This window comes from Lutra lutra, chromosome 4, assembly GCF_902655055.1.
Source record: "Lutra lutra chromosome 4, mLutLut1.2, whole genome shotgun sequence".
Classification (NCBI taxonomy): Eukaryota; Metazoa; Chordata; class Mammalia; order Carnivora; family Mustelidae; genus Lutra; species Lutra lutra.
Window position 1 is genome coordinate 154230965 of NC_062281.1, and position 260073 is coordinate 154491037.

The 260073-nt window shown below is 51.0% G+C and overlaps 1 protein-coding gene and 1 pseudogene across 6 annotated transcripts; one reads left to right on the plus strand and one right to left on the minus strand.

The window, feature by feature from the left end:
- Positions 1–9395: 9395 nt before the first annotated feature.
- LOC125098409 (40S ribosomal protein S15a-like) lies at positions 9396–9777 on the minus strand (annotated as a pseudogene).
- A 6367-nt stretch (positions 9778–16144) lies between these two features.
- GLIS1 (GLIS family zinc finger 1) lies at positions 16145–234016 on the plus strand. 6 transcript variants are annotated; one of them, XM_047728423.1, is made up of 11 exons: positions 16145–16240; positions 17291–17594; positions 148698–148875; positions 154773–155646; positions 213059–213220; positions 217794–217904; positions 220696–220828; positions 225246–225402; positions 230172–230350; positions 230961–231128; positions 233577–234016. In XM_047728423.1, the coding sequence occupies exons 2-11, from the start codon at positions 17333–17335 to the stop codon at positions 233705–233707; spliced, it is 2355 nt and encodes a 784-aa protein (XP_047584379.1). In that variant the 5' UTR covers positions 16145–16240; positions 17291–17332; the 3' UTR covers positions 233708–234016. The 6 variants fall into 6 exon arrangements, with proteins under 6 accessions (XP_047584379.1, XP_047584378.1, XP_047584381.1 ...); XM_047728422.1 differs by lacking the exon at positions 16145–16240 and adding an exon at positions 17035–17132; XM_047728424.1 differs by lacking the exon at positions 16145–16240 and adding an exon at positions 17097–17151.
- Positions 234017–260073: the final 26057 nt, after the last annotated feature.

Sequence of the window (260073 nt, forward strand, 5' to 3'; positions counted from 1 at the left end):
GAATTGAGTTCATCCCCAGTGCCTTGGGGCTTTTGAAATCCAGGGTCTCAGACCCAAGGGTTTGCAGACAGGTGATGTGACAAGCGAGGTGGACTGGATGGGGAAACAGCAAACCAGAGGGTGTGCACTCCCCTCTGGAGGGAGGACCGCCACTGCTTGCCCCTGGTTGTCACTATGGGAGTGTGTTGGCCAAAGAGGACTAGATCTCCCCATCTGTTTATAAGAAGGCACAAATTCAGATTTTGATGTGAAATCTCCATTTCTTAAGTGTTGGAAACTAATTAATTAAAAAAAATAGAGCCCGTGCCAAAGCAAACTACACAGCCCTACGGCTGCCAGTTCGCAACCTCTGTTTTATTTCACACCTGACGTGGTGGGAATGTGTTTCATGTCTCAGTGGCCCCGCCAGCAGACTCTTAAGTAGCCTCTTCCATCAAGTACACTTCTGCTCGAAGAGAAGGGTCGTCTCGGCTTCCTAGTTGGATTTCTGGGTCCTATGTATAAGAAGCCTGCAGGGCTCTTTAAAGCCTCCTTTGTAGTTGGCTGTTTACTCCCGCTGAATCAGACATGAATTCCCCAAGATTTTTTTCCCTCCTTTTGTTGTAATATTCTTAATGATGCATTCTGACTTTTTCACTCTGTTTTCTACACATTTGTCACCACTTCTGCTTTTGGATCTTCATGCTGGAAAATCTGAGGCTTACATGGAAGATTGATTTTTAATGCCCCTTGCGTTGTTTTTCAGCTGTAACATTTGCATGCAATTATGACATTTTAAAAATAGGAGACCACGGGGTTTGAAAAAAAAAAAAAGAATCTTCTGGGCAGATGAGCAAATGGAAAGGCCGGCCTTTAATTTTGTTAACATCCCAATTACATCGTGGTAACCCTTGTGACGATTTCTGTCCTTGTAATGCAACACCTGGTTTTTGTTCCAGGGACAGGGACCAAGCCTGGCTGACTCAACCCTTGCTCAATTGTGAGAGTTGGCTGGAAAGCTCACGTTTCCTGCTGGCCAGCAGAGGTCACTATTTCGAAATTGTTAGAGGAGAAGTCTGTGGTCCACACCACTTCTCATTTGGGGGGGAGGTCTTCTTTGTAGTATTGATGGGGGATTTATTTTTTCATATTTTTCTGTATTTTCTAAATGTTCTTAGAAATTGATTGCTTTTATATACATTGCATTTAAAAGTGCTGATGGCTTGAGTGGACTTCCATAGAGAGATCCTTATAGAGCGATCACTTCCACCATTTTTTTTTTTTTTTTTTTTTTTAGCACCTGCTAGGTGCTGGATACTGGACTCTATGCGAAGTCTCTTTAATAGCCATTGATCTGCCAGGGTTATCATGACGTTTACCTCAGTTTTCCGGAAGAGGATCCTGAGGTTAGAAGTGAGATGATTTGCTCGAGGACACTCAGCTAATAGAGAAGGGATTCAGATGCAGGAAGATCTGTCTTCAAAGTCAGGCTCTTAGTTTTCTTGGGAGTTTTCTTTTTCTCCTCCCCTCCCCCCCGCCCCAAAGAAGGAATATTTTATCATTTTGAAGCCAACAATCCCAGAATATGTGAGAGGAGTGTGTATTTTTGAAGCAAAACCTTAGAAATAGCTTGCTGTTTTTCCTTGGCTAATTTCAGCCTGTGACTTTCCTGAAGAAGCTAGACTTCTTTGTCTTCTTTGAAACTGGGAACCCCTGATGGTTCTGTCAGGCTTTGCTCCTTTGCCTCCGGGAAAACAGAACATTATAATACATTGCCTCCAAAAATGTTTCAAGCTTAAGACTTATTTAGTGAGTCAAGTTTACTAAAAAGATTTCGTATTTCAATTTATAAGTCCAATGGAAAACTTCCGAACTTTGGAAATATTGCTCGTGAATGAAAAGATAAATCTGTTTCAGTGGACTTTTATTTATTCATGTTTTTAAAACATGAATAAGTCACCAGGATTTTCCACAAAGCTAGAGAGTTAGGAGAGGACAGCTGTGTTCATCACCAGATAATGAGTGGTCAGTTTGACCCCCCTGTTCTCACTGAAGAGGTCATGTGAGAACAGCAAGAAAAGGCTTTGTATCTTTTGGGCTGCTATAAAAGGACATTGGATTTTGGAGTCAGTCTTCCAAATTGGCCTGGCATACTGCAGTCCATCATTCTTATTTCAAAAATGTTAATGTTTTTGTGGTTGCTATTAACTATAATAATAAATAATCACAATTACTATCTTATTAAATCAGAAGACCATATTACCCTTTTAGATCTTCTTAATTAAATAATAAGATGGAGCTGGCTTATTTTCTTTGTCAGCAAATATTTAACCAGTTTTCACAGGGATAGCAAGTAGCTCAGAGTAGCCAAACTAAGGCTCTAGCTGGGGGAGACAGGCGAGGAATATAAACAAATGCCATGTGGTGGTGAGTACTCTGAAAAACAAGTAGATAGTATAGTGGGATGCTGTGGTCAGGGAAGGCCTTCCTGGTAAAGCAGTGTTGAGCCAGAGACCTGAATGAGGTAAGAGACAGAATATGTGGATACCTGGGGGAAAAGTCCCAGACAGCAGGACCCCAGTACCAGAGCATGCTTGGTAAGTTCAAGAGATAGCAAAGTGGGGAGAGGAGATCAGAGACACAGGAGGGGACCTCTATGTCAGGCCTGGTGGGCTACAATCAGGACTTTGCTCTTACTCTGAGTCAAAGGCAATCATTGGAAAGTTCTGAGCAAAGTAGTAACACGGGGCCACTTATTTTTTTAAAAAATTCAATCTGGCTTTTCCGTGGAAAGTAGACTGGGGAGAGTGGGTACCCAGTAAGAGTGAAAGCAGGAAGACTACTAGTTAGGAGGCTACTATATCGTCTGGTTCCATTTCCCTGCAAATACTGTGATGTGCTGAAAATCAAAGCCCCCAAATTACTAGAACTCATACAGCAAATTCAGCAATGTGGTAGGATATAAAATCAAAGCACAGAAATCAGTTGCTTTTCTATACACTAACAATGTAACTGGAGAAAAATTAAGGGATCAATTCCATTTACAATAGCAACAAAAACCATAAGATACCTAGGAATAACCCTATCTAAAAAAATGAAGGATCCATACTCAAGAAACTACAGAACCATCATGGAAGAAATGGAGGAAGACACAAAAAGATGGAAAAACATTCCATGCTCATGGACTGGAAGAATAAAAATTGTTAAAATGTCTATCCTCCCCAGAGATATTTACATTTTCAATGTCATCCCTATTAAAATACCATTGGCATTTTTCAAAGAGCTGGAAAAAAATTCCTGAAATTTGTATGGAACCAGAAAAGACCCTGAATTGCCAAGGGAAGGATGAAAAAGAAAAACAAAGCAGGGGGCATCACGTTGCCTGACTTCAAGCTATATTACAAAGTTGTGATCACCAAGACAGCATGGCACTGGCACAAAAACAGACACATAGACCAGTGGAACAGAGTAGAGAGCCCAGATATGGGTCCTCAACTCTGTGGTCAAATAATCTTTGACAAATCAGGAAAAAATATCCAAAGGGGGGGAAAAACAGTCTCTTCAATAAGTGGGGCTGGGAAAATTGGACAGCTACATATAGAAGAATGAAACTGGACCATTCCCTTACACCATACACAAAGATAAACTCAAACTGGATGAAAGACCTCAATGTGAGACAGGAATCCATCAAAATCCTAGAGGAGAACATAGGCAGTAACCTCTTTGACCTCAGCCACAATAACTTCTTTCAAAACAGGTCTCCAAAGGCAAGTGAAATAAAAGCAAAAACGAACTTTTGGGACTTCATCAAGATAAAAAGCTTCTGCACAGCAGAGGAAACAGTCAATGAAACTAAGAAGCAACCCATGGAATGGAAGAAGATATTTGCAAATGACATTGCAGATAAAGAGCTGGTGTCCAAGAGCTATAAAGAACTTCTTAAACTCAACACTCAAAAAGCCAAATAACCCAGTCAAAAAATGGGCAGAAGACATGAACAGACACTTCTCTAAAAAAGATACACAAATGGCTAACAGACACATGAAAAATTGTTCAATATCATTAGCCATCAGGGAAATACAAATCAAAACCACAATGAGATACCACCTCACACCAGTTAGAATGGCAAAAATTAACAAAACAGGAAACAACGAATGTTGGTGAGAATGTGGAGAAAGGGGAACCCTCTTACACTGTTGGTGGGAATGCAAGCTGGTACAGCCACTCTGGAAAACAGTATGGGGGTTCCTCAAGATGTTAAGAACAGAGCTACCCTATGACGAGTAACTGCACTACTGGGTATTTACCCCAAAGATACAGATGTAGTGAAAAGAAAGGGCATATGCAGTCCAATGTTCATAGCAGCAATGTCCACACTAGCCAAATTATGGAAGGAGCCGAGATGCCCTTCAACAGATGAATGGATAAAGAAGATGTGATCCATATATTCAGTGGAATATTACTCAACCATCAGAAAGGATGAATACCCACCATTTGCATCAACATGGTTGGAACTGGAGGAGATTATGTTAAGTGAAGTAAGTCAAACAGAGAAAAACAATTATCCTATGGTTTCACTCATATGTGGAACATAAGCAATAGCATGGAGGGCCATAGGGGAAGGGAGGGGAATCCAAAGGGGGAGAAATCAGAGAGGGAGATGAACCATGAGAAACAATGAGCCACAAGAAACAATCTGGGGATTTCAGAGGGGAGGAGGGTGGGAGGAGGGGGTAACAGGATGATGGGTATTGAGGAGGACACATACTGTGATGAGCACTGGTTGTTACACTTAACTAATGAATTACTGAGCACTGCATCGAGGACTAATTATATACTATACAGTGGCTAACTGAACATAATTTAAAAATTAAAAAAAAAAGAAAAAAGTTTGATTTTTTTAAAAAGACTTTATTTATTTGACAGATAGAGGGATCACAAGTAGGCAGAGAGGCAGGCAGAGAGAGAGGAAAGCAGCCTCCCCGATGAGCAGGGAGCCCGAAGTGGGGCTCCATCCCAGGACCCTGAGACCACGACCTGAGTCGAAGGCAGAGGCCCAACCCACTGAGCCACCCAGGTGCCCCAGAAGTTTGGTTTTTTAAAAAAATAAAATTATTTTCAAAAAACCCCAAAACATAAAACCCAAAGCAAGTTGTTCTGCAAGAGCAGTTGCCTAGAAATGAGAGTGAGGAAGGGGTGTAACTTAGTGGACTGACAGCTGCCGCACCTTGCTTCCAGAAACCACCATTAAGGATGAAGAATGCCTTGGGCCACCCAAGGGAAGTTTCAAACTTGAAAACTGCTACTTCCAGACACTGGGCCTCTCCCTTCCCTTCCCTCCTTGTCACTCACAGGTCCCAGGCTTGTCAGGTTTCCTTCCTAAGTAAAGCTGCATTTAGCCCCTTCTGTCCCTCCCCACTGACCTGGCCACCTGAGTCCAGGCTCCCCAGCCTTGCTCTCTGGGGCTCCTCGTGACGATTCTAACAGCACCCACACTCGCCTCTTCCTCCATCCACTTTCCACGCAACAGGTAGAATGGTATTTTCAGAACAGATCGGATCATGTTAGTCTTCAGCCTAAAATTCTTCATTAATTTTGGACCCATCCTTTTCCGTTACCCAATCTCATCTGGCGCCTTCCCCCTCACTCTGTGGCTTCCAATCCCACCCCCCTTCCTTCACTGCCTGGAGGGGATCTCTGTTCCTCTCATCTCAGGACTTGGGCGCACACTTGACCATCTGCTGGAAAACTCTTCCTCGGCTGCTCAACCAGGGCCTTTTGTCCTCCGAGATTCTAGTTGAATCATCACCTCCTCAAGGAAGCCTTCCGTGACTTCATCAAGCCTCCAACTCCTCCTCCCACTTCACAGCCTCTCATCATGAGGAGCATTTCTCCTTCGGGACTTTATCTTTGGTGGTTCCTATGATTCCCAGATGTGCACTCCTTTGTATGACTGGCTGAAGACTTTGAGTTCACTGCCAGTCAGGAGAGCTCCATGAGTCTCTGGCTCCTCAGGACAGTTCCTGGGCATGGTAGGTTCTCAATCAATATTGTTGGACCAAGACAGCGGGTCCTCTGGATACACTACTTCAGACCTCTCTGAATGACTTTCCGGAAGGCCTGCACATCCTTTAGTAACTCATTCACTCACTCTATTAACTTATGCCTGGATTCAGCCATAATTCACTGAGTGTGCACGGACACCAGGCACTGTCTGTGCTTAGTACTAGGGCTAGGCTGGCACCTAAAACAACTCTTGCCCCCAAAGAGCTATAGGCACTCAGAAGGCTTTCAGCAAGGAGAGCGACATGGTTGGATCAGTGATTTAGAAAGACTGTTGTGGGGGCGCCTGGGTGGCTCAGTGGGTTAAGCCACTGCCTTCGGCTCAGGTCATGATCTCAGGGTCCTGGGATCGAATCCCGCATCGGGTTCTCTGCTCAGCAGGGAGCCCGCTTTCCTCTCTCTCTCTCTCTTCCTGCTTCTCTGCCTCCTTGTGATCTCTGCCTGTCAAATAAATAAATAAATAAAATCTTAAAAAAAAAAAAAAAAAGACTGCTGTGGCTGTAGGGAGGAAACGCAGGTGGGAGGCTGGCCCAGTGATTCTGACTAAAGATGATGAGGCCTGATGAGGGCCGCATTGTGGAGATGGAGAGAAGCACCTGGGAGGTAGGAACCACAGGCCTCGGAGCCTGGGTGTGGGTGGAGGAGACAGGGAACCTAGGAGAACCCCTAGGATCCCAGCTCGGTGGTGTCATCATTCACAGAGAGAGAAAACACAGGATGAGGAGAGGAGAGGGAGAGGAAATGAGTGTAGTAGAACTTGGTTTCCCCAACAATTTATCGGTGTCTGTTTCTAGAGTCTGATTAACCTGAGGCTTCATTTAGAAGAGACTCTACTTTTAGGAATAACCAACTTGACTCTTTGTTTTTAATTTGCATACAGTAAAATTCACAGTGCACAGATCTATGAGTTTTGATAAATGCATAGAGTCGTGCAAACACTTCCACAGTCAAGATACAGAACAGCTCTATCATGGCCCCTTCCTCCCCAAAATGGCCTCACTCCAGGAAAATCTTTTCCAATGCTTAACTCCTGGCGATCAAGGATCTGTTCTCTATAATTTTGTCTTTTCCAGAATGTTACATCCATGGGGTCATACAGTAGGTGGTCTTTTGAGTCTGGCTTCAATTACTTAGATGATACAATGTGACTTACCCATGTTGTTAAGTATATCAAGGATCAATTTTGTGTTATTGCCCAGTAGTATTCCGTTCTGTGGATTTACCACAGTTTATCTGTTCTGCAGCTCAGAAACATTTGGTTTTATATTTTTGAGGATCAAAAATAAGTTTCCTAAAAATTTTCATGTACAGGTTTTTGTGTAAACATAGATTTTCATTTCATGCTGGGAATGGATTACTGACTTGTATGGGTTGTACTATAAATGTTATGTTTAACTTTGTAAGAAAATATCAAATTGTTTTCCAAAGTGGTTGTAACTGTCTGCATTTCTTTTTTATAATTTCTTGTATTTCGGAATAGTTTTATTTTTAAGTTAACATATAGTGTATTATTGGTTTCAGAGGTACAGGTCTGTGATTCATCAGTCGTACATAATACCCAGTGCTCATTACATTATTACATCACGTGCCCTCCTTAATGTCCATCACCCAGTTACCTCAGCCCCCCAGCCCCCTCCCCTCCAACAACCCTCAGTTTGTTTCCTATGATTAAGAGTCTCTTATGGTTTGTCTCCCTCTCTGGTTTCATTTTATTTTATTTATTTGAGAGAGAGAGAGCAAGAGCAAGCGAGAGTAGGGGAGGGGAGGAGCAGAGGAAGAGGGACAAGCAAACTCCATGGCACCTGAAGCCCAATGCAGGGCTCCACAGGGGGCTTGGTCTCATGACCCCGAGATCGTGACCTGAGCCAAAATCAAGAGTCAGTCCCTTAGGGGCGCCTGGGTGGCTCAGTGGGTTAAGCCGCTGCCTTCGGCTTGGGTCATGATCTCAGGGTCCTGGGATCGAGCCCCGCATCGGGCTCTCTGCTTGGCGGGGAGCCTGCTTCCTCCTCTCTCTCTGCCTGCCTCTCTGCCTGCTTGTGATCTCTCTCTGTCAAATAGATGAATAAAATCTTTAAAAAAAAAAAAAAAAAAAAAAAAAAAAAAAAAAAGAGTCAGTCCCTTAATTGACTGAGCCACCCAGGCGCCCCCCTTTTTGCATTTCTACCAACTATTTATGGGAGTTCCAGTTGCTTCACATCATTGCCAACATTTAGTATTTTTCTATTTTTAAATTTTAACCATTCTAATGGGCGGCACTGCTCTCTCAGTGTGCTTATAATTTGCATCGTGATCACAAATGATGATGAACATCTTTTTACATGCTTGTTTTCCATCTGCATATTTTCTTTGGTGAAGTATCTCTTCAGATAGCTTGTCCGTTTAAAATCTTTGGTTGTTTTCTTTTTGTTAAGTTGTAAGGGTTCTTCATATATTCTGAATACAGTTCATTAATTGGATATATGATTTGCAAATATTTTCTCCCTGTTTGTGGTGTGTCTTTTCATTCTCTTATTAATCAGTAGCTTTTGGAGGCCAAAATTTTATTTTTTATCAAGTCCAATTAACGTTTTTTTTCCCTTATGGATTGTGCTTTTGGCATCATATCTAATTACTCTTTACCTAACCTAAAGTCACAGAGATTTTCTTCTATATTTTTTTCTGGAAGTTACAGTTTTGCATTTTGATCCATTTTGAGTTAATTTTTGCATAGCGTCTGAAATATGGGTTGGGGCTTGTTTTTCTGTATATGTATAGTAGCTGTTCCCAGCACTGTTTGTTAAAAGACTGTCCTTCCTCTACTGAATTGCTTTTGTACTTCTGACAAAATCTACTGGCCGTATGTGGGTCCCATAGAATATGAAATATTCTGTTGCTTTTGCCAGTATCACACTGTCTTGATTACTGTAGCTTTATAGTGAGTTTTAAAATCAGGCAGTGAGTAAGTCCTCCATCTTTTTCTTTTTCACAATTGTTTTGGCTATTCTAATTTCCTTGCCTTTCTAAATAAGTTTTAGAATCAGCTTGTGGCTTTCTATTAAAAACTCCTGCTGCGATTTTGACTGAAGTTGTCTTGAATTTATAGATTAATTTGAGAAGACTAGACATCTTAAGAGTACTTAATCTTCCAAATGATGAATATAATATACCTCTTCAATTTTTTAGATCTACTTCGATTTCTTTCATCAGCATTTTGTGGCATAGAGATAATGCACATTGTTGTTAGGTTTATATCTAGCTGTATCTTTTTAAGTGCTATTATAAATAGTTCTTTAAATTTGTTTATTTATTTATTTATTTACTTGCTTACTTATTTGTCCGTTGAGGCACTTTATTTGCCTGTATGTATTACATCCCTACAAAAAGAATTCCAGGATCTTCCCTCCTATCTTGCTTCATCATGGTCCGTGATGCCCCCTGAGGTTGTCAGTACAGTGAAACCAAACTGGTGGGATGGGAGCAGATTCTTCTGCTACTTCTCTGGATCTTTGAGTTGTACCTCAAATCTGGGGCTGATTACTCCATAGTTGTTTAACCTGCCTACGAGGTTCACAGTTTTCCCAGCTGTTGGTCATCAGTGATTTCAAATTCTCCAGTGGAGCCATGCTTCATCATCATAGTCAGAAACTGGACTATGACTCTGGAGCATGATCTAATAGGAAACCGGCATTTGCCTCTCTTCTCATCATTGTTCATGTTCTTGAGAGCATCTGCAGGGACATTCTTGTGTACCATTACGGCAGCATGGAAAGATACCAGAAAGAGGATGGGCAAATTTTTAAATTTTCTAATGGTTTATTGCTAGTATATATAAATACAATGGATTTTTCAATATTAACCTTGTATCCTGCAACCTTGATAAACTCATCATTTATAAGTTCTAGGAGCTTTTTTTTTTTTTTGTAGATTTCATGAGATTTTATACATGATGATAATGTTGCCTGCCAAGAGAGAATTTCTCTCTTTCCAACCTGTGTGTGTATTCTTCTCCCTTGCCCTACCGCACTTGTGTAGGACTTGCAGTGTGATGTCGAATAGAAATATTCCTATTGTGTGTTCTTTATCTCCTTTTATCTCAGGGGGAAATCACTCAGCCTTTACCACTAAGTATAGTGTAAATGTGGGATGTTAGCTGTAGGTTTTGTTTTGTTTTTGTAGATGCCCTTTATCTAGTTGAGAAAGTTCCTTTCTGGGGCGCCTGGGTGGCTCAGTCAGTTAAGCGTCTGCCTTTGGCTCGGGTCATGATCCTAGGGTCCTGGGATTGAGCCCTGTGTTGGGCTCCCTGCTCAGTGGGGAATCTGCTTCTCTCTCTGTCTCTGCACCCCTGCCCCCCACCCTCCCAAGTACTGTTCATCTCTCTCTCTCTCTCCAGTAAATCAATAAAATCTTAAAAAAACAAAGTCCCTTTCTATACATAGTTCAAGTTGATTCTTACTCTCTCTAACCATATATGAGATTTTTATCTAGAACAGCTTTACTGCCCCTTTATGACTCTGTTCCATATTGGGATTCTTCAGGAGTTTTTCCTTATTTTCTTTTAAAAAGGGCATCTTCAACTTAATAAAATGAAGTCTGGAAGTGGTGGGAGAAGTATGTTGGGTGTTTCATTCATCATCATCATCATCACCTCTCCTTTTCTGGTTCATTCTATCTTCTTCCCTCTTCTCACTGAGTCTCCACAGAAGCCTCCACAGAAGCTGTCATCTTTATTTGGCAGGCACAGTATTGAGGATCCTGGGATGGTAACTTGCTGGTGTCCCTTAGCTTGATAACACCAGAGCTACAACATTTAAAGGCTCCATAAATGACTGAAGTCATTTTATGGATTGTTCTCAATGAAAGTTACAAAGTGCAGTGAAGTATACCTAGGCTTTGGACTCGGCAGATAATCTTTAATTTTAATTAAATTTTAAAAAATTTATTGCAATAAAGCTCGTGTAACATAAAATAAACCACTTAAAATGAGTAATTCAGTGGCATTTAGTACATCCGTGTTATTGTACAACCATCACTTTTATCTAATTCCAAAAACTTTTCACTAAAAGAAAACCTATAGCCATTAAGCAGATAATCCCCATTGGCCTCTCCCCTTCGGCCCTGGTTACCACCAATCTGCTTTCTGTCTGTATGGATTTACCTATCAAGGATAGATCATATAAGTGGAATCATACAATGCGTGACCTTTTATGTCCTTCTGTCACTTAGCGTAGTGTTCTTGAGTTCATCCAGCTTGTAACGTGTATCAGAACTTCATTCCTTTTTATGGCTGAATGGTATTCCATTGTGTGAATGTGGATGTGTATACAAGCATAGTTTGCTTATCCATTCCTCCATTGATGAACATTTGGATTGTTTCCACAACAATGTTCTTTTGGGTATATGCCTAGGAGTGGAATTGCTGGTCATATGGTAATCCTACGTTAAATGTAATGAGGAATCATCAAACTGTTTTCTACAGTGGCTGAACCATTTTAAATTCTTACCAGCAATGTATGAGAGTTCCAATTTCTCTACATCTTCACCAACATTTATTCTTTTCTGTTTTGTTTTTCATTTTAAAAAAAAATTATAGATATCCTAGTGGGTATGAAATGATACCTCATGGTAATTTTGATTTACATTTCCTTAATGACTAATAAGTTTGAGCATCTTTTCATATACTTGCTGGCCATTGTATATCTTCTTTGGAGAAGTGTCCTTTGCCCATTTTTTGACTATGTTGTCATTTTGCTGTTGGTTTATGTGAGTTATTTATATATTCTGGATACTAAACTCTTATCAAACATATGATTTGCAAATATTTTCTCCTATTCTGTAGGTTATCTTTTCACTGCCATCATAATGTCTTTTTTTTTTTTTAAGATTTTATTTATTTATCTGACAGACAGAGATCACAAGCAGACAGAGAGGCAGGCAGAGAGAGAGAGGGAAGCAGGCTCCTGCTTGCTGAGCATGACCTGAGCCGAAGGCAGCGGCTTAACCCACTGAGCCACCCAGGTGCCCCTCATAATGTCTTTTGATGCAGAAAAGTCTTTAATTTTGAAGAAGTCCGATTTTTAAAATTTTGTTGCTTGTGTTTTTGGTTTCACATCTAAGAATCCATTGCCAAATCCAAGGTCACAAAGATCACCCCTATGTTTTCTCATAAGTATTCTATGTTTTTTGGCTCTTGCATTTAGAAAGTTGATCCATTTGGAGTTACTTTTTGTAGAGGGAATGAGATGGGGATTCAACTTCATTCTTTCACATGCGGATAGTCAGTTGTCCTAGCACTGTCTGTTGAAGAGACTATTCTTTCCTCAATGAGTGGTCTTGGCATTCTTATTTTTATTTATTTATTTTTAAAGATTTTTTTTTTATTTACTTAAGAGAGACAGAGCACGAGCGGGGGGTGGGGTGGGGACAGAGAGAGAGGGAGAAGTAGACTCCCCGATGAGTAGGGAGCCCGATGCAGGGCTCCATCCTAGGACCCTGGGATCATGACTGAGCTGAAGGCAGATGCTTAACAGACTGAGCCACCCAGGCACCCGGGTCTTGGCATTCTTATTGAAAATCAGTTGACCATGGATATATGGGGGGAAGACACGCTTAACTGAGAACTTTGGCAAACCACTTAATTTGGAACTTTTTTTTTTCTCTCACCTATAAGATGGAGAAGATAATCTCTTTCTCTCAGAGTTTTCAGGATAAATTGAGATCACATATGGAGAGTGTCAGCCATACTACCTGGGACATAGTAGGTTCCCCAGTGAATGTTAATTCTTCTCTTGCTGCAAGAAAGAGGTAGGGTAAGCAGTGTAACATCCATCACCTCTATTCCTTCTCTTTTTCACATTTACAGGACACGGGAGATGCTTAGATACACGGACATGTCTATTTTTGCCTCAACCATTTGTTGAGTATATGTTTATGACCCTGGACAAAGATGGTAAGTGGGGAGGTCTGGATAGGTTGAAGAAGTGCTTAGCTGGAAATGCAGTCAAGCAAATGAAGCAGTGGTCAGTATCTAATAATTCAATCAGCATTCCATAAACATTTACCTAGTCCTGACTTTGTGCCAGAATCTGTTCTAGGTTCTGGAGTTACAAAGACAAAAGGCTGCCCCTGCTCCCAGAAAGCTCTCAATCTAGAGGAAGAGACAGACTTTTGAACTGGTAGTTATAAAATGGTATAATATAAGTTCTGAGATAGACTGAAGTAGAGGTCGCTGTAAGAGTGTGCAAGAAGAAAATAATCCTAGCCAGAGGATTTCAGGAAGGCTTCTGGGGAAAAGTGACCCTTGAGCTGGGTATCAAACAATTCATGGGAAGGAGTATGAAGAACAAGAGGAAAAAATGTTAGTATAGGAAATATGATATACAAAACTATGAAGACATGAATATATGTTCTGGGTTCTAGGTAATGAAAATATTTTGGGAACACAGGATAGGGCTCAGTAGTGGAGTGAGAAAATTGTTTGACTTCATTGAGATGGCTGTTGAGATCTATTAATGATCATTATCTTCATCAGGGAAGTGACATGGTCTAATCTATGTTTTAGAGACTGAGGGAGAGACCTGTATGGAAAATGGGTGGTAGGGAAGAGGATGAGGCTAGAGGCAAGTAGAAAAATTGGGAAGAAATGTGTGTGGGGGGATGTGTTAGGTGGATTGATGGTGAATCAAATATGGGAATGTGGGAGAGGGAGGACCTTGGATGAATCAGACTTCTGACATGGGGGAACTTGGCCATCGGCCATTCACTAGGTAGACACAAGAATGAGGAGCTAAACTGGAAAGGAAACATCATGTTTGCTTTTGGAGATGAAGCCAAATGGACATATCCCGTAGACAGGCTGTGTGGGACTAGAAGGGCAAAAAACCAGTTTGAGCAGGAACACTGGTTAGTATAAAAAATATACATTATTGTCTGGCCTGCTGAAGGGAGAAGTGGGTTTTATTTATTTTGCTGTGTTTTTTTTCATGATAATTAAAATACTAACGATTTTATTTTTATAACAAAACTATAAAGAAAAAATACAGCTCATAGTCCTACTACTCAAATAATCCCTATTTAAAGAGAGGGAGGTCAATATATACTGATAGAAAAAGTAAAAAAAAAAAAAAATGAAAAAGTACCCCTCCAGTGCTCCATTCCCTTAACCAATGTTAACACTTCCTTGTAATTCCTTCTAGGAAAAAAAATGCATGCACCCACTAGGTTCTGTATATTCCCAAAGGGGTCCTGCAGTATACAAGTGTTTAAGAGGTCTATTTTACTGAGCAGATTAGCCTTCTCATTGCTTTTTTAGGCTTTACAAATCCATCTGTCCTGGTGGGGTGGAGCTGTGAGCTCACTGGGGGAAGGGCAGGATGTCCATTACCCTAGCTGAGGCTATAGGGGCTGGCTCAGGTAGGTGCCCAGGTAAAGACTAAGTGAATGAGCTGTTGTTGCATCTTGGAAATTGGGACAGCTTTGCCTGCAGTTATAGCTGATTAAATGACTTATTCGGCAAGTGTTTTCAGAGTCCTAAGTGTGCAGTGCTATTTGTGTGTGTGTGTGTGTGTGTGTGTGTGTGCGTGTGTGTGTGTGTATGGTGAGGGAGGGAGTGCAGAGGACTCAGCTCCTGGACCCACTGAAAGGTAGAACCGGAAATGCCAGTCACCTTCTTCCAACTGTCTTGCTTTTTGAAATGGAAACTGAGGTCCAGAGTGAGATTATGATTTGCTAAAGCCACATGGCCTGTTGACCACACAGCCAGCACAGAACTTCTGAGGGGGGTACCTAGTTGGAGGGGTTGGTGAACTACCCTTCGACCTTTCTACCTCTTCTCCTTGTACCATAAAAGTAGCAACAATTCTCAACTCCTAGTCTCCAGACACACACAAGACTTTGAGGTGCTCTATGGAGCCCTTGGCCCTTGACCTGTTTGTAATGGGCAGGTTGGTTGACATCCTATACCTATTAGAGGCAGCTGGCTGGTATAGAAGGGAGAGCACTAGACTGGGAGTCAGGAAGCCTGGATGCTGCTGCCAGCTCTGCTACACCTGAACAGTCCTGTTTTGTACAGGAGGGAACTGAAGCTCAGAGAAGGGAACTGAGCCACTGCTTCCAACGTGAGAAGTCCTGTTCTTTAGGTGGTGTTCTTCCCATACATTGGACAGGGCTCCCTGAGACACTGCTGTCTGTGAGGAAAGCCCCAAATCCAGGCCTGGAAGGAACTTAGAGGAGTGGGTCTCAATCCCCAATACTCTAAGATCTCCTGGGAGCTTGCTAACAATCTAGGCGCTGGGGCCCTGCCCCCAGACAGATGCACAGATACAATTAGAATATTTTCTACTTGGGACCCGGCATCTGGTTTTGTCTTTTTTTTTTTTTTTTTAAATAAAATTTTTTATTTTTCTAAAAAGTAAGCTCTATGCCCAAGGTGGGGCTCAAACTCACGACCCTGAGATCATGGGTTGCATGGTCTTCTGACTGGGCCAGCTAGGTGCCCCTGTTTTTGTTTGTCTTTCAACTCCAGAGTTTGAGACCCTCTAAGCTGGACTCTACGGTGAAAAACACCACAAAAACAAAACCGTAAGAAAAGTGGTCGGAGATCCCCGGTTCTCGTCCCAACGCTGTCGCGGACTGGCTGTGAAATGCGGTGCAAGTTCTTGAGTGAGTCGCTTGGATTCTCTAACCAAACTTTCAAAGCACTTTCACATCTGTTACCTCCGCGCGCAGGTTTCGCGGATCCCATCTGATGAGGAGAAAACTGACTTCGGAGAAGGGAAGGGTCCGGTCTCAGCCGCTGGGCCAGGCGGGGACACAGCCTGGCTCTCCTGACGCCCAGTGCGCTCCGCCGCCCAGCCAGCCCAGCTCGGACGACAGGGCCCTGCCTCTCCCGCCCGCGGCGCCGCCCTGCCCGGCCAGGCGGCGGGAGGGCAGCGGGCAGCGCAGGGCTCCGGCAGCCGCCGCCTGTCAAACCCTCCGCCCAGCCCCGCGCCGGGCCCTGCCCAGGCCCCCAGGCAAGGAGGCCCCGCCCTCGCGCCACGATTGGCCTCTACGCGGCAGGCTCATCGAGCCAGTGGCTGGAGCGGCTGTCCGGCAGGTCTGGGGCCCGCCCCCGCCCCGGGATGCCGTCCCGCAGGACTCGGCGGCAGCGGCGGCTGCGGGGGCTGCGGCGCCAGTGGAGGCGCGCCGAGCCGTGCGCCCCGCGAGCTGCAGCCGCGGCGGCAAGGTGAGAGGGGGCGCGGCACATGACCCGGGGAGGGGGCGGGCGCCAGGGCCGAGGTCCGAGGATAGGGTCCCAGCGACGCCGGAATCCCGGGACCTTTGGAATGGCGCGGGAGCGCAGCGAGGAAAGGAGAGTTTGGGGGCCCCGGGCCCTTGTTCCAGTAGGGACGTTGGAAGGGCCGAGACCCTGTGGAGGGGAACCGAGCGCGCGTGTTTGTGTTGTGTGAGCCGGTGAGGCTGCTGGTGTTGCTGAGTGTCTGAGCGGGTGAATGAGAGAGCAATTCGTGTGGCACGCCGTGTCCCCAGTGTGCATTTGCGGGCGTGTGTGGTATGCGTGGGAGCCAGCGTCCATGGGCGTTACCGACTTTGTGCGGGTTTGCGCGTGCGATGGGTTTATTTTCTCTGCTGCGCGTGGGAGTGTGCGTGTCTCCGTGTGCTCGTGATGGGTTCGTGCCGCGGGAGTGAGCGCCCATCATCGGACGCCCACTCTCGGGCTTGGGTGGTCGTGGGTAAGTCTCGGAGGGTCCGCGCCCCAGACCGGTGGGTGCGCAGTTCATCATCCCTGCGCTCAGCCGGTTCTCCGAAGCTCCCAGGAGGCGCGCAGCCCCTGCCCCACCTGGAGTAGCCTCCGCCGCTTCGCCAGAGTCCTGCCCTGGAAATCCTAGTTGCCGCCGGCTCCTGTCTCACTGGGTGACACCGTACAGGCGCTCTCACCGCTCCAGGCCTCAGTTTCCCCATTCTTCCTTTGAAGAAGGCCGGTGTTGGTGGAGGCAGATTTGAGCGGGAGGGTGCACGGGCTTCTCGGAATGCGCTGTGGCTGCGGGGCCAGGGCCCTCGACACACCAGAGAAGAAGTGCGAGCCACTCTGTGCCGGGAAGGGGCTTTTGCGGGATCAGGTGGGTTTGTCAGGTTAAGGTAAGTGTGGTGGGGCTAACCCATTTTAGAGACGGGGAATAAACCGAGAAGTGGTGGTGACCTGCCCAAACCTACCCCGGGACAAGAAAGGGGGCTGTTCCGCTCATTCTAACGCGCGGGTGCTGTCTCCCCTCTCCAGGAACCCGGCGCGACCCCCGGCGGCCCGCCCTGCCCCGGCGCCATGCACTGCGAGGTGGCGGAGGCGCGCTCAGACAAGAGGCCGAAGGAGGCCCTCGGCGCTCCGGGTCCAGGCCGCGGGCCTACTGGCCTTGGCGGTACGCACATGGCCTTCAGGGTCACCGTGAGCAGCGGTGGCTGCGTGGATGGGGGCCCGCGTGACCTACTGCCCCGGCCGCCTGTGCCGCCGCCGTGCGCCCACGACCTCCTCCGGCCACGGAGCCCCCGAGACTTTGGGCCGTCCAAGGCCGCTGCCGCCGGGAAGGGTAAGTCTGGCCCCGCCAACGTGCCTGGCAGAAGGTGTGGGGAAGTTCTGGCTGCCTGGCGGGGACACCGCACACCTTTGTGGGAACTTGGTGGTACTTTCTCTAGTGTTCATGAGTTTCTCTCTAGTGGTTTGCGACTCGGTCGTCATTATGAAATGATGGCCGTTTAGGAAGCATCTAATTTAAACTCAATAAACCTATGCTGGAGTAGGGTGTGTATAGAAAGTCCAGATTACATGATTTCGCATCTGTGTATTTCTGATAAAAGTTGTGTGAAACTTACAAAAAAATCTTATAAATTAGAGTGACTAGCAACTCGAGTATCTCTGAGCTGCCTACAGGCATATTTGGACATATTCCGATGCTAAATAACAAAAACCAGAGGCTTTCAGCAAGACCTCTCCTCTCTTGGAACCTCAGTTTCCCCTTCTGTCAATTAAGGAATTAATTATATCAGATGATTTCTGGATTCCTGATGGAAAATTTTATGAACGTGTGATCCAGCCTGAGTCAATTTCTGGTTTAAAAGAAGGCCTTTCTGATTTTGAAGCTTCAGAAGCATAATCTTTGGTCAGAAGTTCCTTTGCAATATCCTTCCTCTACCCAGTGAGGCTGGTGGGTGTAAGGTGCAGGCCCCAGTACGGTTCATGGGCTCAAAGTTGGCAATGATGCAGGCATTCTCATGAACCCGTTCTCATCACAGTTAATTATTATTGAGCCATTATTTATAAGTTTCATGCTGACAGATAATTAACCAGAAATTGGGGAGATTGTTAAGGTGCAGATTGGTACCCCCTCCCCCCACCTTATTTTCTCCCTGAGAGAAACCAAGGCTTGGGATTTCATTATTTTAGCTTTTCGGGCTTCTTGGTTCTATTTTCAGGTGATTCTTAAGGAAGACAAAGATTTCTTTTGGCTCTGTAGACATAAATCCTTTAGCATCAGCCCCAGCAACTTAGAAAAGTTAGGGTGTCTTGGTTTTAGAGATGAGAGCTTCTTCTGGGGAGAAAATAACCAACTTCCCAATTCAGGCAGTGGTAAAATGAAATGAACGTAAACAGTGTTTTTCTTCTTAATGAGAACACCTGACTTTGTTGAAGAGTGCAATTTCTTGCCTCATTTTCAATGTTAGTCTATTCTCCAACAGATAGGGATCCTGTTTGAAAGGGTGGACACAGCAAACAATGGCTTCAGAGTATTATTATTGGGGTATGCATAGGAGGTGTTCTTTTACTGGGGAGAGAGGAGTGGTGGGTAGCAAGACATGAGTAATATTTGCTGTGCTGAGTTCTTTCACTTGTGCCGTTCCACACATAATCCTCCCTTAAACAGGTACCTCCTGCAGTGTTTTAGGTTTAAAAAAAATCGTAGCTGTCCCTGAAGACGGAGTTCTCTTAGGACCTGGTGAAATGTGGTCTCTCCTAGACCTCCTAAATGTGGTCTCTGCTCAGAGCCGTGGTTAGAGACCTCATCAGGCTTTGCACATGAACTTCCTACTTCCATTCTTCCAAACCCCAATTATTTTTATTTACACTCCCCTTCCCCCACCAATGTCTAATATATGAGATATTTAAGTCAGGATTGTATTTGGAAGGGGCAGAGGAGAATAAAGGGATGGGAGGAACAGCCTCTTTCTTTGTATCCTTAGATGGTCGTTCTGGTTAAGCTTTTGTAAGAGGCTTCTAAACTATTTTCTTCATGGTCTCCAGTGAGGCTGGTGGTATAGAATTTATCATACCCATTTGAAAGATGAAGAAATTGAGGCCTGAGAGTGGGGAAAACGTCTCCTATGTAAAAGGCCACCCCAGGGTCTGGGTGGGAGTTCTCTGGCCAGCCTTTGCTCACTGACCTGGGCTTGAAGAAATTTCCACCGTGACCTCCGTCCTTCTAAGTGAGTTCTTTCTCACAGTCCAGTCCCTCAGTGATCAGAGACAAAATGAGCTTCCCCGCAGGGCTTCAGCAGTTCTCTTAAAAATGTCACAAGGAACCTTACTGCCCCTGCTCCCGCTCAGATATTCCCCAGACCACGTAACCCTTTGAATGTTCGGTGTCTAGCTCCAAATCATAGGCTTATTTGAAACAGATGCAAATACCAATCAAAAAATACCCACAGACTATGCCCCGCCACCTATGATCTGTGGGAGCTTGGGGGGAAGCTGTTCTCTCTCTCAGCCTTAGTTTCCCCACTTATCAATTTAGTGTGAGACCGAGTTGGAAAGACTGAGGAGAGCTTTAGTGAAAGGACCACTTTAGTGTCTGGTTATTGTGGGGATTCCTCTGGGGGTGTGTTTAACGTGCTCAGCCTCTGGTTTTTCATTTGCATGAGAGGTAATAATGTCTCCTCCCAGGGTAAATCTAATGATGGTCGTAAGAATGCTTTATAAACTAAGAAGCTAGAAGGGGTCACTTTTATTAATTCATGCCAGGCCACCATCATGCTAGGGTAAGTGATACTTGCGGTGAAGGGGGCAGGGAAAGGAGGGAGAACGGTTTGATTTTTAAAATATTGAATGTGAAGCTCACTCTCGGGTGTGCTGGCCGGGGGAAGCCGAGAAGAGCCAAGCTTCGGGTCTTTTGTGTCCACGTCTGCCCAGAGAGAAGACGGTACTGCTCCGTCTGGGGTCAGGTTTCAGATGAGCTGTCTTCTGCTTCAGATAGACCCTAAGCCAAGGAAGGGAGCGAGCCCTTGAGTCTAGCAAATCATACATATATGCTGGGCTTCTCGGCGTTTCCAGATCTGGAGTCAGGAGGCGCTGGGGATGGTGCGACGTCATGGACTAACATTGTCATCATTTACAATAAGAATCACGATCTGTTTATGGCACAGTCCCGTTTATCCAGATTCCAGGCAGCTGCAAAGGCCAGATTACCAGATGCTGCATTTTTCTTTCTTATTATTAAACACCCAACACTGTGCCTTTGGAAGTCCTGACAAGGAAAGAAGGTAAACATCTGGGCTTTATGGAAGCAGACGGCTTTGTGGCGATGGCCCGATGACGCTTGTTCCCTGTGCACAGTGCTTTCCGGTTTCCACTGTGTGTTCCCACACATTCTCTCATCTGCCCTCACGCCAGCTGTGCTCTGCCTACCTTGTGGGCTGCTCTAAGGGGACAGATGTAGAGTGCTTTGCGGTCTTTAGAGCACATCATGACTGGCTCCCATTTTATAGATGAAGACACTGAGGCTCAAGGATGTGCTCAAAGCTACCGACAGAGAGTGGCAGTTTCTTTTTTCTTTTCTTTTCTTTTTTTTTTAAAGATTTTATTTATTTATTTGACAGAGAGAGATCACAAGTAGGCAGAGAGGCAGGCAGAGAGAGAGGGGCAAGCAGACTCCCTGCTGAGCAGAGAGCCCGATGCGGGGCTAGATCCCAGGACCCTGAGATCATGACCTGAGCGGAAGACAGAGGCTTAACCCACTGAGCCACCCTGGTGCCCCTGAAAGAGTGGTGGTTTCTAAGCCTCTCTCTTCCAAATATTCGATTCTGGTTCCCCAGCTTGTACCTTCGCTGAGAGCTGACATAGTGGATGGCCTCCTGAATGTTCCCAGAGAATTTAAAATATTTTTGCTTTTGGTGTTTCTTCTGTTCTTTTTGGAAGTAATACCTATGCCATAGTTAGAAAACTTCTTAGTTTACCATTTGTCCAGAGTTGCTCTTCCCAGACTACGCCAGATAATGAGCTCACTATTTAATTCACAGTGACTCTCTGGGATCCTTTCACAGTGTGCTGAGACGGGGCAAGTCCTAGCAAAAAAAAAGAGGCCGAGGATCGTGACACATGTGTGTCACTGCCATTAGTAAACAGCCATCGTAACATGGCCGTAAATGCCAAGAGGTAGTCAATCTTGTAACTTAAAAAAATAGCTAGTATATAGATTTTTTTTTTTTTTCAAAAAAAGGAAAACAAAATGCAGTTGTAGTTTGTGTGCCAGGCATTAGAGACCGGCGATGGTGGAGAGTAAACACGATGGTTTTGGTGGTGTTACCTGGTAGAATTTCTTCATCCAAATCAGAAGCCCCTGTATGTCCTGGGGAGTCTTTGGAGAGGCTAGCGCACCCCTAATAGAAAGGTATGAGTTATTTTGAAAGCATTTACCCCCTCCGGCTCTGGTGGGCAATTTGCTTGCATTTCATCCATTTTAAAGTGCTGGTCCTGCGATCCGGAAATAATCAGATCCAAATTTTTTCGGTGCTTGAGGTTTCAAAAAAGGGGGAGAAAAACCTGCTGGCCAAATGTCAGGCTCTGTGAGACAAAGAGAGACATGTATGTGTGTGGGTACACAAACGCGATAGGAGCATGTTGCGTCTACAGTCCTGAGAGTTATGTATCGGACAAATCTTTTATAGACGTGTAGCGGAAATAGAATTCCCAAAGATTCCCCAAGAATCCTGGGCGGCTAGAATTTCTCTTCCCTTCCTGCCTCCCAAGCTCTCCAGAAGCTGCTGGGACTTGGTATACAAATGGAAAGGAGACCATCACAGGAGATTGTGACTTAATTTCGGCCTGGTTATTTTTGATCATTTTACCTGTCGTGCTTTGCTGGGCTGAGGTCTGAGGACCCCTTTAGCCGTGGCGTCATATAGATAGGCTGTGTTGTCCCATCTGTGATTTAAAAGCATAAGTTTCTTTATATGCTGTGGTTTTCCTTCACACTTCTGAGAAAAAAAAAAAAAAGCCCACCCCGTCTTTGACTTATTCATCTCTCTGCGTTATATTTGCGTGAGAAGCTAAATGAGCCAGCACACTTAGTTTTACAGTGCGTTAAAATCTCATTACAGGCATAAGTGCACAATGAATCATTTAAAAAAATATATTCTTATGTTCTTTGTTCTGAATGTTGCATAATTATCATCATTTTCTTCGGTTTTATTTTGTGGAGTTTGGCCAGCATCCTAGAAAAGGAGAGAAACTAAAGTTTTCAATCCTTTTTTGGATAGGATTAGAAAAAAAAGAAACAACAAACAAATAAATACCAACTTTATTTGTAAATTGACCAGTGACTATTGCTAATTGTGGCTTTTGCATAGAGAGGGTAATGGCTCTTCCTTTCCCTCAATTTTCTTGGACCAGAATCCCCTTTTTTGAAACTGATATGGTGGTATTTCAACAACCTCACCTTACAGATATATGATTATATATGACGTTAGATTATGTGATTTGTTCATTTATTTTGCTAATACAGATTTTAGTTGCAATGAGTTAGGACCTGGAGAGTTGTGTTGTTTCTTTTGGTAGGGGGTAGTTTATTTTTGTGCTTAAAGAAACAAAGACATTTCGGTTCAAAGGGGGAGAAGAAATGAAACAAACTTCTGCAGTGGGCTTTGAAAACTTCAACTGCCTTATGCAGAAAGCACAGCTGTAATACCAGGGCCAGGAAAAAAAGAGCAAACTCCTGAAATATTCGTGCTGCTCGCCTTCACTGTGCTAATGATTCTAGCAGTTTAAAAACGGACTTCTTGTTTATCAACAGTGGCTGCGCGAATTAATAGTTTACAATGAATAATAAAAAAAAAAAGCTCTCAGCATTAGAAGCAAAGTCCCGGACTGATAGCTGAAAAGGGGGAGGGTGGTTGTAGCTGTTTTGGTCTCCCTAGGCCTTATTTATAAGAAACTGAAAGGAAACAGACCTGGGATGGGGTGGGGGTGGGGAGAATACAACCCTAACCCAGTGGTCTTACAGTTTAAAGTCCCTGAAAGCATCTGTTTTCTTCTTTCCCCCATCTTCCTCTAAACTCCAAAGGGTTATTCCTTCAGAGGGTTTCCGGCGGATCGAGGCAGATTGTGTTAGCATTATGAGCTGTGTTTTTAAAGTCAGCATTTGAGTCAGATGCACTGAGGAGACCTTCAGTCCGCTAACTGAATAATGCATTTCCTGTATGGCCTGAATTTATTTGGTGGTTATGGTTGGGCCTGTCTGGAGCGAACACATGCACCATTGTGCAGCCTTGATGCATGCGGGCCACGCTCTTGGCTTTGAGTCTCTGTTTCCCCATCTGTAAAATGGGAAACAGTTGGACGGGATGGTCTGTTGTCCCTTTCTGCTCTGAAGCTCGGGGATTCCACATGAACTGGACTGGGGAAGTCAGGGAGGATCGAGGCTGTGGGAAGAAGTCACCTTTGTCTCAGACTTGACTTCTCTTTTGAACTCTTAAGCCCTGAGGCTGACTGCCGGAGAAAACATAAGTGTGAGAGGGGCAGTTAGCTAATCTTTACTGAGCACCTACTGTGTGCCAGGCTGGGCACTATAGCTTTGACTGCATTTAATGATGCCCAATTACCCTGTGAGAAAAGGAGGCATTATTTTAATTTTCCAGTTGGGGCAACTGAGGCTTGGAAAGTTTAAGTGATTGACCTCAGTAATAAGCTCACTAGCTAGTAAGTCTTAAAGCCTGGAGTTTGAACTCAGCTCTGACAGCAAAGCCTGTACTTTTCCAGCTAAAGCACAGCATTCTTAAGGACGGGTTTTAAACTCTAGGCAGTGGTGAGGAGTTGCCGTGTCTAGAGAGTGGGCCCCCCATCCCGGGGGAAGATGGTAGAAGGCTGCAGGCTGGTCCAGACAGCTGTTCCCCGGAGGAGCCCATTCTGAGTCTCTGCTAACAGGCTGAGGTGTGACTTTATGGGCAGACTGTGTGTGTCTGTCCACCTCCCTGCTGTAGAAATGGGGGAAAGATAGCATTTCCCAGTCGTGACATGGGGTCCTCAAGCAAGGATTCCCTGAGGCCGTGGAGGGACCCTCTAGAAACAGATCCTTCTCTGAAGCAGCAGAACACTTACATGTCCTAGTGGTTATTGCAAGTTCTAGTCCCTTTTTGAGCCTTTCCCACAGTTCGGGGTGATTCCTTGCCCAGACACTGGTTGCGATCTCCCTTTCACTGCTTCTGAAGACACCTTTCGATGTTTGAAGAGAATTTCTCTTAAGCCCCACCACACCTATGGTAGAATGCATGCTTCATTGGGCTGTGGCGTAAGATCTGCTGAACAGTCATTTCCTGTTCAATCACGGGACGAAGAAGGGCTTGGGAGGGAGAACAGCCCAGGAATCAGAGTAAACGTGAGCGTTAGTTTGTGGGAAATGGGTCTTTTATGTCAGACGAAGAATGAATCAAATGACCCCTAGGGGAAGGAAAAGTCCCGCTGCTGGTTTGTGTCTGTGGCCTTGCACGAGGGGGCACACGTCATGAGACGGTGGACATTTTCGGAGAATCACACTTACTGCAGGAGTCTTTATGGCCCCAGCCTTCTTTGCCTTTGGATGATGACCCTGAGTCTGAAAGGAAGAATAGGAAGAAGAATCAGGAGGGCGCTGGTTGCCATGTGGCCCGGCCTCTTCCTACTTGTGTCTTTTTAACAACTAGATTACTCTTTTAGATGTTGTTGCCTCTTTTTTTTTTTTTTTTAAATAACAGGTTTGATGGAAAATAAAGCTTTAGCAAGAAACCAGGGAGAATTATAAACCTTACTTTTAAAAATACAGATCCCATTTGCTGTTTTAAGCTCTCCGGAGGGCTGGAGAGTGGGTTTGTTTTGGAACGTTGCTGGACTATATGAATTACTTCTCTGAGGCTTGGGTATTTAATACCTAGTAGAAGTTTGTGTAAGAGCTGATGATGTATTTTGCCGACTTTCCAACCCTGTAAATAAATTACATGTGCTGGCCGAGGTTGCCAGGATCCACTGTGTCAATTGAAGCTTAATTTTTATCCCAAACCACTTAATACTTTTGTCCTAACGAGTAGAGAAAGTTACCCGGTCTTGTCCAGCAGCGGGCCCATTCCAAGGCAGAGACGGCTTCGCGAGACTGTGAGTAGGCCTCCGTGGGTCCACGGATCTTGACACGGTTTTTTGGTGATTAAGTAGCTTCAACGGTCTCAAGCCCAACCCTCCAGGCAGAGGATGATAGTATAATTTTAAGTGTATCGTAAAAACGAAACTCGATCGCTTCCACTCCCCAAACCTGCCTCACTCCCCTTCTCTCTGGAGAACACGGCCGTAATTACGTGTTTAATCTCAAGACCGCCTGTGCATTTTATCTTATTTGAGTGCAAAGCCCAGGTAATAACGTTGGCATTTCCAGTGCGAAACAAAATAGGGTTTCTAATTTGGAGATGCTATTAAATATTTCATGCTTCAACCAAACTCAATTCTTTTTTTCCTATAATAAGTTTAAATATTAATTCTCTGGAATGTCAGATGCCTAAAGCTAGGCATTTAGTGATCTGCAGTTTCAAGTATCTCGAAGAAGGTTTATGAAACAGGATATTTCACTGGGAGGGATGAGTTGTGTGTTTCAGAGATATCTGAATTCAAGGCAGCGTCTTCAGATTTACTTTTTAAAGGGAAAAGGTCGTAAAATAAGTTGCTTTATGTGCTGAAGGATTAAGTGGCTTAGGCTGAAATAACAGCAAGGACTTGACTGTTTTTCCCCCTTATATTTTAACAATGCTTTCTGGGGGAGGGCGTGGGTCATTTTCCCGCCCGCTTGTCTCCTCCCCCATCACCCTCCCCCACCAACCCCCAGCAGCCAGATGGCTTTAATTCTAACCAAATCCCACGCCGAGGCCAAATGATTGATCAAACAGTCATTTGTACTTACGTAGCACTTTTTGTGAGAATATCTCTGCATTGGAGCTTCTCACCCGGGTTGGCTCTTCTTGGGGCCTTTAGATGGTTGACTTCCAGCAGGCTGAGGGGCTCGGAGAGCGGGGGTCCAGGGGTGGGCAGAGAAGAGAAATCCCAGACCTTACTATCCAAGAATTCCTTGCTTAGAAACTTTTTGTTACTTCCCATCCTTGACAGCAAGGGTATCCAAGTTTTCTGAATACAAGGACAAGAGTCTTTCCCCAGTCCACAGGACAGCAGTTATATTTTTAGCGTGTGTTTATGGACAAGATGCCTAATGAGGTTATTAGTTTTAAGCTCTCTTTTAAATAGATTGGTATTTTATCACCCACTTACCCATCTGTAGAGATAGCCATTTATTTTCTGGTCTTTGGTGCATGCTTTAAAGGCCACCTCTGATACTACAGCTTGGTTCATAGACTGGCAACTGGTTGGCCAATGGGAAAATCTGAGCCCTTTGGTGTTATGTCCAGGGCTTTCCCAGTAGTCCAGCTCATCTCTTCCTGATGCCTGCTCTGCTCGTTCTCCAGCAGTGTTGGACTTTTCCTTACGTGGCTCCAGACTTGGGGTTTTTCTCTTTCCTTGTCCTTCTGTCTTTATAAACCAGGAGCTGCTTCTGATTCATCTCTGTACCCCTGTGTCCAGTACCAAGTCTGGCATGAAGTACGTATCTGAGGATGCCGGCTGAGGCTGTGGGTATGGAACTAGGTCACCAGGGTTGAATCCTAGCTCTGGGGACTAACATGGCGAACTTGGGGCATGTCGTTGAGCTCTCTGCTCCTTGGTGTTCTTATCTTCAGAATGGGGATAATAATAGCAATGATCTCACAAGAGGATGAAATGAGTTAATACATGTACAAGTGCTTCGGTACAGGGACTGGCCCATGGTATAATGCTCAGTAAATTTTGGGATTATGATTATTGTTGTTATTGCTGTTATGTAAATGTTTGGTAAACAGAACCTCTTGGAAGGGCTTTCCTTCCCTCCCTTGCCACCAGACTGACTCCTACTTCTTCTTTAAGACCTAGCTCAAGTGCCATCTCCTCCCAGAAGCCTTCCCTTTCTCCTTAGGCTGGGTTTTGGTGGAGCTCTAGCACACACACAGCCCTTATCCTTCCTTTTGCCATAGCACTGTTCACCCTGTGGTGATTTTCTGTTGACTTCTGTGTTCTTGAGGACAGGGGCAGAGTTTCCTGATCCCTGCATGGCACAGGGTCTGGTTCAGAGTGGATGTCTGGGAAGGCTGGGGATGGGATCCAACCCAGTCTCTGTCCAGTTTGTGTGCTCTTCTTTTTCCCACATGGTTGAACACACAGTAAGCTCTCGGTGTATGTGAGACTGACAAATATGCAAGGAGTTCCCACATGTGCACGCACTCATATTCCCTTTCCAGCACCTATGTGGGGCTCTGCATAATGACAGCTGCCCCTAGCTTGCTACGGGACCTTGGGCATGTCCTCTCACCTGTCTAGGCCTCCCTATCCTCTTGTTTCTGGGAAGAGTTGGCCTCAGTGATCACAGGCCTTTCTGGGATGCAAGGACAGGCCAGAGGCTTGTAGAGGAGCTAGGGGCATGACAGCTGTCCCAGAGGGACTGGCCCAGGATTGTAGGTACTCTCTGCCACACACTCTCCCTCCCTCCAAGGCAAAATTTCAGGCATTTTAAAACGTGTGTCATCTTGTGGTTTAAAGAGCAGATATTGGTGGTTATACTACATCTGACCCAAACTCCTCTAAGATGAAGAACCTCGGACCAGGTGTTGGAACTGAGGACCGGAAGCCAGTCTGTGAGTCTCCGAGGTCCTGCTGAGGAGTGGAAATTGGTGCACAGACCCTGGATCCCCACTCCAGGTCAGGTTTCGACAGAGCTCTGTGGGGGCATCATGTCGGCCTGCTGTCCAGGCCTGTTATGGCTTCAGGGCTGTAAACCATAAGTTCTGCCCAAATCATTACTGTTCATTCAATCCCCCCCTTGAACAGATGGGAAGACTAAGGTTCAGAGAGGCCATGTTGTTACTTGTGCAAATGTAGCCACTTGGCATTTGGAGTCAGAACTGGGTTCAGACCCTTACTACGGACTACTTACTACACCACTTGCTGAGCCTTGGCCAAGGTCATTAATGGTGAGCCTCGGTCTTCCTCATTTGTAAGATGGAGGTAATTCCTGTCTCTTAGGGCTGATGTGGGGAGCACCTAGCTCAGGGGCTAGCACCCAGTAGGCGTGTTAACAGAAATGAGCTGCTGTTGCTGCTGGTCTTACTGAGAGAGAGCCAGGATAGGTCCGCAGGCCTCACTTCCTCTGATGCTCTTCTATGGCACAAGTACCCTATCCCCTCTCTCTGATGCTTGTTTTTCTTTCCTTTCCATTTTTTTTAAAGATTTTATTTATTTATTTGACAGAGAGAGAGAGATCATAAGTAGGCAGAGAGGCAGTAGGAGGGAGAGGAGGAAGCAGGCTCCCTGCTGAGCAGAGAGCCCGAAGTGGGGCTCAATCCCAAGACCCTGAGATCATGAACTGAGCCAAAGGCAGAGGCTTAATCCACTGAGCCACCCAGATGCCCCTTGTTTCTCTTTTTTTGGTGAAGTTAGAGGAATAAGGACTCTGGAGTCTCAGAGAGACTGAGGTTCTGATCCAAGCGCTGGAGGACACAGATGTGATTGACTGGCATCTTGGCCTCACTTGAGGCTGTGGGGAGGTGAGAGGCTGTGGTCCCTGCTGACGCGGGCATGGGCTGCCTCAATGTAGCTGTCTGACCGGTCCCGGTTCTGGGTAGTCCAAGACCCTCACATGGTCTGTGGTGGCTCTGGTGTTCAGCAGCAGGGGGAGGCGGGAGGGGGTATGGGAAGGGCCAAGAGGCAGAGCACCTCGCCCCCTGTTTATTGGGTTGGGATTTGACTTCTGACTAATACCCAGCTGGACTGCTTTCATTCCCCTTCCTTAACTTGTAACGCCATTACTGTTCTGCGCCCCCCTTCCCCACACATGCAGGTGCTTCCATTTGTTGAACCCTATTGTGAGTAAAGAACACACAAGGCCATTTAATTCTTTCTACATTTACTCCTTGTGGGGAAGCATCAGCACCCTCATTTTACACATGAGAAAAGCTGAGGCCCGGAGAGGCTAAGTGGCCTGCCCCAAATTCCAGAGCTGGTAGCTGCCAGTCTCCCTCCAGGATCCTGCCCTTCCTTGCACCCTGCTACCTCTGTGGGTCCCCCTTCAGCTCCTTTGGACCTCTGCTGCCTTGGGCCCAGTCTTACCCGTGCATCACTGTCGAGAGACCGCCTCTTCCAGCCAGGATTTCCATTCCCTCTTCATCCGCCTACTGCCCTTTGTTACTTTTCTCTCACTGAACAGTCAGGTATTACAGTTGCTTGGGTCGACGTTTTCCTCTGTATTGAGACCATGGGCTCCTTGGAGCAGGGTCTGGAGTGAACGCATCTCCGCCCTGCGGAGGGAGTGTGGACCAGAGAACAGAATGAACGCAGGACCCCGGCAGAATTCCTGTCCCTTTCCAGCCAAGAGACATTTTCCTGGGGCTGTTTCTCAAGCAGATTTTCGGGAAAACGACCAAGAGTGGGTTTCTATTTTGGTGACTCAGCCTCATATTTGTAAAACGGGGGACAGTGAGTCCCTGCCCAGCCAGTCATCAGGAGCCTATGGGGTACAGTGTGCGAAAATGTCCTGAAAACGGGGAGGGCCGTTTGGGTTTGCTTGTTGGTTGGTTCGTTCATCAATATGTACTGAACGGCTTCTGTGGCCCAAGCATTGGGTTGGCCCTGGGGACTCCGTGGTGGTCTAACAGAGCCCTCGCTTGCATGGAGCTTGTAGTCTGGAGAGCAAGTTGGGTGAGTGTGTGCGGGGCCTCTCCCAGCCCGGCTGGGTCCCCATTCCTCCTCTGTGTAGCTTCACCGGCTTATCACCTGCTTTGCTGTCCTGAGCAGACTCCTGAGCTCAGCCAGTCTAATGCCTCATGACTTGGGACCGTGTCTCTGAGCCTGGGTTTGCAGGCATAGGAAATGGAAGTACTTGCCAGCTTAGCTCCCCTTGCAAAGCTAGTGAGAGACTCAGTGAGGTCTGCGGGGAAGGGCAGGACGCTCTGGAGTAGAGTAGTCAGTCCCAAGGAGGGGGACCACCTTTGCTAGCCCCTTTCTTGTACCTGTTACTTGCTTAAACTTTGCTCTTGGAGAGAAGCCCTTTTTCATCATCTCTGGGAATATAGGCTGAGAACTTTCATTCTGCGAAATCTTTAGAGTCTCTCCTGTCCCAGCCTCACATGCTTCTCTTCCCACTCCTCCCAGTCTGCTGGTGGAAGGTGGCTCTGGCTGCTTGCACAGGAGAGCTCTCAGCTAGAGAGACCCAGAGACAAGTAAATTCCCATTGTGTGATATTGGGCATGGGGAGGGGGTGGTGGGGTTGTTAGGGGCCCTCCTTCCCTCTACCCACCCCCCATTTTCAGTATGCTGTCACAATCACTTACTGAACACTGCCAGACACTGGATTATCTTTTTTAATTGATGACTTTAAATAAAATTTCCCCCCCATTTTTGCATTCCCATATCTTCATCAACACTTGGCATTGTAAGTCTTTTTAAATGTAACCATTCTGGTTGGTGGATGGGTGGTGGAATCTGTTTTAATTTGTGAATGGGCAGTAATGTTGAACATTTTTCCACATGCTGATTGGCCACCAGTCTACCTCTTTTGTGATGTGCCCTTTCAAGGCATTTACCTATTTTTTTATTGAGTAGTCTTTTTTTTTTTTAAGATTTTATTTATTTATTTGGCAGAGAGAGAGAGATCACAAGTAGGTAGAGAGGCAGTCAGAGAGAAAGGGGGAAGCAGGCTCTCTGCTGAGCAGAGAGCCCGATATGGGGCTCGATTCCAGGACCCTGAGATCATGACCTGAACCGAAGGCAGAGACTTAACCCACTGAGCCATCCTGGTGCCCCTTTATTGAGTAGTCTTGTCTTAAGTAACTAAAACTTACTTTTTAGTAAGTTTTAAGTATTCTCTTGTATGTTTTGGAGAGAAAACCTCTGTCAGTTACATGTATTGGGAATATTTTCCCCAGCCTGGGATTTGCCTTTCCATTTTGGTCTTTGAAGTTTCCTTTCCCCTTCTTCCTTGTCTTCTTCTTCTTTTTTAATTAAGGATTTTTTTTCTAAGTAATCTCTTCACTCATTGTGGGGCTCAAATTCACAACCCCAAGATTAGGAGTCCCATGATCTACCCACTGAACCAGCCAGGCACCCCTTCTTTTTTTCTTTTCTTTTTTTAAAAGGATTGTCTTGTGTAATCTTAAACTACCCTGTGATGTCAGTGTTTTTATGGAACACTTTTAGAATTAAAATAAATTACAATTAAATAAAATTGAAAATCCAGTCCCTTAGTCATACAAGCCACATTTCAAGTGCTCAGTAGACACCTGTGGCTGGTAGCCACCCATAATGGATGGAACAGAGGTGGAACATTTCCATCACCACAGAAAGTTCAGTTGGACAGCACCAGTCTAGAATATCATTCTTTAATTTATTCATTTGTTCAGCAAATGCTTCCTGGAACCCTATCATATGCTAGGCTTTATATCTGGCCCTGGATAAGTGGGTGTAGCCCAGGCTCATCCTCTGCCTTGGGGCGGGCAGCAGGTGGACATAGTAACTTGGAGGTAGGGCCGGCATGCTGGTTACCAGGGCTGGCTCCTGTTGTGGATGGGACATGAGTCCTAGGGTCTGTCCTGATCTCAGGAGAGCTCACAGGTCAGCACTGACAAAGTGTATCAGAGCAGACTTTGTCGAGAAGCAGCATTTGCATGACTGGTTTCTGCTGGTTCCCCCCAGAAGCAGCCCAGAGAAGGCAGATGGTTCACGGAAGGACATCTCTGAAGCTGGAATCATGGTCAAGGCTTCCTCCTGGCTCCCAGCTATAGCCTCTCAGATAGGAGTGCCTTCTTGACTTGTGACAAATTGCTTTCTGCTTTGGGAGGTGGATTACCCTCTGAAAAATAATTTGGCTTGTTTTTATTCTTTATTTTTAATTTCTTTCTTTTTTTTTTTTTACTTGTGTCGGTAGTATATACTTATCATAAAAGAATTGGAAACTATAGAAGCATATGCAGGTGGAAATAATATTTGCTTATAATTTTACTCCCCCCTTGGCCCTTTCACAAAGGCTGCCATTTACATTTTAGTATATTTCATTTCTCTTCTTTTTTTTAAAATACTTTATATTAATTATATTTTTTCTACCCTTGAGATCATTCTGAATATAGTCTTAAGTATTTATTTTTAAACTCTACATTCTATTGTAATAACCTCTTCCATGTTATTAAAATTCCTTGTAAACATACATGCATTTTATTAAATTTGTCAAATCTTTTTAAATAGGCAGCCCCTTAAAATAGTTTAAAATTCAGAAGACCCAAAAAGGGTTCTTAGGAAAGCCTTCCTTTTGTCTTTTTTGCCCCTGCCCCGTTCTCTTTGCTGGCAACAGCTGGCGATGCTTGGCCTCTCAGAGGGAGTTTATGCCCATACAAACAAATCTGTGTATATATTACTTGCACAGGGCATAGTGCTTAGAATTTTTTTTACCTCTTCCCTTCGTACAGATAATGCTGCAGTAAACTTGATGCAGTAATCCCTGTTTGCATCTCTGATTATTTTCTTAGGCTGGATCCCCAGAGATGAAAATGACTGGGTGAGAGGGTAGTAACATTTGACACAAATTATCAAATAGGTCTTTAGAGGGTTGCACCCATTTTCACAACTGCATGCTGCGTTTTAGAGAACTTACTTTCCTGCATCTTCACCAGAGTTTCCAAAATAATTTCCTAATTTGAAGGTGGAGGTGACACCCGGTTATCGTTTTTTTTTTTTTACATTTATCGTTTTTTTTTTTTTTTACATTTATTTGAACGTTAGTGTAGCTGCACATCTGTTTTGTGTCAGTTCACATTCATAGCTCCTCTTTGCAAGTTGGTATTTACACTGGAGTCTGAATATCTTACTTAAAAAATTTAAACATTTACTATTCCATATAGGTAGACTGTAAGCTGAGAATGTTAATGCTTTGTTCATTGTATCTGTTGCTAATATTTTTAGGAGTCTGCTGTTTAAAGTTTCTAATGATAATTTTAAAACAGAAATTTGAAATTTTTTATGTAGTCATATTTCCCGAGACTTTCCTTTGTCATTTCCTTCCTTGCTCTTCTTTTTGTCATCGGCCAAGTGCTGTTGTTTGCTCTTGTTACTATTTTTGGGAGCTTGTTTTATTAACATTCTAAAAATAAATTCATATTTTTAGTGAAATAATGCTAACCAGTTTTTTAAAATCACCTAATAAAGAGAGCGGGTCCCCGTTCCTTCGTGGGCCCACTCCTGGGGGCAGCTGCCTTCAGCCAGGGCTGCTGGGGTGTGCACCTCCAGGGGGCGCCACTTAATCCCATCTATATGAACGATGCTCCCTAGACTTGGGCAAAACGGGGGCCCCGCCTTCAATTTACTTAGTTGTCTTTCTCTAATATTTTCTTCCACGTGTCTAGGTTACAAAAACAAAAACAAGAGCTAAACATGGTACCGACTGTGGTCCAGTCATGCTCTAAGCATGTTACAAACATAATTCCCATAATTCTCCCAGCAACGCTGTGAAGACGTTTACTCTTATTTTCCCGGATTTGCAGACGAGGAGACATAGCCAGAGGAGGAGAGTGACTTGTCCCAGGCTACACAGCTGGTGAGTGGTGAAGCCCTAATCGCTGTGCTCCTCGGCCGCTAAGATTTGTGGGGTTGTCTCTGGGTCCCGAGAACCCATTGTTGACTGGCACCTGTTATGGCCAATGAGGATTCCGATCTTGAAAGCCCCGCCTCCAGCCCGGTTCTTTCCCTGCTTGCGCACCCCGCACTCGGTGCAGCCCAGGCTGCCTCAGTCTCTGCTTACGCCCGTGCACGGTGGGGACTGGCTGTAATCCCCTGTGGGGATTTTGCCCTCAGGGTTCTGGCTGAGCCCCGACACTAGGGATTGACCAGAGGCACTGGTGGCCATCTTCTAAAGTGGGGCTTCACTGCGTTCTAAAGCCGGGCTGTAGGTGCCCAAACTAAACTGGGATTTTGGGATCCTTACCTGGCATGCCCTTGGGTTGGCTTGGATTTCTCCTAATTCTCCAAAGAGGGGATTTCTTTGGAGGCAGTTGTTGAAAAGCTGTGACGTTTTGTTCCCCCATGGCTGGTGGCTGGAGGAGGGGGAAAGGATTGTTTTCTCCTCTCCACAACTCAAGTGAGGGGGTTCTGAGAGGTCTACCCAGAGAGCCCAGCACAGCCCCTGAAGCTGAGGAATGGTGTGTCTCTCCCGGCCTGATGGGGTTGAAGAGGGTGGCTCCACCATTGCCACCTGTGACAGGGGGCAGGAGGTTGTGTTCTGGGGGACCTGCCTGGTGGTGGTTCTCAGACCTACCCTCTTTGCCCAAGATGGCATCTTGTCAGGCAGGGGCGAGAGAGTGGAGGTGTCCCACAGGATACAGTGGGGTGGGGGGGTGTGTCTGCCAACCAGGGGAGCTCTCCCACTGAACAGCTGGGTCCACAGAGCTCCCACAAAGGCGGGCAAGGGAGTCACGTTGTGCCACTGCAATGGACAGAGTAAGGAGGCTGGAGACGTTGCCCCTCGTCCTGCACAGAGTTCCCAGCCTGAGGCAGGTCCGAGGTGTGGGAAGGGAGGAGCTTCCCTATAAATGAAGCTCAATGTTGAGATTATTAATCTGGATGGGACATCTTAATTACTAAACAGAGGCTGTCAGGGGACTGAAGTGTCTGGAAGATGTTTTATGATCTACGAATGAGCCAACGAGTTATGGGACTTCCAAAGACTTCTCGGGGGTGGGGATGGGGATGGGGAGCAAGTCAGCAGGTTGGGTTTTAAAAGGGACAAGTTGCTGAGAGGGGGTACTTGGGAAGGGAGAAGTAATGATAAATTGTTTCTGTAGCCTTCTCTGGGTCCACTTTTTCAGCATAGTGTTAGGTTTGGCACAGGTGGTGGAATCAAGCCCTATACTATGGGAATTTCTCCTTTGGAGTACAATACATTGTTTTCCTGGATATATATCCCCTCTTTCTTCATTTGCTAGTCTCAAATTCATGTATCTGTTACTACTTCTCCCTAAACATTCCATCAGTTTTGTGACACCTGTCAATCCTACTTCCCCAAATGCATGAACACATCAGGTTATCTTCGTTCTGTGTCTCCTACAACTCAATGAAGTAAGAGCTGGTCAGTCTACTGCATGGTTGACCTCCTGGGGCCCTTCTTTGAAGCTCTCCTTTGCAGGACTTCCCATTTCTTGGCTCATGCTTGTATCATGCACTGCAACTGGTTTAAGCAGAAAAGAGATTTTTTTTTTTTTTTAAAGGATGCTGGGTGGCTCTCATAATTGCCTACTAAGGCTAGAGACCCAGGCTTGGAAACTACATAGCCAAGAATCTTACTCCAAATCCTGCAACAGGGCTGTGTGCTGAAAACAGTGGGTGACAGACATTGGCAGCAGAGCCACGGTCCTTGGTCATTGGTTATTGCTGACTTCTTGTTTTTACATGTGCCATTGGAGACTGCAAAAAGGAGGCTGGGAAACATGTCCTTTCTTCATTCAACAAATTTGTGTTGAGCACCTCCTATGAACTAGGTACTCTTCTAGATGCCGAGAAAGTAAGCCAACAGTCAAAACAATTTCTACACTCATAAAACTTACATTCTAGAGGGGGGAGGCACAGTTATGAAGTGAACAAGTTAAATATAAAGTTGACCAAATGATGGTAATACTATGGAGAAAAAACAGAGGAAGTTGCGGGGGACTACTGCTTCACAGGGTTCTCATGGTAGGGAGCATGGGTGGACAAAGCCAAAGGATGTGAGGGATCAGATATTTTCAGGTTCTGTGTGTATTTTCATTGTGTGTGTGTTGGGGGGGGTTGAAGTGGAGTTGGGGGGTGTGCCTTATAAGGTGAGTAATTTTCCCAGTAGAAGAAAGGGATTCAGATGCTGGCACCCAGAAAGAAAGGCAAATGCCCTTTGCATTGTATTTTCTTGTTTTCTTGGTGTAACCCTGTAATTGCTGGAGGGCATCCTCCAATGAAGTTGTAAGAGGTCAGTAAAGATGATTGTCTGAAAAGCATCTCATTCTTGACTGTTTGGCTGGAGAATTTTGATAATAAGAACTATAATTCCAGTGTTTATGACTTATGTGTTAGGCATAGTTGACTTGAATTCATTCATCCTTATACCAAGCCATTAAAGTAGGTGGTAGAGATGATTACTGTGCTTGTTCTACAGACGAGGAAACCAAGATCCAGTGAAGTTAAGTAACTTGGGCATGGTCACACAGCCAGTGAGTGGCAGGGCCAGGATCAGAACTCAGAGGTCCAGCTTCAGAGCTGATCCTGTTAAGAATTGTGACAACATTGTCCCATTGTCTTCTGGCTTCCCTCCTTCCTGTGGACGGTTCTGGTGCCATGATTCCAGAGGCTTTGCCTAGGTTCCTTCCCCACTCCCCATCATCTGTTTTCTAGAAGATTTCTAGATATTCTTTCCATCCCTGGTGCTGTAAAACTTTGCAGTGATGTGCCTTGATATGGATTTTTTCCCCATTAATTAGGTTGGGTGCTTGGTGGGGCCTTTACATCATGAATCTGGAGATTCAACTTTTTTTTTTCCATACCACGTCTTTCTTGTCCTTTTCTGGAAATCCTCCTAGTTGTTCTGTATCGATCCTCTAATTTTCTTGCCTTTGTGTCTTTGATCTGTTTCCTGAGAATTTCTTTGACTTTATCTCCCATTTATTTTTTATTTCAGTTTGTAAAAGCACCCAATCTCTAATGATTCCTTTTCATGTATTCCATCTCTGTTTATGAATGCAATATCTTAGCATATCTCTCTGAGGAAATTGTTAAGATTCTATATTTATTTACTTATTTATTTATTTTAAAAGATTTTATTTATTTATTTGACAGACAGAGATCACAAGTAAGCAGAGAGGCAGGCAGAGAGAGTAAGAAGCAGGCTCCCTGCTGAGCAGAGAGCCCGATGCGGGGCTCGATCCCAGGACCTTGGGATAATGACCTGAGCTGAAGGCAGAGGCTTTAACCCACTGAGCCACCCAGGCGCCCCAGATTCTATATTTATTTTTTAAAACACTTCAAAAGGCAGATGCTTAACTGACTGAGCCACCCAGGAGCCCCATGGATTTTATTTTTTTTTAAATTTTTTATTTATAGTTATTACTATTTTGATTATTGGGATTTTAAAACCACTTCTCTCCTGTGCCCTGGGTTCCTGTTTTCCATTTGATTGACTGGGCTCATCCTTCCAGGTTACATGCTGTGACAATTGTCTGACCTTAGAAAGACATCCCCTTATACTAACCCTCCTGCTCTTCACTGTAGCCCCTGGTGTCCTCCCTGCCCAGCTCGTGTGTTCAAAAGTGGTCAGCACAAGCACTGTTTCCAAAAAGTCATCCTTCTCACCCCCAGCCCCCAGCCCTAGCTGAGGCTGCACCCCCACACCTGCCTGTTGGATGGTGCTGGAGGAGCCCCCACGTGCCTGAGGGTCTGCCTGCCTCGTCTGCCCAGAGCTCCAGAGCCCCCATCCTCACTGGGTGCTCCTGGAGCCCTGCTTTTGTCAAAGTCCAAACCACCCGCTCCCATTTCCCTTGGAGACTTGGCCCTGCGGTATCCTGTCCTGCTGTGTCAATCTCGCATGCTCCTGCTCCCTTGCCAGTCTCACCCCAACGTGCTACAGGACCTCCAGCCAGTCCCTGCCTCAATGGCTCGTTCCTTCCTGCGCTAGCCCCGCCTCTGCTTCTGCTGAAGGTGAGGTGTCCTCAGGAGCTGTGTGGGAAGTCTCCCTTCCCACTTTCAAGGCCTTCCTGCCCCATCCACATATGGCTTGTCAAGCTGTCCCGTGGCCTCTGCGTGGCCCGGTCGAGCCATCCTGCCTGTCCTTGTGCCAGGCCTGCAGCCGCGTTCGACACAGGGACAGCTCCAGGTTCCCTCTGCCTGCTGCCCTGCCCTGGCTGCCCCTTCTCAGGGCCCCAGCCGGCTTCTCCACCCGAGGGCTGAAGTTCCAGAGGCAGTGGCCTCCAGGCTCTGTCCCGCCATATCTCTGCCACCACCCACGCCATGTCCCTCCTCGGTGCTTCTCTCTTGGTAGCAGCCAGAGCCACCTCACTGGCCTCTCTCGGCATCCCTGCCTCCCTGTATCCACCATGCCATATCCTTCTGACAGACACAGCTGTTGTGAATAGGGTTTCAAATGGAAATCGTAGCACGACACTGTCTAAAGCCCTCCTTTGGTTTTCTGTGGTCCTGCCCTGGCCTTCTGGGCTGAGGCGACGTCTGTTCTCATGGACTGCGCCCCTCTCTGCCTCCCTCCTGGCACTTCGGCCCTGCTGACCTTTCTGTCCTCTGAACACAGGAAGCTTGCCCTGCCTCTAGGGCCTTTGCATGGCCTGCTCGCTCTGCCCCCTGTGCTTTTTTAGCACATCTTCTCATGCTGGCCTCAGACGTCTGCTTCGACATCACCTCCTGCCCGGTTCCTCTCTGTGATGTTAACTCTGTTACATTTTCATCAGGGAGCTTGTCTCTCTCCTGATCTTCTTGTTCCTGCTGGGTCACCCTGCACTTGGAAGAAGCAGTTACTTGCGAGAAGCAGGCCCTACGAGAAGCTAGGGCAGAGGATGGTGCTTGCAAAGAGTAGGCTCCTGACCCCGGGTGGGTGGAGCGCGGTCCCATTGCCACCGTGCATCTCTGTACATCGTCAGTGTCCCTGGGAAGCAAGCCGCTCTTCATCCATCTCCGTGCCCATCTCTGCACAGGGCCTGGCGCAGCATCCGTGGAGGCCAGGTTCCTGTTTGTTGGGGGAAAATAGCATTTCTTGCTATTTTTGTGTAGGCCCTAGTTTTCATGCAGACCGCAGCTAGTATAATAGAAAAGATGGGGGGTTGGGGCCCCTGGGTGGTTCAGTTGGTTGAGTGTCTGACTCTTGGTTTCAGCTCAGGTCATGATCTCATGGGTTGTGAGATCAAGTCCCTCCCTCATCAGTGGGTTCTCTCCCCGGGCACCTCCACCCCAACCTCTCTCAAAAATACATAAATACATATTTAAAAAAAAAGTCGGGGCCATGGTGGACCTGAATTTCCACACAGCCTGGAGCTCTAGGGCTGCTGTGTAAAATGTTTCCGTTTTCTCCTCTTTAGAATGGGATGGTAGTCCATGCCTGGGGCCCTGTGAAGCTCAGGGGAGATCCGGGGTTGGAAAGGACCTAAAACAACTAAAAAAGAGGGGATTTGTGTAACCCGTTCTGCAGTTCTAATGCAGGGACAATTTCTGAGACACCGACTGGGGCTAGAATAAGCTGCCGTGCTCATGTTTCCATAACTCAGTGAATCTTTCCGACAGCCTTGTGAGGCTCCTGGCAGTTTTGCTCCCGAAGAAGCAGAGGCTCGGAGGAGATGCGTGACTTGCTGGTACCTCGTGGAGTTTGTCGTGCCTGCCTCTGTTTTCTTAGGCTCACCTCTGTCTCCTACTATGTTTGGATCTTGTTTGTCTTTAAACCAAAAACCAAAAAACAAAAAACAAAAAAAACCCGAACTCCAAATGGCTGGATTTTTTTCTTTGTTACTTATCCTTCTTTAGTAACTTTTTGGGGGAGGGAAGGATGGGGGAAGGTAAGGGAAGTGGGGACAAGGTCTTAGGTCTCCCCCATGCAGCCCTGTGTGATCCCCGAAGCCAGGGGTGTGGGTGGCAGGCTTAGCAAGAAGAGGTTCTCCAGCACCCTGTGGGATTCATGCCTTTCCAGATGAGCTAGCTGCAGGTTTAGGGGCTCTCCTTTCCCCACTTTAAAAAAATTTCTCTTCTCCTCCCTCTCTCTCCTCTCCTTCTCTCTTGCTCTCTGGCATGTACTCTGCCTGCCTGCCTCTATAGTTGGTCCCTTCTTTTCTCTTGCTGTTTCTTTTTCTTCCTTTTTGGTGTCTCTCTACCGTCTCTACTTCTTTCTCTTTTTTCCTTCTGGAGCTTTCCATGTCTTTCTGTCTAAACTTCTCTCTGCCTTATTGCTTGTGTTTTTTTTCCTTCCTTCTCCCTGCTTCTGCCTTCCTGGGTCCTTATTTCCGTTTATGTTCCCTCTACCTGACGTTTCTGGCAAGTGCTCCTTTTGTGGTTGTAAGAACGAAGAATCTTTGTGGTAGCCCGTGGTGGCTCTTCCCAGCACCTGAGCTGCCCTGGGAGAAGCCTACAAAGACACAGGGCCCTGGGAGAACTGGACACAGTCCTGGGGGCAGGCTGGGAGGAAGGCGGGCCTCTGCGGGTCACTCTGGCTGCCGGCCCCCCGGAGGCAGGTCTGAAGATGACCCTACTGCCCGTGACCTTACTCAGAGGATGCTCACTGACTCTCCCTCTGTTCAGGTGCTGGGCTGGGCACTGAGACACTGCCGTGCCCTAAAGGGGCTTTTGTTAGGGACGCAGAGTCAGAAAGTGCCTGTTGTGGTGGGTGATTATCAGCTGTATACACAGGACACCGCAGGGGCTTTATGACTCCTGCTGCGGGTGCAGGCTTCTCAGCAGACAGTTTGCGTGGGCCAGGCTATGAAGGAGGGGGAGGCCTTTCACTGCGGGTGAACAAGGACAAGGCCTTCTAGGTCCTCTTATTCTCTCTTTTTTATTTTTTAGAGAGAAAGAGTGGGGAGGGACAGAGGGAGAGAGAGAATCTGAAGTAGGCTCCTCACCCAGTGTGGAGCCTGACACAGGGCTTGATCTCTAAATCCAGAGATCATGACCTGTAGGCTGTCTTACTCAAAGTATGGTTTCCGGGGCGGCTGGGTGGTGTATTTGGTTGGGCGTCCAAGTCTTGGTTTCAGCTCAGGTCATGATGTCAGCGTCCTGAGATCAAACCCCACATCAGGCTCAGAGTCTACATGAGACTCTCTTCCCCTCTCCCTTTGCCCCCCCCCACCCAATGTTCTCTTTCTCTGTCCCTCCTCTCTCTCCCCCTATCTCTCTTAAATAAACAAATCTTTAAAAAAAAACAACAACAAAGTATGGTTTGCAGACCAACGGCATGGGCGTCACCCGGGAGCTTCTAAGAAATGCAGAATCCCGGCCGCACCCCAGACCTACTGTTTCAGAATCTGCCTTTGAACAAGATTTCCAGGTGATTCATGGGCACACGGAAGCTGGAGAAGCACCGTTCTAGGCCAAGGCTGTGCAAAGGGCAGGTTGTAGGGGAGAGCCTGTGTGTTGAGTAGTGGGGAGGAATTTGGTGTTGCAGGGGCAGAGATGTGGCTGAAGGTGGCCTGAATGAGGCAAGAAAGGAAGGTAGGAGTCTAACTGCACTGGGCCTTCAATGACCCACTAAGGATGAGAAGGGAGCTGAGGCTATGCCTGCTGCTTCCCAGACCTGCCAGGCCCATAGACCCATAGGCCACCGTGTCCACAAAGACCTTTCAGGATCATTAGATCCTGTCTTTGCACCAGGTGGATGGAGGAAACTGAAACCCAGCGACTCCAGGTGACTCTCTTAAGGTCACACAGCAGATAGGGGGAGGGATGGACAGCTGGTGCTATTTGGGGATGTATTTGTTTGTGATAAGAGTGATTGCTGCTTAGTAAGGTGGTGCCGTAGGCCAGGTGTGGAATCGGGTGCTTCCCATTGGGCCAGTGAAATAGGTCTTTCCCCTTTTGTGATCCACATTTACCACACAAGACACTAAGGCTCTGAGAGGTACATTCACCTGCTTACGGACGAGTGACTGGAGAACAGAGCTGGGCTCTGAATTTATGTTTGGCTGACTCCAGGGCCCATGTGACCTGCCCCCCGGAGGACAGGCTGAGAAGCTCGAGCATGATCCTGGAGGCCGTGGGAAGCTGCAGGTAGAACCTGGTCAGACCCCGGTTTCGGGGAAGATCGCACAGGGGCAGGGGCGAGCACTAAGCTCTCTGGGTGGCATTGGGTGAGCAAGCTCCTGGGTCTTGGTTTCTCCCGTGCTGGGTTTCCACGGCAATTCTAGCAGAGTCCTGAAGGTCCGCTCTGAGTCTGACTTTGCGTATGTCATGCTGTGATGTGTCACGTCAGAGCGGCTGGAGGTGGCTTAACTCTGCTGCCCACGGGTGTTTTCCTGCTGGCCTGTAATAGGGTGCAGGGAGTTTCAGTCCCGGGGTGGGAGGTGGAGAAACAAGGCTGCAGAACGGCCGAATGGGGAGAAGCTGTGTTGAGGGAGGAGCTGACCAGCCCCTCCAGCTCGGCCACCAGGGCTGACTCCGTCCCACATGTGATTCTGATTAGGCGGCCTGTGTAAAAGTTACCTAAACACCACTCTAATTACTCTGTTTAGGAACATTCACATGCGTGGGAGGGTGCCTGGCACTGGCTTCCCACATGTGCTGGGGGTCTGCGGGGAGGACCACATTTGCACGAGCGTGACAGGCACCGTGTCGGAACGTCGCAGCCACCCGGGGACAGGGCTCCTGCTGGACGAGCTCTGGGGATTCTTCCCAGGAGCCCGGCAGGCAGTTGGGGAGGAGTGACTCCCCTGACCCTTGCTTGTGGAGGAGAGCTCCTTTAGTCTCTCATCCTCCCTTGTGAAGTAGGTGGCACTGTCCCCACAGGGAATAAGGCGGCATTTCAAAGTTGCATAGAGCGACAGCACAGATTCGGATCCACAGTTGGCCAGACTGGTCCTCTCGCTGTGTAACCTCGGGCAGGTCCCTTCGCCTCTTCGAGCCTCAGCTCTCATCTAAGACCGTCTGTCTCGCAGGCTCATTGTGAAGATGAAATGAACTAAGTCCCCCATGAGAGGACTTGACGTGTGACCAGGGCTACCATGGGGCACAGCTCCACTTGTGGGGAACCCCGGGCTCTGTGCTGCACACATGACTCTGGGGGTGACATGCACAAGGCCCGGGGGCTATTTATTTCATTGATGGTTGTGTGGGGGAACACCTTGGCTTGGTGTGGTTTGGGGTGCCCCCTGGAGGTGGAGAGGGATGGCTGAACATGGGGCAGTACCCAGGAGGACTCTTGGGGCATCAAGAAGGCCTTGCTTTCCTGGCTGCATGGGCAGTCCCGGCAGGGGTCTGTGGGGGATGGACTGTCAGTGTTTCCCCTCCATGGATGAGCGGGTGTGGGCAGCATGCTATCCTCAGGAAATTGGCGACACCGGTAACGATCTCTTGTACCTTGAACTTTGCCCACCCAACTTCCACTCTTCCTTGTCTGTGGATATGCCCCTGTGTCTTGGCTCCTGTCCCCAATGATAAGGCGTTCATCCATCCAGCCCTACAGCCATCTTCATGCCCATTTGTACGAACATCCATCAGTACTTTCATACCTCTACCCAGTCGCCCATCAGCCCACATTCACCAAGTCGGTCATGTCCCCTGCTCTCGATATGCAAAGTTACCCTCTGCTGAGTCAGAACTACCTCTGTTGGAGGGGGTGTGTGGCTGGCTTTGACATCAAGGAAGGTTGTTAACTTCGGGACTCTGCTTCACAGATGAAGCAGATCAGAGGGTGAGTCTGAAAGCAGTCTTTGCTTGCCAGTTCTCCTTCCCCTTTTGCTTACTTGTCCGTTTATCCATTCACCCACTTTTCTTTTCATTCATGTGTCCATCCATCTAACCCATCTCTCCAGCCTCCCACCTACTTCCCCACCCATGTTTATAACTGACTATGAAATCACCTAGCTGCCAGAGCCACCCAGCTGCCCTACTGCCTGTTCACCTACCCAACTGCCTTGTTGCTCATTCACCTTCACACCATCAGCAAATGTATTTTTAAGACTCCAAAATGGAAGAGGCGCTGGGATTCTGGACTACTAGCCTGATGTATGACCTGCATCAGTTGTGTTCCTGGGACCTGTTTTAAAGCTCTGATATTTTGTATTATGTGGAAACCCAAGACAGAGATCCTATTGTCATTTATCCAACAAATTCATATCTCACAACAGTTGCTGAGTACTTACTGTGTACCTGACCCTTCTCTAGACACTTGGGATCCTGTGGGGAACAAAGCAGACAATCCTTGACCTTGTGGAGTTTACCTTCTAGTAAGGGAGACAGACACTAAGTAAGCAAACAAAAAAATAAAGATTGCTGTATGTGCCTCTGTGTGCTGGGAATGGCCTAGGAAACTCCTTAGGGAGTTTCCAGTCTAGTTGGAGGTGAGATAGGTCTGGGCAAGGAGAACGTTCACAAGGTCTGTGTGCTGTGCTCCGAACTGGAGTGCATGTAAGTATGGAAGGACCACAGGGGGCCAGAGAGGCAACCAAGGAGGACTTCCCCGGGATGGGAGCCTACAATTCAGCCTAGGAGGTTACAGTACGGGGGAACCTGCTGATACAGGTAGACCAAATACCATCTGACCCTGAGTACCGTCCCGATGCCCTGGATCCAGTGTTGGCCACCGGACCTACTTGCTGGGTGAAGCCAGGCCCTTGTCCATGCTGAGCTCCTGTCCTGGAATCACGAAATGATGGAGTTGGACTAGATAGGCTATAAAGTCTCCTGGACCATGACTCTGAGATATGTAAATTTTTTTTTTTTTAATTTGATAGAGATCACAAGTAGTCAGAGAGGCAGGGAGGAGGGAGAGGAGGAAGCAGGTTCCCCGCTAAGCGGAGAGCCCGATATGGGGCTCGATCCCAGGCCCCTGGGATCATGACCTGAGCCGAAGGCAGAGGCTCTAACCCACTGAGCCACTCAGGCGTCCTGAGATATGTAAATTTAATTAAAAGGGGAGACCTATTTATATCATGTTTTATTATGCATTCTTAAATATACCATTTTGAGTAATAATCCTTGTTACATTCTTGTGAGGGGAGGACGTGCTACCCCCATTTCGCAGATGAGAAAACTGAGTCTTCCCACTCTGTCAAGCCACCTACCATCTTTGCTTTCCTTTTAGAGATTTAGGAAAAGCTTCAGTGAGGGTGGGTGGATGGGTGTGTCTAAAAGGGTAGGTATTTGGGGTCCCGGAGCCCCTCTTTGTCTAGTACCTCATCTAAGATGGCAAATGCTTATTTTCATTTCTGTTTAAGGAAAAAAAAATTCAGTGAATGGTTTTGGTGTCTTAAATAGCAGGAACCCTGGAACAGAAGGTATTATTATTAACTGCTTTCTTATCAGACAGGCCTTGGCAACAGCCTTTGGTCTTAAATGGCAGAACTAGAACTTGAACCCAGGGCCATTGGATTCTCCAGACCTCTTCCTCTTTCCCCTGTCTCCATTTCAGGGCTCTTGAAGCAGCCTGGAAGAGTGCCAGGGAAGTCAGAAGAGAAGAGGGAAGGCTTTTATCATACCACCTTCTCCTCCGTCCTCCATATGAGAAAATTGGGGGATGTGCTCTTTTTTTTTTTTTCCCCAAAAAAAAGAAGGTTCTTGGGCTCTAAGAGTCGTTTTGCCGTGGAAATGACAAGGTTTGGTCCAGCTAGCAAGGCTTTGTGATTTAGCAGGTGCTGTAGAGGCAGATTCTTTTGTTGAAGGGCTCTGCGTGCACTCACACTATGCAAACGGGCCTAGCTCCAGCCTCCCTATTAATTAGGAACATTAAGAAACGTTCCTGACTATACCCAGAGTTCCCTCTTGTGAAATTCCACAGGTCAGAGGCCACACATGTTTTGGTTTTCTTATTTGAGGTATTATGTGTTCAAGGTAGATTTATGCTACAACCTTTGTTTATTGACTTGTACTTTTCCCTGTGAACCTAATGGAACATGACAGACGATATTTACAAGGCACGTGTTTCCGATTAAATCATGTGAGACATTAAAGCCCGATAAATGAAAGCCCCTTTGAAAGGCCAGGTTCAGAGAGAAGGAGGCAGTCCCTGGTGGAGCCTTGACAGTGGAATTGCTCCCTCAGCTGTGGCTGTAGGAAATGCGGAAGGTGGCAACAGTCCCTTCACGTGGAGGGGACCTGTTGGTCACTACTTCCCAGCTAGAGACCAGAGCTGCATAGAGGTCTGAAAAAAATGGGCATGAGGAGCCCTTCTTTCTCTCAATTGTCTGGGGAAGAGAGAAGGGAAAAGAGCACTCCTTTTTAGGGCACCTACTGTGCGCCAGACTCTGTCACATAAGTGCTTTTCTGCAAAGTCTAGCTGAACCTTGTGACAACTATGAGGTTATTACCTTCTTGAAGGGGTATCAGAATGGCATGGGTTAAGACTGTTGACTCAGCCCACAGGGTGGCTTTTAGGTCCCAGATGGCTCTGTCGTTCACTTTCCATGACTCTGGGCAAATTATTTAATCTCGCTGAGACTTGGTCCCTTCACCTGTAAAATGGGGACAGTGATGGTGTCCATTATTGTCTGTGCTCCATAGTACATTAGCCAACATCACTATTGTTGTTAAGTGGAGGCACAGAGAGGCTGAGTAACTAGCCAAGGTCACTGCCAGTAGGGGCTTGTGGCTGGAACCCAGGCCTCAGGTTCCAGAGCCTTTCCCTGTTGCTCAGGTGGCTCTGGTGGAGGAGCTGGGTCGGGCAGCCTGTGGCCGGGCAGGGCAGCTCCCCTGCCTGCCGACTCCTGCACTGGGATGTGGGGTATTCCCTCAGCCTTCCCCAGACTTCCCGGGAGCATTAATGGGAAAGCTTCATAGGCAGGATTAGCCGAATCGGGAGTCTTTCCATGGAAGGCAGTTAAAGGATTTGGGTAAATGCAAAAAGTGGAAACAGCTTGGGAAGGCTTTCCCCACCCCTCCCTCCTGCCTTCTCTCTCCCTCCTTCCTCCCCTTCTCCCTCCTTTACCCTCCTGGCCTCCTTCCCTTCTTCTGTCCCATGTTGTCTCAGAAGGGGTCTGGGTGGGAGGGGTGTGTGTGTGCGTGGTGCTGACCCATGGGACTGAGCACAGCCTGAAGACTCACTTTTTTTCCTTAGCTGGTCACATGGCAGCAGGCGACCTGAGAACTAATGAGAACAGATTGAATCCTTTTTTATGCGTACCATTTCTTTTTAGGACCTCTGAGTAGCCTAACTGCTTTACAGGAGCAGTGATTGACAAAGAAGAAGTGGGAAGATGCCAGCCTCCCCTCCCCCCACCTGGCATAATGGAAAATCTTGCTTTTGGAAACACAGACTTCTCTTTGGAAGAGCCTTTATTGACCATCACCTGCCATTTCCGGGGGGAATGGGACATCTGTCTTCCACCCACCTATAGGGGTTTGAGAATAATCTGAGGGGTTTGGGGGAATCTGGCTTTGGAGTCGACTGGCTTGGATTTGCCCTCTGGTTTTGCCGCTTGCCATCTGAGTGCCGTGAGCCTGGTGCTTTCTCCCTTTGAGCGCGGTGTCCTCATGACAGAGAGTTGCCGTAGTAGATGTAGAGGTCTGGGCAAGGGCTGACACCAAGTTAGAATCTGCCAGATCTTCCGAGGACGCACCATAGGGCCTAGGAGAAGCCCCAAGAAGCCAAAGGCCTCCTTGGCTCCTTGCCCAGTATCCTGTTCCATCTGTTGGGAGCAGGTGCGAGTTCAAGCTCATTCTGTGCATTTCCCCTCCCCCGTCCTCTCTTTACTCATCTGCAGAATGGGGAGGTGAATCCCTTTCCTGTCTCATAGCAGGGAGGGCCTAGGGAAGCCCTTGAGAAACTGCAGACCATCTGAGAGACAGTGATGACACCCCATGTGTCACATGGGAGGTTACGAAGAGCTTTGCCTCCCTGGAACTCTGTGTTCTCTATGGCGGGTGTCCTCTTTCAGGGTGAGGCAGTGCTGGGAGTGGAGGTGACTTGCTCAAGATATGGGGGGCTAGCAGGCCCCACAGAGCTGGGAGCTAACTTGAGGTCCGTCCCCCCGCAGATCAGGCCTGCTCTGCCCCCCTCCCTGATGTCCGCTCTCAGAGAGACCCTGGACCCCAGGGGCCGGAATGGTTCATTAAGCAGGCAACAGCTCTAGCTCCCTCTGTCCTAAATAAACTCTCTTCTCCCCTCCTCTCCCCCCTTCTTTACCATGGTTCATCTGCTCACCTGGACTTCGGTGATGTGGCTCAGAGGTGCAAGATGGGGAGCCCATTGAATTAAAAGTTCTGCATGAACAAGCGAATAACCCCGTTACTATGTGTGTCCATGGGCAAGGTTTGTCTCTGTGCCCTGATTTCTCCCATCAGTAAGACAGGATGGAGAGTGCCTACTTTATTCCCGCCGTGAATTTGTTGCAGTGGGGCAAAAGCAGTCCTGACAATGAGCAGGTGGGACCTGGTTCAGAGTGCTGTTAGGCAAGGTGCTGTGACGAGCACAGGGGGTCCTAGGAGAGGACCTCGTGTTCTGCAGCCTCTGCTGTGAAATGTTTCTTCCAACTGAGAAGGGTTTTTAAGGGCCACGTTTGGTCTTAAATGCACAAGTGGGACAAGGGAGAGGGTTTTGTTTCTTTAGTGGGTAACACTGATTCTCAGAACAAGCTAAACAAATCCCCCCTTATTGAAGAATGTTGCTTGGGGCTAGGCTTGATTAAAATCGGAAAATCTAAGAGGCTTAAATGTGTGCGGTTTGGGCTGTGGAGGGATCTGGAGTGCTTTGCCCTGCCCTGTGTCTCCTTGGCCGTGGTTATAGAGTCATGAGGCCACAGAGGGCCTGTGGTGGTGATTGGCCCATGCAGCACCCCATTTTATCAGCAGGGAGTTGGAAAGCCTCCCTGGATCCGACTGCCGTGGGCTGGGAGGTTTGTGCTGAGGGCTGCGTGGGGACCAGCTTGCTCTGTGGATTCTTTGGGACAAAGGCTGTCCTCGTGTTCTCAGAAACCTCACACCCTGCTCGCACCTACTCAGGGGAAGAACGATTCCTGCTTTTGAGCATCTCTAGATCCCAGGGTCCGTACCAGGACTCCCCGTATATGTGGTCTTTTGTCCATTTCTGTCTTGTTTCCTTCTCTGTGAAATCTGGATAATAATGGTGTCTGTTTCCTAGGGGGACGGTGAAGGTAAAGTGAATTAATAGATAGAAAGAGCTTAGGACATTGTCAGGCACAGGGTAAATGCATGGTAAATAGTAGCTTCCTGCCAGGAAGGGGTGGAATTGCTTTTTACATTGACCATGGCTGAGGCTCACAGAGGTTAAGTCATTTGCCCATATTGGTGAGTGGCAGAGCAGGGGTTCAAGTTTGTGTCCAGTTGGCTTTGAAGCCAGAGAAGTTCTCAGAAGATGAGAGCCTTGATGGCACAATGCTCTCCAGGCGACAGGAGCATCTCTGCAATGGGATAGATCATGGTGGTCTCCAGTGCCACTTTCCCCTGTAAGCCCTGTGGGCAGGTTAGGCTTCTGAGGACAGGGTCCCAAGGCTTGTGGGAGGGTTTTAGTAGACTACGTAGTGCCAAGTCTTTGCTTAGAGTTTTATGATCATGCGGAGAATGTGGCTGGAATCTTCTGTGACTGAGGTCTCAAGACAGACGGTCCCTTGCTGACATAGTTGTTCCTCATTAACTAGGCAGGGTCAAGTTTCAGAGCAGACTGCAGAGCGGTGGTAACCCCAGCTCTGGAGAGCATCCCCAGTCTCACACCCCTGCTACTTGGGGGTGCCGTTAGGGGTGCCCGGGTCCTGGGTAGTGAGTGTGGCTGAAGGGTGAGAAGGAAGCTCTGGCCCACAGCCGGGGGCTCGGGGTTGGCCACCTCTTTCTCAGTCCTCCTTCAGTCAGGACGCCCTGCCCTCCCACCCCATAGGCCATAGATCTATGCTCCCTGCACTTCGGCAAGGGGGCAGAAGCAGGGGGAAGGCTCCCTGTGGGACCTGACCTTTATAGTATATTTATCCTGTGCCTGGGGCTCTTCTAAGTGCTTTCTTTATATTAATCCACTGAGTCTTCACCCTAACCCTATGAAGTGGGTACTAATAGGATCCCCATTTTACAGGTGAGGAGAGAGCCTTGATATCCTCCTGGAGAGGCAGTCCGGGGAGGGGGAGGAGCACTGATATTAGGGTCAGGACTGGACTTCTAGCCCCAGCACCAGCATCATCATCATCATCATCATCTTCATCTCCATCTCCTTCTCCTCCTCCTTCTGTTTCTTTTTTTCTGTAGTCATGTCTGTCATCAAAGTTATTATGATATTATTGACTATATTCCGTATGCTGTGCTTTTCATCCCCATGACTTACTTATTGTATAACTGGAAGTTTGTACCTTTTAATCCCCTTCGCCTCTTTCACCCATCCCCCCCACTTGCCTCCCCTCTGGCAACCCCCAGTCTGTTCTCTGTGTTTATGAGTCTGTGTCTATCTGTTTTGTTGTTCAGGTTCTACATAAGAGTGAAATCATGCCATATTGGTCTTTCTCAGCCTGACTTGGTCACTTAGGATAATATCCTGTGGCTCCGTCCATGTTGTTGGTAGTGGCAGGATCCCATTCTTTTTTATGGCTGAGTAATATTCCATTGTATGTCTATACCACATATCCTCACATATTCTCTATCCATTCATCTATGGGTGGACACTTGGGTTGCTTCCATAGTTTGGCTGTGATCAGTCATGCTGCAAAGAACATAGATGTGCATATATGTTTTCAAGTTAGTGTTTCCATTTCTTCAGGTAAATGTCCAGAAGTGGAATTGCTGGATCATATAGTGTTTCTGCTTTTAACTGTTTGAGGAACCTCCATACTGTTTTCCATAATGACTGTATAATTTACACTCCCACCAGCTGTGTGTGAGGGGTCCTTTTCTTCCACATCCTCATCTGTATTAGTTATTTCTTGTCTTTTTGATACTAGCCGTTCTGACAGGTATAAGGTGATAGCTTGTGGTTTTGATCTGCATTTCCCTGTTGATTAGTGATGTAGAGCTTTTTCTCACATGTCTGTGAACCATCTGTATGTCTTCTTTGGAAAAATGTCTTTTCAGGTCCTTTTCCCATTTTTAATCCAATTACTTGTTTTGTTTTTTTTTTGTGTTGAGTTATATGAATTCTTTTTATGCTTTGGATATTAATCCTTGGTTGTATATATCATGTGTGAGTATCGTCTCCCGCTTAGTAGGCCTCCTTTTTGTCTTGTTGATGGTTTCCTTCACTGTGCAAAAGCTTTTTATTTTGGTGTGGTTCCAATAGTTTATTTTTGTGTTTGTTTCCCTTGCCTGAGGAGACAGATCCAGAAAAGTATTGCTAAGGCTGATGTATAAGAGATTACTGCCTCTGTTCTCTTTTAGGAGTTTTATGGTTTCAGGTCTCACATTTAGGTCTCTTTAATTCATTTGGAGTTGATTCTTGTGTATGGTGTAAGAAAATCACCCAGTTTCATTCTTTTGGATGTAGCTGTTCAGTTTTCCCACACCATTTTTTTTTAGAGAGAAAGAATCTTAGAGTGTGCATGTGCCTGGGGAGGGGCAGTGAGGGGGTACAGAGGGAGAGAAAGAATCTTAAACAGGCTCCATGCCCAGCATAGAGCCCCATGTGGGGCTCAGTCTTAAAACCCTGCAATCATGACCTGAGCCGAAATCAAGAGTCAGAGGCTTAACCAACTGAGCCAACCAGCAGTACCCCCAACATCATTTATTGAAGAGACCATCTTTTTTGCATTGCATACTCTTGCCTCCTTGGTTGAAGATTAATTGATCATATAAGTGTGAGTTTATTTCTGGTCTCTGTATTCTGTTCCATTGATCTATGTGCCTAATACCATACTGTTTTGATTACTACAACTTTGTAGTATATCTTGAAATCTGGAACTGTGATACCTCCAGCTTTGTTCTTTCTCGAGACTGTTTTAGCCCTTTGGGGTCTTTTGTGATTCCATACAAATTTTAGGGTTATTTGTTCTAGTTCTGTGAAAAATGCCATTGGTATTTATAAGGATTGCATTGAATCTATAGGTTGCTTTGGGTAGTGTGGGCATTTAAAAATATTAAGCCTTCTAATCCATGAGCATGGAGTATCTTTCCATTTGTTTGGGTCATCTTCAATATTTTTCATCAGTGTCTTGTAGTTTTCAGAATACAGGTCTTTTACCTCCTTGGTTAAATTCATTCCTGGGTATTTTATTCTTTTCTATGCAATTATAAGTGGGATTATTTTCTTAATTTCTCTTTCTGTCATTTTCATTGCCCTGCCCCCATCTTGACCCTGTAGTGAACGTAAGGGTCCACTGGGTGAAGATGAGTAGAAAAGGGCTGGAAGTAGAAGTTGACTCTGTGAGCAAATGCAGGCAGGGAGAAATAACATGAAGGCCTTCTGCCTGCCTGTAAACATTTATTAAGTGCTTACTGTTTGCTGGGCCTTGTTTCAGGGGTTGGGGCACTGGGCTGACTGTAGAGGAGCCTCGGCTTTCTGATAGCAGTAATAGCTAACAGTGGTACAATCTCTTAATTTTCAAACAAAGTGTGTTCCCAGCATTGTCTTTTTTAAGTTGAGAAGCAGAAGAACCTGGTCCTTAAGAGCCAGGCTCTTAGGTTTGAATCCCTATTCTGCTACTTACCAGCTTCGGAGATCCGTTCTTTCCATGCCTCAGTTTCTGATCCATAAAATGGGGATAGCAATAGGATTTAGAATAGTACCTGGCATGCCGTGAGCCCTCTCAGTCATTGTTCTTTGGGGCAGGAGAAGAGAGTGTGGGGCAGGAGGGAGAGGAGGCAGAGCACATTCTGGGAGCTCCGAATCCCAGAGTTCTTCTTTAAGAGAGAAGATGACTATCCCTGAGTCAGGAGTTTAAAACCCGGCCCAAACCACAGCAAGATGCCGTGGCACACCCACTGGGATGGCTAGAACCAAAAAGACAGACAATAACAAGTGTTGGTGAGGCTGTGGAAAAACCAGAAGCCTCCTACGCTATTGGTGAGCATATGAGATGGGGCAGCTGCTGTAGAAAACAGGGTCAGTTTCTCGGAAGGCTAAACACGCACGGAGTTCCCATGTGACCCAGTGATGTGGCTCCTACATATGTAGCTAAGAGAATTGAAAACATACATCTCACAAAACTTGTACACATGTGTTCATAGCAATATTCGTTGTCATACCCAAAATGGATCAACCCAGATGTCCATCAGCCAATGAATGGATAAACAAAATGGAATTAATCCAGGCAGTGGAATATCATTCAGCCATAACGGGGTGAACTACGGAATATGTGTTACCACATGTGAGCCTGGAGAACTGTTGTGCTAAGGGAGAAGCTAGAAGCGAAAGGCCATATATCACACGATTCCATTTATATGGAACGCCCAGAGTAGGCAAACGTACGGGGATGGATAGCGGGTTAGTGGTTGCTGGGGGCTGCAGGGGAGGGAGGGGAAATAAAGAGTGCCTGGTAACAGGTACACAGTTTGTTTTGAGGCTGATAAAAATGTCTGGAAATGCTGGGCACGGTGATGGGTGTACAGCTCTGTGAATATACTAAAATCCATTAAACAACACTTTAAAAGGGCAAGTCTTGTGGTACACCGGTTCTGCCTTGACTTAAGAAAAAGGAATTGGAAAACTGAAAGCCCTTTCCCTCCCCCCCACCCCCCCCATCTCACTCTGCACCCCAGCCAGTAATACCTGGTGCAGCCAAATCTGTGCTCACATGCCTGTGTGTCCTGCTCCTCCTCGGCAGGCTGTCTGGGGCCAAGAAGTAAGTACTTCGTAGATGACAGCGTGGGAGGAAACCTGGAGCTCTGCAGCCACTGAGCCTTGCATTCCTGCATTCTTGCGCCTTCCTCTGGGTCTCTGTTTCCCTACCTGGAAACATGGCGTAGGACCACTGGGAGGGGAAATCAGGACAGGCAGCGGCCCGGGATGGGTGTCAAGAGCAGGAGCATCTGAGTCCTCCATTGTTCATGACTTCCACCAGATTTGTGCACCCTGAGTATTCCAAAAGGCTTGGGGTCGTGTAGGACAGACAAGGGTGGGGCCAAGGCCTCTGCAGAGTAGGGGTTGGGCTTGGCTATCCCCTGGTGGAGGCAGCCCAGCTCAGAGTTCCTTCTCTGAGTCAGGGAAGCCTGGACTAGAATCCCAGCTCTTCTTCTAGCTGAGTGACCTTTTGCAGATCACTGGAAGCCCAGTGATCACTTGCAGATCACTTGAAGCCCAACTTCTCTGGGCTTCAGGGCCCTCTTTAGTAGACACAGCTATAGACCATATTGTCCCCCCACCCACAGCCACTGTCTCCCAATTCATCTGTCGAAGCCTCATTCCCCAGTGTGATGATATCTGGAGATGGGGCCTCCTCTAAATTAGGTTTAGATGAGGTCATGAGGCTAGGGGTCCTTATGACGGGATTAGCGCCCTTATAAGAAGAGATACCTCAGAGCTCTCTCCTTTTTCTCTCTCTCCACCATATGAGGACACATCAAGAAGGTGGCCATCTACCAGCCAGGAAGAGCGTTCTTACCAGAAGCCAACCGTGTGTCACCCTGATCTGGGACTTGCAGCACCATAACTGTGAGACATATATGTGTGCTGTTGGAGCCAGCCAGCCTGTGGTGTTTAGTTACGGCAGTCTGGGTAGACCGAGACAAGCCAGTAACAAGAACAATGATCTAAAATGCAGAGCACCGTGTCTGGCGTGTATAAGCACCCCTGCTATTTTTAGTACGCAGCTCCACTTATGACCGTGATGGTCATTCGTAGCTGTGGGACCTTGGGCGAGTCCTTGCTTCTCTGAGCTGTTTCCTCCTCCATAGAATGAGGTCAAGGTGCCGCCCACGCAGGGCTGTGGCAAGGTTCAGATCAGATAATCTAGGTCGAGGGGCTTGTAAACTGTGAAATGGCATGCCTGTGGAAGGGGCTCGGCGTTTATGGAGCAGAGACAGTGGGAAAGCCCGGCAGGGCAGTGTGGGAGGAAATGTGAGTAGCACTGTCGTGGCTGCAGGTCTGAGGGGCACTCCTGACTGGGAAGCTCTCCACATGGACCTTTGAGAAAGGGACTGTTCTGCTGCAGCATCTGTCCGCCCATACCCATGTGACAGCACTGAATTGAGATCCCTGGGCCTAGCCCCACAGGTGGGTGATTCGGGAGCCAGGTGGAGGGGAAGCGGGGCCGGTTCCCAAAGGCAGCTGTGCCTTCTCAGGATGTGGGAGGGGGAGGACAGCCCCCACACAGCTCGTGACCGTGACCGTGCCTCCCTCAGTGAGGGAGAACCTTGGGCTACAGAGAATCCTCACAAGCTGTAGCCAAAGGCTGCCTATAGGGAGACGAGTAGACCTAGAAGCACTAGCCGGCTTGGCTCCTGTTGGTGCTCTGTGACATCAGGGATGCGGAAGTCTTCAGATGGAAAAGCACTGTCTGGAGCTCCGTCCGCCTCACCCTCTGGAGTGCATCCCAAGGGACTGTTGCTGGTCCCATTTAACTTCAGAGCCATGGGCTGAGTTGTCCCCCAGCTCAGACATCCCGAACTGGAGTGACGGGGAGGGGTGTGTTCCTGGGAGCGTTTATGGGATTTTCTGGTTGGTTCTTTAATGGAGTCCCTGTTTGTTTGCTGTCTGGTCTGGGCTGGTGAGGTGGGTGGGGTGGGGATCCTCGGAATGTCGGCCTGGGCAGCACAGAAGGCCTCTCTGGGGCCGAGGAGGGCAGACATCAGAAAACAGAGACGGGGAGGTTTTCAAATGTAAGGGGTAAGGTTGCTGGAATAACTGGGCTGGCCCCACCCCGTGGATCCTTGGATTTCAGAGAGTCGTTGGCTGTCTACTTAGAACCACTGGCTCTGCGCCCAGTTCTAACTCTTACGGGCTCTGTGACCTCAGCAAGTTTCTTAACCTCTCTGTGCCCCCATTCTCTGGTCTGCGAAGTAATAATAGCACCTGCCTCATAGGTGGTTGTTAGGATGAAGCAAGGCGATATATGCAAAAGCTTTCAGAACAGTGTCTGGCACAGAATTAGTGCTAAGTAAGTGTGAGCCAGACTGTGCAAGAGGTCTGAGGACCGGTAGGTCCTCCCAGCAGAGCTCTCTCTCCTTCTGAGTTCCTGTTTAGTTCAGCTCCACGGGTGCTCACCAAGCCTGCAGTGAGAGGGGAATCCCTTCTCTGAGCCTGGCGTCCCGGGAGTGCTCACAGCCGGGGCAGGGGGAGGCTCAGGGACAGACAGTGCTCTCCTCTGGGCCCCTACCCCAGAGGAGGCAGAGATCAGGAATGTACTAGTGGATTGTGTTTTGAAGGATGACTAGGGGTTCCTTGGCAGGGAGCTGATCAGCTCACAGGCTAAGGAAGCTCAGACTCTGCCCTGCTAGGCAGAGAAGCCACGGGAGGGTTTCAGATGTTGTCTTTCCACTCACTTTCCTTAGAGAGTCAGTCATTGCATCATTCTTGGGGCCCGATGCCTTGTGACTGTCTCCCCTGCTGCGCAGTTAGTGCCCAGAGGGTCCTTGCCCTGCCTTCTCCCAGTTCCCTTCCCCAGTGGACAGAGGTAGGCTCAGTAGTTACTAAGGTCATGGATGAGTTCACCCAGCGAATCTGGGGGCCCCGCCTGTGAAATCGTGGGCGCCATGCTAGGCACAGTTTCAGGGGGGCAGGCATGGTGTACAAAGGTGTGTGTGTGGCGATAACCATGTCGGAGGCGTTCTGTTCCTAGTCTGAGGTGGCTCTCCCATAAGGCTCACACCCAAGGTCCAAAGGGGAAGATCTTCACAAGATGGTGCCCCAGGAGTTCCACGAGCAGATGGCCTGTTCCAGCTGGGGGTGTTGGGCAAGGTTGGGGGTGTGGGCCTTGGAGCATTGGTGGGCCCAGGATGCCAGGCAGCACCGTCAGCCTGGGCAGAAGCACCAGACAGGAAAGGCAGAGGGCATGTGTGGGGAGCGGCCATGAGCTCTACTTGGCTGGAGTGAAGGGTCTGTGGCAGGAAGAGAGAGAAATACAGTAGCTTTGAGGGTCTTGTGTGCCAGGCCAAGTGAGGCAGGGGACAGAGGGAGAGGGGAGTTTTGTTTTCCTGTAGACACAGGTAGCCAGCGAGAGCATTTAGCTGTGCCCTGATTCCCTTGTTTTTTACACACACAAGAAGTGAAGTGATCATTCTTTGAGATGGGGATGGGTAGTAAGGACCCTGTGTTTGCAGAGAACTAACTTGTTATGCGGCCATTATAAAAATCCTCAGAAGTTTCTGCCTTCATGAAGGAGGCAGTTTTTCTCCCATAGGTTCTTAAAACTTGGGTTTTAAGTGGGGAGTAGAAACACATAATTTATTTCTCCTGGTCCTTGATCTGAGAATCCCATGGGAAAGAACAGGAAGGAATTAGTGAGCTCTATATTACAATTTAATTGCTTGAAGGAAAAATATTATTTTTTATTGTTAGCCATTAGCTGCTTCTAGTTTTATTAAACTCAACCCTCTGCCCAGCACGGCATTAGCCTCTCCAAGCCCTCTGGCGCCCGAGGGAAGGAAAACACGCAGAACGGTCCCACCTTGTAAAGCAGGGGGTTACTGCGAGGATCTGAGTGGCCTGTGGTTCTTGGATTTCTGGCACCTTTGTACTCAGCAGCATTCTGATGGCGGATTCGGTCCCATTCTGTCCCCTGCCACTGGGGAGAGAGGCCATGGAGGGCCACACAGAAGGCTTTTTCAACAGATGGAGGTAGGCCTACTGTGTGCTGTCACATTTTCACTGACTTTCCTTACCTGACTTACTAGGAATCGCTTGCCACCTGGCCCTGGTCCCTCATGTCCCTCTCGTCCCTCTGGAGAGGGAGTGAACCCTCAGTGTTTTCAGAAGGGCCCTGAGCAGCCTTGACCCGAGGCTGCCCACTACCCCTCCCCGCCCCATGACTTTGGCTGCCCTCTGCATCAGAGCTGATGTCTGCCCATTTCCTGCTTACCGAGGGGCCCTTTGGCCTAGAAGGTTTTGAAACTGCCTCAATTTATTATGGTAGAATTTACCTCCCATAAGGCAGACAAGGAAGGGAGAAAGGGCCCCTCCAGACCAGGGTCAGCTAGCTTGTAGAAAGGGGGTCCAGAGTTCTGAGCTTGGACGCGCATCCATGGGGGTGCATGGGGACGGAAGGACAATGCCCACACCTGCCGTGGGCCATGTGCTATGCTGTCTCTCCTAATTGTCCCTTTCCCCCAGCACCCAACTACATTTACCCCGAAAGCACATACTCCCTCTGTCTATGCGTTTCCCTGTGTCCTTCTCTCTGCCTGGAGCCCTCACCTCCTTCTGTATTCGGCTGACTCTGGCTCGTCTTTGAAGACTCATTTCAGGACCACCCTAGAAGGCCTGCCTGACCCCCAGGCTGGGTTAGAGCCCCTTCTCAGGCCCCCATAGTCCCCTGAGCCTCCCTCCCCATAGCCCTGACCACCTGTGTGATGGCCGCCTCTTCACTGTCTGTCACCCCGACCAGGCAGCAGACCTTGAGGTCTGGGATTGTGTTTATTCTTCTCTGTCCTCAATGTCTCCCATCAGGCTTGGCTCAGGGAAATTTTGTCCAGTCTGATTAGTAACGAGAGGGCTCCTATATTGTCCATTTTCCAAAGCATGTTCATATCCGTTGTTACTTTGAGCCTCCTGTCAAGAGTTCGGTAAGGCCATGGTGGTGTAAGGTAAGGAGACGGACGCTCAGGAATTCGCTCTGTGACTGAGCTCCAAGTCCAGGGCTTGCTGGTCTGCCTCCCCCTGCACGCGCCAATGCCGTCGATGGCACCTGCCTGTGATGCCCACACCCTTGGCGACCCCAAGGCCAGGACTGCTTGTAATCAGATTGCCTTCCTCCCCACTGAGCTCATGCTGCTGAGAGAATGGAAATTTGCATCAGTGGGTGGGGATGAGAGACTGGGGTAGGGGGTGGCTCTGGCTGGGGTGCTGGGAGACCTGGACGGGGTTGGGAGGGGGCTGGATGAACACACCAGGACCAGACTTAATGGTTGTGCCCTCAGGCGCTGGGGGCTGCTGAAAACCATCCCATGTGGCTGGCCAGATGCCTGTCCCACACGTCTGAGCGTCCTGAAGGTTTGGGATGATCAGTAGCAGCAGGGAGATGGATCAGACTTCTCTGGTCTTTTTTTTTTTTTTTTTTTTTTTTAAGATTTTATTTTTTTAAAGATTTTATTTCAAGACTGAGCACCTTTTTTTTTTTTTTTTTTAAATTTTTTGTTTATTTTAAAGAGAGCATGAGTGGGGAGGAGAAGGGGAAGCAGTCTCCCTGCTGAGCAAGGAGCCCAATGCGGGGCTCGATCCCAGAACCCCAGGATCATGACCTGAGCTGAAGGCAGCCGCTTAACTGACTAAGCCAGTCAGAAGACCCTACTCTGGCCTTTTGAAGTTAAGCTGGCCAGCGTGGTGGCTTCCGGGGACTGACTGGGTTCAAGCTCTGCCTGGTCAGTGATGCTGCTGAGTTGACACAGGAGGCCATGATAGTCACGTACCTTCTTTGTGCCTCAGTTTTCTCCCCTGTGAAAGGGGTAGCATAGCATTCTCAGAGGGGTCTGTAAGGGGGTTGCTTCCTTAAGCAGGGTCTGAAACATACCGATCACTTCCTTCTCTGTGCATCGCAGACGGGTGCTGCCCTGCTTAGCTCCTTGGGCTGGTTGATGTGAGGGCTGGATGAAGCTATAAGCACGTGGTAAAACGCTGTGCACTTGTGCTTTCTCAGAAGGGAGGCAGAGGTGGAGGAGAGAGCCGGGCTGGTTAGCTGTTTGCTTGGAAGGCTGGGCCACCTTTCTGGGGAGGCTAAGCCACTGGGAGTCACCCAAGGGCTAGGCTGACGAGTGGGCCAGTCTGGCAAAGACTGAGCACCCTCATCCAGAGCGCAGACAGGCAGAAGGTGGGTTCCAGAAACACTGCAGGGTCTGTAAGGGTGGCAGGGCCAGTTCAGAGAACCAGGCCTAAAGGGGGCCTCAGGCAACTGTGTGGTTCCAGCTCAGTGGGGAGAAGGACAGCAGAGCTAGGATGGCCTGAATTTCCCCAACTTCCCTTCCCAGCCCTTTCCTCACTACAAGCTCCGACTCTAAATCAGGGACAAGGGTAGCACCCGCCTTGCATGTCTTGAGGCTTCACGTAACTCTAGGATGATGTGAGAAGTATGTGTTAATGTGTATGAAGTACACAGGAAGTGCTCAATAATTGTTAGATATTGTTATTGTTACAGTCTTCATATCATTACACCATTCTTTCCACATAAATCCCAAGTACATTGGATATGTCTTGCTGTTTTCTGGTTGTGCAGAGTGCTTTTATCGTTTAGGCGATGGGGAGCCACAGAAGGTTCTTAAGGGTATGGCATGGAGCTCAGTTCTGAGATGACTAATCTGGCAGTGGGTTTAAGCCTCATTGTGAGGTTTGGTTAGTTCAAAAAGGGGCTTGTTTTATGGTATTTATTATTATTTTTAAAAAGATTTTATTTATTTATTTGAGAGAGAGAGCGAGCGAGCATGCACAAGCAGGCAGAGTGGCAGAGAGAGAAGCAGGCTCCCTCCTGAGCAAGGAGCCTGATGCGGGACTTGATCCCAGGAGCCTGGGATCATGACCTGAGCTGGAGGCAGCAGCTTAACTGACTGAGCCACTCAGGCATTGCTTTATGGTATTTTTTAAAAGGACTTCTCAAATCTTCTTTAGTTGGGGGGCAGGAGAGAGAGGCTGGGTGAGAAGGAAAAGAAAGATTGTGTTAAGAAAAAATGAGGCAGTTGCAAGGGGGTAAGAGACTTATCCGAGCTAGGAGGAAGTGCAGAGTGGGCTGCAGATCAGGCCTGGGGGTGCCAGACAATGTCCTCTGACCAGGCTGTGAGTTTGGAAAGAGATCCCCCTCAGCCCATCAGCCACATATGTGTGGGACTGGAGAAAATAATCATAATTTAAATGATCTTTGTGCCTTCAGGGATGCAGACATCAGGCGGGTCTGGTTTGCTGTGGAGCTGGTAATCCTGGTGGGCGGGGAAGAAGGTTGGAATTGACTGTGAAAGGGATACAGAGGCTGTTTAGAGAAACTGGAGTTCGATAAGGCGAGCCGTCCAGAGATGAAGGACCCTTTCCTAGCAGATCTGGAGCTCAGTCAGTGTAGGATTCAGTGTTGGCAGAGTGGATGCGGGAGGCGACCAGTGGAATCCCTGGAGGGGAGACAGGGAGGAAGGGGGAACTGGAGAAGAAGGGAGTTCAGGGAGGAGACAGGGATGTGGGAGAGTAAGGCACCCACCTCTTCTGAATGTGTGTGCCTTTGAGACCCCGGGCCCAGGGCCTAGAGACTCTGGCTCATGGAATCCTGGGGGAACCCAGAAATCTGCATTTTAAACAGATTTAAAGGCAAAGGAACAGGCTCTGAGGAGTAGTGACTTTGCTCCACCTCTGGTTCCTGCAGTGGGTAGTGGGGAATGATGTGACAGCTGCAGGCTGCGATAAGGGCTGGACCTGGGTGTGAGGGACTCCCAGTGGAGGGACTGAGAGAGGGATGGGCTTAGCTTGGGGGCCGTGGGAGTGAATTGTCGGAAGGCTTTTGTTAGAAGCTGGTTGCAAGAGAGGGCAAAACCGAAGGTGTAGGGGCATCCATGAGCTGGGTGGGGACTTAGACTGGAGGTCAGAAGAGGGGGTCCACCGCTAGGGAGCCAGAGGAGGACCAAAGTAAACATGATGATGGTGTGGGTGGTGAGGGCACGGTGGCCTTGCTCACAGAGATGAGGCCAAAATCAGGGTAGGACCAATGGCTGCCCTGAGTGCCTCACTCTAGGTTCTTTAAAACCCTCCCAGATCTTCCAGCAGGCAGCTGGTTGGATGGATCCCCCAGCCTGGGCGAGCATGAGTGTGCTCTGCTGTGAGGTGCATGGTCCCAGCCAGGGGCAAGGACTGCAGATCAGAGAGCTAATATTACAAGTGGGGAGAGATGCCGAGGCTCTCCATTCATTCATCCACTTGTTTGCTCATCAAATATGAATTAAGGGCCAGGCTCTGAATAGGGTGCTGTCTCCTGCTCCCTTCCTCTTTGAGAGGCAGCGGTGTCTGGTGATTAGGAAGGAACATGGCTCTGGAGCCTGCGTGTGTGTCCTCCCTGTTCCATCACCTGCCATCTGGGCAACCTGGGGAAAGGTACTTAATCTTTGTGTCTCACATGCCTTATCTATAAAAAGAGGGACCTAAGTCCCTTCACCTCCAGGATTAAATGTTTAAATACATGCAGGGTGGCTAGAGCCTGGCTTTTCTTCTCGCTCTGGCCACACCCCTGGGTGGTCTATGCACTGTCTCTGGCAGATGTTCCTGCTGACGCCAGTCCCTCTGCCAAAATGCCCTTTCCTCCCATCTTTGCCTTCTGAGGCCCAATCACACGTGCTGCATTCTGACACTCATTTTCTTAGCTGAGAAAAGGGGTTAGTCGTTCCTGTGTCGCCTGCCTCACTGGGCAACATCTGGGGGCTTGGCAAGTCAGGTCAGGCTGGAGGCACTTTGCTTGGTCCCGGGAGGAGACCCTGCTGTGTCCCTTGTGAGGCTGGCTGAGTGGTCCCAGCTGTGTCCTGCAGCCCAGATCTTCTGAGGGCCTTGGAGATCACCCCTTTCCCATCATGGTGCTCCTGGTGGGGGGGACTGGAGCCTGGGGGTGGGGTGGCACAAGGTAGATACAGCCAGTCTCCGCCTGTGGCCCTAGAATGTTCCTCAACGGTGTTGAGGGGCACCTTCATTACAGCATGAGGTTCAGGCCTTGGCAGGACCTGTCACTGTTTGGTTCTAGTGCTCTGCTCCTTCAGGTCCAAGCCTGTCCCAAGGGGCTTGTCAGGCAGCTGGGTAGGAGATAATGACCACACAGACTGACTTAGGGTCAGGAGCGCAGAGGGAGCACAAGGTCCAAGGGGGCTCCATTCCTGAGTAAATGGGCTGCCTGAAGATCCAGAACCTTCCTTCTTCCCTCCCTGCCTCCTGCTAATGTCTGTAGTGCCCTGGCAGGGCCTGCCTCTGATGGGCAGCCCCTCTGCCCCCTCCCCTGGAAGTGAGGACCTGGCCTGGCACACAGTGTCTGCCTGCGGCACTCTGCCACATCTGTCCTGCTCCCTTTACTCGGGCCACACTGAACCACGTGCTCTTTCCACGTGGCACTGCGCCTCTCCTCTGCTTTTCCTTCTGCCTGGGCTGCCCTTCTTGATGTTTTTGCCCATTTCTTACCGACTTTGCCCAATTTGGCTCAGATGTGGCCTCTGTGAAGCCTTCCCTGAGACTGCCTTCCCTCCCAGGGGCTGCGCCCCCATCCTCTTCTCTGTTTTGTTGTTCTCCTGTCTGTTGAATGCAATCTGTGACTTTGGGCTGGTCTCAGCCTTCCCCCATCTCGCAGGGGTGATGCCTGTGGAGACAACCAAATAACCCAAGAGGAAGTATTTCGGTTTTCACAAAGGACTATTAAAAGCAAAAGTGGTGTTACCATTTCTAAAACAACGATGGCTGTGTTTTGTGCCCCTATCGATGGCTGGTGTAGAGTGGGCCTCTGAGCTAGGGCCATCTGGCTAGTGCAGGGCCTTCCCAGCTCCTGGGCCTCCAAGTGTCTGCCAACAGGTGCCTGTACCCCTGGAGTTCTCAAGGTACTTGCCAAATGAATTCTCCACTGTTTAGTAAAAAACTGAAGACCTTCCAAGTGATCGCACTGACTTAGTCAACGAACAGATTTTTCTTCAGCACCAGCTATGGTTCACGGCACTCGATGGGTGCTGTGAGCCTGCCCTGGGGGAGCTGATGGTCTAGTGGGGCAAGCAAGTGTCATTCAAGGAGGAAGAGTATGCTGTGGCAGCTCAGGGAAGAATGGCATCCTCCTCTGTAGGGATAAATCAGGGAAAATTTCCTGGAAGAGGGCCTTTGCTCTGGGCCTTAACGAATGGAAGGGTATTAGTTGGGGTCAGGAGGGAGAGCAGAAAGGGCAGTGGCCAAGGCAGGCACGGCAGTGTCGGGGGAAGGCCTGGGAGGGCTAGCACAGCAGTCCCTAGTGCTCAGCTCACTGGTGGCAGCGGGAGCTTCCCCGTGTGCGTGAAGATGGGAGGAGATCCTTCTCCCCTCCTACCTCTTCCCTCTTTCCCAACTTTCCCTTGCTCAGTGCTCAGAGCACATGTTGTAGGGACTAGTCAAAATAGAGACTCAGACAGATTTATCCCCATGAGCCCATGGTCGCATTCCTGGGCACAGGAGGGGTGGCGGGCCCGTGGAGATGTTTGCAGAGAAAACAGAGCCTAATGAGAGTCTGACGAGGTGCTCGTCAGGGACTGAGCAGGCCTTGCCTGCCACACACAGGGCTGAGCTGGCTGTGCAGGAAGCCCTGCTTATCTGGCCCCCAGTGGGGTGGCCCCCAGGGAGGGTGGTGAGGCTGGGGTCCCATAGGCTTGACATCACGGTTTGGCCCCAGGCAGTCTTACTTACCTGTGTGACTGCTTCCTCACCTGAGAAGGCTACCTGTCCTCCCCCAGGTCAGAGGGAGAGTTCGATTCAGGGGAAGAGAGCAGTTGTCCAGAGCCTGCATCTGGGGCTCTGGACATGGGCAGTTATCACCATCAGCTGGTGACCTGGGGGCTGTGAAGCCCGGTTCACTGGATCCCCTGTTAGCCAGAGTTCCTGCCTCACCATCTTCCCCATGGAGGGGAGGTGGCCAGAAGGCATAGGAAAGACCCCTGGGCTGGAAGGCAGGAGACAGGGACATTGGCCCAGGGCAGACCCATCTTTTGTTGAGCGAATTTGGTGGATTGAGGAAGAGAAAAACAAACCTTCTGAGGCTGGGTGACCTTGAGGATGTTCCTTGGCCTTTCATCCAAGGTAAGGGTAACAGGGATACAACAGTATCTACCATGAGGCCTTATCATGGGGATTAAGCTTAGTGCTTCAAAACTGGGTAAAAGCTGAGTTAGATGGTTGGTCGATGGGGCCTCACAGTTTTCCTGGAATGGCCGGGAAGAAATAATTTGTAAAAAAGCCTGATGGGAAACCCTCAGGAGAGCGTTACTTTTTTTTCCTCCTTCCTGTCACCCCTCACCCAAGACCATGTCAGAGACACCCAGGCAGGCAGCACCTTGAAGGGCGTGAAAGATGATGTGAGCAGGGCCTGCTTTCCTCCCAGGGTCTGCACCAGAGGTGAGCCGCCCCCTTCCAAGTCTGGCTCTCCGGCCTGGTTCTGGGACCAGTTCCCACCTCCCCCTGTTCATCAGCCCCTCCGGCCCGTGAAAGTCTTCCCTTCACTCTGGTAAAGCTGGCTTCCAGCCCAGACTCTGCCCCCACTAGGCAGTGTGATCTCCGCGAAGTCGCTTTGTCTCTCTCAACCTGTGTTCTCCCAGCGCAAATCCTGGCTTTGAAATAGCTCTCCAGAGCTCCCTCCACATAGCTCTGGAATCCGCTGCATATCAAGGCAAGGGAAGATCCCAGCCCCATCAGGAGGCTCAGTCAGGTAGCAGTCGCAGTGATGCCGTAGGACCCGGACTGACTTCTTGGGCATGGTGGAACAGGCCCTTCCTGGTCCGGCCCTAATAACCTTGCCGTTCCACCCTTGCTCCCTTCAGGACATGCTGAACTTTTTTCATCCTTTGGGCACACCCTGTGTTCTCCTGCTTCTGTGCCTTTGCACAGTGGCTGTTTCCTCGACTGGAGAGCTCTCGTCGATCTCTCAAAACTCAGCTCAGTCATTCCCTCTTCGAATTCTCCCATCTTTTGCAAGCAGAGTCCGTTTTCCTGACTAAAGGCAAGCACCATTTACCCTGCGTTCTTGTTTTTTTTGGCTTCGTTCTCTGGTTCTCTCGATAGGCTTTGAGCTTCGTAAAGAGGAGGAGGAGGCCTGGTTCGCCTGTGCCTTCAGTGCTCAGCTCAGTGCCTGGCACAGACCAAGCGAGGGCTGTTTTCCTCTGCTTGTGAGGGGTTCTGGCCCCATTTCTCAGCTCCTCTTCTTTTCCTGTTTGGAGGGAGAGACAGTGCTGTGGGTGAGAACAACACAGTGTCCTCTGTCGGAGAGACATCGAAGCCAGTGGGAAGTGGAATGGGGCTGAGGCAGGGTGGGGACAATTGTGCCTTGTGGAACTGAAAGGTAAGAAGGGGCCATTATGGGACCTGTCAATGTGCTGTCTCCATATTGGGCTGCCGGGGAATCTCCAGCCAGCCAGTCAGCCGTCCACTCAGCGGGAATTTAGTGAGCACCAGCTGCATACCAAACCCTGTCTAGCCCCCAGGGAAGCAGTGGGGAATCAAAGCGCCCCTGTCTGAAGAGACTCACAGTCTGGTGGGAGAGATGGAGAAAAGGGTGCCCATGGGTTAGGACTGGGACTCTGGAGGGGAGCCCTCAGGACTGTAGGAGCTGAGGGACCAGCCCTGTGGCTTGGTGTGAGCTTGACAGAGATGGGAGCTGGTTAAAGAATCCGGCGGAAGGGAGGGCGTGTTTCTCCCTGTGGATGAGAGTTGGCATGTCCGAGGTGGCGATGGCGGGGGCGGGGGCGGGGTCGCAGGTCAGGCCAGAGGGGTCAGGGAACAGTTCCTGAGGCCAGTTGGTCGGGGACTGCCTTGACTCTGATCAGATGTGGACTGGAGCAGAGAGGAGGCCAGTGGCCAGGGCCGGAGCTGGTGGGGAGGGGAGGCGATGGGTTGGGGACACTATTTGAGAGTGGGTGACTGACTGCGTGCGGCTGGGGGAGGCAGAAGTGGGCAAGTAGGGAAGTGACAGTTGTCTCAGGAAATAGCTTGTTGGAAGAGAAGGGAAAAACACAAAGAACTCAGCAGGGATCTCTGCAACTCAGGGTAATTTTGGCTTCGGAGAGCTGGCCTGGCTAATCAGATTGTAAAAATCAGGTACTGGGGTTTTTGCAGAAAATGAAGCAGATCAAAGCCAGGGTCGATTAGGCTCTGATTAAACATTGCCGAGGAGGGTCAGACTCATTCCCGAGGAATGTACACAGGCCGGCCGCGCTGACGGGAGATAATAACAGATCGCACCAGGCCGCGCAGACACCACGGCGCTCTGGGGACACGCTGCTCCGCGGCGGGGTGGCCACAAGGAATGGCATGTCCGCGGGCTCTGGTGGGAATGAAGGTGGCAGGGGGTGCGTGTGCAAGTCTGGTCCCCCTGTCCGTGGCCTCTGTGGTTGGGGACCGCCCCTGCTAGCTGGGCCCTGGCAGGGGTCAGCCAGAGCATGCAAACTCCTGTTTTCCGCCTTGGCGTGCTTGCTCACGCCCTTCCTGCTCTGTCGAGAGCCTCCCGTCCAGGACCTCCTCCAGGAAGACTTCCCTGACCACTTGCCTGGGTCAGGGGTCTTCCCTTGGCCCCCATAGCTTCTGTCATTCCTGGTTGTCATCTGTTTCTGTATGGGTCTCCAAACCCCTGCTTACTCTGAGCCCCTTGATGGCAGCATGCTTCTCTGTGACCCGTGTGTCTGACTCAGATACTCTGTGCCAGACACAGAGCAGATGTGCGCTCGCCGATCTGGGCAGAGCCAAGTCCCTGAAACCACAGGGAAAGAGCAAAGCAGGGTCAAGTGCTGCTCACCTGCCTTGGGAGTAGCTCTGGGACGTGTGCTGGGAGGTGCTGCTCGTGGAATGGGGTGGGATGCTGGGGGCCTGTCCACCGGGGTGACGAGTCCCCAGGTGTCTGATTTGCCAGCTGCCCAGCTGAGGAGAGGCTGGGGGCTCCACCAGGCTGGAGGGCAGGCAGGTTCACTGGAAGGGAAGATGGGAATGAGAGCCAGGCTGAGGAGCCTGGATCAGACTCTTGGGGCTTGGGGGTGTCCTGAAGGTTTGACTGGGGGCAGTGATGGAAACAGAGCTGTGCTTCTGGAGAGACCTCAGTTTCTACTTCTGGGAGAGTGGGATCCCTCTGAACTAGCTTCCTTGAAGGGTCGGACTTCTGGTAGCTGTTTCACCTTGCAGGGGAAAGTGAGACGCACCTGCACTGGCCCCCACATAGGGCCCTGAGGTGCCCCCGGCTGGTCTTGACCATGGGAGGCCACATCAGTCCAGGAGTGAGAGGGACCACAGAGAGCCTGAAATCAGGCTGAATTTGGCTTACACACTCCACAAACACACAACTACCGTGTGTCAGCTCTGGGCTGAGCTCTGGGATCCTCTGAGGTTCTAGCACCTTCGCTGTCCCCAGAGACAGGAGGGAGGAGCTGGAATACAGAGTTCTAGGAGGGAGCACCCCCCCACACCCCCCAGCATCTGAGGAGACGTGGATGCTCCCAGGCCTGGCTGGGAACGTCTGGGGGTTTAGAAGGAAGGAACACAAAAGCCCGTAACCTCCCAGCTGGATTGTGGACACTTCATCCATCCTGCTCTTCTGTCCTTTCTCCAGCCCCATAAATGTCCAATTTGGGGAAAGGATTCAGCTCTAAGCCCCCGCAGAGTAAGGTTGCTTAAAAGACTGAGCTCCACAACATTGCCCGTGCTCTGAGAGCAGGCTGGTGAGCTGAGGGAGTCCCTGAACTCCAGGCCTGGAAGGAACTGTACAAAGCCCTCGTCCTTCCAGTGCAGGGCCTCCCGGTGCCCCGATCCCTTATAGGATCCCCAGCAAGTGACCCCCCATGTGTGCTTGAGCGTCTCCCCTGTCCACCCTCCCTCACTGTGTACTCCCTCCAGGCTGTGACAGTCACTACCAGCTCAGCATTTACAGGGCACCCAGCTGGTTCCTTCATTCCACAGACCTGCCCCGTGCTGGGCCTCCTGCCAGTGCTGGGAACACAATTCTGCTAAGGCCACTTCCAGTTCTTGTGTTCACCCGGATCCGGCAATATTGAGGACTGGTCCGTGGAATGCTCTCGTTGGGTCCGTGCAGGGACTGTCCGCGGTAGGTGACACCACCCTATCCCCACTTCACAGATGGGGCCGACAGAGGTGGGATCCCTCACACAGGGTCACACAGGAAATGAGAAGCAGAGCTGGGGCTTTGAACCCAAGACTCAGCTCACAGTCTTGCTCCTTGGCTCGTTGAGAGGGGGCCTTTGTGTCTGTCTCTCTTTCTCTTTTTTTAGATTTTATCTACTTAAGAGGGTGCAAGAGAGAGCGTGTGCAGAGGGAGAGGGAGAAGCAGACTCTTCACTGAGCAGGAAGCCCAGTGAGGGGCTGGATCCCAGGACCCCGGGATCATGACCTGAGCTGAAGGCAGACATTCATCTGACTGAGCCCCCCAGGCACCTCAGAGCGGGCCTGTGTGAGGGCTCCAGGCTCTGGAGACGGCCTGCACAGGTTCCTAGTTGCAGCTACCACTTCTGTTATTATGATAAGAGAGTCATTGGGTTTGAGTGCTCAGAAGAGGGCCTGGCTCTTGCTAAATTATGAAGAGGTGTAAGTGGAATCTGCCAGCAGTGCAGTTAGGGAGCAAGGAAGTGAGCCCCCAAATTCCACAGGCCAGGACTGAGCTTGTCTGATCGTTGCCCGGGGTCCCTGGCTCATGGTTGTTCTTGGTAACAGCTCCCTGACCGCTGGTTATGTCCAGTCCCTCCATAAGCCCTGTCATTTTGCCCTCCTGGTTCTTTCTTGAGTGTGTCTACTTTTGTTCTCCTCGCTTGTCACCAGCGTAGTCTGAGCCTGGCCAATGGCAGTGACCACCCCTCTGGTCTCTATGTCTCCGCCATGTCTCCACCTAGGCTCTTTCCTACCCTCTACCCACACAGATCTGTTCCTGTCACATACTCTCACCTTGCTTAAGACTTTGCTAGATGGCTACTGTTCTCAGAATAACGCACACATTTTGCACCTTAGTCCACAGGGTCTGGGCGGTCCAGCATGTGACAGCCTCTGTGGCGTCATTCTTTAGTGACCGTGTGCTCATTGTCCATATTCTCACCACACTAGCCTCCTTTCTTTCCCTTCCAGCGTGCTGTTACCTCTCCCTGCCTCGGGCACACGTGGTTCCCTGGACTCGGAACGCGTTCCCCTTCCTCTGCGGCAGCCTTTTTTCATCTCGTGTCTCAGCTCAAATGCTGCCTCTGCAGTTCGGAAGCCTTCCCTGACTTCTCTTCTGGGCTCTCACAGCTCCTGGTGCGGCCGACCACGCCACGTGCAGACTTTGTTTTGCATGCGTTTGTGTGATCCTTTGCTTCCTGACTGCCTCACGGGGTGCCACGCTCAAGTCAGGGATGTGGATTCAGCTCCTCATTTTGTTCATAGTGTGTGGCCCATAGTAGGCCCATAGCAAATGCTTGTTGCCTGTAAGTTCAAAGGAAAGAAAGGGAAAGTGTCTGTGGGCCTTCAGGAGGACAGGAAGACTCTGCGGGATTTGGCTCAGGTCTCACAGGTGGTCAGCATCTCCGGGGACTTTCTCTTGCAACACTTTAGAACACTTGGCCAAGAAGCTCACTAATGATGGAAGCTCACTAATGTGGGGTTGGGCCAACATCCTCCTTCAGCCACCAGGACCTCCGTCTGGGAGGAAGGAGCAGTCTGGGCTAATGAAATCAGCATCCACCTGTATGCTGGGTCTCACGCCTTCCTGGGCAGGTCCTGTACCTGCTTTTCTGGAGGCCTGGGGCAGCTCCTTCTCTTTTCTGGGCTTCAGTCTCCTCATCTGTAAAATGGCCAGTTGTCCAAGATGACCTTCAAGGTCCCTCTCTGCTGATAGTATGACTTAATGAATTACCGTCGCTTTTTTTTTTTTTTTTTTTTTTTTAAAGACAGATTCTCATAGATGAACTAGAGGTGAAAGGGCCTCTCCTCGTCCTTTACCCTCTTGCTTGAGCTCCCTGGCTCTGTGGTGATGGCTCACAAAAAATCCATCCTGACAGGAGTGCGGCAGTACTGCGGTGAGGGCTTCCAGACCCACTGGGGAGAAGGCTGCCACCCTGCAGCCCCAGCAGACAGGGTCACTGCCAGGGGCCTTGGCGTCTGTGCACCCCCTGTGTTCCTTAGGGGTACACATGTTAAGAGGCAACCCGCAGAGGAAGGCTGCGTTCTGATTCTGTTCAGTGTATTTCAGTCATGTGCACAGGGGGCAAGGCCAGAGGCCCTTGGCCTGCCTGGACAGCGAACTCCTCGAGCCGGGATGCTGGGACTCGGCCTGACCCCCCTCAGCACGCGGCCTGGCCCGCCGCCCTCCGCCGCCAGGTGTCCGCTCCGTCAGTGACTGCCGGATGGCTGGAGGGGAGAGGGAACAGTTGCAGAGCGGGCTGGCCGTGGGGTTGGGGGTGTTGAAGGGGTGGCAGGGAGGGAGGGAGGCTCCTCACCTTTACGACAGGAAGCATCTGTGTAGGGCTGGTGCTGAATCTGCCCGGAATGGCCTCGGTGGGCCAGGTGCCAAGAGTTTATTGCATGCAACACAGCAATTTCGAATTTCCTTTATTCTCCAAGAGCCGATGAAGTAGCTGAAAGATTAAGAACACTTGCAAAGTAGCCGACAAAGTGGTTTAAGTGAGTGTGGTGTAAACTCGGCCCAGGAGTGTCTGTATGTCCAGGGCTGGGAGTGGGGAGGGACAGTCCGGGAAGGCCCTAGACAAGGAGGGAGGGGCTGGGTGTGTGTGGCTCTGTGGAAGGAGATGGTAGAAGGTCAGAAAACGGGGGTTTGAGTCCCAGCTGCACTGCCTATCTGCTGTGTGAACGTGAGCACCTCGCTAAGCCTTGGAGATGTTTGGGGGAGAGCTCCCAAAGATGGCAGGGACCCAGTCTGGGGCTGCTCTGTCCCAGGCACCCACACTTGTCTGTGGGGTGGAGATCACCAAGGGGCTCCTTCACCCACCCCTCCTTAGCAGTCCTTGAAAGCCAGTCCCCCTCCTGGCTCTGTGGAAAGAAGTCCAGGCTCTCCCTTCGCCAGCCCTGAGAGAATGGGCACGTTCTCCTCCTTGGCTGCCTTGGATTAGAGACATTGGCCCTGACCAGCAGCATCCACTTCTCTCATTTTGCTCAGTTTTACATGATTTCTCCTAAATCTCTTCTCAGATCCGGGCCCCTCTCCTGGCTCTGACAAGCATATTCCAACCCCACTTGGCATCATCCCTCGATCAGTGAGGCCTGTGAGGGGCTGTTGCAGCAGCCCAGACGAGAGGCGATGGGGCCCTGAAGCCCAGCCCCGATGGTCTCTGCCCACCGTGGGCCGCACTCCCTGTTCTTGTGTGGAGCATGCCGTGTGTCCCTTACCCTGTCCAGTGACTCCTAGCGGGGAACACATCTTCACACAGCCACGGACTCCAAAGAGAGCCCTGCTCCTGACGCAGGGGTAGGTCTCCGGACCGCTGTGCGAGTGCTGTAGTCTTCCTTCTGGACTTGGTTTAGGAGACAGAGGCTTGCGTGGCCTCAAGGCTGGGAAGAGGGGCCTGAGACGCCTCTCCTTGACACCAGCAGATGGTATCAGCCTGGTTGACCTCGAGGCCCAGGAAACCTTGCCCTAGCCACGTCCAGGGTTGAGGTCACCTGGCCAGTGTCTGCTGCAGGGCAGGAGAATCCAACGGTGACGGGTGTGTGGGCCATTTTGGGCAGGGTACCTCTTGGATTTGGTAAGGGGTATATAGGTCTTTCCTATAGTCGGTTCCAAGTCTTCAGACGTGGGACAGCAATGGGTCGGCTCTTTGATTCCTGCTGGTAGTTAGGAGGGTGGATTTGCCTTAGAGTACATCAGGCGGCCTGGGCTGCTTTGCCCTTCGTTCATTCATGCACTCACCCATTCGGCAGGTGTCAGGAGCTGTGCACCACCCCCCACAGCATACACACATACACTGGCCTAGACCGAAAAGCACCCCGAGGAGGGCGGTAGTCCCTGGCATTTCCATGTTGTTTGCAGTTCACAGACCACTTTCCCTTCCATTACTTCATTTGACGCTCATAGGGTGAGGGGGTTTTATTGTCCGCATTTTGTAGGAGAAGGAAACTGAGGCTAAGAGAGGGTGAGAATCTTCCCCAAGGTGATGCAGCTCTGTCAGTAGCCCAGGGCCATGGCCATCCACTTTCCCGGCCGTATCCCAGTCTGGCACGTGGCAGGCCCCATGCTCATGAAGGGGATAGAGCAGGGATTTATGGACAGGAGAGTCAGTTTTCTGAATCAATTGGTGTCTCAGTGTTCCCATCTATGAAATGGGTTGGATGGAAAGCTCTCTCCTTGCCTTTCCTTATGAGGACGTCAAGGACAAACACCACATTTGACATGAAAAGGTTTTAAAGCCAAGAGTAGCTGCGGTGTGATGGATAGTCTGTGCCTGTCAGACCCTTCCTGGAGGCCTCCCCTGTTCCTTCCGTCATGCAACATGTAGCTGGAAGCAGCTGTTCTGTGCCCAGCCCAGGAGGACCCAGAGAACCCGCCCCAGTACCTGACCTTGAGGAGTTCACAGAACTGAAGTGCTCTTCTAGCTGCCCAGGGAAGCCTGGGTGTCACTCATGACTGGAGAGGACCCACGAGCTGGAGGGGGACGTGACACCGCGGGGCTGGCATCGCTGTCACAGAGCCCCCTGTGGCCATCACCATGCCAGGGGCTTTCCGGGCACCTCCCGTCCTGTCCTTGCAGCAGTGCGGGAGGCCGGCCTGCACACCCCCGCTGCTACAGCAGAGGAAGAGGCTCAGAGTGGTACCGTCAGCCAGGCCTGCACAGCTGGCATTTAGATGTTCATCTCTGTGAGTCTGCTGCTGAGAGTCCTTTCTGGGATACCTTGCCTCCAAGCAGCTCCCACGTGAAAGGGAGACGTCAACAGATGGCGGGGGAGTGCCGGCTTTCTGGGCCCCGGCTACCTTGAGCACTGGTTTGGGACAGGGCTCCTGGTCTCCGCTGGGCACCCCCCACCCACAGGCCGGGACTCCTGGAGCAGCAGATGCTGCAGGTCAGATGTTCAGCCTCACATCTGGTCTCCCTCCTCCTTTCATCTGAGACCCAACTCGGATTCTCAGTAAACAAACAGTAAATTCAACAATACAATCTTCTTGAAATGCCTTGTAGTTATTTTAAGGCTGTTTGGGGGTTTATTTTAATTGTGGGCCTGGCTCCCACAGTCCTCCAATGGCTGCTAAGGGCGTTCGAGGCTGCTACCTCCCTGCCAGCCCCGGGGACCCGGTCCCCTTCTGGCAGAGGCCCAGGGGGGCCCAGACGCGGTGAAGGGAGATGAAGTGAGGTCTGGGGCCCCCTCCCTTCTGTGGCCACCTGCGCGCTGTCCGAGGCCAGCATCAGATCCAGGCCTGGTGGGAGGATGATGCGGAGGTGAGGGGATGACTTCCCTAGGGAGGGAGCAGCCAGGCCTGGGTATAGGTTCACACTCTGGTTACCAGGATAGCACACACCTCACTTTCTAGCTGAAATGGGCTGAAAGTTGGGTCCAAATAAGTCAGATTTTCTGGCTAGGGAGGGACCCTTTGAGGCGGGGTGGCGGTCGTGTCTAGAGCGTTCCTCTTACAGGGAAGGGGACTGAGGTCCAGTGAGGATGGGCTTGCTTGCTTCCACTCATCACCTCCCCGGGTTAGATGTCTCACCCTGACTTTGCTCTCCACTCATCCTGTCTGTGTCCTGGCTGACAGTACCAAGTATGAAACTGCCCCCCCTCCCCCTGGCCCAACCCCTTCAGTGACACTCCATTTTAATCAGTGGCTGTGGAAGTCAGAAGGCTTTAAGTCTAAAGGGAATCGGGCACTTGCAGTGAATGTTAGTACTTGGACAGGCCCAACAGTGACCTGTTCAATAACAGAAGGCCCTGCAGTGGCCTTCCCGTTGTGGCTTAGGGTGGCTGGTACTGGCTTTTGGGAGTCTGAGCACCTGACCTGGTTTTCTGCATGGTGGTTTTCTGTCTGGGGACCTGGTTTTCTGCAAATGGTCTCATCTCTCTGGGCCTTGTGTCTTCATCCATGGGTTGGAGTGAGACAGCCACACAGCCCCTTACAAGGCAGCATTTCCCGAGCTAAGGGCTGACGGTCGGTCTTTGTGTTTTGAAGAGAGCTCTGCGGCAAGGCTCTGATGACAGGCTCCCTCTGAGGGTATAATGTGCTGGTATGCGGTGTGGATCTCCAGGAAAGGGGGTCTGCACATCTCCAGGGATCAGAGTTGGGAATGCTGGGGGTGCTCACTGCCTCCGGAGCGTGGGAGGACTGGGCTTAGCCAGTGTGTCCCCAGGAGCCTGACGTTGCCAGGCAACCATGAAGGAATCCCACATTTTGGGGCTGTTGCCTCTGTGTCAGGCACTATGGTGGGGGTTTTGGGTATTTTTATTTTCAGAGCAGTTCTGACAAGAAGACACCCCTTATCTCCACTTCATATATGGGGAGACTGAGGCTCAGGAGGAGAGTAACATGTGAGGTCCTCACAACAGGGAGGCGGGAGGCAAATGCCAGAGACCTTGCTCCGCCCCTGGCCTGGCGGAGAAGGACTGGGGTGGGGAGGGTCCTCGTCAAGATGGGCAGTTCTTGAGGTGATGACAGAGAAGAGGGAGAGGACGTGAGGAGGCGCAGTGGACCCCAGAAATGGCGTGAGAGCAAGTGGGAAGCAAGGGTACTCTGCACAGTGCCCGGGGCCAGATCCAATCGGAACGGGGCCCAGGCCCTGGGAGACGTCTGGTCTGGGCCTGGCTGAGGCCTTTCTATTTATTTGTACATCACCAGATGTAAACTAATTTGTTTAGCAAGAAAAAACACATTTTTATTGCCTTCCAAACAGAGCTGTTTTTCCTCCGGCCAGCCCGCGTGCGTGAACGGCCAGGCCGGGGAGCAGAACTTTTGGGAACAGGCTGAGGTGTTGGTGAGGCAAGGCTGTCACTTAGAGGGTGTTGGGCTCCAGAGCTTGCAGACCTGAATTCCAGCCCAGCTCAGTCACCGCTGGCTACATGACTTTGGCAAGTCGCTTGGCTGCTTTGTGCCTTCGTTTTCTTACCTGGAAGAGGGGGTGGCCATACATCCTGCGTGGAAGGAGACCATCGGTGCTGCCAAGCTTGCTCGCTGGTGAAAAGCGGTTTTAGCAACTGCACTGCCATGATCACAGACTGCAAATAGCCTCCTGTTGATGGAACTGTGAACCCCAGCATAAAGCTTATAATGTTCCTACCATGCATTTGTAATCACAAGCTGCGGCTAGTGGGGTACACAGTCCTCATGGGGAGAAGACAGGGAACAGTGCCCTGGGAGTGCGGAGGGGAGGGAGGAGGCCGTGGGTTTTCTGGGGACCTGCTGTGTGCTTGTCATTCTGCTAGGTGCAATGTTAAGTGGTGGCATACGGCTTCATCCTTAAGACCCTACACAGCAGGTAGTACCGATATCCCCCATTTTGTGGCTAAGTCTCAGGCCTTCTCAAGGTTGCATGGGAGGGAGGTGGGTTTTGAAGACCTGTTTGTCCAAAGCCCATGCTCCTTTGAGTATGAGGCAAGAATGAGAAAGAAAAAATTTTTTTGAAGATTTTATTTATTTATTTCACAGAGAAAGAGCACAAGCAGGGGAAATGACAGGCAGAGGGAGAAGCACGCTCCCCACTGAGCAGGAAGCCCCATGTAGGACTCGATCCCAGGATCCTGGGATCATGACCTGAGCCAAAGGCAGACGCCCAACTGACTGAGCCACTCAGGTGCCCTGAGAGAGAGATTTTAATAACTTCAAGTTACTAAAGCTCCCGGCCCCCAGATGAGGCTGAGGAGGGGGCTGCAGCCATGACTCGGCCCTAGGTTGCAGGGCACCCTGTGGAATGTTGGGATGGATGGTGCCTCTGGCCCTAGGACACAAACATCCAAAACTGGAAGGCTCACGCCGGGGGTTGGAGAAGGGACGGGCACCTTGTTTGTTTCAACCTGATTTTCCTTAAGAGCTATGTGACAGGTCCAGTGGGTGGGTGATTTCAGACTGAGGACTTGCTGTGGACAGGCCTGTGTCTGGCATGACCTGCTGCTGGGTTCCAGTGTGGGAGAGGTGGAAAGGTCATCAGGAAGACCAGGGCGGGGTGAGTGGAATGGGGTTGGAACACTTGGGCTCAGAGGATCCAAATTGGGTAGCTGTGCCAGGGGGACGACTCTGGGCTCCCTCTGAGCTGGCTGGGGGCTGGTCCATCACTCAGCCGGGCTGGAAGAGGAGATGGCCCTGGGCAAGGAGGGATGCTTCGCAATTCAGGCCTGGACGGACTCCTGCCTAAACGTCTTTTCTCATTCTCTGTTCTTCAAACAAAGCCATTGAGGCTGAAGCCTTTGGGGCCTATAGAATGACGTGTCCCCAACTTTTGTCTCCCATAGACTTGACCAGAACCTCAAACCCCAAACCAGAGCAAAAGATGCTAATTTGCTTGAATCCCAAACCAAACCCAAGGATTAATTTTTTCTTTCCTGAACTGGGAACCGAATCTATGATTTCTTCCTCCAAATAAAAAGAGGTTCTGTTCAAGAAGTTTCAAATCGTAGCAGTGCCTCTTTTTCCCCTTCTGCTTTTCCCTGGGGATTCTTGGACAGGGTCCTGGTGGCTGCTGGCTGTAGGTTGGATGCTCTGGGCCAGAGAGAGAGAGGATGTGAAAGAAGGCGGGGGGGCGGTGTTGGAGGAGGAGGTTTGGTGAAGGAGGTGGTGGGACAATGAGGACCCTGATGGGAGGGGCCCTGGCCTAGGAGTCAGAAGACCTGGGTTCGACTTCAGGTTTTGCTGCTCTGTGCTCTGTGGCCCCATGACTCTGAACCTCTGTTCAGGTGTCACATTCAGGGTCATGAGGAGATTAAGCCTTGTAAGTGTCTGTGCCTTGCAGCCAGCAGTGAGAGGTGACAGACAAGGACACCCACGTGTTTGCATTTCTCATTTCTGTCTTCTCTTTAGATTTCTGAAGACAGACCTGGGAGATAGAGCAGATTTTCCCTGCTGGTTTTAGGGAATCTGGGTTCACTCAGAGTGGGGCTGTGACTTACCTAACCTGGGACCTAATTTGGTAAGCTGGGCACAAAGCCGAGTTTCTGATTCAGGGAAGTGACCAGAGCCCCCGAGAAGCACAAGTTGGCAATGAGATTTCGCTTGTATGACCCCAGCCACACCATTGAGCATGTCATTACGCCTGCACAGGTATAGTGTGCATTTGTCCCGAGCCTAAGCTGTGGGGAACAGGACTCTGGAGAGTGGAAGGGGCTGTATCTGCTGTGTCCATGTCCCTCCCAGTCCCTCATGCCTGCTGGGCTCCTGCTGTTGTTAGGTAGTACCAACAGCCTGTGACCCTCCGGAGGACATTTATGTGTGTGCATTTTGCAGAGGTGGAAGCAGGGGTACAGGGAACATAGGTAACTCAAACCTGTGATCAGAATCAGTGTTTCTCAAAGTTCCCTGTGCAGAAAGATCATCTGATGGGCTTGCGCAAATCCACATGCCTGGGCCCCAGTGCCCAAAGAATCTGTCTTAAATAGGTCAGGGGTGGGGGCCTGGGAACGTGCACATCTAGTATGTTCCCAGGAGATGCTGGTGCCGGTGCACTGGGACCCATGCTTTGGGTAGCCCTGAACTAAACCACCCTCACACAGATATTTGGGTGGATAACCCCCCCTTTCCATTTCCAGTGTGGCTCAGCACAGCCCCCAGGAGCCCGGCAACATCCGCTTCCGTCATTCCTGCCCTCATTTAAGCTGTTAGCATTGCCTCACACCAGGCGTCACAGTTGGCACTACGGTTAGAGGGAAGGAGGCTTGATTCTTGTTCTAAATATGAAAAGTAGACCTTGAGGATGGAACTTTGTTTGTCCTTTTGCTTTCCTATCCATCTGTCCATCTAGGCAGCTACTCACTGCGCCTCTGTCCCAGGCTGAGCTGGGTGTCCTGGACTGGAAAGAATTCCTTGTGTAGCAGGAGATGTGTGGGAAGCCCAGGAGTGGTGGGTGCCCATGGATAGGAGCCAGTGCAGGAGGGTCAGGGAGTGCTCCCTGGAGGAGGTGAGTTGCCCAAAACCACATGGCTGATAAGCATGGAGGCAGGGCTTGAGGCCACGTCTCCCTGCACTGTGCTCCCTCTCTCTAAAACCCTTTGGCTCATTTTTGCAGCATGGCCCAACTAGAGGTACGGATTTACTTTGTCTCTCTGTGTATCTGAGGCTGGGTTTTCCCCGAGCAAAGGGCCCCAGAGCTGATCCAGGCCCTTTCAGAGGTGTTTTGTCACTGTTACCGCTTTAAACCTCTCCAGCATTCCACTAAAAAAAAAAAAAAAAAGTTATGTGGGGTTGGTGTGGACAGGAAGTTAAAGACATAACACTTGTGGTCCCAAACTGTGCGTGGCCTTGGGAAGGTGGAGGGGGCCTCATAGGGATGTAGACCGGAAAGAGGCTTCTACGACCACTGGCGCTGCTTTGCCTTTACAGGCACGAGATTGCAAGGAACATGGCGTGCTTGCCAGCTCAGGGAATAATGGACCCAACACTGGAGTGACCTGGCTGCGCAGAGACCTGGGGACAGTCTGGCCAGATGGGGCCTGGGGGCGGCCCCTGCACGGCCTCAGCCTGGCCGGCGGGGTGAGGAGTGGCTGAGGTCCAGGTGGTATGGCCAATCCCCGCAGAGGGAGGAGGGCAGTGACAGCTGCTCCAGGCCACTCTCTGGGTCCTGCCCACATTGATTTGGCAGGGCGTGGTCCTGTTCTGTGTCTAGCCCTGAGTGGGGTACTGTGGTCACAGGAAGCAGAGAGAAACAGAGGCTTGTAGGGAGAGATGGGGCAAGAGGAGCAGGTAGAAGGCTGCTCTCAGAGGCTGCAGGCAGACTTCCCAGAGTTGTGCAGATGTAAGTCCTTAAAGGCACAGGGGTTTCTGATTGGCAGAGAGGCCTTGTTGTCAATCCAGGTCACCCATCTGGCCAGAGACAACATGGAACCTGCTTCAAGATCCACAGTCAAATAAATAGCCCAAGGATAGGGGATATTCCGAGTCCTGGAGGAGCAGAGTAACTCACTCTGGGCCCAGGGGGAGGAGGATCAAGGAAGGCTTCATAGAGTGGGTGACATTGAGGCTGGGCCTTGAAGGATGTGTAGGAGTTCACAGACAGGATGATGAGAAGACATTATACATGGAACTCCATGCAACTCTCCATTGGGCTAAGTGCGCGGAATGGTTCCTTTTTGCACAAAAGGAAGGAGAGCTCAGGAAGGGGGAGAGGCTTGCCAAGACAGGGTACAGACCTCCTCCTGATTCCTCATCCAGTGTTTGGCCCACTGCCCCATACAGCTTCCTAGGTTTACTTTCAGGTACCCGCAGGAGGCTTATGAAGGCTTAGGACATGCCCTGGACTTCTGTTCCATTTCGGCACCTGGATTAGAGGGAGTGGCTCGGCAGGGTAGCTTCAGGGCTGACTGGAGGCAGGACTTGATGCCATTGGCCTTGGCCCCCCAATCCTGCACGTGGTCCACTGCCAGGCCAGCTTGGCTGGGGCCTTCTGCATTCATTCCTCAGGCCACACGATAGCTCCTAAGTGGAGAACTTGAGAATTTTCTCATACTGCAGTATGAGGAAGTCTGAATTAGGATTCAGACTTCTTGATCCACTTCTTGCTAGTGGACGAAATACTTGAGTGAAAAGTGGGGGTGAGGGAAAGGACCTTCACCGTTGGGCAGATCTCTGTTCGAATCCCTGCTCTGCCTTGGCTAGCTTTGAATGCCTGAGTGTCCTGTTTCCTCTTCTTAAGCCTCAGCCTCCTCATCTGTAAAAAACCTAGGAAGATTTAATGAAATAACATATATTTAAAGTGCATTCCAATTTATATAGATGGTCAGTAATAGAAAAATCCATCTCCCACAGCATACGTGAGCTCAGTCTGCCTGTCTCCTGAAAGTGTTCCCGAAGGAAGGTCTCCAGTCTGCCTGAACTCTCCTAGTGATAGGAGCTCTCTACTTTGAAGAGAGTTGTTATGTGAAATGAAATCTGGTCCCTTGTAGCTTCCTCCCACGAGCCCTGGGAGCCCTTCTCAACAGTAGGCTACCCAGGCTCCTTTCAGAATTGTGCCAGGAGCTGAGTATCCTAGCTGGGCCCAGGAGGACAGTTTTCACACCTGACCTTTTCTAGCGAATGCCGCCGAGGAGTCCCAACAGCTTGTTAAGTCTGGGTAGACAGACACCTCCATGCTTCAAAGCCCCCTCTATCCTTTAAAAACATCCTCTGCCAGTAAGACAGTCCCCCACATCCTGTTCTTCTGTAAATTATTTTAAAAAGAATTCTTCACTGCTACCATGATAGCAATAACTAGTTCAAAATGAGATGCACTTTCACAAATCTGCCCCCACCAAAAAAAAAAAAAAAAAAAAAAAATCACTTTCTCCTGTTCACTGATCCTTTCTGTCCACATGCATGATTTAAAAATACTTTGAATCAGGGTGCCTGGGTGGCTCAGTGGGTTAAAGCTTCTGCCTTTGGCCCAGGTCATGATCCCAGGGTCCTGGGATCGAGCTCCGCATTGGGCTCTCTGTTCAGTGTGGAGCCTGCTTCCTCCTCTCTCTCTGCCTGTCTCTCTACCTACTTGTGATCTCTGTCTGTCCAAAAAAAAAAAAAAAAGATACTTTGAATCATTTATCAGTCAAGCCTCAACAATTAAAAAAAAAATACAAAACAGAGTTTGAATCATGGCATGGATGCTGCTTGTATATTCTAATTTGAACTTTTCCTTCATAAGCCATATCTGCTCAAAATAATGCCCATGTAGTGCTTCGTTACCTGGACACTTGGAATCGTTCCTCCGTTGCTGGATGTTTAGGTTGTTTTCTGCTTCCTGCTTACTCTCGTAAATAATAATGGGAGGGACATCTTCACTGATCAAAGAGCCAGTCAGCTCCTCCTATGGGCCCGGGAATGTGCAGGGCGCTGGAGGGCAGAGATGAACGAGGCCCCTTGGAGGAGGATGGTTGGCTGGGGAGACGAGGTGTGAACAGATGGTTGGGCCAGAGTCTGATTAGCTCTCTGCTGGGAGTTGACACAGGGGCTGGAGCTCTGCTTGGAGGACCCAGCAGGTATGTGAACCTCATCATGGGAAGACATGTGCTTTAGGATTTCACGGCCCTGTGTCTGACAGTTTGAATGGAAAGCATCTTCCTTTTAGAGAATTGCTAAGATGTGGAAACCGTACATTTTTATTAAGCACCTCTGTGTACTAGGGTCTGGGGCAGAGAAGAAATGAGTAGGGCTTGTCCTTGTCCTTGAACCAGTAACAGTCTTGTTGGTAAAGCCGTGTGGACATCCCAGAGGATGTGTGCAGACAAGTTAGACGGCCTAGAAGGGGGAGGCATCCGGCTGGGGTTTGGGGATCAGTCTCACTTTGGGGGCATTTATAGTCTAAAGTGTTGTTGTCTCCCTTGTAAAACTTGATGCCTCCTGATGCACCCTGTCTCTGCTGGGCCGGGCTGTGTGACCCGGGAAGGCATCTCTGTTCGTGGCGATGCGGGTCTGGGCTGGGGGAATGCTCCGTTCCTGTCAGCTGAGCTTTCATGGCCAGAGAGAGAGAGCCAGGCCAGAAACAGGACTCCTGCCCGGGCTGGGACTGCTGGGCCACTTGTGTTTTATGCTTTAGGTCACTTAGATAAAAGCAGATAAAAATCCAGCCCAGTAATCTCCATTTGTTGTCATGGAGGCTGCTGGATTTCAAGTGTCTGTTGCCAGCCTGGCCAAGCAGTGCTGAGCGGCAGGCCGCCTGCTCAGGAAGTCCTCTCCAGAACCCCCTTCACCCGGAGTCCTCGATGCACCATTTGTTTGGTTCAGCCAGTAAACGGTCTCTTTGGGGCCAGGCTCGTGCTGAGTGCTGGGTGTGGGGACCCAGGGGTGGAGTTAGACCCAGTCTCTGCCTTCAGGGTGCTCTCAGTCTTTGCAGGCCCGATACAGAGCAGGCAGTGCCTATGTGGTGGGAGGGGCTGGGACCGAGGGAGGTGTGGGGGCCCCGGAGCCTGGACAGCCCACCAGCCCGTAGGGTACTTGTGGTCTGGGTCACGTCCCAGCACTACCTCCAGCACCTAGCATGCTGTCTTGGACAGAACAGATGCTTGGTAAATATTTGTCGAATGAATGACTAGGCAGTGCCTAACCCAGCCTGGATATGGGGGGGGGCAGGAGGATCAGTCAGCCCCCAGTCTTACCTGGTAGAAAAAATCCCCCCCTTCACCTTTCCTTTCTTCCTTTCTCCCATCTGCCCCCTACTGAGCACCTGCCGGGATCCAGGCCCTGGGCTGGTAACTGGGGCTTCAGAGGGGGCTCTCTTCACACCCACCCCAGGCTGGTGGGTCATCCGTCATAGCCCAAGTGAATCTGCAGTGCACATCTCTGTGTCTGTGCCTCTCACCTAGAGCTCCACCAGGACGGGGAGGGACTTGAGCACAGGGCCAGGCCAGAGGACATACTCGAAGGGCCATTGTGGAGAGATGAGATGCTCAGAGAAGCAGCTCCTGAGCTGGGGGCAAGGGAGGGCTAGTTTTAGCTGAACACTCTCTGGGAGTGTATCTGGGCCGAGTCCTGCTTTTCCAAACCTTGAGTTGCCACGTGACCTCACACAGTTCATTTCCCTGATCTGTGCCTCCATTTCCTCATCTAGAATGTGGGGTGCCTCCAAGGGGTGTGAGGAGGGTCCAAGGAGACTGCGGGTCAGAAGCACCTTGTACGATGTTATATGTCTTTCAGAAGTCAGGGATGCCAAGGGGACCCAGACCCAGTCCTGGCTTCTGTCTGCCTGCTTGTGTGTCTGTCTATCTGTGGTGATGCTTGGTGTCTCTTATCATCCTTGGTGCTGCTAACATCCTACAACACATAGGACAGACATTTAGACAAAAGTCTCTGGCCCCAAATATGCGCAGTTCTGAGCATACAGAGCCCAGCTGTGACTGCGGAGAGTTCAAACTGGATTTCCCTGTACAGCACCATGGAGAGAACACTGCTGAGAAGCAGGTATGGGTAGGGGAGAGGTGGGAGTGGAGCTTGGCGGGGCCACAGGGCCATGGTGGTGAGTGGGGTTTTTACCCAAGGACAGCAGAGAACTCCTGAAGGCATGTCTCTGGAAGAGAGCAACGAGAAGGTGTTTTGAAGCCTTGCTTGGATATCAGGGCTGAGAATGGACCGCGGGGCCGACCCGGGGCTTGAACACAGCAGAGCTCCGCCCCACATGGGCTAGGAACCACCGGGAAAGCACCACCTTGGTCTGGGCCTCTTTTCTTCATCTATAGCATGGGAGTAATGAGGCTGACCTCAGGAGCTGTGGAAGCAGCATGGAAACTGTCGTGGCTGTACCCAAGTTAGGGATGGAGAGGTGGATGGGATGGGAGCTGGTGTCAGAGAAGGAGGGTGTGGGCTGGGGGAAGCATTAGGTGGGGACTGGATCAAGTACTGCTGGGGGGTGCGTCTGGGCCTGGGCTCATGGGGTAGGCTCAGCGCGGCACGTGTACCCAGTACTTCATAGTTCCCACAGTGCTTTAGCCCTCTGACTCGCCCTTACCCTTATTCTAACACTAGGAAGCTTACGTTATCATTATCTTTCTTCACTATCTGTGAGAGACGGAGCCGTGGGGGTTCCCCAGTGGAGAATGGATGGACAAAGCAGTGAAGAGATGGACAGTGCAGGAAGGATTATGAAAGGCGGTGACATGCTTTGAGGACAAAGGCCAGGCTGAGCCCCATCTTGGGAGAGGGCTAGTCCCTGGCTTTGGGGCAGGATGAGCCTGCAGGGAGAGGTGGCATTGCTAGAATGGAGGCATGGGAGAGAGACCAAGTCTGACTCCATCACTCCTGCCCTGTGGCTCCCCAGCCTGGCTCGAAGCCAGCAGAGGGGAAGGGGTTTGGCCAAGTGTTGTAGACGTTGTCGGGGGATATGTGTGTTACAGGATTATTTCGTCCAGAGAGGCATGCCTCTCTGTGCTGGGCTTCATGTCTGCTGGGCAGGGGTTTGGATCCCTGGAGTGACTGACTGCAGTGGGGTGGGAGGCGGACAGAAGATGAGGCTGGAAGGGAGCCGGGCCAGACCCCGCAAGGACCCAAGAGCTGTCCACGGTGCTTGTGCTCTTTGTCAATGGGTGGGTTTTGGGAGTCCCATGTCAAGGCGGTTGGCCTGATCCCTGCCTGAACAGAGGGTGTGAGCCAGCAGGACCTGGGGTACCATCCCGGGAGCTGTCAGTGAAGGGCACAGGCATCGGAGTCATCCTGACCCGGGCCTAAACGCTGGTCTCACCTCTTGCTGACTCCGAGCCCGGGGTTTCCGCATGCACAGGGTAGAGAAATGACAGAGCTGTGGCAGGTGGAAGGGAGACGGGATGCCGTCAGGTAGAGTTTGTGAAGTGCTGGCCTGGGCCCAGGGCAGGTGCTGCCTAAACAGGTGGCTGTGTGTCCATCAGCAGTAGCGACAGCAGTGCCAAGTGCTTGAGACCAGGGGCCCCAGAGCCAGCCTGCCAGGGTCAAAGCTTAGCTTCATGCTGGCTGGCTCTGCCGCCTCGGGCACTCCGGTTAGCCCTCTCTGTGTCTCTTTAGTTTTATTGTTTTAAATTTGAAGCTATGAGAAGAGTCCATAGGATCGCTGTGTTACATGAGCAAATACTCAGTTTTGGTCTTCCGTTCTGTTCTGGGTCTGCTCTCATGCCGACTCTCACTCCATCGTGGGTTCCCAGGGCCTCTGTGTTACTGGTACCAGGACTGGCTTCTTAGGCTTCATTCTCCCTGGCCTTTCGGGATGTCTGACCCAAGGGGTTCACTCCTTCCTCGAAGCACGTTCCTTATTTGCTTTGAGGACACGTCTAGGTTCTCCTCCTGGACCCCTGGTGGTACCCTCTCCCTTCCTCTGTTGGTTTGTCCTCCTCTCAATCTCCAGATGTCCGTGAGCCTAGGCGGGGGTCTCATCTCTGCCTGCATTCACTCTCTAAGTGATCTCCTCCGCTTTGCAGCTTTGAATAACCATGGCGAGTCCCCATTCCTGCTTTCAGCTTGGCCCTGGTCTCTGAACTCCAGACGGCGCCGCTTGGCCGTGGGATGTCTGAGGGAGGCCTCCAGCTTGGCGCAGCCTCAGCTCAACTCCTGGAAACACCCCTGCCGTGTAACCCCAGGTCTCCCACTCTCCTACTAGGTGCTCAGGTCCAAAGCCTTGGGAGTCCCCTTCTCACTTCTCTCTCCCCGATATCCTTCAGCAAACCCATTTCCAAATCTTGTTGGTTGTGCCTTGGCCCCACAGGCAGAATCCGACAGCTTTCCATCCTTTCCCTGCTGGCAGCCCTGCCCACTCCACTCCTCCTCGGTTTCTCCCTGGGTTGTTGCCTCTCCCTGCTCCCAGCCTGGCCTCCCTGCAGCCAGCGTCCCATTCCGACATCAGCCCTGTGAGGTAACCCCACGGCTCGCAAGCCTCTAGGGGCTGCGCCCCAGAATCCCTGTCTGCGGGACTGGGGGCTGGGCAAGCCCCAGCAGGGTGGTTTCAGACCTTCTGGCGAACCGGTTCAGCTTGGTGAAGAGCATATCCTGGGTTGCCCTTCTTTTGTTGAACTGGGTTCCCTGCCGCCTTCCCCGACAGTGACAGTCGGGCAGGAGAAAGCAAAAGGGAGTGGAGGGAGCAGGGAGGGCTGACTTGGGATGGGGCCGTCTGGGGCCAGTCCTGCGCTGCTCTCCTGGCTCCTTTAAGAGGTGTCTGGAGCCACATCAGAGGAGGCTTTTCCGAGGACATGAGCCCATAAATTGTGGCTCCTTGTGAAGGCCAAGGCCCAGGGCCACCCAGCCATTAGGCCCAGAGGTAGCCACAGCTTAGCCTCGGAACGTTTTGTCTTCCTGACCCCTGGCTCTGGGCACCGTCCCCTGAGAGAGACCTCCATGGAGCACGGGCAGCCAGCATTTCTCGAACTCCAGTGACATGCCAGAGCTAGGCTAGCAATCCTGTGATATTCACTCCTCCGGCTGCCCCATCCACCCTGCCAAGAAGGGATGGCTCACCTCCACAGAACAGATGAGGAAACTGAGGCATGGAGTCATGAAGAGGCTCCTTGTGGAGCCCAGAGGTCAGCCTCACCTCGCATCTTAAATCATACCCATCGCTCCCCTCTGCGGTCTAGAAGGAGAGTCTCCAGCTGGAAAAACAAAAGGGACCTTGATCCATGGAGCGGCACAGTTGTACCTAGAGGTGTCCTGGTGTGGATGAAAAGGGGTCATGCATGAGACGTGCTCAGCCTGTGCCTGGCACCCAGGGCCTTCCATCTGCTGCCTGTTCCCCCAGCATCCGCTGCACCAGCCTCCAGGCCTCCTGTGTGGGTTTGGCTTGGGTCAAGGTATTCAGTGCTCACTGATGCCTGCCTGCTTTGGGCCCAACCTTGTGCCGAAATTTAGAAGCCTAGAAAGAAAAGACAGGTCCAAGCCCTTGAGTGAGGCTTGGTGTGGCAGACAGGCAGTAATGCAAGTTGAGGGAGATGCTGGTGGCCTGACTAGGGTGATGGCAGATGTCACAGAGCAGAGTGGGGAGCTGTGAAACCTCTAGCAGATGGGAAAGGTAGTTCATTGGATGTAGGCTGTCCAAGTTCAAACTCTGGCCCCAGAATTTACCAGCTGTGTGACTTCAGGCAGATTAATTACCTTTTCTGTGCCTCAGCTTCCTCATCTATGAAATGGGGGTGTTTAACAGCGTTTTCTTTTTTTAGAGAAAGCGAGCGCACACGTGCGTTCCAAGTAGTAGGAGGAGCACAGGGAGACGGAGAGACGGACTCTCAAGGAGTTTCCGCGCCCAGTGCAGAGCCCAGTGCAGGGCTCCAAGTCATGACCATGAGATCATGACCTGAGCTGAAATCAGCAGTTGAATGCTCAACCGACTGGGCTGTCCAGGCGCCCCAACAGTGTTTTCTTCAAAGGCTAGGGGAGATAACCTTAAAAGGGCTTAGAACAATCTCAGCATGTATGGGGGTCTCAGATGTCATTGTTACTATTGGTGACTGGTCCAATGGGAGACTGGGACAGAGGGAAGCCTGGAAGCTGATGCTCTGGGGGCTCTGGAGGTGGGAGGGGAGGAGCAGGTATGGGGGTAATGGGGTGGGCTGAATCTGGGTACCTGTGAGCCATCCCTTGGAGATGGGGAGGCCTTTCTGGAGTTGGCCAGGCCTGTCAGAAACCGCTTCCCAGCCGCCTCCACACCAGGAGACTGATGGCCCCGCAGGTGACAGGTCTGCCTTCAGGATCTATAGCTTGATTATCTCGGGCCGCTTGGGATCCCCGCGGCAGGAGATGGGAGAACAGCAGTGGTCATCATCACCACCATCATCGTTATGATAATGACAATGATAACTACCATTTGTGTGGGGATTTACATTTTACCAAGTGTTTTCTCATCCATTACCTCATTGGGAACACATGGTTCCAATAGAAGGCAAAGGATGCATTTCTCTCGGGTCCTATGGGGCCCACTCCTCCGAAAGCCTGTTTCAAATGATAATAGTGCCGCGCGTTTTTAATAGTGCTTTGTACTTTGCGAAGTGCCCTCACGTCTGTGCTCAGGTTTGGCCCTCACTGTGGCTCCTCACAAGGCTCATCAGCCAGGAAGGAGCATCCCGTTGGACAAGAAAATCTGAGGCCCTGAGAAAGCTGGTGACTTGCTGGAGGTGTCCTGGCTTATGAGCCTGGGACTTGAGTGCTAGCACGGGGGGCTAATGGGGTCTTCCTTTTTTAGTTTAGCCTTCCACACAGGGCAGGCCTCCCCTCTGTAATAGCAGTTCAGCCACTTGATTACATACCCCCAGGGATAGGAATCTCACTACCTAAGTTGAACAGAGGTCTGTCCCCCAATCCATGGCTCTCTATCCCTTTTGCTGGTCCTAGTTGTGTGATCTGATGACACACAACTTGACTGAGACATCAGGACAAGCCCTTCAAAAGGCCTTTCCAGTGACCTTTCAAACGACCAGGTAGTATCCAGCCTCCGTACCAACTTAGTCCTTAGCTCTGTATTGTATCTATGCCACAGTCTTTGCTATCTTGCCCCCCATTGGGGCACACCCTGAAGCTACTCAGAGAGGGGGCAGAGTAGAGACCACGTGGGGAGTGGTGGTGAGAAGGAGCCCAGGGCTGGGTATCTGGGGGTCTGGGTTCTATTTAACCCTGACAAGTCAGCACCTTCTAGTCCTCCTTGAACCAGAAGGTCTTTAGGTCCCTTGGTAACCCAGAAACTCAGTCATGCCTTTACCAGCTCCTTTTCTTCTTCTAGCTGTATAGGCCTGTGTGCAATAGTCTGGGGGGGGGGGGGAATGAGAAGATTAGGCCTTTGGGGGGTTGTTGATGTTGGGGGATTGTTTTGATGAATGCAAATTAAGCTTTTTTGGGGGGAATTTTTTTCCAGGACAAGGCTCAACTGTGTAGCTGAGCAAACAGGCCGTCCATGATGGGCCTCCTTTTCCATTGGCCCTCTGCCCCAGATGTGCCTTCAGCCTCCACCGCCCCCCTCCTATCCTGCTGTCCAGCTCAAATACCCCCTCCTCCAGGAAGCCTTCTCAGAACTTATTGACTGAGTAAGGGGCCTTACTTGGCTTTTAGCATCTCTCTTTGAGCAAGGATTTGCTTTCCCGTCTAGGATTCCTAAAGGCAGGAAAGGCAGGGACCTCAGCCTTATCCCTGGTTCCAAGGAAGTGTTTGCGTTTCCCACTTTGCTTGTCTCCTGATCGTGTCTCAGGAGCCGGGCAGCACCAAAATGGACGCATGTGTATATTGCCATGCTCAGTCCTACAGCCCTGTGAGGTGGGCGCTGCCCAAGGCCACTCAATCATAGGGCCACCCTTTACACGTGGATCTGCCAACACACACTCTACCCCACCCAGCCACCTCCCCAGTGAAAGTGCCGTGCCTATCGGCCCTGGTCCACACTGGCTAGCCAGAAGAGCCACTCACTGGTGGACATGCTTTGATTTGCTGTGACCCACTGTTCTCTTTATAGTTATCCCTCCCTACGGAACCTTGGGGGGCCACATTCTTATAAATCTGAGCAGGCAGGGAGAGCCGCCTCCTCTGTCCAGCCAGATGAAAAGATGAGTGCGATGACTATCTGGGCTGGCCTGGGTGTAAGGGTTCCCTAAGGCCACTTTCCCCACCTCCCTCTGGTCTACTCCAGGCTCTCCCTTTTCCCCACCCCAGGCTGGCAGTCAAGTTCAGAGACTCTGGTCCAGGCTCTCTCCCTCTTTCCCCCTTCCTCTGCCTCGGGTCCCGGGGAGGCACCTGAGGGTGGAGGGTGTGCCTGACACCACCGGTGTCTTTTCCATCATGTCCCTGTGTGACCAGGGGCCACTCACTTCCCTTCTCTGAGCCAGCTTCTTAGGCACAAATGGTATTTGCTGTCCCTGTCCCCGAGTTGTTGCGACAATTAGGTGAAATTACATAGGTGGAGGACCTGTTGCCCTACCTGGTAGGCTAGTAGGTACTGAATAGATGTCAGTTTTCCTCACTTCCTCTGTGAGAAACGGGCCCCTTCCTTGCTGGGAAAGGAGGATGATTGGGGGAGACAGCTGTGGGATGAAGTGAAGTGAGCCAAGAAAGACCTTGCCAGAGATCTGGAAATGGGAGGGGCAGGGGAATCCCTGGCCTCTTGAGGAAGGCCCTAGTGCCTCTCAGGTGATCTCCAACCAGAGGTGTCTGGAGAAGGCAGGGGCAGGTCTTCCCGTATGCTCAGGAGGTGGGCCCCAACACCAGGGGTGCCCGGGAAAGCCTGAAGTAGATGGGAAGGACTTTTGAGCTGCCCAGGACCTTTGCAGTCATTTAGCTAAATAGCTCATGTTCGAGACAGAGGGACTCAGGGAGCGGAAGAGTCCTTCCCAAGGCCACCCAGCCAGAAGGCAGCATATCAGGGTCCCTTTCTGTTTCAGTGCCTCAAATAAATGGTCAAAAAAAGTCAACAACCGACATTTACCGAGCCCTTACAACATACCGGGCCTGTTGTGAGGGCTTTTCGTGTTTAATCTTGTTAATCCTCACCTAAACACTTTGACATAGGACTTATTATTTTATTTTTATTTTTTAAAGATTTAATTTATTTATTTGTCAGAGAAAGAGCGAGCAAGCACAAGCAGGGAGAGCAGCAGGCAGAGAGAGAAGTAGGCTCTTCGCTGAGCAGGGAGCCTGATGTGGAACTCGATCCCAGGATGCCGGGATCATTCCTAGAGCTGAAGGGAGACACTTAACTGACTGAGCCACCCAGGCATCCCGAGGTGGGACCTGTTATTTACATTTTGCAGATGAGCGAACTGAGGCTCAAAGTAGCTGAACAACTTTCCCAGGGTGACACAACCTTCTGGGGGCTGCAGGGTCTCAGGGTTAGGATTCAGCATCAGTGGGAGGGGTTGGGAGATGTCTGTGGTGGGGTTTGCCTGTAGGATCCCCCATAGATGGCACTGGCTCCGGGTCAGCCGAGGAGGGCCTGTGGAGAGTGGTGTCTTGACTGGGTAGATCAGGATGCAAGTCTGGCTCTCTCATCAACTCACCAGGTGACCTTGAGGAAGTTCTCTTGCTCCTCTGGGCCTCAGTTTCCCTATGTGTACAATGAAGAAGCTTGACAAGACCATCCAGCCCTGATATTCTCTGTTCTAAGAGGTTACGCTGTTACTGATCACCTCATGATGGGCAGCTCACTACCTGTCTACTCAGCCCATCTGTGTGCTGGACAGCTCTCTGCAAAGAACCAAACTTTCTGACTGCCCAAGAGTTTCTCCTCTGCCTGTGCTCCTGGTTCCCCTGGTCCAGTGCTCTCTCCCTCCGTGAGTGTGGCCACCACACCCAGCAGCTGGCCCTTCACTGCTGCTTTGGAAATGCTTCCTTTCCTTTCCTGGGCCCTTCCAGAAGCCTTCCCTGGTGTCAGAGCTCCAAAAGGCCTTCAGGGCCTGGGGTCACCTCCCAGGAACTCCCTGGTACCCAGATTTCTGCTTACTGGGCATCGTCAGGACACACGCTTCATGCCAGAAACACATGGTGCTCACCCTGCCACTATCCCCATTCACCAAGGGGAGGCCCTGGGGTCCCGCAGCCAGGGCAGTGGTCCGAGTGTGTGCCCTGCAGCTCCTTGTGACTCTTAGGACCTTTCTGAGCTTCATCCTGCCCACAGTGCTGCCCTCACCTCCCCCTCACTCATTTCTCTGTGTGTGCTCAGGGTGGGGCTTCTGCTGGTCCCTGTCTCTCAGAGGAAGGAGAGTACAAGCATGGGAGAGGTCCGCTTGTCTTGGAGCCCCCTGGCTGGGTGCCGTGGATGCACCGGGGAATGGGGACCCGTGAGCAGTCAGGTGAGAGCAGCTAGTGGGAGTAGGAGTGGCAGCCCGGAGGCCATCTCGGGGAGGAAACTCTAACACCAGTATGGCCTTCCTCCTCCTCCTCCAGGGAGTCCTTCCTGACGACCCGGGTCCTAGCGACTTCCCCTTTTTCTGACCTTGAGCCAGTAGTCACTGCTATGTTGCTTGTTCGAACTCTTTGTTGGAATTCAACTTTTCATGTTTTCCTTCCCTATTGACAGCCTGGAGCCAGGCCTTTGTGCATCATGGATTTGTTATTTTCTTCATTTATTCAATGAAACGCTGCTGGACTCTATGCCAGTTACCAGGTTAGCGCTGATGAAAACCCAGAGCTTTCATGCTCTCCTCCTGCTGCTTCCCAGCATCGTATGTAATGACCGTGTAGGGTGGTGGAGACTAAAACTGCCCAGAGGAAGAAACCAACAAATGCCCTGGATTTGAGCTGGGCACTGAAGGATGAGTAGGAGTTTGCCAAAGGCACTGGGCAGAGGGAACAGCATGCACAACAGCATGTGGCCTCTCAAGATTACTCCATTTGGGGAGTGCTGAGCAAGGGGCGGGGGAAGGGAGTAGTGGGCAATATGGCTGGAGAGGGGGTCAGGATCGCACGGGGCTTTGAGATTGGGTGTGGTCAGAGCCTCAGTTTAACAAGGTCACTGGAGGCCAGGGCTGGTCGGGGACCTGCTGGGATGCCGGGAACACAGGCCAGGGCGGTCCTCCAGGCCGAGGTGATGAGGCTAAAAAAGGAGGCTAAAAAAATGAGGATGGAGAGAAAGAGGGCAAGGATGAAGGACCTACATAGCAGTTACCCCAAAACTCAGTGACTCAAATCGCCAAGTATTTCACTGTATCTTGGAATTTTGTGGGTCAGGAATTTGGGTCAAGGCTCTTCTGGGTGATCCTTCCGCTCCACGTGACATCAGCTGGGATCACTTTGGTGGTATTCAGTTGGCCGAGGGTCTGATTGGTCATATGCCGGCAGGGGGATGAGGATGGCTGTGAGACTGGGCTTAGCTGGGCCCCACTCCATCTCCCTCCTATTTCCTGTCATAGAGTCCAGCTTCCTGCGTGGTGTCTCAGGGCTCCAGGAGACCAAGAGGGAAGGGGCCAGTCCTTAGAGAGGCAGGCTCGTGATCACGCACGGCATCCCTTCACCCAAGCTCCACTTGGCAAGGCGGTCACAGGCCAGCTCAGGTTCAGAGAGGGGACACAGAGCCACCTTCTAATGGTAGGACCATCAGCCCACGTGCAACCCCCGCCATCTCCCTTGGAAAGATCTGAGCCCTTCTGAGGACAGGGAGGTGGAATCTTACAGATGTGGGGTCTCAGCCACTTTGTAGAGAAGCTTGACATTAGCACAGATTTGAGTCTCTCACCCGTTAGTACACACCTCAGCTGCGGGCCTGTCACACACACGCAGCCTCTAGCTTACTAGCATGCATCGAGGTCACGAGGACTTTAACATACACCTGCTTCCTCCAATGCCAGAGTGCACCGCTGGCGCTCCAGCCCCCAACACACACCACAGAGCCACCAGGGGCGTGAACCCAGGGTTGGCAGACGGGTTTCTGCTTTTGGCCCAGGTTTGGCCACTTGCTAGTACTGTGTGGAGAGTTGTATGGTGAAGGATTCAGAGCTTAGCAGGAAAAAAGATGTGATCTATTCGTGATATCTGCTTTGTCCAAGGCGTGGGAAGGGGCAAGGCAGTGTCACTGTCCCTTGGCTCACTGATCAGGTTGTTCTCTTTCCCCCTTAGCACCCCTGGGGCTGCCGCCATGAGGATCCCTCCACTGCTCTAGTCTGGCCGTGTATACCCAGGGGGTCACCAGATTTGCATGTTCCTGTCCCTTCAGAACCCTGTCAGCTTGTCTCTGCTCCCAACCCTTTGCCACACGCTGGCCCTCCAGCCCACTGGCTGGGGTTCCAGAAGCCCCAGCATGACGGGACCATCCCCTGCCAGCCAGTACCTGAGCCAGGCAGACACCCAGCTCTCTGGGTGCTAACACCAGCCTCTGTCAGCCTCACATCACATTCCTTCACTTCACCATCTCCTTCTAGCCCCTCCAAGCCCTTTCTCAACCACGGAAGGTTTAATTGTTGCAAATGGAATCCGTGTTCTACAGAAGTCCAATAAATCTGCAGTCTGTCTTCCTGGTAATCAATCACAGATTGCAAATCGCACGAGGAGAAGTCTATAAGATGTGTTCTTCATGTCTAGTATGTTGGGTTATTTTCATGTCTTGTGGTTTGAATTTGGCCACTGTCATTTTAGAGGAATTTCCTGCCATCTGCGTTCAATTGAATTTTCTCACAGATTTGTGCTTGCTTGTAAATACTAGGGGCTGGCAGAAAGGGGAGCTTTGTTCTTGGTGACATTTCAGAAATCCGTTCATGCGGCCTTGCCCGCCGATCCGCAGCTTGGCCTGCAGGGAGGCATGAGGTGAAGGGAAGGTGCAGATTCCCGAGTGGAAGCAATGCCTCTCTGGCTCAGGCCAGCCTCGGCTGTGGGGGCTGGGAGAGGGGTGTGGGGGGCCGCCAGGTTAGGGCCTCTGCCCCTCCTGCCTTTCCTGCCTACTCCCAGCCCTGTTTTCCTCTGTGCTTTTGCTCATTGTGAGAGGTGTGAGTGAGTGTGTGTGTGTGTGTGTGTGTGCGTGCGTGTGTGTGTGTGTGTGTGTGTGTGTATGCGTCCAGCTAATCCTTCCTCTTCTGCTGGGGGCAGGGTGAACAGTCCGCCTAAGGGCCAGTCCCTGTCCCACAAGCAGCTAGACCCTGGCAGTATATTCTGATAGCGCTCTGGTGAAGGGGAGAGGTCACTAGCCATGGGACTGGGGAGGCAAACGCCCCGGCGTGGCCCCCAGTCTGCTGTAACTTGCCCTACAACCTGGAGCAAATCACGTAATCCGTCAGAGCCTCCGTTTCTCCCATTGAAAAATTAAATACCGATCCCCATCTCATTGGTGGTTGCGAGGATCAGGCGGCATGGGGCTCACAGGTGGGCCTCAAGAAATGCTGGTTCTTCACTCCAGCACTCCACCACTCACTTGCTGGCCACCTGCTTTGTGCCAGGACCCTGCCCCACCCCTGGCTGGGCATCCCCACCCCATGGCCACCACTAGGCATCAGAAATGAACCCCCCCCCCCACCCCACCACTAGGCATCAGAAATGAAAGGATGAATAAAAAAACACGTGGTCCCTGTCCTTGAGGACCTCATTGTGTGGACCAAGACCATCTTTGAGGGGGGAAGAGATACTAGAATGTGGTTGACATTTCTGATGCATCGCATATTTAATGAGGTAACAATGAAGATGATGGCGGTCCCGTGTGGCAGGCACTGTTCTGAACACTGCATGTGTTTTTAACTCTTACTTTACAATGTGGTGGGCTTCACAGCAACCATATGAGATAGGTTGTCTCTTATTAGTGCCCATTTTACGGATGGGAAAACTGAGGCACAGAGAGGCTGTTACTTGGGCAGTGTGGCCAAGGCCACACATACCTAGCATGTGATAGAATAATAGTTCACATCTATGATTTATAAATGAATACATTTTCTCCTCATAGGGATATGAGATCAAAAACATTTGGAGATTCCTAGTCTAGAGCAGGGAGTGTCAAACTTTAGTGTGCCTGAGAAATATTTAAGGAGCAGGCTGAATGCAGACTCCTTAAATGAGTGAATGAATGAAGAGAGAGAGGAAGAGAAAGCAGGCACCTGGGTGGCTCAGTTGATTAAGCGTCTGACTCTTGATTTGGGCTCCGGTCATGATGTCAGGTGGTGGGATTGAGCCCCATGTTGGGGTGCATGCTGGGCATGGAGACTGCTTAAGATTCTCTCTCTCCTTCTTCCTCTGTTTCCTCCGCCACCTCTAAAAAATGAATGGAAATGAATGAAGACTCCTGCCCCACCTTGGGGGCCTAGGAGGTTTGTAAGGAAGAGGCAGGGGAGGAAGGAAACCACTGGGTGACTTCTGGAGATATAGTTTAGTGGTTTGCAGCCTTGGGGCCCTCATCCAGAAAATGGGGACAGGCGCCCCTGCGCCCAGAGGGATGAGCACTCTCAAGGCCTCTCACCTGCTCCAGGACGAGGCCTCCGCAGGCCGGCTTCTGTCTGGGTAACAGTTCATTCTGCTGAGTCATGCCCAAGTCCCCGGAAGCAAGAAAGCAGGTCTTTCCCCCGTAGTACAAAACAAAACAAACCTCCCAACACACTCCCCTCAGGTCCTCCCTGGACTCTTTCCTTCCTCTTAGAACAGAGCTCCTTGAAAAAGGCAGCTGTATTTTTGGTCCCGTTTATCTTCTGTTCTCTTCCAAGCGCATGCTCAGCTCTTCCATCCACAGCTGCACCGACGCGGCTCCCAGAGGGGTCCCCATGGCCTCTGTGTGACCCAGGCCGCCGTCATCTCTTGGTCTGTCCCCGTGCCCAGCAGCAGCATTAGCCCTGGGCTCGCTGGCCTCCTCGCCAACTCTGCGGTCCCCAGATCTCATGGTCCTCTGCTCCTTCCAGCCCCCTTCCCTGTCCCCCCTTCTCCCAGAGCTTTCCCCCTCCTCCCAGAGCTTTGCCCCTCTCTCTGTGATCGTATGACGGCTGTGGCTTTGAGGAATGGGCTTTTGTTGACCCTCAGGTGTATGGTCCCAGCCCAGACCTTCCGCCAGAGCTCACACTTGTACACGAAGTGGCCTTCCCTACATGTGCACATGGATGTCTGGGCAGCCTGCCAGATTTCATGCGGCCAGCCCCAGCCCCAGATTTCATGAGTATGGCCCAGGACTGGTCTCCATACTCTGTCCTAGGGACGGAAGCGCTGTGAGCACTGTTCTCCACGTTAGGCTAATACACACCAGAAGGTCAGCGCCATTACCCACCTTGCTCCCACTCCATCTAGGTTCAGAAGCTAGCCCCGTGCCTAGCCCCGAGCTGTGCTTGCTGAGTATCTGTTGAATGGGTGGATGGGGTGTCAGGACCTTGGAAGCCGTGAAGTGCTGGGCCTGCGTGTGCAGGTGACCCACACTGCTATTGTGCTTGTCTTGGTCTCAGCCCCAAGCCAGTTGGAATTTGGTGCTGCCCTTCCAGAGAAATCCTGCTTCCATCCTGTGGTGGGGGATGGGGTGGGGAGTAGTACTTCGGCCAGGAGACCCTTAGTGAAAAGTAAGCCCAGAGGTTTCTTGGCACCTGTTCATTGGGGTCTGATCCAGGTGGAGACTTCCCTTGTGTGCCCTCCTTCTTCCTTGCCACTACTGGCAGCTGGAAGGGGTGATGTACCAGCTGGATGGGCCATGGCACAGCTCACAGCGGGATGTCAGCCTCACCCTGATCCTCTCTTGTGGCTTGCAAGCGGTGTCTCCCTGCTTAAAACACCTGTAGGCACACCTGTGCTGGGGGAACTACGGTCCTCACAGGAGTATTGGGAAGACAGCCTGGTGGTGCGGCGAGGACAAGGAGAGGGAAGAAGGAAGGAAGGCCAGAAAGAGAGGCAAAGCCACCAAGAGAGACCAAGAAGGAGACCCATCTACCGAGGAAATCAGAATGGGAGAATGGGGCAGAGAAAGTCAGAGACCGGGGCGCCTGAGTGGGTCAATGGGTTAAGCCTCTGCCTTCGACTCAGGTCATGATCTCAGGGTCCTGGGATCGAGCCCCGAGTCGGGCTCTCTGCTCAGCAGGGAGCCTGCTTCCTCCCCTCTCTCTGCCTGCCTCTCTGCCTGCTTGTGATCTCCCTCTCTCTGTCAAATAAATAAATAAATAAAATCTTAAAAAAAGAAAAGAAAAGAAAAGAAAAGAAAGTCAGAGACCTGGAGAAAAAGCCTGAAAAATGGAACACCGGGGAAGACATAACAGACACAGAGTAGGAGGGTGGAGCTGTTCATAGACCTCTCTGTTGGTTCATGGCAAGAGTGTGGTTCTGGGTTAGGTGTTTATGGGCAGGGCACAGCAAACCGCCTCTGTGGGAGAAGGAAGAACCAGGAACTGGAAGTTTGAATCCTGTCTGCTCTGTTGATCATTCCTTTGTCCCCATCCATATGTCCATCTGTCCATCCGTCCATCTGTCAATCCAACATTTACTAACCTTCCATCCAGTGGTGCTTTTTCTTTCCCCTCTGCTTCTTCCAACCTTGCTGACAGTCAGGCCGTGCACACTAACCTCTAGGCTGACCTCTAGCCTGGTCTTGTCCCTGTAGGGTGCAGAGCCTGACCCATGGCAGGGTTGCAGTCCAAATCTGGCGACAGAGACAGCAGAGAGAGAGAGAGAGAGAGAGATGGTGAACCTCATGTGTGTCCAGCACTTCTTGTTCCTTTGTAATGTTGTTTGATCCTCTGGGCAGCAGAGAGGACACCTCTTCCTCCTTTTTGGTGGCCTTAGGCTGTCCTTGCATTACTCTCTGTGACACTGTGGACCTCATTTTTAAGAGACGTGACCCAAGAGGCTGTGTTACACAGGGATCCAGGCTTCCAGCCAGGATGACCTTCCTCCTAAACTATAGAAAACATCTGGAAGATGTGGTTGAGGACTCATGTTCTTGTCACTAGCCTTCACTGAGTTTGGGTCTGCTCCCTCCCAGACTGGGTGTTGGGGACTCAGAAATGAGTCAGATACCACCCCTGCCCTCAGAGGGCTGATGGCCACAGGATTGGGGGACAGAGTCTGGGCTTCTGGAGAGTCCTTGGCCATGTCATGCTGGTCTGGATTCCTTACCTAACCCTGCCATCCCCTTTTCTGCTCAGCACTGGCCTCAGTGGCCCAGCAGCTGAACACACCCCTTCAGGAACGGCCCAGATGAGACTCCCCCTGCCCCCCTGGCCCCAGATCACACAGCCTCCTCTGCCCTTGAGCTCACAGCCCCCCATGCTTCCTGTTCTGATGAGTTGGTTGTCCACTGGAAACAGTGGCCGACTCGTGTCTGCATCCTGCACACAAAGCTAGCATAGACCGGGGGAAAGGGGCCTGACCTCAGATGACCACTTGCTTTTTGCCAGCATATGCTGGATTCTCTGTGTCCAAGGACACTTAGAATTCAGAGAACAGCCCCACATTCTAGATGAGGACGCTGAGACCATCCTACTAGGAAGCGGCGTGAGATTTGACTCTACATCTGTCTCCCAGTCCTGCAGTCTTTGCCCTTCACCAGCTGCCCCACGATAGCAGTCCCCATCGACAGTTGCTGACCATGTTTGTCCTTAGAGGCTTGGGGACTTGAATTGGTCTCCTGCATCCCAAGTCCCTTCCACCCTTCAAAACTGGAGTGAAGCATCCCCCCACCCCCAGTCAGCTGATGGCCGAACAAAGGGAGGCCAGGACTCCAGGCACCAGCCCTGTGGTACCAGAAGGCAGCCGCCTCACCTGAAGCCACCCAAAGATAGCATCGCTGGGACCGGGGTCTTGGTTTCGGTAGGATCTGCATGCTCCTTCTGGTTTCGTGTCTCAAAACAACAACACTGGGAAAACTTTCTTGGGAATTGCTTGGTTGATTCTGTGTTTTTTGTATCGGCAGGACTGGGAATGGGAACCCTTATTAGTATCAGTTTGGAAGAAATACTGAGGCATTCACGGCCAACTGCTTAATAGTTTTCATTGAATTAATTTTAAAATGAGAACCTTGTTTCCCTTATTTAATAGTAGAAAACGACTTCCACATTCTGCCTGGTAACAGCCTCGGTTATGGGCTCTCCACAAACAATGTGCACATTAAAGGCATCGCTCTGCCCATATGTGGAATGAATAATTTTGTGCAAACTATTTATTATAAGCACACGATCCACTTAAACCTTTTTTTTTTTAATTTTTATTTTTTACTGTCGTGGTGACAGATCCAGCCCAGGACTGGACTGTTAAAAAGACTCTGGCTCTTTCAGGCTATGAAAAAATGGACTAACATTTGAGAAATGCCATAGGGCTGTAAGGAAATTGTTAACTTACTTGGCCCAGTGACCAGGGCTCCCAGGGCCAGGGTGCGTTGCCAGAGAGAGGGCGGTGAGGGGTTTTAATAAGGGCTGTGTTAATTAGGCCAGCACCGGCCAGAAAGAAATGTGAAGCCCTGGGAGAGGATGCTGGTGGATGGACAGGGTGATAAGAGCCTTGGGGAGGGGGCAAGTCCTGCTTACTATTCATGTGTGCCTCTGTCTCTTCTTCCCCATTTTATTGAGATATGATTGACATGACAGTGTCTTAATCTGAGGTGTACCAGATTTTGGTTTGATACGTGTATATGGTAAAATATATCAATTTAGTTAACATCATCTCTTAAGATTATTTTTTTTTTCCTTGTGAGATTTTCAGATTTATTCTCTTAGCAACTGGTGTATACGCAACACAGTGCTGTTAACTATAGTCACCGTGCTGTACCTTTTACCCCCAGGACTGACTTCTCAGAGATCTGCCTTGTTCTAAATGCTGAATACAAATCAAGAAAGTCTACTGTTGACAGGGCACTATATCCCGTAACTTATCTCACGACCCTATGAGGTAGGTAGGTGGTGGTGTTCTTGTTCTGGTGATTTCTTCCTGGAGTGTGGGTCCTTTTTATGTTTTTATGTATTTATGTTTTTAATGCGAAATGCTTAGAATTGGATCAAGCACCATTCTCGGTGTCCCTATCTTCTCTGGGACCCCATTATTGGGCCCACCTCTCTCTCTTTCCCTTTTTTCTACCTCCCCTCCCCATTTGAACACTAACTAAGAAGAAAATACACCTACCTGAGAGTTCTCCCCACTCTGGTCTCTCTGCTTCCAGTCTGGACTTATCATCTCACTGAATTTCATTCCTGTTATTCTATTTTAATGGCACTTTTTACTGAAGTAAATTTTCTATCTAGAAAAGTTTGTAAATTCTCAGTGTGCAGTTCGGTGCGTATCAGAATGGGACCGTAACTGTGAAATTAGTACTCAGGTCAAGAAATAGATTACGGGGGTGCCTGGGTGGCTCAGTGGTTTAAGCCTCTGCTTTCAGCTCAGGTCATGATCTCAGGGTCCTGGGATGGAGCCCCGCATTGGGCTTTCTGCTCAGCAGGGAGCCTGCTTCCCCCCCGCCCCCCGCCTGCCTCTCTGCCTACTTGTGATCTCTCTCTGTCAAATAAATTTTAAAAAATCTTAAAAAAAAAAAAAAAGAAATAGAATATGACCTTCACTCCAGCAAGCCCTGCTCATACTTCCTCCCAGGCTCTACTCTTGCCCTCCTTCTCCAGGGGGACCTGCTGGCCTGCCTTCCAGCACAGGTTGGTTTTGCTGGGTTTGGGCTTTATACAGCCAGGGTTGCCCAGTACGCACTAACCCCCGATCTAGCTTCTTTTACTCACCATCATGTTTCTGAAAGCCGGTCATATTGTTGTGTAGCTGTAATCTTTTGATTTGTTTTTTCATTTCAATTGATATGTAGAATTATAGGTTCCTTGATCTTTTCCACTGCTGGTGACCATTTGGGTTGTTTCTGGTTTTTGACCACGAGAAGTAATGTTGCTATGAATTCAAATGTGTGTGTCTTACAGTGCACATATATTTGCACTTAGGCTGGGTTCTCTGAAGGAATAGGTGTGTTCATTCTTCATGTGTAATGCCATGCATTTTTCCCAAGTGGACTGCCCTGTCTTAAGATGCCCACCGGCAGGATAGCAGAATTCCCACTGCTCAGTACCCTCCCAAGACTGGTGCCGCTTGTTTGGAAGATTCTGGCCTTTCTGATGAGTGGCCGTGGTTGTATTTACTGTGGTTTCCGTTTGCATTTTCCTGTGGACCAGTTATACTGAGCCCTGTTTCATAGGTTTTCTTGACCATTTGAATACTCTCTTTTGTGAGGTGCCTATTCAAGTCCTTCAACAAAATTTTTTTGGGGGGGAATTATTGGCCTTTGGATGCATAGATCTTTATTCTGGATCTAAGCTCCCTGTTAATCAGGTGTGCCAAAGGTATCTTCTCCCTCCCTGGCTTGTTGTTTTCCTCTCTTCGTGGTGACTTTTGATGAGTATAAGCTCTTAATTTTTAAAAACCATCTACTTTCTTAATTTTTTTAGGGTTAGTGCGACTTATGTCCTAGTGAAGAAACCATTGTCTACCTCCAACGGTGAACATAGTCTCTTGTATTTTCTTCTTGGAGCTTTTAGCTCTCGAATCCATCTGGGTTTGATTTTTGTGTATGGCGTGTGGTAGGGGTCAGGTTTCGTTTTTGTCATATAGAAATCTGACTGAGCCACCGGCTTCCACTGAACACACTGTCCTTTCTCCACGCTCCCTTGCCATAAATCAGTGAAGCAAGAGGGTTCATTTCTGAATTATCTATTCTGTTCCATTGGTTTGTTTATTTTTGTGCCGATTTCACAACCTGTGGTTGTACAGTCAGGCTTGCTGTCCAGTTGTGGAGGGTCTGCTATTTTGTTCTTCAGGATTACCCTGGCCCGTGTCAGCTGTTCTCATTTTAACATAAATTTTAGAATTAGCTCGGTCAGTTCCTCACAACAAAAGAACCTGCTGGGATTTTGAGTTGGATCGCTTTCAAATCTCTGGGTAAATTTGGGAAGATGAATTTGGAATTTCCAAATTCACATCTGGAATTTTTCAACCCATGACTATGTATACTTCTCAATTCATTTAAATCTCCTTTAATTTCTCCCATAATGTTCTGTGACTTTCTATGTGGAAGTCTTGCACACCTTCTATTAGACTTATCCCTATGTATTTGATGTTTTTTTGATATTATCATAAATACCTGAAAAACTTCCTGTTCTGTTTATTACAGATGAATATGCAATTGATTTTTGAGTATTCACCCCGTGTGCATGTCTTTGTCAAATTCGGTTATTAATGGTAATCACTTGTTTCTAGATTCTTTTTGATTTCTGATTGTCATCAGTGAATCATAACCATTTTTTTCTTTAAACCCTTATATATCTTATTTCTTTCATCTCTGCCTATGCACGAGAAAATTTTGTTATTTTATTTCTTTTTTAAAAGAACTATCTTTTTTAAGTTTTTAATCCATTTTATATACAGTGTAATATTAGTTTCAGGTGTACAATATAGTGATTCAACACTTCCATACATCACCCAGTGTTCATCAGAACAAGTGCCCTCCTTGATCCCTACCACCTGTTTAACCCATCCCTTCCCCGCCACCTCCTCTCTAGTAACCAGTTCTCTATAGTCAAGAGTCTGTTTCTTGGTTTGCCTTTCTCTTTCTCTTTTATTCCCTTTACTTGTTTGTTTTGTTTCTTAAATTCCACATCTGAGTGAAATCATATGGTACTTGTCTTTCTCTGACTGACTTGTTTCGCTAATAAGCATTACACTCTGTGGCTCCATCCATGTTGTTGCAAGTGGCAAGATTTCATTCTTTTTTATGGCTGAATATTCCTGTGTGTGTTTGTGTTTGTGTGTGTGTGTGTGTCTCTCACACGTTCTTTACCCATTCATCAACTGGTGGTCATTTGGGCTGCTTCCATATCTTGGCTGTTCTCAGGGTTCATGTATCCCTTTGAATTAGTGTTCTTGTATCCTTTGGGTAAAAACCCAGTAGGGCAAGTGCTGGATTGTAGGGTAGTTCTATTTTCAACTTTGTGAGGAACCTCCCTGCTGTTTTCCACGGTGCTGCACACCAGTTTGCATTCCCACCAGCGGTGCAAGAGGCTTCTCCTTTCTCTACATCCCTACCAACACCCATTGTTTCTTGTGTTGTTGATCTCAGCCACTCTGACAGGTGTGAGGTGGTCGCTCATTGTAATTCTGATTTGCATTTCCCTGATGAAGAGTGATGATGAATCTCTTTTCATGTGTCTGTTGGCCATCTGGATGTCTTCTTTGCCATTCTATTTCTGTAAAATACTTTTTATCCAAAAAAAGTCTTTATCATGTGTGTGTATACCTAAACAATTATTATTTAGTTGTAGTTAATTTAGTGAGCTCGGAGACTCCCTTTTTAACTTCAGCGTGATGTTACTGGTAATTGCAGGTACCTCGGGTTCGTTTATTCCCACTGCTGTGCAACACCGCAGCCTAGGAAGAGAGAACAGTTTTGTGATCCACTCCAGTTGTTGGATAATTGGATTGTTTCCAGGTTTCTTTTTTCTTTTCGCTGTTATGAAAGGGGCTGCTACACGGACTCTCTGTACATATTTTCTGGTGCACATATGCAAGGGTTTTTCTGGGGTGGTAGTTTGTAAGCTTTTTGGTCTGAGGATCGCTTTATACTTGTAAGAATTATTGAGGATGCCCCAGGGCCTTTTGCATGCATGGGTTCTAGCCAATAGCGTGCTAGTAAATGTGTAACAACCGGCTCTCCGAGGAAAGCAGATGCTGATTGCCATGTTTGCTGATTTTTGTGGTCTGCAGACTCCACATTGATAACCACCATTGTTAAGTATCACCGAGGTATAGAATCCCTGGGCTGAAGGGCATGTGAAGTCACCTTCTTGAGATGATGCTCAACTGGTTTCCAGAGTAGTGGACCAGCATGCACACCACGAGCAGACCGTGCGGTACCCATAGTTTCTCCTACACCTGGTACTGTCAGAGTCACTAATTTTTGCCTCTCAAAGGTATAAAATGGCATCTAACTGTGGTCTTGACTCACATCTCTCTCTTTTTTTTTAAAGATATTATTTATTTATTTGACAGACAGAGATCACAAGTAGGCAGAGAGGCAGGCAGAGAGAGAGGAGGAAGCAGGCTCCCCGCTGAGCAGAGAGCCCGATGCGGGGCTCGATCCCAGGACCCTGGGATTATGACCTGAGCCGAAGGCAGCGGCTTTAACCCACTGAGCCACCCAGGCATCCCGACTCATATCTCTTGACTCACCTGGTGGTGCTAACTTCTTAAGGCATCTCATGAAGAAGGCCTTCCACGACTTGACTCCTACCTCCTTTATAGCTCTCGTTTCGGCCTCCTTACAGCTCTCTGTCCAGACCACACCACTCATCTTTGGGCCTTTGCATGTGCTGTTCCTTCCATGAAATGTTTCTCCTCACCTCAGCCTCCAGCCCTTTGTTCACTGCTGCATTCCCCAGGAGCAAGCACAGGGGTGGGCCTGGTCTGGCAGGTCAGTAGCCTTTGATTGGAAAAAAACCAAAAACAAACAAACAAAAAAACTTAGAAGGAGCCAAATAGACTTGGGTTCCAATCCCAGTGCTGCAGCCTCCTCAATTCTATGATCCTAGGAAAGTTACTTAGCTTCTCTCAGCTTCAGGTTTTCCTCTTGAGCGAAATGGAAATGATAATGGTTTGTGTGGTTAGTATGAGATAACTTGCCATGAAACAGCCTAGCAACGGATGATGGAGCCCTTCCTTCTATTCTCACCTCTGGATCCAAGGCTGTGGTTTGCAGGGGGTCTTGCTGTTTGGCATGGAGTCCACAGCAACCTCCTATTACCATACTGCTCACTGGGGTTGGACAAAACAACAGGCAGAAGGAGTGACTCGGTCATTCAAGCATTTACTGGGATCCTGGTATGGGACAGTAACTGTCTTAGACACTGGGATTTCATCGTGAAAAATAGAGTGGATGGACACAGTAAGAAAGGAAACCATAGAGTATGTCATTTGGTAACAGTGCAACGGAGGAAAAAAAGCAGGAAGAGAGGGTAGCACATGTTGGGAGGGATATTTGATATACCCTTCTTCAATAGGGTGTTTAGGAAAGGCCTTGGGGTTCATGTGATGTTTGACTAAAGATCTGAAGTGTGGGAATAAACAATGACGATATCTGCGGGAAGAGCATTCTGGGCAGGACACATAGTAAGTGCAAAGGCCCTGGGGCCAGAGTATGTTTGTCAGGTGTGAGAAATAACCAAGAGGCCTGTGTGGTGTTTGTTTGTTTACTCAGTCAGTCATTTCACAGACATTTACCGAGCAGTTATGTGCCAAGCCTTGCTCTAGGCACTGAGGAGATAATGTGGATCACCTCAGATAGAGTGCTGCCCTCATGGACCTCACAGTTTTGTGGAGAAAACAGACAATAAACCAACTAACAGTTGAGACAGTCTGCTCTTAAAATAGGAGCCCAAGTGATTTCTTTTGTGCTGTGAGTCTAACCTGCCACTCCTTTGCCATTAATATTGGCTGTTGTGAAGTGATACCCATTTCACCCAGAGTGAGGACCTGGGTCCTCATAGTGGCCTACAGCGGCCTGCAGTCCTCTGACCACAGCAGCATTAATTTTCCTCCTTCCTACTTCCTCCCTCCTCAGGGCCCTTGAGCTGTCCGTTCCATCTGTCTGAATGCCCTTCCCTCTGATGTCTGCTGGGCTAACTCCCCTTTTCTTTCTTGTGCCTACCTCAACACTGTAACTAAAAATGCTGCCCCCTGCCTGACCCTGGCATACCTGATCCCATCACCCTGCTGCATCTTTTTCAACTAACTTTTCACATTCTAACATATATATTCCCTTTCTCTCTCTCTCTCTCTCTCTCTCTCTCTATATATATATATATATATATATATAATATACAATGTTTATTACTTGTGATTTGTCTTCCTTCTGGTATATGTAAGTTCCAGGAAATCACGGGCTTTCATGTTTTGTTCATGGTCATTTCCCAAATGTCTACAATAGCTTCTGGTACATAATAGGTGCTCAATTAATATTTAATGAAAAAAACTGATATTGTATCTGGCATATGGTGATTTTAAGAAAGAAAGGAAAAGAGACTAGAGGCTGGTGGGGTGGGGCTGCTATTTTAGGTGGGTGAGGAGGGACTGTCTGAGGCAGTGGCATCCAGACAAAGGCCTGGTGGAATGAGGGAGGGGCCCCAGTGCTCTGCGGGGAAGGACGTCCAGGTTCCTGACCACAGCGGGAGCTAGTGAATGGGAACAAGGTGAACAGATAGAGACAGAGGCAAAACGGCTTACCCTAAGTGGTATCTTTTAGACACATCTTCACATGAGTTGACCCTAAGATGGATCCCCCTGCCCCCTTCTATTTTGCCTCTTCTTTTCAAAACAAGTTGGCCTAGAACATCCTTTGTTAGGGAAAGAGCACTGGCCTTGGCATTGGGAGTCCAGGGCCAGGCTCCCGGCTGACTGAATTACAGGCAAGTTAAAGCCCTTCTCCAAGCCTCATTTCTCTTATCTGTAGTGGGGAGGTGACGTATACCCCTCAGCTTGTCTGAGGGATGAGTTTGGACAATGGATTTTTCCTCCTTGTGAGCATCTGATGGCTGAGGGTGGCTGCAGGAGCAGCATGGACAGGGCCCGCTGTGTGCCGAGCGATCATTGACACCCATCTCCAGTATTAACCCCCTCAGTGCTCACACTGGCCCCCCGGGGAGACAGGTGCCGTCCTGACATAGCTCCCCCATGCTAGTTGTGTCCAGAGTGGGGCAGAGCTTCCGTAAGTTCCCCAAGTCACAGCAACTGAGATTCAGACCCACAGCGGCTGTGCTGTACCGTGTCCTTGAACCTCAGCACTAGATCTGGCCTCACCTCCTTCCCCATAGCACCGTGCAGAAGGAGAGACTGAGGCCAGACAGGGGAGTCTCTTGTAAAGCTACAGCATGGGCACAGCAGTGCCTGTACTGAACCCAGCTGTCTAGGTCTCTGGCCTGTGGCTCGCTCCAGACCCCATCCCTTTTGCCTTATTCAGGTGACTTTAACCCATAGTGTTGTCCCGAGGGCAGGGGCATCTGGGAGCCCCTTCCCGTCCCCCAGTTGAAACGGGCAGTTTCCTATTACTCGGAAGGTTTGTTCCCAAGGCTTGGTGGGGCAAAGGTAAAGCTTTATAGAGCTTCTGGAAAGAAGAAACCTGAGTGTAAATCAGGTTTATGACCTGGATAATAAAGTGTCTATTCCAACGGATACTTTATTCCTCAGTCCCCTTGATTCCTTCCATATGAAGCTCTCTGCATTTGGGTCACGGCTGCCCTTGGTTTCATGTGTTAAGTTAGTAGAAGCTGGGTCTTCTGGTCAGTCTTAGAGGGGTTAGAAAGGACTTAGACACAGTCTGGGGGCCTCAGATCATCCTGCCCCTTTGCTGTTTGATAGTGATTGATTCTCTGTCAGCGCAGAGAATTAGCTATGTGCCAGGCCTGTGCTGGCGTCAGAGACAGAGAATTTCTAGATTAGGATAGGACACAAACCTGCAAACTGACAATTACAGTACAGGGGCCAAGTGCAAGGAGCTGGGAGGGATGAGGCAGCAATCCAAGGCAGCCTAGTGGCCAATCAATCAGTTCTCCCAGAGGAGAAGACATCTAATCTGAGACAAGAGAAGTGAGTTGGACTTAGAGCTGCAGGGGGAAGGCAGGGGGAATGACCTATGCTAAAGCATGAGCAAAGATGGAGCTTAGCTCTGTGAGACTGCAGGAAGAAGGAGTGCTTTACTGCGTGGGATGCTCAGAAGGCTTCCTGAAGGAGGTGGCGTTGGTGCTGGTTGTGGCAGGATGGCTAGAATGACCTTTGCAAAGGCCTGGAAGTGGGAAAGGGCATCACAGTGAGCAGTGCCAGCAGGCTGTTACCGAGGTGCAGGCGGGAGTTTGGCGGGACCCTATGCTGGAAGACCTTGTGTGTCGTGCAGCAACTGGAAAGTCCCTAGCAGTGTGCTGGGGGGTCTGGGCAGAGGACTCTGGCTCCTCCTGCTTGCAGTGTCCCGAAAGTCTAAATCCAGTTGCTCTGCCCCTCGTCCCCCCATCACAGCAAGGCGGCTCCCCTGATCCCGGGTTGCCAAGCAGCTGCTTTTTATCCTGACAGCCTCCCACCGTCACAGTCATCGTTCATCAGACTTCACGAGCTTGACTTCTCTGACGGGCGCCGGTCCTTGAGCATAATGGGGAACAGAAACAGGGCAGCATGCTGCCTGGGGATTCATCAGGGTGGGCGTGACCTGGCCCGAGGAGCACTGGGCCTGCTGGGCCACTGAGGGGCCCTGGCCCTGGCCAGCTGGTCCCCAGAGCAGCCCGTGAGGCCCGAAGCCTGGCAGTGCCTGAGGGTGGGGTGGACACTCTGTGAAGGAGAGCTTTGGGCTCAACCCGGGGGGGAAGCTATGGAAAGGACAGGCTCTGGGGCAGGGCTGCCCTGAACATGAGGCCTGGGCCAAGTCCCTCGCCCTTGGCATCCACGACTACCTTGTGAAAGAATGGTACTACGCACTCCTCGGGGCAGGGGCCTCCGCGGAGGGGCTGGCTGTGGCAGTTCTCGGCCCGCAGTGAGTGCTCAGTGATCATGGAGTCCTCTGCTTTTCCCAGCAGAGATGAGTAGACCAGCCCTTCCTTCCCGAGACGCCCCTGGAGAGGTGGCCACGCATCAGGAGGATGTGTTAGGGAGATCCCCCTCACTCTAGCTGTGAGGTTTCCTGTCTGCAGCACCCCATTACCGACACCACCCCTCCACTGTCCTTACCATCTTAAAGCTCCATCTTTCACGAAGTGCCTCCGTACCCCCCGGTGTGGCTTGAGCTGTGTAACAGCTACATGGGGCAGAGTCAGTCACCCACCGTTTTTCAGGTGAGGAGCCCAAGGCTCAGAGAGGGGAAGTGAGTTCCCCTAAGGTCACATGGTTGGCAAGTGATGGAGTCAGGACCTGCTTTTCTCAGAGCTTTTCCCAGGCTCCCCTCTGGCTCCCCTCCACTCCTCCCTCCCCAGACACTACTGGAGTTCCTCCTGTGGGGCCCTGGGGTGTCGCGCTAGGCAAGCTGTTCATGCTCTAGAACAGCTCATCTGTGGGAGTCCGCTGATGGGCAGAGCGGCTCTACACTGGGCCAAGCAGGGCACAGGAGAGGACAGCACAGGAGCCCCGAGGGGTCAAGGAGCGTGCCCTGGAGGAGGGGAACACTGGGCCAAACCTTGTTAGAGTAAGACCTCTCCAAGGGGAGGGGCTTTCCAGGCTGAGGGACCTGCCTGGGTGCAAAAGCCAGGAGGCCAGCTTTTGTCGAAGAATGCTGGTCATTTTCATCCACGGAAGGAGAGCTGGCATTTCCAGGGCTTTCTGGTTTTCCTGCTCATGGATCCCTTTTGGGCAATGCTCAGGAAGGCGAGTAAGGCTTTTGTCCAGATGGATGGGCCGGTCTAGGGAAAAGGAGGTAGGGGTCACAGTTGGGTTTGGGTTTAGACCCTGTTAACTCTAGGGCTGACGGTGCGTCTTTGAGCAAGTCTGTCTGCCCCTTTGGACCTCTGTGTGAGACATGAGATAGAAGAGCCTTGTACGGAAGGAGGGGTTCATGGTCTGAGTTGTCTTCAGATAGAGCTGGGTTGCTGGGATTCTTGGGCCTTTGGGGTTACGTGTCTCTAAGTGAAAAGTGGGAGAAGGGGGATGTGTTTCTGAGCTGCCCCAGAGAGAAGCTATGGGCCAGAGGCTCTGAAGTCAGGCAAGGGAAGAGGCAGGATTAACAGGGCTTGATGGGGAGGCATTTCTGACTTTGTTGGGAGGAAAACAGGGAATGTGAACGCTTTCACTGGCTGAGTGGGGAGGGGACCCTGGGGAATATGTGTGAAAGAGTGGGCACCTAACCCCATAAGGATCCAGAGCCCCAGGGAGTGTGGACCACACAGTGCTGGGACGCTTACCTGGAGTTCTGTGCTTGAACCTGCTGTGGTTCCCTCCTGCCTCCAAAAGCCTTAAGCACCTTGAGAGACAGGCAGGAAAATGGTACCATGACAGGCATTGGGGTCAGACACACCTGGGTCTGAGCCCTGGCCTCACCCCTTTCCATGGAAAGCATTTCATACAGGCTCTGGCTCTGAGTATTCATTTTGAGTGTCCCAGGGTCCCATCATCTGTCCATCTGTTTGTCCGTCCAGAGCTCACACAGCCGGAGCGACCCTCTGGAGCCGGGAGGCCTGGAAGCCGCTGGTTGTTGAGTCCCAGCTGGGCTGCTGATTGTTCAGAAGAGCTGGGGGCTCTTTCAAAGGAAACTGCAGTCAATTAGTGGAGAGTGGAATCTGAAAGGCCCAAATCCCTTTTTTCCCCTAAACTTCAAATCTGGTTTTCGTCAGTGGCTTTGAAAACAAATACCAAAAGAACTCTTTTTTATTATTTTTTTCCTTCTCCCCTTTACCCTTCCCTCCATTGCGCACTCTTCTTTCCCAGGCTTTTATCTCTTTGCAGAGTCCGCTCTGGCAGCCTGGCCTGCCTGGCCTGGCCACACCGTGGTGCTGAGCAGGTGACCATCGGGACGTTGTAGCCCTTCCCTTTCCAGCACCGGTGCTTGGTGGGGGAATCCGAGGGGAATCCGAGGGGACCTGTGTTTCCAGTCCCTCCTGAGCTCCTCTGGTTCATCTCGCTGTTCTCTGGGTCCAGCACAGAGAGGGTGTCCATTCGGGTGCCCTGAAGGAGAGGGTGTAAGGGGAGTGGATGGACAAGATGCTTTCAGGGCACAGAGAAGATTTTCAATGTGAGAGGCACAGAGCTGGGTTTTGGGGGTGTTGTTCTGGTTTCCCATCCCTGCCTCACCCACCTGCTGAGTTCCTGGCTCATCTATGCCACAGAGGTCCACTGAACACCCACTCTGGGCCGGGCCCTTTGCTGGGGACCCCAGGTGAATAGACTCGGCATTAGCTCTGGAAGTGCCCAGAGTCTAGTGGAAGAGAGTGTGTACTATCTTGTCGACCCAGAGTGAGCAGGAGGCAGAGAAGTGGGGAACAGCCAAGCCAGAAAGGGCACCATCCTGGCTTGTAGTAGTCGGAAAAGGCTTTCTGGAGGAGGTGGCTGCTGAGCTGAGTTCTAAAGGATGAGTAGGAGTTTGCTAAGGAAAGGAGTGAGGGAGGACCTTATGGGCAGAGTGATTCAGAGAGCAGAGGCCCAGAGACAGCAAAGTGCCAGATTGCTCTGGAGGATGCTGGGGAGAGCCAGGCCCTAGGAGCGGGTCATTGTGAGAGGTTGGCAGAGGCCAGGCTGTGGGGGCCTCAGGGGCCTGGCTGAGACCGGTGCTGTCTACCTCTTGTCATAATTCTCCGTTCTTGGCTGTCTCGTTAATTCCTAAGGGCAGGGAGGTGGTATCAGGTTGACTTCTGAAACTGTGTGTCCTCTGGTATAGTTTAGTCTCTAGAAGAACCCTCTGAGGTAGGTGCTTTTGTTCCCTTTCTATGGATGAGAATACTGCGGTCCAGAAATGATGAGGTCATAGTCTTGCTACGAATGTCGGCTGAGCCTAGACTCTGAGAGCTGCCACAGCATAGACCTGAGTGTGTGTGTGTTGTGTGTGTGTGTGTGTGTGTGTGTGTTTAGGGGAACCAAGGAGGGGAAGGGGCAGCAGAGGGGCTCAGGCTGCCTGGGTTTCAAATCCTGCCTTCACATCTTTGTTGACTTTGGGCCAGCTGTTTAACTTTTCTGTACGGTAATTTCCCTCCTCTGTAAAGTAAGCACCGGGCTGGGGGTTGCGACCTCACAGGGCTGGGGGGAGGATGGGGAGAGTCTCAGTGCCCAGTGTGGGGCTGTCCATAGTCCTTGCGTGGTACATGGCTGTGCTGGGTAGAGCCCACATACCCCGCCGACAGGCAGCTTCAGGTCCAGGCCCTACTGAGGGCAGGGTGCTGGAGACCTCGGAAACCCTGCCTTCTGATGAAAAACTGACACCCAGGGAGGGGCAGGTCAGGATTTCTGCCAAAAAAGGTGTGGAGTGACTGGCCTGTTTTTTAAACCAGACTCATGGCCTAAATTGTGTACTCCTCCTGTTTGGTTACAACAAAAAGTAGTTGAGTCATTAACCATTGTTGGATGCAGACTCAGGTATTTTTCCTTCTTTCTGGGCATTCTCCATAAAGGGAGTCTGTGGGACCTTGGGAGGGTGAGTTGGTGTTGCCCGGGAGCCGGCCGAGCGGCGCTGGGCACGCCTCTGACTTCCGGTGTCCCATCTCTGTTGCTTGAGGCGGCGGTCCGGCACACAGGCGCACTCATTGTGGCCGACTTGCCTTCCTTTGCTGCTCCTTAACTGGCAGCCTTGTGCCCCCCTGTGTTGAGGGAGGGAGGGCCTAGTCAGTCCAGTTGGCTGAGGAGGAAGTGGAGACTGGCCTGGACTCTGGAGCTAGTGGGCTGAACTCTGACTGTGCTGTGACCTTGTCACAGGGCTAGCTGTGTCCCTTGCCTGAGCACTCATCACACCGTTCATACCACTGGTGACAATTTACCAAATACCTAAAATGTTCTGGGCCCTGGGGAGGCCATTCCTGTGTGTTACTTTACTTCAAGTTCTCGCCTCATTACCATTCATATGCGTTCTTATCCCTGTTTCCAAAACAAAACGGAAGTATAAACTGAGGCTTGGCCAAGTGTCAGAGCTGGGGTTAGGACCCAGGACCGTGGGCAGGAAAGCCACAGCTTTCAGCCCTGTCCACGCGCAATTGGCTTCCTCAGGCAGAGCCTCACGGGTGGCTGTGAGGAAAATGGAGTCCAGCAGGAGAAGGAGCTTACTCACTAGGAAGCCCCGCGGGGAGCTGGCTGTCCTCCTTCCTGGCTTCCCCCAGCCTGGGGGTCTATAAATACGCACTGAGTAAACGTGGATTGTGGATTTGCCGTAGTCGTCTGCCCAGGAGAGAGGCCTGGAAAAAAAAAAAACTCCACCCTGTCTCCGAGGTAAGACAGGAAAGAAAATATTATCGTCACCCTCTGGTGGATCCAGGCCCGGCCCTGTCAAATTCTGAATCACCTGAGAGAGTCTGGTTTCGCGGCAGCCGTGGAGAAGGGCCAGGGTTCCAACCCAAACAACTTGTGCGCATCTGCTTGGAATTTATTGATTGATTTATAAGGCGCCTCCTGCCAGCCCCGAGGAGATGGACAGGCCTTCTCAGAGCTGCCACCCTGTGGGACAAGAGGAGAGGGGAAGCCCAGGGAAAACTCCTCTGACTGAAACGAGGAGGCCGGCTGCGGGCCCGAGAGGTTTCCCCGGCAGCCTGGCACCGGGGTGGCCGACTTGGTGGAGCTGGGAGGAGAGGCAGCAGAGTCCTGGTGGAGCCCGCCGGCCCACCCCAGCCTCCCCGTGCTCGCTTGATGTAGTTCTGGAGAGTGCGGTCGTGGTCACACGGCCGTTTGGTGTCTCCTGCTGTGGTTCCATCTCCAGAACAACACTGTGTGGTGGTGATGTTATACCCAGTTTTCAGATGAGGCAACCGAGGCTCAGAGAGCAGAAGGATTTGTTGCAAGCCACATAGTTCCCAGAGGCAGATCCTGATACTGAGGCTTGTGCTGTCGGTAGGAAGCCGAAGGGCCTTGGAAGCGTCTGGCCCAGCTTGCTCCCTCTGCCCTCCACTCCCTGCCCCTCAACACAAGGATGAGGAAGTCCAGGCCTGGGACCCCAGTGGCCCTCTTCCCGCTGGTTCTGCTGCTTTTGTTTTCCAGTCACCTGGTTAGGTCCTGCTTTCTTCTCCCAGTGACCTCCCTAACCACTCCCCTCTATGGTCACTACTGGTTTTATGTCCATTGGCTCTTTCTGGACATCCTTGCTTTGGCCTCTGGGAAAGTGAACTTTTTGGGTTGGAAAGGGGCTTATGGACAGCAACCTGACCCAAGGTGGCAGTGAGAGGAGCTGGCCAGGAACACGGAGGGGTGTTCAGCTAAGACATGGACAAAGGACTGCCTGCTCCCAGACCCCTGGGGCCTTGCTATCACTCCATGCTGCCTCAGTGGCTCTGCTCAGGCTGGGAGGCAGCTAGGCTGGGGAGAGGGGAGCTCGGACCAGGTTCGGGACTGGCTTGGCCACTTCCATACTCTACGGCACTGCAGTGGCCTCCGGTTGACCTCTAAGTGTCCTGGCCTCATTTGTCAGCTGAGGGAGGGACCGGGACTCCTGACCAGCTGGGCCTGAGCGACCCAGAGGAAGCCTATCCTTTTGGGCCAGTATCTGTTTTGCTCAGTCTTTCCTTCCTATGGCCGACACCCATCATAGTTGCTATGATGGTAATGAGCCAACAGGCACCCTTGCCTTTGGATTTTTGGTGTCCAGCACCAGGCAGGCCTGTAGTTATTATCTGTCAGAATGCAAAGAAACAGGTACACCTCCCTTTCCCTAGAGATACCTTTCCTGGTCTCCCCCTGCCCCCTTCATGAGCACTGCCATCCCTCAGTTACCGCCATCGTGTGGGACCCCTCTTCACACCCAACCAGAGTGATCGCTCTAAGCCCAGAATGGATCCTGGCCGTCTCCTGCCCTCAGGATAGCATCCAAGCTGGGATCTGGCCCATGGGGGCCAGCTTCTCCCATGCATGTCCAGGCAGGATCCTGGCCTTGGATCCTCTGGCCAGTCCTCCCGAGACATCAAGCTCTTACATGCCCACATCCTCTGCTCACACATGTCCTGTTTCTGGAACATTCTTCTCTTCCCTACCTGTTGGCGTATGCCTGTCCATCACTGCTTGGAGTATGGTAAGTGCTCGGCAGTTTTGGTAGCTGTGGTGGTGTTCACGAGGCAGATAGCTTCCCTCCCTATAGCCACCGCAAGGCCTCTGCTGGACACGCTCTGCCCTGTGCTCTGGGCCAAGGCTTGTAGGACCCTTGCAAACTGGAAATAGAGTGTCTATTCTAGCTGGGACGTCAGCCTTAGTTAGTCTTGGGGGCATTATTTTGGATCCTGGCCAACATCATGGGCAAGAGTGGACAGCAAATGAAGCTCAGTTGTACTTCTTTTCCCTGAGTCTGGAAAAGTTTGATTTTGCCACCCTTGGGATACAGTCTAGATTCTTAGAACCCTGGGGTACAGGGTGGGCTTCCCTCTCTGTTCTTAGGGTCCCCTTTATTCCTCATTGACACTCACAGCATTTTACCCTCAGGGACCCACTTGTAGCTCCCCAGTCCCAGACATCCTTCCACCGTGCCCTCCTTCAAACACTAACACTGACTCATCATCTGTAGCTCAGTTTAGAAGCCCCCTCCTCCTGGAAGCCTCTCCTGACCTTGCAGGCTGGGTCAGGCCCCTTCTTGTTCCCACCATCCCACATGGGCACTGTCAGTCCACTGACAGAGAGAGACTACATCTCAATGTGACCCTGTGTATCCCTAGCAGTCCCCCAGCGTGGGCTACGGACCCAGCCTAGGACCAGCAGTACAAAGCTGCTGCTCAGTGCACAGCAACAGGAACGGTCTCTTAAGCAAGAAAGGCAGAAGCCGGTGGATGTGGGTGAAGCATGAGGGCCCCTCCTGGGAAACAGAATTCTGCAGCTGCTGTCATGGTCCACTTAGCCATTCATCTAGCAACAAGAACAGGCTGGGTCCTGCAGGACTTAAGAGGCACCAGGGAAGGAGATCTGTTCTGCCCACAAGGAACTAAAGAAGCAGAGGTCAGGACAGTGAAGCCCCAGTAGAGCGATAGGAGAGTGGCCCCGGCCCCCAGAATGCAGACTCGGAGAAAGGGGAGTCTGGAACACACCACAGGTACAGAGCAGTGGTAGGCAGGAAGTATCAGGTGATAAGTGGGTTCATGGACGGCCCAGCGGGGGGGGGCCCTTGCTGAATGACCCATCGAGGGAGTAAAGGAAGGATTAAAGCCTGGTAAAGCAAAACAAAATAAAACAAAAAAACAAAAAAGAAAAAAATAGGTAAAACTTGAGTTGGAATCGGAGGTGGAGGCATTCTGTGTGGGCTTGAATCAGAGAAGCCTGGGTGTGCATGTCCGCTGTATTCCTACATTCTGCCTCTTTTCCTTTCTTCTTCTTGCCTTCCCATTCTGGCAGGGGCCTCCTTAATATATAACATTTAACATTACTATGTAGAATATAATACAGAATACGATAGGAGTGGAAGATGGAAGACAAGGATGACGGATATCCTCGTCTGCTTCCAGCATCAAAGGGAGAGCTTTGAACTGTTTACCACTAACTGAAATTTCCTGTTGGTTTTTTGTAAATCCTCCTTATTGTATAAAGAAAGTCCCTTTCTTTTCCAGATTGGCTGACAGTCTTCTTTTTAAATCATGAGTGGATATTGAATTTTATCAAATGCTTTTTCTGCAATTATTGAGATACGTATATTGTTTTTGTTTTTAAATCTACTGATGTGCTGAATAAATGACTTTTTCATGTTAAACCAATTTTGAGTTCCTTGAGTATAATGAATCTGGTAATTAATGTATTTTTTCCATTTACATACTGCTGGATTAAATTTGTTAATATTTTATTTCAAATTTTCCCATTTATGTTTATGAATGAAATTGACTTGAAATTTTCCTACCTCATACTGTCTTTTTTGAGGTTCAGCAGCAGAGTTTTCTTAGCCCATGAATTTTGGATTATTCCCTCTTCTAGTTTCTGGAAGGGTGAGAGTTAGATTAGAATTATTTCTTCCTTAAGTGTTGGGTAGAAATCACTGGAAAAGCCATCTGGACCTGAAATTTTCTTTGTGGGAAATTTTTAACCAACCGAGCCATCCAGGTGTCCCATCTTTGTGGGAAGATTTTAGAGCATTTATTCAATTACTTAAATGCCTGTAGGACAATTCAGATTTTCTACTTCCTCGCTGATCAGTTTTGGTAAGTTATATTTTCCTGGGAATGTGTCCATTTTGACTACATTTAAAAATTATTGGCATAAAGATATTTATAATAATCTCTAAACTTCTTATATGGCCTGTAACATCAAGGGTTGACTTTTTTTTTTAATCCTTGATATTAGTTATTCATTTCTGATCCTTCTCTCTTGTGATCTGTCGTTGTCAATCTTACTCATCTTTTCAAACAACCAACTTTAAGACTAATTTATTGATTTCTATTGTATGTGTGGGCACATGTGTATATATTTTCCATATTACTATTTCTGCCGATATCTTTATAATTTCTCTCTTTCTGCTTTATTTTGTTCTTGAAATTGATATTTAACTCATTAAAATCTCAACACTTCCAACAAACTCACCGGGACTTTGAAAACCATGATCTTTTCTTAAGTACTGCTTTAGCAACATTGCATGAGTTGATATGTAGAAGTTTCATTATCAGTCAGTTCAAAATATTTTGTCATTCCCATTGTGTCTTTGAGTCACAGTTAATGGGACACGTTTCTTAATTTCTAATCATATGAGATTTCTAGTTCTCTCTTACAGTGTGGTCAGAGAACATGTTCTGTTCATTTCAGTCCTTTGAAACTTATTGAGAGTTGGTTTTGTGGCCCAGTTTTGACTGTGGACCTTCTTCTCACTTTCTCAAGGATACCACCACTTTGGCAATTCTCCCTTCTTCCCTGTATCCATTTTTGCCTCCCTCCCAGCTCCTTGCCATCTGCCTACAAGCCTGCTGTTATTTCTGACATCTTTTAAAAGACCAAAGCAAAATTTTCTCCTGACAGTATATCCACCTCCAGTCTCCTTCTCCTTTCCTTCCCATCTGCCTTAGCTTAGCTTCCCCTGAAGGTGGAGATTTGCATACTCTGGTACAGGTAGTTTTCTTGGGAGGTGATTCCAGGGAGCCTGAGAGATGGAGGAGTGAAACAGGGCTGCGAGTGGCGGGGGGGGGGGGGGCGTCAAGAGCCCCTTCCACATGCATCCTGGAGGGCTGTCAAGGAGGAAGTGTTTATTCATGGGCACCCGCACCCACTGGCCAAGGGTGCTCCAGAGCCTCCCCCCCTTCCCACGGGAGGGTTGGGTGTGTGAGGTTGCATGGCACATGTTTGTGTTGTAGGTGGTACTGGCAGCCCGCCCCTGCCTGAGGCCCGCACCAGGCCAACCCCTGGCCAGCATCTGGCCCCCACAGCAGTGACCGTAGTCAGAGGCAGCCGGGGCGGAGAGGAGTGTGGAAGGAGCACAAGACAAGCCCAAGGATGCATTGTCGCAAACTGGAAGAGCTGCCTGTGCTCAGCCTCTCAGTTTCTCTCTTCCTGTTCCTTCATGAATGATCTCCAGTCAGCCCCTCGTACCCCCCAAGCAGCCCTGGTCCAGGTTTCTAGAGGCTTCCATGTGGCCAGATCCAGGGGACAGCTCTCGGTTGTCACTTCAGTTGTCCTCTCCACAGCCTTGGATGTGGTGGGTCACTCTCTGCTCCCTGAAACTGTTCTTTTTCCCAGCATCAGGACACCACGCAGATTGGTTTTCCTTCTGCGTCTTGGCCACCCCCGCCCGCTCTCTCTGACCTCTGAACACCAGTGTGCCCACGCCAAGTCCTTGGATGGCTTGCTTGGCCGATTATGCTTACTCCCTTGGTGGTCTCATCTGTAGTGCTGTCTCTGGCCCCCACACTCCAGACCTGGCAATCCAGCTGCTCTTCAGCATCTCCATTGCTGGTCAAAAAAAAACCAAGACTGACCTCCTGAGAGTCTCCCGTCACTGGGTCCTTCTCTTGGGTTTCCCATCCCTATAAGTGGCAACCATCCTCCTAGGTCTTGAGGTTGCAAAACGGACTCTTTTTCTTGCATTCCATATAGGTGCTCTGTTGATAGACCCTGATGCCTCCATGCTCACCACCGAGCCCCAGTCCAGCCCCTTCGTCAGCTCACTGTTGCTGATTTCTCTGTCTCCGCCTTTGCCCCCTCAGCCCAGCAGCCACAGCAATCTGTTAAAGCAGTGCTTTGCAACCAGAGCCATTTTGTCCTGTAGAGAACACTTGGCAGTGTCCGAAGATGTTCTTAGTTGTCACAGCTGGGTTTGTGTGTGTGTGTGTGTGTGTGTGTGCACGCCTGCTACCAAGGATTCTGCCCTGTAGAGACAGCCCCTCAGGACAATGAGTTATCCAGCCCCAAGTGTCAGTAGGGCTGGGATTGAAAAACCCTGTGTTGAAACATCCATAATGTCATTCTTCTGCTGGAAACCCACCCAAACAAATCATCTCATCCAGATGTGGAGGTAAAGCAAGATCTGTATAAAGCCCTGTGAGACTCTACATGATACAAGCGCACACACACACATAAAACCGCCTCTACACACCTCCCTTATTACTCTGATCTCGGCTCCTCCTTCATGCCCTCAGGCTTACTCCTCTCTAGCCACACTGGTTTGCAGCTGATTCTGAAACATGTTCGGTCACTTGCTGCCTCAGGGCCTTGGCACTGGCTGTTTCCTCTGCCTGGAATGTCCTCTTCTCTAGGGCCCGACATCTCGCGGCTCCATCTCTTACTTGCTTCAGGTTTTTAGGCAAAGGGCACTTCTCTGTGAGGCCTTCCCTGAAAATCCTATGTAGAAGTGCCTTTTTCCCTCAAATACCCCCTCCCGTTTTATTTTTCTCCCTTACCACTAACATTCTACGTTGTTTATTTTATTTATTTCACACCCCCCCTTTGGAAGGTGTATTGCATAAGAGCAGAGGTTGTTGCCCATATTACTCCCTGCTGTATTCCTAGCACTTAGAATAGTCCCCAATGCACAGCAGGCGCTCAGCAGCAACGTGATGAATGAATGATGAATGAATAATGTTTGGTAAAGTGTTAAGTACATACATGTGATATTTGTGATTATTATTACGCTATGGCGCTACTAAGGGAGATGGTAGAAATTCTGCCATGAGGTCTTGAAAAAAAATAACACAGATGGGGACAATTGGTTAACTATTTGGGGAAAAAAATAAAGTTCAATCTTCACCTACATTATCCTGCAAAATACATTCCAGATGGATTAAGGAGTTAAGTGTGAAAAATGAAGCCACACAAAAAATTAGAAGGTATTATAGGGAGATATTTATCTTATGTCTGGTTGGAAAACGACTAGCTTTACATAAAGCCCACGAAAGTGATCTCAACCAAAGACTGTTACATTGGACCGTGTGAAAACTTAGGACACTTTAATGTGTAAAAATTTATAAACAATAATAAAAGGCAGTCAAAGTGAGAAGAGCATTTGTCACAGAGAGCAAGCCTGATGTCTTTAATACATAATAAAGCCACCCCAAAATATAAGAAAATGGAGAAAGGACAGGAACAGGCCGTTGACAGAAGAAATACAGTTAGCCAAAAAGTATTTTCAGTTATTTGCTCCCATTGGCGTTAAACTCCAAATAAAAACGAAATATCATTTCGGTCTCGCAAATTAGCAAACACAAAGGAAATCTGTTCCTCCTTGTTGCAGTGTGAGTGAAATTGGCTGCCCACCCCACCCCACCCCGGCACTGGTGTGAGTGTAAATGGGACGGTCTTCCTGGAGGGCAGTCTGACAATATGTTCCACGATCCCGGAAAATATTCCGTCTCTCTGACTCAGGAATTCCTCCTTTTGGAAGTCATCCTGAGGAAGCATTCAGAGGTCCAGACAGTGATTTATGTTTAAGAAGTGCTCATTATAGCATTGTTTGTAACAGTAAAAAAATTGGAAACAACCTAAATGTCTAACACGGGGGGAGAAACAAAGCAAACGAAAGTGCAATCGTGTGACGGAGTACTACGCAGCCCTTCAGAAGGGGGTTTTCAAAGAAGCCTTCGTGACAAGGGGAAAGTGCTTGTGGTTTGTGTAACAAATACAAAACAAATGTCAGTTTGTAATAAGATGGTAAACATTTGTATATGTATTTGCGTGTGTGTACGCATGTCTGTATACAGACACAGTCACACACATAGGTATAATGAAAAAAATGAGCCTATCAAAATCTAAGCTGTCTGACAGATGAGATTATGGAATTATTTTTAATTTTTGAAGATTTTCCTCCAAAAAGGCACCATAGAGGAGCATGTACAGCTAGCCACAAAGACATCTCAAGGGAAGACCCAAGGCTTGCATATTGAACGGTCTGTGATGGCTTTCTCAAGGCTGTGTGTGTGTACGCAGGACAGGACAAGAAGGCTCTCCAGGCTTTCTAGAGCTCCCTCTCCTCATGGAGATTGCATTTGGGTGGGGCAGACAGCCCTCGAGCACAGACATGATATGGAGGTAGTGGCATGTGCTGGGAAGAAAAATGGAAGCAGGTGAGGGGATAATGAGTGATGGGGTCTGAGGTAGGGCGGGGAAGGCTTCTCACAGGAAGTGAGAGCTGTGTGACAAGAAGCAGTCATCCCTGACCTACCTGTCTGGGGCCACACACATATCAGGTGGAAGAAAGAGCTAGTGCAAAGGCCCAGGAGGAGGAATGAGCTGCCACTGTGGGATGGGGCCAGCGTGTCCGCACCACGGTGGGGAGAGTGCAATCGGGAACCCAGGGATTCTTCTTCTCCTCCTCCTATCTTCGGGGGAAGACCTGCTCTCCAAGACCATCTCATGACTCCTTTGTTTCCAGACCACCATTCTGAGCCAGGCACTGGGCCAGGAAGGGAGGCTAGAGGGAGAACTAGAAAGAGGACTTCAGGTGCCAAACTCAGGGGGGAGCTGGGGTCTGGGGTGACTTATTCATGGGGCTCACAGAGGGATCTCATTCATGGGATCTTATTCATGGGAGAGGAGATCTGGGAGGGCTTCAGGGAGGAAACATTTGGGCCTTGAAAGATAAGTAGGAATGAATCGGCCATGTTGAAGTAGGTAGAAGGACATTTCAGGAGAGGGAAGAGCATAAAGCAGGGTGTGGGGTAGGGGTGCCCATTCAGGGCATAACAGGGGAATGTGGCAAATCACTGTTAGGCCGGGACTGGATGAGTATCGGGGGTTGTGAGTGTATGCGCGTGTGGTTCTGGCAGACCAGAGCTGAGAAGTGGTTTGGAGCCAAGTAGTTTGCGGGGCCAGGCCAAAGAGGGGAGACTCTCTGCCCTTGAGGATTGGTGGCTAGATGCTAGGTAGGGCTGGCACCAGGCTGGCTGCAGCAGGATTCTCTGGAACCTTCATAGAAATACATCTTCCCAGCCCATATCCCGGGAGATTCTGATCTCATTTATCCAGGCAGGACCCAGAGGGATTTATCAAATCCCCGGGGGTGATTCTGCTATGCCAGAGTTTGGAGCCCACTGCCATGGATAAGGAGTTCCCGAGGAGAGTAAATAGGGAGAGTTGGGGGCTCTGTCCTCTGCCCTGGGAGCCCTCCCCAGTGGTGGCCCCCTCTGGCCTCTCGGGGTGTTGTTTCCTGTTCCTGTATTCGAGCCCTTGGTCATGAAGTCCAGCCTGTCCCTGCATTCTGCACAGCTGGCTCAGCACAGAGTAGACCGCACTTAGCCCGGCCCTGCTGGCGACTGGGGTGGGGCTCTGATGGTGCGAAGTGGGGTGGCTGGCTGCACACCCCACTTGATCAGGGCTGAACTGCTTCACATTCGGAGCCTCAGGTTTGTCTGGTAGGTGGGGGTAACTCTTCCTCCCCCCTAGGTCGATGAGGTTAAATGAGTACACAAAGCGGTTGGTCCTTAAGCTCTGAGTAAGCTCTCTGTGGGCGCTGTGTCTGGTTCATGGTTCCATCCCTGGTGCTGGCACAGAGTGGGCAGCATCAGAACTGTGTGTTGAATGAATCAGTGAGGCGCTATAAAATACTAGCTTCCTTCCCTTGTCATTCCCCTGCCCTTGGTGGATATAATCCTAGTGTTCAGGTGCCGGGGCATCAGGGAATTCAGTGAAAACAGCATTGATCTTCTCCTTTATGGCCATGGCAGATGTAGTGGGATGGATAGGGTCATATTTGTTTGAGGCAAGCCCTCTGGGGATCAGTAAGGCAAACACAAAATGCTGTAAGGCATGGTATGCTCTAGAAGGCAGGGACCCTGGGGTGCCTGGGTGGCTCAGTGGGTTAAGCCTCTGCCTTCGGCTCAGGTCATGATCCCAGGGTCCTGGGATCAAGCCCCGCATTGGGCTCTCTGCTCGGTGAGGGGTCTGCTTCTGCTTCCCCCTTTCTCTCTGCCTGCCTCTTTGCCTACTTGCAATCTCTGTCTGTCAAATAATAAATTAAAAAAAAAAAAAAAAAGGCAGGGACCCAGGCCGGGTCCCAGCATGATCATGAGCTCCGGAAAGGACCACTGAAGGCACCCCAGGTAGAGAGTACAGGAAGGCTGAAATGACCAGCGGTGGGCAAGTACACAGGTCACTTGGGGTGACCTCGGGTAGGCAAGTACACAGGTCACTTGGGGTGACCTCGGGGTGCTGGAGCTTATGTCCTTGTGGTCTGTCTTTCTTTCTGAGATCTTCTGCTCTCACCTTGGGTCATCTCTTTTCCTATATCCTGTTGGGTGGGAAGAACAGAGCTTTAGACTTAGGGAAGAGAAGCTGTACAGCTTGGAACAAGATCTCCTGGAGCATCTTAGGGTCCCTCCTCTTCCATAACGAGGGAACAATATGGTGTCCTTCACATGGGTGAATTGTGGTTGACATAAGACAGGTCATGCCAAGCCCAGTGCCTGGCACACAGCAAGTACATAATTAATACCAGTCTTGACATCCCTCTGCCCTTCCTATCCCAACTCTTTTCTGGTTGATAGTCAGCCTTGGGAAGTCCCCAGTGGGTTTCCCAGCCAGGCGCATTGGCTCTACATTCTGCTATCTCTTCAAGATAACAAATACGAACAAAACCGAAATCCATTATTAGCTTCTTCTAGACTGTCTGCATGATTTATGGCTTCAAAGTGTCTCTAGTTAATCTGTCGAAAGGGATTTTAAATTTCATCCGTCTTCCCTGCTGGCAGCCTCCTCTACCTTGAATTCAGCTTTTGACATGTCTAGTACCGGGGTCCCATTTTAAAAACATTTACAGTGGGCCAGCAAGGGAAAAAAAATCAGAGATGGAGCGGCAAGCAGGAGGCTCAATTTGGCACATCTGCTTTTAATTCTACGCATCTCCAAAAGTGCAAATAACTTGAAAGTTCGCCCAGGGAAGAGATCCGCTGTGCCCACGAGGGCTGCCTTAGGTGACTTTAAAGGAGAGAGGGATAATTACTGAAAATGAATTGTCACTGAAATAGAACCCTCCCGATCGGCCAGGCTGACCATCTGTTGCTCACATGTGCCGGCGGCTCTCTGCGCCTCCCCCCTCCCAGGCCTTCAGAGCACTCAGCGCTGGGGTTTTCTTAACCTCTGCCTCCCAGGCCGCTCAGGTAATTGTTCAAGACTCATGCCAACTGGGGGAGTGGCTGCATAGTTCCAATGTGTGGCTGTGGTCGCAGGACCTGGTGTTTGGGCACAGGCAGGAACTGCCCAGAATTCAGTTCAACAGATGTAGGGAAGGGCCCTGTGACCAGCAGGCCCTGGAAGGAGGGTGTGTGTGTGTGTCCATGTGTGTGTCTGTGTCTGTGTGTGTGCACACACACATGCCCATATGCATTTGCACAGAGCACTCTATATTTACAGTTGCCCTTCTGCGCATATCCTAGGTGGTGAGGTTGAATTGCATTCATCTGTTTATTCAGTGACGATGTATTCAGCCCTTGGATATGCAGGCCAGGCCCTGTGCTTGGTGCTGGTTGTGGAGATGAATCAGCTACAGCCCTGGCCTCAGGCTCTGGCAGGAAGAGGCCTACAGCTTCGAGGGAGCCGAGCAAGGGTGTCCAGATGGGTTTTACTGGCGAGGCGTCATTTAAGCTGGGCCCTTTGGAGCTGGTACATGTGACAGGTATTTGCCAATTCCTATTGCGAGCCAGGCCGTGTTCTCTGACGTGGGAGGTGATCAAAAGAGACCCAAGTCCATGCCCTCAGAGCGTAGAAAATCAAAGATGTGAGCAAAAATACAAGACGCTGTTAACACTGCGTGCCATAAAGATGGTTAAACAGGATGGGGTCGTGAGGTTCCCAGGACATCAGGGAAGGCTTCCTGGAGGAGGCAACATTTCATTCATGTTGAAACGAATGGTGACAAGAAACTGCTCTATGGACCTGGGAGAAGAGAGGCCAGAAAATGCAAAGTTTCTGAGGTGTGTCTGAGGGCAAGGCAGGTGTCTTGGTTGGTTCAGGCTGCTGGAATGAAGGAAGATACGGAGGACATTTACATACAGTCCTGGAGGCTGGAAGTCCCACATGCAGTGTGTGGTGAGGGCCCGATTCTTGGTTCACGGATGGCTGTCTTCTCACCGTGTCCTCTCATGGAGGAGAGCAAGAGAAGCAAGCTGCCTCCTGTTGCTTCTTGTAAGGGCACTGATCCCATTCATGCGGCCCCAGACTCTTGGCCTCATGTAATCCTCAATACCTCCCAAAGGCCCCTTCTCCAAATATACCATCACATTGGGGATAGGGTTTCAACATGTGAATTTTGGGGGGACACAAGCATTCTGCCCATAATGGTGGGTGTACCAGGAGCAGAGCAATGAGGGACTAATAAGAAGGCAAGGAACTTCGCCTGACCAGTTCAGGAGTCCTCTGGACTCAGGTGGAGGACCATCAGACCTAGGGGATGGGGGCCACTGAAGAAGGTTTGGAGCAGAGGTAGGGTGAAGCAGTGTGCAAAACCTGTAACTACTGGGCTGTCAAGGTCCAGCCTTGGGCGGAGCTCCAGAGAGGGATGTGGGGGGGGAGACTGCCTCCTAGGGGACATTACTGGTTGTGTCTGTTGTTTGTTTATTTGACTCACCTCTGATTGGATCAATGACCCCACTAGCTGCAGTAATGGGAACTTCAGTATTTGGCCAGGATCCAGTCATACCAGAGGTGTGGGCTTGGAGTGAAGGAGGCTAGACCTTGGCACCATGCCCTGTCCCCTTTGCCATTCCCAAGAGCAGTCCCTACTCTCAGCCTCGTGGTTCTACTAGGAGGCGAAGGGTTAGTGCATCCATTGTTGTGAGCAGCTAGAGAAGGGAATGCCAGTGGGACTGGGTCAGTTCTCACTCCAGCTCTAAGGTCACTCAGCCCAGCATCTGGGAGCCCACCCAGATCTCTGTGAGGGAAGGTGGCTCCACTTCTGATGGGAGAGGCAGTCATGGGTAGGCAGGTGTGAGCCTTTCAAAGGCAGCCTTGTGGTCCCCTGTGCCCCCACCTGTCCCCCTGTGTGGGTCTCTGGGCCTGGTCTACAGCCTGCACATGTCTACACAAATGGATAGATTGATGGGAATAGTGGTTTGTGAATAAATAGGCCTAGGTTTAAATCAGTTTCTTCTCTGAGCTTCTCATTTCCTCATCTACCAAATAGAGAAAACCTGATGATTAAATAAGATTTTGCTTATATAGTATCATGCCCAGCTCCTGGCACACAATAGAGCTTACTCTGTAGTGGTTGCATATCCCAGACAAAGAGCGAGGACTGGGACTGGGGGAATCCTCTCTAGGCTAGGGAGAAAGGAATGGTAATAGTAGATGCACAGTTAATATTTGAATAAATATCCAAGTGAATGAAGAATCAAGGGATAATACGGCTTGCATGTTGGGATTTGGTCCAGACCTGGGCCGAGTGATAAATCCGATGCTCTATCCTGATAGAGGAGAGAGTTCAAGGTTACTGAAGGGCCCACAAGGCACTACTTGCTCCAGCCCTGCTCATCTTACTTCCTGGGCCTCTTGGTCCTAGGTCTGAAAACTCAAAGCCTTCCAACAGCCTGTTGCTGTTGCGTGTCTCTGGCTGGATGGTGGTCTGCGCAATTTGAGGCTCTCCTGCCTGTCTTTTGGAAAGCGATCTTTCAGGATTTAGCTCCAGAGTCATCTCCTGTAGGCAGTTTTTCTGACTCCTTCCTGCTTGCAAGCTAGAAAAGAACTTAATACCGGGTGGATATGAGACCTGATGCTGCCGGAAGATGGGCTTTCATTTTGGTTTCTCTTTAGAGCTGGCCAGCCGGAAGACAGTCCTTCAGTTGGTGTCCAGGTACCAACATACCAACACGCCAGTGTTGCTAGAACCACAGCTCCCCCTGTTTTATCTTAATCACCCTGAGGACTATAGGTGTTGAGCCTCTTCTCCTCTTCTAGTGTGCATGTTGGCATATGCAGGTCTTTTTTTCGAGCACAGTCTTTTCAAGGCCTTTGTCCGTTTTCATTTGCACTGTCTTTCCCTTCTATTACCAAATTGTAAGAGTTCTTCAGATATCTGGATACAAGTCTCATTAGAGATATGGATCGGGAATATTTTCTGCCATTCCTGTCTTGCCTTTTCAGTTTCTCAATGGTGTTTTCAAGAATGAAGATGCTTCAACTTTGAAGCAGTCCGGTTTATCAACTTTTTCTTTTCTGTGTTTTGCTTTTTGTGTTCTAGGAAACCTTTGTCCCAAGTGGGGTGCTCTTCTAGAAGTTTTATGGCTTTAGCTCTAAGTTTAGGTTGATCATGCACTGTGAGTTGATTTTTGTCTTTGAGGTGAGATAAGAGTCAAGGTTGTCTTTCCCATACAGTTACTTGGTTTTTCCAGAAACATTTGCTGAAAAGACTTCTTTCTCATTAGTTTGTCTTGGCACTTCGGTAAAAAAATAAATTGTTCATAGTAGTGTGGGTTTATCTGTAGGCTCTCTATTTTTTTAAAAAAATTTATTTATTTATTTGGCAGAGAGAGAGACGGCAAGAGAGGGGAGAACACAAACAGGGAGAGTGGGAGAGGGAGAAGTGGGCTTCCCGCCGAGCAGGAAGCTGGATGCAGGGCTCGATAGTGAATTAGGACCCTGGTCTCATGACATGAGCCAAAGGCAGATGCTTAATGATTGAGCCACCCAGGTACCCCTGTAGATTTTCTGTTTGTTCCAATGATCTATATGTCTTTTCTTACACCACCATCACATTATCTTAATGATGACTTTAGATTTAGAAAAAAACCTTGAAATCAGATAGTCTAAATCCTCTGACTTGTTCATTTTTAATGTTTTTGGACTATTCTAGGTTTTCAATATTTTCATCTGTATTTTAGAATCAACTTGTCACATTTTGTCCAAAAGCCTGCTGGAATTTTTATTGAGGTGGCATTAAATTTGTAGTTGATTTAGATAGAATTGACATCTTAACAATGTTGACTCTTCCATCTCTGAACATGGTATCTCTCCCCATTTTTTCAGGTCTTTTTAACTTTCTGTCAGTGGAATTTAATAATTTTCAGGGTAAAGGGTCTTAACACAACTTTTGCTAACTTTGTTCCTAAGCATTTTATTTTATTTTATTTTATTTTGATGTGATTATGTTACTGTGTTCCAAGAAACCTTTGCCTGTCCCAAGTCATGCTCTCTTCTGGAAGTTTTATGGCTTTCGCTGTAATTGGATTATTCCTTAAATTCCATTTTTGCAGTATTTCCTCAGTATATAGGATTATAATTTATTTTTATATGTTGACCTTGTATCCTGTGACATAGCTGAATTAATTTATTCTAAGTTTTTGATTTTGGAGATTGCTTAGGACTTTCCGTGTAAATAGTCATGTCATCTGGGAATAAAGAGTTATGCTTTTTCTCTTCTTATTTTCATGCCTTATCTGATTGCACCAGCTAGGACCTCTAATAAAATGTTGCATAGAAGTGATGAATATGGACATCCCTTACTTTGTTCCCAATCTTAAGGAGAAGTATTCAGTTTTTTGCCATAAAACATGATATTAGCTATAGTTTATCATTGATTTTGTGTCATTGAGGAAATTCTTTTCTATTGGTGGTGTGCTGAGAGTTTTTATCATGAATAAGTATTGCTTTTTTTTTTTTGCACCTGTTAAGCTCATTATATGGCTCTTCTTTATCCTTTTGATTTAGTGAATTAGGTTGATTGATCTGGAACATTGCATTCTGAGGACCTCACTTGGTCATGATGAATTATCCTTTTAATATATTACTGGGTCTGATTCATTAATTTGCTAAGGGAATAGATAACCAATTTGATACACTTTAACCATAAATAGGAAATTTTAAAGAAAAGACTGAGGCGTGATTTAGAAACCATAAAAAGCGCTAAAAGATGGTTTAAAGAACGCCCTAAGAAGTCATGTCCACAGCTCTGTCACAGTGTGTGTTGCTAGAGAGAACTCAAAGTTCTCTCAAACTCAAGTCAATAGGTTTCTCGAGAAATTAGCAAAGAATCCTTACCAAAAAAAAAAAAAAAAAAAAAAGTAAGAGTTGGCAAAACAGAAATAGTATAAAATAATGATATTTTAAAAATGTGTGTTGGTTTCCTGAGGCTGCTGTAGCAAATTACCACAAACTTGGTAGCTTAAAAACAAGGCACATTTGTTCCCTTAGAGTTCTGAAAGGGTCTGGCACCAAAGTGCTGGCTTTGGAAGCTCAAGGGAAGAATCTGTTCTTCGCCTCCTCCAGCTTCTCAGGGCTGTTGGCATTCTGTGGCTTGTGGCTCCACTGCTCCAGTCTCTGCCTTTTGGGGTGTATTGTCTCCTTTCCGTCTGTTGCCTCTCATAAGGATGCTTCTCATCGGCTTTAGGGCCCACTGGCATAATCCAGGAAGATCTCCCCATCTTAGCTTCATTTCAACTGCAAAGACCCCTATTCCAATAAGGTCACATTCACACGTTTCAGGGATTTGATGTGGACTTAACGTTTCAGGGCTCCTCTTTAACCTACTGTACAGTGAAACTTGAAGGTTGCCTGTATGAAACAGTGATATTTGATTCCTGATAATGAAATGAACTGAATACTCACTAGGGAGACGAATTCAATTATGATCCTTGATTTTGATCAACGTAATACTTCTAAAAATGCTACTCTGAACACAAAATGAGAACTTACTAACTCAACCTAAAACCATCTCCTCCAACCCAAATTGTCATCTTTATACATGGTTAAAACAGACAAGTTTGGGGTAGCTGTTTGGGTAATTTGGGAATACGGCCATTTGGCGGAGTAATTTGTGGCTATTTGGCTTATGATGAATTGGTCATTTGACACGTTGATTTTTGGCCAGTTGGCTCTTAGAGAATTGATGTTCATCAAGTTGGACCACCTCCCACGTGAGCCCCGGGCTTGATGTGTGGGGCCAGGCTGTGAGGCCCCCGTGGGCGCCTGGCAGGCTGAGTGCCTGGTCCAGGATTCAAAGATCATCTTAGATCGGGAGGGGAGAATCCCAGAAGACCTGGCTGTCCCCCAGCATTGGCCATTGCTTCATTCTGAGACCCTGCTCCAAGTGATTTGGGAGCTACGGATAATAACGGAATGAGAGTGACCTTTTATTGACTGTGTGCTGGGCTCTGAGCTAAGTGCCTGTGGTCATTTGACCCTCCCAGCCAGCATGTGCAGCAAGCATGATTGTTCGTGTTTTTACAGATAAGGGAAGGGAGGCTCAGAGAGCTTGGGTTATCTGACCATGAGCACGCTGGCAGTTGAGTGGCAAAGTGAGGATTCCAGACCAGGTAGCTCTGTCTCTAAAGCCCATGCTATTATCCACTTGGTCTGGATGGATCAGGTGTAGTCCTGGTCTTCAAGCTGTTCCTGGTGCAGTCAGCTCATTCAAAAAGAATTTCTGTGGGCCTCACGGTGGCCTGCCAGGGAAGCCTTTTCCTGTTTCTCCAGATGAGGAAACTGAGGCCTGGACACGTTGTGGGATTTACAGAAGGTCGCCCCGCTGATCAGCATCAGAGCTGGGATTGGAGCCAGGTGGGGCCTCATTCCCCCTCTCTGGGCGACCTCTGCCTCCAGTCTGGCTCCTGGATTTCTCCGCTCCTTTGTGTCCTTTGTGGTGTCTCTGAAAGTGGGACAGACCCCAGAGGCCTCTCCGTCTTCCAGCTCTCCTTGTTTATGTCCACGTTAATGGGCCTTTGCAGGCTGGTCCAGCTGTCGGGGGTGAGCCAGCGAGCCACCTGGAGCTGCGTCTGCCCCAGAATGTTTACGGTGCACGGAGCCGAAACGAAACAACATCCATCTTGTTGACTGCTCCCAAACACTGCACTCATTCACTGCCGGCCTGCTGACAGGGTCCCCGTGCTTGGCAGCGACCTGCCACAACTCACCCGGCAAAACCTGGCAGCAAGCAGGCTGAGGAGGAAGCAGGCGGGCTTTGGGGAACTCATGTCCTAAGCCCAGGCCCTCTGCCCGTTTTCTGTCCACCCTGTTCTCTAGCCAGATGCGTGCGTTAGGATGGGACATGATGATGTCAGGGCTGGCCCAAAGAAACCATGCCAGGGCACTGAGCTGGCATCGGAAGCACAGGTCAGTGCTAGCCATAGGCTTCAGGGAGGCCCAGGGAGACCATCTCTGTAACCGTGAGGTGCCGAACGGTCGAGGCAGGCAGTTACTGGCAGCCCGGCATCCTGGAGGGAGCCGGGGCTCGACCCCAGGCAGAATCTTTGAGATACACTCAGTTGTTCTTATAAACATTTCCTCTCTCCCAGGCTGCTAAGGAGAGTGTTACCCCTCCGGCTGCCTTTAAGAGGTAGAAGGCAGGCGCCTGGAGTGAGGGTCTCATGGGGACTCCAGAGAACCTTGTCTGATCCTGATGTGGCCATTGTTGTGTGAACTTGGACAAACCCCTTGCTCTCTGTGGGCCCCAGTCTCCCTTTTCTGTAAAACAGAAGGCTGAGATTAGATTATCTTTCCAATAGAAGTTTTAATGTGTTTTAGCCCTGACAATTTACCTCAGAATGACTGAGGTATATGCCTCTTAGGATGTGTATGTGTTCTCCATGGGAATGGCCTCCCTGGGCCTGGGGGAGTCTGTGAGTGGGCCATGAGATGGCCACTGTAAGCCCAGCCAGGGGATTCTTCCACGCCTGGAATCATCAGCCCTGGGCCCAAGTCCCAGGCCAGCTTGTTTCTAAGTGTGTTATTCAGGAGAAGTCATTTCACCTTCCTGGGCCTTGGTTTCCTTATCTGTAAAATGGGCTAATTGATCTATCTAGCAGGAACGTTGAGAGGCTTCAGGGAGGCTCAGGGAGACCATCTCTGTAACCGTGAGGTGCTGAAACATTTAGCACAGTGCTCTGCCCTACCAGGTATGGACATGGCTTACGTCACACAGTAAAGGCTGCAGGAGGGGACTGCTGGGCTTCCTGGGAGCAGCCGATCACATAGGAGAGGGTGGCAGAGTCAGGGAAGGCTTCATGGAGGCAGTGGCCCTGCTGGAGAGAGGATAAGGGAAGGAAGGTATGCTCCTTCATTCTTGGGGTGGGGGAGCACTTCGGTTCCAGCACTGATCCATCCGATGTCTTTTTCTATTTAAAGGTCCATGTTGGTCACCAGATGATGGGCTCCTGAGGGAGTACCAGTGTCTGTCTCATCTCCGTGTCCAGTGCCCAGGCCTGGTACACAGTAGGAATGTGGGGAGAGGGTGTGGGAAGGAAGAGACGGATAGGTGCTGTTTTCATTGCATTCCAGAGAAAGCTTTGGGTTCCTTTGGGAAGTGGCAGGCCTGTCAGATAGTGAGGAGCCCCAAATGTTAGGACCTGGGAGAGCGGGGGAGGCTTGGGTCCTGTCCAACACCAGCTCCTCCTCTGGGTCATGAGGCCTTTCGACTGCAGATTCCGTATGGCTCTCTGGGCCTAGAACACGAACATTTAAAGGCACCACAGTGCACTTCCATTATCTTTTAGGAAAGGAAACAGGCCCAGGGGCTGGAAGCTGCCCCAAGACATGCAGGGAATCTTCAGGAAAGCCTAGAACACCAGGTTCTGCTTCCCTGCCCAGGGGGCCTTTCCTCGGACTCTTGACCTGAAGTGTAAGAAAGGGGGTCAGCACTGAACGCAGGGGCCGCTGGACCAAAATACACAGCATTGATCATTTACTTTGAATGTGAACCCATCTGTCCCTCCCCATGGAGTTCATGAAATGTAGCCTCGTGGGCAGACTTTTTCTTCTGCAGGCCCAGCAGCCAAGGGCATCCTTGAACGGGCTGTCCTCATCAGCTGCACTTCCTAGAGAATCTTCCGCACAGCCCAGAGCTGAGCCCCTGCTAGGCCAGCCCTCCGTCCACACACACCTCTACCCTCTCGCACAGGCTGGCTTGTGTTTGGAACGAAAACACTGCAAGGTGCTGCTTCCCAGTCCCCCAGACACGCTTGTGGAAATGTCTGTGATGTCTCCAACCCCCACCTCTTGGGGGAATCCCTGGGGTTCAGCCAGTAAAGCTGTAATGGCTGGAGTGAGGTCTGCCTCAAGGGCTACATCTTAGAGAAAAGGCTTCTTGTCTCCCTTGGCTTTCTAGGTCTATCTTGGCCTCATTCATGGATGTATTCTTGTCTGGGTTTGTTCTTCAAACTTCCACCTGAGCCACACGACAGAGTGCACAGGGAAACTCTGCCAGGGGAACATGCTGTGGGGGGGTGGGGTTGCAGAGGGGAAGTAGTAAGGGCCTGTGTCAGGGGTGGACAGCAAGTGCCAAGGGCATAAAGAATTGGGCAGGTCCTTGAACAGTTGGGTACCACCGCAGCAGGGAATGAGTTGGGAGCCGGCAGGAGAGGGGCTGGAGCAAACAGAAAGTGCACAGTCTTGTTTTCCTAGCTTGGAGAGTCAGGGGCTGTCTTGTGGGTAGTGGGGGCTGAGCAGAGTTAGGAACAGGGGGAGGCTGGTCGGACTTCCGTGCTTTGGAAAGAGCACCCGGAGTGGAGGGATCGCATTCAGGAAGGAGGGGAAGCTGTCCTTCAGGAGAAAGGCGGTGGTAGTTTGAAATGAGGCAAAGGTGGGGAGGCATGGGAGGACCAAGAGTGGTTAAGTTGAGGACTAGGGGCTGAGGGAGAGGAAAGAGCTGAGTTGGGGAACATTGCAGGTGAAGAGGAAAGTTTGGGGTGGGGAAGGGTGTGGGGATGTGAGCGTGGTTGCAAGGTCTCAACCCCCCAGCCTCTGCTGATCACCAGGGTCTGCACCTGCTCTCTCTGGCCTGTCTCTCCCGGGGCTTCCCAGAGTCAGCCTGGCACACCCCACCTTGTGCCACCAGCCCCCTTCCCTGGGGACCCACCTGGAACCATGTGCGTGCCTTCTCGTGGGCCCTTCTGGGCTCAGGGCTATGTGTCTCTGAGTCCAGAAACAGACCCTGGGTCTCAAAGACATCAAGACAGGGGCAGGCCCTAGGTGTGTCTCAGCGCCATAGAGTCGGACACACTTGGCTGCATGGCTCTCCTGGACTCGCCTCACTGTGTGACTGTCGAGGAGACCTCGCTATCCCTGACTGAAATCTGAGGAGTTGTCCGGGGTCCGGGGTTCACATCAGTGCTTCCTTTTTCTAACAAGGCCCATTTTGTCCTGCCTCCTTTACTCTCTTCTCAAATGAAATTCATAGATAATGTAACTTGCCTGCACCCTAATTTTTTAAAATTCCATATAATGTTTTAGTTGTGTTATAAAAAAGGAACAAGGACATCTGGGTGGCTCAGTCAGTTGAGCGTCTGCCTTCAGCTCAGGTCATGATCCCAGAGTCCTGGGATCGAGCCCCACTCAGGGCTCCCTGCTCGGCGGGAAGTCTGCCTCTTCCTCTGCCCCTCACCCTGCTCATGCTCTCTTTCCGTCTAATAAATAACGAAATCTTAAAAAAAAAAAAAAAAAAAAAAAAAAAAGAAACGAAAGGGAAGTAACTCCTGAGTGACGTGTAATTCCCTGTATGAGCCAAGGCACGACTCTCCAGAGGCGGGATGAGGTCGTCAGTCGCCCGCACCCGTGTGCGGCCTCCCTGAACCTGCCAGCCACAGACGTACAAACACCACAGGCGGAGTGACTGAGGTGACGTGATTTTCTGAAATGGTGAACAAGTCTTGGTCAAGTTCCAAACATAACACAGTACCATCTTCCCTCAATTTACATGGTCGTTCCATTCCTGGAAAATTCAGTGAATGTTAAAACCATGAAAAAAGTTGTGTATATGTAAAATGGGGGTAGGTTCTAGGCATAGACGACCAGATTGCTCGTGTACAGTTATTTTGGATATCTGGAAAGATACCCAAAAGTTACTAGAGGGCTGACCCTCCCTGTGGGCCATCCCTGGCTCCTCCCCACTAAATGGCAGTGGCTCCCGGTCCCTGTGACCAGCAGAAAGTCCCCCAGTGACATTCACTGTGCCCTCTGTGCAGGTACCCTAGGGAGTGCCCTAGAGAATCTCTAGGGCAGTGATGTCCCTTGTGCCTGGTGGGTGAGGGGGCAGACTGGAACACTGGCTGGGGAGGGCAGAGGAGGACAGCTGAAGCCCTGTGGGATAAGGCTAGTCAGGGAGGGCTTCCTGGAGGAGAGGCCCTGTGAGCCATGTGGTTTTAGATCTGGGGTCCCAGGGCAGGGGATTTTCAGAAGCCAGAGCACTTCTGTGACTTCCTCAGTAGGCTTTGCCAGCTTTTCTGGCCTTACTGTGGAGCAAATTATTTTTTCCATGGACTCTAAAACTGAGCTTCTCTGAGGGATGAGGAAAGGTCCCCTCTATCGCTCCATTCTGTATCCCAGGATGTACCCTCTCCAGGAGGCAGAAGTGTCTTCCTACAGATTTTCTCAGTCAGAACAACTGATTCCTCCCAGAGAGACCCAAGATGTCCTGTGTTGGAGGAAGGGGATTTTAAGACTTGGCCTCTCTCATCCCACCCCAACCCCCCACCCAGCTGCCTGGAGCTGAGCATTTCTCCCCATTGTTATGTCTTCCTTCTTGTTTCATATACTTTTGAGGAGTGAGGGGAGAAAAACCCACATGAGCATAGGAGTTAAGTAGCTTGATGTAAAGGGAAGGAGTTAAAAAAAAAAAAAAAGCTGAACATGAAATAATAAATATATGCCTCACATAAACATTTATGGTCCTCTATTTACTGAAAAAAAAAAAGACAGATGGAATATGTTTGTCTTTGAGAAGTTTTTATAGATTCAACAGCCATTTCCTCTGGATTTCTTGTCATCCCATCGCTCTCGGACTGTTTGGGGCTTGGATAAAAACAAATGGGTTTCAGCGATCATCACTATGGCTCCCTTCCTAATGATTTGAGGGCAGGCAGGGGCCTGTGTGGGCTCAGGGCACTCCAGGTAGTGGCAGGACTTCTGATGGGAGATGTGGGGAACCTTACAGTCTCAGAACCACTGACTCTCCTTGTGGCTCATCGGTGATGTCACAAAATCTTGGAACCGTAGTCATTGAAATGCCTAGCTGTGGGAAAATGCATCATCACAGAAGGAGAGAATTGGGGAATTTTAGAATCCCAGATGCATGGAAATTTCTCATTTTGGAATCTTCGTGGTTCAGCATGAGGAAATGTAGAAACTGAGAATTTTAAGAGATATCAGAGTTTATTAGACCCCCTCATACTTACATATGCTAAATACCCACAGTGCTTTCTTCTGCCAGCCCTTGGATCCCTGCTTTGTGCCGTTCCCTCCTCACTCAACCTGGAATCTTCTCTCACTCCCAGAGGGGCATTAGTAGTCATTTACACTGGGTGTGGGTACAGCCTTTCAACCTTGCCCAGGGAAGGAGCTGGGAGGAGGAAGGAACAGCAGGGCAGGCAGAAGGCTGCATGAAACAACAGCGGGAGGGCAGGGGCTCCTACAGACTCACCATGACCAGAGGAAGCCCCAGAGGACGTGCTGGGCAGCACAGCTCTTCTGTCAGCTGCCTTATCTCATGTGGACGTGCCTGTACCCTGTAGGGCTGTCCCTTCTGGAAGCCATTAACAGGAAAGGTACCCAGAGGTCCCGTGGGTACGCACCCACACCCCTTGCCCTGCAAGTGCTGGTGATGCGCTGGGAGGGAAGGGGTCATATTTACAGACCAAGGCACTAGATGAGGGTCCTGGCCATGGTAGGGTGGAAGACTAGCCTACTCTGTCTTTGGTCTATGCTCAAGGATGGATTTTAAGCACAGTTTTTAAATTATTAAAATAATAGGGACTATTTCAAAATGTGTAATACAGAGGGTTTTTTCATTATTTTAAAAAATATTTTATTTATTTGCTAGAGAAAGAGAATGAGAGAAAGTATAAGCAGGGGGAGCAGCAGACAGAGGGAGAAGAAGGCTCCCTGCTGAGCAGGGAGTCAGGTGCTGGACTTAATCCCAGGACCCTGGGACCATGACTTGAGCCAAAGACAGCTACCTAAACTCACTGAGCCACCCAGGCATCCCAACACAGAGATTTTTTTTTTTTTAAGCTATTGAAAAATTTACATAAGGTAAAATTCACATTACGTGTGAGCGTGAACAATTCGGTGAATTTCGACAAATGCACAGTCATTACGTCAGAAGTGCAGACACCGTTATAATCAGCAATTAGGACTGTTCCCTCACCCCTCCAAAAGAATGATGAGTTTGGAAAACATTCCTTTAATGAAGCCACTGCTCTCCTTGCATCTACTCTGTTCCTTCTGAGGTCTTTTTTTTTTTTTTTTTTTTAACACAATGCTCAGACATGGTCCCGCACCATAAGTCAGGTCTGGTTGCTTCTGCTCTCCCCCTCTGATGGCTCCCTGCTCTAAACCCAGATCCTCACTGGGACCCCATAACCCTGCCTGTCAGGTCCAACTTCCTCATCACCTGCCTCTTTCACCTCTGCTCAGTGGGCTACAGAGACACCTGGACTTCCTGTGATCCTACCCTGGAGAATGCTCCTACCTCAGGGCCTTTTTCCTTGCTGCTCTGTCTGTGTGAGTGCTCTTTCCCTGCTTTCACCTGGCTCCCTCCTTCCCTTCCCTCAAGTCACTATATAGACCCCCTGACTGTCCTGACCGTCCCCATCTCTCCGCATTTTCTAGCTTCTTACCCTTATTGTAAATTCACAACATGCATCTCTAGTGATAGTACAGTATATATTATCTGTTTACTTTTGAAATTGTTTTTCTCCCTCACCTGCCTTCCTTACCTGACTGGTACCGAGACCACAGCATTCTGCTGATGAGTGTCTGGTCCTGACACATAGTAGGCATTCAGTATACATATGCTAAGGAGACGAATGAATAAATAACATTGATGCACATTTTACAGTTGACATTTAAAAAATTTTCCATTTTTTGTGACTCAGGTTATTTTAATGTCTATGAAGTTTGAATCTTGCTCTTTTTGTTCTATATAACTCTTACAAATTTTTTCTCTTCTCATTAGAACCTTTAATAAATGCAACAAAACTCCTCATAAGATGCCTTGTGATAAGGCAAGTTCATATAAAACATCACTGGCCCTAGCCTCTGCTCTCTGTCCAGCCCCTTCACAAATGGGGCACTGAGAGCCCACGTTTCTCTGTGGCTTACAGGGCATGCTGGCCTTAGGAACTGGTTGCCCCATAACTATATGAGAGGTTCTCAGTTCCTGTGTGCTGTGTGTTTTGTGATAATGGGCTAGTTCCAACAGAGAGAGACAGTGAGAAAGGGAACACAAGCAGGGGGAGTGGGAGAGGGAGAATCAGGCTTCTCACCAAGGAAGGAACCTGATGCAACATTTGATCCTAGGACCCTGGGATCACTACCCGAGCCGAAGGCAGACGCTTAACCGCTGAGCTACCCAGGTGCCCCCTAATCATGGTTTTATTACTGGATATATATAGGCTGTCTTCTCTTCTTTTCTGTTATAAATGACCCTGAAGTGGTAAATTAAGAGATATTTGTTCATTTTAACAAGAATGTTCAGAGTGGTGAGAGCGCAGGGAAGAGTTGCTTTCCTATACTGCTGGTGGTATAAATTGATATATTCGTTTTGGAGAGCAGCTTGAACTGCAGGTAATAAAATTCTTAAAATTTTGCATGTCCTTTGACTCAGCAGCCCCACATCTAGGAATTTATCTTAAGGCCATAAATATGGATGGACATAAAGACAGGTCTGTAAGGACATTCATTACATGATGGTTTCTACTTTTAAAACTTTCTGAGCAATCTTAATCCCAACTCTGGAGGAAAGGTTAAATAAAGTGTGTATAACCATATAATAGAATACTGTACAGTCATTAAAATTATTTGCTGGAAGGGGCTTTTTACAGTTAGCTATGCCAGATAAGCTTGTATCAGACCTTTCCTCTAGATAAATATAGAAACCAACTGTTTGAAGACATTAAAGGGCCACGAAGACATCCAGGGCTTGAAAAACCAACATTGTAAGGAGAAAAGAAGTACACTGATGTGAATCTGACACTCTGTGGCACTTCTTCCTTCCAAGTATTAGATAGTTTTCAAATGGTATAGGACCCAGAGTCAGAGAGCTGTGTCTCTACAGCCTTACTTTATTAGAGAGACAAAAACTGGAGTTTAAGATTACCAAGATAGGCAGTTCTGGAAGAGCCAAGATTCCATGGAGATAGGAAGTGGCAAAATGCAAGCCTAACATTTAGTATGTTGCTTTGCCTTTCAAAATATTTGTTGCTTCTTAAGTGGCACAGGCTAAGTGGTTGAGAGAGCAACTGAGGATGGCAGTTGAGGTTGAGAAGCTAGGCAGAGCTTTATTTCAACAGCCTCAAGTTCTAGGAAGATAACACTGAAGCTTATTGTCAACCAAGGAGGAGGAGCCCTGGCATCCCAGGCTTCTAGTTTGGGGTCCCTGAAGGGCAGCATCCTAGGAGAAAGGATGAACAAGAAATAGAGCAACTTTTACAAAGCCTTAAACCCAACTTTGAAACAGCTAAAGCCTAAACTGGATAAGATGATCTTCCCTCTTTTAATTTCCTTTAAGAAGCAAAAGAAATCCCCTCTTTTCATACACAACATTGGGAATTCAGTCAAAAATTATGAGGGATAAAGGAGGCAGGACCATGGGTGGGGGGAAAAATCATGGTAAAAACAGACTCACAGGTGATCCACATTTTGGAGTTATCAGACACAAGATTTAAAATAACTATGATGAATATATTCAAGAAAATAGATTACCAAATGGAAAATTTCAACAGATACCTGAAAGCTATAAGAAATCAAAGAAATGGAAAACTTAAAACTGAAAGAATAAATTTAAGAACTCAAAAGGTGGATTTAATAGATTAGATAAAGTTAAAGAGAAGATTAATGAATTGGAAATAAGTTAGGGGACAATATCTAGACTGAAGCATGAATTTAAAAAGGATGGACATTACAGAAAAGAGCATAAAAGATTCATAAAACATGGTGAAAAGGCCTCATGTACATTGTTTCCCCAGAAATACACAGGGAAGATAATGGGTAGAAGTCATGTCTGAAGTGATAATGGCCAGCAACTTTCCAAAACTGACAGAAAAATGTTAAGTCACATATTTAAATAGCCCTATGAACCTCAAGCACAATAAATATAAAGAAATTCCCAGCTAAGCACATCTTAGTCACAGACTGCTGAGAACTAAACATAAAGAGAAAACCTTAAAAAAGGACTTAGGGGGGCAATGTAATATCTTGAAAGACTTTCTAGAGATGACTTTCTAATAGAAATGCTGTAATCCAGAAGACCATGGAATGATTCTGTAATGTACTAAAAGAAGACTGCCAGCCTAGAATTCTATCCCCTCAGAAGTCAAAGTGAAAACACAAAATTTCAGACAAAAGTTGAGAGCATTTCTTGCCAGCAGACTTAGAATTTTTTAAATATCTTCATGCAGAAGGAAAATAACTCCCATATGGAAGCAGGGGGAAGAGAAAACATTTGAATACATAGAGACTATATAAAACAACGATGATAACCGGTGAGGTTTAAAAATATATGTATAATGAAAATACACAACAAAAATAACCCAGAGAGAGACAGAAAATGCATGTGTGTAAAGAATCCCGAGGTTCTTGTACTTTTCAGGAGGTGGTAAATATACTAATCTGTATTAGATGGTAGTAAGTCAATGAAGGATGCTAAAATTGCTGGAATAACCACTAATAATAAAAGAATGTGTGTTTAACAAGCTAATAGAGATAGAAAATAGTATGATAAAAAAGACTTGATTAATCTGAAAGAATGCAAGGAAGGAGAGAGAAAGAATATAGAGTAGGTGGGACAAATAAAACACAGATAGTAAGATTACAGATTTAAAGCCAAATGTAAGTTAGTTATGTTAAATGAAAATGGTATAAATGGACTAAATACTCAAAAACAAAGATTGTCAGAGTAGATAAAAATTATTTTCTGGAAGAATATTGTATTAATAAGGATGCTTTGGGTTGTATGTAATAGAAGGCCCATCCAAGATAGGCTTGAAACACTATGGGAACTCTGCTCTTCACATAAAAGGTTCTTGGTGCCACCAGTGCTCCAGTGTCTCTTGGTTTCTTGCCATTGTCTTCCAACTAGCTTCCCTTGGGATGATGAGATGCTCTCTACTAGCTATGGAGGCCTCATGCCTTCTCAGTTGCCCGTAGAGGAGAGGTTGGTCTTTCCCCAGGCTTCAAACTGAAGTCCCAGGACTCCTATTAAACCAGCTTGTGTTGTGTGCCTAGCTCTGAGGCGGTCACTCTGGCACCATGGCTGGTAACAGGAGATCATACTAGTGGGTTCAGGCTTTCACAGCCCCCTGTGGAGTGGGGTTAATCAGAACAAGAGTGAGAGCACACACTCACATAGCCTCTCCTGGGTTCCAGGTGTTCTGTTGTAAGCACTTTACATGTGGTATATGAACCCATTTCACCTTCATGAACTGGCACAGGGATGTTAAACCATTTAACTTAGACAGGGTCACAGCTAGTCAATGGCAAAACCAGGATTCCAATCTAGTCAGTCAGGCCCCAGAATCCTGCTTTCTGTCTATACTGTGTCTCCTTCTCAAGCCCTGTAGAAAGATATAGGAAATATGGACCTTCTTAGGGACCAAATACTAGGTGTTATGGACGGGATGTTTGTGCTTCCTCAATCCATATGTTGAAGTCCTAACCTGCACAGGACTGTAATTGGAGATGGGGCCTCTAAGGAAGTAATTAAGGTTAAATGAGGTCATAAGGGTAGGGCCTTGGTCCAATACAATTAGAGTCTTTATAAGAAGAGGTTGTATGCATTCCCTCTCTCTCTTCCTCTCTTCTTCTCTCAATCTCTCTCTGTCTCAGCATGCACTGAGGGAAAGCCATATGGAAGATATAGTGAGAAGACCGCCATCTACAAGCCAGGGAGAGAGCTCTCACCAGAAACCAAATCAGCAGGAATCTTGATCTTGGACTTCCTGTCTCCAGAACTGTGAGGAAAGGACATGTCTGTTGTTTAAGCCCTCCAACCTATGGTATTTTGTTATGGCAGCCCGAGCCGACTAATACACTGGGGAAAGCAATCGCTGTATCCAGTCTAAATCCCTTCATGATGTGGAAGAGCAGCAGGCCAACACTGCCTTCCAAGTCCGAGAGAGCTGGGCTTGCATCTTGATTCCACCCTTTCCCAGCTGCATGACCTTGGACAAGTCAGTTACTCTTGCTCTAGAAAATGGCATTCATAATTCTGGCATGGAAAGAGCCTAGTATTGCTCAGGTTTCACTAGCCTGAGTCCCCGTAAATCCAGCTCAGCTTTAAAGGGGGAGTTTATAGAGTTTTTGTGATGTGGGCTAAGAGACGAGGGGCGGCCATAAGCCTGGTGTGAGGCCTTGAGGGCTGGGCTCTGGAGCTCCAGAAGCCTGCCTGGGTTACAGGCCCCTGATGGCTGTGAGTGCCCCAGGGCGGCTCTAAGATGGCCTCCCATCCCAGCCAGGCTGTGGAGATGAGAAAGAACCTGGCTATCTGCCTTCCTGCTTCTCCTCAGAAGCCCCCACCTCCTGCTGTTTGCCAGGCCTTTGGGCCCAGTGAGGAAGGGAGAGGAGACAGTGTAGCCTCGGGAGGCAGAAGGGGTCTTGTAGGGGGGTGGCCACACAGGCTGTGCCTCTGCTGTGTGTCCTGAGGGAGCCATTCGCTCTCTCTGGGCCTGAGAAGGGGAGCCCCTTGTCTCCTGTCCTGTGGGATCTATGGCGTTCCTCCTCCTGGCCTGACTCTACCATGACTCAGAGGGAGAAGCTGAGGCCCAGAGAGGGGGCCAAGGCCCTGCTCTGCACTGACGGAGCCTGCAGCGCCCAGGCTCAGACTCGAGACCCTGGGAGCCTGAAGTTGCCCTTCTTTGGCCATCAGTGCTCCCTATCTGGGAGCACATGCCTCTGTTTCTGGAGGCACAGACCAACCAGAGAGCCTATGCCTGTGTCTCCTTTGCCTGTTAAGAGAGCAAAACGGAGGGGCCTTTATGGAGATGCTGACTCTGCACCAGACCCTGTGCATCTAAGTATGGGAACTCATTTAATCCTCACAGCCATGTTTGGGAGCCGGGAGTCTTAGCCCTATTTTATGTATGAAGAAATCGAGGATCAGAATGGTGAGGTAGCCCATCTAGGGTCAGATGGCCAGAAAGTTAATGGTAGAATCAGGCCTTCAACCTATCTGTGTGGGTCACAAAAGCAAGTCACAGTGTCTGGCATGGGGGGATGTGGTGGTTAACTTGGGACAGTCCTTCCAGCCACCCTCTTCCCCAGGGTTTCCAGGCACCTATTGTGGGCCTAGCCGTGTGCCAGGATAGGGAAATCCCCGAGTGGGCCCGGGTGTCTACAGAGCCTGCTTCCTAGGCGACCAGGACAGGCCTGTCCCTCATCTGGGTCCCTGTTTTCTGTGTGTGAAGTAGGTTGAACAAAATTATGTCTCAGGATACACTGACATTTAGCAGTTCTGGGTTCCACAACCCCTGTCCTAAAGGAGTTTATAGACTTGTTGGGGAGGCAGGGCTTTACATGCCCTTAACAGTATCAGTGCGGTAGTACAGAGTATGACGGTCTTGATTTTGTGGGGATGTTGTAGAAATTTAGAAATAAAATATGTCAAGTATTTGGCTGTGCCTAGTGAGCATAAAGTATACCCGGAAGGGCAGCTGGTCATAGGGACTTCTAGGAGCTGAGGTGGGGGAACTCAGGAAGGGCAGGAAGGTTCTGGAAGGAGATGCACTTCTACCATGCTCTGGGGGCCCGGAGGAGTTTGGGAGGTGTCAGGCTACCCTCATTGGACAGGCAAGGATGTGTGGAGCATAGCAGCAAAGCATTGTGGGAGTACAAGGTAACGCCCAGGGGAAGGGCTGAGCCCCAGCAGTGAGGGCCCCCCACCCAGGCTGAAGGCACTCCACTTATTGAGGGTCTGCCGGGGCCAGCCCTGTGTTCAGGGTCTGACAGTAGTTTCCACCTCTTCAACTCCACCCTCTAAAAATTCTCCCCGTGCTGTGGAGGCAGGAAGTATGATAGTTTCGGATTTTGAATTTCTGCCTTTTGAATAACTACAAAACCCTGTCTCTAAATTCTGCACTAGCTCAGGTGTTGGCCAGTTGCAATCCCAGAATCAATGAGCTGTTTTTGTTGATAAGGTTTTATTGAAACACAGCCCCATTCCTCTATGTCCTGTGTGTGACTGCTTTTCACTGTTGTGTTGTTGGGGCAGAGACTCTGTGGCTGCAAAACCTACAGTGTTTACTGTCTTGCCCTTTACAGAAAGAAGTTGGCTAGATTAAAAATGTCTGCTAGACTAGAGAGTGGAGTCAGAAGATTCAGTGTGAGTCTGAGCCCTACACTTGCTGCGTGAGCTTAGGAGAATTGCTTGCCCCCTCTGAGCCTGCCCAGCCAACTCTCGGAGGTTGTAGTGAAGCTCATAGGTGATGGCTGCAAGACGTTTTGTGGACTGCAAAATGACTGCAAACTTGTCACCAGCCTGGCACTGGGAGGGCACTAAAGATCTGCTTGTGGGCAAATGAATAGTCACCATGCAGGCCTTCCTAGACCTGGCTGCTGGCCACTCCAGGGACGGCAAGGGGATGGCATCTGAACCCGAGATGCTGAATGCATCATTGTTCTTCTTGTGCAGACTTGGCGGGTTTGAGCATAAATTAAAATTCTTGTGGGGAGTCACCTTATATATGGTACCACTTTATAGCCAAGTCATTACGGTAATTTGCAAAACTCTCTGGTGTGTAACTGGAGTCATTTGCTTCACATTTGCTGGCTGTGACCTCATTCAGGCCGCCTGGTCTTGGATTTGGTGACCCCTGAGCCTTGGGGACTTGGTCTTCTGAGTCTGGACTTTCTGGGGATAGAAGGCAGGGTCTTCCTCTCACAAGAATAAATAGGAGAAATCATTCTGGTTACCATCCTCCTGCCTTTTCAAGTGCTTACTGTGAGCTGGGCACCATGCCAAAGGTGTTGTGTTCATAATCTCATGGGATTGTCCTCACAACCTGTGAGTAGTTATTAGCACCATTTGATAGATGAGAAAACAGAGACTTCAAGAGGAAAGTAAACCATACTCTTATCTAGTCCCGGGGAGGCCAGTCACGTTCCACCAGTGGTTTGCTGTGCGACCAAGGCAGGTCCTTTCCTTCTTTGAGCCTCAGTTTCTTCATCTAGTAATTAAATGGATGGGCAGTCAATCCCAGGCCTGAATTGCTCAGTAACTCATAAAAATGAACATAGGGCTCCCCCACCCTCCAGTTCTGCAAAGAAGCATCACTTACATGAAAGCCAGGTCCAGGATCTGCTCTTGGATCCGGTGGTACGGGGGGAGATATGGCTGCTGGGGGTAGCCCCTTCCTGGGGCACCCCCAGCCTGCCTCAGGGCCAACGTGCCCCTCTCATTCCTCTGCCTCTGTAGAGAAACACTCCATCCTCACTCCCCAGAGACAGAGAGTGAGCAGGGGTGGGTCCTGTGATGCTTTTGGAGTCAGAGAAGCAAGATGCCAGTAGGCACGAGTGCAGTGGCAGGTCTTCTGGCTGACTTGGGCCTGTGGTGGGGAGTGGTGACAGTGCCCACATCTTTCTAGTGGTGGCAGCATCTCTGGGGCACACGTTATAGCCTCTGGTTTTATATCTAGCCTTTGAGAAAGCAGATGGCCTAGGGAAGCCTCTGGCACGGGCTTTGGGAGCAATTGCCGGGCAACCTGGTATGGTCACTTGCCAACTCTGATGCTCACGTCCCTCTGCAAGTTAGGGAAGCTTATGGATTTATCCAAGGCACTGTGAAGGTCACACAAGACAGGGGTCTGAATGCCCTTGGAGCCCCAAAGCAGCATCAAACTGTGATCTGCTCTGTCTTTCCTCCCTCCAAGAGCTGGCTTGTTTATTTGCTGTAGGAAGAATTCTTACTATATTTAGTGGAGAAGAAGCCAACAGGCCTCAGTTATTTGCTGCGTAATAACTGTTTTTTGTTTTGTTTTGTTTTGTTTTCCCCATGGAGGTGATGGGTTTGCCTCTTAGGTGTGTTCCTTACTCCTGTGTGACCTTAGGTAAACCACTAGACCTCTCTGAGTCTTCATGTGCTTGTCTGTAGGCAGAGTAGTCTTACCCATCTGGCAGAGCTGTCATGGAGACTGAGGTTTAGGAGTCACTGGAATGGTTTTTGACCTCCCCAAAGCCTCCCCAGCATGATCTTCATTGGAGTCGTAGGTGGGGATGTTTGCTAGGGGATCCCCAGTTGTTCCTCAGTTGCCTGAGAGGCAGCAGGACAGGACCTAGGCTTTGAAGCCTGAGAGATCTGGGTTTGGATTGTGGCCCACCTCTTATAGAGCCCTGAGCCTGATCAGAGGCACCTAATCTCTCCAAAACTCAATTTTTCTCATCTGAAAAGTGGCTAGAATGAGCCCACCACACAGGGATGGACACTTAGATGGATCGATGTGCCTACTGCCTAGGAAGGGTTGATAAATACTGGGCTCCCCCATGCCTCTCTGGGGGCGCACCTTCCCTCTCTCTACACATCCTCCTTGAGTAACCCAGAGGCCCCCAGTTCATCTGGTGGGTTTTTGAAGGATGCTCAGAACCTGCTCCCCGACCCAAAGATTCTGGGAGAAAGACCCTGGTGGAACAACCCCACGTGATGATTAAGCTTTCTTTGCTCCAAATGCTATTAATGCTCATAAAATTATTCACAGTTTTCGGAGGCCCAGGCCCAGGGTTTGCCTCAATGGGACAATAAAAGCTCATGCAGAAACGATTTGGAACAGGGAAAGACCGCCAAGCAGGGACGGAGCTAAACGAGCGGCAGCCTGCTCTCATTAACTCAGGCCGTTCACATTTGTTACCAGGGATTTCTTTTTAATTAAAAAACAACCAAGTTATTAAAAAATAAGCTTGTGAGGGGCTGGCCCAGCAGCAGCCTGAGCCAGCGGGAGTGAGCATTCCTTGCAACGGGAATGAGCCCAGGACTCAGCCTGGGAAGGTGAGGGGGCTTCTGAGTGAATCTTCCTCCGTGCCCTCTGGAGGAGGCTGGCCTGTGCCTGGGAACACAGAGGCTCCTCTGAGCCCCTTCCCTGCCCCGGACCTTGGGAGTGTTGCATTCCGCTCTGCAAACTGGACTGTGCTTGGCAGGTGGATGCCTGGTGACTGGCAGAGATGAGGGCACACAGCGAGTTAGCACTGAGTGTCTAGCTTCCTGGGCGGAAGGGCCTGCCTCTGGGCTGGGCTGGAATTAGGGTTGGGGAGAAGTGGATTCCTTGAAGATGGGGTCAGGTTTTTGTCTTAAGAGGCCACTTCTTGTTACATAGCCATTCAGAATTGGGGTTTGGGTTTGGACAGACCTGAGCCCAAGATCCTGCCTAGATTCTTAGCGGTGTGATCTCAGACCCCCAAGGTCCCTGAACTTCTGCCTGCTCTCTACAGTGAGGATGACCTCTAGTCTTCCTAAAAACCCTGTCACTGGGCAAGGCAGGGCAACCGATAGGCTGTCAAAGAACTGTGGAGAATATGGAGGCGTGAATAGCTGTGTACCATATTTCCGTGGTGTAACGCAATTTGGGAAAAAAAGCAGATTGAGTTTTGGTAATAACAAGAGCAGATGGGGTTTGGTGAGCACCTGCTCCATGACCTACGATGTCTGTGCCGCTCACCCAGCCTGCTGAGCAGCACAGCCCCGGCACACGTCCGTGACCCTTGTCCAGTGAGTGTTCGGTGACCAGAGCGATGGTCATAGACTATAGGATCCCAGAGGCAGGAGCTTGTCCGCCTGGCTCGCCAGGGTTTCCTGCCCCTAGCGGTGTGAGGGTACATCGTAAAGACTCGGTGTTTGTATAATGGTCATTCAGCCACGGGAGCTCAGCATCCACATCTGAGTGTTGGGGATTTTGCTCCCAATCCTGCTGGTGATTGTGGAAATTAAATAAGCGATCTTGGTGCCTTGGATGCAACAGGGATTCAGTGAACGTTGGGCTCAAGGCTGCTGTGTCCCACACTGTGCCCTAGTGACTGCCCTCTCCCTGCACCCCTCTGCAGGCTGTCCCCACTCATGTTCTTTTCTCTTCCTGTCTTTCTTTGCATAGTGAACGGGAGCTACGGCCACTGCACCCCAGGCTCGGAGAAGAGCCTGCTGGACCTGGACCTTGTGGAGGGCCCCGGCCCCACCTGCTGCCAGGGCCTTTTTCTCCCTGCAGGCACCCCACCACCCCGGGGCCAGCCCCCAGCCTGCGAGAGGCTCCTGCATTTCCCCCACCCCAGCAGGTAAGTGCTCCATCCTTACCCATCAGCTGCCTTCTGTGGACACTTCCTGAAGGCCAAGGACCAAGGGCCTTATCTGCCCTTGTGGGACCTAGTCTGCCTGGTTATGGGACACACGATAAAACTGAGGCACACGAGGGGCAGGGACCAGCCAGAGGCCAGTAGCATAATGATGGAGGCCTGGTCTAAGACTTGAACCCCCCACGTTGCAGTGCCTCATGAGAGACAGAGATGGTTTCACTGAGGTGTGTTTCCCCCTTGCAGAAGCTGAGGAGGCTTTTCACAGAGAATCAGAAATTATGGAAGAGGAAGACTCAGGGGTGGGATGGGGAAGGAGCACCCAGCTCAGGGTTCATGTACATCGCAGTGTCAAGCCCTGGACGACTTGGAGCATGGCGAGGGAGGGGTTCCTCCGCCTGGGGCCATCTCCTGCCCTAGGAAGCCATGGCTCTCAGATCCCTGCCAGGGGACCGTCATCCGGTGCCAGCGCATTTCCGGTCATGTCCGCTTGTGGGCAGATGTTTGATCACATCGTGTATCAGGCTGGAATCTGCCTCCTGTGGCTCTCCCGGGGTCCCCGCTGTGCCTCTGTGCCCTCTGGTCTGCTGACAGGCAGAGGTCAACCATGGGCAGTCCTCTGTGCCCCCCGCTCGGCCTGGGCCTGCACCCCAGCGCCTGGACATGCTGGCTGAGGCCTGCCTCACACATCAGAGACTCTAAAAACTGGCCTAGTGGCCTGTTCGCAGTTCATTCCTTTATCAGTCATCTATTAAGTGTCTGCTGTGTGCCAGGCACTGTGGGGTGCTGGAGATGTCTTGGCAAAGCAAGCAGAGAGCTCCCCAGTGGAGCTCACTTTGCAGTGAGAGCCTCAGGGGAGATGACTCCAGAACAGGATGCTGATTCTTCCCACACAGAGCCATTTTCCTTTGAGAATCTGGATGCCCTGTGGCCTTCAGGGATATCAGGGAGACTTCTGACCTATGGGAGTGTGTTAGTCTGCGCACACTGGCTTGACAAAATATCACAGCCCAGGGGGCTCAAACAGCAGAAATGTCTTTTCTCCCAGTTCTAGAGGCTGGAAGTCTGAGAGCATGGTGTCCCCAGGTTTGGTCTCTCCTCAGGCCTCCCTCCTTGGCCTACACGAGGCTGCCTTCCTGTGGTGTGCATGGCCTTTCTGCTGTTTGCATGCTCTTCATCTTAGAAGGACACCAGTTGTACTGGATGAGGGCCTCCCCCTCACAACCTCAATTAACCTTCCTTACTTCCCACAAGTCCCTGTCTCCAAAGACCATCATGCTACGGGTTAGGACTTCAACATACAAATTTTGGAGGGAGACGATTCAGTACGTAACAAAGAGCAAGCGTCTTTTAGACTTGGAGCTGTCCGTTGTTCAGTGATAGTCCAATGCATTTGTCTGCTTGATTATTCCCTGAGGCTCCCTGAGCAGCCTCTGGTTCCCCAAGGGACATTCTTTCTATCTCAGGGCAGAAGCTATGCTAACCTAGGGAAAGCTAAAGCAAGTGGGTTGCTTGCTTTTATTTTTTTATTTTTTATTTTATTTTTTCTTAATTTTAATTTTTTTAATATAAGTTAAGTTTAGTTAACATATACTATATTGTTAGTTTCAGAGGTAGAATTTAATGATTCATCAGTTGCAAGCAATATGCAGTGCTCATATTTTGAGTGCCCTCCTTAATCCCCATCACCCAGGTATTCTATCTCCCCCCCTCCCCTCCAGCAACCCTCAGTTTTTTTTCCTAGAGTTAAGAGTCTCTTATGGTTTGCTTCCCTCTCTGTTTTTATCTTATTTTATTTTCCCTTCTCTTCCCCTACATTCATTTCTTTTGTTTCTTAAATGCCACATATGAGTTAAATCATATGGTATTTATCTTTCTCTGGTTAACTTATTTCGCTTAGCATAATACCCTCTAGTTCTATCCACATCATTGCTAATGGCAAGATTTCATTTTTTGGATGGCTGAGTAATATTCCATTGTATATATAGACCACATCTTCTTTATGCATTTGTCTGTTGATGGATATCTGGGCACTTTCCACACTTTGACTATTGTGGACATTGCTGCTGTAAACATTGGGGTGCACGTGCCCTTCGGATCATTACATTTGTGTCCTTCGGATAAATACCTAAGTACTGCGATCGCTGGGTCATAGGGTAGCTCTGTTTTTCTTTTTTTTGTACAGATGATCCGAAATGTTTGTCATTTTGAGTGTCATTTTGACAATTTAGAGCCTAAGAGAGCCTGTACCTAGAACCCCACACCAGGATCATTCTGATCTGTGGCCATTTCTCCTGCTGATCAGGCACTGTCACACACCCTCATTCTCCTAAAGCAAAACAGGGCTCCACCCCTGACCCATACCCGTCAGACCCTGTCCCTTCTCATCTCCTTGCTGCCTCCCCTCTCCTGATATCTAGACCCCTGATCCACAGCCTGGGTTTCTGGAGGCCTCTGTGCCTCCCGCCCAGCTTTCTAATACAAATAAAAATTGCTCCCACTTTGCAAAGACTTGCTACTTGTGCCCATCTCTCATTTAATCATCACCCCTAATAAGCGACAATCCTGGAGTGCTTGCTCTGTGCCACACAGGAGGCCAAGCACTGTTCATGTAATTACCTTACTCAACTCCCATCTGCCAGAAGGTAGGGAGACTGAGGCAGAGGGGCCACAAACCTAGCCCAACGTCACCCAGCAAATGGCAAGAGTTTCAAGTAACTTCAGCAATACCCTGATTTTGTCATTTCTGTGCTAAAAATGACTACCCACCACCATTGTGGTCAGTAGAATGTATTATTACATGCGGTTTGACGCCTAGCTCCATTACTGACTTTCTGAGTGACCTTGGGCAAAATGCTGACCCTTTCTAGGCCTCATCTCCTTAACTGTAAGATGAGGATAGAAACAGAGTGCACAGGCCCCCAGTAGTATGGGAAGGCAGTCTGTGATCTGGCTGGCCTCCTTGACTTTGGGCCCAGTGGGCCTCACATGTTCACATCTTCGGGGCTTAACCTACAGAACCCCCTCACCACTTTGGTCCCTTACGTTTGTCAGAACTCTGTCCACCCCTCAGCAGAGTTGAAGTGTTCCTGTGAGAGCTGGTCCTCCATCTCCCCCATGAGAAGGGAAATCTCTCAAGGGCAGGGACCTGGTTTGCGAACCGTCTCGTGTCCCCAACATCACCCAGCACAGAGGGCAAAGCCTGCAGAGGGACCTTTCTGGCCCTCCGCCCAGGCCACAGCCCCTGAACCAGTGGGTGCACAGACCCCATGAGATCCGAAGTCACCCTCCCATCCCCTTGAGCCTCTGTTGGAGGAACACTAGTTTTCCCAAGTTCAGCAGCTCCCTTCAGGGTCTGGAATGACAGACAGAAGAACATCGGAGTCCTTGATACTCAGAATGTTGAGGCTGCCAGGAAACCCAACGGTCATCAAGTTCCATCATTTTGCAGGGGAGGAAGCTGGGCCCCTGGCAGGACAGTGCTGTGGGAAAATCGCGCACTGCTGATTCAGACCCATCGAGGTTCACATTCCTGCTCTAACGCGGCCTGCCTCTGAGGGGTTGGCCAAGCGGCTTCAGTTTTCCTAAGTATAAACCAGATGGTGGGCTCTCCCCTGAAGAATTTGGTTATGCATTCAGCAGATAGCATGCATCGCTGTGCTGTGGTGGCGCTGCGTGGGACGGCCCTCGGGAAAGCGCCCAGCATGTGGGGCTGCTCAGCGCTAGACTGCTCTGTCCAGGGACCCTCGCCCACAGTGTCCAGACGTGTGACGGGAGTCACCTGGGGAGCCCAGGGCTCAGCCGCAGGGCAGGGCAGGAACCACTGCTGGCCTGCCAGGGACAGAGGGATGGAGAGGGTAGGCAGGGGGCTGCCTCAGCTTACCGAAGCCTGAGTTGCCCTCTCCCCGCAACCCCTGCTGCCATAGGAGGTTTCATTGTTGTATTCGGGTAATTCAGTCACAAGTGCAATGGCTGTTCTCTGCTGCTGTGGCTCAGCCTAATGCTCCCTCTGCCAGGCCCAGGATGATGACCACACAAGGAACAGCTGTGCTTTTAGTTATTTATCTTTTAAGCTTCACGGAAGTCAAGCTTCCTATCACATCCTTCCTATCAGATCTTCCTATCAGGTCCTTAAGCTCCTCAGAGCTTTCTGGTGGCAGCGATGGCCCAGCGTCCCCAGGCCCAGGGAAGAGGGCTGTGCTTTAGCTGTCCACCCTGGAGTCCACGCTCCTTCTGCTTCCTCCCAGGGGCCATGCTCTGGGAAGGGAAGAGAGGCCTTTGCTGGCTGAGGCAGAGAATTGGTCAAGTGCAGCTGAGAAACGGGAGGGCCCTTTTCACAAGCCTTTATCTGGGAAGCACTTCTCATCTCCCCTGGAGAAATACACAGCCCCAGGAGAAGGGAAGCCTGGCTCCCTGGCTCCTGGCCTAAACCCTGTCACCAGCTTGCTGCTTGGAACTGTGGGCAAACCTTGTGCCCTCTTGGCTCCTTTCCTGTCTCTGCAGTCATGGGGTTGGAGCCCATGCTCTCTGAGGGCCACTGGGTTCTCCCTAACCCTTCCTTCCTCTCTCCATCCCTCCTGCTCCCTCCAGCTCCAGGGAGCCAGAGAGGGAGGCTGGGCTGCAGGGACAGGAAAGTGGGGACAGGTGATGATCCCACAGCCCCTCTGCAGAGAGTTCCAGAACACTGGTGGTGATCTGGCAGTAATGAAAGCAGCATCCACCCTGCCATCATCTCTCCAGAGAGTTGTCACAGCATCTGCCATCCCTCTTGATCCTGGCAGCCACCCTCTGAGGCAGTGAAGGCTAGTCCTCGTTTCACAGAGGAGGACACGAGGTGCAGACAGGCCCAAGGACACAAGGGGTGTCCTCTTCAGGCTTTGAACACGTAAGCAGTCTTCCTGTTCTTCCCAGCCAGCCAAGGGACCTACTTTGTCCTTCTGTTGGCATCACCTGCCTGGTGGCCGGAGGCCCTGATGTGTCTTCCCGCATTTACGTGTCCTTATGTAGGGAGGGCCTTCTCTCAGAACACGTGTAGCACATGGGTGATGAAGACAGCATCGCACCATCGTCACTGTCCAGTGATGATGAATCGTTCAGTGTCGGGATGAGAAGTGAGACCCAGAGTGCCTTGCCCAGCTTGGTGCAGCAGGGAATGGCTGAACCTGGCCTCAGACCCCAGTCCCCGGCCTCGCTGGTGTGGCCCTCCCAGCTCCCAGCCTCCCCCAGAGTTGTGTTTCGTGCAGTCACAGTGTCTGGGCTTGAAATCACCCCCACCAGGCTTTTCCTCAGTCATTCTTGGGATCCTTCTCGTCACCATGACTTGTGTTTCAGACCCCAGCCCACTGACATTCACTGTGGAAAAGAAACATTACTTGGGGCAAAATGTCATAGAATTAACATTTCTAGAAATTAAGAAAGACTATAAAAGTTCAGATAAAAGGGACAAGTAGGTAGAATTAAAAAAAAACTGGTCCTGGATGTCCCTCCAAATGCCAGAACTCACTAGAAGGTCATGGAGAAGTCAGGACAGACCCTAAGGAGGCCTCAGGGCAGGATGGCATCCGGGACTGGAGAGGGAAGGCTGGATTTGGTAAAAGGATGACACGGGGCTGTTTCCTGGCATCCTCTTCAGACCCCCTGCCTTTCTTGAACCTCTCCCCAGCCCCATCCTCTCCCCACCTCCGTTGTCCCCCATATTCTTCCCTGCTCACTAGACCTCCAGCCTCTGGCTTCTCCCTCCCTCTGTTTCTAGCTCTCCGTCTCCACCCCTGCTCTGGGCTTCCCATCCCTTGGTCCCAGGTCCCCTGTCATTCCCCCCACCCTAGGGCCTCCCCACTGTGGAGTGGCTCCCCCCCATGGCCTCTCTGCTCCGTGTTTTCCAGGTCGCCCAGACCTCAGGCCACGTATGTGAATGGTGGCCTTCCACAGCACATCAAGCAGGAGTCCCTGCCCGACTACCAGGCCATGACAGAAGCTCGCGCACCTCTGTCCGCTCACTGCCGGGCCCCGCCAGCCACTGGCCTGCACACAGACCTGGACCTGCCGGGCCGGGGCCTCGCTAACCCTGCGCCTTCCTGCTACCTTCTGGGCAGTGAACCCAGCTCCGGCCTGGGCCCCCCACCTGAGGCCCACCTCCCTGAGGGCAGCATAAAGCGGTGCTGCCTCCTGGGCCTGCCCCCCGTCTCCCCGGCCTCTTCCTCACCCTGCACCTCGTCCGAGGTCACCTCCATCATCCGCTCTTCCCAGACATCTCTGGTCACTTGCGTCAACGGACTCCGGAGCGCCCCACTGCCAGGAGACCTGGGGGGGCCTCCCAAGCGGGCCCGACCTGGCCCGGTGACGGCGGAGAGCCACGAGGGCAGTGTGCAGCTTGAAGCCTGCGGGAAGGCCGCCTTCCTGAAGCAGGAGCCTGCGGACGAGTTCTCGGATCTCTTTGGGCCGCTTCCCCAGCAGGGCCTGCCGCCCCCGTACCCCGCGTCTCAGTTACCGCCGGGCTCAGGTCTCGGAGGGCTGGGGCTGGTGGGTAGGGGGGTGGCCGGCCGGCAGGCGTGCCGGTGGGTGGACTGCTGTGCGGCCTACGAGCAGCAGGAGGAGCTTGTGCGGCACATCGAGAAGAGCCACATTGACCAGCGCAAGGGCGAGGACTTCACCTGCTTCTGGGCGGGCTGTGTGCGGCGCTACAAGCCCTTCAACGCCCGCTACAAGCTGCTCATCCACATGAGGGTGCACTCGGGGGAGAAGCCCAACAAGTGCATGGTGAGTTCCCACGGCTGCTGGCCAGCCCCGACCCCGCCCTGCAGAGCAGCCTCCACTTGGCCCTAGGGATGGCCTACCCGGGGGGCTTCAGGCCAGGGCTGGGGTCTGCCTGCGATGTCCTGCGGTGGTCAAGGGGAAGACCGATGCTGGTGATGGGACCACTGGTCAAGATAGCCCTCCCCGCTTTTTCGGTTCCTCTGCTCACTACCTGTCCTACCCCCCTCCCCCGCGGCATACCACGTGATCAAACACACTTGTTCACGGAGCGACAACATGCACTCTGAGGTCAGAGCAGGCCTGGGCAGCCTTGCCTGTTGTATGCAGATGCTCACTGTCTCACCCACCAGTGGTCAGGTGAGTCATGGGACACCTGCTTTCCTTTAGCACTGGGCCCTTGTCAGGCAGCATTCCCCGGGGTGCTCTCTGGACCTTGGAGCAGCCCCCAGGGATGGCTTCCTCCAAGGAGTGCCCCGTCCTCACAGGTACCCAGCTTGGGAGCCATGGGTCCCTTGGGCAGGTTTGGGCTAAGGCCAGGTTAACCTGTAAGGGTCCAGCAGTGCCCAAGCTGGGTTTGAGCCTGAGTTTTCCAGGAACACGCGCGTGCACAAACACACACACACACATGCACGCACGCTGTGGACACCTAGTCTCCAGCTCCTCCAGTCATTTCTGCATTGTGCTTTCGGGGTGGTGGAAATCCATATCGGAGTCTTTGTCCCTGATATCCTCAGGCGAGCTGCTGCACCCACCCCCAAGGCCCAGCTCTACCCCTGGAGAGGAACCTGCCCATGAATGGAAGGGCCAGAGGAACCACCCAGGCTTACACGGCCCAGCTCCAGCTTCTCAGCCACTGGGGCATTGGGGAAACGGGGGAGGAATCGGCGTGTCTAGTCTAGTCTGCAAGGCTGGGGTCCAGCCAATGCCAAGTTCTCCCACACTCACACGTTGTCCCTAATGCTGGACCCTGCTTCCTGAAGTCTTCATTCTGGGAACGGGTGCACTTCTGTCCCTGCTCCAGGCCCAGGGCAGTATCTGTAGCAGCGAGGGGGGAGGCAGGAAGCTTCGGCCGGCTGGCAGCATAAACTCCGCCCTCCCAGAACGAAGTGGTCACCCTTGCGGTCCCCATCTGCTTGTGGAGCTGGGGTCTGGGCAGGCAACCGGGCTGGATCTTGAGGAGGAGTCACAAGTGGGGGGTCGTGAACAGCCTCTGCAAAAGGACAGGAATAGGAGGGAGCCTGTGGTTGGTGTGTTGATTTTGTGGGGAGAGGCTGAACTGGGAAGGCTGAGAATTTGACTTTATCATGTGTCTTGGGGTTGAGGGCATGCTGGAAGGAGGTGGTGACCGGGCCGGTCCTGGGGATGCCCCGTTTGTCTGGGGTGTTGTGACATGTGGCTTGCTGAAAGACATGCCCTTGCCTGGAAGATACCCAGCAGACTTCCAGAAGACAGAGGGCCCCCTCTCCCCCTGAGACCCCAGAGCGGACAGTTGCCAAGCCACAGTCCTTCATGTCTCCTTTCCCATGGGGGATCCCACTGGTGTCCGCAGGGGGCTGGTGTGGAGGTCCAAGCTCTGGTACCGTGTGGTCAGTGGTCTTCGATCTCCAGGGCCTCCTGTGTGGAATTACAGCTTGTAATAGTGCCCATGTGGACTGCAGGGACTTTGGTGATAATCTAGCCTTCTTTGCCTGTTTTCTGGGAAACAGAGGCCTGGTGAGCAGGTCAGAGAGGCCCAGTCTACCCAGTGCAGTCTGGGGATCTCTCTCTATGGTTCCTTCTTCTGGGCCTGCCAGGATCTCACCTGATTCAGCAGACTCCACAGAACATTGGCTTACACCTGGTTTGTGCCTGGCTCTGGGGACACAGACCTGGACTTTCCAAGGTCTTCGCTGGCAGGCACCCATGGTCAGCGAGGGGTGAGAGGTGGGTGTGGGCAGGTTCTGCCTGGAGTTTGTATAGGCCCAGGGACAGGAGGCCCAGAAGGGCTTCAATGAGGAGGTGACGTTCAAGCCATGTCTGTATTTACCCACAGTTGCATTTAATCTTTATAGAAGTCCTGTAAAACCAAGGTTTTACAGATGAAGAAACAAGGGTTCGGTGGAGTCCAGCCAACCTTCTATGTGCTACTATGAGAACACTTTATCTTGCCTCCCAAGGGGTTCAGGCTTATGGTGATAAGAGTAGCAAGCAGCTTCTCAGTGTTGACTATGTGTAGTAGCCATTCTTTCACGGGCATGTGGGGGAGAGAGAATATTAAGCAGGTTCTATGCCCAGCCTGGAGTCCGATGTGGGGCTTGATCTCACCATCCCGAGATCATGACCTGAACCAAAAGCAAGAGTTGGATGCTTAACCGACTGAGCCCACCCAGGTGCCCCAGGAACCATTCATTCTAAGCGGTAACTCCGTGTGGTCCTCGTAACAACTCTACGGGGTAGATACTATCAACCCCATTTTACAGATGAGGAAACTGAGGCTCAGATTGCATAATTTGCCCCAGGTCACATAGCTAGTGAGGGGCAAAGAATAACAACAACAGTAATAGAGGCTAATAATCATCATAGTAATAATAGGAACAGCAATGGAAGTAACTTGCCTGAGGTCGCCTAGCTAGGAGCCATTAGAGTGAAATATGAGCCCCCGTCTTCCTAAACTGTGATGCTTTTGTTTGCATTGATGGTCCCGTTAACACTGTTCTCTGGGTCCTGGGCCCAGCCCCGAAGGTGCTGTCTTCTGGAGTAGGGGCAGAGACCTCCTCTGAGCTCCTCCCCGCCCCCCATGGGGGCGCTCCCCCTTCCTGCCCTGCTGGCTCAGTGGGTGACCCCAGGGAAGGGGCAGGCCCCAGCCCGCACCCAAATAAATAGAATCTCCCTTCCCTGTAAAATTATTAATTTCTCATGACAGGCCTCTGCTACCATGTGCTGTAATAGACAAAGGAATTTTGGACCCGGATCCTCTGGAGAACAGGAAATAGATGAGACACTTTGATTGAAGAGTAAATGGCCCACTAAAATAGCAGTTAATCCTTTTATTATCTTTCCAGCAGCCGTGTGCACGGTTCTTTCATGAGGTAAGCCTTCCCCGCCCCGTCCAACTGTAACACTCCAGCCCGGCAGCTGGTTTCCATTTAGCCCACCGAGCCTACGCTCACGCACCAGGCGGCCCGGGGAGGCACGGCGAGGAGCTGGCCGCCCCCTGCCCAGGTTCTCCGTGCTTGGGGCGGCCGGGGATCGGGCCTCGGCTCTCGGGGGCCCCCGGGCTAGACCGCGCCGTCCGGCCCCCCGCTCTGCCCTCGCCGCGGCCCGTCCACGCCATCCAGAGGAAGCTCCCTAATCTCTTTGCAATATCCTGTTATGTTTCTTATGTTGTCCGAGTTGTCTTAGCCTTATTAAATGTGGGGTTTCATCTGCATTAGGGTAGCGAGGATACGTCCAAGCCAAATACCGCCACGACGCCTCCAAGACGTTAACTTTGAAAAGATTAATTTCTTGCTTTCTTAGGTTGGCTCTCCCAGACGGTTGGAATTCTGATTGTCTGAGACTGCAGAAATTAGCAGGCTGGGTAGTTTGCTTTTCTGTACATCAAGAAAAAGAGAGGCAGGGTGAAAAAGGAAAACCTTTCATAACCTTGGGTTTTAGAAAACAACAGTAATAACAGCGACAGTCCCTGCCTTTGTGAAGAGCTTTCCTGAAACTGGGAGCGCAGGGTGGGAAGTGTGTGTGTAGACAGGTGATGAAAAGCCCAGGCCTGGAGTCACACCGACCCCGGTCTCCACCTGGGCCTGCCATCTAGCAGCTGTGTGACCTCAGACAGGTGACTTAGCCTTTCTGAACCATAGCACACTCGGTTATAAAGTGGGACGATGATAGTACCCACCTTTTAAGGGTTGCATCATTAGGGCTTATGTATTTTATTTTATTTATTTTTTTTAAGATTTTATTTATTGGACAGAGCGAGAGATGGCGAGAGAGAGAACACAAGCAGGGGCAGAGGGCAAGGGAGAAGCAGGCTTCCCGCTGAGCAGGGAGCCCAATGTGGGGCTGGGTCCCAGGACCCTGGGATCATGACCTGAGCCAAAGGCAGACACTTAATGACTGAGACACCCAGACGTCCCAACATTAGGGTTTAAAGAGATAGCTTAGGGTGGTGCATCCCCTATCAGCTCTGTCACATCAGCTGGTGGTTGAGGGGGGCACAGTTGTCACTCACCTTGCCAGTGACCTTGTCAGTTGTCTGTCAGCAGTGCAGACAACCAGCTCTATGCCAGACCGTGTCTTCTCAGGGTGACTGGAGCTAGAAGGGGGAACTAGGGCAGAGGCCTAGGGAGGAGGCTATGGTCCTTGCCCTCACAGGCCTGGGAACCTTGAGGCAGGGCTTACATCCTGCCTGCCTTCCTCTGGTAGCTTCACTTGCACTGACCACCCCATCCTTTATGTTCCTCTTCCCTGTTTGCAAGTCTGTCCCCAGGGCCATGGACCAGGGAAATATATCCCATCAAAAGCTGAGCATAACTGATTGGCCATAATCAGCCAAGGAACTCAGAACACCAGCCACCTGGCTGGGCCTCCCCAGCTCCCAGAGGGCCAGCCCAGGCCAAATCTACTCTCATCTCCTATAATCCTGGGGCTTCTGGCTCTCTCTTTATGCTTTATCTTGGTCCCCCAACTCTTGAGAAATAAATAGCACTGGGTGCTGGGAAGGGTGGGGGAGGCAGAAGGTGCTCCTCTTTGTTGAGACTCAGGAGTCTAATACCTGGCCCAGTGCCAGCCATGTCCCAGCCCATCTTCAAAAACACTCTGGTCAAAACTCTGAGGCCCAGAGAGGCCAGATCAGATCCCAAGGTCATGCAGTCTGCCAAGTAGCAGGGCACAGCTACCCATCAGATTTGCACACCTGTTCTGCCAGACTGTCAGAGAGAAGCTTGACTGGGGGTCTGAGATCCTATCTTATGGAAAGTCCTCAGGGATAAGAGCCCAGATTTAGTCTGAGGCATGTGATGTATAACCATGAATCACCATTCCCATTTTTTAGCGGAGACTGATGTTCACAGATGAAATGTTTTACTCTGGGTCTCCTGGCTTAGCTGCCTGGACCATTCCTCAGCCACACGGCCTTCCTCCCACCTGCCTTTGCTCAGCATCTTCCTTAGCAGAGTCGAGTCCTTGGTGCTTCTCGAACCACGTTGGTTGGGCGGGGGGGAATCCTTGGGCATCTGCTCCTTCCCCACGCCGTGTCCTGAGACTAGCCTTGCAGGTTGGTCATGTTTCTGGGGCAGCAGACACCCCTGACTCATGTCAGCATCTCCAACTCATTCTTGCAAATTTTCCTAGAGCCCAAAATGTGTGTGCAGGTGGGGCTCCCTGTCTGTCTTCGTCATGTACAGAGCAGAGACAGGGCAGACAGACCCTGAGAAGACAGGGAGGGGTGCAGGATCCCACAACAAATGGGGCAGCTTCAGTGGACAGGGAGACACCAGAAGGGGCTGATAACCCAAGGCTGGGAAAGGTTAGACTGTGGGAAATTTACCTCAGACAAGGGAAGAGTCCTCCCCAGAAACACTTGCCTCATGTGTACTGGGCCTCACACTGGGTGCTGGGGATCCTGAGACAAAGATGAGGTGATGTGAGACTTCGAGCTCCGTAGGAAGGACACTAGCTACCCTTGAGTCTTACGTTGTTATTGCTGGATGAGGGAGGGAGGGGAGCCAAGAGCTGAGGATTTGAGGTCTGGCTGCATTACCTTGTCTAAGTCAGGCAAGGAGACTAGAACAATTTTGGGTCTTTTTCAGCTTGCACAGAGCTCTGCACATGCGCTCCTCAGAGTGGAGGAATAATTCCTGGAGACTGGAATTGTTATCCTCACTTTACAATGGGGGAAGGGTACTCCAGTTCAGGCCCAAGTTCAGTCCCTAAGTGCATCATAGGGTCAAGTTTGAAACCAGGTCTCAGCCTGACTCCAGAGATGATACGTTAACCATGACCCTAAGCCACCTCCCAGGCAGAAAACCATCAGTCTGCTTATCATTTCAAGAAAATATCCCGATTTGAAACTCATTTCAGTAAGCTGTTACTGAGCACCTCCGAGGTGCTGGGCCTGCCCTGGTGGGCCATGGGGTCACAGAAGGGAATCAAAGCCAGCTTTTGGCCTGGAGGAGCCCTCATTAAGCAGAGAAAGCGATAGACGTTTGCATTTAACGGTTTTCCCATATTAGCCGCCCATCACCTTGAGAGACTGCAGCAAGTCCCCTGCCCTGCAGATAGGATATCTTATGCTGTCTTGGAGGAGAGGGCACTTGTGGGATGAGGGGCAAGGTATTTCACCTTCTTTACAATAAATGAGTCACCTGAAAATGAGCTTCCTTTCTGGAGGATGGGTTTCCAGGGGGATAAGATGTTACAAAATGGAGCGCGTTTTCAAACCACTGCCCTTGAAGCTCCTGCTGTGAAGGAGCCCAGAGAGGTCAAACTGGTCCAACCAGCTTGGGTGCCGAGTCCACCCACTTTGGAAATGGGGCTCAGCTGAGCCTCACCTCCTGGTTCTAAAGTGGGAAGGGTCTGCGTAGGAAAAGCCTCCCGGGCCAAGGCAGCTTTTAAGTTGGCATGCAGATATGTCCTTTCTAACAATCCCGACTGGGGTCCCTCCTAGGGTTGGTCAGTTCTTGTGTCTGCTTACTATCAGATGAGGAAACCGAAGCCCAGAGAGGGTGCATCCGTGGCCCAGTGGCACCCAGCAAGTTAAAGGAAGCCGTGGGATGCCTGCTTTATTTCTCCCTACCCTGAGGCTTCCTCTGCTCCCAAACTCCTACAGAGTCTGCATATTTCGGTTCCTTTCACTCATTTAGGCTTTGGCTTATCCTGCTTCCATGCCTCCTGCTCTCCCCACACATGTTGCCCCATATGTAATAGTGTTTCCTGGTGTGGCCCAGTGTCTTGGGGACCGCATGCCCTTTGATGTCTGGCCCAGTCTTGGAGGCTGAGGAGCTAAGCCCGCTCTCTGGTGCAGAAGCTCTGCCCTAGTGGTGATCTGACCTTCCCACTCCAAGGCTACATAAGTTCCCTGTGAAGTCACAAGATTGGCAGGGCCCTAAAGATGGGCGTGTCCACCCTCTCATCTGGTGCTTCAAGTTTTTCTGCAGAAAAGCCTAAACTGGAAACCTGGCTGTGCTCCCTGTCAGCCTGTGATCGTGTGTGAGTAACTTGACTTGTGCAAGGCCCGGGTTCTTACCTTGTGTAGTGGAGGCAACAGGACAGTAGAGAAGCTTCCATGACATGCCGTGTAAGAGGAGCTTACGCAGTGGCTGACTTATAGTCAGCATAGCAAATGGTTCTGTTTGGGGCAGTTTGCATTAGGAAAAAAGAAAGAAAAAAAGAAAAGAAAAAAAGAAAGAAAAAAGAAAAAGGAGAATCTGAAATAGTCGTGCAGTCATGAACGTCCCCAAAGGAACAGAGAAGGCTGATATAAGTCCCAGCTTGGTTATGGACTGGCTCTGTGACCTTGGACAGGTCACCTCACAGTGCTGAGCCTCAGTTTCCTGAGTTGGGAAATGGGAGAATGTCTAGCACTCTGTGTTCAGTGGGGGCCCAAGAGATACAACTCTCTTTTCCCCTCTTGAACCCTAGGTTCCAGCTCCACGGAGCTTGGCTTCATGGAGCTTGGCTTAAACTGGGATGCCTTTCTCTCTCCTCTGGTTTTTAAAAAATCAGACTCAGGGACTTCATAAGGAGAGGCTTCCTAGAAGCTCTGGCCTCACAATGAGATCAGAGCCCTGTACAGAGGGAGGATGTGAGGCCCCAGATGGAAATAACCTACCTAGAGGAAGGGGAGAGGACCTGGGTGCAGAAGGAGGGAGGGGAGGCTCACTAGCTCTGCCACCTCAGGCAGTCACTTCCCTTCCTAGTCTCCATGGTTCAGTCTGTAAAATGACGGCTGTGATGCTCACCCCAGAAGAGTCTTTGTGCTGGGTGGAGTGGCCATGCTCTGCAAACCTCACAGTGCCTGCCGGCGGGGGCGGGGAGAGCCAGCTCTGTTCCTGGCTCCCAGTCCAGTGCGCCTGCTCACAACCGGGCCTTGGAGGACACAGACACCCTCACAGCCATACTCCTGCCATCAGGCATGTAGTGGAGAAGCCGCATGCTCCCAAACATAATCCCTAGCCTGCAATGCTCCCAGGCCCCCTCGCCCCTCCACAGCCCACCCTCCCCATTGGCACCTACCCCTCATCCCCACCATCCCATCCCCTTCCCCACCCCCACCCCTATTTCATCTTCATCCCTGCGTACCCCCTTCTGTCTTATTTAAATTCGGAGTCAGGAATCCAGGAGCCAAGGGGGACACCTGACCAGCCCTGAGACCTCAAACAAGTCACGTGGCCTCTGGGAGCCTCAGTTTCCTACGTGTATAAAGGGGAGACAGTTGTGAGATTAAATGAGATCACGGATGTGGAGCGCTTACCTCATGCCTGGCAAATACTTGGCACTTGAAAACAGGAGCCCTTGTTCTTCTTCTTCTTCTTCTTCTTCTTTTTTTTTTTTTGGTGAGTCATCAAACCCAAGGTCTAGCATCCTAGCAGCACCAAACTTGAGGGTATGGGAGGCACGCTGGCCGAGTTCTGTGAACTCAGCCCTGCTTTATGGAATATGAAAAAAATTAAGGATAAAAAAAGCACAGCCGTCTGAATTGAATTTAAAATAATAAAAGGGGGGGAAGCTTTTTAGTTTAATGTAAATGGAATTGAAATGATTCTCTTCTTAGAATGAGAAAGTCAGATAAAATCAACAGTGACTCTAAGAAAGTGTCCAGACCATATTTTCTGAGAGGAGCATCCTGGAAACGGTAACCTTCATGACTGAGCATTAATAGGGTCCTGTCTCCACTGGATGGCAGCGGGGTTAGCTGAGCAGACTTTACGTACCTCCCTGGGATGGCTGCAGCAACAGAGCTCAGCATCCTGTCCCCCTCTGTTCCGTGGGTGATGGTCACACGACCCCTATGGCCTCAGTCACCTTGGATACTCGAAAACCCAGGATGCCCCGAGTCCACTCCCTTGGGAGAGAGCCTGGTGCTCATCCAAATTGCCTCTCCCCTCACCCCTGCCAACTTTTCAACAGCTTTATTGGCACCTACGCTGTGCCAGGTTTGATGCTAGAAGCATGAGATGCTGTGCCAAGTGAGGAATGATCTGGCAGCAAGGGAATTAACAGAGAAGAGGGAGAAGGCTTCCCCCAGGGTGTCATGAGAGCTGAGCTTTGAAGGGTGAGGAAGAGCTTTCCAGGTGGAGATCATGAGGAAAGGCTCTTTGCGGAAGGAGAATAAAGCGTGGCAAAGTTTTGAGATTTGACAGTTTTGACCCTTGTGGGAAGCAGAGCTGTTTTCTATACTTGGAATGAGTGTGTTACCTCCATGTGGCCAGGAGCAGAAATGGTGCTTGGAATTAGACCATAAAGGGCCTCCAAGTTCAGTATAAGGAGCTTGGACTCTACCCTGAGTGGTGGAAGGGTTCTGAGCAGGAGAGGGACTCAGTGACTGTTAACGTGGAGAACACTGGGTATGTGGCATATGTAGTCATCAGGGGCGGGTGGGGGGATGGGGGGAGTGACAGTGGGCAGATGAGGACACAGAGGCCCAGGAAGGAGCCTTCGTCCCCAGGTCCATCAGAGCTGCCCCCCAGCCAGGGCCTGGGCACCACGGGCCGGGCTGGGCCAGCTCAACCCAGCCCAGTAAGCCGCACTGGGGCACCGTGTCTGCAAGGTTGGGTAACCAAGCTCAACCCCCTTTGGAAACGGCGTCCAGCACATTTACCAGTGGGAAACGGGAAAGGCATTTCCCATAATGTGGCTCTGTAAAGTTTGCACAACTGTTCTTTGTTTTCTGTCCGTCCCTACAATAAATCTTCTCCACTGCCAGGACAGGGCCTCCATGGTCTGCAAGTGATTAGGGCACGGACTGGTGCCTGGCTGCCTCCTCCCAATGCATTCTTCTGATGTGGGGGGTGATAAAATGGGAGCCCATCATGGGGACTCTGTGGCTTTGCAGGTGGCCATTTCCAAATAGCCAGGAGGTGAGCGCCCGGAAGAGCGAGGCCTGCACCTGCCCTCCACACGCCCCCGGCCCCCCGGAAGAGTCTGCCACACCAGGTGCACAAGCCTGAGAGGGCAGGTGAGCATGGTAGTACTGGGCGGTGTGTTTCTTGCAGATGGGACAGTGGGACTGGGGTCTCCACAGGACTGCATTTCAGGGGACAACACCTGGAAGTCTTTGCTGGGCCTGGAGCAAGGTCAGCACCCAGGGAGCGTCCGTTCAACTGATGAACCATCCATGGCCTCTCTTTTACTGGAGCAGAAACGCGTAGGGTTTTGGAGCTGAAAGTAACATTTGTACCTCCCCGAAGCCTGAGCAGGGCCCTGGGAGGCAGAGTTTCGATGGGTGGTCCCTGTGCTGGGGGAGGGCACAGGGCAGTGGCAGGACCCCTGTTTTACAGTGAGGTCCCTGAAATCCAGAGCTTGTGCTGGCTGGGCAGGTGTCCCTTCTGGGACTCCACCTCATGTCCTTGGCTCCCTGCTCCGTGATCTTCCCACTGCACACGGTTGCCTTTTTACCCCCGTTTAACCATGAGTCTCTGCTTCCCAGAATCTACTGAACCCAAGTTTTAGGAATCATTTTGACCTACAGGGTCATTTCTGACCAGGTTTAGCTACCAGTGACTACGGTAGCAAGTAGGAGACAAGAGAGTTGGCTCTGGGAAGAAAACGGAGTCTGCCAGGCCTCGGATAGTTCCTCCAGATCCTCCTCCCCTCTCACCCCCTACTTCCTGACCCCATTCCTTCTCCCCAGACATGCAGGACAAGAAGAGAGGTTCCTTGAGGCCATAAATCTGAATGCTTATTTGTGCTTTTGCTGTTTTCCTATGGGGAAGCAGGCCCCTAGAGAGGATTTGGCTCCCTGAAGATCACAGAGCAAAGGAAGGGAAGCCCAGCTACCTGGCTTCCCAGCTCAGGCTCTTCCCACTATACAGAGGTACCACCTGTTGAGGACCTACTAGGTGATAGGCCCCATGCTGAGGACTTGGACACAGGCCTATGTGGTGTTTGCACCGAGGAAGAACCTTCCGGAAAATCTCCTCTGCTGCAGCTCCCAAGCCTTGCAGCACCCTTCAACAGATGGGGACCTGAGGACCCACTAGAGGTGTCACCCAGCAGGGGATGGCTTGTGGCCTGTGTAGCCCACATGTTTCCACTTGGCCGTCCCTCCTGACAGGGTCTGGTTCAGGAAGCGCTGCACAGCCAGCTCCAGGGAGACTCTAACCAGCAGTGGGTTTCAAGCCTCACACCTCCGCGTGCGTTGGAAAAGCACAATAATTGGTCACTGCAGGCTTGAGGCCCTGAGAAGCCTGGCTTGTGCAGAAGCCCACAGGCATCCACTTCCCCTGCCTGCCTCTGCCCTCGTTTTCTTCATGCACACAGAGCCACCTGGCCTCAGGATCTCAATTTTTTCATCTGTGTGATGAGGGCTTGACTTAGTTCAAAGCTCTTAGGACTCAGGACCCTGATTGGGGCAGTAAACGGAGAGATAGAGTGGACCAGGGGTTCAGAGCTCGGGTCCCTCCCCAGCTCTGCATTCAAACTGCCTTGTGGTTCTGGGGAAATCGCCAGACCCTATTGGGCCCTCAGTTTCCTGACCTGTAAAATGGAAGGTTTGGACTCCAGGAATCCTACAATCTTTGAACACAAGACTTTGAGACCCCCATCTTTATCTTTCTGCATTCCTGGCAGGGCCCCAGGGAGGAGGAAGGAGATGGAGGACAAGGAGGGGGCAGGTGTGGGGCCTCTGATGAGCCCTTTGGTCTCAGCTTCTTCCACTTCCTTCTCTGTTGCTCCACTCCAGCCACCTGGCTCTTGGCTGGTCCCCCAACATGCCAAGTTCATTCCCACCTTGGGCTAGTTGCTTGACTCTTCCCCTCTGCCCCGCATGCTCTTGTCCCAGGCCAACTTCCGTCCACGTAGGCCTCTGCTCCCGTGTGCTGCTGCGGCTGGTCATGGATTCAGTCTCCATGGGTTCTATTTTTATGACCATGGGCCCAGAGCTAGAGCAAGAGAACAATTCTGTATTAATTGGTGACCAAGATGCATGACAGCCATGAAGGCAACAGGGTAAACATTAAATTACCCAAAAATAGCTACCTTAAAGTCAGAGGAAGGAAGCAAAGTAGTATTTGTTAGGAGTGTGCTCTCTTCCACATACTGGATTAAGCCCTTTGTTCATGTTTTCTCAGTGAATTTTTGATGTTGGCATTATTGCCCCATTTTAGGGATGAGCAGACCGAGGCTCAACGAAGTGTTGGGATACCAAACCCTGGCCTCCTTCCACTGTTCCAGGATACTCCCTGTGTCCACGTGATTTTCTGAAATTGAGAGTGAGCTGATTACTTCTTGTTTTCATTGAGCTAGCCCCAGAAGACCCCTGAAAAAGAAACTTAATTAGTTACTGTGTCTCCTCGAAAATAATCACATAGAATCCGGGCTTTTCATGGATTTGGAGCTGATCCTTCCAGTTCTCTGTACTGGGTGGTGGGAAAGGGTTGGTGTATCAGGAATTAGCACCATAAGCCTGGTCCTCGTGTCCCACTTTTCTGTCTTCTGTGTGCAGGAAGATAGCTGACCTCACAGTTTAGAGGGACATGCAGGCGTCAGAGGAAGGTTTGGGAGCGGCTGTCCGAAAGGAGCTCCAGCCCTGAGAAAGGGTCATGATGGAAGGGCTCTGTGGTTCATGATGGCATACACTGGGGCAGAAGAGAAAATGTGGGGAGGTCCTGTAATCAGTAAGAGTTGGAGTTGAGACTTGAATCCAAATAAGCCTGTATGTGTAACCACTCCTTAGGAAGATCTAGACACTGCCCTCAAGGTTCCTGGAATCCAGGTTTCATATCCAAGATCTTGCCTAATCCCTTATTTGCCATGACCTAGGCTGGGCAAGTTATTTCCTTGTTCTTGTCTCAGTTTCCTTATCCGTTTGGGAATGATAATCCTGCCTTGTCTGGGTAGAATTGCTTATGGCTCTTCACCCCACATCATCCTCACAACTTCATGTCTTGGGAGCATTGTCCCACCTTCACAGTGAGGACCCTCAGGCCTTTACAGGCAGGGGGGCCAGCAGAGTGTCCCACAGCAGGCCCACCATCATACCCATCATACCCAGGGTCACACAGAGGGTCACACAGTGGGTCAGCAGGCCTGCCTAGGGACACATAGTGGGTCAGCAGCCATACCCAGAGTCACACAGTGGGTCAGCAGCCCTGCCCAGTGTCACACAGTAGGTCAGCAGCCCTGCCCAGAGTCACACAGTAAGTCAGCAACCCTACCCAGAGTCATACATTGGCTCAGCAGCTCTACCCAGAGTCATAGAACAGGTCAGCAGCCATGCCCAGAGTCACACAGTGGGTCAGCAGCTATACTCAGGGTTGCACAATGGGTAAGCAGCTGTGCCTAGGGTTGCACAGTGGGTCAGCAGCTTTGCCCAGGGTTGCACAGCGAGTCAGCAGCCGTGCCCAGGGCATGCTGTTCCCCCGCCGCACCTCTCCTTTGAGTCTGTCAGCTGTTGTGCAGGGTGATGTTGGTGTTTCTCAGGCCAGCACTGCCGCTTCTGCCCCCACAGTGAGCCCAGCCCAGAGGTTGGGGGAAGACGAGGTGTGGTCCTGAGGACTGAGGAACAGAGGGTCTGCCGCCTGCAGTCAACACCTCTGTCAGGAAGTTCTTGGCTCGTGCCTTCAAAGCGCCAGTCTTTAATTGTCTCCACATTGTGAATCCAGGAAGGTTTGTCCTGACAACTGGTTGGTGAAATCAGCCAGGAGATCCCCCTCCCACAGCCTTTCAAGAGCTGTCTGAGGTGGTTCTGAAGGGTATAAATTAGATTCACCTGGCAAGGCCCTACTTCCCCCCCCCCCCCCCTGGAATATTCCTGAAAATGCTCCCACTGGATTCTGTCAGAGAAGCACGGATGAGGCCTGGGCCCCCAGGAAGCTGGGCAAGTGAGAAGTAGGAGCTTCCTGTACTCACTGGTGAGGTGGTGAAGGGAACGGGGGCCTTGTCATGGCGTTCACTGACCCTAGCACTTCTGGCTTCAGCTTCTTCCTCCATAAAAATACTAAAAATTACGTTTTATGACGGCACTGGCATGAGGACACATTCATATTATGTATTAAAATATTTTCTTTGACCTAGAATCCCCCTTTTTTCCTTCCAATTTTAAATTAAAGCATTTTCATGAGTCCCTGAAAATACTGTGGACTCCAGCCACTGTGCCTGCATGGCTGGTGGGTAAGTCAGCCCAGAAGCCGAGCCTGCAGGGGCTGGAAGGGCTTGAAATACAGTCCATGCCTTACCTCATCCCTTCCTTTTTCTGGGCTTCCGTTTCATCCTCTGTGAAGAGGATTGGGCACAGGAAACACCAGAAAATCCTGTTGTGATGTCCTAGTCTGTTCCTTCCTATACTGGTCCACTCTGTCCCCCCTTATCACTGAATTCTTGGCTTCCATTAAGGATTCATGGACATTCACAAAAAAAGACCTGTGTGTAGTTGAACTGATGTAGGTGAGAGAAAATGACATAAATACACAAAAACCCTAAGCTTATTTAGTTATTATGACTGAACCCTGTATTTTCTTGGGGCTTCCTGGAAGCCAAGGCAAAGAAGGCAACTTGTTGAACCGCAGACTTTGGCTGTCTGGAAGAGGAAGCAGAGCAGCCCTCTTGTGCATTGGGGCCAGTTTTGTCTGGATCTCAAACCCTTATGAGGCTGTGGTGAGGGTCCCCCATGCTGATGGCTGGAGGAGGGCGGTTGAATGGATCGATGGTAATACAGAATCACTGAACGAAACAGTAGACCTTATTTTCAGTGATAATTTTGCTAATGTTCTTTGAGAAGAGCCAGAGGGCAAGTAAATACTAGCCAGTGAATGTACCTTACCTGTGTCCTCCAGGCTATGTGGTGCTCTTAGTTTGTCCATCCCCCTTTCACAGATGAAGACACAAAGGCTGAGAGAAGCTGAGCAACTTGACCCTGATCATCCAGTGGGGCCTGACCTCTATGGCAAGTGGCCTTTCTCTGCAGACTTCACACTTCAGCTTACTACTTGGGGCAGATTCAATCCCATCTTCAAGGAGCTCATAGCCTAGCGGACTCTATGGATCTTTTTTTTTTTTTTTTTTTAAAGATTTTATTTATTTGTCAGAGAGAGAGGGAGAGGGAGTGAGCACAGGCAGACAGAATGGCAGGCAGAGGCAGAGGGAGAAGCAGGCTCCTGCTGAGCAAGGAGCCCGATGCAGGACTCGATCCCAGGATGCTGGGATCATGACCTGAGCCGAAGGCAGCTGCTTAACCAACTGAGCCACCCAGGCGTCCCCTCTATGGATCTTAAAAAGAAGAGGGCAGGGCTGTGTGCTGTGTGCTCTGAGGGAGCTCCAGGGGCATTGGGGGTCTAGGAGAAGGAGCAGCTCTCATCCTGGGCCTCAGGGAGGGGGAGTCCGGATAGCATCATGGAAGAGGTGAGAGAGGGCATCCCAGGAGGCAGCACTAGCATGGGCCTGAACATGACAGGCTGACACCTTGGTCAGAGCCATGGTAGAATGGAGAGAGGAGCTCCCTGCCGGGTTTCTGACCTACAAGAAGAAGAAACCAGCTCTGGCCACAATAGGCCCCGTGTTCGCCTCTCTCCCCTACTCCTAGGATTTATTGGCCAGCCCTTGCGCCCACAGACACATCTGTGTAAGGACAGAGGAGCAGATTTTGGGGACGGGTGGGATTTCCGTTTTCCCAGAGGCCTGGAAACAGGGAGCCCACAACTGCTTTTCTAAGAGACGACACAAAATCCAGACACCTCTGTGCTTTCACTCCAGGGCCAAAGCTGTGGCAGGGCCCCCACGGGCCAGGCCCATCTCTGGTCTCCCTCAGGCTGACAGGGTGTGGCTCCCTCCTTTGTGGAGGGCATAAAGGTCCTCCGTATTCACATGGTCACTTCCCACACCAAGGGATTCTTCAGTCTGGGGGGAAACTGGGCTGCCAGTTGAACCTGCACATCTGTCAGCTACAGAAGTGATTGGAGCTGAGAGATGCCCAGGGGGGGATGGTGGACAGAAGGGGACGGGGAGGCCGCTAAATGAGGGATTGGTGCTCTACTCTGGCCTGGGTTCATTGAAGAGACACCGGTACAGCCTTGGCAGCACAGGGGAAGAAAGTGTGAGCTGGTTTGGGGCCTGCTGAGTAGGGAGGTGGCAGCCGGAGGACCCCTGGGTGGGGGATTTGGGGATATACAAGGAGAGGGGGCATCATCAGTCTGGAGGTGGTCAGTGATAGGGAAGAGAGACTTTATGGGGTAAGGGAGGCAAAGGTTGGGGGAGAGACATAAGGGGTTTGGGCGGCCGGGTAGAGCAGAGGGGCGGGTGGAGTGGGCTGAAGAGTTGAGTGAGGAGTTTGGTTTCGAGGGAGAGAACCTTGGACTTGTTGGAATTTAGAGGGCCATGTGCGTGTGTGAACATACACGTGCTTATGTTTCCTGTGCCTCGCGAGAGCCAGCAAGCAAGCAGTCACGCCAGGGCCCCGACCGAAATCTCTGCCCTACTCTTGATAATTAACAGGTAATGACTTGATTCTAGAGGCTTTTCCAAGAACGTAGTGTCTTTGGTTTGCAGTTTCTCAGGGTTTAATAACCCCTTTCTCCGGATTTATAGAGGCTGCTGGAGAATACTGCGCTTGCCGGAGGTTTTCCAACTTGGCCCGAGAACCCTCAGTGCCGGGCCAGGGTGTCCACTGAGGACCCCTTGTGAGACGTCAGGGCCAGACGGGGCCGCCTGCTCTGGACCTGGAGGGATTGTATTGTTGGTTGACAGGGACCCTCCGAGGGAGACCAAGCTTTGGGTCAGGTAGGCATGCCTCCTCCTGTGGGTCTGTGGTCAAATCCTGGCTGAGCTCAGTTCCCCTCTTTTAAATCACATTCATGTCTAGCCCCCATGGCTAGGCGAGGATCACCGTGGCCCTCATTAATAGTACAGCTGGACCCATGAATACGGCTTGGACATGAGGGCAGCATGGGGCATTAGGACCCGGGACATTAGGACCTCCTCAGCCCCCCAGTCAGATAAGGAGTGGGGAGCTGCCTCCCCAAAACTAATCCCCAGGGGCCGGCTGTGCTGTGTGATGTTGGGAAGATTCCTTTGCCTTTCTGAAGCTTCTGTTTCCTCTTCTGTGAAGTGGGGCTTAAGGGGGTGTCCCAGAAGCAGACCCCGACGGATGCTGTGTGTAGAAGTGGTAGTGGTGATACCGGCCTTTCAGGCTGGAGAGGGGCTTGTTCTTAAGCAGATGTTTGCTGAGCCCTTGAAATGCACCCAGCAATGTGGGAGGTGCTGGGGACAAATCACAGAATGGGACCTGGAAGAAGGACAAGCGAGGCGCAGAACTTGCTGGGGAAGCTGACCGATGGCCCTGAGGCATCTGGGGAAAGTGAGGCTCAGGGCTGTGCTTGACCAGGGCCTCATAGAGATCGACCTCGAAGGAACTTGGAACAGGACCACAGAAGTGGAGGTCAGAAGTGCAGGTGGCCCCGTCCCAGGCCGCAGTGTTGGAGCGCCGGGTGTGCGGGGGCAGTGAGGTCTGTTTGCACAGGCTGACTGTAACAGTAGCTGCTCTCATTGTCATTGTCTTGTAATTTGTTCAGAGGCTTGCATGGAGTGGAGGGCCTGTTTCTGCCATTTCTAAAAAAGCCCTTCCCATGCCAGGCTTGCTGAGCGGCCAGAGGGAGACCTGTGGTCTCTGGCATCAGCCTGAGCTGCCCCCAGGGAATGTGTTCAGGGTCAGTCAAGTCCATCTCTAGGAAAGCATGGAGCCCTCCTGCCCTAAGGAGTTCTGACCCTGGTTGTCTGGTTTCTGGAGTTCTCACGTGCCTCTGAGGGCCCACATCTGTATGTGTTCGTCTGTCTCTGGGTGCTTATCCCCATGTCTCTAATGTATGTGTGTGTGCACGGCTGAGTGTGTCTCCAGGGGCCAGGGCATCATGGGTGTTCCTGTGAGTTCGTCTGTGACTCTAAGGGATGTGTGTCTATATTTTTCCCAGCCGGAGTGGCCATGGGAGTACCACTGAGAAGGGCCGATTGGATTTGGGTCCTGGAAAGTGGGTACAAATGGGGAATGAGGAAGCTTCTCCTCCCCACTGTCCTTCCTCCATTCTCAAAACTCACAGGAGGAAACGGTCAGGGAGCAAGTGCAGCCCGGTACCAGGAATGACTTTCTGTTGGGTAGGACCTTGCCCAGTGGAGGGCAAGGGTGGGGTTCTCATCCCAAAGTGTGGGAGCAGAGGCTGGCGTGCCATTTGGCAGTTTCATTCAGCACAGATTCCCTGCAACTTCTTATTCTATACCAGCCCTGCTTTTGGGCCCTGAGAATAGTAATAGTAACACAACTACTAACAATAATACTATGAGTTCGAGCCCTTACTGTGCTAGGCATTGCTCTAAGCTTGCTAATGCACTGAACCAGGTGCTAATTTACAATGGGAGACAGAAGCCCAGCTCATGAAGCCGGTTGCCTGGGGGTCCACTCAGCAAGCAGAGGCACAGCTAGGAGTGGAACCCACATCCCTGAGTCGAGAGGACTTGAACTGCCAGCCCGCCTCCCTTGCCCCAGTGCCAGGCGATGGTCCCCCCCAGGGCTTGGAAGAGGCTCGTTTCTGTCCCCAGAGCTCATGTGCATCCAAGAGGTGCCCTGACCGCATCGCCCCCACTGCCCGCCAGCCATCCTCTGAGAGCTCTTAGTGCGAGGGCCAGCTTATTAATCACCAAGGCCCAGGGAGGCCTCTGCAGTGCGGGCTGGGGATTTTAATCCCCCAGGAATGTAAAGGGCCACTGACCGCAAGGAGGCTGTTGGCCAAGGTGCTGCCTGATGCAGTTACTGCTCTGACAAGGCCTGAAAACAGCACCCTGCCACAGCCCCGAGAGGGGCCCAGGGGCATGGGACAGAAAGTACAACATAGAAGGAGCGTTGGATTGAGAGGTGCGGGGGGCCTGGGTCTCTGCCCTGACACTCTGTTTATCATTAGCAATACCAATACAGGTTTCCCTTGTTCTTGGAAAATAAACTGTTCCTATGAAAATTTTCATAAACCAAAATGCAGATCTTTCAGAAATGCCAAGTGGCATAATGTGAACTTTCGGAAAGCCGAGGTTACCTGGCAATAAAAAGAGCAAACGCTTCCTTACTGCTTAATACAGGTCAGGGATGATGCTAAGTTGGGACTGGCTCCCAGCACCCCAGGAGGGAGGTGTCCCTATCCCTGTTTCACAGATGAAGAAACGGAAGCTTGGGAAAGAGAAGAGAATTGCCAAGGGCACACACTAGGTGGTAGAAGCACCAGGCTTTAAACCCACACTGATTAGCCCCAGAGTCCTTACTCATGTTTACATTTTTAAAAAATTACATCATATTCGATACAGTCAAAAGTATACATGCAAATATATGCACATAATAAGGCATAGCAAAATGAGCATCCATGAATTTCTGGAACCACTGTTCTTTTTCTGCTTAGCATTCTCTGCTTTTCTTGACATCATTTCATCATACACATCTATGCATAAACAAGGCATTGTTTAGTTTCGCTTGGTTTAAAACTTTATAAAAATAGTATCGGGCTGTATGTGGTCTTTGCAATTGTTTCACATAATATTATGTTTTTAAGATTTTATCCTTTTTATTGTATGTAGCTGCCATTCGTTCATTTTCACTACTGTGTAATCCTACATCGTGTGAATAATCCAAACTTGGGTCGTTTCCTTGTTGATGGACGTTTGGGTTGTTCCAGTTTTCTGCTAGTTCGCTGTGCTGCTGCGAACAGTCATCCATTCTCCCGTGTCTGTCTAGACCGGTGGAAGGGCTCCTCGAGAACGTGAGCCTGGAAACGCAGTGGCTGGTCAGGGGACGGAAAGTGGTGCCATGCTCTTTCCAAAAGCGCTAACCAAAAAAAAAAAAAAAGGAAAGCTGAGGGACCCCTGAGTGGCTCAGTCAGTTGAGCATCTGCCTTCGGCTCAGGTCATGATCTCAAGGTCCTTGGATCAAGCGCCGCATCAGGCTCTCTGCTCTGTGGGGAGGCTGCTTCTCCCTCTGCCCCTCCCACTGCTTGGGTTCCCTCTCTCTCAGATAAATAAATAAATAAATAATTAATTAATTAATTAATTAATTAATTAATTAAAAAAAAGAATAAAAGCTACAACAGCGGTTTGTTTTGTAGCAAGCTAGTACAGAGGCAGCATGCACCCGGAGCACCCCGAGGGATGCCGCCCGGCTCCAACCCCGGGAACCATCTCAGCATCAAGCCATGGGGCCTTGAACTGTGTCCGTGCACATCTGTGCTTTCTGTCCATGCATTCTCTGCATCGTAGCACATGGTGTCCTAAGGTGTCAGAAAAACCTAAGAGAGGTTATTTTCTGGGTCTGGAAACCCTCAAAGTGTTTTTCTATGTAAATTCACGACAATGGCTTCTTTGCTTTAAGGTGTTTCAGTTTATAAAAGTTTTCTTAGGAACGCTCTGGTTTTGGAGAGTGGAGGAGAGCTGTGCATAGAAGCTCTGTTGTTCCACACCCTCAAAAACATTATGGAACTTTGTCAGTCTGGTGGCTATGAAATGGTATCTGGGGCTGTTCTCAATTTTTATTTAGCTGATTACTAATGATTATCAGTACCTTTTCATATTTCCGGGACCATTCATGTTTCTTCCTCTGTGAAATGGCTTCCTTGTCCTTTGCCCATTTTTCTACTGGCTGTTTGCTCTTTTCTTATTGGTTTGCAGAAATTCTTGATATTTTCTGCCAGTTTGTGACTTAAAATTTCTTTGTGTTTTTCTTGAGCAGGTCTTAATTTTAATGAGTTGCATTCATGAATCTTTCTTTGAATTATTTTTGTCTTTTGTGTTTTTATAAGAAATCCTTCTCTACCTTGATGTTACAAATAAATGATCTTGTCTCTTAATGGGAGGATTTATTTTAAAGTTTTTAAAGCGTTAACATTTTACTCTCATTTAAGGTTTTAATACAGTGGAATTAGGGGGTATGGTGTGAGGTAGGGACCCAGTTTAGTTTTTTTTCCATGTGGATAACTGTTTATTGAATTGTCCATCTTTTCTCCATTGATACATGGTGCCATCTGTCGTACATCAGTTTCTGTACATTTGAGTCTGTTTCTAGGTGCTTTTGTTCTGTTAATCAATTTTCCTGTCTTGTAATAATATCATACTATCTTTTCATTTTAAAGATTTGTTTGAGAGAGAGAATGGGGGGAGGGGCAGGGAGAGAGGGAGAAAGAGAACCTCAAGCAGTCTCCCCACTGATCGGGGAGTCTGACGTACTATTTAAATCTCAGCGACCCTGAGATCATGACCAGAGCTGAAACCAAGAGTTGGACGCCTAACCGACTGAGCCTCCCAGGTGCCCCAGTATCAGACTATCTTAATTACCATAGTTTTGTAAGAAGTCTTGGCTAATCTAATGGGAAAGTCCATCCCCCACTCCCACTCCAGTCTTCTTCAGTGTTCCTCTACTCTTCTTGGGACTTTACACTTCCATATATATTTTAGAATCAATTTTAAAATTTCTTTTTTTTTTTAAGATTTTATTTATTTGACCGAAAGAGAGACAGTGTGAGAGGAAACACAGCCAGGAGGAGTAGGAGAGGGAGAAGCAGGCTTCCGGCTGAGCAGGGAGCCCAATGCGGGGCTCGATCCCAGGACCCTAAGATCATGACTTGAGCCGAAGGCAGATGCTCAACTGACTGAGCACCCAGGCTCCCCAATTTTAAAATTTCCATGAAGGAAACTTTCATGATTTTGATTGGAATTCCATTTATTCTATAGATTGCTTTGCGGAAATGAACCTCTTTATAGTATTAATTCTTTCTGTTTATAAACATGATCTTTGTTAATGATCTTCTGCAAGGTTTTGTATGTTTCTCCATACATGTTTTGCATATGTTTCTTTTAAATATATATTCATAGGTTTCTTTTGTTTTTGGTTGCTAATGTTAATTAGATCTCTTTTATTTATTTATTTAATTTTTTAATTTTTTAAAGATTTTATTTATTTATTTGTCAGAGAGAGAGAGGAACAAGAGTGAGCACAAGCAGACAGAGTGGTAGGCAGAGGCAGAGGGAGAAGCAGGCTCCCTGCTGAGTAAGGAGCCCGATGTGGGACTCGATCTCAGGACGCTGGGATCATGACCTGAGCCGAAGGCATCCGCTTAACCAACTGAGCCACCCAGGCGTCCCTAGATATCTTTTTAAATTACCTCTTTTGTTTCGGGTGAATAGAAATACAATTGCTATTTGTATATTTACCAGCCAGCCATCTTAACAAATTCTTTTATTATTTCTATTAATTTTAAATGTAGATTCTTTTGGTATTTCTATATAGGCTTTCATATATGTAGATACTGATGATTTTATTTCTTCCTTCTCAGTATTTATATATATTTTTTTACTTCTTTGAAAAGAAACAAAGATAATGGTGGACATCCTTGTTTTACTGCTGATTTTAAATGCTTCTAACATTTTATCATTAATGTAATGCTTCCAGTAGGATTTTTGTAGATACCTTCTAACAGATGAAAGGCATTTACTTTTTTAAAGTAGATTTTATTTTTGGGGGGCGCCTGGGTGGCTTAGTGGGTTAAGCCTCTGCCTTTGGCTCAGGTCATGATCCCAGGGTCCTGGGATTGAGCCCCGCATCACGCTTTCTGCTCAGTAGGGGGCCTGCTTCCCCATCTCTCTGTCTGCTTCTCTGCCTACTTGTGATTTCTCTGTCAAATAAATAAATAAATAATTCTAAAAAAATAGATTTTATTTTTTTTTTAGGGAAGTTTTAGGTTCACAGAAAAATTGAATGGATGGTGCTGAGAGTTCTCATATATTCTTTGCCCTCCCCAGCCTCCCCAACTATCAACATCCTGCATTCCAATGTACATTTGTTACAATCAATGAACCTACATTGACACATTAGATATAGTTCAAAGTTCAGAGTTTATATTAAGGGTTTACTCGTGATGTTATACTTCCATGAGTTTGACAAATGGAAAAGGACATGTATCCACCATTATTCTGTCATACAGAATAGTTTCACTGCCCTAAAAATTTTCTGTGTTTTGCATATTTATTTCTCCCTATCCCTTAACCCCAGGAGACCACTATCTCCATAGCTTTCCCTTTGACAGAATGTCATATAGTTGAAATCACAACATATAGCCTTTTTCAGATTGGCTTCTTTCACATAATAATATGCATTTAAGGTTCCTTTCTGTCTTTTCATGGCTTGATAGCTCGTTTGTTTTTAGAACGCAATAATATTCCACTGTCTGCTTATACCAGTTTATTTACCTACCAAAGGACATCTTGGTTTCTTCCAAGTTTTGTCAGTTACAAATAAAGTTTCTATAAACATCCATGTGCAGGGTTGTTTTTTTTTAAAGATTTTATTTATTAATTTGAGAGAGAGACAGTGAGAGAGAGCATGAGCAAGGAGAAGGTCAAAGGGAGAAGCAGACTCCCCATGGAGCTGGGAGCCCGATGCGGGACTCGATCCTGGGACTCCGGGATCATGACCTGAGCTGAAGGCAGTCGTCCAGCCAACTGAGCCACCCAGGCTTCCCTCCATGTGCAGGTTTTTGTGTGGACATAAGTTTTCAACTCCTTTGGGTAAGTACTAAGGAGTATAATTTCTGGATCATATGGTGAAAGTATGTTTACTTTTTTAAGAAACTGCCAAAAAGGCTTCCAGAGTGTACCATTTTGCATTCCTATCAGAAAGGAATGAGTGTCCCTGTTGCGCCACATTCTCTCTAACATTTGGTGGTGTCAGTGTATGGGATTTTGGCCATTCTAATAGAACGGTAGTGGTGTAGTAGTAGTAGTAGGAGGAGGAGGAAGAGGAATAGTGTAGGGGTATTCCATTGTCTTAATTTGCAATTCCCTGAAGACATATAATGTGGAACACCTTTTCATATGCTTATTTGCCACCTGTATATCGTCCTTGGTGAGCTGTCTGTTCAGATTTTCCCCCATTTTTTATTCAGGTTGTTTGTTTTCTTATTGTTTAGTTTTATGAGTTCTTTGTATATTTTGGGTAATTGTCCTTTATCAGATCTGTCTTTTGCAAATATTTCTCTCAGTCTTGGCTTGTCTTCTTGCTTCCTTGACAATGTCTTGCAGAACGGGAGTTTTTAATTTTAATGAAGTCCAGTTTATCTGTCATTTCTTTCACAGATCATGTCTTTGGTCAAGATTTTCTCCTATGATATATTCTAGGAATTGTGTAGTTCTGCATTTTGTACTTATGTCTGTTATCCATTTATAGTTAATTTGTGTGAAGGACATAAAGTGTGTGTCTAGATTCTTTGTTTATTTTTGTAGATGTCTAGTTGCTGCAACACTATTTTTTAGAAGACTACCTTTATACCATTGCATTTCCTCTTTTCCTTTGTCAAAGTTCAGTTCATTATATTTATGGGAGTCTATTTCTGGGCTCTGTGATCTGTTTCATTGATCAAGTTGTCTGTTCTTTCACCAATATCACACAGTCTTGGTTACTGTAGTTTATAGTACTCTTGAAGTCACGTGGTGTCAGTCTTCCATCTTCGTACTTCTGTTGCATTGCGTTCGCTCTTCTGGGTGTTTTGCCTCTGTATAAGCTTTCAGATCAGCTTGTCAATATCCACGAAATAGCTTGCTGGGATTTAGATTGGGATTTTGTTGAATCTGTAGGTTATTGGAAAGAATTGGCTTCCTGACAATGTTGAACGAACTTCCCGTACATGAACATGGACTATCTCTCCATTTATTTTGTCCTTTGATTTCTTTCATTACACACACACACACGCAAAACAAAAACTGTGTCATCTTCCTCCTATAGATCTTGTACAGATTTTGTCAGATTTATATGTAAGTATTTCATTCTCAGGGCATGTGTGTGTGCTAATGTAAATACTCTTGTGCTTTTAACATTAAGTTCCCTGTGTTCATTCATTGCCAGCGCATAAGAAAGTGATTGATGTTTGTATATTAACCTTGTATCCTGCAACCTTGTTATAACTGCTCATTAGTTCCGATAGTTTTTTGGTTGATTCTTTTGGATTTTCTATATGGACATTCATGTCACCGGCAAAAAAAAGACAAGTCTTATTTCTTCCTTCCTAATCTCTGTTCATTTTCTTTTCTTTTCTTGCCTCACTTCATTAGCTAGGACTTTCAGTGTGAAGTTGGAAAGGAGTGGTCAAAGAGGACATCCTTGTCTTGTTCAAGGCATTCCTTTGTATTTCTAATTTGCAAAGAATTTTAGAAAATAGGAGCATTGAATTGTATCAGATGGTCTTTCTGAACCCATTAAGGTTGTCATACATATGTATATATATAGTTGAACTACATTAATTTATAAATATGACGAGTAAAATTGATACATTTTTTAATGTCAAATCATTCTTATATTCTCCAACCAATGTGATTATGGTGTAGTTTTTTTTTTAATATATTACTAAATTCAGGATCTTTATTCATGAGTGACACTTGCCTATAGTTCTCTTTCCACGTGCTTTCCTCATTTGATTTTGGAATAGGGATAGGGTTTGTTTTTTGTTTTTTGGTGGGGAGGGGGGTCTTCATAGAATGAGTTAGGGAGTATTCCTCTTTTTTTCTATTCCTTGAAAAGTTTGTATAAGATTGTAATGATATGTTCTCTGAATATTTGACAAAACTTGCGTATAAAACTCTCTCAGTCTAGAGTTATGTTCGTGGGAAGGTTTTGAACTACTGTTCCTCTCACCCCAGTGGGCATAGAACTATTAAAGCTTTCTATTTCTTTTGAAGTCAGCCCCCCCCCCGAATTTGCCCCTTTTGTGTATGTTTTCAAATTTATTGGCACCAAATTGGTCATAGAGTTCTCTCTTATTTTTCAAATCTTCCCTGGATCAGTGGTTATGTCTCCCTTTTTATTCCTAACAATATTCTTTTTGGTGCCTGCTCTCTTTTTTTCTTAATTCATTTCACCAAAGGTTTGTCTCTGTTATTAGTCTTTCCAAGAGCTAATTCTTGGCTTTGTTGATTCCTTCTATTGTATCTTTTTTTCTACTTTATTAATTTCTGCTTTTGTATTTATCTTCTTCCTTTTATATTCTTTAGTTTGTTTTGCTGTCCCTTCTCTAATTTTTGAAATGGGTCGCCTAGCTCATTAATTTTTCAGACTTTCTCTTTTTCTAGTATAATGATTTGCAAAATAAATTTCTTTTTTAATGCTTCTTTTACTGCAACTTCGAATTTTTTCTATGTAGCATTGGCATTATTTTTTTTTCGCTCTGAGAGAGTATTTTTAATATCCATTATGATGCTTTGATTTACTCAATGAGTCTTTAATTTTCCAAACATAGGGAAATATTTGTCCCTTTTTGTTATTTACTTCTAGTTTAATTTCAGTGTAGCTGAAGAACATTTCTTTATGTGCTATCAACCATTGTGATTTATAAGGCAGTGTTTTGTAAATGTTCCATAGGGACTTCAGAAGAATGTGTACATTTTATTTTCACTCAGTAGATCGACAGTCTTGTATTAATCAAAATTTCTATAGCCTTACTCATTTTTTCTTTGTTGGACTTATTAATAATTGAGAGAAAGATGTTGAACTCTCCCACCAAGACGGTAAGCTTTGATGTCTATCAATATATGCAAGATCATTAAGTTCCTAGAAGTTAAAAGCTTTTATCATTTAGGTAATTCTATTCCTAGTCATTTTTTGTTTAAATTCTACTTCATCTAATATTAATATGGATATACCAGCTTTGTTCGATAAGATTTGCATGATCTTTCTCTGTCCTTTAACTTTTTCATGTGTTTATGCTTTAGGTACGTTTATTGTAATTAGCAAATAGTAGAAGCTACGGTCTATTTCTTCAGTTCATTCTGACATGCTCTCTTTTAAAATTTTTTTTTTGAGATTTTATTTATTTATTTGGCAGACAGAGATCACAAGTAGGCAGAGAGGTAGGCAGAGAGAGAGGAAGGGAAGCAGGCTCCCCGCTGAGCAGAGAGCCTGATGCCGGCTCAATCCCAGGACCCTGGGATCATGACCCGAGCTGAAGGCAGAGGCTTTAACCCACTGAGCCACCCAGGCACCCTGACATGCTCTCTTTTAATTAGAGTTTAGTCCACTCTCAATTATTGTGATTATTAATGTATTTAGATATGTTGCTGGTATCTTACATTTTGCTTCTACCTCTGCTTTTTCTATGCTAACTTTTTTGTTTACTTAGCTTAATTTTTTGTTTTGTTTTATTTTGCGTTTTTGATCGATTAAGAGAGGGTTTGTTGGCTTTTTTTCTTAATGCATTCTTCATCTAAGGGAGCCTAAAGTTAATACCTTAATTCCTTCCCCAGCAACACAAGGACTTTAGAACGTTCCCTTAAATTACTCCATCCAAATTTATATCCTGCTGTCATCCAGGATTCTATTTCTGTTCTTGTTTCCATGCCACAAATTAGAGAGCATTATTATTGTGTAAATTGATGTTTGTTTAGCTCTACCTACGTCTTTACACATTTATTTGCCTGTGATCCATTCTTGTACATTTTAGACCCTCCTTCTGTGATCATTTTCCTTCTTCCTAAAGTTCATCCTTTAGAAGTTCCTTGACTAAGTCTCCCTTTCCCTCTCACTTGTTTATCTGAAAATGTCTTTTCTTTCACCTTCATTTTGAAAGATAGTTTTTGCAGTACCCAGTTCTGGGTTAACAGTTATTTTCTGGAGTATATGATTCCATTGCCTCTGTCTCCCATTCTGTCATAGAAAAGCCTGTTGATACAATCACCCTTCTTTTTGTGGGTTTATCTGTATTTTCTTACTCTACTGCTTTTAAGATCTTCTACTTCAGTGTTCTGGATTTTCACTACCCTGTAAGTAGGTATGAACTTGTTTTATTTTTTTCCTTAGCTCTGGAAAATCCTCAGCCATTATCTCTTCAAATATTGCTTATTTTATGTTCTTTCTCCTTTGCTTTTGAGGTTTTGATTAAAGGTGTCTTATGCCTTCTTATTCTGGCCCCCACACCTCTTACTTCCCAAGCTGCACATCTCTCTGGCCTGAACTCCTAAAATTTCTTCAGCTCTTCCGGGTCAGCCTTGTCTGATCTGCTGTTTTACCCATTTCAGTTTTCAAACATTTATTTCAACAATTATATTTTTAATTTCTCGAAGTTCTATTTGAGCCTTTTCAAATTTCACTGGTTGTTTTTGACCATCTCTTATTACTTTTGCATATTTTGTGGTTCCATCCTTTATTTCTTTAAAACATTTCACCCATAACAGTTTGTTTTCAAAGTCTGATAGTTTTAAGCTGTGAAACCCTTGGAGCGAGCATATGATTTTGTGCTCCTTTAGGTCTTTAGGTTCTCCTTCTGCTTGTGCCCCCCTGCTGCTGGGTGAGTTGGAGCATGAGCTCATGTGTTGGTCTTTGTCTCTGGGCACACTGGACGCCTGAGTTGATGTTATTTCCTCCATAGAGGATTAGCATTTGCTTTTGCCAGAAACCAGGGAGCACTCAGAATCAGGTCACCCCAAACCAACCTCAGTCTAGGAGTCAAAGGTCCAGTTTCCCAACCTTGCTTCAACCCTGATGTTAACGGGGCAACTCCACCCCTCACTTGTCTGGTCTGAGCTCATAGCATGTTCCTTTTCTTTCTCCCCAAGCTTCTGAGAGTTTCCTTACCTTCTAGGATACAAGCAACTCAATAAAAACTATTTTATGCATAATCTGGTTCTTTTGCAGCAGGAGGACCTAGAAGCAAAACCTCAGTTTCCTCATCTGTAGGACATTGACCAATGTAACAGCTACCCCACAGTTGTTATAGGAATCATAGAAAATCATACACGACAAAGCACCGTAAAAATGTTATTTGAAGTATAACTACCATATGTTGTTGATCTTTTACGGTGCTGAGTGCTTTACATGCACTATTTCATTTAGTCCTCCAGCAGATCGGGTTCTGTCACCACCTCCATTTTACAAAGGAGGAAATTGATGTTTTAAGTGGTTAAGGTTCATTTGCATCGCCGTTATTACTATCATTGTTGTGTTGTTGTTGGAGAAGAAAATGAGACTAGCTGTGAATGTCCTAGGGCAGCAGGGAGTGGGGTGAGCTGCCTGCCTGCTGGTTGAGGGGCAGTGTGGTGCAGTGGGGAGGACGGGGCAGGACTCCAGAGAAAGGGTAGGGGTGTGGCTCTAACGGGTTTCTGCTGGCTGATCTTGAGCCGGCTCAGCTCGTGGCGTGGGTGCCGGCTCCTCCCTTAGGAGAAGCAGAGGCATAAGCTGTAGGTGCAGGAGGGAGTCTCCGGACATGGTGAGACCCCTCAGAGGTGCAGCTCCAATGGCCTCCCTGGTGGAGGCGCGCTTCTCAGTTGTCCCCACGTTCCTTCTGGGTCTCATCTCTGTGGGCAGTGGAAGTCTTGGTGTCCTGTTTTCTGTTAACTCCTTAGCTCCGTGAATGGTGGAGTTCCTCGGAGTCCCCGATGGCTCTTGGTTCCTTGTTACCCGGCAAGGGCCTGGTGCCCTGCTGGTGTTCAGCAGATGCTGACTCCAGGGGAAACAACAGGTCTTCTCTACCATATCACACAGCAGCTGCGTCTACATGGACGGCATCTTCATGAGCCCCTGCTCGTCCGTCTCTGGGAAGCTCTCTCCTTCCCCTAGCATTGTGTTCTAACTTCATCGTACGTTCAAACACTCTGTCGTGTCACCCTCGTCATCATCCTCGCAGTTGTCATTCCTCACGGGTAGGTTTTCAGTTTAGCAAGTATCCGTAACCCGTTTGCCCCCAGGCCCTCTCTTCATGGGGGACATGGAAAAAGGCTCTGGAACTAGGCAGCCTTGCATCCAAACTGTGGCTTCTCCACTTGCTGGCTCTGCGGACAGCTAGCATAACCTCTGTGAACCTCTGTCTCTCCACCTCTAAAATGGGGACAGTGAAGCCAGTCTCCCAGGACTGTGAAGAGATTTGCATGCTGTAGGTCCATGATGAGGGTGGGTTCCCTCCAGCTTCCCTGCCTCTGAACATGCTATTTGCCCGCAGGTTCCACCTAACTAGAACACTCTGCTGGCTCCCAAGGGGCCCAAGTTCCTTTGGTTCCATTCCTTAGGATGACTGGTCCATCGGCCCCCACCAAGCCCTGTGTGTTCTAAGGCTTCCCAGGTCCAAGCCCAGCCCCCACCCCAGGCCCATCGCTCTGGCTCTTACTGGCTGGGAGGCAGCTGCCAGCCAACTGTTTACCTTGGGAGCGCGAGCGCTTCTCTGGCAGCGCTGGCCAGCCGTGGCGCGAGGGCAGATTTATGAACTCGGTCGCACAGAAACTATTAAAGCTCCTGGTTGGCCAACAGTAATGTAAAGACATACAGTCCTTGTTTGAGAAAAGATTGCATGGAGGTGCCCACACTTTGGTCTGATTTACAGCGTAGGCCGGGGATCCAATTAGCAGTCACAGTCATCTTTCAGCTGAAATCCAGCACCTTCCAGGATTATGCAGACTTTCCAGGGTCTGCGCTATGATGAAATTATAGCTGGAGGCTTGTAAAGCTGCACACCATCTATAAATGCAGTATATTCTTAACTGTTCTTGCTGCTCTGCTTACCTGCAAGGCCCCTGTGGCCTAGATGCTTGTTAAAGTGACCCGAGAAGAGTATTAGAAAGAGGGACCTGGTTTCAATCCTGGCTCTCCGCTGCTTGCTGTGTGACTGTGGGCGAGTGGTTTAGCCTTTCTGAGCCTTTCTTCATCTATAACTTGACTAGTGGGGCAGACTGGGACTTGGGAGAAGTTGAGCAGGTCCCTCTGCCTTGTGGGGATCAAACAAATGAAGTAGGACAGTAGAGCACCCATCACCGTTCCAGTGCAGAGTAGGGACTCAGTGATGGGGTGCACATTGGGGTTCTGGTGCTCTGTCTAGCCACCTGATGATGCCTGGTGGGGCAGGAGCAGGGGCAGGAGTGGAAGGGACACAGAATACCGTGCACTTCCTGTGGTCCTTCAGGCAGCAGGGCTCGGAGTCCTGAAGTCATGAGCCTGTCAGGGTGGCTATTGCAGGGGCTGAGATGGGCTAGAGCTGGGTGTGCCAGTGGAGAGAGTCACAGGGGCCTTAGGACCAGGGCCTCCTGCCTCATTAAGGCAGTCGGGCTTGATCCTGAGGACAAGGGAAGCCACACCGTGAGAGCATGGACAGGAGGGGCAGGCCCGGCTGCTGGATATACCAGTTAGAGCCTGCCAGTCATCATCCCAACCAGAAGTAGCTTGGCAGGATCAGGGCAAGGGCCAAGCGGATGGTAGGAAGTAAAGAAAGACAATCACCAGGACTGAGGGATGGGACAAGCAGTCAAAGGAGAAGACACTGGGGAGGGCAGGGACCCAGAGCCTTTCTATCACAGAGACTCCCAAGTTCTGGGCCAGTTCTGGGACTGAATGCATGACAAGGCAGGACTGTGTCTTTGAGGCCCAGAGGTCGTCTCTCCAGTGAGCAGCCCCAGTTCTGTCCAGTCTGTACTATGTTGGGCTCTAAGGGGGTTGGCACAGCCAAAAAGGCCTCTGCCCCTAGAGAAGCCAGAGTCTGAAAAGACGGGGTTTACACAAAATGGTAGTGGCCAGTGAAGCCCACTGTGTTATGAGTTCCTATTTCTAAGTGGGTCCAAAATTCTAGGCTCTAGAACATATTTTCTAGGCTCTTCTAGCTGTGCGTCTGACTATTTTGTCAGCTACGGCATGCACTCAACCAATTTGGGCTTTGGGTCTCTCCTACCTTTTGGTTTCTGGGACAGCAGAGTGCTGTTTGTGGGACAGAGAAGTGCAGGTTTGTGCTCTGTTTATCTACAGGCCTTATGGCACTGTGTGACAGTCTGGGTGGCCTGGTACAGAAGCGCAAAGAAGTACACGCTGATGATGCCCCAGATATACGGGGTCCTGAATGGAGCAAGGCACTTGGCTCACCACAGTGGAGGGTGGGCGTTCATTCACAAACTCCCTCAGCCTTTTCTGAGAGCTGTGCTGGGCCACGCTCTGGGCTGGTGCTGGGGACTATGACACGAATGGGACACCCTTCTCAACCTTGCTTGGAGTCTGGTGGGAAGGTCAGACACTGGAGCCAGGGGATAGGACATGTGGAGTGGCCCAAGGGGTGGGAGTTTTTTAGGAAGAGAAGGGGGTTCAGTGTAAGCCAAGGACCGTCCTGTTCTGAGACTGACTAGGAGTCTGCAGGGGCCAAAGCAGAGGGCCCAGGATAGAGACAAGAAAGGTCCCCAGGGCTGGGTCACATGGTGCCTCAGATGCACAGAGGGGCTGGAACATCATCTTAGAGCTCCACAGAGGGGTGATACCATCAGCTTCCAAAAGATCATTTTGATAGTGACAGCAGTGACTTAACCGCGGGCGATGGCACTCAGCATGGGTCATTAGGCTGCCCTCGCTACACTGGACCCTTTGCATGTGTCCCCGTGCCCCACTGCCCCACCCACGTGCTGTGGCACTTCCTGGGCCCGGGCTCCCTGCGTGTTGCCTGCACATTACGAGCTTCCAACAGCGCACCCTCGTGTCTGACAAGCACTGCCCACCGTCCCTCAGCATCCGGAGCCCGGCTCCCCATCTAATTAGTGGCTCCATCCTGCTTTGATCGGTGCTCCCTGAAAGACAACTGATTGGCAGTGGCTGCAGTCAGGCGTAAGCCCATGCAGAAGGGTGGATCGTTTACGTGTTCTCTGCCATTCTGTTTAACCGCGACTCCAGAGGGGCATATGGAATGGATAAGAGATTATTTAGAAATCAGAAATTTGCAAGAAACTGGAAAGAACTGGATAAAGACCATTTAGGGACTATAATATGCTTCCTTTGAAAAAGATACATATTTGCTTAGTCGGTCTGACTTTACAGAAAGTGAATTAGGAGAGGCACTCAGAAGCACAGTTGGAGTGACGAGGTATTTCATGGTAGCTGCTTGTCCTACAAGGCACCCGTGCCATCCGTGCTGGCTCCATTTCAGGGCACACCTGATGGGCTCGGAGGCTCCATTCTTCCCCTGGCGCGGCGTCAGCCACAGGGTATGTGGCTCCTCTGAATCAGGGCACCCGCTGCTGCCCCCACCTCTTTCCTTCACAACTCTCCAAGAGGCTTTCTGAACGCTTCCTCGCTTCCTAACGTGAGGTCTTGTCCCAACACAATGCTCTGTAGGAAGGGACAGACTTAGCTACATGAAGGGAGAGGAGGGGTGGCCGGGCTTTGGAGCTGAGAGTCCCCATGGAACTTTCTGGGGCATGAAAGCTCTGCTGGTTGCTGAGCCTAGAGAACCCACCCAGTGGGCAGCACTTCCGTCTGCCCAGAGAGACAGCTTCAGGGTCCTGGGAGCTGCCTGTCCTGCTCAGATCCCTAGGTCCTCTGCCCTTCTTGGGAGGTCTTATCCATTCTGCACTCCAGAGAATCTCTTCCAAGCCTCACAGGCCCTGATGGAGTCTGAGCAGACGACAGAGTGTTCTTCATTGGAGGCTTCAGAAGGACCAGAAGGGATGTTAAGGGTGGGGAGCCTTCCTGAGCCCCTGAGGCAGTGGCTCTTGGGGGAGTGTCCTTCAGCTTCTCAAAGGTAGCTGTTGGGGCCTGGTGACAGGCAGAATTGGTGGGGCCTGTCTTACTGCCTCCCTGGTGTGACCCCTCCCCATCTATACCCAAACTCTTCCCCCAGCGGCCCTGTTGCCCATGGGCTCAAACCTGAGTGTAAATCAGCACCAGAAGGGATATCTGCCTGAGCTAACAAGCTGCTGATGAGTCCTTTGGTGCCAGCCTTGAGGCAAGTCCTGGCTCTTCCTCGGATTTGCCCTGTGACCTTGGGCGGGTTCCTTCACCTCTCGGAGCTTTGGTTCTCTGCTTTTACAAGCTAACATATGTAAATGGCCTGGCATTGCCTGCCACTACCTCAGTTGTCCAAACGTTACCTCACAGGGCTGTGAAGGGGCTGATGGGTTCCTCTGGACACCCCAAAGAAAGGGCTTGGGTGCAAGTCCCAGTCCCTGGGTGATTGTTCAAGCTCTTGCTGCCTCAGTTTACCCATTTGTCAAAAGGACATTGTATGACTGCCTCCCTTCCTTGTTTTGGGGATGCTCAGATGGGATTCCAGATGTGAAAGTCCCACAGGGCTGTGATAAGGTGAGGTATGGGTTTGGGAACACATGGTGGAGTCTTGTGGTCTTGTGGAGAAAGAGGAGGGCATTTCCTGCACTGAGAGGTAGCCCTGGCAGGAGATCCTGGAGGCAGACTTTGGAGAGGTCCAGTGTCCTCTCTTCTGGTTAGGGACACCCAGCAAAGCTGTTGAGGTGGACACTGCTCTATCTTGTGGGCCCTATCTCCCAGAACATTGGCCACACCCTTGCTCTGGCCAGTGAAACAGGTCCCTCACCTCTCTGGACCCCTCTGGCCGTCTTCCTGCTTGCCTGCTCTGCTTTAACCATATTGGCCTCCTTGCTCTACCTCCTTTCCGGCCTCAGGGCCTTTGCATTGGCTACACCACCACCCCCCCCCCGCCCCGCTAGGATTCCTCATTCCCAGAGCTGTGTGTGTGCCTGGCATCTTCTCATCCTTGAGGTCTTAGCTCAGATGCCACCTCTACAGAGAGGCTTTCTCTGATCATCTCTTCCCTATCACAATACTCCCATCATACCACAAGGCCAAGTGCTTTTGCCCATAGCACTTACAAGGTCTGACATTGTGTTATGTATTTGCTTATTTGGCTGGTCTCTGTACCACCCACTAGCATGTGAGCTGACAAGCACTGCCCACATCCCTCAGCATCCAGAGCCCGGCTCCCCATCTAATTAGTGGCTCCATCCTGCTTTGATTGGCGCTAGGGCACATGCCATATAGTGTCTTGTTCACCACTGTGTCACTAGCAGCTGAAAGGGTACCCAGCATCTTGTAGGCATTAAACATTGGATGGATGATGGACGGGTGAGGGTGTAGATGGAGGGAGTCATGGTTGGATGAAGAGGTGGTAGCTAGATAGGAAAAGGCTGCTTTGGGTGGCGGGGGGAACATCTCAACAGGTGTGTAAGCCAAGGGAATAGTCCCTGGCAAGGAGGCCGTGGAGTGGATTCCTATCCTGGAGGAGGGCAGGATGTAGTAACCCTACAGATTCTTCCAGCCTTAGCTGTGCTTTCCTGGTGCCCTCTAGCTCTGAAGCATGATCTGTGTGCTCCGAAGCTTCCAGGGCTGGGGTCTACCGCATGTGCCTGACCAGCCACCATGGACCAGCTAGGCAGGGCAGAGTGTCGCAAAGGCCAAGAAGGGTGGCGGTTCCCTTGCTCAGGCTATGGGATCAGCTCACATACCAGCTCTGTATTGCATTGGCTGAGTCTTGCCACTAGTTGAGGCCCTGAACGAGTGACTTATTACCTCTGAGTCAGTTTTGTCATATGTGAAATGGGAATCACACTAGTAACCCACCCTCCAGGGGGTACTGCTTTGTTGGTTCAAAAGGCCTGATTAAATAAATGGGAGCTTCCTTCTTTTCTGTCACTGAGGCAGTTCGTCTCTGCCTGCCCAACTCCCTTCTCCAGGGTGGATGATAAAACTAAAAACAGAAAAAGTCTTGTAGACTTGGTCTCACATCCTCCTCTGGGCCCTCAGCCTCCAAGTGGGAAGCCATCCCTGGGAAAGGAGCCGAGCCTGAAGAGGAGAAGAGGGATGGCAGAGGGTGGGGGGAATGTTTCTATTAGGCCACGGGAATGTTTGCTTTTCTTCTCCAAGAACTGGTTGTGGTCATGTGAATCACCCTGGAGGAAAATCAGAGGGTCCCCAAACGCATCTGTTGGTTTTTATATTAAAAAAAGAAAGAACGAATGAAAGACAAAGACAACAATCTTTGTGGTTGGGTTAAAAGTATTTTAATCAATGAACAAGGGCAGAATAAGGGCCTGCCCCCGGAGCAGGCAGGAATGTGGCCAGGGGGTCTGAGGATGGAGGCCCGGTGGGGGCTGCCCATCCCCTGCCATCTGGGCTCTGCCACACAGATCTGGCCCCTGCATGCAGGGACCTGCCCGTCCCATTCCCATGTGGGCACAATCTCTACCCGTGGGAGTTTAAGATTGGGGTGTGCGGTGAGGCCTGGGGAACCAGAAGGGGAGAGTCCTGGGGTCCTTCTTCGGATGGACAGGTGGAGGGGGCAGGTGGTCTGGGAAAGTGTGTATGTGTGTGATTAACTATACCTGGATGCGTGTCGAGTGTTGTAGGAATTAGGAGAGAGTGGGGCTGCATGTTTGTGTGATTAGATCTGTGGGGGTTGTGTGTGTGGACGGGGGCTGTTTGCAGTAGGATTGGAATGTGGATGGTTTCAGGGTATATGTTTGGGATGGTGATGGGGGCTGTGGAGTTCGGTGTGGGCTAGGGCTGTTTATGCAATTAAGGATGTATATATTGGGGATGTGGCTGGAGGAGTACATGGTGGAAATAGACATAGGCGCATTGCATACCCCCAGACCCCTACGTGTCAACACCCAGAGCATACCCAGACACCCCCGGTAGCACTGGCAGACAAACATCCAGCACCTGGGGACACCCGCACGCCGGCGCATGCTCCCAGGACACGCGCTCAAGCGCACTCCTACAGTAGCTGTGCCTCTATGTGCCTGTGGTTGGGTTGGTTGAGTACGAGTTTGAACTTGAGTTTGGGAGGTATAGTGCGGCCATGGCCTGTGCTTATATTGGGGGAGAGGAGTTTGAGGGTGTGGTTGAGGGTTCGGATGTGTGTTCGGATGTGTGCTGTGTGTGTTGATTGGGTGCCGATTCTATGCTGGGTGTGCCTGTGTGGTCAAGGCGCACGTGTGTTTGGAGGAGCATGTTTGAGAATCTGTATCGGGCACGGGCATGTGTATGGGGTGTGGGAGTGTATTTGACGTGGGGTTGGTGGGTGCACGTGCGTTTGGTGTAGGGGTGCTGGAGGAGAGCTGGGAGATGTGAGTTTGCTGGCCCAGCCTTGCTGGCATTTGAACCCAGGAGCTTGGAGCCCTCACTCCTTCCTCCTCAGTCGAGGACTGTGTGAGGTATTGGAGGGGGCGTCTGGGGAAGTTTCCTGGAGACGGGCAGAGGCTAGAGTGGTGAAGAGTGCACTGGTGCCCAAGGACATTCTGGGCCGAGGGGCCAGGAGGAAGGAGCTCATGCCGTGCACCCAGGGAAGGCCGTGGGCGTGGATAGCCGAGTGTCAGGTGAGGGAGAGCTGTAGGAGGTGGCGCTTGGGCCACAACATGGGGACTCTGAATGGCAGGCCCATAGCGAGACAGGATTCTGTGGGCAGAGGGAGGAAGAGAGGACCCAGATGGGCAAGGCCCTCAAGGGCCAGGACTGCCCGCACGACAGTGCTTTCTGAAGGTCTCAGAGGGCCCCTGAGAGAGGCAGCCCCTTCACGAGGTTTCCTTCGGTCTCCCAGGTTCTGCTCTGCCTGCCTTGGAGTGACTTACCTGATGCCCTCCCGCTACCCGGGGAGGCAGGAGGGTGGAGGTAGTCACCCCTCTGGACAGATGAGAACCCAGTATGGGAGGGAGGATGTGGCCTGAGGCCAGTGTGTGTCCCATCACCTTTGAGAGGCCTGCGTCCTGAGCCTGGGGTGCTGAGGGCAGAGGGGCCACCGCAGTGTCCAGAGTGCCATCTCATGACATCCTCGGGCTTCACCGCAACCCCAAGAGGTGGGTGTGTAGGGTTTCTTTGTACAAATGTAACATCATCTGATGCTAGAGATTTTACAACACCAAAAAGAGAGCGCGGGCAACTCTGGACCAACTCAGTGCTGTTTCCCCTGGGCCGGGTCCCATCTATACCTGGCACAGACCTTAGCACAGCGTAGGGCGCACAGCCAGCAAGCGCTCACCAAGGGGCAATTTCAGAGTCATTGCTGGGATCTTAGAGAAGGGTCCGACTCCTGGTGCGGCCCTCATGTCAGGTGAAGTAGTCACCTCTCTGTGCCTATGTGAGGATGATTTGAGAATCAGCCTGGAAATAGCATTACAACTCAGGAGCTTCCTGGTCACGTGGCCTGTTGCCACCTGTGGGTTTTGCAGCACTAGGACAGTCCCATCGTGTGGATGGTGGTGCGGTCTACCTCAGTCTGCTGGCCCTGTGGGATCTACATTGTCCCTGACCTTCCACTGCTCTGATTTCATAACAAGAGTATATTGTTAACTCTCTTCTTACAGAAAGCCTGTCTGGTCTCCAGCTTGGGTGGGCGCCCAGAACCCAGATGTCGAGGGATAGCTGGAACCTGGCAAAGCGTCAGTCTGGGTTCACCCTACACAGGGTCCCTCAAGCCTCCAACCCCCGGGGGCAAGGCCTTGTCCCATCTGGGCTCACTGCTTTCCAGGCACCACCACCTGCCTCCTTCGGGCCCAGGCCACGGATGCTCACTTGCTAATGTGCAAATGGGCTAGCTTCCCTCTGGCATCAACGGCCCAAAACCTCATCATCCCTCATTTGCAGGGAGTTGGTTCCTGAGCAGTAGTCTGAAGTCTCCAGGGAGAAAACCCGTTTCCACCTAATTTGAGCCTACACGGCTATCAGGAAACAGAATTCTTCCTCAATAAAATGGAACCCAAGTCTCCTGAGGTTGGCCAAGGAGATGGAAAATCTCATGAGTGAGACTCCACCTGGTGGCCTGGGCTCCTGTCAGGAGAATCGTGTTGGCTCTGATGGGTCCCTTGTCATCTCTGCCCCATGGCAGCCCCAGGAGGCACCATGACCTTCATGCCCCAGAGCTTCCGCTGTGCCACTGCCTGTGACCTGAGGAGGGTACGGCTCTGTGACTCTGTTGACCCATCTGTAATATGGGGATGATGACAGAGCGAACAAGAATAATCATACCTGGTTGTTGCGGGGTTGAAAACACTGCTGACATGGAGAGCGCCTGCACCAAGGCCCAGCACAGAGTAAGCACTCGGTACCTGTTAGCTGGCATCCTTTTAGCTTGAAAATGACTTGACTTTTGCAATAACAGCTCTGATAAGGGACTTGTCCCCAGAATATAATAAGAACTCTTACATTTCAATAATAAAAAAGATAAATAACCCAATATAAAGTGGGCAAAAGGGGCACCTGGGGGGCTCAGTTGGCTAAGCCTCTGCCTTCGGCTCAGGTCATGATCCCAGGGTCCTGGGATTGAGCCAAGCATCAGGCTCTACTCTCAGGAGGGAGCCTGGTTCTCCCTCTGCTTCTGCCCCTCCCTTCTTTCCCCCTTCTCCTGGCTCATGCACTCTCTCAAATACATAAAATCTTAAAAAAAATTAAAAAATAAAATCAATAAGAAATAAACGTGAGCAAAGTATTTGAGTAGACATTTCTCCAAAGAAAACATACACATAGCCAAAAGCACAGGAAAGGTCACTCAACATCGTTAGCCATCAGGGAAATACAAATCAGAACCACAGTGAGCTACTACTTCACCCCTGCTAAGAGGGCTACAATAAAAAAGATGGGGAACAATAAGTGTTGGCAAGGATGTGGAGAAATCGGAACCTTCACACTGATGATAGGAACGTAAAATGCTATAACTGCTTTGGAGCGTCATTTGGCAGTTCCCCAAACAATTCAGTGTAGAGCTACCACGTGATCTGCCAATGCCGCTCCTAGGCATACACCCCAAGCAGAAGAAAACATGTGTCTATAGAAAATGTACAGGAATGTTCATAGCAGCAGGATTCATAAGAGACAAAAGGTGGAAACAAAGGAAATGTTCACCAGCTGATGAAGGGACAAACAAAACGTGATCTCTCCATGCAATGAAACGTTAATTTGGCCATAAAAAGGAATGAAGTGTTGATCCATGCCACAGCACAGATTAAATTCGGAATCATTACGCTAAGAGAAAGAAGCCAGTCACACAAGGTGGGGCATGCCAGCATCAGAGGGTACCTGTGGGACCATCTTCAGCCCTCTCCTCTTTATTTTTACAACTGGGGAAACTGAGGCCCAGAGAGGGGAGGTGTTACTGTAGAAAAGAGGAAGTACTTTGGAGTCAGATAGACTTGCATTCAGATCTTAGTCAGCCCAGGCTCCTGGGGTGGCTTTGGCCAAGACTCCTCTTTAAAACACGAAGTCATTGGGACACCTGGTTGGCTCAGCCAGTAGGACCCTGGATCTCAGGGTTGTGAGTTCAAGTCCCATCCTGGGCATGGAGCCTACTTAAAATAAAATGCAGAGTTGTTGAGAAGGTAAAGTGAGCAGACCCAGGGTGTAGATAGAGCTTGGCAACTGGCAGTGGGGGAGATGTTCATCCCAAGTTTAGCAGAAACTTTTCCTGTGCAAAGAAGCAACAAGGGAGGCAGGCCAGGGGAGTGGGGTGGAGTGGGAGGGGGGGAGTTGGAGAAGCAGGAGGATTCTGTCCTTGAGTTTTTAAAAAATAAATGTAGATGTTTTATATGCTTATTGCAGAAAACGTGGAAAACACAACAGCATAGGTTTGTAAGAAAATAAAAGTCCTGGGGCGCCTGGGTGGCTCAGTGGGTTAAGCCGCTGCCTTCGGCTCGGGTCATGATCCCAGGTCCTGGGTTCGAGCCCCACGTCGGGCTTACTGCTCAGCGGGGAGCCTGCTTCCTCCTCTCTCTCTGCCTGCCTCTCTGCTTACTTGTGATTTCTCTCTGTCAAATAAATAAAATCTTTAAAAAAAAAAAAAAAAAAAAGAAAAGAAAAGTCCTCACTGCTGCCCCCTCATACAGAAAGACTCTCAAGTTGGACCTCTTTGGGCTGCTCCTGGCTCCTTGAGTAAAATAGAAATGGACTTTATGAACCATATTTCTAATGAGAAATTACCCCCATTCTGCTCTGGTAATCCCTGGCAGCCCAGGCTTGGCTCAGTGCAAAGGGAGAGGCAGGGGAAATAGATTTTGCCAGACCTGGTCTGAGCCAAGTTCACCAAGTCTGTGTTCCAGAATGTACAGTCATTCCAGAGATGATGAAAACCCACTGTGGTGCTAGCACTTAGCAAATACATTTTAAAGCAGGGCCCTTGATGGGTCCAGGCTTGAGTGGGCTCTTGGTGACATTCTAGGTATGTCAGGGGGATTTGGCCTGGATCAGGGCCTGAAACATGGAACGTTACAGAGATAAATAGCACCGTCCATCCATCAGAGGCAGGAGCAGGTGGTGAAAAGTGGAATAGAACTTGGGACCCCAGCCGTCAAGAGCTAACTCTGTGAGGGTGCAGGAGGAGATGGTTCTGCTGGCCTTTCTGTGGGTTGGAGGAGAGTCACTCTGAGGCCAAAGGTCAGGGAGCACTGGGCTGGGAATCTCAGGACCTGGCGCCCTCTCTTAGTATCACCACTGACTGAACGGGCAGCCTTGAACCAGTCGCTCCTTCCCCAGCCACAGACTTCCCCTAACACCCTTTCTAACTCTGTGATCTTAAAAGAACCTTCCTGGGGCGCTTGGCTAGCTCAGTCATTAAGTGTATGCCTTTGGCTCAGGTTGTGATCCCAGAGTTTTGGGATCGAGCCCTGCATCGGGCTCCCTACTCTGCGGGAAGCCTGCTTCCCCTTCTCCCACTCCCCCTGCTTGTGTTCCCTCTCTCACTGTGTCTCTCTTTGTCAAATAAATAAATAAAATCTTAAAAAAATAAAAAACCCAAAATCTTCCTTCTTACCCAAGGATGGGAAGAGACAAGGGTGATTAACCCCAACCAAGCACATTGTTCCACTCAGCAAACGTGCCCTGAGTCCATGCTGTGTGTCCAGGTCATTGCTGGGCTGTGTAGTGAGAGGCCCATCAGTGGGACCAGCCTCATCCCCTCTCTGACTCACACCGCCCAGCTGGCAGGAGGAAAGGACATGGAAGCCAAAAGTTAAAATACAGAGTCCTAGGGGCTATGATGAGGGAAGGACAGGGCTTGGGGGGACCCCAGAGGAGCCTGGCCTTAATAGTGGGGGAATCAAGGAAGGCTCCCTGGAAGAGGCGGCTTATGAGCTGAAGCTTGGAGGATGAGCAGGATTTTGCCAGGTAAAGGGGCGGGAGGAGGGCACTCTGGGTAGAGAGTGAAGGGAACAGAGGCACAGGCTTCCTGGAGCGTGACGCCCATCATTGCCATGTTGTATTGCTGGGTGGAGCCCTGCCCTGACCCCAGAGATGGTGGGCCCTGCCATCGCTTATCTCATTTGGCCCTTACAATAAACCCACCAGGAAGGTGTGTTAACTCTTTTCAGAAAATAATTCTGGACCCATGAGGCTAAGTAACATGCCTAAGGACCCAAGGCAGTACACAGCAGAGCTGGGACTTGAACCTTGATCGGGCTGACCCAAAACTTCCAGACCCCATCCAGCTGGCTCAGAAGTGTGTCCTCAGATGTTCAGCCGAGACTACAGAGATGGGTGTGGGAAAGGTCACTCTTCTGGTGCTCTTGGCGGCTGCCGGGAGGTGAGCAGCAGCCTTGCCCTCCCCCATCCAGGCTTGTGGCTCAGATTTGCCTGTGTGTCCTCTGACCTAGGAGTGAGGCTGTCTGTCACCACTATTTAACTAAACTGGCCACCGTGTCTCCAGAGACTCTTCGGTCATCACTGGCTACCACATGTGTGACAGCTCGGTGATATACCCCGTGAGGAGGCATCTGTGCCTGTCCGGGGCAGGGCATCCGACAGGGTGAGCCTTGGCTTTCCTGATGCAGGCACACAGCTGTCATTGTCATGGGCTTCATCTCCACATCCATGCCTTCCCTGATCCTCAGATCCCCTCTAGAGGTCATCATGTGGAAGGAAACAGAGTTCACAGAGGACAGGAGCAAATGTCACATCCAGACCTGACTCAGATCTTTGGCTCCACATCGAGGATGGGAGCGTCCTCCAGTCCTGTTCCCCAGGACAGCTCACCTGAAGCCACATGTAGAACTGAGCAGAATCTAGTTCTGCAACCTCAGTCTGTCCAGAAAGGATCACTGCCCACTGTGATTTCTTTTTAAACTTCAGCAAAACACAAGGGTATAAAATATATAGTAAAAAGTGTGACATATCAAGAAGTAGAAAACAGTAAAGAGAAAAAAGAAAAGTTATTCCTAATGAGACTACTCAGTAATACCCACTGTTTAACATTTTAGAGTATTTTTCCAGACTTTTCTCAGTATATACGGTAATTGTCCTCTGTGCTAGAATAGAATCCTCCTGTATTTACTATCTGGTGACTCGCTCTTGTCACTACATTGTGTCTGGAACACCTGGTTATGGGCTCTTAGCTGAGCGAGTGAGTGAATGAGGACGAGCGGATGGCCAGTGACTGAATGGGCATCTGTCTTGTGTCACCGGTCAGGCTTTGTGAACTGTGCTCAGACTGCCTTCCAGAGCAGGAAGCCTCGGACTCCGTTCTGCCACTGTCTCCCTATTCTCCGTCACCTCGGACCTCAGTTTCTCCATCTGCATGGGGGGTTGCAGGTGGCGATGGTCAGTGTTTGGCAGTGTCTGATGCTGACTCTGCACAGCCCTGGGTGCAGAGGTGGGGGGAGCCCTGTACTCTCGTTCCATCCTTGGAATGCCAACACACACTGAATCCCAGAGAGCTTGGGTGGTTTGTGCCAATCACGGAGCTGGAAGAGAGTTACAACTTGAACTCAGGCCTGGGCGACTAATGAGCATGTAGGAGCAGAAAGAGTCTGCCCTAAGAATCCAAGGGGACCAGAGCTAGGGCAGGGGCTCAGGGAAGCCTTGTCAGCCCTGCCCTTTCTGGTCTGCCTCGAGGTCTGGATCTGTAACACAAGGACCTCCAAAGGCCAGCCGGTCCTAACATTGAGTCCTGAGTTCCTACACAGCCTGGCCCAGCCCCCCTGCCTTTCCCCGAGGGCCAGAGTGGACCCAGAGAGGAAAGCCCAGAGCTTCTGCCGAGGAGCCACTATTGGAGCTTAGTTAGCCCTGATGCCTGAGAGAGTTCCAGGCTCAGGGAACAGCATATGCAAAAGCTCCGGAAGTACAGGAAGTTCTGAAAACCCAAGCAGTCAGTGTAACTGGAGCCTGGGGAGGAAATGGGAGCCTGGGAGCCAGTCGCAGCTGGAAAGCCTGCAGATTCAGATGCTGGGAGTCAGAAACACCAGGCCTGAAGGCTGTGGGTCATACGTTGAAGGCAGCAGGGAGCCACCACTAGGTTTTGTGCAATGGCAAGGACAGACTTGCCATCTAGCAATCTGTCTGACTACAGGATGGGTGATGGATTTGGGGGCAGTGGCCATGGTGGAGGCAGGGAGGGGCTGGTGAGGAGAGAGGCTGCATACCTGGCCCTTCTGTGGGGAGCGAGCAGTTGGAAGACCTCACCTGAGCCCTGGGCCCCCTGCCCCTCCCAGGCTACCAGCTCGCTTGCTCCAGGACAGAGCTGCAGACTCATCAGCCCTCAGTGGTTGGGCTGGGTCCAAATGCAAGGCCGAGATTTATGTTTGGTAAATTATTGGTGCCCCAGTCAGAGCAATGCAACTCAGTACAGTGGCATCCTTCTCTTTTTGTCCTCCTTCATTTTAGAAGCCAAAGCTAAATGTTTTAATTTTACATTATTCCTGACATAATGTTAATGAGTTCCAGGCATCCCTCCCCCCTCCCAGCCCCCAGTCGGACTCAACTCTGCAGAGCCAGGCTTCCGGGAGGGGCCCTGCTCCCCGGAACGCCCCTCCTGCCACCCCATTGGTTCTCAGCCAAGTTTCTCCTTCAGGATCCCTTCCTGTTTTATCATACAGCGTTTTTGTTTGTTTGTTTTGTTTGTTTTTTTCAGTTTCCTTGGTCTTCTTTCATGTGGTGGCGGCAGAGGTCTTCCCCTTGTCCAAGGGACAGAAGGCACCTGGGTGGCTCAGTGATTAAGCGTCTGCCTTCTGCTCAGGTCATGATCTTTGGGTCCTGGGATCGAGGCCCAGATCAGGCTCCCTTCTCGGTAGGAAGCCTGCTTCTCCCTCTCCCACTCCCCCTGCTTGTGTTGTTTCTCTTGCTCTCTCTCTCTCTCTCTCTCTCTCTCTGTCAAATAAATAAATCTTTAAAAAGAAGAAGAAGAAGAAGGCTCCCCCGAGAGCTAGACAGCCTGCCTGGTCTGGCAGAAGCTGCCCGTCCCCTTCAGACCCCTGGGGCATCCCAGGCACAGGTGAGGGGTGGGGCACCTCCCCCAGACTCTTCCAGAGTTTTCCAGCCTGTGCCGGGCTAAAGAGAGGGGGAACTGGGGCTTTAGGGGAAACAAACGCTCGGGGAAGCTGAGAGACAGTGTGGAAGCTGTTACTGCTAGTATTGTTATGTCCTAGTGATGTGAAACTGAATTCTTTGCTTTTTGTCCTTTCTTTCCCACGGCCTAGTGTTTCCTAACCAATCTGCTTTTGGTTGAATGCAGTGTAAGAACAGGGCCAAGCTCTTTGGCATCAGCCATCCCTGGGTTCAGTCCCGATGCCGCCCCTTTACTCTGTGGGCGCCATGAGCCCAGGCTCTCTGGGACCGTCTGTCTCCTTCTCTGTGAGAGATAGTCATGAGGCACCTTGTGTCCAGGGCGGCCTGCAGGTCAAAAAACGCAGAGCACAGAAAGAGTGCACGGCTGACTTCTTTATGTCCGGTTCCAACATGCAGTCCTCAGACTCAAGTGAGGGAAAAAGAAATGCAACGTGGACGTTTTCCATGAACTCCCTTCCCAGGCCGAGCGTTTGCATGCTGGCAGTTCAAGAGTACTGGAGTCCTTTCTCTTTGGCCAGACTCTGCGTGTGTCCCATCCCTCCGAAAGGTTGCCTCAGGCCCAGCTCGGACTCAGTCTCCCCCATGGTGCTACGCTTGGTACCTCCGGAGACATCCGGAGCCCTGCCTGTAGGGGGCCTGGGCCCTACCTACAAAGAACCCTGCTTCAGATCCCACAAGCTGAGCTGGGGGTGCTGTGGCACACCCAGGGCATGGCCCCCAAACTCAGAGCCTCCCCACTTTTAGGGACCGCAGCTGTCTATGCATGTCTTGCTTCCCCTCTAGTGTCCCTATCCCAGTGGGAGCACTGTCTCAGGAGTGGGGACATGGGAAGCTTGGCTCTTTCTCCTGGAAGAACCTGTCCTGACCCCTACTAATTTGGGGTCTCCCCACCCTACCCCACACTTCCCTCAAGGCTCAGTTGTTTGTTATTTGGGTTTTTTTTTCATTCATTAACAGATATTTCCAAAAGCCCACTCCGTGTCAGGCCCTATGTTGGGCATTTTTAGATGGGTTTGTGGCAGAAAGATCATTTGAAATTTTAACTGTGCATGACTCATGTCTGCCTCCAGAGATCTTTCCATTTGGCCCTGGGGCCTGGGATGTCGAAACCCAAAAGCCAGAAGTTCATTCCTGTCTGCTCTGCTTTCTGTTAAGTCATCTCCTCCCCGAGGCACCTGAGTAGGGCCATAACACTATTCCACACATACCCATTTGACAGATGAGAACAGAGGCCCAGCCGGGAAAGGGACTTTCCCTGGATACCTGGCCCAGGGGGCTGCCCCGTGGCTGACCAGCGGGGTACCCGGCTTATTGCTGGATGTCACCATGCATGGTAGGGAAGTTGGGGCCAGGAAGGAGGGTCACTGGCAGCAGTCCCCCCTTCAGAGAGACCCCAGCGTAGGCCTCTGGGTCCCAGGCCTGCCTCTCACGGGGTTGCCGTGATGCCGGTGGGACTAGGGCAAAGAGTGTTCTGAACACTGGAACACTTGGCCATCAGAAAGTTTGCTGTGTCTCTTCTTAACTTCTTATCCCCTCCAGGGCTTGGATTTCATTTGGGTTTTTGTTTGTGTCGTATGTTCTTAATGGTAACTGACCTTTCTTCACCAGCTCCTATGTGAGTGCAAGACTGTCCCCTTTCCTTCATCTGCCGTGAATCCGGGGGCTGGGTTGGAACAGCGGTAGGAGGGTGTGATAGGGGCCCCCCGAGCCCCATTCAGGGTGTGGTCCTAAGTTGCCTGCACAGGGTCAGCCCACCTTGGCACCCCTCTGTTGGTCAGTAACCGGTGGCTAGCTGGGGCAGGTGGGAGGGGTGATGGTGCTGAGGCTGGTCAGCCTGTTGATAGCACTGGGCATTGGGTGGCAAGTGCACCCCAATTTAGAGCTGGTAGCTTTGGGAGACATCTGCACCCTCCAAGCAGCCTTGATGAACTCAAAATTGCCTGGCTTGGTTCCAGAACACTGGGGACAGGTCACTCCCCTCCTCTCTGGTGGGTCTTTTCCGAACTCCAAGCTCAGCCTTTGTGACTCTCCCACCGACATTCATGGTTTTTACTGCCCATACCAGTGGTCTGGCCCAGCCCTGCCCCGGCCACTCACAAGCCTGTTTCTGAACACTGCCCCCTTAAGGTGGGAGCCCAGGGCCTCACAGGACATCCTATGAGATCCAAACCCCAGAGCACACTGGGCAGGCAGGAGGCTCACAGCCACCCACGACCTTAGACGGGATCTTCACACATTGTACATTTGTAAGGATTCCGAGTGACCCGATGTGAGGTTTTCTTTCAGGAGATGGGGGTGATGTCTGGGGGCTCTTTCTTCCCCAGGCAGTCCTAGGACACTAGGCATCACGCAGCTGCCACCAGGATGACCCTGGTGTGCGTTCACCCCCATTGCCCCACTGTCCTGGGCAGACAAGCCTTGGGTGACGAAGCACAGGGGAAGCAAGTGACTGGTCTAAGGTTGCATAGCAGCCAGTGACAGAGCCAGATCTGGCCTCGGATCTTTAACCTCGATGTTTTCACATATGGACGCAACCCCACTGTTTCTGTTTGGAATTTGGGAGAGGAGCCAAAAGGGGGACTGCCATTCACTGAGCGCTGTCCTATACCCAGTAGCAGGGGCATGCCGCCCTGATGTCCCTAACGGGCATCTGAGGCCAGGAGTGTCACCACATTTTACGGTGGGAACACAGAGCCCCATAGGGGCCAGGACCAAGAGGAATCAGACCTGAGTCCCAACTCTGCTGGTGGTGGGGAGACATTGTGCCCAGGCTAGGGGGCAAGCCTGAGGGGAGGGGATGTTGAAGCCGGGGGCTGGATAGGGCCCTTTTGTTCATGGTGGTCCCTGTCCCTCCTCCTCCCAAAATAGCACTGGCCAACCTCGCTACAACTTGTAGTCAGACACAGCCCCCAACAAAGGGGACCAGGTGCTTCTGCTTGGCAGTTGGCTGTGGAGGTGGTGTGGGCTGCCATGTGGCTCTCCAGCCTCTGCCTGCCGGCCTCCCCCTCCCAGGCCCGAGTTCCTAGAGGCCAAGCCGGGCAGCTGGCACAGTCCCAGGGTGAGTGCGGTGTCCACGCCAAGTGTGAGCAATGACAGATGGGCAGTCCTGGAGTCAGCCCCATGATGGCAGCCAGGCAGAACTCGGTCCCTAGCCCTCAGAAGGGGGCAGAATCAGGAAGGATGATGCGAGGACTTCGGAGAGGAGCGGATGTGAGGCTTGAGCCGGGGCTTAGAAGACAGGGAGGACTAGACAGGCAAATCGAGGGCCCTCGTGTGCAGAGGACACAGGTACAGGCCTGAAGGCTGGCAGTTGTGGCTTATAGCTGAGCAGGGGAGGAGGAGAGAGCACTGGGCTAGAAGTCGGCGTGGCCAGAGGCTGTTCTTGGCCTTGCCTTGGGGTTCTCTAAGGCCATGTGTGCCCTCGCCAAAGCCGAGCCCGTCCAGCAGCCATGGGAAAGTCGGGAGGTACTGTGGGCCCCTGAGGGCTGCCTAGAGCCGTGGAAAGAGGTGTGTGGGAGTGTGACTGTCCCCAGGTCTGGCTGGGTCAGGTTTTGTGACGGTGTGAGGACGTGTCTTTATCCACTCCCCTCTTAGAAGCTGTTTCCAGATATTGTCTCTGGGTGAGTGTCTTCTCCCCACCACACACGGACTGTTCCGAGGCCACACGTGGGGCAATCTGCCCGTGCGGTGCTGGGGTGCTGTCAGGCAGTGTATCTGGGACCCGGGGAGTCTGTGTGTTTGAGCCCGTGCTGGGGTCTGGGGCTTGAGGGTCCTTGTGTAGAGGTGTGAGCGTGTACGGGCTGGCCTCTGTGTCTCTGTGACTTGAGCCCTGTTGGTGTAAGCATGTGTTGGAATCAGTGCTTTGTGGTGGTATCCTGGGCTTCTCGGTCTTTGACGCCGGCCCTGGTTGGGACGGGAGGTGTTGGTGCGTGTATGTGTCTGAGTCTCCCGGTCTGCACCTGGGGCTCGGTGCACATGTGCAACAGCCATCCCATGCCTCCACCTACTGCCAGGCCCTGACCCCTGGCAGAGCCGCTGTTTGCCTCTCCGTGACGTCCAGCCTCTGCTCAGCACCAGGAGCTCCCCCAGGGCCCACCTGTGTACTTGAGGAGCAGACTCTGCGCCCCTCTGCTCCTCCTCATTTGGGGGCTTCACAAACCTCTGGAGGGGTGGCCTAGCTCTCTTGGCCCTTGCTCACCGGGAATAAGAACGTGCTTCTTACCCAGAGACTTTCTGCTGGAGAGATCCCAGCCAAGAGCCTTCTGTGCAGTCCTGGTGAGAAGGGACAGGGGGTCTGCAGCCTCATCCAGCCTTCAAAATCTCCCAAGGGCAGGTACAAACTGACTAGCTCTGGCGGGGGGGGGGGGGGGGTGTGCTGTGGTCCTTCTGGCGCATTCTCCCTTTGCCTTCTGTGCTTCACAGCACCTCCCCAACCCCCTCTGGATGCCATCCTCTCTGGATGCCACAGAGAGCTGAGCAGGTGTGAAGGGACCCCCCACACTGGTCTGGGATCTTGGTCATGGCTGCCCAAGACACTAGTGTGGCCCGAGGCATGGGAGTCCGGGCACCAGAGGCAAACCTAGGGTCTATCCCGCGGGAGCTCTGGGAATCTGGCACCTAGATTCCCTGGGCCTTGCTTTCTGCCTGTATCATGAGGGAGGGGTTGTTATCCTGTCCTAATGGGACAAAGGAGATCATGTGTAGGAAGAGTCTGGCCCAGTCCCGGGTATAGGGTAAATGTGAGAGCTGCTGTTCCCGTCACAGTCTCCCTCCTGTATATGTCTGCCGGCTCCTTCGTTGACTCAGGTAGTACCGTGGGCCTGAAGTGAGACCAGACCCTCATGGGCTCCCAGAGCAGAGTCCAGGCTGCTGCCGTCCGGCCTCGCCTCCCAGGACTCTCTCCATATCTGTCCCTCCCCTTCTTGCTTGGACCCCCTGAGGACTGGCAAAACACAGGCTCTGCGGAGACTCCAGTGGAAACCCCATGGGACTCTGAGAACAGTGATCTCCAGGCCAGAGTCCCCCTGCCAGGGTAAGGGGGTGGGGAGGGGACCTCAGCTCCCGGCTGGCTGGCCTTTCGAGCTGGCCAAACACAGAATTATCTGACATCTTGGAGAAGGCTCTGGCACCGCACATCCCAATCATTGTTATAAAGTAAGTTAAAAGTTTGCACAAAAATGAGAAGTTGATCCCCGAATGGCTTGCCAGACTGTTGTAACCCAATATATTTTACCCTTAAACCAGAAATGTGTTTGTTTAGAAGCAAGTCACTGGCAAATGCCAAAACTGGAGGCATTTCCTCCCTTGCCCCCACCCATGCCCTGTTTCCCCAACACCACCCCCCTTGCCCTTTGTGTCCAGATTCTTAGCCAGAGCGTGAGAAACCGGGCCTTCTCTGCTCTGTGGGCCACGACCGCCATGGGGAGGAGACTTGACATTTCACCTGCAACCCGCTGTGTGCCGGTTCCTCCACTGGGCACATCCTTGCATTTACTTCTCACTGTCAATAGCAGTGGCCTCATTTCAGAGAGGAGGAAAAGTGAGGGCAGAAAGGGCACATGATTTGCCCAAGTTTGTTTGTGACTGTCCCTTGGTGGAGGCTGGTGCAGACCTCTCTCTGCAGGATCTCATGGTCTATGGCTCATATCACACTGCCCCCCACGCCTCACCTGTGAAGCAGCATTCTTGCTCCTTTCCCAGGGGTGTGGGGAGAGAACAGTCTTGCCCAGCACACGGTGTGTCTGACAGCATGCTTCCCTCAGCAGTCTCACTTAGCCACTCTACAGACGAGAGCGGGGCTCAGAGAGGGCAGGATGCTGAGCGGGCCCTTCCCTGGGCCCTTCCCCTCCCCCAGCCAGAACCTGAAGGGTCCTTGGGCTCGGCCTGCAGAGGGAAATGCTGGGCCCTTCCCAGCTCCTGGGATGGCTCCCCTTGGTCTTTCATCTCTTGCCCTTGGTTCTGTGAGCGGCATGCAGCCGTAATGGATTGCAGTGGACTTTTTTCAATTAGGTTCTGATTTTCCCCTGCCTGTTACTATAAAACTCCAGATGGTCTGGGGCTTCACGGTTCCCAGGGTATTTTCCCCCATTATTTTAATCTTCTTTTATAACACGCCCCACATGTGGAAACTGGGCCTTTCAGGACCCTGCACTCTGAGCGGCGGCCGCAGCTCGCTCCTTTCTGCGGCATCGCCGTGCTTTACCTCTTTGTGCAGTGGCATCTCCTGTCTTGGGGGGCCAGGAGGAAGGGCACCCTCCTCTCCCAGCCTCAGCTCTGCATCTTGGGCAGGGCCTGGCCTTTGGCTGGAAATGGAACCCAGGCTGTGGGCCTGGTTGGAAGTCATTGTAACAGCTGCTGAGTGCGACCCCGTTTCTGGTGGTTTCCATCGGGGGCCTACAGCAGTGACCAGAGTGGTTAGAGGCACAGAGAGACAGAAGGGCCTATCAGCCAGACTCGAGACCAGATCCCAGCTCTGCCAGTCACTAGCCGTGTGACCTGGAGCCAGACGTGTCCCCTTGATGAGCCTCAAGCTCCTCGTCTGCAGAGTGGGGCAAGGAGGGAGCTTTAGTGGCAGAACACGTTGTCATGATTGGTGACACACCACGTGAGACACACACAGCAGCCGCCAGCCCTTGGTCGGTGTCCAAGAGGGTGTCACCTGGCCACTTATATCCTGAATCACCCCAGGGTTGTCTTAAGATATATTTTAATGTTCATGCATTTTAAAGTAAAATGTATCTGACATCCCTTCTTACATTTTTTTCTAGACAGGTGTCCCTTCTGTCTCTTCTCCTCTCTCTCCATGTCTCCACCCACCCACTCACAGTAGCTACCCTCTGTTGCCCATGGCATGTGAGCGTTTGTTCCTGGCCACATAAATGTGCTGTGTGTTTGGTTATTAGAGCTCGTGTGTTTCAGATTCACCCCAAATAAGACCAAATGCTGCACGCATCCTGGGCTTACGGACAGCACCCCCCTGCTGTGTGCCCAGGGGTGCCCAAGTGATGCCCCCATTTTTGGTGGAACTCCAACCAATGCACTTGCCCAAGGTCTGACTCCAGCTGGGAACTGGTGGATTTGCACCCTGATGCTCTGATGCTGAAACATAGAGGTGTGGAGGTGAGAGCTGGAGGGAGCAGGCACCACCAAGCCATCACCAGGGGTCAGGGCACAGCCTCCAGGATGCCGTGATGAAGACTGATACTTGCCAGGCACTAGAATACTCTGTGGGATTTAGGCAGGGAAAGACTCAGACCTGTAGGCTCAAGTCTTCCTTCTAGATACCAGATTTCGTGGGAGAGGAGAGGCAGGAGTCAGGATGGCAGCTGGTGCGGTCACTGGGGTGAGCAGAGCTGGGGGTGTGGGCCAGGAATCAGGGCGGCAAAGAAGAGAAGAGGGTGCACCGGGAAGTTGTTTAAGAGGTGGCATTTCCGTGGCTTGGTGGCTGGTTGGGTACAGGGCCCAGGGAGGAAGGAATGGGTTTTTGGCACAAGCATCTGGGTGGAAGGTGGGAGATCAGGGGCTGGGAGTCCAGCCAGAAGAAGCAGCACCAGGGTCCCCCAGGTGAAGAGCCAACTCATTGGCTGGGCCCCATCAATGAGTGCGTGGGGCGGTTTCTGTGGCGTTTTCTGGGAAAAAATACCCCCAAACTCACCTTTTCCAGAATGAATCAGCACTCCATGGATTGGAACGAAGGGAACCCCCCACATTCCCATTTCTACTTCCACCTCTCTTCTGCTTCCCTTCATTCTAGCTTAGCAAATCCTTGGCTGTCTTCAGAACATTCTCTATCCCTCCCAGTCTCTCTGTGCTTCCCACGCTGTTTGTCCAAACACCGCTGAGGCATCAAGTCCTGGCTTCTCCAAGAAGGCTTTAGTGAGCCCCTGTGCTCTCCCAGCTGGAAGCCCCCTGACATCAGCCCCTTTATGGGGCTGGACACATTCTCTTTTGTTTGGACTTAACGGGTGTTTTGTGGTCTTTTTTGCCCCAAAATCCCAGCTCCCAGCACGCTGCCAGGCACACAGGGGTACCCGAGTGAGTCAAGACATGAATCCATGTGCACAGAGATGAGAGGATGAGCCTGAATCCCAACAGTGAGGAGTTGGAAGGGTGGCAGATGAAGGTCAGGTGACAGAGTACCAGCGAGCAGGGACGAGGGTGTGCGGTAAGGTTGGGGGTGTGCGACTGTTGCGTGGGGTGCGTGGATGACTTTGAGAGTCATGGGCTTTGCCTGGCACTGCTGGCTTGTGTTGAAGATTGAGGGGGTCCCCTCTTCCCACAAGAGGTAGCAGTTCTGACTGTGGCTTAGCCCTTCTGGACCAGTAGCAGCCACTCCCCCTTTGCCCCCCTTGTACCAGAGTAGGGGACATCCCAGGAGGTCTGTTCGGCAGGGTTATACACCTGAACATTCACAGCAGAGAAGAAGGGGTCTGTCCAGGGTAAAATCTGCCTGAGAGCCTCAAGGGACTGCTGTGTCGGGGGAGGAGTATAGGAAGGCCTGTGTGTCACTCCCTGGGCTGCAGACCCCATAGAAGGATCATTACACCTTTGGGTCACAGTGGCATTGCCACAGGGCCCATCCTCCAGCCCCCCTCAGAGAAACCAAGGCCCCTGTTGGCTCTTTTTCTGCTACCAGACCTATGTCTCCATTCTGGAAGCATCTCTACCCCCGCAACACAACAGTGGGGAGGCACCTCTCCGTGCTGCCCTCCCAGCCCCCACATAGCCAATGGATTGGGCTCTGTCAGGCCATTCCCACCCCAAAAGGCTGTTTTGGGCACCCAAGCAGTGCCCCCATGGGACTGACCTTGAAAGGGTTTTAGGGCCGGACCAATGGCAAGCCTGTCAGCCAGGGCCCCCTGTTCTTTACTTCTGGGGTCGGTAAAACCTGACCTACACTGGTATCTTTTCTGAGGGCAGGATAGGAACCATCACTACCGTGATAATAGAACATTCAGAGAATATGTGCTGTGTCGCATGTGGATATGCACCTTGCCTTGCCCTTACACCAACTGCCTGAGCTGGTTTGTCTTCATTTTATAGAGAAAGAAAGAGAGGCACAGAGAGGGGCACGGACTTGCCAAGATCACAGGGCTGTTTGCTTCCTAAGTCTGGACCCTTGGCCTCAGGTCGTGCCACACCAGACCCCGGAAAGGCCTTGAATGCTAAGGGGGTTGGCAGGATGTCGGAAGGCATGAGGAACTCTGGAGAGCCCTGAGCGGGGTAACCCCAGGCACAGCACAGCCCAGCAGAGCGAGCGCACATGGCTGTGAACCGGGGAGCGTGCCACCCTCCTCACTCTGCCCTTGTTGGCCATCTGTGCGGTGGTTGGATGGAGAGAGCCAGGTGAGCCATGGCAGCAGCTGCAAGCAGAGCCCATAGCCTCAAGGTGCCCTGGCGTGTCGGGGGGCTGGCCTGCTGGGGGTGTGGCTCGGCAGTGGGCCCCGCAGCGTCTTCACCCCAGAGCAGTCTTGGATCAGGCGGCACCCCTTTTCTACCTGCTGCCACCTCCAGTTCCATCTCGGGGGATGGGCATCCCATCAGGGCACCCTTGACCACTGCTTGTTGTGCCCTAGCCGGTGAGTCTTCTCCATGTGGGGGTAGGACATGGGCGTGGCACAGACCTGGGGCACAGGTATCCAGTGTTTGGATGAACCCTGCAGGGAAGAGGGTGTACTCCCAAGGGCACAGGCACAGGGGAAACCACAGGGGATTTCTGTTCTCACCCCCACTGGATCAGGTCTTTAATCCAGCCTTTGTCCTACAAAGGAGATGCCAGCCCTCCCCTCAAGGAACTCCCAGACCCTCAGCTTGGAGGTCTGGGAGAAGGCAATGGGTGTGCAGCAAAAATCTTCTAATCTGCAGGCTCAGAGTGTGTCCAGAGAGGGGCTGCGGAGGCTGGGAAGGCTTCTTGGAGGAGGCCGTGCTTGAACACCACGAGTAGACCTAGACCAGTAAGACATCTGCAAAATGAGTGAAGGAGGGAAAGGCATTCCAGGCCCAGGGAGCAGCTCAAGCAAAGGCCTGGGGTCATGAGAGTCTTGAGGACACTCTTGAGTCGTCACTCCCGATCAGCTCCAGCAGAAGGACATGGTGGGTGTGTGCAGATGGGAGAGGCAACAGGGTTGCCGCAGAAGAGCGCAAACACCAAGCCACAGGTCCTGGGCTTTTGAAAAATATACGAATTAAATTGTCATTGAGATGGAAGAGAAGGCGTCCCATGGGGGGGTGGGGCGTGCAGCCTGAACAAAGCCACTGCTGAGACGGAGGCTGGCCAGACAGGCACACGGGCCCCTCTGAGAAGACGATGATACATGGGCCTCCAGAGTCTGCTGGGCTCTCGCACAGTCCAGAAAAGCAGGCGGGGCCTGAGGACTTATTGCTTCTCGGCCTTAGATGTCTACCCTTCCGGCAGCGGCCAACGAAGGAACAAAGGGACCAGCTGGGAACCAAGAGGCAGCCCGCTTTCCAGCCGTGGCTCCTCCACCTCATTTTGGGGTGAACTTGGCACAGAGCCATTGTAGGAGAGTAGAGGAGTAGCTTGTGGCCAACTTACTCCCCAAACAGGATTTCCTCCCGGTTTTCATAAGTGGAAAAGGCCCATCGACTGGGAGCAGGAGGCAGGACAGTCTCTAAAACCCAGCAGCAGGCTGCCCGCCTTGGCTCAGCCCCAGCGGAGCATAGCCTGCGGTTGTGGCCGGGCCTTCAAGGAGGAGATGGAGGGTGGAGGCAGCTCACCCCAGACCAGTTATTGTCCCGGAGTCCCTGTCCTCATGTCTGTCCTTAGCTGGGGGATGAAACTAATGATGGGCCCGGGAGCTGGTTCCTCTGTCTCTTCCTCCTCAAGGGTTGCCTTGCCCTGCCCACTTGCCCTGTGAAGGCAGCGGCCATAGCACAACCATCTGGGCTTCGGCATCAGAGGGGTCTGCGTCCTGTCTTTGCCGTGTCACAGCCCTGCGGTCACCACACAAAGCCTCTGTCTCTGAGGCAGGAACGTGGAGGCCACACACCTCAGGGTTATGGTGTGGTACAAGAGTGTGCTCCGTGTCTGCATGGATAGAGCGGGGCCGGGTCTGAGCAGGGTCCTCCTCCCAGCTCCCGGTGTGCCCCACAGGAGTGCCGGCCTGGCCGGACACCCTGGACAGTGAGGACAAGCAGGGAGGAGTGGCCAGCCACACAGGGGTCCAGGAATGTGCCAGGGGGCAGCATTAGAGCTGGACTTTGAAGGCTGACGGGGGATAGGATGTATGGTTATAAGAGAGACAGTGTCCCTGGCTGAGCAACTGGTGAACTGGGGCCTGCAGTGGCCAGGTGGGCTCCTGCTGTTGCTGGGGGCAGGCAGGAGTTGTGGGGCAGGAAGGTATACAGGGCGCCCGGCCTCAGGCAGAGTCATGGCATTCTGTTTCTACATCAGAGACCTCCTCAGGGGGTTGTGTAGGGGAGAGCGTGGGAGGAGTGAGAAGTCCGAGGGTTCTGGGGCAGGGGGAGCTTGGCAGAGTCTGGGAGGACGGGGCACCCTGGGCTGCAGGAGGAGGAGGCCCCATGACTTTTGCTCCGTCCAACCCACCCCAACCAGGGGCGTCACCGTGTCTGGGCCACACCTGCTGCTTGCCCACTGCCCAGCATGGGGCCTGGCCCATGGTGGGCACTGGACGGATGCCCAAACAATGCGTTGAAGACCATGAGTTTACAAATGGGTTGTTATTCTGACAGTGATCGGCACTGATGCACGCTCCAGATGGACAGAGCCCTTTGACAGTCAGTGTCAGCCCAGAGTGGTGGTCGCATAGTCTTAAGTCTGTAGGTGAAGAAATAAGGGCAGTCAAGGGCACTGCCCAAAGCCTCACTCACATGCAGGCCTCAGGTCCCAAATCCGGGGCCATCTGTCCCTGCTCTCCTGTCCCTTCAAGGCTGTGCTGCCAATAACAGCATGTCATTTCCACCTGCCACTGGGGATCCTTTCAGATCCAGAGAGGGGAAGACCCCTTTCTTCTCTAACCCTCACGGCCATTTCTAAGGCACAGGAACCCACCAGGGTTTTCCGGATAGAGCCTGGGTCCCGATCACACATGGGGAGCTGAAGTGGGACACCTGGAGGCTCTGGGCAGGACTGGGGGGCAGGGGATGCTGGGGCTGCTCCCAGGCTGAGTAGCGGGCTTCCCCCCGGGGCTGTAGAGCACCCCTCACTGGCCTTTCCTGCAGTTTGAAGGCTGCAGCAAGGCCTTCTCGCGGCTGGAGAACCTCAAGATCCACCTGCGGAGCCACACGGGTGAGAAGCCGTACCTGTGCCAGCACCCTGGCTGCCAGAAGGCCTTCAGCAACTCCAGCGATCGTGCCAAGCACCAGCGCACCCACCTGGACACGGTAGGTCCAAGGGCAGAGGCCGAGGGAAAGGGGTGGGCGGAATGCACGCTCCCTCCCTTGTGCGGAGCAGACCAGCAGCCAGGGCCCATGCGGAAACCTGCCTTTGTCCTGAGCCCTGACATTCTGGGCAGCATGACTATGCCAGGAGAAGGGAGGCCTGTTATTATGGGACATTTGTCCGATAGGTAGGGGCAATTTTCCATCTCCCGGTTGTGGCCAATGTCTCTCAACATTGCCAAATAGCCCGGGGAAGAGGAAGTAAAGTCTTCTAAGTTGAGAACCACTGCTTCAGCCTGCGGCTCCTGGCCTGGGCACCAGTGTCCAGACATGCCCCATGGAGAGAGTGGGCTCACCACTGTGCAGCCTCTCCCCCAACCCATCAGCCAGCCGCAGAGCAGGCCTTCCCTGCTCTTCCCATCCCACACCCTCCATGGAGACAGGTCAGAGCCTCTCCAGGGCTGTCCTTTAGCCCCTAAGCACGGTGGGTGTGGGGTTGAGGTGAGCAGGGCCTCCGACTCTAGATCTGGGCCCCAGATCCCTGTATGGCCATCCCCTTTCCCTCATTTGGGTCAAACGGCACTAACCCTCAGCTTTGTCACAGTGTCGGTCCCAGCTTCTCTATTGGGCATCCAGACCTCAGCGGTTAGCAACACACTTTCAAAAACATCGTCTCCCACGATTTCATACTGACCCTGCCTGTCAGGGGGCCGCTGACCCTTTTGACAGCTGAGGGAAGCGGGGCTCCAGGAGGCTCAGTGCCTGCCCAGCTGGGAGGTGGCAGAGCTGACTCGGAGCTGGACCTCACACCCGAGTCCCAGGGGTGCATATGGCCTAGGGGGACCCCGTCCCCAAGTACAGCAGGAGACAGGTCTGCATCCAGAGTGTATGTCTGTATCTCTCTGCTCTCTGGGCAAACGTTGGGGGACTCTGCTGGTGGGGGACTGGAAGAACCGAGTGGCCAATGGGCCCAGGCTGTCTAACAGACAGATACACGGATGAGGAAACAGAGGCCCACAAGAGTGAGTAACAACAGCAGTCAGAGCTGGGAGTGAGCTGGGAAAGCCAAGAGCCAAAATGTTAGAAACATAGAGAAATCACAGGGTGGGTGCAGGTTAGGTCCTGGCCAGGATGTTCTATACGTTTCCTTCACCACCAGTGTCCCATACACTCTTCCCAGTTTAACGTTGGTAACAGTCTACAAGGTAAAGGCCACGATTCTCATTTTGCAAAGAAACTGAGACTCCGATGAAGTCACTGACTGTCACACAGCTGGTACATGGCAGAGTCCAGTGACCCTTTGCTGGAAAAGCTGGGGTAGCAGTCCCCCTGGAAAGTAGGGATCTGAGTACAGGGGACAGGGTAGGAAGAAGGAGCCCTGTCCCCAACTGAACCCAACCCTTCTTTCCACCCCTCCCCCCTCAGGTTTTGCTGTCACAGGCTGTGCTGGGGACGTGAAGTGAGGCCTTCTCACCAACCCCTGCTTTCATTACATTCTCATAAGCCCGGCCTTGGGGTCCTTGGTCCCCACCCAGGCCCTGAGGGGCATAGCCCATGCCCAGGCCCCCTGGTTATGTCTCCCAGAGACCGCAGGACAGCACCAACAGTGCCAGGCCCTCTGCACATGCAATCTCTAGCCTGAACAGTGTCCCTCTGGGCCTCTCAGGGTCACCTACTCTGACTTGCCCCCTTCCTCCCTCCCTCCCTGCTGCATTTCCTGGACCCAGCCCCAAAGCAACAGGCCTCTGGCCCCCACTTGGTATGTGAACAGAGCTGTGAGGACTAGGTCAGGTCAGGCCCACAGTGAGCCCAGAGGGTTATGGCAGGTCTTCATCTCCCCACAGGTCCTGGTGAAGCCCTAGAGGTACAGCCGCCAAGCCCAGCCCCCAGCTGTGCCCATCCCCACAGAAAGAGCTCTGGCAATCCTGCCCAGAGAGGTTGCCTTCCCAGCACACAGAGGCCAGTGGGTCAGCCCATGCAGGCTGGGCCTTGTTTTCCAAAAGGGACCCAGTCATGTTCCCAGCTCCCCTCTGGCGCCAAAGAACATGGGATTCTCACCATGGGCAGGAAAGTGGCAGAACAGACTAGAGAGAGCCAGCCAGGTTTTAAGTCTGGCCCTCCACCTGGGCCCAGAGCTCCAAGGAATGCCACCTAGCCTCTCTGGGCCTTACTTTCCTCAAACACCTACATCATCAGGGAGACATGGCGGAAATTAACTGGAACAATGCAGGTGTAGGCATGACAAACGGTCCACACGGCAAACGTGAGTCCCTCCTTTCCCTGCTCTGACTTGCTGACTGAAAGCTGACCAAACCCGGCCGTGTCCCCTGGCGCTCGGAGTCCTGACCACCACTGTGCAGGGGGTGATCAGGTCTCCTGTGCCCAGGCAAGGAGAGCCCCCCCACCCCAGAATGCCACTAACACACTCTCGCTTTGAGATCTTGGGCAACGCGTCAGCCTCTGTTTCCTCCTCTGTGCTTCTCCCACAGTGGGTGTGAGGCCGAACGGGTTTCCAGTGGAGAGTAGCCGCACACAGACCTGGAGGGCCATATGGGCCATGGCCCTCCATCCTTCCTGCACCAGCACCAGTGTCCTTGTTACTAATGAGGCTCCGGGGCCGGGACGGTGACTCCCCAGGCCTGGGCTTAGCTGCCACCTGGGACAGCCACAGGGTTTCCTGAGGGCTCACAGAGGAGCAGGGCTGGAGGAATGTTCTGCACATGTCTGGAAAAACAAACACGGAGATGGGCCTTGTGCCCTTTCCAGGCGAGCGCGCCTGCACACTCGGAGCTCTGTTTGTTTGCTTTCTGGCAAGAGCGTGTGGATTTGTATCTGTGTCCCTGAGGGACCGGGCCTGGGGCCTGACCAGCTGGGGCCCACGAGGGAGAACATGTATGTGTACATATGTCCGCGTGTTGGGGTGGAAGCAGGGCCCAGGAGAATGTGTGTGCGTGTGTGTGTGTGTGTGTGTGTGTGTGAGTGTGTGTGTACACGTCTGTGTCTCACGTGGCTAGAGAGGGGCAGGTCTGAGGCGTGCCCTCCGCCCTCCTGCCCAGCACCTTCCTTTCAGGGAGGCAAGCCGCTCACTTCTCTGTCTCTTTCTTTTTGCTCTCCTCCATTTCTTTAACCTGGCGGCTGTCCGTAGCAGCACCAAGGTATGGTCATCTCTTTCTGCTTCCCCTTCCCCATGAGGTCCCTGGGTCTGCGGTTGGACTGGCCTCTCCTCACACCAGTGGGGACAGAGTTGCCTGGAGGTTAGGGAGGGGCGGGGGGGGGGGGCAGTTCCACTGGGTTGTCTCACAGGGACATGGCCCGTCCCCGGTACTTAATCTGAGACGTACCCCCTCCTCCACACACCCTCCAGTTCCCTGCAGTTGCTAGAGGCCAGAGGGCCTGGAGAAATCAGAACCACAAAGTATATTGGGATGGAAGGTTTCAAGCCCCAGTAGCAGCTGGAACCCCAAGCAGGGTCCTGTGGAACCCCCTACGGGAAAGCTCAGAATTCAGTTTAGAGCTGCTCCTTGAGTCAGTCCCTGGGACCTAAGATGAATCAGAAGGGACCATCCCCCGAGGAAGTGCACTATCTAGTAGGAGAAGGACACTGAACAAGGCCAGCAGTGCTGGGTGCTCAGTGCTGCCCGCGGGAGGGTCAGGGAGCAGAAGTGGAAAGAAGATTCCAGAAGGGCTGGGCAGATGGGTGTACAAGGATGGGGGCAGGAGGAGGGGTGAGAACTTCAGCAGGCCCAAGTCCCAAAGGGTCTTCAGTGCTGGGAGATGGGCTGTGTCAGAGCGCACAAGGGAGCCATGGAGGGGTTTTCAAAGGTGAAAGCATGGCCAAGGGTCCTCTGGCAGTGGTGGGAGGTGAGATTGGGTCACAGAGAGCAGTGTGAGCCCCAAGCAGGAACAGGGGAGGCAGTAAAAAGTATAGATTGGCTCTAGATGAGCAATGAGATAGGGGCTCAGGGGAAAGTGCACAAAGGGCCCAGACCCCCGGCTTCCCCAGGCCTTCGTCTGAGATCCAGCTCCCTCCTAGCCTCCTGTGATCCCTGGACTGAGGATCTGGGTTTCTCACCGACCAGAGCAATCTGGGGTGTCTGGAGCCACTGCAAGGTGTGGTTAGTCACTCCCAGCCCTGGGGCCCTGCCGTACTCCAGCTTGGCCCTGTGCTGTCCCTTCTCTTCTCCCCCCTCCTCCTCTAAGACAGCCACCTCACTGTACTCCTTGCCCACTTGTGCCTTCTCTGCAGCCGTGGGCTCACAGGGTGCCCTTTTCTCAGAGCCAGTGTCCAAGCTGGGAGAATGCTTAGAATTCAGGTGGCTCCATTTTGCAAGAGAGACTCAGCGATGGGAGTTGACCTCTCTGAGGTCCCAGCATGAGGGTAGCAGGGAGTTACAACCCCTCCTTCACTCTGAGGCCTGGCAGGGCTGGCTGATTGAGACCCCTCCTGGCTGGGGACACGGGGAGGGACTGGGTGTGAGCCTGCAGCTGGCCCCTTCCCCCTGCGGCTCACAGAATGCAACACTGGGCTGCCAGACAGCTGCTCCCTCACCCCACCTCTGCCCCTCTGATATTACAGAAGCCCTACGCCTGCCAGATCCCCGGCTGCTCCAAGCGCTACACGGACCCCAGCTCCCTCCGCAAGCACGTGAAGGCCCATTCAGCCAAAGAGCAGCAAGTGCGTAAGAAGGTAAGAGTCTCCATCCCAGGCCCACCTCTGCCAGTGTCTCCCCCCAACCCCCAGCCTCGCAGACCCCTATCGGGCGACAAGCCAGGTACCCACACGCCTTGCCTGCATTCACCCTTCCACACACCTGGGGATGCTGCTGTCCATCGTCTGAGACCGGCCTCCCCCCTGGCCCCTGAGTTCACTTGCTCACCTCCAGCCGGCCAGACATCTATCCACCCACAGAACGTCCACATACAGCTCCTCTATCATCCATCTGCCCCCTCGCCCTGGTTCGCTTAGTTAACATTTGATGGCAGGCTCTGTGTAGGCAGAGTCCCCATCCTCCGATGGGGACCTGGCAGGGAGAGACAGACATAAAGAGCTCATTTGGTAGAATATAATAAAGATGACAGTAGAAGTCCACAGGGAATAGTCAGGGGTGCAGAAAAGGGGGCCTTAGCCTGTTGGGGTGGGAGCAGGAGGGACCCAGGGCAGTGGGGGGATGGAACTGCCACTTGGGGCTCAGCCCACCTCTGGGCTCAACCCACGTCTCCAGAAGAGCACCAGGGCCGTGGGAGGCAGGTACTTGAGTGCAAGGGAAGGGGGTGGTGAAGAGAAACACCAGGGCCAGTCCAGGGGTATCAGCGTGACAGCGGAGGACAGAGCAGGGAGAGCCTGTTAATTCGCCCTGCAACATTTATGCAGTACCTACCATTTTCCAAGCACTGTTTTAAGAACTGTGGATAGGGCTGTAAGTCAAGCCGAGAGAGGCAGAGAGGCTGGAGAAAGAGGCCTGCTTCAGTCCTGGGGGGTGGGGATGTACAGAGATGGGTCTGGGACACGCAGGGCTCTGCTGGAAAGACATGGCGGGGTGGAGGCAGCAGCCAAGCTTGAGGCTTCGGTCTTTATCCTACACCTGAGCTGTCCGGTGAGAACACCCCATCTGTCCTCACTGCGACAAGGCAGGGCCAAACTGAACCCAGCATGGAGTCGTGAACCGCAGGGGAGACCACCAGGGTCTCACCCCAGACATGCCCGTCTCCAGGGCCTGAGCTCTGTCCACTGCTCTCAGGCTGAAGGGCCCGAGCAGGGATGCGGAATGGCTTGGGCTCTATGCCAAGGAGGCTTCTATCCTGAGCCCACTGGTGCCCGAGGACCAGAATCCTGCCCCGGTTTTCCCAGGCCCTGTGCTTGGCTCGCACTGAGCCCCAGGGACCCGAGGCCGCAGATCTGCAAGCTTCCCAACCATAGGCATCCATTAGGAGCCATCGGGGATGATGTGTCTTGCTGGGTAAAGCGACCCTTGTATTATGACAGCTCCTTGGCAGCCCTGCTGCGTTTCAGGGAGAATTAGAAATGCTTTTCTTCCTTAATGTTCCTCTCCTGCTGCTCCTAATCCGATCGACATTGCGGTCTGCAAGAACACGCCTCGGCCCTCTTTTGCCAGAAACTGAATTTACATGGAAAGCAGCTGCTGGGGCAAGGAGCTGAGAGCCTGTCGGGAGGCTGGGCGAGCCATCCCCCAGCCTGGGTGCCAGCTCTCTGGCCTGGGAGGGTGGGAAAAGCCTGCGGGCTGACTCTCAGCTGCTGTGCCGAGTGGGACCAGGCTCTTGCCTTCTCTGGGCCAGTTTTGTCCCAGGTGAAATGAAGAGTCTGGACTAGTCAATCTTCAGGGCTCTGATAGTCAGGCTTTGGGATTTCCCTGGGAGGGTGCAGACCTGCCTCATTGCCCCAGGTCCCAAGGGCCTCAACCAGCCACAACCCTGTCCCCATCTGGCCTCTCTGGGGAGGTGAAGAACTTTGGGGTACAGAGCTCAAGCCTGCCTTTAGGACAACTGAGAGTTGTTGGCCAAAATATTTGCCAGCCCAGGCTGCTCTCAGCCTGCGACTTCAGTCCATATGTGGATCCAGTGTGCTGACTGTCACGTGACCATGTGGGGCTCAGCCAGCCCTTCACACAGTACCTTCAACAAGCTCGTTCAAAGATGTCATCTCCTTACTCCACACAGCAGCCGGAGGTTGAGGGGGAAGTTGTCATTGCTTGTTACAGGCAGGGGACAGCCGAGGAGGTTAAGTTACTTGTCCAGTGTCACACAGGGAGTCAGAAGAGATGGGTTGGGATTTGAACCCGGGTCTTCTGTCTCTAGCCCTAGACTGTTTCCACTGTGCCTTGTATTAGGAAGAAAGAAAGATGCGGGGACGGGGGGAAGGAAGGAAAGACACTTCCACTGTGCCCACTGTATGTTACACACGAGTTCACTGTGGCAGCCACAAGAATGCGCCACACAGTGGCTGCTTGGGGGAGGGCCCAGTTGCATCCTTGGACACCCATCTGGGCCCGTGAGTGAGGCTGTGCCTCTGGCAGGCTGCTCCCAGCCAGGAACTGAGTGTGGCAGACCCTGCAGGGATACTGAGGCAAAACCTCTGTCGGGGGGACACAGGATCCCTGACTTCCAACACATAGCTGCTCCCTGAGGACTCAGTCTAGGACGCTTCCACCAACCTCCTTCCCTCCCCCCTTCACTCCAGGTCAGACTTGTAGCTCAGCCCACAGCTCTCCCAGCCTGCCCAGCTCTCTGGTTTTCTCTCAGGCAAAAATCTTGGCCTGTTCACTCTTATCTTAACATCTGCTTCTCAGCCCTGAACTAACCCAACATGTATAATTAGCTCCATTTCACAGACGGGGAAGCCGAGGAGCAGTGAGGTGAAGGGTCTTTCTCTGGAGCCCTTGCTGTCCGGTCTCCTAAGCCCAGTGTTGCTGGTGGTGGGTGGTCTCACACTGACACCCTCTCTCCCTTTGTTTGCTCCTCAGCTGCACACGGGCCCTGACACCGAGGCTGATGTCCTGACTGAGTGTTTAGCCCTGCAGCAGCTCCATGGGTCCACACAGCTGGCTGCCAGTGACAGGAAGGGGGGCCGCCCCCTGGGCCAGGAGCTGCTCCCAGGTAGGTGTGCAGGGAGGCAGGGCCGGCAGCACAGCCCTGCAGGAAGATGGTGAGGCTCTGTGGGCTCCCAGGGGCCATGCAGGCACCCACTCCCCTGACTTATGTTCCTTCACCCTCTCCTGTGGCTCTCTTGCCCACAGGAGGAAGTCCAGGCTCCTTTCAGCCTGGCCTTCGAGACCTCACAAGGCCAGGTCCACCCCAACCTTGGCACATCAAACACGGTTCCTGAGCACCTCATGCTCCCTCTCGTCTCCAAGCCGCTGTGTACGCGCAGCCGGCCTCCTCTCCAGCCCTTCGCTGAGGCAGCTCCTGCACTTCCTTCAGGCCCCATGTCAGGGTTCAGGCCCAGGCCTCAAGCCAAAGTCCCATGTGCCCCGCCAGGGCTCCACACCACCACAGCGGGCTTCAGAAGAGAAAACTGAGCCTCAGAGAGGATGGACCACGTGGCCGTCATCCCTTCCAGCTTCTTAAACTCTGCAGCCCAGACATAGAGCCCCTCGATCCCTGGGACCCTGCAGGTCCATCCAGCCGGACACTCAGAGCCTCTGGTCCAGCTGAGGTGGCCTGCCCGTCCTCCCTAGGCCCCAGCAGGAAATCCCTGCTGCGTGGCTGGCGGCGTGGCCTGTCGGGAGATTCCCACTGACAAGACTGGTGTTGTGCCCCCAGTGCCCCCCACAGAAACCGCAGGATCAGAGAGGAAAGCTCTTCCCACCCTCTGGGATTTCTTGAATTACTCTAACCATCTTAAACATTTTTTATTTTCTCATTTTTAATGCTTTCCCCTCAGTGTGGAAGTAGCAGCAGATTTAAAACTCTGTCAGAGCCCTTACCAGACAGCCTCAGGAAGAGAAGGTGTTTACGCTTCCTCTGGGCTGCCCTTCACAGGGATCTGTGCTCACAAAGGTCTCTAAGGGCAAGGACACCCCAGGAGAATGGAGCAGGGATCGCACCCTCTTCCACAGGCTTCTTCTCGCAAGGTCAGAATTGGTAAAATAGCAGGCGAGAAGAGACACAGGGATAAGGGATGTGTTAAGGATTCTGAGGCCCCAGTGGGAAGGAGGGCCGTGACTGATCAGCAGTGGCTGGCCTGGGGCAGAGGTCCCTGCAGCCCCTTCATTTTTAATATGGGGAGACTCAGGATTGGGCAGGAGGGGGACTGACCCAAGGTCACGTGGAAAAGTCAGCAGCTGGTCCAGGCTGGAAGTCTTTTCTCGAGGATACCGGGCTGGGGCCTCTCCCAGGGAAAAGGGCCAGACTTGGAATAGCCATGTCTTGAGGACCTGCTCGGGCTGGTCACTAAACGGACACCCTCTCCTTCGGTCCCCATGAGCCCATGCTGTAGAGGAGAAGCAGAGTCACTGAGGCAGCAGCATGGGAGGACCGGGTAACCCCACACCTGCTCTGACAGCGAGTGAGTGGCGTCTTCCCTGCCTTGAGTGTCACTTTCTCCCCCAGACCTGCTATGACAACAAATGTGATTGCAATGTGATTACATCTATAAACCCAGAGTGGCAGATAATTTTATCGCAAGCATTGCTGTTGTCGCCCGTGGTGAGTGAGAAGAGGAACTGTGTACTCCCCCATCTCATGATAATGCATGGCCCACCATTTACCGAATCCATGCCAGGAGCTGCTCTGGGGACTGTACGTGCCCATATTAACAAAACCCTCACGTCCGCCTCAAAAAGTGCACGCTACTCTGCTCTTTCCAGATGAGGGAACGGGACCTCCAGAGGTTAGGGTTTAGTCCTCCAGAGGTTAAGGTTAACTCCTCCAGAGGTTAAGCTGAGGCTCCATAGCCAGTCAATGGCAGAGGCCAGACTTGAACCTGGGCTGTCTGTGCAGCCACAGGCCTTGTCCATTATCAGAGAGTCTGCGGCCTCCCGGCCGCCGATGCTCCCCTCACCGTACTGGCACCTGCTGGGTACCAGGCCCCGAGCTGGTCCCTGTCTGCAGGCTGCTTCTAGCCCCATGGGGAGACGAGGACCAGCCAGGCAGGCGCAGAACTTCTGGATCCCTCTGCACGTCAGCCACTAGCTTCTGCAGGCCACACAGCAAAGGCTTGGGGTGCAGTTGGGAAGATGGTAGGGCCAGAGGTCAAGCACTCAAGGCTAATGATAGAAGATGGTGATTTATAGCCTCAAATGGTGCATTTTGGGGAGAGGCCAGCAGGCTCCATGGCATCCCCTTTCCGCCAGCCCTTGTGATGCTGTGCCACCATCATCGCCATTGCCGTCTGCCTACATGCTCAGCATGCCTAGCCCACTGTCTACACAGGGCTGGACAGGGGAAGGTGGGCAAAGGCAGGGGGAAACGGGGCAGATTCAAGGAGTGTTAGGACAGAGAGGAGTCCAGAACAGAGTGGGGAGGGAAGGGGAGGAGCTTGCAAGGGTGACATTAAATGTTCCTTGTCTAATGATAGTAAACTCCCAAGAGCTTGTCTCTGAACTGGAAGGCCCAGCTCTCTTCACAGGAAACCCTCAGGAGCTTATCTGGCAGGCTCCTTTAGCAGACCCAGCGTAATGTGATGGGCAGCGAGGATATGAAAAGCACGAGGTCAGCACGGCTGAGGGAGAGAGAGCAGGATTTATCGGGATTCTAGACCTTCCTAATTGTCAGGCTTCCAAATTGGTTCAAGATGGCAGGTGAGACGCTCAGGAGAGTGGTGAGCGGAGCAAGCCAGGAGCAGTGCCGAGCCAGGCTCTATCCCCAGAAACCCCCTCCAGTGCCTTCCTGACAGAGCTGGGGAGGGACGTGTGGTGGATGGATGGTGGGGCGCCCTTGGGACCAGAGGTCCCCACGATGGGAAGAGATAAGGCCTGGAGCTGAGAGGCAGAGGGCCCCCCAAGAGCCCATTCAGAGCCCTGGGGTCTCACAGCCAGCCCACAGTGAAGCGTGGCCCACAGGCCCCTACGTGGACATCTTGGACATAGCCTGAGCTGGAACCCCAGGCCAGTTCCTTGGCCTGGCTTTAAGTAGGCTTTCTTTGGTATCACTTGGAGGCCTGATTCGCTGCAGTTCAGGGAGGGAGCCTCCCCTGGCCTGTTCAGTTCCTGGTGGTAGCTTCCTGAGCTGCAGACCTAGGCGAAAGGGGCCAACCTGGGATGGGCTAGCCTCGGAAGCCCCCAGCCACTGGAGAATGTAAAAGTTCCTTCTTGACTCCATCCACGAAAGAGTGTGCTGTGTGCTCGGATGGTCTTCGTGGTAAAGAGCGTTGGGTCTGGACCCACAATGCTGTTCAAACTGCAGCAGCTGACCCAGGCGAGCTCGGACTAATCAGTGTGAACCCTGCATCAGAGCTCTGGGTGTGGCCCTGAGCCTGCAGAGTTGTCCCGGGCCATCAATATAATGACTTAATTTCTAGGAAAATGATGTCAGTGTCATAAAAGTGAAATAAATGTGGCTATATTTTAAAAGGGGAACAAAATTGGTCCCATTTTCTTCAGATAAAATAGAGGAAAAATTTGCCACCTCTGCTGGGTCCCTCTCAGGCTCTAGTCCCAGAGTTGGGGTCCATTCTCCCTTCTAATTGGGGTTCCTTGGTGAAGGCATTTGGGAAGCACTAGCCTCAATAACTACTCCCAGACCCTCCATTAGACCCCTGTAGCAACAACTATGACCTAAGGTCTTCCATTGATTCATTCCCTACCTGTCTTCTTAACAAGAGTGAGACCCTTGGGAGTAACAGGTGGTAGAAGGTGGTACCACCTTGCAGGCATCTTCTAGAGGTTTAGAATCGTAGATGAGAGCATGGCTGCTGCCTCTCCTCTGTCGGGACCCTTGTGTTGTGTACAGCCTGTACAACCGTCTGTGGCGTTCCTTCTCATAGGTCTCCTCGGCTAGCCTGACATCCAGCAAGCACAATCTTACCCTGTCTTTAGGACCCCTCATGGTGGACATCCAGGCGGTGCTTGCATGTCTCTGGAGACAGGGAATTCATTTCCTCCAAAGGCAGCCCCTTACTCTACACCAGGTCTGCCTGTGAGAAGTATGGCCAAGCTCTGAGTCTCTCTCAGGCTTCTCTCCATTCCAGGATCCCTGTCTGCTTCTAGGGCTACACAGAACAGCTCTGGAGACTTGAGGCAGCATGCTCCATACAACCCACCACCCTAAAAAAATGCAAGCGTGTGTGCACATATACACACAGCCTGGCCTGCTGATGCCTCTGACAGCCCCTTCTCAGTCCTCCGCTGCTTTCAGGACAGCCTCAGCCCCATATACAGCCCTGTAGCCGGGGCACAAACAGCGGAGCAGGGCCATCCCCTCTTTGTTTGGGCCCCCGACCTCCTGTTAATACAACAGTGCTGGTTTCACTTCGTGTCTCTCTTTCTGACAGCAGACACACAGCTCCTGGGTGGTTCACAACCATCTCTAGGGAGCGGCCGAAGCCCAGTGGTAATTGTTTGCTTCCCTGCAGGCATGTATCCTGGCTCTGTCACCCCCCATAACGGGCTCGCATCGGGCATCCTGCCCCCCATGCACGAGGTCCCTTCCAGGCACCACCCACTGGATGCCAGCACCAGTTCCCACCACCATCTGTCCCCTCTCCCCACGGCTGAGAGCACCAGGGACGGGTACGTACAGCAAGCCGGTCCTCCAGGACCACAAGCAGACACCTGCACAGGGGCAGGTGAGGGGAGGTGTTCTCCACACTCCGTGGTTATCACTGATAATGCAAACTGTCAGCATTTATGCGGCGCTTACTGTGTACCGTATCCTGGACTGACATCTGTGCACGGTCTCATTGGCGCCTCAAGGCCACGCACCAGGCAGAGGGTGTTGGCACATGGACTTCCTGACGCCTCGCTGCGTGCGCTCCTCCTCTCCCCCAAACCCCGTAAGGGCGACTGCTGAAGACACTGTGCCCTGCCCTGCACTCTGGACTGCCTGACCAGGCCTCCTTGGGAGCCTCACTCCGGCTTCTCTTCGGCTCACGCCACACGTTTGGCGAGGAGGCTGCCTGCTGCTCACTCCGGAGGTGCTCGTCTGGCTCTCACTGCCACTTCTAGCAGCTGTGGTCACTGCCCCGCCCGCAGGGTTTGTCCAGGGGCCCGTCAAGCAGGATCACTGCAAGGAGGAGCGGCCTCTTTCTGTATTCAATGTGGTTCCCATTGTGGCCACTTAATTGGCTGGAAATGGTAAATGTGCTAATTGCTGGCCCCTGGTGCTGCCAAAATCTGTTTTCCTTGCAAATGTGCGGAGGGAGTTCACATAGCCCTACAGCCGGCCCTCCCCGCCACTTTCACTTATCACTAGCAGGACTTGATCAAACTTGACCCCCAAAGCCTGGCCTCAGTACCTTCCTTCTCTGCCCTTCCTCCCCAAGGCCACAGCCTTGGCCTTGGCATTGGCCTGCCCGTGCCTGGGGCCAGCCTGGCTTCATCACCAAATTTGCTGTCAGACTCCGAACTAGGCTCCTTTTGCTACTCACTCATCCAGTCAGTCAGCGTCCAGTTACTGAGCCCCTGAAGGGGGCTGGCCCTGGACCCCATGCTCGAGTGACCGATGACCCCAGCCCTGGAGAAGCTCACCATGAGGAAGGAACGTAGACCCGCAGGGACTGACCACGCAGGACAAGGGCTCTGAGGGAAGAAGCAGAATGGGCTGTGGAAGCCCGGAGGAGAGCCCAGTGCGTTGGAGGACAATGCAGGGAAGGCTTCCTGAAGGTGGTGCTAGACGGGGGCTCCACAGTTAAGTAGCAGTTGACTGAGTGGAGAGATTGGGAGGAAGGAGCAGTGGGAGTACAGACACGGTGAAGCCTTGAAGCCTTGCCGTGTTCTGGGAAACATGCACCTTTGTGTAGGGTGACAAGCTCAGGAGGGAGGTCGCCAGGGCCAGATCACATGGCCTGTGGCGGGGCTATATCCAAAGGGAGCCAGGCAGTGATGTGGTCAGTTTGGGGAGGACGGCATGGCCCGCAGTGTAGGGCTGGTTTCCAGAGGCAGCTTCGAATGTGGGAGGGTGGCGGCCTGAGCCAGGGCTGCTGGGTGGAGAGGAGGAACACCAGGAGGCATCAGAGAATCAGCAAGGAAACGCAGCTGGGCGGGGAGGGAGGAGGCACCCGGGATGGGCCCCTGGGGAGGCAGAAGTGCCGTTCATGGACTAGGGAAGACTTGGGGGGGTGCGTGCGTGGAGAGCCACAAAGAGGCAGCCTGAGGGGGAGCCGAAGGGGACCCAGAGAACCAGGCCTCCCTGAGCCTCAGTTTCCTCCTCTATAAAATGGGTATTAAAATCTTCTCCTTTAGGAACATGGTGAGGAGCAGCCACGGCGGACACAACACCTGCTGGTTTTGTACGTGGCATCTGGTGCCAGTTCCACAGACACTGGGCCACTTTACCCCACCCACCCACCCACCAGCTCAGGCCACCTGCTCACCCACACGCCAGCCCCACAAATGTCTCCAACCAAACTAAAATAAACCACAGAGGCCTCTCCCCGCTCAGGCCCAGGCCCTCTGCTCTGCCTCATTCATCACCTGCCTGCTGCCTGCGTGTAAGTGTCCGTCAGGGATTCCTGCGGCGAGTGGCAGAGTGATGACAAGACCAGGACAGCCCAGCCTACCATCCAAGCGCCCGTGCCTGATCGAGTCGTCCCAATGGACCAGGCACCCAGGCTCCCTCGCTGGGCTGTGGGAGAGGAGGGCCCTCAAGCCTGACAGCAGGCCCAGGCCCAGCTTGAATGGGTTTCTTTGTTCAGCCCCTGAGAAGAGCGGCAAGGCGGAGGGAAAAGGCCTTCAGCCTCCCCTTCCTGCCAAAATCAATAGGGAAGGCCACTCGCGGCTCCCTGGTGGTTTGCTGGGACGTTTAAAGAGTTTGACAGAATTATCTGATTCACTCAAAAATATGCTAAGAGGGCCTGACTTCATGACCAAATTTATTACTCTGGCTCAGAGAAGACGCCGAAAGGGCAGTTTCCCCCCCAGCCCCATACGAGGTATGAAGCCCTCAGTCTGCCAAGCCAGTGAGGTTTTATATTAATTTTTATAGGTTCCAATTGAAGCAAAAATATTGATTTAGGAATCATTTGCATGACTCAGAAGAGGAGCTCCAGATGATCTTTTTTCCTTTTAAAGAGTTCAGGTAGAACAGCGTAACCTCAGCCTTCATGTCGGCTGTGGAGAGAGTCGTGTTCTGTTTAATTTCACTGGCTGTGAAGGTGGCAAATGTGAATTTATGGCAGGTTTGAGACAGGAAAAACAAACTTTGAGAATGCATTTTTTTTTTTCCTCCTTCAGATCTGGTTCTCCTTAATTCTGCAGAGCTGTTAATCTCTGGGTTTTGTAGCTGAGCGATTAAAAAAACCGTTGGTTAGTGTTTATCAGCTGTTTGCGGTGTCCCCGGCCCAGGGCTGAGCACGGTGCCCCTGAGAGTCAAGGCCCAGCCCTCCCGCAGGAGCTCCCAGGGCAGGGCACCGGCAGGAAGTCAGGGAAGGGCTGGTGTGGCTGCAAGCTTGGGCTGGGCGTGAGGCAGGTGGGCACCACACAGCGGGCCTGAAGGGGGGTAGGTCCCCTATGGGCCACCCTGCAGCCTCCCCGAGAGCCACACCTCAGCCCAGCCTCAGCCAGAGAACCTGTTGTGAGGACACACGGCTTACGCACAGCCTGCCACGGCATATAGACGGCAGCAGTAGACCCTCTCCCACTTGACGGCTCTGTGAGAGGAGCCTAAAAATAGTCATGAGGATGATAAGAAGGTCATGGAGCCTTGATGAGGATTCAGTTCGTCAACTTGATGCTGAGGAGTTACCTGCAGTGTGTGAGATGGGGGGCTGGGAACCAGGGGCCAGCACAGAGGCCCCCGTGTCACCTTCAGCACACTCACAGCGGTGGGGTTCCAGACATCGAATGATGGCAGTGAGCAGAGGGTGCCCAGGCTGGAGGGAGCAGGTAGGGGGACCCAGCAGGGCTACAGACCTGGGGCCTACTGGCCTCTCCCTAAATCTTTCTCCATTTCAGGATAGCCTTGCTTCCCTCAGAGAAAGGGGCTGATCTGTTCCCCTAACGCATCATGCTTAGAGGGTGGGCAGGGGTAGTGTTTCTGGCCTATAACGGTCATCTTAGCTGAGACACTGGATTTGTAGTATATTTTAAGGTGGATGGTCCAACAGATCCACAAGGCAAATCAGAGAGCAGACACTCTGAGCTCCCCCTGCCTCTTCCCGCAATGCACGTAAGGGCTTTACAGGCTGGTCCCCAGAGCCCCCAAGTCCATCTGGCCCCAGGGCCAGGCTGGTTCCTGTGAGCAGACCCTAGAGGCATAGGGAGCAGCATGAGGAAAGACCCCACGCTGTATGGACATGCATTCCAGTTAGATAACCTGCCTCAGCTCTGCTGCGGTCAGGGTGACAGAACAGCTCTCAGCTACCATGACCTTATTCCAGACAGTGAGCTTCCAGAGAGCACAGGCTCAGGCCTGCCTTACCTCAGTCTCTGTATGAATAGAGGTGGTGAGCCCCCCATCACAGGAGGTATGCAAGTGCAAGGATGGAGACAGAAGGTCCCTGAAAGCACACTGTGTGGGGGAAGAAAGCCCAGCTTAGACATCAGAACTCTCTGCTTGTTTTCTTTCCCTACATCTTTATAATAATGATGCTGGTTCATGGAGTGGCTAAGAATACATGTGACATCATGTTGGGTGCTATTACTTAATTTTACCCTCATCCTAACCCGTGAGGTCAGTGTGGCCAGGACTAACCTGGTGAGCCACGTCTCTGAACCTTGCTGTTTTGATGTGTGAGGCGGACACAAGAACTTCTCTCCCGGGGCCTGAGGTGAGGCGGGGACTCAGTGGGTGGTGACTCTTAGTGCCGTGGGGCTGTCAGGGCAGCTCTTCTGGGGCTTGTCCTCCCGGTGGCCAGAGCGCAAGTGCAGAGTGAGAGCAGCGTGGTCCTGCAGGGGTGGCTGGTACTTCACGCAGGTCATGAGAATCCCAGTGTCCCAGCTGGAGACACAGCAACCCTGGGGGCAGCACACGGCTCAGAGACATTAAGCATCTTGCTGAAGTCCCAGCCAGGGAGAGCAGGTGGGTTTTAAAACAGTTCTGTCCACTCCAAAGGTCGTTCTGATAACCAGTGTTCCTTGCTGATTGCCAGTCCTAAATACCAGATAGAAGTTCTTCTTTACTGATCCCTTTGGACTTTCAAGCTTAGATGACTTTCAAATTTAATTCCAGTTTGAACATAATCCAAAGTAAAAGCTTCCTCTTCTAACTGCAGTGTCTTAAGTAAGAGCAGATCAGGTAGCGAGCTCCTCATGGCTGGAGGGAAGCAAGCAGCAGCAGCCATGTCTTTGGCCCCCTGGCCCCCAGAGCCTATCCTGCTGATGACTGCCTCTGTTCTCTCCAGGTTGGGACCCGGCCTCCTCTCCCCTATGGTCAGCCCACTGAAGGGACTTGGGCCACCACCGCTGCCACCATCCTCTCAGAGCCATTCTCCAGGGATCCAGCCCTTCCCCACACTCTCCAGCAAGCCCCCCTACCCACCTTTCCAGAGCCCTCCACCCCCACCTCTGCCCAGTCCACAAGGTAAGCCCTGGCTGGGGGCCTCTCTCCATAGATACCCACTGACTTCTGCTCAGGGTGCCCGAGGGGTATGGGGCACTGATGGGAGAGACAGTGGGGCATCAGAATGAGGGAGGGCGCTGAGGGTCACTGTGGGAGAAGCCAGGAGTCAAGTGACCCAACACACCTAGTCGGGGGCACTTCCTTGAGGAAATTCCATTGGAGGGGTGGGGTAGAGTCTGTTCCATTGACAAGGCATTGAAGGGAACAGCATTGGCACTGACCAGGTGGGAACAGCCTGCTGCTTGGAGGAAGGACAGGGAGCAGGCATCTCAGGAGGTGGGGCTGGGGGGCCGACAGTCCCTTCCCTCAGAGTGCTGCATCAGCCACAAATGACTCCAGTCAGGGACCGCCACATGAGGCCACCTTGCCCTCCCCTTCCAGCGGCCAGCAGAGCTGGGAAAGGGGCCCAGGACCGCTGGCACCTTCTCCCCCTGGAGCTCTGTTCTCTCCTTCACACCCAGTATGGAGGGACAGGACGATATGGGAGACGGCACAGCGCAGCAGGGACGGTCCCTCTCGCCCCCAGGCACTCATCCTTCGCTGACGCAGCCCCTGCTGCCTCCCTTTGCAGGGTACCAGGGAACCTTCCACTCCATCCAGAATTGCTTCCCCTACGGCGACTGCTACCGGACAGCTGAGCCAGCAGCCAGCGGGGATGGTCTGGCCGGGGAAGCCCATGGTTTCAACCCCCTGCGGCCCAATAGCTACCACAGCCTCAACGCACCTTTATCTGCCACCGGTAAGCCCCACCTACCTGCCTCCCTTCCCTTACTGCCTACCATGGCCCAACCCCAGGCTGGGTGCTTATGTACATTGTCCTGAAGCCCTGGGATGGCCCAAAGAGGCAGAGTCATCCCCACTTGGTGGAAGGAGACATCGAGGCTCCGAGAGGTCCCAGAACCCCACAGTAGTGGGATTGGCATCCTGCCTGTCTCCAGATCAGTATTCCTCCCACGTTGTCACAGCTGCTCCGTGTCTGCGCACTGGCAGGTTTCTGAAGACAGAGAAGAATCAGGGAGCTTACACTCCAGCTGATGTTGCCCTTTAACTATTACTGAGCACCTACTGCATGCCAGGCACAGTTGTAGACCCTGGGGGAACAACAGGGAAAGAGACAAAGACGGATCTCTGTCCAACAGATGAAACGAGGCTGGAGTGGCCACACTCCAGGAAAGTACAGAGGAACACTAGGAAAGTACGGAGCCTAGAGGTTGTGCTTGTACCTTGTGTGGCATCTGTGTCCCCCCCCCCCTATGGAGCCCTGGGCCTTCTGCAAGGAGGGGTCTCGCTGCAGTGGAGAAAGCCGGTGATGGGCCAGGGTGGACGGGCTCAGACCAGCAGGGCTGAGCCGATCAGAGCAGGGGCATCTGAGGGCTGGGGCCAACCCTCCCGGAGTTCCTCAAGCCCCACCCCAAGTCAGCCTCCAGGCCCGTAGCCAGCTGGAAGCTACAAGGCGTGGGCAGGATGGGGGTCTCAGACAGAGGGGAGCCTGAGGCCCCATGCCAGAGACCCCTTGGACAGCTCTGGGTGTGTGCAGCTGGGGGTAGAGGATTAAGGACATAGGGACAACAAGAAGGCCATAGACGAGTGCCCAGAAGCCTGTGGGTCCATCTGCACGTGGGTCCCTATGTTCCCGTTCACACACGTGCTCTCCCGTCTGTGTGTGTCTTCTTTCTTTGCACATTTGTGGTGAGTGTCCGTGGTGCCTGTGCATATCGTAGGGCCCATACAAGCAGATTCCAAGCATTACAAGCCCCCCTGCGTGTTTAAGGAGTTCACAGGGCACAGGTGCTCGTGTCTACATGCATGTGCAGATATCACACTCATGCTGATTGATGTTCATGCACTGTGTACACGTGCTCTCCCTACCCTTTATTCCCATCTGTACATACACTGTACACCCACTGTTCCCATTCCAGGACTCCAGTCTGTGCACACAGACTGCGTTCAAGCATGCTGTAAGCGTGTCTGGGAATGGGGGCGTGTCACCTCTGTGCATCATAGGCAGACGTGTACCCTCTCCCAGGGTGCGCACGGGGGTGGGGGATGTATGTCCCCTCTTTGCACACGTGTGGGTTGGTGTGTGATGAGGCACTGACCCCAATCCCAGCACTGCCGGCTCTCACCCTTCATCCTTCCCCTGCTCCATGCAGCCCGCAGTGGGGTTTCTGGGCTTAGCAGCAGGAACAAAGAACGAGCACAGGCAAGAGGCAGCTTCCATGCCCCATACCAACGTAGTGGATTCTTGTGGCCTCCTTTCTCCCCTGCTATCTGGGTGGCAGCCCAGCATTCAGGGCCCATCCCAGGACCCACAAAGCTGCCTACACCTCCCACCAAGCTGAGAATAGACATGGATTGATCCAGATTCACAGGGTGGCACTGTGGGGCCCCAGGAGTAGTTCAGATTAATCCCACTGCACAGATGGAAAGACTGAGGCCTGCCTATGTTAGGCTATAGAAATCTGTGACAGCAGCTCAAGGACCTGGCTCTTTGGGCAGGGACTGGATAAGACCCTCCAGGTTGAGGGCCTTTGAGCAGTGACCCCACTCAGCATGTCCAATGGAAGAACCAGGTGTCTTGGGGCCAGATAGATCTGGGTTCAAATCCCAGTTCCCCAACTGACAAGCAGTTGGCCTTAGGCAAGTGTCTTGGCCTCTCTGAGCCTGTCTTCTCAGCTGTAAAATGGGATAGTGACTCCTACCTCACAGGATTGTTGAGAGACTTAAGTGAGTTAAGACTTCAAGAGCCCTCAGTAAGAACCCAGTAAGTGCTCATCTCCTTCTTTGGGTTTCTCGTGTCTGGTTAGGTGAAGGAACCTGAAAGAGTGGGGATGGGCTGGGTTCCCTTTGCCAGGAGGGGACAACCCCCCAAGGGGAAGAACGGTGATAGCCCTCCCTCTCTTCCCTGCATTCTGCCCTATAGTCCAGCACTGGGTGACAGACTGCCCCAAGCCAGCCATCTGTCTGTCCAGCTGCCCCGGCCCCTTGGGGGAGTGCTAGGCCTAGAGTGTCCCCTCCCACCCACTGGCTCCCTTCTCTGGAAGAGTAAAGCCTCAGAGCAGGCCCTGCGGAAGACACTATGAAAGGGACCCTGGGCAGTAGGATGGGGTGAGGGGGCTGGGAAAAGACGATGAGGCAGAGCCTCTGCATTCTCCAGCCCGGACCCTGTTCCCCACTGTACCCACAGGCTACGAGGCCCTGCCACCACAGTCATCCGAAGACATGGCATCCAGCGGCCCCGAGGACTGCAGCTTCTTCCCCAACGGGGCCTTTGACCACTGTCTGAGTCACATCCCGTCCATCTACACGGACACCTGAAGGAAGGCCCTGCCTGCCCTTGCCCCCCTCTATGGCAGACACTGCTTTGCCCACTGGCCGTCTGTCCCCACCCTCTGGGCACCCAGCCTGAGCCAGCAGGCCGCAGCTCCCCACAGACTCAGGGCGCCAGGCTGTGGCGGCTGCCAGCACTGGCCAGGAGCGCCGGCCTGAGCCCGAGCTGGCGGCGCGGGGGTGCCCATCAGGATCCGTGAGCTGCAACATTCCCTTGCCTGTGTTTTCCTTTTCTTTCCCCAACGGTTTTGAAATCACAGACCTCGTGTATATAAAATGTACAGAACTTGTTTTCCATTCCCCTTCCAGTTTTATATTTTGGGTTTTTACAAGAAAAACATTAAAAACTGGAAACAAGACGTGGGGGCCTGGTTGTGCCCGCAAGGGGGCATCGAGGCTGAGGCGGGCAGCAGGGTGGAGGGGTATGTAAGGGAGCCAGGGCGAGGGGCTCAGAGGCCCGGGGAAGGGGGGCCGCCTCACACGGCCCGCACGGCCTGCTGGTCCCAGGACCATGCCGCAAGGCAGGTGAGCAGACCAAGGCTAAGGCTCAAACTGGGTCCCAGATCAGCTGGCCTAGACCTTTGCTCTCTGAGCTGACTTCTCAGCCACTGGAACATGCTTTCATGCTGGCTCTGGCTTCGGGTCAGCAGGGAAGGCCTGGGACGGCAGGACAGAGTCCACACAGCCTCCCGAAGATGGGGGTCAGGCTACACACAGCCTCCCCGCCCGGACGCAGATCCCCGCCCTACTCCACGCCGTCTGGGAGCGGGGGAAGGAAACCAGTTCTGAGGGCACTGAGGCTCACTCGGGGTTGCTATCCTCCCCTACCTGGCTCCCTCCCCTTCATCTAGGCCTGGACAGATGGCCTGGACAGCGTCCTGAATCTCACATCACCCTGAAGGTCACCTGGTTAAAAAAAAAAAAAAAAAAAAGGAGAAGAAGTCCTCCAGGAAAATTCCTACCTCGGCATTGCTGAAGTGAAATGAGATAAGGGGAGACGTGGGTGTTGCAGACCTACTGTGTGCCGGACTCTCCTCTGACAGCTCTGTGGAGGAGCGCCCTGTCTTGAGGCAGGGCAGTCAGGAGTCAAATCCAGTTCAAAGACTGAGGCAGGGAGGCAAAGCAAGGTGGAAAGATCTAGTCAATCCCTTCTTCTTTTTTTTTTAATGGTTTATGTATTTATATTATAGAGTGCTGGGTAGGGGAGGGCCAAAGAGCGTCTTAAGCAGACTCCACAGAGAGGGCGGAGCCCGACACGGGACTCGATTCCACACCCCCAAGATCACAACCTGAGCTGAAACCAATAGTCAGATGCTTAACGAACGACACCACCCAAGCACCCCCAATCCCTTCTTTATAGAGAAGGAAGCTGAGGTTCAGAGAAGCCACCCAGCCAGGTGGTGACAGGATTAAGGCTGCCACCTGTATACGTGCCCGGTCTCCCCCTGCAACCTAGGGAGGCCATGCGTCCTGCTCTGTGTCCAGGCCAACCCGTGGGGACCGTGTCTGGAGCTCCCATCCTTCTGCCTCCCAGCTGTTTCTAGCAAGTGAGGAGCCCAGCTTGGGAAGGAGGAGGGAGAGCAAAGGTCCCTGGGCAGGCTCTGTCCTCATTCAAGACCCCAGCTCCAACCAAGTGACCCCCCCCCCCCCCGACAACGTGCCGGTCACAGCAGTGACCCCCTGTCCTCCCTCTTCAGGCCTGGGCTGGAGGCTGAAACCGCTCCCAGGAAAGTCAGGGCACCGCACTGTCCCTCGTCAGTCTGCCAGCCATCCACACTGTTGTACGTGGCCCTTTCCTTAAACCCTCGTCGCCTGCCCCAGTCAGAGGCCCATCTGTTTCCTTCCAGAGCCTGACAGTGACCCCATTTTAAAGATGCAGACATTTAGGGACCTGAAACAGCCAGAGGGTGGTAGAGCAGGGATTCAAACCCAGGGATGGGGCTCCGGAACACACACTCTCACCCACGGCACTTCTAGCCCCTAAGGACTCCGGGCAACCTGGCTCCCACCTCCTGCTCCCAGAACAGGCAGTCCTGGCCTCCAGTGGGGAGATTCTGACCTAATGCCACACAGCACGTGGGCATCTGGGATGAGGACCCAGGGCTCCTGACTCCCAGGCGCCCCTGGTCCTGTAGTCCCAGCCTCCACTGGTTTTATGGAACTAATTAGGTTGTGGCAAAATTCCTTTAACAGAGATGCCCCAGAATCAATACTACATGTCATTGTAAGCACTTAATCCACTCCAGATAAGCAGAATTAAGCTGTACAATGAGGACATATTTCTATTAATAATGAAAGGGCTGCGCCGTGAGCAGAACACACAAGGAGCTGGCAGTTGGATCCCATTTAATTTCTGAGAGAGAGAGGGAGAGAGGGGACAAAGCCAAAAAGAAACAAAAGAGAAAGAGGAAAGGCAGATGAGCGAGCTGGAGACAAAGGCCTGGCACATAGTAGGGACTCAGTCATAGCAGCTTTCATCCTGACCCTGAATTGTAGATGTGACTGTCCCCTTCCCCTGCTAGGGTCTCCGCTGAGCCTCCGCTCCTCCTCTTGGCACTGGAGGCAAGTCTCCATCCTAGTCTAGGGAGCACAGCAGCAGGATCCGCCAAGAGACTGGACCCGATCTCCCTTCCCGGCCACGCTTTCTTCGTCCCTTATTTAGGAAACGCTGAGAACCATGGCCCCTTCTGAGCTCTGACCAAGTGCCAGGGCCTGCAGCCGGGACTGTGCTGCCGTCACAGAGCAGGGTGCTTACTGCCAACGCCCCTAACACACAGGGGTTTCAGGTCAGGTGGAAGTGGTTAGTATCTCGTACCTGGAGCGGCCCTGGGGGATGGACCACCACCTAGGGCCCTGTGGGGTCTGTAGGGCAATGGAGCTGAGTCTGCCCAAGAGCCCCCAAAGCGGGACCCACGGTACAAGCTGCCCTAGTCAGCCAGGTGACCGCACTGCCCTTCCAGCCCAGCCACTCGGGGCAGCCCCTGCTGCCTTGCCCTTTGTCCAGTCCAGGCTGAGACTGATCTGTCCCCCACTCTTCCTCATTACTGTCTCCATCAGGGGCCCTCTGTCTTCCATCTCTTCCTGTCCCTCTGTTATCTGTCCCCCTCTCCCTGTCCTCTGTCCCCCTGTCCCTGTCTTCTGTCTCTTCCTGTCCCTCTGTCTTCCTTCCCCCGTCCCTCCATCTTCCATTGTTCCCTGTCCCTCTCTGCTTTCCCTCACTTCTCCCCCTAGTCCCCCAGCAGCTCTTTGCCCCTGTACACTCCATCTCCCCGTCTCTGCTGAGCCCTTTTGACCCCCCATTTCTCTCCTTTCCGCTTCCTCTGCCCCTCCCGGTTCACCCCCGTGTCTCTTTTTCTTCTGTCTTTCTCCTGCCTTCTTTAAACTGCAAGTCTTTCTTCTGTGCCCCATTCTCCCTGCCTTGCCCCCTCCTCAATGACTCTTGCCTCGCTGTCTGTGGCCTAAGGCAACATAGAGCCCTAGTGCCTGGGGGAGAGGACCCAAAAAGGGCATCCCAGGAGAGTGCTGGTGGGAAAGGCCCTTGGTGTAAGGGCCTCAGGTCACTCGACCCCTTCCTCAACCACCTGCCAGAGGTCTCTGGGGACAGCGGGTATCAGGAACTGCCCTTCTGCCCTTCATGGTCAGGCCCAGGGTCCCTTGATGGTGGGTACAGGGATTCCCCATCCCAGGATCTGCCTGGACTCCCTCTGACTCCAGAGTCTCTGTTGCTGCTGGCCCTTGGGGTCCCCATGATCCAGACCGTTAGAACTAAGAGGTCCCCTGAGGCCACCGGCTCCGCCCCTTCCCCACGGATGGAGAAACCCAGGGCACATGGACAATAGGGCACGGGGCAAGGGGAGGAGTGGGGTGTGCCATTGGGACGTGCCTCTGCCCGCTGCTGTGAAGGGAGTGGGTGAGGGCCCCCTGGAAGCTCAGGCGGTGGGTCCTGCTCTGCCCTCCTCACGGTAGGCTGCTCGGCCCCTGCAGCACACAGCAGGCACTCAGTACTTGTTTGTCGAATACATCCGTGGGGCATGAGAGCCAGGAGCGAGGGACCTGGGCCCTGTCTGTGCAGAACCTCATGCAGATCAGGACCATAATACGTATTTGTGAGCTCACCGCCCCGCCCAGCCCCTCATTTTCTGAATGAAAAGACTGGTCCCAAGAGTACGATGTGTCCACAGTTTACAGAGCAGGACAGTGGCCAGCAGTGGAGAACCCAGGCCTCTGGGTCCCCAGACGGCCTCTGCCCAGCCCATCCTGCCAACCCACCTGGATGCCCACCACATCCCTTTGCCTTCCTGCTCAGCCAGAACCGACGTTGTCTCCGCAAGGTGAGGGTCATTAGCCCATTTTGCAGAGTTAAGAACTGAGTCCCAGAGAGTGAGGGCAGAGCTGGCATTCCAGAGCTGGTCTGTGGCCCCAGCACTGGGCCCCAGGGCCCTACCGACTTGGGTCGTGGGGAGCGGCCCGTGGAGATTTGGCACACTCCCTTCTCCGCCAGCCCGCGGGAACCATTCGGCTTTTCCAAGTCCTGATTTATATACTCGCCTGGGCCGTCAGCCCTGCCAGGGATTTATAGGTTTCTAAGTGATCGTGTCTCTCGAGGGAAATGCAAACGGGGCGTGAACCAGGAAGGAAAGGCTGCGGCCTCGGAGCCAAAACTCTTTAGTTTACTCCCAGGGGCCCCAGGCCCATGGCGCAGCGGGCTCTGCAGAAAGTCCATCAAGGGGCCGGGGAGGCAGCGGGGCTCCAGTAAGCCGCGTGCCAGGCCTTTCCACCAGGAGACGTGCCGGGTGTCTGCAGGAGGGTGGGGACTGCCTGAGCTCCCACGGGGCTGGGGGAGCATGGGATGTGGGGCTGGGTTTGGTCAGAGCAAGGAACAGGGCCAGCCCGGTTTCAGGATCATTTGGAGGAGGTGGGGGCATGAAGGGGATGGAAACAGGCTTTGCCTCAAGTGGAAAAGTTTGAAGCTGGAGAATGGGCCCATTATACTCTTCTCCAGGGCTGGTTATAATAATCTTTACACTTTTGTGGATGTTTGACATTTTCCAGAAGAAAAAAAATGGACCCAATCCCAGTGTGGCCAGGCTGGGATTTCCTTGCTTGTCTGGCAGCCTAGATGGGTACAGAAGGCAAATTCAGACTAGGGCCCTAGAGGAGGGTCTGGAGCCCAATTTCGCCTCTACTATAGGCCTATCTTGTCACAGCAGCGGCCATTTGGGAGGCTTTGTGTCCCCAGAGCCCAATACAGTGCCTGCCACACAGTTGGTTCTCTAGATTAACTTGCCACTGACCAATTAGAGTGACTGCAGAACATGGACCAGGACAGGGAAAAGTCCCCTCACCTCACACCTGAAGCTGGCTACAGGTGCTGGAAGTGTGGCTTGGAGTACAAGAGACGTGGGGGACTCTGAAGACACCCCCACAGCTCTGCAGAGTGCCCGGAAAGAGGGAGCTGACTATCCTGGGAGACCCCCGAGCAGGCTGGGACCCCAGAAGGTGGGATGGGGGCAGATCTCAGATTCCTAAAAGGCAAAGCCCTTTAAAGCAGAATGGACTATTTTAGGATGAACTGAGCTCCCCATCCTTGGGGGTGTGCAAGCAAGAGTGGACAGGAAGCTATGAAGCAGTCCTGTTCCTGGGTCAAGAGCTGGACCGCACACCCTCCACATGCTTCTCAGGCCCAACATGAGACACATCTGTCTCCTGCCTACCCAGGCAATGAGGGGCCTGCCACCCCAGCATCATTCCTGAGGCTGGACTCAGGGCAGTGTGTGTCCAGGTGATTAATTGCACGTTCGCAGGGAAAGCAGGTGGCCGAGGCTTGGGTTACTGCCTAAATATTTTCTCAGAGGTTCGGGGCTGGCAGACCTCACACCCGGGCAGCCCAGGACAGCGGGAAGGGGCAGCCATGATGGGGGCCTCTGTTCTCATGTTTCCCTGACTAGGAGCCTCTGTGTTGAGAAACCAAACTTTGTCTGGAGGCTGGAGGGAAAGAGCCGTGCACCCCAGAGCTGCAGGCTGGAGCACACGAGCTTCTGTCAGCCTTTGGAGTCTGGAAGGCGGCCAGGCCACAGGTGGGACAGCATCTCGCCAACATTGCCCCTCTTAGATGGGGAAACCAAGGCTCAAGAGTTCAGACTGGCCCCAAGGGTGAGGGCAGTGAGGGAAGGTTGGGATGTATGAGAGATTAAGTCCCAGGGAAGGAAAGTTTACCCACGTGCAGGATGTGTGGCTTGAAGCAGAACCATCTGCTCCCCCACTGACAACATATTGGAATCATCTGGGAGTTTCCACACCTCCCCACCCGGACCCCACTTCTGAGCAGTGGAATCAGCTCTCTGAGGGAGGGCAGGGCTTCTGTGTGGGAAAGGCTCCCTAGAGGCTCTGGTGCATGCAGGGAGGGCTGGGAACTCTGGTCCAGGGGTTCTACTAATGGCTCCCACTCCCCCTGGGCCAGGCATTGTGAGTGCTCTACACAGGGGGTCACTTAACCTTCACTCAACCCTGCAAGGCAGGGCCTATTATCATCCCCATTTTACAGATGAGAAGACTGACGACCTGAAAGGTGAAATGACTCACACACAGGCTCACACACGGGCCAGCCAGACTTCAGGCTCCTGTCTCCCTGAGCAAAGCCCTTGCCCCTTGACAGCCTCTGCACCCCAGCACTTTGGTGTCCCCCAACTCCCACAAGGTGTTGGGATGTCAGGGATGTCAGGTCGCGAGGCATTCCTGGGATTGGGAGTCAACCCCAGTTACCATGTGGGGGATCAGGAGCTCTATTGGAACAGGAGATCTGCACTGTGCCTGGGCGAGCTGTTTTTTGTTTTTTTTTTTTTTTTAAGATTTTATTTATTTATTTGACAGACAGAGATCACAAGTAGGCAGAGAGGCAGGCAGAGAGAGAGAGAGAGAGAAGCAGGCTCCCCGCTGAGCGGAGAGCCTGATATGGGGCTCGATCCCAGGACCCTGAGATCATGAACTGAGCCGAAGGCAGAGGCTTAACTCACTGAGCCATCCAGCCGCCCCATGAAGCTGGTATTTTCACCCATGTTTGGCACTTGGCCCTCACCCAAGATTTCCTCCACATCGGTCTCACCTCCACCGTCAGACACGGAGCAACCCGAGGGACACCTCGCAGGGGACTGGAGCCTGATCCCTCAGAAAGGAAGCTCAGGGGCTTCTCCAAAGCGGGAGGTGGAGGACGGCCCCAGAGTGAGGTCACTGAGCCCTGCGTAAGGCTGTCTGCCAGGACAAGCAAGGCGCTACATGTTGGGCTGCATCTCCAGGGAGCCTGGCTTTATTAGGTGGCGCCATGCCCGAGTGGCCTGGAATGTGATGGGCACACGCTATTCTCTTCTTCTTGACGGAGAAACTGAGGCTCGAAGCTTGCGGCTCTTGAAAAGATGGGGAGGCCCAGAGTGTTGACAGCAGTGGTTCCTGTGTCTCCAGAATTGCTCTGACTGGGGCTGTAGGCAGGTCACCTCACAGAGTCAGGGGTTCTACTGTGTCAGATGGGACAATGACCTTCTCTCGGCCCTCAGATTAAATGGGACAATACTGTCATATAGTAGAAATATAACCATATCGTTCCAACCATATTGCCCCCAAGTAGTCTCCCCATAACTCTAAACCAAACTTCACGTTGCAAGTAGGGAAACTGAGGCCCAGGAAGATGGTCTGATTGACTGGGGACATGTGGCAATTTGGCAGTGGATCTGATCTCAGGATTCCCAGAGCAGTGCTCACATCACCCCAGGCTGTCTTGGGCAGAGGCCTCACTGGTCAGAAAACCCCAGCCTGTCTACTCAGGGCCTGTGACCTTGATTCAAATCCCTGCTATGTGTCCTTAGATAAGCTCTCTCTGGGCCTCCATGCCCTCAACTGAGAAATGGAAAACCACGGTCACATGTAAGGTGTACTGAGGAGTCGCTCCAGGTCAAGTTACGCAAGACTTGTTCCCACACGACAAAGCACTCAGTACGTCACCCAGCGTGGATGCCAACAGGTTGGCTGGCGACTCCCACACAGCTGTTGCCCCCGGACCCCCCGCCCCAGGAGATGGCCTCAACGCCCGAGTCTCATGGCTTCAAGGTCCATCTGTCAACAAGACTTGGAGTTTTACCCAAGCCATCCCAGAAAGGCTATTCCCCATTTTACAGATAGGGAAAGGTAGGAAGTTCCCTCTGAGTGCAGAACCCAGGCCAGGATGCTTCTGTCACAAGTCCGTTTCCTGAAGAGATCCAGCCCAGAAAGTCTTTAGACTCAGCTGCTTCTCATTTTCTCTTGAGTCCCTTGGCTCATGCTGATCAATTCATCAAACTGTCTCCACGTCTTCTCTGAGCTGGGCACAGGAAAGTGAGATTGCTCAGTCTTGTCCTAGCCCTGGGCAGCCTCGCAGTCCAGAGGAGAAGACAGGCTCGTAAACAGCCCCCATTAGAGCCCTTGTCGCACTGTGCAAACCAAGGGCTTTGCTCATGCACTCTCGCTGATGAGGTGCTTACCGCCAACAAGGCAGCCTCTTTTATCTTTTTTTAGCTCTGACTGTGAGGAAATCCTTCCCTCAATATTTTTGGTACATGATATAGTGAAAGAAGGTAGTATATGTGGTGTGAAAACAATTTTCTTAAAAATACATACACGTCCAGAAGAAAGTTTAGACAAATGTACTTCCAAAGGTTGAGAGTGGTTTGTCTTGGGAAGATGGAGTTGATGCCGACACTTGTTACTTCTTCATGCTTATTCCTACTTTCCAAATATACTCCAGCTTTTTTCAGCCTTGGTTTTCTAAGCTATAAAATAAGGACAAAAATGATTTCTACTTTACTAGAAGGTACGTAAATAGGATGAGCCATCTGAAAGTGCTAGATATGCAGTAAGTATTTAATAAATAACGTGGTATTAGTATTAGTTGCAGAATGTCTGAACCCAAAAAAGGTTAAGAAATTCTTAGCAGCTATAAGTCCCAATCCTCTCATTGGGTAGGGACACTGAGGCATGGAACTGTTGCCTAGGGGAGAAGGAAAAGGGGACAGTGACCATTTGACAGAGCCTGAAACAGGCCTCTGGTTTTCCTCGCCTAGAACCCAGCAGGAACCTGTGGGAAAAGTTGCGATTCTAATATTTTTTTTAAAGTCTGTCCAAAACCAATTTTAAAATAACCCCCCCAAAAAAGTTACTAGAGATAAAGGGGTATATGTGACAAAACAGTCAGTCTCTCAAGAAAATATAACAATTATGAACATAAATGCACTGAAGAGCAGAGCCCAAAATACATGAAGCAAAAACTGACAGAATTGAAAAGAGACACAGACAATTAGTAATAGTTGGAGGCTTTAACACCTCATTTTCAATAATAGATAGAACCAGGCAGAAGAGGGACACCTGGGTGGCTCGGTTGGTTACGTGTCTGGCTTCAGCTTGGGTCATGATCCTGGAGTCCTGGGATCAAGTTCTGTGTCAGGCCCCTTGATCAACGGGGAGTCTGCTTCTTCCTCTGCCCCTCCCCACTGCTTGTGATCTCACCCTCACGCTCTCTCTCTCAAATAAATAAATAAAATCTTAAAAAAAAAAAAAAGAACTAGGCAGAAGATCAGCAAGGAAATAGAAGAGCTGAACAATACTATAAACCAGTAAACCTAACTGATGTCTATAGGATTCTAGAAGTTCTAACGAGGGTTATTAGGTGAAGAAATAAAAGGCATCAAGTTTGAAAAGAAGTAAAACCATCTCTGTTTGTAGGTGATGTGATTCTGTATATAGAAAATCCTAAGGAATCCACAATAAAACTGTTAGACCTCATAAATGATTATAACAAGCATGCAGGATATGAGATCAATACACAAAAGTTAATTGAATTTCTATGCATTTGCAATAAGTGACCCAAAAATGAAATTAAGAAAAAGTCCATTTACGATAGCATTGAAAAGAGTAAACTACTTAGTAACAAATTTAACAGAAGTCCAAAACACGTATTCTGAAAACTACAAAACATTTTAGAAAGAAATGAAAAAAGACCTAAATAAATGAAAAGATATCCCATCTTCATGGATCAGAAGACTTAATATTAAGATAGCAATACTCTGCAAGTTGATCTACAGATTCAACACAGTCCTTATCAAAATCCCACCTGGATCCCTTGCAGAAATTGATAATATATTTATAACACTCGTATTATATTTAAAGAACCCAGAACAGTCAAAATACTCTTGAAAAATAAGAACAAGTTAGAGGACTCACACTTCCAATTTCACAATCCACTCCAAAACTATACAGCAATTGAAGTAGTGTGATACCAGTGTAATGACAGATGTATAGATCAATAGAATGAAACTGAGGTTTCAGAGATAGAGCTTCACATTTTGGTTGAGTTTTGGCGAGGATGCCAAGACAGTTAAATGATGGAAGGAACAGTCTTTTCCATCAATGGTGCTGGGACAACTGGCTATCCACATGCAAAAGAATGAAGTTGGACCCCTATCTCATGTCACATACAAAAATTAACTTAAAATGAACCAAAGACCTCCATGGAAGAGCTCAAACTATAGAAGTGTAAGAAAAAAATATAGAAGTAAATTTTCATGACCTTGGATCAGGCAATATTTTCTTAAATACAACAGTAAAAACACAGCAGCACTAACACAACAAAGATAAATTAGACACTAAAGTTAAAAAAAATTGTGCTTCGGGGCGCCTGGGTGGCTCAGTGGGTTAAGCCGCTGCCTTCAGCTCAGGTCATGATCTCAGAGTCCTGGGATCGAGCCCTGCATCGGGCTCTCTGCTCTCTCGGAGAGCCTGCTTCCTCCTCTCTCTCTGCCCTACCTCTCTGCCTGCTTGTGATCTCTCTGTCAAAAAAAAAAAAAAAAATTGTGCTTCAGAGGACACAAGAAAGTAAAAAGTCAATCTATGAATTGGGAGAAAGTACTTACAAATCGCATATCTGGTAAGGGACTTGTATCTAGAATAGAGATAAATAATAAAGAGACAAGCTGATTGAAAAATGGGCAAAAGATCTGAACTAACATTGCTCCAAAGAAGATTTACAAATGGTCAACAATCACGTGAAAAGGTACTCAACATCACCAGGGAAATGGAAATCCAAACCACAACGGGATACCACGTCCCATCCACTAGGATGGCTGTCATCAAAAAGTCAGGCAAAGACCCGGTTTAGAGCAGCGTGATGCGTGATAGCCAAAAAGGGGAAACAACTCAAACGTACATCGTAAACAAAATGTGGTGTGTCCATACAATGAAATGTTATTGATCAGTGAAAAATGATGTATTAATACTGTGGCAAGATGGGCAAACCTTGAAAACATTAGGCTAAGGGACATAAAGCCAGTAACAAAAGATCACATATTATACGATTCCATTTATACGCAATGTCCTGAGTAGGCAAACGTAGAGCTATAGAAAATAGATTCCTGTTTGTCCAGGATGGGGGCTTGAGAGGGAATGGGGAATAACTGCTAATAAGTATGGGGTTTCTTCTAGGGGTGAGGAGAAGGCAAAATTGATTGTAATGATGGCTGCCCAACTCCGTGAATATGCTAAAACTCATTGAGTTGTACACTTTAAATGCATGAGTTTTATGGTATATAAATTGTATCTCAATAAAGCGTTTATTTTTTTAAAGATTTTATTTATTTATTTGACAGAGAGACACAGTGAGAGAGGGAACACAAGCAGGGGGAGTTGGAGAGGGAGAAGCAGGCTTCCCGCAGAGCAGGGAGCCCAATGTAGGGCTCGATCCTAGGACCCTGGGATTAGGACCTGAGCCGAAGGCAGATGCTAAATGACTGAGCCACCTAGGCACCCCAAGCAATTATTTTTGTAAAAAGAGAATCTGTGTGCTGAATTTCTTATAAACCTCTTGATGATGACAAAACCCATGCATTCTATTAAGTGACCGTCTTGGCAGCAGCAACAAATGACTAATTATTATTTTTCCCACTGGCACTGTGTTTCTCATCAGTATGAAACCCTGTCCTTTGCTTGGTCAGCTGTCTTACCTCAGAGACAGGAAACTAACAGGTTAGGCACCAAATATTTAAAAACAAAACAAAACAAAACAAAAAACCTCTCCTCAAGCAAAAAAAGAATCGCTGGGAAGGGCATATATCCCAGGCACAGACGGCAGCAAACCTTTTATACAAAACCAAAGCTGATAAAGGAAACAGTTTTATTTCTAGAGAGACCATAAGGAAAGACTGTGGGTGGGGCGGGGCTCTTGCAGACACAAAGGCTCATGGGAGGTGAGCTGAGGGCTTTCCCCGCCACTTTGGGAGTATGGGTAATCTTTATTCTTACAAGCAAGCTTTCACCCGATGTCTTTGATTCCTTCTCCGGGGGAACAACCTGTGCAAAGGTGTGGCAGTGAGAGAGAACGTGGGGTGAGCAGAGCACTGAGCACAGTTCAGTCCAATGCAGCAGGGGGGAGGGGGAGGCGGGAGGGGTCGGCCAACCAGGTCCGCCCAGGGGCCTTACTCTGGCTGAGGAATTGGCCTCACTGGGTGACCTTGGGCGAGTCACCCACCTGCCTGGGCCCAGCTCTGTATCTGTGATTTCCCTCGCTACAAGGTGGTACGAGGATTCCCACCAGACGGTCTGTTGCAACGCACTTCGCAGTGCTCTGGGAATGGAGCAAGCATGGGACAGATATTGGCGGTTATAGTGACAGTGAGGCTTCCCCTCTGATGGCGTGACACGAGCAAAGTCTAACTGAGATAGTGGAGAGAAATGAGACATAAGTGTAGATCTCATCTCCTTCTACAAGTCCGTGAAGGTGACAGTATAGAAATAAAAAAGACCGCGAGAGCAGGAGAGCTGTGGGTGGGAGATGGGGCTGATGGAGAGGGGAGCCTGAACCGGGGGCGGAAGCAGCTCTATGGCTGCACAGGGAGCACTGCCGGACGCGAGCAGCGTTGCCCACGCAGAGCCTCAGAAAGACTCGGGACTGGGGCGCCTGGGTGGCTCAGTGGGTTGGGCCGCTGCCTTCGGCTCAGGTCATGGTCCCAGGTCCTGGGTTCGGGCCCCACATCGGGCTTTCTGCTCAGCGGGGAGCCTGCTTCCTCCTCTCTCTCTGCCTGCCTCTCTGCCTACTTGTGATTTCTCTCTGTCAAGTAAATAAATAAAATCTTAAAAAAAAAAAAAAAAAAAAAAAAGACAGACTCGGGACTTGGAGGCACCAGGGAAGGTGCCTTAAGGAAGAGGGAAGGGAGCCGATTAAAAAGAAGGGGGCTGATGGCAAGCCAAAGTAGGAGCAGTTTGGCTCTCTGGCACCCCCTTTCCCAGCCTGCACAGCCACTCCCAGGAGACCAGGAGACGGGGGGGGGGGGGGGGGGGGGGGGGTGGGGGGGGGTGGGTGGTGTCATGCTCCAGAGACAGAAGGAGGGGGGATCCTGGCCCTGAAATACCGGAGCAGCTGCCCCCGGCCCCACCCTCACCATGCACACCCAGGATGGGAGAAGGGGGAGTCTTCTCTGCAGTAGTCAGCCTCTGGAAATGGGCACTTGGAGCCCTCCTGAAAAAGCTGACTTGCCACCAGTTGACCCCAGTGAAGCTCACAGTCAACAATTCCTGTTCCTCCCCAACTGAAATCAGGTGCCCAGTTTCCTGTGGGTTTTTAGTGCCAGCAAGGGTCACCAGGAACATGCTGGGGATAAACCCTGGGAGGAAACAGACCACACAGGCAGCAGAGCAAAACCAAAACAAACAAACAAACAAACAAGATAATGGAAATGAAATCTTTGATAGAAATTGTGAAAGGTAACATGAAGGAAATTGCTCAGACAGTAGGCAAAAAGGCATAGAAATCGGAAATAGGAAAAAAAAAATAAGTAAGCAGGATTAAGGATCCATCAAAAGAGTCAATTTCTGACTAATAAATGTTCCAGAAAGAAAAGACAAAGTGAAGGAAGGAAAGTTATCAAAGGAGCATGATAAGAAAAATTTCCAGAATGGAAGAATGTGAGCCTCCAGCTTCAAGGGTCTCTCTGGGTGCCCAGTACAATGGATGAAAACAAGCCCCTCACTGAGGCACATCATTTGAGAACTTCAGAAAACCAGGGCATCCCTAAAAGAGGAGATGGAGAGAAGAAACAGAAAGCTCCATACAAAGAGAGGGAACCAGAATGCCATCAAATTTCTCAGAGCGATACCCAGAGCACACAGAGAGAAATGTGTGGAGCGAAGATCAAAAACATTCTGAATGAAGACAGTTTTCAACCTAGAACTCTATGCCCAACTAAATGACTGACTGAGGGTGAGTGTAGAAATATTTTCAGACATGCCAGTTTTTTTCAAAAAGTAACTGGGGAATAAACTCCACAGAAAGAATAAAGCAAGGACAAGAAGACACGGGACCTTACGAAGAGGAGATCAGCGCAAGACACCGTCAAGGTGAAGGTCAAGGTCAAGCGGAGGCAGTGCAGCAGGGGTTGAGGCAGCCGCAGGCTCTGACACACTTGGCAGAATGGACAGTGATGCGGAGAAGAGGTGTGCGTGGTTATCAGCAGATTCAGGAAAAGGGGCGCCTGGCTGGCATGGTCACTGCATGCTACCCTTGATCTCAGGGTTGTGAGTTCAAGCTGCACGTTGGGTACAGAGATTCCTTAAATAAATAAAAAAAGGTGTTTGGGAAGAATTAGTAAGAAAACCAGACACATGAGAAAACGAGGCCATTCTTAATTCTGGAAAACCATAAAAATACAAGAAGAAAGTAATCAGATTCCAGTGCTTGGAGGAACTGAGAGCAGTTACGCAGTCATGATAGCAGAAATGCAGGGCCTCTGCTCATTGAAATTGTGTGCCACAACTACTGGGAGCCTGTGGAAGAGACAAGAGGTGGGAGCACTGGAGGAAAGATTGTCACTGCCCTCCCCAGGAAGCCAATAGCAGTATCTTCAAGTGAGGAGTCAGGAACAGCAGTTAACATGTCGTACTAGTTGGGAAAGTGGACAAGAAGAAACGGCTTCAGGGTTTGAATGGAGCCACTCTGGAAAGTGCAGCTGGGAGGGAGCTGGGTGAGAAGGATAACATGGGGACTGGTGATTTTTGTTCAAAGCCCATGGCACACTATTTGGTTCTTTGAAACAATGTGTTTGCATGACTTTCAGAAAAATAAAAACGAATGAGCAATCGGTGTAATTAATCCCTCTTGGTAAGAGAAGACAAGCTGAGAAGACACTGAGGTTTGGGTAAGTATTGGCATGGCCAAGTGAGGGCGGGGCCCGGGTCCCCCGCTGCCAGGCAGCTCTCAGGGGCCCATGACTGCAAGTGATGGTCAAGGAAAAGATGAGAACGGGAACGTCACCACGTTGAATATGTGGAAAAGAGTCTGGTTGACTCTCCAGTGGTGGAAGGAGGGCTGGAACAAAGTTCAGTCCATTTATGTTATGGCTGGTGAAGCCAGTTGAGTTCAGAAGAAACGTATTTGCATTTATTTGATCCACAAGCTTTACTTTCAAAGACGGGAAAATATGGGACCAGGGGAAATTCTTCTCAATGACCGTGAATTTCCAGGCCACAAAGCAGAGGAGACAATTTCCATAATATTCCACCTTATTCTGTACACGTTTCCAAGTAGCCTTTGATGCTGCAGTTTAGAAAAGCAGCCCAGAGCCTCTTGCTCTAAAACAAATCAGCTGCTTCCCACCCAACCTCCTCACTGCCCCCTCCACCCCCATCTCACGGCCCATTTCTGCATCCCATTCCACAGCCCCCTCCCAGCCTGCATTCCAATGGGGTCAGTTCAACACTAGGGGGCGGTATTCAGGGGCGTACCAGGGGTAGGTGCACACAGTTAGCAATGGGAGCCCCCAGGTGGGAGACTTTCAAGTGAACGGACACTTGCAGACCAGTGTGAGAGACATCCGAGCTCCCCTACCCCCAACTGAAAGCTCAAAGGCCTCAGGCCTCAGGTCCCCCGTATCAGAGCCTAAGCCCTCTTCCCATCATCCCCTCCCCTCCAAATCTTTCAGTTCTGCCCCTGGCTTCCAGGCGTTTCTTCATGCTGTTCCCTCTGTCTGGAACACTCTTCCCTGAACTTCCCAGGTCACACTGGCTGCATGGCTGCATGGCAGGCGGCTCCCCCCTAGGCTGGATGGGCAGCAGTTACTCTCTGTGCTGGTACGGGGAGAGGGACAAGGAGGGGGAAGGGTCTCACCAGCAGGAAGTGGGGGTGTCAGTTACTACTCTGGAATGAAAGAAAAAAGTAGCCAAAATGTGACTGCCGAGCTTGGAGGCACACCCAGCCTGGGGTGGCCTCCACAGAGGGACAAGTGCCTTCTCGGCCGATGGTCCTTGGTCCCCTGGTTCAGAACCACGTGAGGCAAGTGTTAGAGGCAGAGTCCCAGCCCTTTGGAGGCCCTCTAAGGTTGGCAGCCACGCTCCGGGGCTGTGTCTAGGCTCAGTGCCCTTCCTCCAGGCAGCCTTCTACTGGGCTGATGAGTATCTCCGTGACCGCTAACCTTGGTCTCTAGGGATTTCTGCCTCCTGGGCACTCTGAACAAGGATGGAAGAAACAGAGCCCACCCTGGCCTCCAGGCCCAGAGTGCGGGGCTGTGGGCATGTTCAGGCCTTTGCCTCCCTGGGCCTCAGTCTCCATGCCAGCGGGGTCAGGGCTCCTGCCCTGATTTCCCAGAGAGCTGTGGGCCAGCGTGGAAACATCTTCGGCAAACTCCAGAGCCCTCTGGAGCCTTGGGGGCAGCCTGAGGAAGGAGGACTACTGGAGGCCTCCACAGACAGTGCAGGTGTGCGGGGCATGCAGGCCATTCTGCACCCTCTCCTGCCCTCACCCATCCAAGAGAATAAGACACCACCATAGACCAAGGGGAAACAGGCCCAGAGCACACTGGCAGGACTGGCTTGAAGCTTCTGGAAGATCTGAGAACCGAACTGGGCCTCCTACCTCCTCTCAAGGACAGCAGAAACCCTACACCATGATAAACTTAAGAATTCCCACTGCAGCTAACAGCCCCTTAGAAATGTATAATAAAGACCCCAATCACGCATGCTAGAGTAGCTGCTTGGTTTGAGTCATGGCGCCCTCTAGTGGCTATTCCTTCAGCTTTCCCCACAGGCACTTCTTAAAGGGCTGGTGGCAGGAGACTGGGGGGCCCAGAGGCTGCAGGGAGCTGTTCCCAGTGGGGGAAGGGGCCAGAGACCTGGATCCACCTCGCACTCACTGTGAAACCTTGGACAAGCTCTTGAACACAACCAAACGAATTCATCAGAAGGGGCTTTGGAGATTACTAATCTCCCTGCTGCTCAGGACTCAGAACAGCCTAGAGATGCCAGGCAGGGGTGACATGTGCCCAGGGAGTAGGTGCAGGAGTGCTGAGGGGAGGGGGAGACACCATCCTGCTCTGGCTGGTCCTGGAGAGAGGGCTCCCAGAGCCAGGGAACCAGATGAGAAGCCAGAGCCACTCCCACAAACCCCTTACCCCTGCCCAGACCCCAGAATCCTCTGGTCTGGCACTCCCCTCTCCTCCTACTGCCTCCATTGTCCTCCCTCCCCACAGCCTGACTCCTAGCTCCTCCTGCCCCAGACCCCCAGCACTACCAGGATGGTCACTGAGCCTGAGGGCGAGTTGGAGTTCCCATCCCAACCTCAGGGCAGCCGCAGCCTCGGGGCCTGGAACCCCTCTCCCCGCTCCACACCCCTCCACTCATTCAGTGCTCACACACTGGAAACCCCCACAGGCTGGCCATGTCCAGGTATTGGCGACAGACTCCCCTAGAGCTCACAGCAACCCTTCTCTCATCTCCCTTCTCTCCTGTCCCCCAGGCCTCCACCACAGGCTTCCTCTCCTACTCCCCCAGACCCACTATCTGAGGGCCCTCTTGTACCTACAGCCTTCCCCACCCTCCACAGCCCATCCCCTGCCTCCTCCTTCTGCAGCCTTTCTTCTGCCCTTTCCTCAGCAGCACTTAGAGACACTCTCAGCTCATCTTCACACACGCCCGGGCCCCCTGCCCGCACTAGCCACTTCCTATTTCTGTCCTCCCTTCAGAATGCCAGTGTTCTCTCACTAACCCTTCCTGCCCCACATTCACCCCATCACCTTGTTTCCGAACCCAACAGACACTTTTTCATCCCAGTCTCAGAGCATTCACCCAGTGAGCTCACCAGGCTCATCCCACATCATGCCCTGCTCCCTTGGCTCTCTGGGCTTTTGCATCTGCTGTTCCTTCTGCCTAGAACACCCTTCCTTCCCTTCCTTACAAACTAATGCCTTCTCATTCTTCAACACGAAGCCTGAGTGTCACTTCCTTTAGGGAGGCTTCTGGGATGCCCCGGGCTAGTTTGGGCATCCTCTAAGGGCAGGTCATGACCATGTGACCCAGCCCCTGGATCTCTGAGCCCCAGAGAATTTCTTTCAGTTTCTCAAACATGAAAACCTCTCTCCAACCTCAGAGCCTTTACACATGCTGCTTATCTGCCAGGACCCATCTCTGTCCACCTTATCCCCAATTTATACGGGGAAAACCAGTGTCCCCTCCTCCATGAAACCTTGGTCTCTTCAAGCTGGCCAAGCGCCTCCCCATGTCCCACAGGTCCCACAGGTCCCAGGCTTCCTCCGTCTAGTGCTGATCCCTCTGGATATCACAGAACACGGACACTTGTGTCTCCTATAAGAGTAAGAATTCATCCTTCCTGGGTACTTTCTAAGTACTTTGCATATATTAATCCTCTAGTGTATAGAATAATCCCATTGCAGAGGGCTGCTGCACAGATGGAGAAAGTGAGGCCTTGTGTCCTTCATTCAGGGCCAGAGCCAAGCACACAGTCTGTATCGGGCAGGGCTTCCCAGATCCAGGGCCCTGTAGGAACAGATGCCTCCAAATCTGGTTTAAATGGAAACCAGCCTCCGAGCCACTCCCCGCCCCACCACCAGCCCTGGATGAAGCCTCTGCACCCCCTTTCATGCTGTTTATTCTTTGGAACAAATTGTGAGTTTTACAAGACATTCAGGGCCTGTGGTGGCAAACACATGCTCCCATGGTGAGAGCTCTCAGACCTGCTGCGCCTCCAGCCCTGCTCCTGCCCGGGCTCCACTGTGCGCCACCGGCACCCTCCAGCAGGCTCTCACCCCGCCCTTCGGCCTCCAAGGAATGAGGGCCTCCCCACTCTGCAGCAGCTTGACCCTCACGACATCCCAGGACAGGGCACTACCATTATGTCCGCTCAGCAAAGGAGGAAACTGACGTCCCCAGAGGAGAGGCAAGGTGCCCACAGTCCCAAGGCTGGTTGGAGAGGAAGCTGGGAATTCAAACCCAGGTCTCCTGGTTACAAAACACACAGCTTCACCCTGGCCTTCAAGGCCCAGAAAGCCGAGAGCTTTTGTGCGCCTTGTGGCTGGCCTGCTGTTCTCAAGTCATACTGTCCTGGAAAAGCCCAAAGGCCTAATAAGCAGGGAACTTGTATCCTCGGCCTGGGTCTGCACACTGGGAAGTTATGCACCTCCCCACGCCTCAGTTTCCCCTTCTGATGATTGTCAGGTCACACCCCTCTGAATGGTGACCCTGCCAGTGAGGAGGGTCTCTGTTCTCTTTTCTACCAAGTTTCCGGTAACCCTTAGAACTGTCCAGAACACCAGAGTTTGTTTAATCCAAGAGGCATTTCCCAACTAACACTTTGTTTTTCAAAATAAATTAATTGAACAAGAGCTCCATAAGTGTAAAACTACGTAGACTCCACTATGAGGCAACCCCTTTTCTTCTGAGGGATAAATTGGGGGGAAAACCCATTTGCCTTGTGTTCAAGCATATGTGGGAGCTGCCTGTCCTCAGAGGTCTGGAAGAGAACCCTGACTGCACTAGCTTCTTTGGGGGCACTGATCCTAACATACTATAGAGGACAAAAGTGTGCATGGCCTCTTTACCATGGCATTCAAGGCTTCCTGTATCTGCTCTTTTTTTTTTTTTTTAAAGATTTTATTTATTTATTTGACAGAGAGAGATCACAAGTAGATGGAGAGGCAGGCAGAGAGAGAGAGAGAGGGAAGCAGGCTCCCTGCTGAGCAAAGAGCCCGATGCGGGACTCGATCCCGGGACCCTGAGATCATGACCTGAGCCGAAGGCAGCGGCTTAACCCACTGAGCCACCCAGGCGCCCCACTGTATCTGCTCTTGAACAGCTTCTCTGGCCCATTTCTTACCCCAACCTTGTGCCCCTGTGCTCCAGCCATCCTTCCCTGAGCTGCCCAAGACTTCGGGCCCATGGGGACAGTTCCTGGGAGGGGAGAGTTGTAGACTCAGGTGGGCCAGGGCAGCATCTGAAAGGTAACATTGCCCTGAAACCAGAAAGACAGAGACAAGAGCCAGAACAGCAAAAGCATTCTAAGGAGAGCAAACAGCAGGTGCAAAGGCCCTGAGGCAGGGATGAACTCAGAGTGTGTACAAAGAGACCAGCCTGCTGGCATATGGCGGGTGAGGGGAAGAGTGGCAGAAGGTGAAGGGAGAGATGGGCCAGTAGAGGCTTGGGCAGTGATGTCCTCAGTAGCACTGGCCCACAGTGGAACCCACACACCTGAGTACCAGCTGGAGGGAGAGTGTGAGAATGCAGGTAAAACAAATGGGCTACAGTAGCCCACGGCAACATGGGTGAGTGTGAGCAATGTAATATTCAGTGAAAAAAGTTTGCTCCAAAGACAATAGCCTAAAATAACTTTAAAAAACCAGCCATTCAGGAATACATATGGATGTGATGAAATTTAAAAAAAAAAAAAAAAAGGAAAGCAAGCAAATGAGGCACTGGGATTCAGGATGCTGGTGACTGTGGGTGGGGGAGGTGAGAGCAGGATTGGGGACCAGATGGCTGGGCAGAGGACTTTTGTCTGGAGCAATGGATTCGTGGGTGCTTATCACATTATTATAAACAAACAAGCAAACCTGAGAGGCTCATGCATGCACCCATGGTGAATTTGTCTCATGGACCAGCCTGGGTAGGAGCCATTTGATCCAGAACCTCCGAGACTGGGCTCGGGGATTGGGGTTTTACTCAAAGAGCAGTGGGAGCCACTGCAGGGTTTGGGCCGGGGAGTGACTTCATTTGATTCCCATTTTGTAAGGATCCCTCTATTTATGGAAATCAGAGCGAGGGGTGGGGAAGAGAGGGAGGCAAACCTGCCAGTCAGAAGACCACTGCCATTGCCCAGGGGTCAGGGGTGCAGGAGGAAATATGGGGGTGCAGGGGGCCAGCAGGGGCTGTTAAAGTGAGGGTTCTGGTTTGCCCCTCAGGCTGGAGATGTGTAGTGGTTACTCTCCCTTCGTGTCTCCCTTCTCTTCTCCATCCCGTGCTGTGTCCAGAGGAGCCGTGACCCCCGTAGACAGCATGCCCCGGGCTCCCTGAGTGTCTGGTTTCCCGGAGGAGATCAGAGGGCAGGAGAGGCTAGAATCTGGAATACTGCTACCACCGTGAAAGATGTGCTGTTACACCTTGTAACAATGACACCTGCACAAGAAGCTCATACAGGAAGGGTCTCTTTGGATTTTGGAAGTTGTCTACAACACACATGGGGACCATCATCTCCTGGGGACCTGCAGGCCTGCTAGCCGGGGATGGACCTGAAGTAACAGAGGGCTCCGCATTCTGTCCAGGCCACTGGCCTGCTGAATGGCCATGTGACCCAGCAGCCCCAGTGGGGTGAGCAAGCTCTGGGGCAGATGGGGGCGCAGGCGGGGTGCGATCGCCGTTGTGCCCCGCAGAATCAGTGCATGCTGCTGAGCTTCCGGAGCCCAGCCTGCTCTCCCCTGCTGGCAGCTCTCCTCCTTAGAAAGCAGCCCAGCCTAGCCACTGGCTCTGGGAGGGGCCGGACCCCACAGTCACGGGACACCCAAGGGCTGTGTGACCTGAGCTGCTGGCTGGATGTCCTCCTGGTGCCTCTGTTCCCCTGACCCCTGTCCTCTCCACTGCTCTGGGCCCCAGGGGGCTAACATATGGGACTATATTAAGGGGCTCCTTTGCCCTCTGGCTTTTGGCTGAGCTCGGCATCAAGGAGCCCTGGCAGGAGACTGGAGTGGCAGGGGAGAGGTGACAGTCATTATTCTCCTGGCTCCCTTTTCCAGGGTATCCCTGGGAGGGACATCATTGCTCTGTCATAGCAGATTCTCCACATGACTGTCTCCTTCCAGGTCCCACTAGCTGCTCGGTCCCCTCACTTCTTCAGCCCTAGGGATGCTAACAAACTCTCCAGCCACTGCACTAACCCAGTGTAATTTCCCACTACCTACCAAATCTTCTTAGGAGTTCCCTTATTGACACACCCCTCCTTAACTTATTCCAATTTCAGCATGCTGTTTCTTGCTGGGACGCTATAAGATGATAGGTGTGTAGGCAGAATTTTACTTAATTTTTTTTTTTTTTAAGTAGCGAGGGAGAGGGAGAGAGAGAATCTCAAGCAAACTCCCTTTCAAGCTTAGAGCTGAACCCCGACAGAGGGCTCGATTCTAAGACCCTGAGATCATGACCTGAGCCAAAATCAAGAGTCAGACACTTAACCAATTGAGCCACCATGGCACCCCATGCAGGCAGAATTCTGAAATGATGGCAAGGGTCCTTCCCCCTGGGGTATGTGTCCTGTATAATCCCCTTTGCTTGAGTCTCCCTCTGCTGTAACAGTCACTACCGGGGTTATGTAACATAAGACCCTATCCTGGCTCACTGGAGGGAGACTCTCCTGCTGGCCTTGAAGAAGAAACTAGCATGCTGGGAGAGACCTGTGTGATTAGGACCAGAGGATGGCCGGTAGGAACTGAGTGATTTCCAATCAACAGCCAGCTGGAAGAGGGGGACGCCAGTCCTGCAACTGCTGGGAACCAAATTCTGCCAACAAGCAGAATGAGTCTGAACAAGGACCCTAAGCCTCAGATAACATTGCAGTCCGGGCCGTCCCTCTGATTTCTGCCTGGTGAGACACTGAGCAGAGAACGCAGGTGTGCGATTACCCAGTTTCTGACCTCCAGTCCCTGTGAGATGACAAGTGAGTGTTGTTTGAAGCTGCTAAGTCTGTAGTGATTTGTCACGCAGCAAAAGAAAACAAACACACTGGATTGGACCCACCCCTCCAAATCATAGAGCTGGGTGTGAGCAGCAACTCTCCCCCATTCCATGTAGACGCATGCACAAAACTGGGGGGAACAGGTCCAGCAGGCACAAGTACATCAAATGGACATATGGCTTAGATGACATCGGACCTGCTGCTGGTGTTCCGCCATCCCTTTGGGGAAGTCCCTGTGACCGGTGAGCAGAAAAGAAACCATTAGAAGCCCCAGGTTTACACATGAGTGTGCACTGGAGTGGATGGAGGCACATTACAGCCCTACTCGAGGATCCCCAAAGAGAGTCGTGAAGGGAGGTGCTTCCAGGGGTGCGTGCCCGCCCCCTTCGGGAGGAGAGACAGCCTGAGGTGTGCACTTACACTGATTCACAGGCAGAGGTTCCAGGGTCAGCCGGCTACTCGGCGACTTGAACAAGACTGGAAAGCTGGGGGCAGGTCAGTAGGTATGCGGCCCAGCCTCTCCAGATAGGTGAGGAGCGAAGACCTTCCTCTCCTGAGTAGACGCACGCCAGAGGGTAGTCACTGCAGAAGAGGCTTTCGTGAACTGGGGGGACGAGTTGGACATCAGTCCGACTCTCTCCCCAGCCAGTCCTGGCCTCCCTCCTTGGGCTCATGAACAAAATGACCATGGCAGGCATTGTATTAGTCTGCGTGGGCCGCCATAACAGAGCAGGTGGCTTAAACAACAGGATTTTACTGCTCATGGTTTTGGAGGCTGGGAAGTTCAAGGTCAAGGTGCCCGCAAGGTGGGTTTCATTCTGCAGCCTCTTCTCTTGGCTTAGAGGTGGGGCCGTCTTACTTTGGGCTTCCATGACCTCTTCTTGGTGTGCATGGAAAGGAAGAGAGGGAACTCTCGGGTGTCTCTTGTCAGAAAGACACTAATCCTATGGGATCAGGTCCCTTCCCTTAGAATGTCATTTAACCCTCATTACCTCCGTAGAGGCCCTGTCTCCAAATACAGCCACATGGGAGGGTTGGACCTTCCATATATGAATTACTGGGGGGGGACACACATTCCATCCATACCAGCTGGGGTAGAGGGTCCTCTCAGGCTCGACAGCATGGGCCTCCGCCTACCAAAGCTGGTTTGGCTACTGCCACTGGTGAGGGCCCGGTCTGTCCACAACACGGGCCAGTGCTGCCCAGTTTGGGCACCACTCCACAGGAACCATGATGATGGCAAGTTAATCACAGCGGGTGTCGTCCACTATGAGGAGCGCCATCAATTAATCCTCTTGGAATCTGGGTATAGATTTGCCTTCTCTGCTGGATGCTTCCGCCAGGGGCACCATCTGTGGCCATGCAGAATCCTTTCTCCATCACCAGGGATGCCGCGCTGTATTGCCTCCAACCCAGGAATGCAATTAACAGGGAGAGAAGTGTGGTCGTGGGCTCACACCTAGGAGCTAGCCTGCGGGGGTGGCGGATGGCTTCCGAAGTTTCAGTGATCGTGCTGGCGGGAGGCTAGCATCTTGGAAGTAACAGATCCGTCACGTAGCATGGGCTGTGTGCCTTAATTAGTGACCAGTGGGTGGGGCTGTCTCCCACCAGGGGTATCCCCACTCACATTTTTATTTCAATAACTGTTTGCTTGCATGGGATTCACATGTCATACTTCTCGCCCATTCCAAGTGTACAATTCAATGGGTTTTAGCATCTTCACAGATGTGCAAGCATCACCAGAGCCCGCTCACGCTTCCCCCTCCATAACTCTCTTACAGAACTTTCGGTTCCCATCTCTGCAACACAGCAAATCATGTTGAGCTCTGCCCAGATCCCCTCAGATTCCTTTTTTCCATATTTGGGGCCCTCCTGGGTTTAGCGTGTTTTTGCATCCAATGGGGGCATCAAGGCTCTTTCTCAAAGAACATCCCTTGGATTCCCAGAACCGGCTTGGCCCACGGGCTCAGACAGCTGGTGGTGCCCAGGCACGTACATCTCCCACCGAGCAGCCCTTAATCGGGGACTGAGTGTGGAGGGGAGCGGAAGCCTGACTCTCCAGCCTTGTGTGCTGATAACTTAGAGGCATGACGTCCACTCCAGAGCTGTCACACTGAGGCTGAGAGCTGGCCTGAAACGGCATCATTTTGGCTTCCCCCCATTCCCTGTCCTAATCCCCATTCCCCCTTCCTGGCCTCCCCCAAGACAACTTCTTTCATAAATCACTTCATCACCAAACCTCATGTTGGGGGTCTGCTTCTGAGAAATCCACACCAGGACAGCTGTCTTTGGCTCAGCAGGTTTGGGGGTGCTCTTTCCCCATAGCCCTTCTCAAGGGGCTTCCACCGGGAAACACAGCCATGATTCATGATTCCCCCCAATTAGGGCTTCCGCTGAGCCACTCTGAGCTCCTCGAGCTACTGGTCCGATAGGCAGAGTGGTTGTGCTGGCCTGGGTGGGTGGTCCCAATTACCGATAGGCAAGGGAGCTCTGCAGCACATGAGGAAGAGGACATCCCCCAGGGACCCACTGAGGTTGGGGACAGACACTTCCGGTTGGCGGGAAGCTGCAGCAAACCCCAAGCCAGGATGACAAGGACTCAGGCCCTAGGAGGGTAAGGAACTGGGTCACCCTACCAGGTAGGGAACCCCTAGCCGTGGCACTTCCAGAGCATGAGGGGAACATAGAATGTGTGCTAAGAAACAGCAAGAATGATTGGCCCCCACCTTTCAATGGGCTGCAGACATGGTGACCACAGCCACCATCTACACTAGAGCTTGACTGATGAATTTCCTTCCCCTTTTCTGCCATCCAGCTCACGTTCTAGCTTAGGCGTTAGATGGGAATGTGACTACCTGAGGGCACTCATGGGAATGTAGCAGCTGGCGGGCTTTATGGCCCTCCCCTCATTTTTAAGATGAAGGTTTCTTGCTCTGAGAAAAGAGCAAAGACAGGGAGTGACACAGCCCCTGTACAGACCCACCTCTACCCTCCCCCCAACATCCAGCCCGCTCGAGGAACACTATTTGTGAATCTCTTGAACCTTCCAAGTTGACTTCTGTTTCCTACCAGAACCCTACGGTATTGAACCTGAACCTGAACCTGAACCTTAACCTGAACCTACGGTACAGGCAGTTGGAGAGGTCGCATGGACAAAGGTGACACATGTCCAGAGCCCAGGCTAGTCCTTACTGTGTATTAGATGGAGGGTAAGGGACGGACCTGCATAAGCTATTGGAGAGAAACAGCCCTGAGATGCAGAAAGGAGAGCCCAGGCCCCCAGGAGAGGGCGGACATGCAGAAGGCTGGCCCAGAAGGGGGCAGGAAGCAGCAATAAATGGAGGAG

Coding starts and splice junctions, on each gene's coding strand:
- GLIS1 (XM_047728422.1), top strand. CDS start 17,043: ATGCGCTGTGGCTGCGGGGCCAGGGCCCTCGACACACCAGAGAAGAAG. Junction 155,647..213,058: donor AGAAGCCCAACAAGTGCATG/GTGAGTTCCCAC, acceptor CCTTTCCTGCAG/TTTGAAGGCTGCAGCAAGGC. Junction 230,351..230,960: donor ACCTCTGCCCAGTCCACAAG/GTAAGCCCTGGC, acceptor CTCCCTTTGCAG/GGTACCAGGGAACCTTCCAC.